General features: G+C 41.8%; 6 protein-coding genes across 6 annotated transcripts; 1 reads left to right on the top strand and 5 right to left on the bottom strand.

Annotated features, from left to right (window-relative positions):
- Nucleotides 1-4185: 4185 nt before the first annotated feature.
- LOC132781306 (sushi, nidogen and EGF-like domain-containing protein 1) lies at nucleotides 4186-20803 on the bottom strand. The gene is made up of 7 exons (XM_067473352.1): nucleotides 20709-20803; nucleotides 17868-17900; nucleotides 16459-16589; nucleotides 14856-15137; nucleotides 10919-11056; nucleotides 7559-7774; nucleotides 4186-4406 (listed from the first exon to the last, which is right to left on the bottom strand). The coding sequence occupies exons 1-6, from the start codon at nucleotides 20743-20745 to the stop codon at nucleotides 7601-7603; spliced, it is 795 nt and encodes a 264-aa protein (XP_067329453.1). The 5' UTR covers nucleotides 20746-20803; the 3' UTR covers nucleotides 4186-4406; nucleotides 7559-7600.
- Nucleotides 20804-26735: 5932 nt separating this feature from the next.
- Nucleotides 26736-36137, bottom strand: LOC137094735 (fish-egg lectin-like). Its single transcript, XM_067460673.1, has 5 exons — nucleotides 35971-36137; nucleotides 33653-33706; nucleotides 31265-31498; nucleotides 29968-30307; nucleotides 26736-26985 (listed from the first exon to the last, which is right to left on the bottom strand). The coding sequence occupies exons 2-5, from the start codon at nucleotides 33702-33704 to the stop codon at nucleotides 26841-26843; spliced, it is 771 nt and encodes a 256-aa protein (XP_067316774.1). The 5' UTR covers nucleotides 33705-33706; nucleotides 35971-36137; the 3' UTR covers nucleotides 26736-26840.
- Nucleotides 36138-46796: 10659 nt separating this feature from the next.
- Nucleotides 46797-138845, bottom strand: LOC132780216 (IgGFc-binding protein-like). The gene is made up of 44 exons (XM_067460755.1): nucleotides 138785-138845; nucleotides 137355-137429; nucleotides 136435-136488; nucleotides 133619-134848; nucleotides 130675-131015; nucleotides 127060-127633; nucleotides 125647-126251; nucleotides 123208-123775; nucleotides 121102-121694; nucleotides 119576-120161; nucleotides 119222-119421; nucleotides 116773-116914; nucleotides 114591-114931; nucleotides 112303-112876; nucleotides 110635-111239; nucleotides 109509-110076; nucleotides 107610-108202; nucleotides 105425-106010; nucleotides 105071-105270; nucleotides 102424-102565; nucleotides 100702-101042; nucleotides 99224-99797; nucleotides 95999-96603; nucleotides 94877-95444; nucleotides 93405-93997; nucleotides 91757-92342; nucleotides 91403-91602; nucleotides 90701-90842; nucleotides 83312-83652; nucleotides 79084-79660; nucleotides 77833-78437; nucleotides 74585-75152; nucleotides 70842-71428; nucleotides 68542-69121; nucleotides 67008-67207; nucleotides 65317-65452; nucleotides 62088-63311; nucleotides 57636-58255; nucleotides 55305-55869; nucleotides 53634-54232; nucleotides 51435-52005; nucleotides 51108-51307; nucleotides 49164-49541; nucleotides 46797-47588 (listed from the first exon to the last, which is right to left on the bottom strand). The coding sequence occupies exons 3-44, from the start codon at nucleotides 136484-136486 to the stop codon at nucleotides 47301-47303; spliced, it is 20148 nt and encodes a 6715-aa protein (XP_067316856.1). The 5' UTR covers nucleotides 136487-136488; nucleotides 137355-137429; nucleotides 138785-138845; the 3' UTR covers nucleotides 46797-47300.
- Nucleotides 138846-146242: 7397 nt separating this feature from the next.
- On the top strand, nucleotides 146243-170751 carry LOC132780219 (IgGFc-binding protein-like). The gene is made up of 9 exons (XM_067460672.1): nucleotides 146243-146408; nucleotides 156496-156549; nucleotides 160441-161718; nucleotides 163439-163474; nucleotides 164438-164473; nucleotides 166176-166306; nucleotides 166979-167266; nucleotides 168774-168911; nucleotides 169820-170751. Exons 2-9 carry the CDS (start codon nucleotides 156498-156500, stop codon nucleotides 169982-169984), a joined length of 2124 nt encoding a protein of 707 aa, XP_067316773.1. The 5' UTR covers nucleotides 146243-146408; nucleotides 156496-156497; the 3' UTR covers nucleotides 169985-170751.
- A 267-nt stretch (nucleotides 170752-171018) lies between these two features.
- On the bottom strand, nucleotides 171019-202065 carry LOC132780217 (IgGFc-binding protein-like). Its single transcript, XM_060783797.2, has 12 exons — nucleotides 201998-202065; nucleotides 197375-197428; nucleotides 195073-196299; nucleotides 194547-194740; nucleotides 192210-192351; nucleotides 188304-188905; nucleotides 184942-185506; nucleotides 181743-182332; nucleotides 179430-180000; nucleotides 177230-177429; nucleotides 173864-174244; nucleotides 171019-173070 (listed from the first exon to the last, which is right to left on the bottom strand). The coding sequence occupies exons 2-12, from the start codon at nucleotides 197424-197426 to the stop codon at nucleotides 172792-172794; spliced, it is 4803 nt and encodes a 1600-aa protein (XP_060639780.2). The 5' UTR covers nucleotides 197427-197428; nucleotides 201998-202065; the 3' UTR covers nucleotides 171019-172791.
- Nucleotides 202066-202876: 811 nt separating this feature from the next.
- LOC132780218 (IgGFc-binding protein-like) lies at nucleotides 202877-236706 on the bottom strand. Its single transcript, XM_067460671.1, has 11 exons — nucleotides 236526-236706; nucleotides 230578-230631; nucleotides 223411-224649; nucleotides 221978-222600; nucleotides 219578-220142; nucleotides 217183-217784; nucleotides 215040-215607; nucleotides 213988-214187; nucleotides 210560-210940; nucleotides 208372-208658; nucleotides 202877-204906 (listed from the first exon to the last, which is right to left on the bottom strand). Exons 2-10 carry the CDS (start codon nucleotides 230627-230629, stop codon nucleotides 208377-208379), a joined length of 4512 nt encoding a protein of 1503 aa, XP_067316772.1. The 5' UTR covers nucleotides 230630-230631; nucleotides 236526-236706; the 3' UTR covers nucleotides 202877-204906; nucleotides 208372-208376.
- Between the last annotated feature and the right edge of the window lie 22804 nt (nucleotides 236707-259510).

Genomic DNA, 259510 nt, shown 5'->3' with positions numbered 1-259510 from the left:
AAGTTTCGTTGGGGGATTTTTGAGTTTTGTTGTTTTGCCGTTTTGTGAGTGTGTTGTTGTGTTGTTTTTCATTTTGAGTAGATATGTTTGTACCTTGTGGTTGTGTTATGGGCACGGGGATTTTGGTTAAGTTTCTTTGGGGTTTTTTTTAGTTTTGTTGTTTTGCCGTTTTGTGAGTGTGTTGTTGTGTTGTTTTTCATTTTGAGTAGATATGTTTGTACCTTGTGGGTTGTGTTATGGGCATGGGAATTTTGGTTAAGTTTCGTTGGGGGTTTTTTGAGTTTTGTTTCCTCGTTGGATGCCCCTAACAAATTTATATATATAGATAGAATCAAAGAGTTGGAAGAGACCTCATGGGCCATCCAGTCCTACCCCCTGCCAAGAAGCAGGAATATTGCATTGAAATCACCCCTGACAGATGGCCATCCAGCCTCTGTTTAAAAGCTTCCAAGGAAGGAGCCTCCACCACACTCCGGGGCAGAGAGTTCCACTGCCGAATGGCTCTCACAGTCAGGAAGTTCTTCCTAATGTTCAGATGGAATCTCCTCTCTTGTAGTTTGAAACCATTGTTCCCCGTCCTAGTCTGCAAGGAAGCAGAAAACAAGCTTGCTCCCTCCTCCCTGTGGCTTCCTCTCACATATTTATACATGGCTATCATATCTCCTCTCAGCCTTCTCTTCTTCAGGCTAAACATGCCCAGTTCCCTAAGCCGCTCCTCGTAGGGCTTGTTCTCCAGACCCTTGATCATTTTAGTCGCCCTCCTCTGGACACATTCCAGTTTGTCAATATCTCTCTTGAATTGTGGTGCCCAGAATTGGACACAATATTCCAGGTGTGGTCTAACCAGAGCAGAATAGAGGGGTAGCATGACTTCCCTAGATCTAGACACTATGCTCCTATTGATGCAGGCCAAAATCCCATTGGCTTTTTTTGCCGCCACATCACATTGTTGGCTCATGTTTAACTTGTTGTCCATGAGGACTCCAAGATCTTTTTCACACGTACTGCTCTCGAGCCAGGCGTCCCCAATTCTTATACAGTATTATCCAGAACTTTGGCAAGGTGTATTGGGACTTTACTGTACTTAATTTCATATAGGACAGCAGGCATGAAGAAAATAGGAAATACATATAGGATTTTGATGTTTTGGGGCATACTTGAGTTATGAATCCAATGTGATATATGTCTGCCCATTTTTCAACTTGCATTTCTCCCAGCATCCAGAAAGTGGCACTGCTCACTATAAAGAGTGCGTATAATCTATTTAAAAGGTTGGAAGTTGGCTTCTTTTCCAGAGATTATTTCCAATTTAACTGTCCCCCAGCAAAAACCAAAAAACAAAAAAATAATAATAAAAAAAATAAAGAAAAAAATCAAGCAAACAAACAAACAAAACAAAACCCCACCTTGTTGGATTCCAGGCTGGTTTTATTTATTTATTGTGTCATAAGTGAATTGAGAATACAGTTATAATGTATCGAAAAACCACAAAGAAAGTTAAAAACTTGGCATTATACTAAATTTCCTTTGACTAGAAGTTGGCCACCTGGGGTGCTTCTCCAATGTGCATGTGGCAGGGCTCAGACTCCATTGCAGCAGGTGGTCTGTGGTTTGCTCTTCTCCACACTCACATGTCATGGACTCTACTTAGTAGCCCCATTTCTTAAGGTTGGCTCTGAATTTCGTGGTGCCAGAGCGCAGCCTGTTCAGTGCTTTCCAAGTTGCCCAGCCTTCTGTGTTCCCAGGAGGGAGTTTCTTATCTGGTCTCACTTGCTGAGATGTTCTTGCAAGTATCTCTGTAGCTCTTATAAAGTTGTTTCTTGATTTAAGATTTTGGCATAGTGGTTGGTATCTGAACAGAGGATGGGCTAGAGATGTCAATGCCTTGACCCTTTCAGTACTGGTGGTGCAATACTGATGACAGCCCCTGATTTAGGGTTGCCAGGCATGACCAAACCTTCCATCTCTATGTCCATGAATGACAGGGAATAGCTGCTGGAGTCCTCACCCAGATATTGGGTAGCTGGAGGAGGCTGGTGGCATATTTTTCCAAACAGCTCAATTCCAAACAGCCACTACAGCCCTGATCGCAGAGGAGGCAAGAAAGTTGACTCTGGGACAGTCCACAACAATCTACGTTCCCCACAGTGTCCTGACTGTTCTGGATGCCAAGGGGACTGGCTGGTTATCACCCAGCCGGCTCACCAAATACCACACCGTCCTCCTGGACCAGGGAGACCTCACCATCACCACCACCTGCCTCAACCCAGCCACCCTGCTGTCAACTGAAAAAGAGGAAAACACCCCCCACGACTGTATCACTACAACTGAAGAGGTCTATTCCAGCCGGCTGGACCTCAAAGATCAATCCTTATCCAGGATTGAAATGGAACTTTACACAGATGGCAGTAGTTTTATGCTGGATGGGTGGCGGTGGGCAGGGTACGTGGTCGTAACTCTATGGGAAACTGTGGAGTCAGGACCACTGCTGCCAGGAACTTCCATCCAGAAAGCTGAGCTCATTGCCCTCCCCAGGGCCCTTGAACTCGTGGCCGGAAAGATGGCCAACAATACTAGCTAAACAATATAATTTCTCCAGTGGTGTAGGGTGTAGACATCCTGTGATATACGGCATGCTCTGGTTCCATTACAGTAATATTTGCTTGAATAAACATTAGACTCATAATGTCACTTTAAGGTGCCAAACCTGGCAGAAGATCTGGTTACAGAATCAACCACAGACTCCCATTAGCAGCTCATATCATCACCTGTGAGGTGTGCCTCATATTTATGTCACACGGCTTGTCTCTAGCCTTAAGCTCTACATCCTGCTTAATCTTGACATGCTCTGCAATGTAAATGTTAGCACATCAGTGGTGTTAAAACAGGTGTAAGCTGAGATCTTGTATTGCGTAGGCAGAGTTCATGCATTTCTTCAACGCTTCCTCCCAATATGTGCTACAGTAAGGCCTAAATACCCTACTAGCATATATCCTGTAATTTAATAGATTTCTTTCATGGTTTTATTGCTTTTAGTAAAGGTAAAGGTTTTCCCCTGACATGAAGTCCAGTCGTGTCCGACTCTGGGGTGTGGTGCTCATCTCCATTTTTAAGCTGAAGAACCGGCATTGTCCATAGACACTTCCAAGGTCATGTGGCCAGCATGACTGTATGGAGCGCCGTTACCTTCCCACCGAAGTGGTACCTATTGATCTACTCACATTTGTATGTTTTCGAACTGTTAAGTTGGCAGAAACTGGGGCTGATAGCAGAAGCTCATGCCGCTCCCCGGATTTGAACCTGCGACCTTTCAGTCAATAAGCTCAGCGCTTTAACCCACTGTGCCACCGGGGGCTCCCAGGGTTATTGCTTTTAACTATGTATTTTTAATATTTATATGTTTAAATCTATTTTAATCTTTATATGTGTTAAGTTTTGATTCACACATTATTATGCTTTTTAGTGTTAGCCACATTGACTCTTCTTTGGCAGAGAAAAATTATCAATTCAGTTTGCATCAGTTATTGGGCTGTGTTACCAAATGCTAGGTGGAAGGATGCTATTTAAAAAACAGGGGGAAATGGGGCAACCCTTACTGGAATGTATACAGCAGTAAGAAAAAGAAAGAACATTCATATGGGGCCAACACTAGTAGTTCAGTGGAATTGGGGCTAGAGTCAACGTTCTTGTGTTTTTGTATTAGCGGTGGATGGTGTTACCTTTGAACTTTGCAGTTCTCTTGAAGTCTAGTGTAACCTAAACAGTAGCTGAAAGAGAAAAGATTTTTGAAGCAACAATGCCTGAAAATTTCATTGAATCAGCACTTGGGACCAGTCTGAAAAAATATACTCAGCATCTGGAACTAATTTGTAAAGCATCATCATCACCATCATCAAAAATATATTGGGAGGCATCATCTGGAGCGGGCAAGACCCATTAACCTCATAAAAGTCTCATTTCAGCTGGAGATAAACAGTGCTATGTGTTTTTTAAAAATAGATCAACAGAACCATCTGTCTTTTGGAGTCTCTGGATATATTTTCTCGAGAAGGGCCTGCATCTCAAAATATCATTGGTTATCACAGTGATCTGTAGCTAGGAGAGTAAGAGGACATGATTCCCAACTGAAAGCTCAGTAGACCTCTACTCAAAAGAAAAACACACATGCACACTTCAGCACTTGCATTGGTTTTTATCAGACAACTTGACCATCTCATACCATTCAAAAAACGGATCTGAGAAAGCAGTAATCTGAGCACAATTGTTTATTGCTATACTACAATGATAGTCATTCCAGAAACCTCCCTGACTGTAGGAGATAAAAGAGAGATTGTTGCAAGGGTTTGCGTACTGACTGTCTTGATGCCGGGATACAAACAGGAGAACCTTGAGTCAAAGGATGTCACCTAGTGAAAAGAAACAGAAACTTTTAATAAGGCCACCACTTCATGCATAAGGCTGAAATCTAATACCTTTGCCTGGGAGTAAATGCCACTAAACTCAACTGGGTCTTAGTGTTAAGCAGAGTTGATAAGAGTTAGGATTTGTCTGTTTGGATTTCTACTCTCAGAATTCTCTAGCCAGTGCAGTCATGGCCATGCTCATTAGAAGAGTCAACTAAAATCATGTTGGGACACCACATTAGTGCAACTTAATTTTTAGAGATTTAATTCGACCAAAGAAAAGTGTTGAAACAGCTATATATTCATTAGGCTTGTGCATTTTGGCTGAACTTTGATCCATTTCTGCTGGCCGAATTTCAGGAGACCCCCAGATCCATTTTTGCATGCCTCCCGAAAACTGACAGGTAACCGAATAGCCAGTTTTGGTCTGCAGCTGAACAATGTAGCCCACTGACAGCAAGCGGGGAGGGCTTCCTTTGCTCCCCTTCCCATCATTTTAGGGCTATCAGGATGAAAATGACAACACTTGGAGGACACATGTACCACTGTTAGCCCATCAAGTTTAATAACATTTGAGTCATCCCCTGATTTTTAGGAAATTCTTTTCTTTTTGGAGCACAGAGAGAAATATAAAGAGAGAAAACTAGTTTGCAAAGGAATGAGATTATAGGTAGGTAGGTATTTTTCTAAGAATATGGCTTTTCTGTTTGTTTGTTGGGATTATTGTTATTATTAATTATCTTTTGAAAGTATTTTCTGAAGGAGAGGAGGGGAGACGATGGGTTCTGGTAAAGTTTCTCCACAGTGTTGTAGTTTTTCTAACTATTGGCAGCAGTCAAAGGATTATTACTAATATTTATTATTATTATTATTATTATTATTATTATTTGAAATTCAGCACAGAGAGAAATATAAACAGAAAGAATTTGTTTGCAAAGGAATGAAATTATAGGTAGGTAACTAGGTAGCAGTTTTCTGAGAATTATGCTTTTTTTGTTTGTTTGCTGGGATTATTATTATTATTATTATTATTATTAATTGTTGATCTTTTAAAATATTTTCTGAAGGAGAGGAGGGGAGGAGAAAAAGAAGCTAAAGGGTGACTCAAGCCTCTTAGAGCCATCCAAGTATTTTTTTTTTTTTAAAAGCACACCAAGGGCAAAGAGATGCTCTTTCTTTCTCCCAAGTCCCCAAATGTGTACGCACACCACCCACCTGTCCCGCAAAGTTCCCAACTCCCAGTTTCATTAAATAAAAGAATCAAAAAAATAAATAAAGGAAAATAAAGGAGAAACAAAAAGATTCAATGCAAGAGAGAAGCCAATCCAAGCAAAAAATAAAGCTGAGAGTGAGCGGCAAGGCAATCGCACCTCTCTAGAGCCAGGATGCAATGGAGGCACTTGCCTCATTAAATAGACACAGCTTGTGTAAGACACATCACTGTGTTCTTCTATTCTGATTGGCCCAACAGGCAGGGCTCACAAGGAACCCCGTGCGAACATGCAGCAGCCTCTTCATGAGCCTCGTAAGCCCTTACCGTTACAGTCAGTCCAACAAGCCGAACAAGTCGGATTGGCTGATGGGAACCAACCAAACTGAATCCCTGCATAAGCCTAATATACATCCTGGGAACACTTGTCTCCAACTGGGACTCTCAGTCTATAAAAGAACTTCTCCAGAGACCTTTAGTTTGTTAAAGTCCTCCTGAGACCCTTGGCTTTTAAAAGTGGATTTTGTTTCCTATTTTAAAGTATATCGTGTTTATCTCCAGATCACATATCAACCCAATTTGGACAGTTTATTTGGAAGTCACAACCCTCATGCAACAGTAGCAATGTCATTTACCTCTTGATATGTGATTGTGATCTGTGGTATGTTGGTAAAACGACTAGACCCCTAAGAATCAGAATCTCAGAACATATATCCAGAATTAAATGTCTTTCTACCGAATCCTCTTTATATTCACACTTTACACAATGCAATCACTTGCCTAATTCTTTTAAATTTTGTGCTCTGGAATGTATTACTCCAAAACCTCATATGGACTTGGAAAAACTATTATTCGAAAGGGAACTGTACTGGATCTTTAAGTTTAAAACCTTTTCTCCCCAGGGACTTAATGAGTCACTTAACTTTAGCTGTTTCCTTTAAGTTCCTCTATTCTCTATATAAGCTTGTGGAAGGATCTTTAACATTAGTCGCAATTCGAATCACCTTTAGCAGAGTCACTCTATGTAAAGCTTCAGGCATTATGTAAGTAACTATCTTTTATATGGGTTATCTTCTTTAAATTTGCTGGTAATTACTTGTTATTCTATGTTTTGTTATAGACATGAGCCAATATCACTGTGTTTAATAACTCCTGAAGAAGGGGAATTGGACCCCGAAACAGGGTATATAATATTACTTGGGCATCCCTGTAGGATTTTCCCTACGAATATTTCTCTTGAGAGCTAAGCTCCATCATCATTTACTACTGCCATTTGAGCTCTCTTCTGGATTGTAGACTTTATGACTCACTGTCTTCTCACCTTATTTGAAAAGAGTTTGTATCGCATATGCTTCCCTGAAACCTGTATATATTGGGATCTTACAATTGTAATGTCTGAGAGTGGTTGCTCCTTTATCATTTACTTTATATGATTGTATTACAATTATTATGTTTGAGAGCAGTTGCTCCTTTTCATTTCATTCACTCTATGTGAATACATTGAATTACACTGAGCTATATACTGAATATCATATATTTTATGCTCCTTGAGTATTTTTTCCTGACATAGATTATTTTGTGTATTTTGACACTCTACAAGTATTCTGGGATAGTGTATAGTAGAAAGAAATAAAGACATATTACATTGTAAGTAATTATAGATCTATGAATGATTGGATAGTTATTAGCATACTGTCTCTTGTTGGTATATTGCACTGGCTTTCTTGGGTTATTTCTGCATTGATATTTAGACTATTACTGCATCATATTTTTTCCTCTACACAGAGATTGGTGCTGGAATTTGACAACCACTTTTGTGTATGTCTGAAGGTTATACATGCTTTTCAGTAGTCATTGGAAGTCTGCATAGCCCTCACCTTCTTTATTGTCTAAAGTTTAGAAAAATGCAAGCTATGTGAGTTACAAGCAAAATGTAGAGCTGTACCTTTCACAAAGCAGTGAGGAGTGAGAAGAGAAGACCTGGTGCTTACTCCAAGCAGTTTATTTTCTCTGTGGAGACTCCAATCACAAATTCATCCACCTGGAACGCCCAGCGACCTGGAGTTTTCACATTGGTGGTTGCTGCAATGTTGATGATGTCAGAGGTGCGGGAACCTGGGATGTTGTAATAATTGATTTTGTCTCCGCTGTCAAATCCAGCCTGGGCAAGGGACACAAGAAAATCACCTTGAACTATGAACCACCCAGTCCCGCAGTAGAGTAGCAAACCTATTCAGTATAACTTAATTTGCCATTTTTGATTGATTTTAATTATCTTATAGCATAAAGCAGGGGTCCTCAAACTAAGGCCCGGGGGCCGGATGCGGCCCACCAAGGTCATTTACCCGGCCCTTGCTCAGGGTCAACCTAAGTCTGAAACTACTTGAAAGCACACATCAACAACAATCCTATCTCATCAGCCAAAAGCAGGCCCATACATCCCACTGAAATACTAATAAGTTTATATTTGTTAAAAATGTTCTTCATTTAAATTAGTGTATTGTTTTTAAGTGTTTTTCGCACTACAAATAAGATATGTGCAGTGTGCATAGGAATTCATTCATGGTTTTTTTTTCAAATTATAATCTGGCCCTCCAACAATTTGGGGGACTATGTTTAAAGGAATAGAACTACAAGTACTACAGCAACAACTATCACAACCTCCCAGCATATATGTCCTAAGCAGAAGAGTATTAAATTTAGATTCAGTCCAGAGATTGTTGTTTCTAATTATAGTGAAGCATCATGCATCTAATTCTCAGGTGCTCTTTGCCATCCAACAGGTTTTAGAGCTGGACTACACATGTACAGCAAAGCTGCTTACTTCTTACTGTGAAAAACAGCTGGGCTAAAACTGTTTGTTGCCCAAGAAAATGCAGAGATGTTACTACTCTCAATTCCCATATCTAAAGCAGTTAGACTGGCATGGAAAAAAGGTTTTCCTCTGCTAGAGTGTGGGTGTCCTGCAGAATCTGCTGAGACTGGCATTAGAGCTGTGATGGTCTAGATGAGGGTGAACAAATTGAAATTGAATCCAGACAAGACAGAGGTATTCCTGGTCAGCCACAAGGCTGAACAGGGTATTGGGTTACACCCCTGAAAACACAGCTTGGGAGTGATCCTGGATTCATTGCTGAGCCTGGAACCCCAGGTTTTGGTGGTGGCAAGGGGGGCTTTTGCACAATTAAAACTTGTGCACCAGTTGGGAAGTCAGACTTGGCCATGGTGGTCCACACTCTTATTACATCCCGAATAGAGTACTGCAATGCACTCTAAATTGTGGTGCTTCCACAGGACTCTGAGGCAGAGAGTTCCACTGTTAAATAGTCTCATGGCCAGGAAGTTTTTCCTAATGTTCAGATGGACTCTCCTTTTATGTAATTTGAACCCATTGCTCTCAGTCATGGTCTTCAGGCCAGCAAAAAAAAAAAAAAAAAAAAGCCTGCTCCCCCTTCATTATGATATCCTTTCACATATTTACACATAGATATCATGTCTCCTTGCAACCTTCTCTTCTAGCTCTTAAGAGGGTATGGTCTCTAAACCTTTGATCGTATAAGTTGCCTTCCCCTGGATACTAAGCTTGGGTGATCAAGAATTTTTTTAAAAAACGTGGCCTTCAAGAATGGAAACCTCGAGGCTTTGCCAAAGTTGCTTAATTGTTCTAAAAATCAAAATAACTGTGGGAGACATCCGAAAATAATTCTGAACAATGGGTAAGTGGTTTAAATTTGGAATTACTCCTCCCACTATTCCTGCATGGCTCAACATTGCTTCAAAAGGTAATTTTTTCTGAAATAATAACGATTTTAGAAGATAACGACTGTACCTACCCATGCCTACTGGATACATTCCAGCTTGTCATTATAGGATGGGGTTACACTCCCCCTGAAGACACAGCTTGGGAGTGATCCTGGATTCATCGCTGAGCCTGGAACCCCAGGTTTTAGCAGTGGCCAGGGGAGCTTTTGCACAATTAAAACTTGTGCACCAGTTGGGAAGTCAGATTTGGCCATTGTGGTCCACACTCTTATTACATCCCAAATAGAGTACTGCAATGCACTCTACAAAGAGGTTGCCTTTGAAGACTGTTCAGAAGCTTGAATTAGTCAAACGGGTGGCAGTCAGATTGCTCACTGGAGAAGTATACAGGGAGCATACAACTCCACTGCTGTACCAGCTCCATTGCCTGCCAGTCTGCTACCAAGCACAATTCAAAGTAAATTCGAAGAAGATTCAGGTTGTTCTCTCTGTCTCTGTCTCCCTCTCCCTCCTTCCCTCCCCCCCCCCTCTCTCTCACACACACCCACTTGGCAAAATAAATTATTCTGGCCCAGCTTACCTAACCAAATGTATCTCCCTCTATGATCCACCTCAGAGGCGAAGATTGTTGGGGGAGGCCCTGCTCTCGGTCTCACCCCTCTTGCAAGCATGACTGATGAGGACAAGAGACAGGTCCTTCTCAGTGGTGGCCCCTTGTCTATGGAACTCTCTCTCTAGTGAAATTAGATCAGCCCCCTCCCTCCTGATGTTAAGGAAAGAACTTAAAGCCATGGCTGTGGGAACATGCTTTTGGTCAGTAAGCAGCTAAAAATAATGGAATGATAACTCAGATTGGCCCTGGAATATGATTTGGATTTTGTGATTTTAACTGATGTTTTAATGTTTGTGTTATTAATTGGATTAATGTAGTTGTTTATTTACTGATATGCATATGTATATAGGTAAAGGTTTTCTCCTGACATTAAGTCCAGTAGTGTCCGACTCTGGAGGTTGGTGCTAATCTCCATTTCTAAGCCGAAGAGCCAGCTTTGTCCATAGACACCTTCAAGGTCATTTGGCCGGCATGACTGCATGGAGCGCCATTACCTTCCCGCCAGATCAGTACCTATTGAGTACTCACATTTGTATGTTTTCGAACTGCTAGGTTGGCAGAAGCTGGGGCTGACAGCGGAAGCTCATGCCGTACCTCAAAATCGAACCTGTGACCTTTCAGTCAACAAGTTCAGCAGCTCAGTGGTTTAATTCACTGCGCCACCGGGGGCTCCAGTATATACAGCACTGAATTTTATCTTTGTGAGACCGCCCTGAGTCCCCTTTGGGATGAGAAAGGCGGGGTACAAGTGTGGTAAATAAATAAATAGATAAATGAATAAATGAATGAATGAATAAATAAATAAATAATTGTTACAGCCTAATTTTCAAACCATCAAAGTACTGTTTCCAGATATTTCCCAGACAGAAGCATGGCTGTTTGATCTGAAACTGCCCATGTTCTGCATAGTATGAGATCTTTCAGACCGACCTGTGCTGGCGTTCCTCCAAGACCTGTCTTGGCATTCCCCCCGCTTGCAACCCCTGTGGTCCACTGAATGTCAGCATAGTTCAGCATGATGAAGGAGAGTTCTCCATTGGTAATCAAGACGGCCTGGAAGGTATTGACCTGTGACAAGAAAGAAATATTGGCTGACTGTGCAGTTAATAAAAGTACATGAAGATAACACTATGTTCCTGGGTTATAAATGTCATTTCCTAATTGGTTCTATCATAAAAACATGGAAGAGGTTTATTAAACTGCAAAAACTTTGCTTTTGGGGTTTGCACATTGAACAGTAAAAATGGCATATTTTCATGAAGGAAAATTACAAACCAAGTGCCTAGAAACTGACACAAATAATAGTATTATCCTCAGCCACAAAAATGAAGTTTCTGGAGTATAATAACTACTTTCAAAGAAAATAACACTTTCAAAGCAGGAACAAAAACATTTTCAAATTTTGTTACATAGTGTAATCTTTCAATGTCTTGGTATGTGTTCACCTTGGCATCACTCAAAAGTTCAGGGAGCTCCACTGGCTGCCGTTTATCTACCGAGCCCAATTTAAGGTACAGGTGCTTACCTACAAAGCCCTGAACGGTTTGGGACCACCCTACCTGCATGATCGCATCTCCGTCTACGAACCCACACGCTCTCTTCATTCATCTGGAGAGGCTCTGCTCGTGATCCCACCTGCGTTGCGAGCGCATTTGGTGGGGACACGAGACAGGGCCTTTTCCGTGGTGGCCCCCCGACTCTGGAACACCCTCCCCAAAGATCTTAGACAAGCCCCTACATTGGCAGTCTTCAGAAAGAACATGAAGACCTGGCTGTTCCGATGTGCCTTTCCCAAATAGGAAACCTCCATTACCAAGTCCCACAAGCACTTTATTAAAGCCAAGATCGCCACACACTGCACTTGTCCATAAGCCTCATTTCCACCTGTCACATCAGCACTTTTAACCCTTGTACCCTTACTCTGGCCCGGCCCAGTTTTATTGTGTCTTAGTGGATTGTTCATTGCTTGTTGTTTTAGATTGCTTTAATTGTTTTAATTTGCCTAGGTTTGTATTGTTGTATTGTTTGTTGAGGCCTTGGCCTTTGTAAGCCGCATCGAGTCCTGCGGGAGATGCTAGCGGGGTACAAATAAAGTTTAATAATAATAATAATAATAATAATAATAACAGATAGTATTCTTCAGGCTAACTGAGTAGGATAGAGGTTGCCCAATACTTCTGGAGGGCACAAGGCTGTGGCAGAGGAATCACAGTGGCCTTTTTCTCATCTTGGTATACTTAATAAGAAGGGAATCCACTTGTGACAAAAGAAAAGGACAGGGAAATTCCAGACAGGAATCAATCAGGGCCAACTAACTCCTCCCAACAAGGATTCCCGCAGGGAGGAAAAAGCAAGGCTTTGAAGCTGCAAGGCCATTCAGTGGCCATTTGCAACATTCACACCTGCCTCAATCAGACAAGAGTTCTTTCTCCCACCCTGGACATTCCACAGATATATAAACCTCATTTACCTAATTTCCAATATACCTTACAACTAGGCTTGGACAGTTTCGTTCGTTAATTTCGTAATTCGTTATTAATTCGTATTTAAATTAGCTTACGATCCAATATTGAGCCATGCAGGAATAGTGTGAGGAGTAAATTAGATTTGAAACAATTTTTTCAATTTATTTCGTAATTATTTCGTAATTATTTCGTAATTATTTTGTAATTATTTCGTAATTATTTTGGCATTTCTGGTGCAAGTTTTATAGTTGTTGTTTGTTTTATCACACTAACAGTCAACAACAGAGGGAGAGGGAAGCTTCAGAAGTTCCCCCTGTCCCATTTGGAGGTTTTTTTAGCATATTGCGCAATCGCGTCCGCCATTAACGAATCGATTCGTAATTATACAAAATTTTGTATATTTCGAAATTTTTAAAAGGAAAATTTCGGAATTATTAAAAAAAACGAAACGCAAGGGCCCCCTAAAAACAAAACGAGTTTAGAACCAAATTTTTCTGTGGTTACCCAAGCCTACTTACAACCTTTGAGGATGCCTGCCATAGATGTGGGTGAAACGTCAGGAGAGAATGCTTCTAGAACATGGCTATACAGCCCAGAAAATGCACAACCATCTAGTGATTCCAGCCATGAAAGCCTTCGACAACACATCAAAGTACTGAACATTAAGAGTTGAAGAAGATTCAGGTTGTTCTCTCTCTCTCTCTCTCTCTCTCACACACACACACACACACTTGGCAGCATTAGTACAAATCAGGTAAGTGCAAGACCAGGGAGCAAGAGAGAAAGCCCAACAAGGATAGAAAAGAACAAAGATGGGAGGAACAGGGGGTCTGAAGCTGAATGTTTACATCATTTCTAAATGTGCAACTACACATGTAAAATAGAAGTCAACATTTTGTGCAAAGCCGTTTCATTCACTGCCCCAGTCTGGAAAGGACACCTTAATTGATCCCCTGTCATTCCATATTTTCAGCTACTTTAAAAATGACCCATTTTATCTCACCTCTCATTTCCCTGCTTTGGGACTCATCCTACTCCAAGTGCTGCAAATTTATTTAAAAGTAGAATAGTGGTTTGCATCCAATCAACTCAGCAGCGGGAGAGGAAAAAAATGGGTGGAATCTTGTTCATCTCAGGTTGGATCTACACTGCAATATAATCCAGTATCTGATCTAAGATTATCTGCTTTGGACTGGATTATATGATTCTGCACTGCTATATAATCCAATTCAAAGCAGATCATCAGGGATCAAATACTATGAGAGTTATCCGTAAAAGAAGGTTAGAAGGCACGTGCTCTCACGGGGATTTTTTGCTGGGGAAATTGATATCACTGTTGTGCCAGCGGAAGTGAATAAGCAGTGCCAGTTATCAGTAGCTCAACGACTGGCATTGTGGTGAAGGTTAGAGATGAGCATTCCCATTCAATTTTGTGAAGTTTGAGCTGTAATACACTTCCTAAATGCTAAGGGCATGAACGCTGCTGCGATTCATCGCGAAATTGTTTCAGTTTATGGAGAAGATGTACTGTCAAGACAGCATGTGACAAAATGGGCATGGAATATATTGTGAGACCATGAAGAAACTTTGCAGAGCCATCCAAACAAATGTTGCGGAATGCTGACAGCAGGAGTCTGTCTCCTTCATGACAATGCGTATCAGCACACCGCTCATGCAACACAAGAGTTGTTGACTTCATTTGGTTGGGATATTTTTAGCCACCCCTCTCACAGCCCCGATCTTGCACCCAGTGACTATCATCTGTTCACTGAATTGAAGGAACATGCTTTTCTGAGAAGGAGTAGGTGAAAATTGAAGTGACAAACTGGCTGAAAAAGGTGGAGGGAAACTTCTATGACACAGGCATCAAAAACTTGTTCCACAGATGGCAAAATATATTGAACGGATTGGTAATTATGTAGAAAAATAATGTAATACCTATGCTACACCCCATGTAAGTTTTATTAAAATATATTCATTCTTTGTATTTTTAAAATATCTTGTAACTTTACTTTCTGGATAGCCCTCATAGATTATATGCCAGTGTAGAAGGGGCCTCAGTAGATTCAGGCAACAGGAAACTGCTGCAACTTGTATGTTTGTCCTATTAATAATTTTGCTATCTTGACTATACTCTGATGATGCTTGGCCACACAGGTCCTGGTTTTCGACTGAAAAATTGTAGAAGGTATACAAAGTTTCTTTTGATGCATTGCTTCCTCTTTTTCTTTTGGTAACATGTAAGCGAGCACCTTATTTAAGGGTCTGGAGATCTTCCTCGCTATGCAATCCAAACATTTGGGTCACTAAAACGTTCTTCTTACCACATGGGTATGTTTTCCACATGGGTATGTAAAAGCAGTCAAACCCTATCCCAATGTGAAGGTCAGTGAGAGATCTACCTTCTTTGAAGCTGTTCCGAAGTAGGCCACGCGGTCCCAAGTAGCAACAAGGGCCCAAGTAGTTGTGAAAGGGATGTCAGGGAAATAAAGGTTGATGTCTGCAGTGCAGCGGCTAAGCAATGCTGGCTGCTGGGTTTGCCTCCACAGAATGTCCCCACCTTTAAGATTGTTAACATCTCCCCAATACGGAGCAACAAAGGGAGATCCACCATCCAGGGGGAAAGGATCAGGTGTAAACTGTGAGACATTCACACCAAAGGAGACCACACCGTTGTTGTTTACCTGAAGAAAAGGGACAGAAGATGAGAATGAATGTCTCTTATTTATTTCATGTCAAAAGCATTGCATGCATAACTATAAAACTGATAAAAATAGAAGGAGCACAAGCAGCCAAATAACTTTTGATCAAATCCAGGCAGCAGTGACTGCATTGTCTGTAGCTTTAAAGATACAGGGGTGTCGCTGTGTGGGGGTAAAACCATGATACAAGGAACAATCATGCCTTCCAATGAAATTTTCTCCCTGTGCTCAAATTTCTAGCATTTCAATAACGTAAGCATTTAAGTGCAGTTCACCTAATCATTGAGAAATATAATTTTGACATCCAAACCAAATAGGCAGGCAAAGGGACCAAGGGGTTGTGAATAAATACAAGAGTTGTAAGTGTGAATGATCTTCATCCTCTCTCTTTCTGCAATGCTAGAAATGTTGGAACTCAAGGAACTTCCATTTGGGGAGGTTCTTATTTGAAAGGGGAATGGATTCAAGGGCACTATGAGATGTTTGATATTTCATTATAACAACAACACTTTATTTATATTCCACTCTATCTCCCCAAGGGGACTCAAAGCGGATTACAACATACACTTTCAATACAGTGGAATGGCAATGACATACAAATACACAGAACAAAGGTAAAGGTTTATCTTTTCATCTCCGGCTTTCTGGAGGCAGTGCTTAATTCTGGCCATGGGGAGATGCTCTTGTTCCATTTCCAAGCCAATGAGCCTGTTGTCCATAGACACCTCCTGGTCATGTTACCAGCATGGCTGCATGGACACCTTTATTACCTTCCCGCCGAAGTGGTACCTGCTTACATTTGCATGTTTTTGAACTGCTAGGTTGGCAGGAGCTAGGGCCAACAGTGGGAGCTCGCCCCAACCCACGGCCTCGTACTGCCAACCTTTAGGTCAACAGATTCAACAGTTCAACAGTTTAAATTGCAAGCTGCCAGTGATCCCATACTGAAACGATATGTAGATGCTGATTGGGCCAATGATGTCAATGACAGGAAGTCTACAAATGGTCATTTTTTTAATGGAAATGCACTGATAGACAACGACAACACAAAAGCCAAAGGTAGTTGTCGCATCATTAATAATTGAAATTATTTGTTTTCCTTGACTGTACATATGTTTGTTCTTTTTATGTGTTAAGTACTTAGCACAATGAGATAGCTTGCTTTTTTCTGGCAGTTGCTTATAAAGCAAGGGGTCAAAGTGTATTCAAGATTTATGTAGGTCAGGCTGGCAGCCTGAGTTCTGTACCTGCTTCCCGTCTAGTAATGGAACATGGAGGCTTGTTTTGCCCAAGTGTTACTTACGTAGAGGGAGTTGTATTTCTTGCCATAGAAGGTAAAGGGTACTGGAATATTGATTTTTGAAGACGTCCCATCATCCGACTTGGGGTTCTTTGTGTCACCTTGGTCTGTCCCATAAGGATACATCAACGATGCTAGAATAAGAGACAATGGCTTGTGAAATAGAGTTTTGGCTAGCAATCAGCAGTTTAAAACAAAAATAACTGTGATGCATTGGATTAAGCCTAAACTGTGCTGGTTGATGACAATTTAGTGTTGCTAGGAAAACCAATGCAAGATCCTCAGTTGTGAAAAAACAGACTATATTGACATAGAAAGAACAAGCCTGAGATATGGCAGATGATGGCACAGTCACTGCTTATTAAAACATTAGGGGTTTCCTAAAATCTGAGGCACAGATTTATATGTATACTAGCCATCCCCTGCTATGCATTGCTGTGGCCCAGTCTGTGTATATTTGTTTTGTGTGTATATATATTTGTGTATATGTGTATATATTAGGCTTGGGCGGTTTCGTTCGTTAATTTCGTAATTCGTTATTAATTCGTATTTAAATTAGCTTACTATCCAATATTGAGCCATGCAGGACTACTGTGAGGAGTAATTAAAAATCGAAACAATTTTTCCAATTTATTTCGTATTGTTTTGTAATTGTTTCGTAATTGGTTCAAAATTGTTTTGAAATTGTTTTGAAATTGTTTTGTAATTATTTCCGTATGTCTGGTGTAAGTTTTATAGTTGTTGTTTGTTTTATCAGTGATAAAAAATAAATTATCACACCAACAGTCAACAACAGAGGGAGAGGGAAGCTTCAGAAGTTCCCCCTGTCCCATTTGGAGGGTTTTTTAGCATATTGCACAATCGCCTCGCCATTAACGAATCAATTCGTAATTTTACAAAATTTCGTATATTTAGAACTTTTTAAAAGAAAATTTCGGAATTCTTTAAAAAAACGAAACGCAAGGGCCCCCTAAAAACGAAACGAGTTTAGAACCAAATTTTTCCGTGATTACCCAAGCCTAGTATATATATATCTGCATGCGTAGTAATGTAATTTTTGTTTTTTGGCTTTTTAAGTCCTTTCTTCTGTGTTTTTCAGTGTTTTTATGAGTGATGGTCACTTGTTGGCCAGATAGGTGTATTGTGTCCATATTTGGTGTCAGTTCGTCCAATGTCTTTTGAGTTATGTTAATCCCACAAATGAACATTACATTTTATTTATATAGATTTAAAAGGAAGTATGATCACTCTGTTTTGGCTAAAGTGTTAGCAAATAGGGAGACCCAGGGTCCAACTAGCTCTTGGGCTATATTCCTCAGCTCTACTTCATGGCTGTCGAAGGAGGACATACTTTTATTATTATTTGGCATAATTTATTCTAAGTTCAAGGACTCCAGTTAACCAGACTTTACCTTTTGCGTTCTCAGCAGAAGCCAGTGTTAATCCTAAGAGAAAAAACAAAAAATAGACAGTCAGATATGTAACATATGAGCACACACATCACTTACTGTAATGATGCTAGTAGCTTCCATGGAGGTTTGTTGAGTTTAGAACAGATTAAGAGTGAGTTGCTTTGAGGAAAAGACCAAGAAGGTTTCATACTAAAGAGAGAACTGATATGGAGGGTGAATACCATCAGGGATCCTGTACCCTTGATTTTGCTCAAATTTAGTTCGCTAACTTGGATATCCATGCAGCACAGAGCTGTCCCCTCTTATACTTTGCCTTCATTCAGCCTTGCAGTAGAGACAGCCCTTCATTGAGTCTCAGAACCACAGAGTTCCCCTAAGATGCTACAGGGAATCATAGATTCATAGAATAATAGAGTTAGAAGAGACACATGGGCTATCTAGTTCAACCCCTGCCATGCAGGAAAAGCATAATCAAAGCACCCCTAACTGATGGCCATCCAGCCTCTGTTTAAAAAAAACCCAAAGGTGCTTCCACAGGACTCTGAGGCAGAGAGTTCCACTGTTAAACAGTCTCATGCTTAGGAAGTTCTTCCTAATGTTCAGGTGGAATCTCCTTTTCTATAATTTGAACCCATTGCTCTAAGTCAGGGGTCCTCAAACTTTTTAAACAGAGGGCCAGGTCACAGTCCCTCAAACTCTTGGAGGGCTGGATTATAATTTGAAAAAAAGAAGAATAAATTCCTATGCACACTGCACGTATCTTATTTGTAGTGCAAAAAACACTTTAACAATACAATAATTAAATGAAGAACAATTTTAACAAATATAAACTTATTAGTATTTCAATGTGATGTGTGGAGCTGCTTTTGGCTGATGAGATAGAAGTGTTGTTGTTGTTGTTGTTGTTGTGTGCTTTCAAGTCATTTCAGACTTAGGTTGACCCTGAGCGAGGGCCGGGAAAATGACCTTGGAGGGCTGTATCTGGCCCCCGGGTCTTAGTTTGAGGCTCCCTGCTCTAAGTCATGGTCTCCAGGGCAGCAAAGAAAACAAGCCTGCTCCTCCTTCCTTATGACATTCTTTCACATAGTTAAACATGGCTGTCAAGCCTTCTCTTCCTAAGAGAGTATGGTCTCTAAAACCTTTGAACATTTTAGCTACCCTCCTCTGGACACGTTCCAGCTTATCAATATCTCTCCTAAATTGTGGTGCCCAGAATTAGACACAGTATTCCTAGTATAATGAACTTTCTGACCACATCAGTGTTTCTCAACCTTCCTAAGGCAGTGACCCCTTAATACAGTTCCTCATGTTTTTGGTGCTACTTCATAACTGTAATTTTGCAACTGTTATGAATCATAATGTAAATATCTGATATACAGGATGTATTTTCATTCACTGGACCAAATTTGGCACAAATGCCTGATACACCCAAATTTGAATACTGGTTGGGTTGGGGGGGGGGGGGGAATTGATTTTGTCATTTGGAAGTTGTAGTTGCTGGGATTTATAGTTAACCTACATCCAGAGAGCACTGTGGACATTGATGGATCTGGACCAAACTTCGCTCGAATACTCAGTATGTCCAAATGTGAACACTGGTGGAGTTTGGGGAAAATATACCTTGACATTTGGGAGTTGTAGTTGCTGGGATTTATAGTTCACCTACAATCTAAGAGCATTCTGAACCCCACCAGTGATAGAATTGTGTCAGACTTCTCACACAGAACCCCCATGACCAACATGTGTTTTCTGATGGTCTTTGGTGACCCCTCCGGCATCCACTTGCAACCCCCCTCCCCCCCAGGGGTCCTGTCTACATGTTTATTTATGAACTATGATGACCAACTGAAAAAGAAGGATTCTGTCACTTTTCTTCATCTGGCAGTAAAAACGGAAATTGTACATACCGGCAATTGGAAAAGCTCTGCAAATCTCTCCATAGATAACAGGAGAAAGAGACTATCAACACTCACTCTAACAGACCAAAGATGGGGTTAGTCAAAATATTATTCTAAAGTGCTTGATCTCCATTCCTAGACTATTATGTTAATTCTGATATAACATGGAGTTATCTTCTGATTGCATTATGCAGTCCCTTTATTGGATATCACTATGAATGGCTGACACTCCTTTGTGTATCATTGGTTTGGCTGCTGCTTTTTTCTGTTGGGCCTCAGACCCCATTATGGAATGCCCAAAGACCGCTGCAGATTGTGTATGCCCTGCCTGATGCACATTGGTTCCTGGTCCACATGCACTTTTTATAGCTGTCCACATGATATGGTCATTAGCAACCTCCTTTTTTTTTTTTGGTGGTGCAATGGGTTAAACCCTTGTGTTGGCAGAACTGAAGACCAACAGGTTGGAGGTTCGAATCCAGGGAGAGTGCGGATGAGCTCCCTCTGTGAGCTCCAGCTTCCCATGTGGGGACATGAGAGAAGCCTCCCACAAGGATGGTAAAACATCAAAGCATCTGAGCATCCCCTGGGCAACGTCCTTGCAGAGGGCCAATTCTCTCACACCAGAAGCGGCTTGCAGTTTCTCCAGTCATTCCTGACATGACATAAAAACTATCAAATTACCATCCACTGAGAATAATGAATTATATTTGTGTTTATGGCAAAGAGATGGACAGCCAGTTTTCCTCTGGCAGTCTCATAGCATTGACCTGACCAGGATCCAATCCTATACATTTATAGTAAGCAAAGTTTCCCTCTGAAATTGTTGGTACAATGAATTAATCTCAATCCCCAGCATCTTTACAACTGAGCTACAATCAGTCTTGATCTCCCACTTACAAAAAGAAAATTCTGTAAAATAGACTGAATTTATGGAACTTACCCACTGCCAGAAGGAGGAAGACATAGAATATCTCCATGTTAACTGCTCGTTTTTAGTTACCTAATTTGTGTAAGACCAGAGTGGCCTTAACTGCGGGTTGTACTGTACCTAATTGAGTAATGGATTGAAAATGTATGTGTGTGCGTGCATATATATATATATATGCTCCTCCATCCATCCACACCAGTCTTTACAGAGTGAGAGCAAACATTTCACACAAAGGTAAGGGGACATAAGCCAAACAACATTCTCATTCCATTGGATTTCTTTGCACATCTTATGTGAGATACAGATCAAGACCACAATAGATGGGCAGGGCCAGCTCCTGGACCGAATCGAGACATATTCATAACTCTGTACCTTGGCAAATAAACGTAGCACTAGTGTTGTTAAGGTGTTGCTTAAAATGCTAACTGGATCGCAGCCCAACTCAGATGGCATAGTGTTGACTTTGGGTGAAAGAGATGAGGGCAGCGATGGAACTGTGCACACATGAAACAGGAAGGAAAGACCTATACAAGTCGAAGGTTGTGGAAAGAGTAGTATAATTAGGGAGATGTTCAAGGAAGCCTTCCTTAAAGGAGTCAACCTTTTAACTGTCCCAATTTGACCAAGACGGTCTCACATAATCCCCCTTTGTCATACATACATCCCAAAAGATTTTAAAATGTCTTTTTCTCTCTCCTACTCCCAATTTTCCCCATTGTCCTCTACACTGAACCTGGAACCCCAGGGGAGCATTTGCACAGCCAAAACTTGTGCGCCAGCTGCACCCGTACCTTGGGATGTCTGACTTGGCTGTGGTGGTCAAGCTCTGGTTAAATCCCATATAGACTACTGCAACACGCTCTACGTGGAGTTGCCTTTGAAGACTGTCTGGACACTTCGGATGGTCCAACGGATGGCACCCAGATCAATAACAGGAGTGACGCTCAGGGAACATACAACTCCTCTGTTATGCCAGCTCCACTGGCTGCCAGTCTGCTACCGGGCACAATTCAAAGTGCTGGCTTTAGCCTATAAAACCCTAAACGGTTCTGGCCCAACTTACCTATCTGAACGCATCTTCCCTTATGAACCTGCTAGGACTTTAAGATCATCAAGGGAGGCCCTGCTCTCAATCCCACCTGCATCACAAACACGGTTGGTGGGGACGAGAGACAGGGCCTTCTCAGTGGTGGCCTCTCAGCTATGGAAGGCCCTTCCTGGGGACATTAGATTGGCCCCCTCCCTCTTAACATTTCGAAAAAGAGTCAAGACTTGGTTGTTTGAGCAAGCATTTGAAAATGCAAGGTAGAAGACATAGGAATTGGAATGACTGGATGACGAGATGGGACAATATTTTTTATTAAGAGACACAAAGGATCTATGTTTTAATATTCTTGTTATGGTTTTATATTATTTGTTAATGTATTTAAATGTTTTATTGTGTTTCTGGGCATTGAATCATTGCCATTGTAAACCGCCCTGAGTCACCTGAGGGCTGAGAAGGGCAGTATACAAATACAGTAAGTAAATAAATAGGTTGTTGTAGGTTTGTTTGTGGTATATGGCCATGTTCTAGAGGCATTCTCTCCTGATATTTTGCCTGCATCTATGGCAAGCATCCTCAGAGGTAGTGAGGTCTCTTGGAACTAGGAAAGTGGGTTTATATATTTGTGGAATGACCAGGGTGGGACAAAGAACTCTTGTCTGTTGGAGCTAGGTGTGAATGTGAACTGGTGAACTGACCACCTTGATTAGCATTTGATGGCCTGGCAGTGCCTGGAGCAATCTTTTGTTGAGAGGTGATTAAATGTCCTTGTTTGTTTCCTCTCTGTTGTTTTGCTGTTGTAATTTTAGAGTTTTTTTTTTAGAAAATAATGGTAGCCAGATTTCGTTCATTTTCATGGTTTTGTCATTTCTATTGAAATTGTCCACATGCTTGTGGATTTCAGTGGCTTCTCTGTGTGGTTTGACATGGTGGTTGTGAGAGTGGTCCAGCATTTCTGTGTTCTCAAATAATATGCTGTGTCCAGGAAAAAACCTACAACAACCCAGTGATTCCGGCCATGAAAGCCTTCAACAATAAATAACTACTTCATTTGCTCCAAATTGAGTTCAAAGTGTAAAGTAATTAACTCAACAAAATGGAGAAATCCAGTCCTTCCTGGTAAGCCCAGACATTTCCAACCTGCCTGTTCTTCCTCATAAATAACATTTACCATCTTGACCAGACTCTGATGTTACTTGGCCTTGTATTGTCAAAGGCTTTCATGGCTGGAATCACTGGGTTTGTTGTAAGTTTTTTGGGCTGTATGGCCATGTTCCAGAACATGGCCATGTTCCAGAACATGGCCATACAGCCCAAAAAACTTGCAACAACCCAGTTACTTGGCCTTATTTATTCTGGTTTTCATCTGTGAAATGTTGGCGAGTACATCTCAAAGGGCATACTCACGAAGTTGCTTAATAGGTATTTGGATATAATCTGTTTTGAAGATGATTTCTTTATTGTGTCAGAAGCGAATTGAGGATACAGTTATAATGTATTTCAAAACACAAACAAACATGTGTTTCACAACATGTTATAATGTATTTCAAAACACAAACAGAATTAGAAACTTGGCATTATACTAGATTTTCTTTGACCAGAAGCTGGCCACTTGGAGTGTCTCTGGTGTCACTGAGAAGGTCCTCCATTGTGCATGTGGCAGGACTCAGGTTGCATTGTAGTAAGTGGTCTATGGTTTGCTCTTCTCCACACTCAAATGTCATGGACTCCACCTTGTAGCCCCATTTCCTAAGATTGGCTCTGCATCTCGTGATGCCAGAGCACAGTCTCTTCAACGCCTTCCAAGTGGCTCAATCTTCTGTGTGCCCAGGGGGGAGCTTCTAATCTGGAATCAGCTATGAATTGATGTTCTGGGTTTTAGTCTGCCACTTTTGGACTCTCGCTTGCTGAGGTGTCCCTGCAAGTATCTCTGTGGATCTTAGGAAGTTGAGTTGCTGTACGTTTTTTGAGCTGTATGGCCATTTTCCAGAAGCATTCTTTCCTGACATTTCACCTGCCATAGATGCAGGTGAAACATCAGGAGTGAATGCCTCTGGAGCATGGCCGTACAGCCCAAAAAACTTACAGCAATCCAGTGATTCCGGCCATGAAAGCCTTTGACAATATATTGAACATCTTAGGAAGCTGTTTCTTGATTTAAGGTGTTGGCATACTGGCTGATATCTGGACAGAGGATGGGCCAGAGATGTCAGTGACTTGGTCTTTCATTACAGGCTTTGAAGATGATGTGCCTTTATAATTCCTGATTGAGCCATGGGTTCTACTATTTACACATTTTTCATAAAAAGGTATCCAATGCCCTCTGGTGCAAGATGTTTTCTCGCTTGCCTTCAATACAGTGGGTCTTAGTTTGAAAGAGTTAAAGATAAAGAAATAAAGTTTAACTTCAATGTATTGTCGATGGTTTTCATGGCTGGAATCACTGGGTTGTTGTAGGTTTTTTGGGCTATATGGCCATGTTCTAGAAGCATTTTCTCCTGAGGTTTCACCTGCATCTATCGTAAGCATCCTCAAAGGTTGTGAGGTCTCACAACCTCTGAGGATGCTTGCCACAGATGCAGACGAAACGTCAGGAGAGAATGCTTCTGGAACATGGTCATATAGCCCGAAAAACCTACAACAACCCAAAATTTAACTACACCTTAGTGACATATGTAGTGTATATTGTGCTGTGCTTGCAGAGTGATTTCTTAGACAAATCATAACAGTTGCATCTAGTTGACAGCAACAGAAACAGAGTTGTGCATGTCCCTGCTGTGCACATAATGCTTTAAAATATGCAAGGTGAATATGCATTGGCTGTATGCACTGCCCTTTCACAATGGAATGTCAGTCATGCAACTTGCCTACTAATTTAAGTATGTTACACTGTGTTAACTATATTCAGTATAGGGCTTGCATATCGTAACTTAGACAGCTATTATTTATTAGGATCTTATGTAGGATATTGGACTTTGTGCCTAGAATTTACACAATTTCGCAACAGTGGAGAATTGAAATCATATGGAACAAAGCAAACAGATGTAAAAGGAAGAGACGCAGAAGATTATTTAATTAGTGACTGTAAAATCAATAGAAAAAGTAAACAAAACAACTTGGAAATAGCAGAGGAAAGGGCTGTTCAGGAAAATGTCTTTTACTCCTTCTTAGTTTAACTGGGAAAAGTTATTTGGGGGATTACTGGAATCCATTATGAAGCATGGCCACTTTTTGTATAGTCGCAAAAAGTAACATCTCTATGCTATCCTTTTTCTTCTAGGACTAAGTCCAAATTTCAGCTGTAATAATTACACCTGCATATATTGCAGCAGTTAATCTTTGCACCAGGAAGACAACTCTGTGATTGATAAAGGAAGGCAGATACTAGCCTTGTGCTTTCAGGGTAAAACTTGCCCCGTTTTATGTCCTGGCTTTTGTTGGGGGGGGGGGGGGGGAGGGATCAATTTTTTGAAGCCCCCCAAAATCAGGAGGAAATCAGGTCCTCAAACTTTTTAAACAGAGGGTCAGGTCACAGTCCCGCAAACTGTTGGAGGGCCAGATTATAATTTGAAAAAAAGAAGAAGAATGAATTCATATGTTATTTGTAATGCAAAAAACACTTTAAAAAACAATAATTAAAATCAAGAACAATTTTAACAAATATAAACTTATTAGTATTTCAATGGGAAGTGTGGGCCTGCTTCTGGCTGATGAGATAGGATTGTTGTTGTTGTTGTTGTTGTTGTTGTGTGCTTTCAAGTCGTTTCAGACTTATGTTGACCCTGAGCAAGGGCCAGGTAAATGACCTTGGAGGGCCGTATCCGAGCCTTAGTTTGAAGACTCCTGCTATGAAGTATATATAGTAGATTCCTATTTGTATTGAATAGCCCCCTGGTGGTGCAGAGGGTTCAACCACTGAGCTGTTGAACTTGCTGACTGAAAGGTCGTTGGTTCGAATCTGGGGAGTGTGGTGAGCTCCTGCTGTTAGCCCCAGCTTCTGCCAACCTAACAGTTTGAAAACATGCAAAAGGGAGTAGAGCAATAGGTACTGCTCCCGCAGGAAGGTAACATCACTCCATGCAGTCATGCTGGCCACATGACCTTGGAGGTGTCTATGGACAATGCTGGCTCTTGGGCTTAGAAATTGAAATGAGCACCATCCTGGACATGACGAGACTTAATGTCAGGGGAAACCTTTACCTTTACTTTAAACCTAATTTTGGCTGTTTGGAAGTAAATCTATAGGACTCCAGAATTGTGAAATCCATTGGACATCTAAATTTATTTTATTTATTAATTACGGCATTTGTATGCTGCCCTTCTCACCCCGAAGGGGACTCAGAGCGGCTTACAAGATATATTTTCATACAATATATTATATTATTAGATTAGTACAATATCAGTATGATATATTACTATATTGCACTATACCATTATATTGTAATATTATTAGTAATATTACATGCAATGTAATATATAATTATAATTATAATATTGTAGTATTATTACTAGTATTATATCATATTACATTATAATATTATAAATATTATATGTATACAATATTATATTATTAGTATATAATATTACTAAAGAGTACATTGATTAAAAGCATATGGGTTTCCAGACTATTTATGGAACAGACTGGATACATCTCCAAGCCATAGTACAACAAGATCAAGCCAACAGCAACAGTTGTGCAAATGGGCATCCCCCTTTCCTCAAATGGGGAAAGAAAAAGAAGTGGGGAAAAGTGGAATGAGCTTTCAAAGCAGATAATTTGAATTTCTGGATTCTCCTCCATGAAGGATGAATTGAAGTATACATATCTTCCTTCTCTCATGTTCATGATGACTTTATTAGTGGGGTGCTTTATTACAGAGCCGCAACATCTGTCTGTGCAAAATCAATGAACATAAAATCTCCCTTAATTAGAATAGATGGCAGAGGTTGCCTACCCATTCAGCTCTGAAAAGAGTTGGCAGAGAAAGCATGAAAATCTTTCAAACATTTTTATTACATTTTAAAAGAAATGCTTACAAAATCCCAGTCACTTTGGAGTCAAATTTGTGAAAGGCAAAACAATACAGAGCAATGTAGATCTACATTTGGCATCGTAGAATTTTGTCATCCTGGGTGATCAGCCATAGAATATTCGCATCATACGTCAAATGCTTGGCACGGGCATTGATGTTGTTGACTTTAGTCCATCTGGTACCTGAAGCTTTGCTGTCTGTGATCCCATCCCTAAAATAATAGACAGAGAAGTGAAAATAAGAATGATTTCATGGGCAGTTGACATTTATTTTTTCATAGACTACTGCAAGATGCTCTACGTGGGATTGCCTTTGAAGACTGTTTGGAAGCTTCAAGTAGCCCAATGGGCGGCAGTCAGGTTTCTAACTGGAGTGACACACAAGGAGCATTCAACCCTCTGCTGAGCCAGCTCCACTGGTTACCAGTCTGCTACCGAGCACAATTCAAAGTGCTGACTTCAGCCTATAAATCCCTAAATGGTTCCGGTCCAGCTTATCTATCCGAACATATCTCTTTCTATGATCCACCTCAGAGGCTAAGATGGTCGGGGGAGACCTTGCTCTCGGTCCTAACCTTCTCACAAGCGTGACTGGTGGGAACAAGAGACAGGGCCTTCTCAGGTCCAGCTTACCTATCTGAACGTATTTCTGTTTATGAGCCAGATAGAGCATTAAGATTGGCAGAGGAGGTCCTGATCTTGGTTCTGTCACCCTCACAGGCATGACGAGAGATGGGGCCTTCTCGATGGTGGCCCCTCAGTTGTGGAACTCCCTTCCTAGCGAGATCAGATTGGCCCCCTCCCTTTTGACATTTAGGAAACTACTTGAAACGTGGCTTTCTAAAGATGCATTCAGGGAGTAAGATGAAGTAGTCAGGATATCCTGGGATTGATGCAGTGGTGAATGTCTTATACTTTATGTTTGTTTATGTTTGATGTTTTATAGTTTATTGGTTTTAATCTACTGTTATATGTTATTTTAGTTATGTACTGCATTTTATATTGTGAGGCATTGAATTTTGCCATTTGCTTTGTTGTGAACCCAAGGGCAGTGGTTCTCAACCTTCCTATTGCTTTTTGTGTGTGTGTGTCAGGGGCAACTTGAGAAACTGCAAGTTGCTTCTGGTGTGACAGAATTGGCCGCCTGAAAGGACATCACCCAGGGGATGCCCGGATGTTTTGATGTTTTACTATCCTTGTGGGAGGCTTCTCTCATGTCTCTACATGGGGAGCTGTGTGTGTGTCAGGAGAGACTTGACATGTTTTGATTTTTGTTTCTGAGGTTTTGTGTGTGTGTCAGGAGCGACTTGAGAAATTGTAAGTCGCTTCTGGTGTGAGAGAATTGGCCGTCTGCAAGTACGTTGCCAAGGGGACGTCTGGATGTTTTGATGTTTTACCATACTTGTAGGAGGCTTCTCTCATGTCCCCACATGGGAAGTTGGAGCTGATAGAGGAAGCTCATCCATGCTCTCCCCGGATTTGAACCTGCAATCTGTCAGTCTTCAGTCCTGCCGGCACAAGGGTTTAACCCACTGTGATCCCTTAATACAGTTCCTCATGTTGTGGTGACCCCCACCCATTAAATTATTTCCACTGCTACTTCCTAACAGTAATTTTGCTACTGTTATGGATCATAATGCAAATACCTGATATGCAGGATGTATTTTCATTCACTGGACCAAATTTGGCACAAATACTCGATACGCCCAAATCTAAATACTGGTGAGGTTTGTTTTGTTTTGTTTTTGTTTTTTTGGGGGGGAGGGGAAGCGATCTTGTAATTTGGGAGTTGAAATTGAATGATGGAATTGAACCAAACTTGGCACACATAACTCCCATGACCAACAGAAAATACTGGAAGGGTTTGTTGGGCATTGCCCTTGAGTTTTGGAATTGTAGTTCACCTACATCTAGGGAGCACTATGGACTCGAACAATGATGGATCTGCACCAAACTGTTATGAATTGTAATGTAAATAGCTGATATGCAAAATGTATTATGATTCACTGGACTAAATTTGGCATAAACACCTGATACGCCCAGATTTGAATACTGGTGGGGTTGGGGGAGATTGATTTTGTCCTTTGGAAGTTGACTTTTGTCCTTTGCAGTCGATGGGATTTATAGTCGACCTACAATCAAAGAGTATTCTGAACTCCACCAAAAATGGAATTGAACCAAACTTGGCACACAGAACTACCATGACCAACAGAAAATACTGGAAGGGTTTGGTGGGCATTGACCTTGGTTTTGGAGTTGTAGTTCACCTCCATCCAGAGAGCACTGTGGACTCAAACAATGATGGATCTGGACCAAACTTGCCACAGATACTCAATATGTGAACACTGGTGGAGTTTGGGGAAAATAGACCTTAACATTTGGGAGTTGTAGTTGCTGGGATTTATAGTTCACTTACAATCAAAGAGCCCCTTGAACCCTACCAATGATATAATTGGGCTAAACTTCCCACACAGAATCTCCATGACCAACAGAAAATACTGTGTTTTTGATGGTCCTTGGTGACCCCTCTGAGAAATGCTCCACTAGGGGTTGGGAAAAGCAATAAATAAATAAACAAATAAACAAACAAACAAATAAATAAATGCCTTGCTGCACATCCTAAATCAAAAGGCTTGAAAACAAGATGGACATTTTTTCAGATGTGATTTACAAAAACGCCCCTATTCTACCTATGGTAAGTAAATGCCAGTTTTCATAACTTGCTCACCAAGAGAATTCAAAGGATTTCCCTGCCTTTTTTCATTTTGCCTATGTGGACTTGACTAGTATGTGGACAGAGTCAAAATTCATCTCCTGGTCTTTATACATCAAATGCAGGCAGAATAAAATGTAACTCGACTCACATACAATTGTATTCACAGATTCCTATAACAGAGTTCCGCCTGATGAGATCGTAAATCAAAATAACTCCCTTAGTTCTTTTAAGAGTCCAACATGTCTACTTTTTTTTCTATTTTCACTTTCTTTGCAAACATCATCTAGGCCAGTGGTTCTCAACCTGTGAGTCTCCTGATATTTTGGGCAACTTCCAGAAATCCTAACAGCTGGTAAACTGGTTGGGATTTCTGGGAGTTGTAGGCCAAAACACCTGGGGACTCACAGGTTGAGAACCACTGATCTAGGCAAATACAGTATGGTTTTTCCCACAAGTGATATATTCCAGTTGCTCTCACCTGTAGAAGACGTCCCCTCCTTTCTTCATTCCATAGACCTTTCCATCACTTCCAACATCAATCATGGAGAATGTATTAGGAACGTATTCCCAGCGGGTTCCCTGGCATCTCTGTGGCTCGATGCCAGTACGAAAATAGACACTGCCTGCAGTGTTCACACCCCAGCAGCCTTGCAAACCACAGCTCAAGGATTTCATAGTTCCACTCATAACAGTCCAGGTTACTGAGGAGGTAGGCTTCATTGCAAGGAACTCAGAACTTGAAAGACACATGGGATGATTGCCTGACTTAACACCAGCCACGAAGAGATTTCCGCCTGCATTGATCTGTTCAAAGGATTCTGAGAAAGAAGTATGGATAGAATCGGATTGGAATAAATAAATAAAATTACCGGTACTTCTGGAGAGAGATACAAAGCATTCTTACCCTTTTGCTAAATAAATACAGGGACAATGGTTCATTTTGTGCTCTCTCTCTCTTTCACACACACACACACACACAAGGTTGAACATCTACTTGTAGTTTCCCTCAGAAACATAGGAAGATGCCATATCATATTCCAAGTACAACAACACTGGCAGTTCATTGAACTTCTTTTCCACCACACCTCTAAAAAAGGCTATAGTAGAAATGACTCTGGCTACTTGAACAGTGGTTCTAGATTCATCAAAGCCCTGTTTGAGTATTACGTATCATGTGGGAATTATTATGCAAATTATCTCCAGCTCATCCCGTTTGGGTATCAGCCAGCACGTCAACGACTTAAATCTAGAAATAGTTTTCTAAGATCTACAGAGACACTCGCTGGAACACCTCAGCAAGCCAGAGCCCAAAAGTGGCAGGCTCAAACCCAGAACTTCAACCAATGGCTGATACCAGATGAGAGACTCCCTCCTGGGCATACAGAGGACTGGGCGACTTGGAAGGCGCTGAACAGACTGCGCTCTGGCACCACGAGATGCAGAGCCAACCTTCAGAAATGGGGCTACAAAGTGGAATCCTTGACATGCGAGTGTGGAGGAGAGCAAACCACTGACCACCTGCTGCAATGCAACCTGAGCCCTGACACATGTACAATGGAGGACCTTCTTGCAGCAACACCAGAGGCACTCCAAGTGGCCAGATACTGGTCAAAGGACTACCAAACTCACAAATTGTGTATTCTGTCTGTTTGTTTGCTTTGTTCTGTTAGAAATGTAATATAATTTGACTGGTTGTGCTGACACGACAAATAAAATAAATAAATAAAATTATGCAAATATGAGAATGCCTTGACCCAAGATGCATATCAAAGTACCTGATACTTTTTCCAAATTGCTTCCTAGAAGACGATAGATGTGCTTGTCATAATCAACCATCCATATGCCACTAATGCCAACGGACACATGCTGCATCCCTCCTGCCAAATAAAGCCAGTCTTCTCCATTCAGCATAAATACATTGCCAGTAGGCTCCAGGCCAACCACAAGGCCATTGCCGGCATCAATCTGTTTTAGAAGCCCAGGATTAGGGATTTCTGTGCAGAGTTGAGCTGCAAACAATAGAACACAACAATTACCAAACAGTTTTTATATAGGAAAAGAGCATGGCCAAAATTTGGCATTTCAATGGCAGAGCATAAAGTCAATTTACCTTCTAATGACCAGTTGAAACAAGGCACAGTAAATGTGATATATTTAGGTGAGGAAGATCATCTATATAAATAAAAATGTAATGTTTGTTTGTGGGATTAAGGTAACTCAAAACCTACTGGACGAATTGTCACCAAATTTGGACACAAAACACCTATCAGGTCAATGCATGTCCTTCACTCAAAAAATTGATTTTATCATTTCGGAGCTGTAGTTGCTGGGATTTATAGTTCGACTACAATCAAAGAGCATTCTGAACCCCACCAACAATGGAATTGAACCAAACTTGGCACACAGTTCTCCCATGACCAACAGAAAATACTGAAAGAGTTTGGTGGGCAGTGACCTTTGCTTTTGGAGTTATAGTTCACCTACATCCAGAGATCACTGTGGACTCAAACAATGATGGATCTGGGCCAAACTCTACATGAATACTCAATATGCCCAAATTTGAACACTGGTGGGGTTTGAGGGAAATAGAATCTTGACATTTGGGAGTTGTAGTAGCTGGGATTTATAGTTCACGTATAAACACAGAGCATTCTGAACCCCACCAATGATAGAATTGGGCCAAACCTCCCACACAGAACCCCCATGTGGGCCACAGCAACGCGTGGCAGGGGACGGCTAGTATGCTATAAAAATAAATCTCTTTCAACAATTGAAGGAACAACTCTACACTTATCTTGGTTGATCTTCAGTCTTCCACTTTATTTATTTATTTTCATGTCAGGAGTGACTTGAGAAACTGCAAGTAGTTTCTGGTGTGCGATAATTAGCCATCTGCAAGGATGTTGCCCAGGGGACCCCCGTATGTTTTACGGGTGTTTTACTAGTGTCTATGGGAGGTTTCTCTCATGTCCCCACATGGGAAGCTGGAGCTGACAGACAGGAACTCACCCCACCTTCCAGATTCAAACCACCAACCTTTTGTTCAGCAGTTTAACCCATTGCGCCACCAGGAGTTCCATTTTATGAACAGTATTACCCCGTTAAACTATTTAATTCCAGTTTATGAATGGTATTACCCCATGAAACTATTTTGTTATAGGGAGAGCCTCCATGTAAAATTTTGCCAGTCATAGTTTTATGTCCACTCAAATAAGCAGTCCTTTCAAGCTCTGTTTAAAGTTCATCATTGCCACCTTTTTCTTTCTGAACTTCTAGTGATTGAAAGGAACAGTTGAAGGCGTAGAAAGATGAAGCAACTTAGTATTAATACTTTGCTTGAAAGTCATCCTAACAATCTCTGCAAATATGATTAAAGGTAAAGGTAAAAGTTTTCCCCTTGACATTTAAGTCTAGTCGTGTTCAACTCTTGGGGGTGATGCTCATCTACATTTCTAAGCCAGCATTGTCCATAGACACCCCCAAAGTCATGTGGCTGGCATGACTGCATGGAGCGCCATTACCTTCCCGCCGAGGTGGTACCTATTGATCTATTCACATTTGCATGTTTTTGAACTGCTAGGTTGGTAGATGCTGGGGCTAACAGCGGGAGCTCACCCCATCTCTCTGAATCGAACAGCTGACCTTTTTAGCAAATTCTGCAGCTTAGCAGTTTGTTTATTTATTTACTATACTTGTATACCGCCTTTCTCAGCCTTATCGACGACTCAAGGGGGTTTACAACAAGTCAGTACACATAACAACAAAATACAAATTAAACATTGAAACAGTATAAAACCACAATAGAAGCAATAAAAACAATGAAAAAAACCAACATTATCATCACTGCACATTATCATCATTATCATCACTGCACCACTGCGGCCCCAACAAAGATGATTAGGGAGGGCAATTGAACTCATAGGTCAGAAAACCCATACACACTCACAGCAGTTTCCGATGAGTATCATGAGATTTTGAGTTTTAATATTTTGGCAGTGTTAAACTGACTTTGCCCTGCTTTAGGCAAAGTTGGGAGAGATGAGGCAATCTGGACAGTTGGACTAGATGTAAGCTGGCCCAGTCTCCCGTCTAAAGGGACAGCATTGCCATTACATAGTGCCTGCCCATGTTTCTGCCGCTGCTGTTGCATCCAGGTTACTCACCATTTAGGAGCAATAAATCAGCCAAAAGAAATAGAATCCTCCTCACCGCCATGTCTGCAAATTGAAAAATAAAGGACATATGAAGATTTTCCACACTTTTGTTTGTTTCCAGATACATTACAAGCCTGGAGAGCTGTTGACAATCATTCTATTGAGAGATGAATGTGACTTCGTGTACAATCTTTCTCAAACAATGTGTGCATGCCTTCAAGTCACCCATTAATAATTTCAGGTTAGGATGCAAAATCCAAGAATTGATATATTTTATTAGAGCCAAGAATGGATTTTGCCTGGGTCAGCCGGAGTATTAGAGTTGCAGATGACCCAGGAGTCAGCAGCAGCAGCTGTCTCCCAGCTGTTTCTTCTGAACCCTCTGCAAAGCTGCATATATCACATGATCTGTCTCTGGACCCCTAAACTTAGCTCCCCAAATCCCTTTCCACTACTTGTGCTAACTAGGACTAGGAACAAAGATGTGCAGTGCCATAGGACCATGGAAGTTGCCATAATGTGGGGACCAAGTAACAGAACAATTTGTCCTATGTGTTGTCGAAGGCTTTCATGGTCGGAATCACTCAGGTGAAACTTCAGGAGAGAGTGCTTCTAGAACATGGCCAATTGGCCATATAGCCCAAAAAAGCTACAACAACCCACAATTTGTCCTGTTATGAGACAAAACTGTTCTGCCAGTTCATGAGTTTCTCAGGAGCGAGAAAGTCACTTTTTTTCTCTCTTGAAAGGGAGAGGTTTTGCTGCCATTTTCCTACGATGTCTATGTGCCAAAGTAGAATTTGTACTGTATTACAACCAGGTTTCTTTAGAACAGCTCAGCAATATCTAGAAGGCCCAATGTTCCCTATGTTTGCATTAGATCAGTGTTTCTCAACTTGAGGGGTCGGGGCCCCTGGGCGGGGGGGGGGGGGGGGGTTGCGAGGGGGGGTTCAGTGGGGTCGCCAAAGATGTTCAGAAAACACATATTTCTGATGCTTAGTAACCCTTTTGTCAGAGAAGGCTGACAATCTCTCTGCCTGCCCTTATCTTCCTTTTTGGTGTTGGTGCACTGCAACTCCCAGAATTCAAAAACAGCCCACCACCAACCCCTCTAGTATTTAATGTTGGTAGTGTGCCAAATTTGGTGTAGATCTATTGTGAGCTGGGTTCAGAGTGCTTTTTGATAGTAGGTGAACTATGAATCCCAGCAACTACAACTCCCAAATGTCAAGGACTACTTTCCTCAAACTCAGACCATGTTTGCATTTGGGCATATTAAGCATCTGTGCCAAGTTTGGCCCAGATCCATCATTATTTGAATCCACAGTGCTCTCTGGACGGAGGTGAACTACAACTCCAAAACTCAAGGTCAATACCCACCAAACCCTCCCAGTATTTTCTGTTGGTTATGAGAATTCTGTGTTCCAAGTTTGTTCAATTCCATCGTTGGTGGAGTTCAGAATGCTCTTTGATTGTAGGTGAACTATAAAGTCCAGCAACTACAACTCCCAAATAACAAGCTCAAACCCCACCCCACTAGTATTCAAATTTGGGCATACTGGATATTTGTGCCAAACTTGGTCCAGTGAATGAAAATACATCCTGCATATCAGATATTTACATTACGATTCATAACAGTAGCAAAATTACAGTTATGAAGTAGTAACAAAAATAATGTTATGGTTGGGGGGTCACCACAACATGAGGAACTGTATTAAGGGGTCCCAGCATTAGGAAGATTGGAAACAACTTGTGTTAGATTTACAAACAAAACATTTAAATAACTACTACCAGTAGGACAGGAGGGCTTCAGAAAGCAAACAAGGTCAGAAGGGGGTCATGGTCATAGAAAGCTTGCGAAACCTAACTTGCAGACCCCTTAGGTCAGTGGTTCTCAACCTGTGGTCCCCAGATGTTTTTGGCCTTCAACTCCCAGAAATCCTAACAGCTGGTAAACTGGCTGGGATTTCTGGGAGTTGTAGGCCAAAAACATCTGGGGATCCCAGGTTGAGAACCCTAGCTATTGATTGGGAAGACTGGTAAATAGGAGGGCTCCTTGTCTACAAAGGCCCTGCAGACAGCTGGATCAGGAGAAACTGAGAAGATAACAGAGTTACAATTGGAAAGGGGGAGTAGAATCATAGAATCATAGAGTTGAAGAGACCTCATGGGCCATGCAGTCCAACCCCCTGCCAAGAAGCAGGACAATCGCATTCAAAGCACCCCCAACAGATGGCCATTCAGCCTCTGTTTAAAAGCCTCCATAGAAGGAGCCTCCACCACACTTTGGGGCAGAGTTCCACTGCTGAACAGCTCTCTACTCTTACCTTCAGCTCTTTTGTAGTCCTGTCTTGTACTGAGAAAGTGAACAAAAAACACCTTTCCTCTCCCTTGTCTCCAAGCTGTCTTGTCTATTTTATAGAAGAATATAATTGACCCCTGTTTCCAAAGAATTTACAAAGAAGTGTACATAGTCCCAAAGGTTGGGTTTACTGGCAGGACAAACAGAAGACCCATATGACCTTATTTATGAAGTAAGAGAACCACGAGGGATATGAGCTTAATTCCCTCCCCCCCCCCCCCCCCAATAAAAGTCAGTGGTTTTGGCGTGAGGACGAGATGGCCTTGGAGAGATCCCAGTTGCATTTCCGTTTAAGCCAGGAAATGACAATATTTATTTGTCTCCCAAATTCCAAAGAACCCTGGAAAGCAGCCAGCCTGATAGCAAGAGCAGCCCAATTTAGGGCTTTTCAAACAAGTGTTACTGAGGCAGTTTCCAGAGAATTAAAATATTGTGCCCTGACCCATCTGCTATCTGTCTCCTATGCTGTGATCAGTGTCATGCTATGTTTTCTGACTAATTTTAATCCTCACAGCAGCACTCTGATGTTGGTTAGGTTATCTGGAATAATAATGTCTAGGCCAGAGTTTCTCAGCTTTCCTAATGCTGCGAGCCCTTAATACAGTTCCTCATGTTGTGGTGACCCCCAACCATATAATTATTTTCATTGCTACTTCATAACTATCATTTTGCTACTGTTATGAATCATAATGTAAATATCTGAGATGTATTTTCATTCACCAAATTTGGCACAAATACCCGATACGCCCAAATTTGAATACTGATGGGGTTCGGGGATTGATTTTGTCATTTGGGAGTTGTTGCCTGGATTTATAGTTCACCTACAATCAAAGAGCATTCCGAACTCCACCAACGATGGAATTGAACCAAACTTGGTACACAGAATTCCCATGACCTGGTGGAAATTAACCTTGAGTTTGGGTCTGGTGTGCATTGACCTTGAGTTTGGGAGTTGTAGTTCACCTACATCCAGAGAGCACTGTGGACTCAAACAATGAAGGATCTGGACCAAACTTGGCATGGATACTCAATATGCCCAAATGTGAACACTGGTGGAGTTTGTGGGAAATAGACCTTGACATTTAGAGCCGTAGCAAACTACTGGAAGCGAGAGCGAGCTTGTGCTCGAGCTTGCTCCGAAGCCCCGCCTTTTTCCCCCGAGGCTGCTCTCTCTCTTGCTAGTGTGCCTGTTTTCCCTTGCTAGGGAAGCGATGCGAGTGTACTCTCGCAGTTGGCAGAATTCAACTGTGAGCGTACGCTCGCATCCCTGCCCTCTGCAATGGAAAACAGGCACGCTAGCAAGAGAGAGAGCAGCCTCGGGGGAAAAAAAGGCGGGGCTTCAGAGCAAGCCCGAGCGCAAGCTTCCTGTAGTTTGCTGCGGCACGAGCGTATGCTCGCAACGCTGCCCTAGCAAAGGGAAATAGGCGGAGAAAGAGGCGGAGCATCGCTCGTGCTGGCTTAGTTTGCTCTCCCAAAATCCTAGTTTGCTATGGCTAGGAGTTGTAGTTGGTCCTCTCACTACAGAGCCCAAGCTGTTTACAGGAATGTAAGTAGACTAACATGGGTTTTGAAAATCCCCTTAAACATTGGGGTGTTTGGGCATTTTGATATACCTTTTTTGTTTATATATTGTCTTATTTCCTATCTACTGGATCCAAAGGCTATAAATGCAGATAGGGACTTACAACAGAGCCAATAGCTACTCATTAGAATGTAAGTAGTCAAGTGTGTGCATCAATAACCTTTTCAAAACTGTCAATTTGGGGATTTTAGTATATCAGTTGTCTGTATGTTGCTTTATATTTTATTTAGTGAATTCAAGCATTATAGATAAGAATAACACCCAAAGAAGATATTATGAAACAAGGGAAACAACCTGGGAGACCTTGTTGTGTTACTGTTCCTGACGTTACATATTGATGAAGAACCTTCTACAACATAGAAATTGTTATTTTGGAAAATGAAATCTCATTATATTGCATTTAACAATATTTGCGTTAGTATTTCTGTCATTATGAAGAATTTCCTGGTATATAGTAATTGTTATTTTGGAAGCTTAAGTTTCATTGTGCTGACAAAAAAAATGATAAACAATTTTTCATTTATAAACAGTTACTAATTAATCATGTTAATGTTCCCAAGTTACGTTTAATGAAGAATTTCCTATGCCGTTGCGCCTGGGGGCTATAACTCTTAGTGAAAGAGACATAGACGTGACATCTTTCCCCTAGGGGATTGCTTCTTGCCTTCCTTTAGAGAGCTGGAACTCCCAAGGACCAAAACACTGTAGATAACTCAAAATAGGTTTTATTGTTCACAAAGAGTTATCCCTTTAAGGCAATAAGCTGGAAGTTTCAAAAAGGGTAAAGGAAATATACATTGCAGTCTCTGGTTGCCTTGGGTCCAAGGAGATTTCGCAGCTGATAAGCTTTTCCAGGTTAAATGCCTGAACATTCACAGCCCCAATCCAAATGGCCTATATTTGAAGACACGAAGCCTTCCTCTGGTGCCACAGGACCGGTTTGAAGGTGCTTGGGTCTCCTCAACGTTGTCCAGGGCGATCTGGGCATGAAGTATGAGTCCCAAGGGTAAAAACCTTAAAATTGGTGATGAGAGGTAAATTAATTAAGGACTTTAGAGTCAAGTCTCTTTCTCTCGTCTATCTGATAGAAAGTTTGATGGTAAAATGGAAAAGGAAAAGCTCGGCCCTCCTCCAGGAAGAGGTGGAGCCAAGCAATTGAGCCGTGGAAGCAATATAACTGGTGCAAACAACATTGATTGACAGCTATAAATAACGAATCGATCCAACGATACATTTACAAAATAAGCAAGTATGGGCATGTTATACAGTTTAAACCTTTGCACTTTAAAGTTCTACACACAGGTGGCACCACATGCACCATCACATTTCCTGTAATATAGAAATTGTGATTTGCAATCTGCAGTTTTTGTATTTGGGATTTATAGTTCACCTACAATCAAAGAGCATTCTGAACCCAACCAATGATAGAATTGGGCCAAACTTCCCACACAGAACTCCCATGACCACCAGAAAATACTGGTAGGTTTTGGTGGGCATAAGGAAGACGGAGCAGGCTTTGCTTTCTGCTGTCCTGGAGACTGGAACTCAATGACCTTGAGTTTGGGAGTTGTAGTTCATTTTGAATCCCACCAATGATAACATTAGGCCAAACTTCCCACACAGAACTGCCATGCCTTGAAGAAACTCGGTGGCACGAAGCTCCCTCCAGCCTCACACACACTCCCTTGCCCACGCATGTGCACCATGCTGCCATGTACCAAGCACGCCTGCTCTCCCATCCCTGCTTGGAATCTTAAAAACAGCCCTCCCCTTAGCTAAGAGGCTGGCTGAGAGGCTGGCCAATCACAGTGGAGGAGGGCTTTTGGTGGAAGGATTTGCTGTCTGTTTCCAAAAAGGAAGAGAAGGACAGGCAGAGAGATCGTCAGCCTTCTCTCCCAAAGGGGTTCCTAAGGCCACCAGAAATATATGTTTTCTGATGTTTTTTGGTGACCCCTCTGAAACCCCCTTGCGACCCTCCCACAGGTTCTGACCCGCTGGTTGATAAATGCTGAAATAGAGGAATAGGGTTGACTCCTGTTTCCAGTGAATTCATTGAGAAATTTACATTATAAATAGACTGAATAATGAGTATGAATAAATCTGGGCAAAACAGAAATATTCACAATAATTTATAAGGAAGATCCAGAAACAGGGGTGTGGCTTGACTTGGAATAGGTTACCGCCTCCCCAAAATCTTAGGTTTAAAGATATGGCATACTTCTGGACTGTGACTTCTGGACAGTGTAGACTCACATAATCTAGTTCAGTCTGCATTATAGAAGTCTACACTGACCATATAATACAGGTCAAATCGCATTATATGGTAGTGTAGATGAGGCCTCAGTTTCCAACCAAAAACCCATGCCAATTTCCAGATCTAAGTCCTATTTGAGCTGTTTTGTAAACCTTCAGCTCAACAAGGGATTGTGCTTCTGAATTAGTAGCTAGAGGGCATTAAAAGTTAGTAAGAAAGCACTTTATATCATAAAAATAATGAGTCCATTCTTGCTAAATGAAAACAGAAAGCATGGTGGTATCTCCAAGATGCTATCCTATTTTTTGAACAGAGTTGGTTAAAGTTTAGATTTTGTCCCCAGCTTCCACTGCAGCTCACACTAATGGAATTACAGATCTTCAAGACCATTTGTGTGTTGTTCATGTGGTTGTTTTTGCATGTTACTGTGCACCTTCAAGTCAACAATATAGAGAACATGGGCCCATCCAGACAGTACCTTTATCCCAGGAGCTTCCACAGCAAACAGGAGGGTGGCCAGACGCCATTCCCTGTAAACATGGAAGCAATTGCTACAAAAGGCAAAATATGCGACATTTCCAGCTGTGGGAATATTGTAGTTTTGATACGAATGACTGGGCGGTGGTGCAGCCAGTTAGTAGCCAGCTGCATTAAATCACTACTGACCAAGAGGTCAAGAGTTTGAAGCCAGCCTGGGTCGGAATGAGCTCCCAGCCATTAATAGTCTAGCTTGCTGTTGACCTATGCAGCCTGAAAGACAGTTGTATCTATCAAGTAGGAAATTTAGGTACTGCTTTATGCGGGGAGGCTAATTTAACTAATTTATGATGCCATAAAACCTTCCAACAGCATGCAGATGAATGGGGAAGTGCTCTATCAAAGGACTCGGTGTCATAAATGGATGGTGAAGCAGCAGCTCCCCCGTGGCCAGAATTGAGCATAACCTCATGAAGCCGGAAAAGCTGGAATGTTAAATTGCCTCTGTGTCTGTCTATATATGTTGTATGTCTAATGGCATTGAATGTTTGCCATGTATATGTGCATTATAATCCTCCCTGAGTCCCCTGCGAGGTGACAGGAGCGGAATATAAATACCGTAAATAAATAAATAAATCTTCGAATGTCTGCATGTCCCTGTAATCAGAAATCAAAGGATTTTTTAATCTAGGTTTGTTCACAGGTTTTAGATGTTTGTTCCTGATTGGTCCGTTTCTAAAAATAAGGTGACATTGAGCAGAGGCGGCCCTAGGTAATTTTCAACGGTAAGCAAACAGTATTTTGGTGCCCCCCCCCCTCCCACCAATCACTGATATATATTTTCTGTTCATCGTGGGAGTTCTGTGTGCCATATTTGGTTCAATTCCATCATTGGTGGAGTTCAGAATGCTCTTTGATTGTAGGTGAACTATACATCCCAGTAACTACAATCCGCATATGTCAAGGTCTATTTTCCCCCAAGAGTGCTTCAAGAGCGCCCCTGGGCAAAATCAACTATGCTGCAAATGCTTACTTTGCGTAATGAGTTGAGCCGCCCCTGCACTTGAGTGGAACAGGAAAACTTTGTGTGTTTATAAAACATGTGGAGGGCACATTTTATCTGGCCAGGACAAAGTTGTGGCCCCGAGTCAATGGTGTACATCTTTTCACAAGAAGAGCAATCAGGAACAAGCATGTATAACCCAGGAACAGCACACCATTGTTTGATGCCACAAATACACAACCAAATCTGTCTGGACAGATGGCCAGGCAGCCAGGCTCTAAAAAGTGTCAATAATGACAAAGTTCTGTTCCTGGCTTGAAAATGTGTATTCCTGTTTGATTGTGCAGTGCTGATTTGGGCAGAAGAAGCCACATATCTGCATCTTGAATTTTTAATTAACCCCCCCCCCCCAAAAAAAAACAAAAACAAAACAAAACGCTGAAGTCTCTGGCAGAAGTCCCACAGCGGGAGTCTCTAAATCTCGCAACAAAACACCAAGTCTGGACAATGGAGGCAGAAATCTTGGGACCAACAAGTCTGTATGTAGACCTCTTCTGAAGTCCTGGGATTTTTTTCCCCTGTTTAAAACCCGTGATTTAGTTCTGTCTGGAAGCGCCCCGTATCAGGTTTATTGAGAAGGGTCAGGTTCATTCAGAAGAGTTTACAGAACTGAAAAACATTCAACTATAGCTTCTATAAATAAATAAATAAATAAAAGGTTTATTTACAAGTAGATAAGCTTGTTTCAAAGGTTGTGGATTCTTTTGATTGCGACCCCTTCCAAAAAAGCTGAATAATATTTCACATTTACAGCTTTGAACCGGAATATATGGCAGCGTGGACTCAGATAAACCAGTTCAAAGCAGATATTGTGGGATTTTCTGCCTTGATATTCTGGGTTATAGGGCTGTATCGAAGGGCCCTGAGAAAAATCACATCCCTATATCTAAAGCTGATTAGAATCTAATGACTTATTTTGCAAAATATTCTCTAACTTCTCTGCAAACAGCTATATGACTTCCACCATTTTGATTCCTGTCATATGGAAGTCATGCTCATCTTTTTTACTCCTCTGTTATGCGATATTGCCAGTGATGAGAATGCTTCAAAAATGAGACACACTCAAGTGTGACAAAATTCTCTGTGTTTCTGAATCATAGAATCAAAAAGGTGGAAGAGACCTCATGGGCCATCCAGTCCAACCCTCTGCTAAGAAGCAAGAACATTGCACTCAAATCACCCCTGACAGATGGCCATCCAGCCCCTGTTTAAAAGCTTCCAAAGAAGGAGCCTCCACCACATTCCTTGGCAGAGAGTTCCACTGCTGAACGCCTCTCACAGTCAGGAAGTTCTTCCTCATGTTCAGATGGAATCACCTCTCTTGTAGTTTGAAGCCATTGTTCCGCGTCCTAGTCTCCAGGGAAGCAGAAAACAAGCTTGCTCCCTCCTCCCTGTGGCTTCCTCTCACATATTTATACATGGCTATCATATATCATTGCAGAAAGTAGGGGCAACCCTTAAGGACATATGGAGAGCTTCATCATTTGAATGAGCTATAGAAGATATAGCACCAAATGCAATTCCCTCTTGCAGCTAACCATAATCTTAATTATGGTCAGTTCCAATGGAAAGGAAAGATTGGGATTATCCACCCAGGTCACAAAGCCCGAGGAGATCACTAGGAAAGAAAGATGAAGACATGGTTCACAGATTGAAGGTACAGTTGGCTGTCCATATTTAACCATCCACAGCTTGAAAGTAATAATTTCAAAACAAAAACCTTGATTTTGTCATTTTATATGAGGAGTGTAGTGAATTCCCTACCTGTTAGGCTAGGAAATGCCTAGGAAAAAGTAGGCCCAAGAAGTTCGGCAGCCATTTTAGAAAGGGTGCCGGGGGAATCTATTTTAGTTACTCATTTCCTGAAGGGGGCATGTGACGATGTGTATTTTTATTCCTATGGTTGTGTGTTGTTTGAACAGTGGTTAATAAATGGTAAGTATGTAGGATTATATTTTTTTAGAGATGGTGGCTGGCTTGGCCTGAGTTGCCATAGCAACGGGGGTGGAGCCAACTGTCACATAGCTGCACGGCTGTTTGAAATAGGCAGTCTGTGACCATTAGAGTTGTAGGAAGGACTGATTTCTCTAGTGGGAGAATCAGGGAAGAGTCTGTAAGCCAGTGAGCTACAGAGAACACTGAAATCGCTGGGTGGGAGATTCAGGGAACTAGTCTGTGACCAAAGAGTTACAGGAGAGGTAGTTGATCCTGTGGTGTGTGGAAAACCAGCAGGAATCCCATAGTTACAGAACTATAGGAAAGACTGATTCTTTAATATTAAGAATCAGGGTTTGGCTGTGAGCCAATATAGTTAGATAAGTCAGGTGACTTATTTATGTTAAATAAACATCATAAAGCAAGGGTAGCGTGTGTCTGTACCCATCTGTAAAAGAAAGAACCATCTTTTCAAAGAAACTGTTTGAAACCTGTTTAGTGGAAGGAAGAGCCCTTCCCAGAGTTATTCAAGAACCATTATAAATGTAACGTATCAAGATTTGTGCCTCTAGAGAAGTAATATTGAATCTGTTATACCTTGCTTGTTCCAATAAACTTGTTACTGTTTTCCTCAAGCCCTGCCTGATACAGTTTCTCCTAAGTCAAACAGCCTTCATAAGTAGTAAAACCAAACCAGGGACATTAAATGCTACGCTATCAAATAAATAAATACTTCTGTAAATAATAGCCCCTTTATAAACCAGCTCCTAAGCTGATATTGATCATTGCCCGGCTTTCCTCACAAATTTGGTGGCAGTAGTTTTACGCTCCTTTACAGGGCGTGTCAAAAGGAGAGGGTGTCAGGAGATTGGAGTGGTGTAGTGGGTTAGTCAGAGAAAGGCCTGAGATTGTCCAGTTGGCTAGCAAGGATAACTAGTGGAAAGAATTCTACAGCTATTAGGGAAATAGCTGGTAGAGGAGGGAAGAGATAGATCCAGGATAGAACTATCTGTGCTGCTTGAGATTTACTGTCAGAGAAGCAAGCCTGTCAGTATTTCTGTGGAAGGAGAGAGAAGAGTTTCTGTGTAACTAAGTCTGAACTGCTTTAGGGAACCATACACTTTCTAAGACAATACTCTGAAACAGCCAAGCTTTTTACCTGAATTGTTACTGTTCTATTAAATAAACATTATTGTTTTGTGGTTCACAACAACTGCCTCATGTGTGCCTCTGCGGGTGAAGTTTTCAAAGCAGTTCCCTGAAGTATTCAAGAGCTTAATAGTGGCAGCGTAGATTTTAAAGAACAATCTTTAAAACAAAAGCCTGAGGGCTAATCCAACATACTCTTGCCTCAGATACCTCAAGTAAGTCCAGTGCTTCTAAGTTGGTGGGTGCCAGAGGACTTTTAAAAGGGGTATTTCAGCCAGAAGAAAGCTCTAGCTTTCTTACAGCTTTTTGTTTTTGGGGCTTTTAGTCGCAAAAGCCTCATTTCCAATCTAATTGGCGTTTTGTGTTTGTTTTTGGGGATTTTTATTTTCTCAAATAAGTCCCTGCTTGTTATATCTTGGTGGCAAGTGCTGGGAGTTGTCCAAAAATAAATCTAACTTTTATAAGGAGTATCATATAAGGGACTTACCATGCTATTGCATGTAATGTGATGAACATCCAGAGATTTTGGCATCCACAGGGGCCTCTGGAACCAAATCCCAGTGAGAACCAAAGGCCTATTATATAGGCTGGGTTAAACTCTTACAACTGATATTCTTTGCATTCTTACTGAGGAATACGTCCTCCTGAATTGAACTGAAATTTCCTTCTGGTGAGGTCATGGATACAATATATGGTGTTTGCTTTTGAGTAAAAGTAATGAAGTCTGTACCATAAACCTTTCCCCTTCTATTTAAAAAAATTGGTAATAGATGTCAGAATAGATACATTTTTGACAATTCCCTTGCTGGGAGGGTCTGGGTGTTGAGATCAACAAAAGTAACTTTTACAGACTTGCTCTCAGAACTATTACCACATAGGAATATTATTTGTGCAGTTTATAATATGCAAGTAATTCACCACTCTTCCTGAAAGATATATATTCCTTATGACAAGGAATGACTTTTATCTTCTCTTGAAATAAAGATAAATGAATCTTAAGCAAAACAAATGTTTCTCCTTTCTTCATATTTGAAAGACAATTCATTCTGATATTGTTTGGTTGCATACTGCAAGTCGCTTCTGGTGTGAGAGAATCAGCTGCCTACAAAGACATTGCCCAGCAGACGCCTAGATGTGTTACGATCCTGCAAGGAGACATCTCTCATGTCCCTATATGTAATATATTATATACTTGCAGGAACACTTCAGCAAGCAAGAGTCCAAAAGTGTCAGGCTAAAATCCAGAACCTCAATTAATGGCTGATACCAAATGAGAGACTCTCTCCTGGGCACACAGAAGACTGAGCGACTTGGAAAGCACTGAACAGACTGTGCTCTGGCACCATGAGATGCAGAGCCAACCTTAAGAAATGGGGCTACAAAGTGGAGTCCACAACATGTGAGTGTGGAGAAGAGCAAACCACAGACCACCTATTACAATGCAGTCTGAGCCCTGCCACATGCACAATGGAGAATTTTCTTATAGCAACACCAGAGGTACTCCAAGTGGCTAGCCACTGGTCAAAAGACATTTACTATAATGCCAAGTTTTTAACATTGTATTTTTAAATACACTACAACTGTACCCTCAATTTGCTTCTGACATGATAAATAAATATTCTGATATTTTTTAAAAAGTTTGTGCGAAAATTTGTACACAGTTTTGTGTGAATGTCATATGATCCCTGCATATATATATACTGTTCTTCTGACTATACACAGTTTTTTTTCTAACAATTTCGTAATATATAGTTTTTTATAAGTTATTTCCTCTAACATAAGGTTATGTAAATAAGACACATTATATCGAGTGAAAATGTAAAGCTTAATTTATTTATTGGATTTGGATTACTCTTCTTGTGTGAACAATTAATCAATTAATAAAACACTGGGGGGGGGGGGATAGACTGTCTCCCCATGCTTCATATGTTAAGAACCACTCATTCTGATATTTTAAAACGTTTGTATGAAAATTTGTACACGGTTTTGTGTGAATGTCATGCATTTATACATACTGTTTTTCTGGCTATACACTGTTTTGTAAAATATTTCATAATATATAGTTTTTAAATAGCAATTTATATGTCATTTCTTCTAATGTATCCATTTTTAAAATGTAAAGGCATTCCATAGGACATTTGAAACTAATTTAGAAGGAAAAATTCTTTTCTAAATCCAGTCCACTTCATCATCTGATCAAAGTTTTTGCTACAAATTCCTTTATTGTAGTTAGTCTCAAATCCTTCAGGATTCCTTTATGCATTTAGGGGAAAACCTTGAATAATATTATTTTTTGTCTCTACTTTCCCCAGATGTGCATATTTTATATACTTTTTTTTAGAACGGGGAGATTTATTCCAGAACTTGGAGAAGTGTAAAGTTTGATTCACAGGTGGGGTTTTAATTTGGACATTGGTTTGAAAGTGTAGAATGCTATAAATTCACATTAAAATGAACATACAAATTAAAATGTGAATGTCTTTCTTTCCCATTTGGTCTTTCAGCTGGTTAGGTTCAAACGCAGCAAAGTAGGTCTTTGCTCCATCTTTGAATGAAGGTTGAGTACCAGTAGGTCACATGAGGGTTAAGTAGCTTTTTCCTGAAGATGGATCATTCCAAATATCCATAGCTTTGAAAATCAAAGTGAGACTCTGCCTTAAGACCTGAAATGAGGCAGGTCTTCTTAATGTCACGTAGAGTACTGAAGTGAATGATGAATCTCCCACAGCCTTCTGCCCAGCCATCTCCTACAGTTCTTCCAGACTGAGCCCAGGTGGAACCGGGAGAGTTATAAGTCCCAAAAAAAGCTGTCCATGGAATGTTCTACCAATGTTCCTAGACTTCAACCTCCCAGGCATTGAGGACTTCATCAAATCTCTTTGCGGCACCCCCGTTGGGCAGCTTCAGATCATCGGATCTGTCTCCATTGAAGTTTCCACATGCAGCACAAAGCTTCCCGCCGAGGTCCCCGTTGACTTTCACAGTCACCTCCCCATCAGGACAGAGGTGAATCTGCACCTGAGAGTCCTGGTCGAAATGGATTCCAGTCATGTCTTTCTTCAGAGAAACAGAACTTCCCTCACAGGTTTTCTTGAAAGGTAGGGTTACCAGGCGTCCATTTACCTGGAAAACATTAAAAAGTTCGAGATGAAATGTTGATGTGCGGAAGCCCATAAGCCAGTAAAACCCTGAAATCTAGAAGTAGACACCAGTATCCCCATAAGGGAAAAATGCAGCCTAGGGTCAATGTCCTGACAGTGGTATGCTATGCATAAATGTAGCTTGCACATACACAAGTCCTGTTTTGGACAGGGCACAGAGGACTATTTACATGCTTACAAACCTCATCACACTTACCAAATTCAGCATCCTTGTTTTTGAGAGGACTATTCACATGCTCACAAATCTCACCACACTTACCAAACTCAGCATCCTAGAACACTTTCTGCCTTTTTGGGGGGTCAGAGCCCCACACTGGCCATCTGGTGTGACTTCTGGTGGAGGCCCTGTCCTCAATCAGGAAGTCCTTGGATGCTTCCCCCCCAAACACGGGAGTTCTTGTGCTAAGCTGGCTTCAATGGAGCTAGCACACTTCTGTCCTTTTTGGGTGGTACTTCCCCCATGTAATAGGGGAAGTGGCGCATGGGGCAACAGAGCCTGCAGGTTTAATACGTAGGACAAAACAAAAACAAAAAACCCCAGAACCTGAGAGCAAGTCTGCACACAGACCTGTTGGTCCCGGGATTTTTGCCTCCATTGTCCACACTTTGCCATCCACATGTTTAACGAAGTTTCTGGCACACAAACAAACTTTATGGTGTAGGACCATTACTTTTGAAGGCAGTACTACTCAATCAAACAGGAATACACACTTTCAAGCCAGGAACAAAACTTGGTCCTTCTTACCACTTCTTAGAAGCTGCCTGGCCATCTGTGCAGACAGGTTTTGTTGTGTGCTTGTGGCATGGAACAACAGGGTGATGTTCCTAAGTTATACGTGTCTGTTCCTCATTGCTTTTATCGTTAAAACATGGAGAAAGTTGATTACATGGCAAAACCTTTGTTTGTGTGTCAGAAACTTAATTTAACATGTGGAGCATGAAGTTTCTCTGGCCAGGATAAAGTTTTTGCCCTCTAGTCAACTGTTGCCATGTTTTTAGGATACAACCAGTCAGGAATCAACATGTGTAACCCAGGAACAAACCAACATAAAAATCCGGTATTTTCTGTGAGTAGGGACATACAGAGATTCAAATATCCACATTTTTGAGCCAGAACTGGGATATTCCTGCACCTGAAAATCTTGTGTTTTTTGGGACATTGTAGCGATTGCTCCTATGTTTGGGAACAGTGTTTGGCCACCCTCCATTTTGATGTGGGAACTCCTGGGATAAAGGTACTGCCTGGACGGGCACTCAGCTGCATCTCATTTTTAGAGATGTTTATATTGGGTGAGGAGTGCATCTTAGATTCAAAGCAATATAGTAATTAGCAATAGGATCTATTGGCAAGAGAACTAAAGCTGAAGAACAAGGGCATAAAGTTGTCAGGAAAGAGTCATCAATGTCCTTTATGTGATCATGGCAACGTTAAAATAGTATGAATATATTCTAGAGAACTGTTCCTAAAAAGAAGACATGCTGGATGTTATGTTGAATTCTAGAAGTTGTACATATTATTCCCCATGCCTCTACTTACCCATATGTGTTCATTGTTTTTGACCAAGATGGTTCCATGTGGGAAGTAAATGTAGACATCTTTCCCAGCTGCCACACCAGCATGATTCTGGTTGATGCTCACTAACACTCTGAACCAGGTGATGGCATCTGCATCACAAGCAACAGCCATTTCATAGATGCCACTGGCCATGTATTTCCCCGAGACACCATCAAAAGAAATGAGCTGGGCTTGTGGGGTGAGTTTGCACTCCCCATCCTTCTTCACACAGCTTGGCACACTGTCCCTGAGTTGGCAGGCTGCCCCAGCAGGACAACTGGTTTTCATACAGATGAGTTGACCTGAGGAGCTGCAGGTACATTTTTCTGTGCAATTGTTTGAGAGATAGCTCTCTCCGATCTGTTGGGAAACCCCAAAGAGAACAGTTGTCAGCAAAGTAAAATATTTCCATTTATTATTCTTTGATTGTGCAATAGCACATAATAATTTACCTTCACATTTCTCATCCTTGCATGCAAGGATGAATACTTTCATTAGTTTTATCTCTATTAAAAGAGGAAGAGATGTTAGGAGAGAATGCTTCTGGAATATGGCCGTATTGCCCAGAAAACTCAAAGAAAAGTATTTTCATTTATTGTTCTTTGATTGTGGAATGGCACATAATAAGTTACCTTCACATTTCTCATCCTTGAATAATTTTGTTAATTGTATCTCTACTAAAAGAGGAAGAAAGAGATGTCAGGAGAGAATGCTTCTGGAATATGGTCGTACAGCCCAGAAAACTCACAACAATCCAGAAAGAAAGAGACATTACAAAAACCTGTCAAGTAATTATTCTGCCAAGAACACATTTGTTTCTGCACAAAATTCCATAATTTTTTTTGCACAGAAATTGTATTTTTGCAGCAGCAAACCATGTTTTCTCTGTACAATACATAGTTTCCTACACAGGAAATAACCCTTCAATCACTATGTATCAGTGACGTATGAATTTATTTATTTATTTACAGTATTTATATTCCGCCCTTCTCAACCCGAAGGGGACTCAGGGTGGATCACAATGCACACATTCATGGCAAACATTCAATACTGTTTTCTACAGACAGACAGACAAAGGTATTTTGGCATTTCCACTTTAGTGCCTGATGCCTGGAAGTTATGCTTGATTCTGGCTGTCGCTTCATCCACTATGACACTGAGTAATTTGATCATATGCTTCCCCACTTTAATGCTTCCTAATTTCTCTACTCACAGCCCAGCTGTTTTTGAACTGCTTAGGTGGACTGTAAGCTAGGTTTAACAATCAGATGCTCAATGTATTGTCGAAGGCTTTCATGGCTGGAATCACTAGGTTCTTGTGGGTTTATTTGGGCTATAGGGCCATGTTGTAGAGGCATTTCTCCTGATGTTTCGCCTGCATCTATGGCAAGCATCCTCAGAGGTAGTGAGGATGCTTGCCATAGATGCAGGCGAAACGTCAGGAGAAATGCCTCTAGAACATGGCCCTATAGCCTGAAAAAACCCACAAGAACCTAATCAGATGCTCTATTCGACTCAGGCTTCGACCCTGTCACCTTCCGGTCAGCAGTGATCTATTGCAGCTGGTGATTAACAAGCTGTGCTACAGCCCGGCCCATTGAATTCCTTCATTCAAGCATTCATAAACAAGAAGGCAGGGATAAGTTTATACAGTCCTCACTAAAGTTGAATGGACATGTCTGCTTCAGTTCTCTAGTGTGAGATACAATTCAGCTTTTAATTAGGGATTTTTTTTTCTATTCTTAGGACTTTATCACAAAAAGCAGGCTAACTATAGGTAAAACCCATCAATAGTTCTCCAATCCTCCAATGTTTCCATCGCCGATCTTGATGCAACCGATTGAAGCATTTGGCCACATTAAGTCAGAAGTTTTGAAGATTTTCTGAAGCAAAGGGTGGAAGCAATATCTCTGGTTTACAGTTTACCTTGTGATAGATCCCATCCCGCATACAACCACATCTGTCCATTGGTACGCATGTGGCTCCATCAAACACATAGCCCTCATCACATTGGCAGCCTTCAAAGCACCTCTTTGTGCACTGGATTGGAGTGGATAGACTGGCACAACTGAAATCACAAACTGCGGTGCAGGTCTTGTAGTGGCTGTTAGCTGGGCAAGTGAGAGCTGTGGAGACATTTGGGAATAGGGAGTTACATTTGCTCAGTATTATCTTTTCCATAGAAAGGGAACTTGGATTGTAATCTTTATGATTAACTGTGAGGAAAAATGTATTTTCGTATTCTGAACTTACGGCAGAAAGAGGTTGTTCTCCAAGCTGTAATCTTGGCTCCTGATGTTTGGCATGCAGTCACATAGGCCTGAAGACTCCGACAGAGAGATTCTTGTGTCCCATCAGTTGCACACATAGCATAGAGGCAGTGTGCATAGTACTCAGTAGGTCTCACCAAAGAGTGACAATCTCTGAATGGGCCTGATTTGGATAGCATCATTCCACAGGAGGTCTCAGCCTTGTATGGTTCAGTCTTGGCTGCTGTACAGGTGGGGCATTTCTCCCCACAGCCATCAGAGCAAATGGCACCATCCACAGGGACCTTCCAGGAGGCCCCAAACTCTTCCATATTTTCAGTGACTACTCCATTGGGTAGCATGAAATCATCCCTCTTGTCTCCATTGAAGTTGCCTCCCAAGCCACACATGTGTCCCTGGTAGTTGCTAGGGATGGACACATGGACAAAAGAAGAAGTGTCATAGAGGACTGTGAGGCCAAAGGAGGATTGGACAATGATGTTATTCCCCTCCTGAGTGATCCAGAGTTTTCCATTCCCTTTGTTCACTGGCAGAGTGTAGGATTTTCCATCCAACTGTAGAAATGACAGAAAACAAAGCTAGGCCTTAGACTTGGGGAAAACAACCTGGAACTGTATACTTATATACATGTTAGTACTAGTGATACACAGATTGATCTCCTCCATCCATTAATTTTGTAAAAAGGACACTATACAAGAAGTTGAATTGAGCTTTCGACTTGCCAGTGTTGTGCATTCTACTTGACCAAGTGCTAGCATCTACAGGGTACCTACTTCAGGTATCTAACCTTCACTTTTTTCTTACATGTAAGAATGAAACACTTCAAAGAGTTTTCCCTAGTTTTGTGAGATTATAAATGTTTCTTGCAGTTTTGCATTTTGGATTTCTTTTTGTAAAAAAAATCAAATTTTCTTTGGCTTTGCACTAAATTGTAATTGTGTTTTGTGCAAATCTAAATATTTTCCATATTGCCCAACATCTTTTGATGTGTTCTCCAGCATATCAAAGCAACAGATCTCATCAACAGTAGGAGCATTTCTGACTAGCGAGGAGTCAGATGTGTACCTGTGTCCTCATTGAAGAAGCCAGGGACAACACACAAGCAAGCAGGGGACAGCAGGGAAATGGCATGGGATAGCACCCCACGACCCAAAAGGGGATGAAGCTGGCATCGCCCCACAGTTTCCCATGATATCCCCTGCTGTCTCCAGGCTTCTGGACCTCCATGTGATAAGGTCCTCATCCTCAGTAGATGCAAGCATTGTTCTGAATGTGTCGAGTAAAAAGGAAGGTCAAGAGTGCAGTGATAAGGGAAAACGTATAAATGTACATTTGTATTGATGCTGGTCTCTTTACTTTTCCCCTCTTTTTTCTCTTTTTTCCTTCCCATACACTCTTACATTCCTACTGTTCTTTTTACGATGTTCACCTACTTTCACTGTACCAAGAACCAGTATCATAGGTATGTCTAGGTTATTTTAATCATTTGTTTGTCCAAGATGTGCTTGTTTAAGGTTTTTGATGCCATTTACCAATAAAAATTATTTTGGAAAAAAAAGAGTGCAGTTCTGCTTCCTATCAGTAGTTTGATGTCTCTTTCATGAACGGCTCTGGTCCAGCTTACCTGTCTGAACATATCTCCCTCTACAAATTCCCAAGGACCTTAAGATTGTTTGGAGAGACCCTGCTCTTGGTCCCACCGCCATCACAATCACAGTTGGTGGGAATGAGAGGCAGGGCCTTCTGGGTGGTGGCCCCTCAGCTGTGGAACGCCCTCCCTAATGGGATGAGATCTGCCCCCTCCCTCATGACCTTCTGGAAAAAGCTAAAATCTTGGTTAAGGGATCAAGCATTTGCACAATAAATGGTTTTAACCGACTGTTTTTGTGGATGGCAATGGATTGAAGATGGCTTTAATGGACTATTGAACTGATGGCTATGGATTATTCGGAGGATGACAAGAAATGGTCAATTGTTTTTATGTATTTATAACTGTTTTTAATCTAGGTTAAATGTATTTTATGTTGTGTATTGTTTGGCATCGAATGGTGCCTGTTGGTAGCCGTCCTGAATCTCTCCTTGGAGGTGAGAAGGACGGGATAGAAATTCTCTTAATAAATAAATACATTTCATGACAGTGTTGCATCAAGTAGTCTACTGCCTTAGCATTAAAGCCACTTACCACTGTTTCCCATTGTATACCCCTCTGAAGGACTACCCTATATCCATGTACTGAGATTACGACAGTTTTTATCAGAATTAAAGGTCTGTCATCAAGTTTCTCATTCTCCACCAACACAGAGAAATCCATTAGTCGAGGATTCTTGTTGCAAACTTGAGCTAAGATGTATGTGCAGGAGCCATGGAAATCAAAACTTCTCCCATCAAAAGAAATAAAATGAGGATCATCAAAGACTTTCATGGTGCCATATGCAGTGGGATAGCAGCCTTGGATGCCATTTTCTGTCCTACACTCTTCCCCAGCTCCACAGGAGAAGTCTTCGCACATGATTGCTCCATTGTCATTGCAACGACACTTATTTTCACAGGAACTTCTGCTGGGGAAGAACGTTTCTCCTTGCTTGTAATACTGGCCTTCATGTAAACATCCACACTTAGCTTGAGAAACACATTGGCTCCCACTTAAGAGGAATCCTGGGTCACAAAAGCATCCTTCAGTACATGGAATATCACATGATTTTGGATTGGAGAGACTCTGGCATGTGGTAGGGCAGCCACTTCCACAGAGTTCATAGTGGGAATGAAGAGGGCAAGAAAGGCCTGGAAGAGAGAGGTAAAGAAAAAAATTTTTTTTTACTGATGCTTGGAATATAAGCACCAGAAAATACAAAGATGAATATATAATAATTCTGTTGGGGATATCATACACAGTAAGATTCCCTAGTAGGTTAAATGTTTTTGAATATTTACATAAAACTGTAATTTGAGATAAGACTCTGATTATACCATTATTCTAACCTTCTTCAATGTAAATGTGCTTATTTATCCTTCCAATAATAATAGAGTAAAATAATAGAAATGTAATAATAACACTAATAAATAAAGTAAAATAATAAATGTAATAAAAATAATAATAGAGTAAATAATGTGAATGTAATAATAATAAATAGAGTAAAATAATACATTTAATAATAATAATAATAATAATAATAGTAATAGTAATAACAGAGTACAGTAATAAATAACATTGACTCGAGTATAAGCCGAGGGAGGCTTTTTCACCCTTAAAAAGGGTTGAAAAACTCAGCTTATACTTATGGTAGTATAGACTCCCAGATCTCACAACCTCAGAGATCTATTGCAACTCAATATAATCCCATACATTCATCCTCAAAAATAATTGCATTGAATCCAATAAGGTTACTTCCAGGAAAGTGGGACAACATTTCAGGCTTAGGGTGCAATTATACCCAATAGAAACTAAATCTACTGAACCTAAGTGAACATCCAGAAAACTCTACTCTGGACTCATGACACAATCCAAAACATATTCTGAAAACTTACATTATAATACAATGACATATTAATAATATATTAAGATATAAACCCTGTAAAATTTAAGTATTCTAATATAAAGTGGTTTCGCTAAATATGTTGCACATCAGCTTCAAGAAACTGCAGAAAACAGGGATACTGGTAAGGGATTATGAAAGTTGCAATCCAAATATTTGGTCTATAGGTTATGCACTCTAATTAATCTAATATCATAATTTAATGGACAATAGGGTTTCAGCTTTAAAATATCCCATGTTTATTTTCTGCCTTTAAACAGTGCTTTCTTTAGCCCATTCAATCTACTTAGTACAGTTTAGAACTTGGAGGCAATACTTACTACAGAAAGAAGGTGATCTCCACTCCCCAATCAAGATTCCCTGATTTTGGCATGCAGTCACATAGGAAGTGATGGCTTTACAGAGCGTTTCATAGTGGCCTCTATATGCACAGGTATCAAAGACACAATCATCAAAGTAAGTTGTTGGGTCAATGGCTTTATGACACTGTCTGAAAGGGCCATCCCTTTTGATGAGTATTCCACAATAATGGTCGCCCTTGTAGGTCTCTTTCTCCGCTGTACTGCATGCAGGATGATCACTGGTATAGCCTGCTGAGCATCCTGGGATATCCTTTAGCTTCCAGCTATCTGCAAATTGGATTTCTTCCTTTGTTTGTGTTCCATTCCTCATGGCAAAGTCATCACTGGGATCCTGATTGGCATTGCCACAGAGTCCACAAACAGCATTGATGTAAGTACTGGGAAGGATGACTCTGGCATAACTATACCAATCAAAGCTGACTCTCAGATCAAAGTCGGTTCTGATGAAGCCATGGACTCCACTGGCATAAACCTTCAATTTGTTCTTATAGAAGAATGGCAGGTCCACAAAGACTCCATTGACCTGGAAAACACATGGAAGACATCAAGAGGGGTAAACACAAGGATCCAACCTATTATCATTAGTGCATGAAAGGTCTGACTAATGCATAGTTTTGTAGTTATTGGTTAAGATTCTGCTAGCCCAAGCAAGAGATGATATGAAGAAATTAAATGGCAATGCCTAAGGACAGGGACTTAGAGCAAAAACAAATTTGCACATCCATTAGTAAAAATATAAAATATAATAATTCCATTGAATTTTAATGACTTCTTATATTCCATGCCCCTCTGCTATGCTATTGACTCTCCTTTGGATTTGTGTAAAAGCCACAAATCTGCATTAATCTCAAGGGCAATTTCTGTTTCATTTATCAGATTTTTTAGATTGCAAATTTGTGTCTGCTGCCTTTTTCATGCAATATTGTCCAACAATGTCCAACAATACGCTTTGGGTCAAACCTATCTTCGAGACTGCTTCTCCTTCTATGAATCGGTTAATTCCTGTACCCATTACTCTGGCCCGGCACAGTTTTTGTGTCTTAGTGTATTGTTCATTGTTTGTTGTTTAGATTGCTTTCATTGTTTTTAATTTGCCTTAGGTTTTGTATTGTTGTATTGTGTGTTGAGGCCTTGGCCTTTGTAAGCCGCATCGAGTCCTTCAGGAGATGCTAGCGGGGTACAAATAAAGTTTAATAATAATACTAATAATCGGTGTGGGCATTAAGATCTGCTAGAGAAGCCCTTCTCTCGGTCCCACCATTGTCTCAAGTATGCTTGGTGGGGACGAGAGAGAGGGCCTTCTTGGTGGTGGCTCCCTGGCTGTGCAATACCCTCCCTAAAGAAATTATGAATGAATAAATGAATGTATTGTCGAAGGCTTCCATGGCCGGAATCACTGGGTTGCTGTAGGTTTTTTCGGGCTATATGGCCATGTTCTAGAGGCATTCTCTCCTGACGTTTCGCCTGCACCTATGGCAAGCATCCTCAGAGGTAGTGAGGTCTGGTCTAGTGAGACCTCTCTACCTCTGAGGATGCTTGCCATAGATGCAGGCAAAACGTCAGGAGACAATGCCTCTAGAACATGGCCATATAGCTCGGAAAAACCTACAACAACCCAATAAATGAATGAATTGTTTATTGTACCAGCCATAGGCCATGACATCACATAATATGCAACCTTTAAAAGTACAATAAGCACTTTCCAATATAAACATTAAAACTTATTCCATATAATGGCTCTTTAAAATTATAGTAGCAGTGACATGATAACAATCACAAATGTCTGATTTCTATCATCCCAAACCATTTCTAGTTTCCACTGTGAACTTTACCAATTTAGCTCGGATTTCCCTAAAAAAAATTAGATTAGCCCCCTCTCTTCAAGCCTTCTGGGCGATTATAAAAACATGGCTCTTCAGGCAGGCCTTTAATCCTATGTAATCCATGGTCAACAGATAGCCGGCTTACCCGCAGATTCTACTGTGTTTTAGGAATTTTATAATTTTATATTTTTATTTTTATAATTTATCCGTGGGATGTTTATGTGCTGTTGACTGTACTTATGTCATTGTGTTTATACTCATGTGTTGTTGTTTGTATGTAAGCAGCTCTGAGTCCCTTTGGGGAGATGGTGGAAGAATACAAATGAAGATTTTTATTATTATTATTATTATTATTATTATTATTATTATTATTATTATGTGAAAACACTAAATCTCCCAGGGTTTAAGATTTGCAGTGCTTCTTCTTTAAAATCTTACCACTTTATCATTTCTCTAGCAAACCTACCTGAATCTTGTTTGGATACTCTTGGCTCATACTGATGGTCATGTTGTATACCTCCAGAGTTACCACTTTAGTGAAGGACACTGCTTTGTTGCCTCGGTTGTTATTCTCCACGCTGACCAAAAACGGGGTGAGGGTAGGATCTTTTGAGCAGAGCCCCACCATCTGGTAAATACATGTTCCCATGAAATCGTATTTCTTCCCATCGAAGGTGGTGTAGTGAGGATCTCCAGTTCCTATACAGGTATAATGCTTGAGAGCATGACAGCCCCGGACTCCATTGACCACCACACACTTTTTGTTGCCTTTGCAAGAATCTTCTTGACACACAACCTTGCCTAATGTGGGGTCACACTTGCAGAGAGTATGACAGTCTTCATCATCCCAGAACTCCTCCTTTGCCTTGTAAGTTGCACCTTTATAAGTGCAATTGCAGGTCTCCACTGGGACACAGTCGCCAGCACTAAGAATGTAGTCCTTGTTACATTGGCAGGTGGGAACACAGGTATCATCGCATGTCAGGGGAGCCGTGCGGTCAGAACAGGTTGCAGGGCAAGCAGTTCCACAGGCCTCGTAGTGGCTGTTCTCAGGGCAGGATAAGGGGACTGGGACAGGAATTGCATCTGTGCAAAACAACAATCAAAAGTCATTGGGACAGTTCTAATATGAAAGCTTTCTATTTATTTATTTGTAACATTTATATTCCATCTTTCCCAACCTCCAAAGAGGGACTTAGGACAGCTACCAACTGGCACCATTCAATGCCAACAAAAATAAAACATAGCATAAAATACAGTTAGCACAAATTAAGACAATTATAAATATACATAAAAACAGTTGCCAGTTCAAATCGTCATCCTAGATATTCCCCTTGTAGTCCATTAAAAACATTGTCTTTCCCAGCAAGTCAATCTATTCTACAAATGCTTGATCTCACATGCAGAATTTGAGTGTCTTCCAGAGGGTCAGGAGGGAGGGGGCAGATCTGATCCCATTAGGGAGAGAGTTCCACAGCTGAAGGGCCACCAGTGAGAAGGCCCTGTCTCTCATCCCCATCAAACACGACTGTGATGGCGGTGGGACCCAGAGCAAGGCCTCCCTGGACAATCTTAGGTTTTTGGTGGTTTATAGAGGGAGATAAGTTCGGACAGGTAAACTGGACTGGAACCATTTAGGGCTTTAGAGGCTAAAACAGGATTATATGCTCTCTAATAGAGTAAATTGTCTGAAACCTTATAGCATTTAACAGGAATGTTATCAGCACATTATAAGTAACATATAGATTATCTTGTCAACATAGAGAAATAAACAGTAGAATAAGGGTAATAAAGTCCATCTTTTCTTGGAGTTGGATTTCAGTGAAGGAATTCAAAAGTCTCTGTCTTTATCCTCAAAAGAATTCTTCTTTTGGCAACACAGTCTTAAGGAGTACTTTTTAGGCAACAGAGTCTTCCTTAGGTAACACAATTTCAGGTAACACAATTTCAACAAGGTCTCCCGGTATGTTCTCCTTGTTTCGAATAATTAAAAAGTACTCCTTAAGACTGTGTTGCCAAAAGAAGAATTCTTTTGAGGATAAAGACAGAGACTTTTGAATTCCTTCACTGAAATCCGACTCCAGGAAAGGATGGACTTTATTATCCTTATTCTACTGTTTATTTCTCTATGTTGACAAGATAATCTATATGTTACTTATAATGTGCTGATAACATTCCTGTTAAATGCTATAAAGTTTCAGACAATTTACTCTATTAGAGAGCATATAATCCTGATTTATTTACTTTCTTGAGAGTCTTATAAAATATACATACATACATTCTTGTTTCTATGATACTATAGATATTTGTGCATTGTTTGCTTTAGAGGCTAAAGCCAGCACTTTGGATTGTGCTCGGAAGCTAATAGGCAGCCAGTGGAGCTGGCGTAACAGGGGAGTTGTATGCTCCCTGTACCCTGCTCCAGTGAGCTACCTAGCTGCCATGCATTGGACTAGCTGGAGCTTCTGAGCAGTCTTCAGAGGCAACCCCATGTAGAGTGTGTTGCAGTAATCTATTCAGGATCTAACTAGAGCGTGGATCACCGTGGCCAAGTCCGACCTCCCAAGATATGGGCGCAGCTGCCGTTTTTAATAAGGCTTTCTATTTTTGATCTGAAATAAACTAATAAGAACTCGATTTCATGTCTTTAAATACCAGATGCCTTTGAGACAACATAGAGGTGAAGGAACCAGAATAGGACAGAAATGTAATAGAATACAAGGGAACATGGAGAAAGAAAGATTTGGATGCAAATCTAGATCTAGAACCTTCTCCACTTAGCAAGGTTCTAACACAATTCCTTCCCTGTTGTGTTATTATGCTCATTAAAATTGTGATAGAATACAAGTGAACCTGAGAGAAAGAGTGAAATAGCCTTTGCTTTCCACCTGAAGCAACATACAGTGTGTTGATGTGAGTTTTCTAGGCTGCAAGCCATGTTCCAGAAGCATTCTCTCCTGATGAGAAGCCATTGAAATCCACAAGCATGTGGACAATTTAAACAGAAAGGAGGAAACCATGAAAATGAACAATATCTGGCTACCATTATTAAAAAAAACTCTGAAATCAGGATAGTAAATAAAGAGGAACACTCAGAAAATAGGGGAAACCCAGACAAGAAACAATCAGGGCCAGTTAATACCTCCCAACAAAGGATTCCCCCAGGCAGGAAGCAGCCAGGCTTTGAAACTGCAAGGCTATTCAATGCTAATCAAGCCGGCCAATTGCAACATTCACGCTTGTTTCAGGCAGACAAGAGTCCTTCCTCCCACTCTGAACATTCCACAGATACATAAACCTCACTTGCCTAGTTTCCAACAGACCTCTCAACCTCTGGGGATGCCTGTCATAGATGTGGATGAAACGTCAGAAGAGAATGCTTCTGGAAGATGGTCATACGGCCTGGAAAACTCACAGCAACCCTGTGATTTCGGCCATGAAAGCCTTTGACTACACATTGAACATACAGTGTGTTTCTTGGTGCCCATCCACTGAAGACATTTTTAAAACACTTTAGGTCAGGATATGGAGGAACTTAAGTGATTGATTCAATTAAGGGCCTCATCACACTACAGAAAAAATCCACCGTTTCTGCCTCCTGCAGAATTCTGGGGTTTGTAGTTTAGGGAGGAGCCTTTAACAGCCTCACTAAACTACAAACCCCAGAATTCTGCAGGAGGCAGAAACCGGGTTTTAAGTGGATTTTTTCTCTAGTGTGATGAATACGTAAGGCCAGTACTCAGTCATTTAATTTTCTTCTTGTGTGCCATCCTATCTGTCAAATTCAGACAACTTATATAGTTAAATGATTTATTTGAAACTTTTTTATAGCAAAGTAATTTGATGGGTTTTATTTAGTAAAGTATATTGTCATAAGCTACTTTAAAGAGTTTGCCCCAAGGAAATATAGATAGCCATGAAAATACAATAAATACATGACTCATATTAAAACAATTTTTTAAGGATAGCAGGAAGGCAGAGTAGTAGAGAAGATTTTAAATAATTTGAATTTATCAGACAGGGAAAGATATGAAAATAATCCCAATGTTGCTTCCCCAATTTATAAAGGATATCGCACCTATCGCAACCGTTGTACCACCTTTTATAAGGAATATCTGGGGAAACTATACCAGCCGATTGCCACTAATTATAAGGAATTTAGCAGGGAATTTTAATATAGTTAATACCACAAGCTGCCAACCAAATTATATCGATGCAGGGAGATTTCTAAAACAGGGAAGAGGCAATTTGATATATATATGAATTACGCCTGAACTGGGAGGTTTTGAAACTGTTTCTTCAATTGTTTTTGCTGCCACCTTTTGTTTGGTATTCAGGCTGAGTTGTATGTGGAGAGGATACTTAGTAACACCCTTTTGTGTTACAATAGTGTTTATTTTCTTCAGAGGGTTTAAATCCCAATGATGTTCACACTAAGGTTGTTATAAGGAACTAACAATAATAAAATGTTTATTTAACAGGCTTAAACTTCTTCTGGTACAAATGCGTACTGGTTTCCGTACGTTACTGGTACATAAGCTTCTGGTTACGTTTGATGTACAATTCTTAGATGGGTTCTGGATTCAAATCTTGATGTTAACAAAACAGGAGATTATCTCAGGAAATTAATCGCTGATAATAATTCCAAACAAAATCCCCCCTTTCTGGAATCTAGCCAATAATCTTTTCCCTAGCCTTCCTCAGGGACAAAAAAACAGACAACAAGCAAGGTCCTATTCCCACTATCTGTATTCTTGTTATCTATTTCTATAGCTCTTGAATACCACAAAAGATTAACCCAGCTCTCCTATCTAACACCAACAAACTAAACGTTATCACCAACTGCTTAGGCTGACAGGGCTTCGCCAGGCCCACATTCTAGCTGCTTAAGGTAAGGAGTTCTTTTCAAAATACTTACCACAAGAGCAGAGAGCCACAGAGCCGTAACCTTCAACTTGTGAGCCTCCAAAGATGAAGAGCCCAAAAGGAGAGCTAGGATGCTCCATCGTGACAGCCTGATCCTCTTTTTTCAGACTGTATTCAGCCCAAGAATATTCTGTTCCTGGGACTGGTCTCCACTGGATGTTTCCTAAGGGCTCCTTCCCTAATTTGATTCCACTGATTTCTGAGGCTTTGGCTATGATGACAGCATAACTATCAAACTGACTCATTCCATCAATGTAGTATGAGTTACAGTAGCTTGTTAAGGCTGGGAAATTTATAAGGAATGGATCAATTGCCAGACCTTCATTTGTGTCTCCTGTGAAAAAAAAGACAACCTGGATTCCAGCATCAGCAGAAAGATATAATGGCTCAGGGCTCTGCACTTGAAATTGGACAACCTCCCCTGCTTCCACGTTCCGGGTATCAGTTTTGGTCCCAGATTGGTATTTGATCAAAGTGGCTTTGGAGGCAATCACATACACAATGTCAAATGTTTTCTGCAAGGACAATGGAGGGACAATGAAGGTGGTTCTCCAACTAGAAACAGGCAAGAGCTGTTCAACAACATGATCATACACTGTGTGTTGCACCGCAGAGCTGTGTCCACTCAAGATAGCCACAGGCTCTGTGGATTCTACTCTGGTGCCAGATAAATCATCTGCACTTTGGATCTGAAGTGTTTGCAAAGCTTCCAGGTTAGCAGAAAGTCTGGTTCCTGCACCATAGACCTTTCCGTTGAATGTCACAGGTCCTGTCAGATCAATCTCAACTCTAGTCGGGTTCTGATGGGCTACAACAGCAAATTCCTTGAATGTTTCTGATACAGTTCCTGGTGGGGTTATGATATAATGCAATGTGCCAAGCTGTTGGACTGGATACACTACAGTGGCGCCAGGAGAATAGGGCTTGTAACTGAGGGAGAAAACGGAGATGTCTTTGTTAGAACGTATCAGCACAGTTGCATCGAAGATGTCTGTTCCGATCATCTCTACAGAGGTAGGGAGTTCCACTGACACCATCTGTCCCTCGTTAACTTCAATAGTTGTGTGATAAGCAGGAATTTTCACGGTTACTGTGACTGAGGTTGCAGGATGATGTCCAGTTATAAGCAACACAAACCTAGTGTTTGGTACAGGTTGCCAGTTGTGAAGGAATGCTGTGACAAATTCCTTTCCCTTAGAACTCGATGCACAAGAGCCTAAAGGAAAAGAAGGAAAGTGTTATTGTGAAAATGCAAGATTCAAAACAGTTGTGCGCTTTCAAGTCAACCTCAATGTCTGATGATTTTTTGAAAGACAGGTCACAAGACTGTGCTATTATTTATTTGTAGCTCTAATCTGTTTTAGGAAATTCATGAATATGGCTTCCTTTTAAACACTTTTCCCCTCTTTTTCTCTTATATTGAATGTAGGTAGTTCAGAATGAAGCAATTTGAATGAATTTCAGGACACTAAATAAAAGGCCTGAAATTCATCATGAGACATATAGCTTTGTAAGTAGGCTTGCATATGTGGCAAATCATGTCAGAACAATGTTACTGCTTCAACAATATAGTCTGCCTAGCAGAGTACGGAAGCTTATGAGCACATATCCTTTTAGAGCAGTGGTTCCCAACCTGTGGTCCGTGGACCACTAGTGGTCCGCAAGAACTAAAATATGATCTGTGGCCTCAGTTACTACACCACTGCAACGAGAGTGACTGGTCTCGCAAAACCCTCTTATAGTGCCGAGGGTTATTAAATACGTTTTTCTGTGGGTGAACAGATGGCAACTACTGGATGGCATATGTTTTGTATCAGAAACTAGAGGTGATGTTGTCTATCCAATTCAATTTTCTGAATCAGCACCCCAAATAATCAAACCGAATCTAAAGTTGACCAAAAACCGATTTGTAATCCTTTTGGTACTAATGTTGGAGAGTGGTCCCTGGTCAAAAAAAGGTTGGGAACCACTGCTTTAAATATATACTAGCTCCTTCATATGCAGTGTGGCCCTGAATTCAAGTCTTGACTAACAAAAAGGCACTTGAGTCAGTTGTGCTTTTGAAGTAGAAATGAAAACAGTTCATTCACTAAGAACAACAAAGTTACAATACAGTTCACAGTAGTTGCTCTCACCACAGGAACAAAACAAACACTTCTCTAAGTATATTTCTTCTTGATATGACAACAGGAAACTAAAGCAATAAACAGTTTTATTTCGTTCTTCTTCACGAAATCAGGATGCCCTTGACTGGTAGTGCAGTGAGATAAACTTTCAATCTTGGCGTTGATATCAGCTTTCAGCTACCAGTTGCCAACTACCAGCAACACCTGCTAGCTTAGAGTTTGATTTTATACAGTATGCCTAATAACAAACCCAACTAACAACAACAACAACAATATCAACTTTTTTTTATACACCGCCACCATCTCCCATATAGGGACTCAGGGCAGCTTACAAAGCACACAATAGTGCCACAGAACAAATAAGATGCAATATATCGACATTAAAGCTAAGAAAACATTCAAAAGCAGCCATATAAAATTAACATGAGCTATTAAATAAATAAGATATGGCAAAAGTCGTTAATTGAAAGATCCATACAATCAATTTAGCCTTCACTGGCTAAAGATAGTAGTCTGGCTATCTTAAACATTATCAAAGGCCTGCAGAAAGAACCAAGTTGTTAGCTCTTTCCAAAAGTGCTGTAGTGTGAGGGCTTGCCTAAGTTCCCTGAGGAGGCCACCACTGAGAAGGCCCTCTCCCTCGTCGCTACCAATCACATTTGAGATGGAGGCGGGACCAAGAAGAGAGCCTCCCCAGCAGATCTTAGAGTCCATACCAGTTCATAAGATTTCACTGCATTTCTGCACCATGGCTATGGTTTTGAAAGTTACAAAACATAAACCATGGTGTAGAATCTAAGCCAACCTTTTAATATGATACACAATTAACTGAATTATCTGAATGAACATGCTATCAGGTTATGGCTATCTTCCTTAGACTAACAAAAAGACCTCAAGTATAGAAATCACTGCGTCACAAGTTATGAAGGAAAAGGAATAATTCATGCAAGTGCTAGTACTCTTGCAAAATAGCCCAGGGTCATGTTTCAGACGAGAAAAATGTTTGCTGTTCTTGTCAGATGATAAAACAAGACAAAGAAGAATTTACATACTTCTAGGCAGCCTAGATGTGAATGTCTCTTTGGATATCCTTACCAAAGCAAGCCATTGTGCCATCTCGGATCTCACAGATTTCATCATTGGCACAACTGTGTGTCTCACAGGTCACCCCCCGACCAGGGGTACAATGGCAATGCTCCCGGCACCCATTTAGTAGAACTTGTTCATTAGGCTGATGGGAAATAATGATAAAGAAATTGGAATTATGAGGCTGTGCATAGTAAGCATGGAACGGTGAGTAGTTATTTGCATGAGGAAAACTGAAAAACAAAGGGCACAGAGAAATGAATGGTGGAAGAACACAGTTGAAGGGATGACCAAACAGGGAAACTTCACATAAATATTTCATTGCAGATTCTAAATGCAAAAATAAAATGTATTGGTTAGTCCGGAAAAACATATTAATTACATGAAAATTCTTGTTCAAATGTTAGAACAGTTAGTACCAATCCCCTAAAAGCTTTGCTGGAAATTATTTCATTTATTTATTTACAGTATTTATATTCCGCCCATCTGACCCTTAAGGGGACTCAAGACAGATCACAGAACATACATATACGGCAAACATTCAATGCCATTTTATACAGACAAGACAATTGTACATAGAAGGAGGTATATATAGGCTTTCCCCATACTTGGTATCTCGGTGGTGTGTGCTCGATTCTGGCCATGATGGGGTGCTGTCGCTCCATCTCCATGCCATAGATTTGTAAACTTCCTCCTTTTTTGGTTGGATCATCCGGCATATTCTGGCATTTTTCATTTTAGGGGTGCCTTAAAATACCGTCCCCACTTTTAAGTGGTTCCTATTGATCTACTCATTTTCTTTTTTTCTTTTTCTTTTGCTTTGGAACCACTAGGTTGGCAGAAGCTGGGCTAAAGGCCAGAAGATCACCCTGATCTGGGCTTTGAACTGTCAACCTTGCATTGACAAGATTGACTGCAGCTGGTGGTTTTTAACCTCGTGTGCTAAAGCCCCCCCCCCCCAAGACAAAGCTAGATTCAAAATGCTATGGCTAAATGGTCACTAATTCACAGCTGGAATCCTGTTGGTGACACATATGTGCATGCAGGTATATCCATGGTCTTTTACTGATTTGGGGAGGAAAGAAAGAGGAGTTGTCTAGGCAAAATCTGGCAAGTTACAGTTCTATCATTTAGTGAAGAAAGCTGATGTCATCCTCTGTTGTCTCCGGTGAGTCAATGAATATGCTTGAGACTGACATCAGCTCTTTTCACTTGGCTGTCACATTGCCTCTTTGCTTTCTACCCAACATTTAGTCGATAGTGATAATAGCACTCTCTATGCACATGAATGTTCTCCTCCATGGCGTGAGAAGGATGAAAAGTTGTATAAACAGAGCATTAACCCTCCACCAAATCATCAATATCCTGACTTTTTCCTATTCAAGATTCAAAGTGCCAACAGATTTTAAAAATTTGCATAATACCCAAATTAAAAACTGATTAAACCATCAAACAAAATTAAACCAGTAAACAAACATAAACCACAAAAACAATCAACCGAATTGCAGCCTGAGACAAGGGAAAACCCATGGCAACAATTCAACTGAAGTTTTTAAAAAGTCTGAAACTGATCACAAGGGTAGTCTATAAAAATGAATGGTATTAAGGAAAGCACAAACACTTTAAAAATACTTGACCTGATCCAAAATGACAGCAAGCCAAAAGAAGCTGGGAAAATAAAAATTGAAAGGTTGGTTTACCTTATAGTATCGTCCATTCTTGAAACACCCACAGCTTTTCTCAGGAACACAGGCAACACCATCAAAGAAATAGCCATCATTGCACTGGCAGCCTTCTGCGCAGCTCTCTGGACATCCTCTTGGGTTGGCAATCTTAGCACAACTGGTAGAGCAGAGGTCAGCACAAACCTCATAGTGACTGTTGGCAGGACAGCTAAGAGCTAAATTCAAAAAAGACATATACTAAATGAAAAAATTCTCAGGATGGCTGGGCAATGGGGAGAACAGCTAGATTTCCCCCATCATCCAATGAAACCAAATTGTGGACAGTTCAGGCAAGACACAAGGAAGTTTTTCATATGTGTCATAAAGCAGAACTACCCAATGAATTCCCCAAAGATGATGTAAACAAAGCAGACATGCATACATCGGTTCATCATGGAGAGAGCTTTGTTCAATAGCTCTTCAATTTGATGGCTTTGTCTTAACATACTATGTTTCTCAATTCAAGCTGCCTGGAAACACAAACAGGAACCGAATACAATATGTAACATGATTTTTGTTCCTGGGTTATAAATGTTATTTCCTAATTGGTTCTACCATAAAAACACGGAAAAGATTTATTAAACTGCAATAATTTTGTTTCTGCGGGACATTCTGCAGCACATTTTGCCATAGTTTTCATTGTATGTCTGATAGAGTTTCAACTAATTTCATGGACAAGAGGGATCCTCTCACTTCTGCAGGAGTCTACTGTATACCATGTAGCTGTGGACAAGTCTGCATAGAGACCACCAAACACAGTGTTGCCCAAACATGAATTAAGGAACATGAAAGTCACTGCAGACTTTGAAACTGCAAAATGCTAATCAACATGGCCAATTGCAACATTCACACCTGCCTTAAGCGGACAGTAGTCCTTTCTCTCACCCTGGACATTCCACAGATATATAAATATATAAACCTTCCTTGCTTAGTTTCCAATATATCTCACAACTTCTGAGAATGCCTGCCATAGATGGGGGGGGGGGGGGGGGGAGTCAGGAGAAAATGCTTCTGGAACATGCTCATACAGCCCGGAAAACTCACGGCATCCCAATTCAACATAGTTTGTGGCAGCCAAAAAAAGGAAAATTTCTGGAGTATAACAACTACTTTCAAAGTAAGCACCACACAATGAAACAGGAAATAACACTTTCAAACCAGGAACAGAATTTTCTTCAAATTGTGTTCCATAGTTTTGTTGTTCTAATTTCCTGCTTGTGGCCTTTATCTTCCTTGTCTGAAAACCAATGGGCACGACTACCTCGTTTAATCCAGCATGCTCTTAAAAATCGAAGTTTGGAAGATCTGGACAAAACTTATAAACTTTATAATCAGTTAGAATATTCTAGTCTAACACTGCCAGAGAGCTATTCAACACCTTTTAACAGGTATTTCTCTATGACAATATTTGTGTGATATAAATAAAATTATACCTCACAGAAAAGGTGATGCGATTGCCACTTCACTTCCTAATGCCCACCTACCCCATTGCTCAGTCTTGGTAGCTTACCACAAAAGGATGGACTTCTCCAAGGCACAACAGAGACTCTGGCTTCTTGGCAGGCAGACATATAACTTTGGATGTTTCGGCACAAAACTTGGCTGTCTCCATTGCTCAGGCACAAATCATAGATGCAATTATTGAAATACACGCTGGGGTCCACCTTGCTGTGGCAGGCTTTGAAGGGGCCATCAAGTGCAATGATGATCCCACAGTAGTTGCGCTGCTTGAAAACATCCTTCTTCCTTTCCTCACAGACTGGGCAGCTACTCCCAGAACATCCATGTGAGCAGGAGCTTTCTGCCTTGGGAATAAGAACCTTCCAGGAAGCCCCAAATGCAGTTGCATTAGAGATTACCATTCCATTGGGGAGGAGGAATTCGTCATCCTTCAGCCCATTGTAGTTCCCGCAAAGGCCTTGCACCTGTCCTCGGTAGGTGCCTGGGATGGTGACTGTCATGTGGTAGACTAAGTCATAGCCCACAGTGAGGCCAAAGTCAGCTTCTATCAATACTTTCATGCCATGCTGATAGGCTTTTAGCCTTCCTTCAGAAAGGGTCACAGGAAGTGGTTGGAGGACTTCACCCACCTTTGAGAAAGAAAATTAACGTGTTATAGTAATGACATTTTGTGAAGAAGTCATGTTTGGTGGCCAGAAAAGAAATAAGATATATTATTTTAATTGAGCTCTGGCCCTTCATGCTTCTAGTATAATGTTAAAATAAAATTCAAGACATAGTTATCATTTTTATTTCGTTCAGTTGTGATGCACCATACCTATCTAAAACATGCACTGAAAGAGATGGAGGGAAATGTTCAGTTTTAAGGAGAACAATGCCATTTAGTGACCTTTGAAAGAGCCTAAAAGAGACAGCTATTCTTCCATTCAGCTGTAGAATACTTACTGTATATACTTGAGTATAAACTGAGTTTTCAGCCCTATTTTTAGGCTGAAAAAGCCTCCCTCAGCTTGTACTTGAATCAAGGTTATTTATTATTTTACTCTGTTATTATTATTACATTATTTATTTATTTGTTTACAGTATTTATATTCCACCCTTCTCACTCCGCAGGGGACTCAGGGCGGATTACAGTGTACATATACATGGCAGACATTCAATGCCATAGACACACAACATATATAGACAAACACAGAAGCAATTTTAAGCTTAATGAGAGTCTGCTTGAATTCTGGCCACTGGGGGAGCTGTTGCTTAACGGTCCACTGAGTCCTTGATGGAGTACTTCCTCATTCTTTCGCCCGCTGCTGGAGATTTTTTTATGACGTCATAAATTAGTTAAATTATCCTCCCCGCATAAGCGGTATCCAAATTTCCTACTTGACAGATGCAACTGTCTCTCAATATGCAATGGTTGACAGCAAGCTAGACAAATGGTCGGGAGCTTACTCTGACTCGGGCTGGCTCATGACCTTTTGGTCAGTGGTGATTTAATGCAGCTGACTCCTAGCTAACTGCACCACAACTCGGTCCCTATTATTATTATTACATTTATTATTTTGCTCTATTTATTATTATTATTATTACGTTTATTATTCACTCTATTATTATTACATTTATTATTTAACTCTCTTTTAATCTACATTTATTATTTAACTCTCTTTTAATCTACATTTATTATTTTACTTTATTATTATTGCATTTATTATTTAATTCTCTGTATTATTGTTATTATTACATTATTGTTATTACATTTATTATTGTTGCATTTATTGTTTTACTCTATTATTGTTATTATTACATTTATTATTTTACTCTATTATTACTGTTATTGTTACATTTCTATTATTTCATTCTATTATTATTTTTATTGCATTTATTATTTTACTCTCTTTATTATTATTGGCAGGATATGTAAGAACATTTACATTGAAGGAGGTTAGAATAATGGTTTAATCAGACTTGGACAGTCTTACCTTAAATTACAGTTTTATGTAAGCATTCAAAAACATTTAACCTACAGATGCTTCAATTAATGTAACTGTATTGATATCTATTTTTATTTTGAACTGTTTCAGTTGCTGCTGCATTTCTCACCCTCGGCTTATACTCGAGTCAATACATTATCCCAGTTTTTTTTGTGGTAAAACTAGGTGCCTCGGCTTATACTCAAGTATATACGGTACCAATTGCTTGCACAAAAAGAACAGCTAAAGAGGAGATTTTCCAAATATAATGAGAGTTCAATGATAACGAACTCTGTGAATATCATTCCAAAATACGAAGAGAGTTTAATGGCCTGCAGGCGAATGACCTAAAATTGCCTGTTCCCTTGTAGCACAGACTTACCTTCACTAGTCCTGGTTTGTTCTGCACTAATGTCACTGTAAGACCATACACCATGAGAGAGATTGCCTTGGTATCGGAGCTCTTCCCATCACCATAAACCTCATTGTCCACACTGAGTGTGAATGGAATCAGTCCCTCATTTTCAGTGCTACTTGCAGCCAAGGTGTATGTACATGAGCCTTGGAAATTAAAGTATAGCCCATCAAAGGAAACATAGTGAGTGGTGCCAAAAACTGAGCAGGTAGAGCTGCCAATTGAGTGACATTTCTGAACACCATCAAGCAGCCTGCATTCTTCATCAGGACCACAGGAGTTAGCTTCACACTTCACAGTCCCTCCAGGCTGACATATACAACGCTTCTCACATGTTGGGTAGAACGTTTCTTCTTCCAAGTAATAGCGATCCTCATAAAGGCAGCCACATTCGGATATGGGAACACACTGATCGCCACTATGCACAAAACCTTCATCGCACACACAGCCTTCTTGGCATTTGGATGAACAAGGGACAGAGATGCTGCCACAGGAAGTCTGGGTACAGCCCTGAGCACAGAGTTCATAGTGGCTATTTGCAGCACAAGGCAGATCTGGCAAATGGAAAGAACAAGAAAAATTAAAAGAGGGGAAGAAATAAGGTGGGATTCCATAATAATGGTTGTATAATCAGAGGCAGCCCTAGGTAATTTTCAACAGTAAGCAAACAGTATTTTGCCCCCCCCCCCCCCCAACCAACCAATCACTGATATATATTTTCTGTTCGTCATGGGAGTTCTGTGTGCCATATTTGGTTCAATTCCATCATTGGTGGAGTTCAGAATGCTCTTTGATTGTAGGTGAACTCATCCCAGTAACTACAACTCGCATATGTCAAGGTCTATTTTCCCTCAAGAGCGCCTCAAGAGCGCCCCCGGGCAAAATCAACTATACTGTAAATGCTTACTTAGCGTAATGGGTTGAGCCACCCCTGTGTATAATAATGGTATGGAGTAATCTGGAGGCAACTTTCAGGCTTTTTTTGTGCCAAGAGCAACTTGAGAAACTGCAAGTCACTTCTGGACTGAGAAAATTGTCTGTCTGCAAGGATGTTGCCCAGGGGACACCTGGATGTTGATGTTTTGCCATCCTTGTGGGAGGCTTCTCTCATGTACCTGCATGGGGAGCTGGAGCTGACAGAGGGAGCTCAACCCACTCTCCCTGGATTCAAACTGCTGATCAGGTCAGCAGTCCTGCTAGCACAAGGGTTTAACCCATTGCACCACTGGGGGCTCCATCTACTTCTTGAAATTTTTGGCTGAAAACAAGTATTTAATCTACTGCTCAAAATTGAGTCCATGCTCAATGAAATGCAGACTTTCAAGAATATATATATATTCTTTCCTTTCCCCTACCCCCCCCCACCCCTCTCCCTCCCTCTCGTACACCCCTATGATCACTCTCCCCATTTTTATTGCTGTATAAAGAAAATTTACTAATAAAAATTATATATATAAAAAAGAGAGAATGCTTCTGGAACATGGCCATACAGCCCAGAAAACCACAGCAACTCAGTGATTCTGGCCATGAAAGCCTTCAGCAACATATCCCAATAGAGATTTTCCCTTTGGAGAGGTTGAATTTTAATGCACAAATAATGAAACGGCACTGCAGTATCTCTTTTAAAAATGAAAACACAAGGATTCCTGAGCTTAGAAAAACACATTATGCTGTATAAAACACACCATGCCTGTTGTAACGTACTGGCCTACTGTGCAGGGCTGGTGTTTGGTTCCTTGAAGGCCAAGAATGTTAAGATCTTCCAGAGAGGCCCTGCTCTCTGTCCCACCACTTTTGCAAGCACGTTTGGTGGGAACAAGAGACAGGGCCTTCTCGGTGGTGGTCCCTCGGCTACGGAACTCTCTCCCGAGCGAGATTAGATCTGCCCCCTCCCTCTTGTCTTTCAGGAGGCTAGTGAAATCCTCGTTATGGAACGAAGCATTCCCAGAATAATGGCTGAGACTGGTTGCAGACCAAAGTGAGTGACCACATATGCGGACTGAGTTGAACATGATTTTACCTTGGCGATTTGGCATATATGTATTTTATCTATTTGTATTTTAATCTTGTATTGTTGTATGATGTTTTAACTTGTATTAGTAGCATTGAATCCTTGGTGTAAGCCGGTCTGAGTCCCTCTACGGAGGTGAGAAGATTGGGATATAAAAGTTTTAAATAAATAAATAAATAAGAAGCCAGGCAGCCATTTTCTTAGCTCAGAACCAAGAGGGGGCGGAGCCAGCAGGCATCCGTTTTGGTTAACACAGAGCCAAGAGGGGGTAGAGCCAACAGGCAGCCTTGAGGATATGTGTAGCCACCTGATTGGTTAATAGCCCTGGCATGAGAAAATGGGCGGAACTAAGATGAGACAAGGAAAAAAAGGAGCCATTTTAAAAGTCAGTTAGGGGTTTGGAATTTGGAGAAGTCAGTTGGGAGTTTGAAACTGACAGTTGGAGATTGGAGATGGCAGTTAGGAATTGAAAGGGAGGAAGAAGAAAGTTTAGCTTGTGTTATATAATAGTTACTTCAAAGGAAGAACTATAAGTTTCAACAGACCCTGGAGGATTGGGCTGTTTGTATTTGAGGGAACTGTTTAGTAGAGTACTAAAAGTTTCTCAGTTTAAAGGTTTTGATTGAAACCTGTAATTCAAGCACAGAACTACTTCTGAAACTTTTAACGCTCTGTACAAATTTACTGCAACCATAAAGCTTATGTGCCTGTTCTAAGTAAATAAATAAACATCTTTCTTTGTTCATACCAAACAAAAGCCTCTGCGTGCCTCATACAACCTACACACATAAGATAGCCTGTTGAAGAGTTCTATATTTTGTGGCAGCGTATGACAAACTTTAAGGAAAAAAAACCTACAGTTGGAGCGACACAAAGTGAGGATATTCTTAACAGCTATTTAGGGTATCCCCATTGCAATTGGTGGCAGCTCGGTCTGAAGATTTGTGTTTTGCCCTGTGCTAATCCCTTTACACCAGTGTTTCTCAACTTTCCAAATGCCGTGACCCCTTAATACAGCTCCTCATGTTGTGATGACTCTCAAGCATAACATTATTTTCGTTGCTATTTCAGAACTGTAATTTTGCTCCTGTTAGGAATTGTAATGTAAATGTTTTTTCATTTACTGGACCAAATTTGGCACAAAGACCCAATATGCCCAAATTTGAATACTGGTGGGGCTGGGCAGGGGGATTGGTTTTGTCATTTGGGAATTGTAATTGTTGGGATTTATAATTCACCTACAATTAAAGAGCATTCTGAACTCCACCAATAATGGAATTGAACCAAACTTGGCAAACACAACTTCATGACCGACATTAAATACTGGAAGGGTTTGGTGGGCATTGACCTTGAGTTTGGGAGCTGTAATTCACCTAAATCCAGAGAGCACTGTGGACTCAAACAATGGTGGATGTGGACCAAACTTGGCACAAATACTTAATATGCCCAAATGTGAACACTGGAGTTTGGGGAAAATAGATCTTGATATTTGGGAGTTGTAGTTGTTGGAATTTATAGTTAACCTACAATCAAAAAGCATTCTGAACTCCCACCAATGATGGAATTGAACGAAACTTGGCAAACACAACTCCAGGACCGACATAAAATAGTAGGGGTCCCGACCCCCAGGTTGAGAAAGGCTGATCTACACCTATTCTCTCTTGCAACTAGAAAATCTATTCATGACAGTAGCACTCACTGCAGAAGGTATCAGATCTCCAAGGTCCAAGGGTTGCCCCAGCTGCCTGACAGGCTGCTGCATAGTTCCTGATGTTCTGGCAGATGAAAGCTTGCTGGCTTTTGAAGATGCAGGAATCATACACACAATCTTCAAAGTATTCTTCTGGATTAATTCTGGTATGACACATTTGGAAAGGGCCTCTCTTGGATAGGATGAGTCCACAGTCCCTTCCAAGACGCCGCTGACGGCTCCTAAGGGCTGACAGCCCAGGGCATTCTTCTTTCACCACCTCGGTACAGCCTGGTGTCCCCTGCACTATCCAGCTCTGACCAAAGGTAGATGGACTCAGAGACACTTTCCCATCTGTCATGGTCATCTCATCAAGTTTGTTGCCATTGAAGTTCCCACAGAGACCACAAAGGGCACCAGCATAAGTACTAGGCATAGTTACAGTGATCCAGTTTTGTCCGTCGAAGGTGACAGTTAGGTGGAAGTCAGTCTGGACCACTGTCTCTTGCCCTCTCCTATACAGGAGGATCTTCTTGTTCTTAGTTCTGTAAGGCAGGTTGATTAAAAAGCCATTCACCTAGGACCATTAAAAAAAGGAGATAAGAATTTCAGGTGCGCCTTTCTAATATAAGATGGGATCAGAATAAAAATAAGCAAAATCCTATCAGCAGAAGGATTTCTGTTTTTGCACTGCTTTGTTGTTATTCATTCGTTCAGCCGTTTCCGACTCTTCATGACCTCATGGACCAGCCCACTCCAGGGCTCCCTGGTGGCCGTCACCACCCCCACTTCAAGGATGCCATCAACCCATCTTGCCCTTGGTCAGCCCTTCTTCCTTTTTCCTTCCATACCAAGACATATGAAGATTGTTAATTAAAAACCCCATACCTACCAGAGGAGATTAAAAACAGTCTTCATATCTCTTGATAAGAGGTTTTTGCTTGGTTTACAGTCAGCTGCAGTGCAAAAACAGGTAGCTCTAGTCTTTCTAATTTAATTAATAATAACTTTATTATTATGAATTAGCATGGACTTTGGTTGAAAGCAGAGACATAGAAAAAGATTGCCATACAAAATATTCACTTGATGGTTCCAGAAAGTAGGAAAATAAATGTATTGTTGAAGGCTTTCATGGCCAGAATCACTGGGTTGTTGTAGGTTTTTCAGACTGTATGGCCATGCTCTAGAAGCATTCTCTCCTGACATTTCGCAGGTGTAACATACTGGCCTAGTGTGGAGGGCTGGTGTTTGGTTCCTTAAAGTCCAAAAAGCCAAGCAGTCATTTTCTTAGCTTAGAGCCAAAAGGGGGCGGAGCCAGCAGGCATCCTTTTTGTAAGCACAAGAGCCAGAAGGGGCGGAGCCAACAGGTAGCCTTGAGAGTGTGTGTCGCCTCCCAATTGGTCAATAGCTCTGGAGGGAGAAAGTGGGCGGAGCTAAGGCGAGGCAAGGGTAAAAAAGGACTGTTTAAAAAGTCAGTTAGGAGTTGGAGTTTGGAATTGACAGTTGGAGTTTGGAGATGGCAGTTAGTAATTGAAAAGGGAGAAAGAAGGAAGTTTAGCTTGTGAAATATTCTTAATAGTTGCTTCAACGAAGAACTATTGGTGTAAACAGACGCTGGAGAATTGGGTTGTTTGTATTGGAGAATCCGTTTAGTGGAATACTAAAAGTTTCTCAGTTGAACCTGTAATTCAAGCACTGAACTACTGAAACCATAACGCTTTGTACAAGTATTGCTGCAACCATTAAACTTCTGTGCCTGTTCTAAACAAATAAACAAACATCTTTCTTTGTTAATACCAAACCAAAGTTTCTGCACGTCTCATACAAACTACACACATAAGCAGGCCCATAGCCAGGATTTCATTTCGGGGGGGGGGGGGATTTTTTTCAGGGGGGGGGGTTTCGGGGGGGCTGAGTTTCGGGGGGGGGTTGAGTTTTGTAATACAGTATTACAAAAAAAAAACCCTTTTAAAGAAGTGTGGGAAATTCCCTGCCCAGTGGCCTTTTGAGAGAACTATGGGAGAAGTTGTTCTATGGTGCTTCGCTGAAGGTGAAGAAGATTTGTTTTCATGTCAGGAGCAACTTAAGAAACTGCAAGTCGCTTCTGGTGTGAGAGAACTGGCCATCTACTAGGACATTGCCCAGGGGATGCCTGGATGTTTCTTGATGCTTTACTATCCTTGTGGGAGGCTTCTCTCATGTCACTGTGTAATTAAAAATGTAGATTTTAGGTATGTTTATTATTGTCAGTTGATGGGTGGCCTCAGTTCCCTATTCTCATTTGCATTTTGGGCCGCCCGGTCGCCAAGGGCCCAGAGGGGCCTCCTTGGCAAGTGAGAGACTTGTGCTCCTGCCACCATCTCACAAGTGCACTGGGGGGCAGGGAGGGAGGGAGGGAGGAGACCTGGCTGTGATTGTGATGCGGCAGGAGTGGTAGTGACATGGTGGAGGGGCTTTGGGTCCCTTCATCTGAGTCTGAGAGGCTCAGTCACTGGTCCTTAGAGAGCTTTGCAATGGCCTTCCTCTGAGTGTACCTTGCCCAAGTCCATCCAGGGCCGAGCGAGGGGGGCTGCAGACCCTCCTCTAAGCCACGTTCCCTCACTATAAAGAGAGCTTTGCCTGGCCTTCCTCCGAGATTGAGAGAGTATGGCTCATCCTCTAACACTTCTTCCCATTGAGAAATTTCTCCTTAAGCAGACACTCGAGCCTCTTTCCTGGCATGGAGAAGCACTGAGCTCATCATCCAATGTTCCAGGGTTGAAAAGAGACTGAAATGTCCTGAAAGGAGGGAGCTCTGAACAGGGGCCAGAGATCTATCTATATAAATAAAAATGTAATGTTCATTTGTGGGATTAACAGAACTCAAAAACCACTGGACGAATTGCTGCCAAATTTGGCCACAAGACACCTACTAACCCAAGGAGTGACCATCACTCAAAAAATGATTTTGTCATTAGGGAGTTGCAGTTTCTGGGATTTATAGTTCTGTTTTGGAATACATGTGCACATGGTAGGGTGGAAAGGATTCCTGAATCAACACGTATGGAGTCCTGGAATCAATTCTTCATGAATATGGCAAGCCAACTGCTTTAAGCAATCTTGGGAAGTGATACCACACAGATACAGAATGAAGAGAAAAAAGGTGCTACAAAATAATCTGCCATAAATAGATGCAGAAGACAAGTAGAGAAACAGAATGTGTGAATTAGAGAGAAATTAAATCTACCATAAAAAGGAAGTACTGTATATAAACTCACCATGACTTTTCCAGGGTGTTCTCTACTTATCACAATCACTGTTCCTTCCACCCTGACCTCCACCATCTTTGGGAAGATGACAGAATGGCTGACTGAATGGTCGTTTTGGACACGAACCTGGAAGTCCACCAGATCTTTTCGCTTCTCACAAAGCCCTGTTAACTGATATATACAAGTGCCCTGGAAGTCAAACTTTTGACCATCAAAGCTACTGTAATGAGTGCCCCTATAAGCAGAACAGGTGGCGTAACTGGTGGGATAGCAATTCTGGATGCCACCTTCCACCCTACATTGCTCTCCGCTCCTACAGCCTCTCGTCTTGCAGATCACACGCTTGGTCCCTGGGTCACAGGTGCAGCGACTTGTGCAGCTGGAATCTCCCCAGAATTGCTCTCCTGGAGAGAAAAGCTTTCCTTCAAAGAGACAGCCACAGTCACTCTTGGGAATGCATTTCCCAGCGTCCCACACAAAGCCTTCATTGCACTGGCAGGTCTCAATGCAAGGCAATGAGGCACAGCTGCTGGGAAGAGCTTCGTTGTTGCAGGTAATGGGACACGCAGGTCCACAGGCCTTGTATTGGCTGTTTGCGGGGCAAACTAAGGACGCTGTGGAAGGAAGAAGACACAAGTTAAAAACATGAAAGATCTAATGGTGACAAAGTTACAAAGATGAACAGCTTTTGCTTTAACCCAGTCCATAAAGCAGTGGTCCTCAACCTGTGGGTCCTTGGATGTTTTGGATTACAACTCCCAGAAATCCCAGCTGCGCTGTGGCACAACTAGTTGCATTGATCAATACTGACCAAGAGGTCATGAGTTCGAAGCCAGTCCAGCTTGGCGTGAGCTCCCAACCATTAATAGTCTAGATTTCTGTTGACCTATGCAGCCCAAACGACAGTTGTATCTGTCAAGTAGGAAATTTAGGTACTGCTTTATGTGGAGAGGCTAATTTAACTAATTTACGACACCACAAAACCTTCCAGCAGCCTACATAAGAATTAGGAAGTACTGCATCAAGGACACACAGGTCCACAGGCTTTGTATTGGCTGCTTGCCAGGCAAACTAATAAGACTGAGGAAGGAAGAAGACAAGTTAAAAACAAAAAAATATTGAATGCAAATAAAGCTATAAAGATGAACAGTTGTTGCTTTAATCCAGTCCATATGGGTATACCTCTCATGGGCAATCTCTATTCCTAGCATTTCTATTTGTTCTGAATCCTGCTACCCAGCATCTTCCTGGGATACTCACAGCATCCAGTGGGTGTTCTCCAGTCAGAAACAGCAATTCCTTCTTTCTGGCAAGTTTCTGCATAATTCTTCAGGGATTCACAAAGCACTTCCTTCAGCCCGTCACTCAAACATACATCATAGACACAGTTTTCCAGAAAGATTTCAGGGCTGACCTCAGAATGGCATTGGCTGAATGGGCCATTCCCTCCTTTGCTGATCCAGCCACAGAAGGGTTCCGCTTTATATTTTTTGGCCAGTGCGAAGGAGCAGCTTTTGCAACCCTCTGGTGGACAGTCATCCCAGCAGAATCTGTCCTCGTCCTCCACCTTCCAGCTGCTCCCAAATTCCACGGGACTGGAGGCCAAAGCTCCATTGGGGGTGGTGAAATCATCTCTGGGGTCATTGTTGTAGTTCCCACAAAGGCCGCACACATGATCTGAATATCTCTTGTGGATTTTGATCAGCAAAAAGTCACCCCAGTCATAGGAGACCTTCAGGGAGAATTCAGTCTCAATACGAACTGAACCCCCATTCTGGTAAAGACGGAGCTTCCCTTCGTTCAAGGAAATGGGCAGGTGGAACAGTTGGTTCTCCACCTGCAGGAGAGAACACACACAACCAAGGACCGTGGATGTTTTATTTTGTTATAAAGCCTTCATATATCAGTCTATTGACAGGGATAGAGTAGGGTTTTAAAAAAATACTTGCAGCGTATTGTCGAGGCTTTCATGGCCGGCATCACTGGGTTGTTGTAGGTTTTTCAGGCTATATGGGCATGTTCTAGAAGCATTCTCTCCTGACCTCACAACCATAGATGCAGGCAAAACATCACAAGAGAATGCTTCTAGAATATGGCCATACAGCCCAAAAAAGCCTTCAACAACCCAATTACTTGCAGGTTTTTTTATTTATCAGTTATGGCATAGATTCTTTTTGAAAACAATTAATTCAAATTATCGGTACTCGACAACAAGAAATAACGCTAGAGGAAATATACAGCAAACAAAAGCACTGAATCTTGAAATGTCTGTTTGCCTTCATACATTTGATTGAAAATTGGCTTCTGAAATCAAATTCAGATTATTATTATCATCGGCCAAGCCAACACTATGTTCTGCACAGAATCGAGAATACAAATTTTGCTCTTAATTTAGTTGGGAGACAGAACAACGTTTTTTAAAAAATTACATAAAAAGGGGGAGAGGTAAGGGGGGAGTTTTATGGGAAGGGAAAAATCAGTGGGAGGTTAAAGGGAGGAGGGGCAAAAGGGAGGGAGGATTTGGGATTGGGTGGGGGTAAAATATGAGGATAGATTTTTAGGATAGGAGGGGAAGGGAAAGGAATACGTTGTTGGCTTCCTGTCTTCTCATTTCTGGCATATTGCATCTCCTTTATTCTCCTGTACTTGATCCTCTTCTTCTTCAAAGTTCAAAAGGCTATCAGCCCTTTTCTTGTTCATAATTAAGTCCACATTTCCATTTTTTTTCTTTTACCATAAACCCTATTAGTCAACTCCAATTTGCTTTTATTTTGGTTTGTTTATTTCTTATTTGGTGAAATTAGAAATATAGATAGCTTGACTCACCAAATGAGACAGAACAAAGTTGTTGACATTGTTATAGTATTATCTTGAAAGGTTGTTCTACTATTGTTGTTCCAGGTAACTTCCTTTATGTACTTGCCCCTGAGACTGAAAGATTAGGCCTATCTACACATCATTCACAGCAATGGTTCTCAACTTTATTAATGCCACAATCCCTTAATACAGTTCCTCATGTTGTGGTGGCCCTAAGCATAAAATTATTTTCATTACTACGTCATAACTAGTTATGAGATGCATTGTGTTGTTATCGTTGTGTCAATATTGTATATTGTGCTCTAATGGTTTTAAATTATATATCGTTGATTGATCTTATCCTTGTTGTAAACCGCGTTGAGTCGCCTGTTAGGCTGAGAAACTGCGGTATACAAGTAAAGTAAATAAATAAATAAATAAATAACTGTAATTTTGCTACTGTTATGAATCATAATGTAAATATCTGATATGCAGGATGCATTATCATTCACCAAATTTGGCACAAATACCCCATACGGCCAAATTTGAATACTGGTGGGGTTGGAGGGGCACTGATTTTGTCGTTTGGGAGTTGTAGTTGATGGGATTTATAGTTAACCTATAATCAATGCGCATTCTGAACTCCACCAATAATGGAATTGAACCAAGAACTCCCAAGACCCAACAGAAAATACTGGAAGGGTTTGGTAGACATTGACCTTGACTTTTGGAGTTGTAGTTCACCTACATCCAGAGAGCACTGTTGACTCAAACAATGATGGATGTAGACCAAACTTGGCACAAATACTCAGTATGTCCAAATGTGAACACTGGTGGTGTTTGGGGAAAATAGACTTTGGGAGTTGTAGTTGCTGGGATGAATAGTTCACCTACAATCAAAGAGCATTCTGAACCCCACCAATGTTAGAATTGGATCAAACTTCCCACACAGAACCCCCATGACCAACATAAAATACTGTGTCTTCTGATGGTCTTTGGTGACCCCTCTGAAAACCCCCTCTTGACCCCCCCCCCCCCGGCATCCCAACCCCTAGATTGAGAAATATTGATTCAGAGCATTTTGCCATTTCATTATTAAATCAGAATGCTTGTTCTTGTTACTATGAACATAACAGCTTGATATGTTACTGTGAGGAAGTTAATAATAATTTGCATGATTTAAACGGTATTTATGGGTTTGTGTTGGCTGCAGTAACACTGGAGCGGCCTATTTCAAAGGAATCCTCCATCTGCGTTGCCATGGAGACCAAGGCAAGCCGGCAGAGAGAGAAGTGGGAGGAGCCTAGAGGGGAGAGTTTTGAAAACAGACAGTTAGTGAGGCAGTTAAGATTGGAGGGTGAGGTAGAGGAAAGTATTAGGAGGTTGTAGCTGAAAGAGAGTGAATTGTCAAGCAAAGTTTTGAGGCTTTGGAAAGCCAGATTAAGCTACTGGAAGTTTCTTAGGCTAGAGAGGCTGGTAAGGGAAACATAACCAGTATTCTTTTAGTCTAAGGAAGGGCTAAAGAATAAGCTTATTAAGTATCTGATCAAGGGAGGATCAGATAAGGGAGATATCCCTGTACTGAAACTTTGTTTAGTAATAAGTGCTTCACCTCAGAAAGATACTGTGTAACCTGAAAGAGTGAAACGTTCATCTAACCAAGTATTGTTCTAAGTTCTATAACAAAAGTTACAACTTGCAACCACACGCTTTGTACTCAATAAATTTGTTAACTTTTGTTTGAAGACTGCCTCATCTCCATCAATTCTGCGTCCAGAGTGCCGTTTCTCACAATTATACATCTTACCTCACGTTGGTGGCCGAAATATAGAGAAATAAATAACAAAACTCCCTCTACTCTCCTGTTTCACATCAACACTTGTAATGTAGCTACTCCTCTGCTGATTACTTCTCAATTTGGTGGCAGTGATAATTAGTGCAACTTCGCAGTTATCAAAACAAAACAATGACAGGTAATTGTAAGCAGCAAGTTAAGGAGAAGGAAATATTGCAAATGTGGGGTTGGAGAACTCACCACACTATGCAAACGACAGAGAGACAAATGAGATATAACAAAGAAGGAATTATGTTTGAGCTTGTTTTTAAACATGATTACATGAAATTATTTATAAATGACTCATATTCAGAATAGAAAGATACTGACATTTGGAATGATGTTTATCCAAGTCCCCTGGGCTTAGAATCCTGAAATTTGAAAACTAACTATGAATCTCTGTATTCAGAACCAATTCTGTTATGAATTAGGGTTGCCATCACCGCACTTTTCCTCCTGTTTACAACAATCTTCTCTAAGCTTAGACTAGATATACTTAAGGATTTCAAATACTGGAGAAAGATGCTTCATTCAATTAAACTTTCATCAGCCTTTTAACTTATATGATTCAAAATTTTAAAAAAAATATGAGCACATAGAACAGATAAATTATTTTTCTTTTTTGAGAAGATTAATTGGACAGGAAGATACACATTTGGAACAGAAAAATATGCTTTTCCTTGTGCAATAAAAGAAAAAACAATTTTACACATAAAGATTGAGAAAAATGAACCATCAACATTCAATCCATTATAACATGCAAACAAAAGATGAAGCAAATAACCTAATTGGTCTTTGAAAAAAGGACATTTGAGAAAGCAAACATAAAATGGAAAATTGATTGTCTTCCTGCCTTACCCTCACAAATCCAATCTCATTTCTGGAGACAGAGATGGTGATGTTGTAGACTGTGATGGTCACATAACCAGCATAAGAAACATGAGGATTGCCCCTGTTTTCATTCTTGGCCTCAATCTTGAAAGAAGGGAGAGCTGCATCCAAGCTGCATGTCTTGGCGATAGTGTAGGTACAAGTGCCCATGAAGTCAAAGGTCCTCCCATCAAATGTGTGATAATGGTGATATCCTTGTGCCCAGCAGGTAGATTCAGATTTTGGCACACATACTGGGCGTCTCTCTATGATCTCGCACGTTTCCTCCTTCCCACATTTGATCAAGCTGCATGAAGCAACTGGGTCATCTAGAGAGGAACAAGTCCAAGCAATTTGTTTAAAATGGCTAATACTTGATAGCATCTCTAAACATGTTGTCAGTCAAAAGCTACAATTGGACAACTTTAAGGTGCTAACTTACTAATTATGCAAACAAGATAGAAATTGCGAAAATGAAATTGGTTTCCATTGATTTATCTGAAAGTGAGTGAATATGTGTGTGTATATATGTTTTGTTTACCACCTGGATATGGCGCCCCCGGTGGTGCAGTGGGTTAAACCCTTGTGCTGGCTTTTTTTTTTGCCGCCACGTCACATTGTTGGCTCATGTTTAACTTGTTGCCCTCTCTATCATCTATCTATCGCTATCTTTTCTAAACTGGAAAACAAGTAACACCATTTGAGGAATTGATAATAAAAGGATTAAAAAGAGAAAATGAACAACAAATAAAATATATAAAGGACACAGGAAAAAAGAAAAGATACACATTAAGAGAATTATGGAAGGAGGAAGGAGGAACAAAGATAACTGAAAAAGCAAGACAATTAAAAAAAACATGTCAATTAGAATAAATGAAAATTATGTGCATGTGTACTTACCAGAAGAGGCTGGAAGGGGTCGTGGGCGGGGTCCAGGGCGGAGTGGGGGAGGTGGCGAGCCAGCGGATAGCTGGCAGCAGGGAGCGTGCCTTTGGGCCCCAGATGGTGGCTGGGCCCCGAGCGCTCCCTGTTTTTGCCACCTCCCTTGAGTCCTGGCCCTGGCCCCACCTCCATTCTGGATGGTCCTCGGGGCAGCTGGGAGTCCTAGAAGATTCCCCTCCATCGCTTCCTCCCTTCCCCTCTGGAGGAGGGGCTGGAGGGGGCCCTGCTTTCTTGGCACCTGGAGCTGCCTCCTCGTCTGGGGTTTTGGCCTGGCCCTGTCTGGGAATGGCACGCCGAGGGCAGGGAATATATGGGGCGGAACCAGGCAGGGCTCCTTTGCTGCGTTCTCTGTAGCCCGGTTCACTTTTGCCTTCTGGGCCCCCCTTTCCCCAAGGGCCCAGAGGGGGCACCTTGGCATAGGAGAGCCTTGACTTCCAGTCATCATCACAGGATATCACAGACTCACTGGGGAGGAGGGGCTGGAGGGGGCTCTGCTTTTTTGGGGGGCCGTGGCTGCCTCCCCACCTGGGGCACTGGGTTGGCCCCACCTGGTAGGAATGCCCCAAGGGTGGGGGATACACGGGGCTGAACTACGGTGGCTTTCCTGCCTCTATGTGATGTTATGTTTTGTTATAGATAAGAGTCTAGAGTTGCTGACTTTATCAACTCCTGAGGAAGGGGATTGCTTTCCCCGAAACAGGGTACTAAAATACCCTGGCACCCCTGTTGAATGCCATTTGGACTTTTCCTTTGAAGACTTATTTTGAGAAGCAGTGCTCCATTTTCACTGGACTTGAGTTGGATCTTTTCCATGAAGATTGTTTTGAGAGTGGCACTTCATCCTCATTATTGTCTTCAGTTTACATATAGCCTCATGACTCAATGCTTACTTTGTTTATATGACTTTTCTTATTGAATATATCCCTGAAGCCTATATACAGTGGAATCCTTATCCAGACCAAGAACTGTTATGTTTGAGAGCGGCTGCTCCTTTTGATTTCTGTGTACCACTGAATTGAGCTATGTACTGGGGATTTTGGTAAATGGAATACTATATGCTCTTTTGATAATACACTTTGACATTACGCATAGATTGTTTTGTGTTTGTGCTGATACCTTACAAGTACTCTGGGATATTGTGTAGTGTGATTGTGATGTGGCAGGAGTGATAGTGATGTGGCGGGGGGCTTTGGGTACCTTCATCTGAGTCTGAGAGGCTCAGTCACTTGTCCTTAAAGGGCAGTGCCCAGAGTCCTCCGTATTTTTGCCGCCTCCCTTGGGTCCTGGCCCTGGCCCCGCCTTTATCTTTGGGGGCAGCTAGGAATCTATGGCCAACAACAGCCCCCTCCGCTGCTCCCTCCCTTCTCCTGTTCAGGAGGAGGGGCTGGTGGGGGCCTTGCTTCTTTGGAGGGGGCCGTGGCAGCCTCACCACCTTGGGCCCTGGGTTGGCCCCACCTGGTTGGGATTCCCCGAGGGTGGAGGAATATTCTGGGCTGTACCAGGCAGGGCAGCTTTGCTCCCTCTTCAGATACTTTTCGGGCCCAAATTAGAGCCTTTTTTTCACTTGCATTTTGGGCCGCCCGGTCGCCAAGGGCCCAAAGGGGCCTCCTTGGCAAGTGAGAGACTTGTCCTCCTGGCATCATCTCACAGGCTCACTGGGGGCAGGGAGCAAAGGAGGGAGAGAGGAGACCTGGCTGTGATTGTGATGCGGCAGGAGTGATAGTGACGTGGCAGGGGGCTTTGGGTCCCTTCATCTGAGTCTGAGGGGCTCAGTCACTGGTCCTTAAAGGGCAGTGCCCAGAGTCCTCCCTGTTTTTGCCGCCTCCCTTGGGTCGTGGCCCTGGCCCCGCCTTTATCTTTGGGGGCAGCTAGGAATCTATGGCCAACAACAGCCCCCTCCGCTGCTCCCTCCCTTCTCCTGTTCAGGAGGAGGGGCTGGTGGGGGCCTTGCTTCTTTGGAGGGGGCCGTGGCAGCCTCACCACCTTGGGCCCTGGGTTGGCCCCACCTGGTTGGGATTCCCCGAGGGGGGAGGAATATGCTGGGCTGTACCAGGCGGGGCAGATTTGCTCCCTCTTCAGATACTTTTCGGGCCCAAATTAGAGCCTTTTTTTCACTTGCATTTTGGGCCGCCCGGTCGCCAAGGGCCCAAAGGGGCCTCCTTGGCAAGTGAGACACTTGTCCTCCTGGCATCATCTCACAGGCTCACTGGGGGCAGGGAGCAAAGGAGGGAGAGAGGAGACCTGGCTGTGATTGTGATGCGGCAGGAGTGATAGTGACGTGGCAGGGGGCTTTGGGTCCCTTCATCTGAGTCTGAGGGGCTCAGTCACTGGTCCTTAAAGGGCAGTGCCCAGAGTCCTCCCTGTTTTTGCCGCCTCCCTTGGGTCGTGGCCCTGGCCCCGCCTTTATCTTTGGGGGCAGCTAGGAATCTATGGCCAACAACAGCCCCCTCCGCTGCTCCCTCCCTTCTCCTGTTCAGGAGGAGGGGCTGGTGGGGGGCTTGCTTCTTTGGAGGGGGCCGTGGCAGCCTCACCACCTTGGGCCCTGTGTTGGCCCCACCTGGTTGGGATTCCCCGAGGGGGGAGGAATATGCTGGGCTGTACCAGGCGGGGCAGATTTGCTCCCTCTTCAGATACTTTTCGGGCCCAAATTAGAGCCTTTTTTTCACTTGCATTTTGGGCCGCCCGGTCGCCAAGGGCCCAAAGGGGCCTCCTTGGCAAGTGAGAGACTTGTCCTCCTGGTATCATCTCACAGGCTCACTGGGGGCAGGGAGCAAAGGAGGGAGAGAGGAGACCTGGCTGTGATTGTGATGCGGCAGGAGTGATAGTGACGTGGCGGGGGGCTTTGGGTCCCTTCATCTGAGTCTGAGGGGCTCAGTCACTTGTCCTTAAAGGGCAGTGCCCAGAGTCCTCCCTGTTTTTGCTGCCTCCCTTGGGTCGTGGCCCTGGCCCCGCCTTTATCTTCGGGGGCAGCTAGGAATCTATGGCCAACAACAGCCCCCTCCGCTGCTCCCTCTCTCCTCCTGTTCAGGAGGAGGGGCTGGAGGGGGCCTTGCTTTTTTGGCGGGGGCCGTGTCTGCCTCACCGCCTGGGGCCCTTGGTTGGCCCTGCCTGGTAGGGGTTCCCCGAGGGGGGGGGGATATGCATGGAGGCACCAGGCGGGGCTGCTTGCAGGTCTGCTCCATTTTCCGGGCCCAAATAAGAGCCTAGTTTTCGGAAACTTCCCCCCCCCCCTTTCCCGAAGCTCCCAGGGGGGCCACCTTGGCCAGGTAGAGCTTTCACCAGCCCTATCTGCTCCCTTTCCCCGAGTGCCCAGAGGGGGCCTCTTGGGAATGCATAGCCTTCACTTGCAGCCATCATATAGCACGTCACAGGCTCACTGGGGGGCAGGGAGCAAGGGAGGGAGAGAGGAGACCTGGCTGTGATTGTGATCTGGCATGAGTGATATGCACGTGGCGGGGGGCTTGGGGTCTCTTCATCTTCATCTGGGAGGCTCAGTCACTTGTCCTTAAAGGGCTTTGCCACGGCCTTCCTCTGAGTGTGCCTTGCCCACATCCATCCAGGGCCGAGCGAGGGGGGCTTCAGACCTTCCTCTTTGCACTTCTAAGCCACGCTCCCTCACTATAAAGAGAGCTTTGCTTGGCCTTCCTCTGAGGCTGAGAGAGTATGGCTCATCCTCCAACAACCTCCTCACATTGAGAAATTTCCCCTTCATAGGGCACTCCAGCCTCTTTCCTAGCATGGAGAAGCACTGAGCTCATCATCCAATGTTCCAGGGTTGAAAAGAGGCTGAAATGTCCTGAAAGGAGGGAGCTCTGAACAGGGGCCAGCAATCACCCAAGTAGAGATAACAGGAATGCCGGAAATAGCACTGCTATCACTTATTGATAATGTTAAAATATGAAAGGAGCTAAAGGAATTAATTGCCAATCTGGTAACAGCAGCAAGATTGTTAATAGCGAAAAAAGAAGGAGGGGAGTGCCAATTGGAAGACTGGTAGAGGGATCTGGGATACTGCAATAAACGATAAAGTGACAGGTAGTATAAAGATTAAGAGGAGTACTGGGAAAAAATGAGTTTTTGAAGATATGGGGAAAACTGATAGAATATGTATATATAGAAGGGAAGGGGACCAAACCTGTAATAGAAACAATGGAATTTTGACAAAATGTAATAAAGTGAGAGGATGAATATATATTATAGGTATTAAGACATATAAGTTCTGTATATAATTTGTTAAGGGCAAGTGATAAGTATAAGAATGTTTAAGCACTGAATATGTAAAACTGCAATAATAAAAAGTTAAAATCAATTGGCCACCTTGAAAAAAAAATAAATCACATTACGCAGCTCTATCCTAACAAAAAAAAATGAACAGGGGCTAGCAATATAATAATATGAATAATGTGTCATTTATACACTGACCTATCTCCCCAAAGGGACTTAGGGCGGTTTACGGACAAAAGAACCAAGTGGTAAACATTCATTGCCAAAAGGAACAAACATCAAAAAGCAATAAATCACCGGGAGCCGCCACGGCCTTGAGGAGGGCGATGGGGAGGCTCTCCTGGGCCTGTTGGTGCAGTGGCGGCCTTGAGGAGGGAGATGCAGTCGGGCCAGCAATCCTGTTCAGAGCTTCTCCCTCTTACCACACTTTACTCCCATCTTTACACTTGAAAAATAGGTGGGGTGGGATCAGAGTTTCCCCATCCTGTTTCATTGTCCAACTGTCAGCAGTCTCTTGTGTCCTATGGGGTTCCATGCAAATGAATAGGATCCCATGGAAAGCAATGGCTTTAACCTTGATCACTTCCTCTTGTATTCCCTGGGGTTCCATGCAGATCAGTAGGATCCCATGGAAAGCAATGGCTTTAACATTGATCACTTCCTCTTGTATCCTCTGGGCTTTGGGACAGAACCATAGGATCCCACTAAATAGGTGGTTTTACGACCTCATAAAGTCAAAAGATCAGAAAATTCCAGTGACCAAAAGGAAGAAGTGACAAGTGACTGGATTCGAGCACAACTTCTTGTAAGCCGCTCCAAGTCTTAGGGGAGTGGCGGCATATAAGTTCGAATAATAAATAAATAAATAAACTTCCAAAGGCACCAAAAAGCCTTCGGTGGATTTTGTGGGGGATAGAGGTAAAGCGGATGCTCATGTCTAATCTGTGGCAGAAAACAGTGATGGGTTTACATTTTGGTGTACACCTAAGGCACTCCCTTTGTGGTGAAGGCCAGGAATGGAAACCCTTACCTGTGGTTGAAATAACCAGTGAGGGCAAACGAAAATGGCCTTGGAATGGACAGTTTCTGGCCTCAATAAATCTTTTTGAGCTAGTGCAGAATTGTCAGTTACATTTCCCTGAGTGCCCTGGAAAAGTTACAGCTTTTTACAGCTGGAGGGACCCAGGTGTTTCACCCAAGTTAGCCGTGGAGTAGGTCCTAGATGGCCACTGCCTCAGCTTATTTCACTCCAAGTTCATGCGCCCTTTAGAAAGGTTTTGCAAGTCACAGAAAGTTAATTAGATAACATTAATAAAAATTGCCCATAGTTAATCCCATATTGTTGTGTGGTCTCGTTATTTTGGGGACTGGATGCCAATAAATTACAAATGAAGAAATTTTGCTTAGTGCTTGTCGTTTGACAGCAGTTGGCAATTCAAAATGGATGAAGAACAAATCCATAAAAGATGTACACACTGGAAAATGTGTGCTTTAATTTAATACAGAAATGTAATAGATAATATAGACTAAAACTTTGTATATGATAACAGACACTTTCAATGAATGACTTGCTACTTAAGCTGACAAATGCTGGACATTTTAGATCTGAGAATGCAACAGGTGAAAAGACTCTCACAAAGTGCTTATATAGAAGCTGGGATGTCTCACATGGAAGAAGCAAAGATAAAAAGAAAGTCTTCAATCAATATGATTTTTAAGAATATATATTTATTAAGGGTTTATCATATATGGGACATTTTTGGTAAAAGTTGAATGAAAGTATTTTGTTGAATTTTTGCACTATGATATCTTTGAGTGCACTGGTCAGATTATTCTTGCATATACACAACAGTTCAAGAGAAGGCTGACTCAGTAAATATGCAAGCTGGGATATAATTGCAATTATTTTGTTTCCATGTGTGAACAAAAGAAAAATAGACAAACTTACTCCCTGTGAGCAAGAGTGCAAGAGATTAAAATTACTTTCATTAAGAGTTTAGGAAAGGGTTTAAGAGGGGTTAGCTATCACCATTACTGGCAAGAAAAACAGGCCAATTTCATATGGGGAGGACACAATCTTGGTATGGCTTATAGATTTTAAAATATTATATCCCTTTTTGTCAAGATCCCTTTTTCTTGTCAAGGGTGAGGGAAAAGATTGCAGTCATTTAATATTCATCATAGCCAGAGGAATTTTAAAATGTTATTTACCTTTCTCAACACAAGCCATGACTCCATTCTGGATCTCACAGGTTTCATCAGTAGCACAGCTGTGAGCCTCACAGGTTAATTCCTGGCCTGGGAGACAGCGGCAGCGCTCCTGGCATCTGTTCAGAAGAACCTGCTCATTGGGCTAGAAGAGTAACAAAGAGATTAAGACTAAACGGGTGGATTTTTTCGAGAGACTTGAGAAACTGCAAGTTGGTGTGAGAGAATTAGCTGTCTTTAAGGATGTTGCCCAGGGGATGCCTTGATGTTTTGATGTTTTATGATCCTTGTAAGAGGCTTCTCTCATGTCCCCACATGGGGAGCCAGAGCTGACAGAGGGAGCTCATCCACACTCTCCCCTGATTCAAACATGCGACCTGTCGGTCTTCAGCTTTGCCACACAAGGGTTTAAACTATTGTGCCACCAGGGGCTCCAATGGGTGGTGGGAAGAGTAAATAAATTCTGCGTTATTGCAGTCTGTTTGAAGGAATTACTGGATGGACTGGATGGCCCATGAGGTCTCTTCCAACTCTTTGATTCTATGAATATACCCTCCAATATGTGCGAAGGCAACCAAGCCACCAGTCAATATTGAAGAAGAGAAAGTAGCCTTCACTCCAGAGACTACCTGGAGTGCACGGGTGGAGATTTCCACTCCCAATTTCTCAATAGGATCATGACTGTAGATGCCAAGATAAGCCTACCTTGTAATAGCGTCCATTCTTGAAGCATCCACAACTTTCTACAGGAACACAGCCATGACCATCAAAAAAGTAGCCGTTGTTACACTGGCAGCCCTCTGCACAGCCCTCTGGACATGCTCTGCTGTCAGTAATCTTGGTACAGCTGGTGGAGCAGAGATTTGCACAAACCTCATAGTGACTGTTGGCTGGACAGCTGAGAGCTAAATTAGACAAATAACTGAATTAGATGGAAAGATTGTCTACACAAAAAAGGACAGGGAAGGTGGGGAATGGGTAAATATTGCCATCATGCAAAGAAGATAAAAGGTTGATCTATTCCAGTTGGATAGAGTGTGCTGCATAAACATAACTCACGGCAAAAGGATGGAGTTCTCCAAGGCTGGACAGAAGCTCCGGACCCTTGGCAGGCAGACACATAGCTCTGGATGCTCTGACACAATGTGGAGTCATCCCCATTGGCCAGACACACATCATAAACACAGGTGTTGAAGTACACACTGGGGTCCACTTGGCTGTGGCAAGCTTTGAAGGGGCCATCGGATGCATTGAGGATCCCACAGTAGTTGCGCTGCATAAACCTATCCTTCTTCCTCTCCTCGCAGACCAGGCAGCTACTCCCAGAGCATCCATCCGAACAGGATGTTTCTCTCCCAGGAATCAGAACCTTCCAGGCAGCCCCAAATGTAGCTACGTCAGAGGTTGTCCTGCTGTCAGGGAGTAGAAACTCATCATTCTTCACTCCATTGTAGTTCCCACATAGGCCTTGCATTTCACCTCTGTATATGCCCGGGACAGTGACTATCATGTGGTAAATCAAGTCATAACCCACAATGAGGCCAAAATCTGTTTGTATCAATACTTTCAGGCCATGCTGGTAGGCTCTAAGCTGTCCTCCGGAAACAGAAAGGGTCATGGGAAGGGGTTGAAACACACCATTCACCTAAGAGGAAAACAATTTGTATTAAGTCATGTCTGTTTGTTTTCAAAAGTCATGCCCGATAGCCAAAAATCAACTGGAGGGAAAGCATATCCTTGCAGTTGAGGATATCACATTTTTAGAAACAACCAGGACTTTGAAGTAATTAGGCACAAGCAATGGGGGCATCTGCAGTGATTTACCTTTTGGGCAGAACACAGTCAAATTTCAGGAGTAAAGTATTGAGTGGGGAAACAATCCTTTTGATTTAAAATGATAACATTCCTAGTTAATTTTGCTAAGGGGATTCCAACAATTAAATAAATAAAATTAGAACTTTCCATTTTTATGGAAAAAGAGAGAAAAAAAAACGTGACAGAACAACAACATACAACCAGGCTGTGGTACAGTTAGCTGAGAGCTAACTGCATTAAATCACTACTGACTGAGAGGCCATGAGTTCAAAGCCTGCCCAGGTCAGAGTGAGCTTCCAGCTATTCATCTAGCTTGCTGTTGACCTATGCAGCCTGAACAACAGTTGCATCTGTCAAGTAGGAAATTTAGGTACCACTTATGTGGGGAGGCTAATTTAACTAATATACAACACCATAAAACCTTCCAGCAGCGTGCAGAAGAATGAGGAAGTACTCAATCAAAGGATTCGGTGTCACAATGGATGGTGAAGCGGCAGCTCCCCCTGTCACCAACATCGAGTCGGAATCCAGCATACCCTCATGAAGCCAGAAAAGCTTGGGCACAGCTGGAATATTAAATTGCTTCTGTGTCTGTCTATATATGTTGTATGTCTACCTTGTATAGAATGTTTGCCATGTATATGTGCATTGTAATCCGCCCTGAGTCTCCTGAAGGGTGAGAAGGGCAGAATATAAATACTGTAAATAAATAAATAAATGGTTACGGATTCACAGCAGGCCATTTTACCAACAATGATTGAAATGGAGGACTGCCTTCTAATCAATTACATCATTAATAACTTTTAAAAGTAACATTTTTGATTTGTTAATGTTTTTATTTGTAACTGCAACATGATCTAAATTTAACCATTTCCTTTCAAAACATACTCACCTTCACTTGTCCTGGTTTGTTCTGCACTAATGTCACTGTAAGTCCATACACCATGAGAGAGATTGCCTTGGTATCCGAGCTCTTCCCATCACCATAAACCTCATTCTCCACATTCACAGTGAACTGAGGCAGTTTCCCATTTTCTGTATTAGTTTTAGCCAAGGTATATGTACACGTGCCTTGGAAATGATAGTATAGTCCATCAAAGGAAACATAGTGAGGGATGCCAAAAACTGAGCAGGTAGCATTGCCAATTGAGTGGCATTTCCGGATGCCATCAAGCAGCCTGCATTCTTCATTGGGACCACAGGAGACAGCTTCACACTTCACAGTCCCTCCAGGCTGGCATACGCAACGCTTCTGGCATGTTGGGTAGAATGTTTCTTCTGCCAAGTAATAGCGATCCTCATAGAAGCAACCACATTGGGACACAGGGACACACTGATCTCCACTCAGCACAAAGCCTTCATCGCACACACAACCTTCTTGGCATTTGGATGAACAAGGGACAGGGACAGAGATGCTGCCACAGGTAGCCTGGGTACAGTCCTGGGCACAGAGTTCATAGTGGCTATTTGCAGCACAAGGCAGACCTGGTAGTTGGAAAGAAAAAGGTGAAAGAAAACATGAAACAGGCTGATCAATAAACAAATTAAAATGACATGCTAAATTCAGTCTATCCAGGGTGGCACACAAACTGCTTCTATTTGGTGGATACCATGGCCATAGAATCTTTCAGGCAGACAATAAGACAACTGGAACCTCATCTGGTTCCATCTTTCCTCAAATCCACTCTCCCACCCCAATTTTCTATTTTCCCAGATGTTTTTGAAGACGGATAAAGATGCTATAGCTTCAACTGATACAATTAGAAGGTTCGACAGATGGACAATAAGTAATATCTGCCCTAACCAGCAGGTGGAATGCTTGGAATTGTAGCTCAACAACAGCTAGGAGGACAATATGATTCTCTTGTCCTCTTTTGTTACTTGTCATCCAATCATCCTTCCTTGTAAACAACAAGTTAAACATGAGCCAACAATGTCATACAGCAGCTAAAAAAGCCAATGGGATATTGACCTGCATAAGTAGAAGTGTAGTATCAAGATCCAGGGAAGTCGTGTTACCCCACAAGGTCACTTCCAACTCTATGATTCTATGATTCTTCTCATCTCCTCTTCAGTGGTAGAATACATTTCTTATCTTTTGTATTCTTGCCTCATATAAAATATAAGGAATCCTGCTCCCTCCTGTATCTGCCAATCTGGCACCAAAGTATCTAAGTACAAATTCAGGTGGAGCCAGGTTTTGTCACTCTGGACTGTTAAAATACATATTTTCTTCTGTGGAAGGTTTACTTTAACCACAGCCTGAACAGAAAACACATAGTATCCCTTTCTTTTATTTTTCTCAGACATTATAGAAATGCTTTCATTCGCCCAGACAATCTACTCAGGATAGTTGGCACTTACTGCAAAAGGTTTTGGTTCTCCATGCCTCAAGGCTTGCGCCAGCCGCCTGACAGGCTTCTGCATAGTTGGCGATGGCTTGGCAAATCACAGCTTCTTGGTCTTCAAAAAAGCAAGAATCATAGACACAATCCTGGAAGTATTCCTCAGGTTCAATTGTGCTGTGACACCGTTGAAAAGGGCCCCTCTTGGCTAGGATGAGCCCGCATTCCCTCCCAAGGTGGCGTTGGTGGCTCTCAATGGCTGACAGCCCGGAACATGCTTCTTTGTCCATCTCAGTGCAGCCTGGTACCTCCCGCATTTTCCAGCTCTCACCAAAGGAGGATGGACTCAGAGCCACTTTTCCATCTTTCATGGTCATCTCATCAAGTTTGTTGCCATTGAAGTTCCCACAGAGACCACAAAGGGCATTGGCATAAGTGCTGGGCACAGTCACAGTGACCCGATTTTGCCAGTCGAAGGTGACAGTCAGGTGGAAGTCAGTCTGGACCACTGCCTCTTTCCCTTTCCGGTAGAGGAGGATCTCATTGCTTCTGATGTTGTAAGGCAGACGCGTCAACAAGCCATTCACCTGAGAACATTGAAAAGGAGAGCAATGGGGAAATAATTCTGGATGCACAAAAACAAATAATATTTTCACTTCCCTCCCTAGACAATGAATGTTTTTTTTCACACAGAGGATTGTTTTTTAAAATGAGGTATGGTTTTCTATGGTTTAGTTGACCCCAAATCTGTCCATGGAAAATATACGTGAGCAATTTTACTCTTGTTTTTGTTTTTACTTTTATTTATTTTGGGGAGTTGTTTATGTATGATACCAAGCCAGTGGATCAATGATAGATCATCTGACCTTTCAGGTGTGTTTCCTTCATATGTCATAGTACACATCCAGTCTGATCAAGACTCACAGGAACTAAGGTCCAACATTTGGGGAAGTGAAATGTTTCCTTAATCCTGCACTAGAGGATCCTGCTCTCCATTTAGAAAGCATCTCACTGAAGCTTAGAATAGGGATCAGCTGCCTTTATTAGATATTGTAATAGTAATGTGTGTGGCATTTGTAAAAGAAAATATGGGGGAAAGATCGTAAGAAAGGAAGTCATTCTTGAAAAGGAAGTAACTCACCATGACTTTTCCTGGATGTTCTCTACTAATCACAATCACTGTTCTTGCCATTCTGATCTCCACCATTTTGGGGAAGACTGCAGAGGAGCCAATTGGATGGTCATTTTGGACACGAACCTGGAAATCCACCAAATCTCTTCTCTTGTCACAGAGCCCTGTCAACAGATACACACAAGTGCCCTGGAAGTCAAACTTCGGCCCATCAAAACTACTGTAATGAGTGCCCTTTGAAGCAGAACAGGTGCCGTAACTGGTGGGATAGCAATTCTGGATGCCATCTTCCACCCTGCACTGCTCTCCGCTCTTGCAGCCTCTCGTCTGGCAGATCACACGCTTGGTCCCTGGGTCACAGGTGCAGCGTCTGGTGCAGGTGGAATCTCCCCAGAATTGCTCTCCTGGAGAGAAGAGCTTTCCTTCAAAGACGCAGCCACAGTCACCCTTGGGAATGCATTTCCCAGCATCCCACACAAAACCTTCGTTGCACTGGCAGGTCTCAATACAAGGCAATGAGGCACAGCTGCTGGGAAGAGCTTCGTTGTTGCAGGTAATGGGACACGCAGGTCCACAGGCCTTGTATTGGCTGTTTGCGGGGCAAACTAAGGAGGCTGTGGAAGGAAGAAGACATGAATTAAAAACATAAAAGACCTAATGGGGACTGTAATGAAATAGCTAATTATAATGCATGTTTGAAATGTGTTTATTGATGTTGAGATGTGATAAGTGCAGCCCAGCTTATGTGTCAGCTGTGCTGAGGCGTTGCCATAGAAACGGAACCATCAAGATTATTAAGATCGTCTGGACAAGCCCTTCTCTCGGTCCCACCGGCCTCGCAAGCTCGTCTGGTGGGGACGAGGGACAGGGCCCTCTCGGTGGTGGCCCCTCGACTCTGGAACTCTCTCCCACTGGAGACCAGAACCGCCCCTTCTATCCTGACATTTAGGAAACAGGTGAAGACTTGGTTATGGAGACAGGCATTCAACGAGTGAGCCAACACCCTGAGATATGGATGGAGGATGATGAGCAATGATTTTAGTATGACGACTGACCATTATAGTAATTGATTGTAATTGTTGTTTTAATGTTTTACTGTAATATGTATTATGATGTTTTATTGATTGTATGTGATATGATGGTTGGAAACCGGTCTGAGTCCCTCAAGAGAGGTGAGAAAGTCGGTATACAAAACTTTTAAATTAATAAATAAATTAAATAAATAAACCGTCTGTTAGAATGTATCCAAGTTAGAGAAGCCAAAGGGGTGGAGCTAATTGCCACCTGGGAGGGGCAGGCATTTTAAAAGAGTTGGGTTTTCCTTTAGTCAGTGGACAAAAGTGGAAGTTGGGTTCTGGTGTGTGGAGAAACTGAACCCAGGGGTTTAGGTCTTCAGCTTATGTGTTTACCGAGTCAATTGGACCTATTTAAATTAGTAATTAGCTCATGAGTAGTAGTAGTAGTAGTAGTAGTAGTAGTAGTAGTAGAAATCCATAACTTCAGTGGGGGTAGCTGAAGGGAGAAAAAGGCAAGTCAGTGCCTTGAATTGTCAATTAAGAAAAGAAAGATACTTTGCAGTGAAATAAGTTAAAAACCAGTCTGGTGGAAGTAAAAGCCATACTGAGAGTTAGTGTTGTAGTTCAGCGTGTTGGTCGCGTTGCTACTCCTGGTAGCAAGGAGAACGGGTTTACTCTGGAGTCAGAGGGAGAACAGCGGCGTCAGCGCATTAGGGAAATCATTATGGCTCCAAGTGATACTGACATGTTTCCAGGCTTCTCCGATTGTGAGATGGGGGATGGGGAAGTGAGCAGAGGTGTAAAAAGGGCTGCTCGAGAGCCAGAGTCTGAGGGGGAATTACAAAGGAAACGTATTCAGGAAATACTTTGTGCACCAACAGAGGATGAAGATTTCCTTGGGTTTGAAGGGAGTTCTGGGTCTGGGAGTGATATGGAACAGCAGGAGGAATTAGATTGGACCCGTGTGCAACAAATAAGGGACATCTGTAACCAACCCACCTCCAGTGAGGAATTTGAGGGGTTCACTGGGGATTGGCAGCCAGGGGACTCTTGGCAGGATCTGAACCCTGACAATCGTTGGCAAAGGTGGAGGGATGGGCACTCAGCTGCAGGTTTGGGGGCAGCTGAGAGTGATGACGAGAGGGTGGGGAGCTCATCAAGCTCTGAGGAAGAACTTTGAGATAAAAGTGGGTTCTGTTTGGATTGTACTTCGCAGAAGGCAAAGTGTCTTTATAGGACATAATTCTTTGTGCTGCCAATTTTCAACCTTGGGTCCTGGGCTACAGCTTCGTGTCTTCCTAACCTCCTGCTTCCTCGTGAGTGCAGCGTTCCAGTCTTTGTTTACCAACGGATTGACCACAGACCGGTTTGACTACGTTTCTGGCTTTCTGGACTTTGAACTCTTATAACTTTGTGACTGAAACATTTCTTAGTTTTGGAACTTTGTTTTTCTATCTCCAGTGACTGTGTTTTTGTGCTATACCTTTTTGCAAGCAGTTTGCTTAACTTTATGTTTAATACGGATTATAAGGCAGCGCTATAATCCGGATTATATCTTTGTTCCTGATATCACCCTGCTTTTGATGCTAAGTTCTTACAGAGACTCTTTTGCACTGAAATTAAGTGCTTGAAGAACCTCTTTGATGTAATAAAGCTGTGTTTTTGAACTCTCATTCTGTGTTTGGCTTAATTAAGGCTTCTGGGTCTTGACAGATATATTGGAAACTGTTTAACTAAAGTCAACTGTAACAACATTTAAAGGAATACAAGACAACCATCAAACGTTGTACACCAGTGAATCCTTAAATAAATATTTCCTTGATCAGTTCTTTATAATTAAGACTCATGTCCATTTATTGAGAAGAAGATTTACCTCAGAAGAAGGCAGCTGAAGATACTGGAAGAAAGGATTCTGGTTGGGATAATAAGTTACTCCATTAAAAGTGCTTCAAGTAAAAACATTTCAAAAGTCACGCCTCAGCTACACGCACCACCACTACTTTAGTCTCCTCATGGCCCTGGTGATATATATATATATATATATATATATATATATATATAATTAGTTCGTTGTGTTTTTACAGAGACAAAGCTATAGAGATGAACAGCTGTTACTTTAATCCAGTCCATAAAGGTATGCATCTCATGGGCAATCTCTATTCCTAGCATTTCCATTTGTTCTGAATCCCGCATCCAGACATCTCCCTGGGATACTCACAGCAACCAGTGGGTGTTCTCCAGTCAGAAACAGCAATTCCTTCTTTCTGGCAAATTTCTGCATAGTTCTTCAGGGATTCACACAGCACTTCTTTCAGCCCGTCATTCAAACATACATCATAGACGCAGCTTTCCAGAAAGATTTCAGGGCTGATCACAGAATGGCATTGGCTGAATGGGCCATTCCCTCCTTTGCTGATCCAGCCACAGAAGGGTTCTGCTTTATATTTTCTGGCCAGTGCAAAGGAGCAGCCTTTGCAACCCCCTGGACAGTCATCCCAGCAGAATTTGTCATCATTCTCCACCTTCCAGCTGCTCCCAAATGCCACGGGACTGGAGACCAAAGCTCCTCTGGGGGTGACGAAATCATCTGTGGGGTCATTGTTGTAGTTCCCACAGAGGCCGCACACACTCTCCGAAAACTTCTTGGGAATCTTGATCAGCAAAACATCATCCCAGTCATAGGAGACCTTCAGGGAGAATTCAGTCTCAATAAGGACGGAGCCTCCATTCTGGTAGAGACGGAGCTTCCCTTTGTTCAAGGAAATGGGCAGGTGGGACAGTTGGTTCTCCACCTGCAGGGGAGAACACACACAACCAAGGACAGGTTGAGTTTTATTTTGTTGTAAAGCATAATATACTAATGTATTGATGAGTTTAAGAGTGGGACATTTTCAGCTCCCCCTGAAACAAAATCCTGGCTACGGGCCTGCCCTGAGGTATTGTCTTGCCTTAACCCTTTGAGTTCCTGTTAGTATTCTAGGTGTCTAGCGCCACATTGGACGGATAACAGCAGGAGACTCCGTATTATCCAACTTTTTGTTTATCCGACGTTCTGCCCTGTATGTCGGATAAGTTAGACTCTAATGTTGATTAAAATAGTTGACATTATGTTGTTTTGCATAGAACAAGGACAAAATGTTTGTGTTTTTTACTATGTACATAAAAGGTTGATGTATTACCAAAGGACAAAAATGACAGGCAATTGTAGGGAGCAAGTTAGGAAGAGAGGAAATCACTACACAATCAAAACTAAATAGAAAAAAATCGGATATAAAGAGTGGAAATTTTATTTGGGCTACTTTATTACCAAATGATTACATGAAATTCTTGATGAACTATTCACGTTCCAGAAAGATTTTGAAATAGGAAATGTTGAAAGCACATTTTCCTCTATCCAAGTCTTAGAGTTAGAATGCTCAGATTGTAAAACTAACTTTGAAGACCTGCATTCAGCATCAACTCTGTCATGAATTGCAGTGGTCATGACTACATTTTTTCTTAACTCGCTCCTTCTCTTTACCACATATACTTAAGGAATAACAACCATCATCTTAAAGGCTGAGAAAAGAAATAATCAACATTCAATCTATTATAACATGCAAACAAAAGATGAAGCAATAACCTAATTGTTCTTTGAAAAAAGGACATTTGAGAAAGTGAGAATAAAGTGGAAAATTGATTGTCTTCTTTCCTTACCCTCACAAATCCAATCTCATTTCTGGAGACAGATATGGTGATGTTGTAGACTGTGATGGTCACATAACCAACGTAAGAAACACGAGGATTGCCCCTGTTTTCATTCTTGGCCTCAATCTTGAAAGAAGGAAGAGCTGCATCCAAGCTGCATGTCTTGGCAACAGTGTAGGTACAAGTGCCTATGAAGTCAAAGGTCCTCCCATCAAACGTGTGATAATGGTGATATCCTTGTGCCCAGCAGGTAGATTCAGATCTTGGCACACATACTGGGCGTCCCTCTATGATCTCGCACGTCTCCTCCTTCCCACATTTGATCAAGCTGCATGAAGCAACTGGGTCACCTAGAGAAGAACAATTCCAGAGCAATTTTTTGAATAACAAATACTCAATAGCATTTGTAAACATGTTCTGTGAATCAAAAACCACATTTGAACAACTTCCTAAGATGCTACCCTACTTGTTTTCAAACCAAGCTAATTTGGCGTTCATTTAAATGTAAGTTGTTTCCATTTAGGTATTTAAAATATTCTTAAAATGATTTTTTTTAAATCAATGTTTTTATAGTGAAATGCAAAGACAAGGTTTCTTACTTCTCATAACTTTATCCAAAAACATTTTTTAGTTAAGTAATCAGTAATGATATATTAATAGTGATAATAGTGGAAGAAGAAAGCCTTTCTTCTTGATTGACAAACTGCAATGTCAGGGAACATCAAGTATATGGGAGAATGTAGCCTCTGGTGGCACAATGGGTTAAAGCCTTGTGTTGGAAGGACTGAAGACAGACAGGGCACAGTTTCAAATCTGGGGAGAGCATGGATGAGCTCCCTATGTCAGCACCAGCTCCCCATGTGGAAGAAGACATGTGATAAAACTAAAAGCTATGGAGACAGATTCAGGAAGCATCTCAAAAAAATATTAAAATCTAGATCCAATTGAAACCAGAATATGTTTTACTTGGAATTACTGTCAGAGATTTACAGATTTGGACCAACACACAGAAATTTTCTTTAACTATCTGACAAAACTTGTGTATGTGGGAAATTGGAAAACAAAACTACCCAATAAACAGCATTGGTGAATCAAAGTCATGGAAATTGTGGATATGGACAAACTAACACAATTAATATCAAGAATACCAAAGAAACCCAAGAGGACAGCTGACTGGCAACTATTCAAAGACCATATGAACTAAGAGAGATAGATGATAATAATATGAAAATACTAGGTAAATTCATGAAAAATATTCCCAATAAAAATAGAGAAAAGGAGAAACATGCTAAAGATGAAAATGAAAGGGACTGAACATGAAGAGAAAAATTGGAATACACCAACTCCCACCTCCACTTCTTTTCCTCCCTCCCTCTTTCCAACCCCAGCATTCCCATAAACCCTAGCAACACCCCCCCCCCCAGTAGTAACCCTTGCGATTTGCCTTCAATATTTTACCTACCCTATCCTTCTGACACTTCTTCTGATTTTTACCTACATGCATATATCGAATTTTTTTTAAAAAAAACATGTTGCAATCACAGTTGCTTGCAGGGAAAGCACGGGTCTTTTCAGTCTCACATGGGGAGGACATAATTTTGTAAGAGTTCATATCTTTTTCAACAAGATGTCCCTTTATATCAAGACACCATTCCTTGTCAAGGCGGAGGGAAAATATTGCAATTGTTTCACATTTGTCATAGCCAGAGAAATTAAATGAATGTCAGTTACCCTTGTCAGTGCAGGCCATGATTCCATTCTGGATCTCACAGGTTTCATCAGTGGCACAGCTGTGAGTCTCACAAGTCACTTCCTGACCTGGGAGACATTGGCAGCGCTCCTGGCATCCATTCAGAAGAACCTGTTCATTGGGCTAGAAGAGTAATAAAGCGATTAGAACTAAGTGGGTGGTGGGAAGAGGAAAGAAATTCTGCATTATGGCTGGAATGCAGCCTCTTTGATGGAATATATCCTCCAATATGCATGAAGGCAACCAGGTAACTAATTAATAGTGAAAAAAGGAGTAGCCTTCACACCAGAGACTACCTGGAGTGCACTGATGGAGATTTGTGCCTTGCCAGTTTCTCAATAGTATCATTAGGGTCATAATTACCAGGCATATAGACAGAAAAAAGGGGAGGGGGGAATTGAAACAATTTTTATTTTTTAGCAAATCATGAAAAGTAGATCAATAACATAAAATAACTGAAACACGTTCTATATTTTATATAGACTAAATTAAATCAAATTTCTATTTTAGCTACAAAGTTTCAAGTAAAAAAAAACCTAGAACTGACACTTAATTGGTAATTTTGTGGTTACAAAAGAATACCACAACACCTGATGAGTCAACACACTTTGACAGAAATCAGGCTCTAGCAATAAACTTTGGTGGACACTCAAGAGTCTAAGTCCAGTCAGTCTTTCATGCTCCATTGCCTGACTAATGTATGTTTTCACATGTTTCATGTTTCAGAGCTTAAAACAACTTTTGATTTGTAGCGGTTGACACTGACAGTGTTGCAGAAATCTGAAGAAGTTTCCTCAAGTTCAGAAAAAAACTAACACACACAAGATATACTTCGAGTGCATTTGATTTTTTTTTTTTTGCAGGTGTAATCTTTTTTTTATATCTCGGATCAAACTCTTCCATCAGTGTGTCAGTATCTTGAAGGCATTCGTTGTAAAGTCCTGTGCACTGGTTCAAGTTGGATTTTAAATGGCAACAATCAACAGAGAGGAACACTTGCAGTTCCTGAACTACTTTCCTGTGCTTTGTAAACCCTTCTTAAATCTGACTGCAGAAAAAGTCCAGAAATGGGATGTACACATATAGCTTATAATATTAATTGGTGTTGGGGAAGTGGCCTGGATGTTGCTTTTACAAGTCTGCCTTGAACAATTATGGCAGTCTTTAAGAGGAGCCTGAAAACGTGGTTGTTCCACTGTGCCTTCCCAGAATAAGGAACCCTAAGCAACATGTCCCTAATCACACTTTACTAATGATCTTGGATTGTCTGCTCGCTCCATTTCTCTCCAAATACCCATCCTAGTTATATGTCACGTTGTCATGCCCAGTATTTTAAAATTTTAATTATTACATTTGGCCCTGCCATAGGTTTTTAATGCGTCGTGGTGTTACTGTTATTGTTTATTGCTTTGTTTATGAGTTATTTATTGTCTGTATTGCTGTGTTGTTTTATTGATGTATTTGGGCTCGGCCTCTTGTAAGCCGCACCGAGTCCTCTGGGAGATGGTAGCGGGGTATAAATAAAGGATGATGATGATGATTATTATTATTATTATTATTATTATTATGAGGAATCCTAACTTCTCTACCCATAGAATTATAGAATCATGGGCTATCCAGTCCAACCCCTGCTAAGAAGCAGGAAAATCTCATTCAAAGCACCCCTGACAGATGGCAATCTAGCCTCTGTTTAAAAGCCTTCAAAGAAGGAGCCTCCACCACACTGCTGAACAGCTCTCATCATTAGGAATACCCATCCTATCTATCCATCTCTTAGAGCTGTGAACTGATCCGTTTTTCAAAACAGGCTCTGGCTGTTCCAGTTCTTTTGGCCAGCCGTAATGGAATGAGCCGTACCGCCATTTTTTTCGGCACCAACAGAACACGTGGTTGCCGAAAACGGCTGCCATTAGTTTCTTCTGGCTACATTTGGAGTGTAGAGAGGGAGGCAGTCATGTGTGCATGGGTTTCCCTGTGAGGCTGTGAGCACTGCTGCCTTCCTGAGCCAATTGGAATAAGAAAGCCGCTCACATGCTGCGTGTTCTATCTCAGTGCCTTTGCTGCTCTTAGGATCTTGCTTTTGGACTCAATTCCAATCATTTCCTTTGGTAATTTCATTTATGGGCTGTGAAAGGGCATTTTGGTGGTGGTGGTGGTTTAAATATTGGGGTGGTTTACTAAAGGGAGTGGATAGTTTGATTCCTTTGAGTCCCCACAGGTAAAATTCAGTTCCTCACCAGGTCTAGTTGAAGGATATTAGATGAAAGGATGCCAGAAATAGGGGTTTCTTAAGCCTGGTGTTTTAACCCAGGGCTAGCTGGAGGAGATTAAAGGAAAGCATGCCAGAAATAGATGTTTATTAAGCTTGATGCTTTAACCCAGATCTAGCTGAAGGAGATTAAAGGAAAGGATGCCATAAACAGGGGTTTCTTAAGACTGAAGCATTAAAATGGCAGAAAGGGGAGCCTTGTAAGACATAGACTTAGCATTGGGATTTAGTTAACCAGTTAAGATTCATGACTATAGGGTTTTTTTTAACCTGAAACATTTTGGTGATGGGGGAGAGGGAGAAGAATGTAAAGCCCTTGGCTACAGGCTTGATGACTGCAGATGCCAAGATAAACCTACCTTGTAGTAGCGTCCATTCTTGTAGCAACCACAACTTTCTACAGGAACACAGCCATGGCCATCAAAAAAGTAGCCACTGTTACACTGGCAGCCCTCTGCACAGCCCTCTGGACATGCTCTGGCGTCAGTAATCTTGGTACAGCTGGTGGAGCAGAGATTTGCACAAACCTCATAGTGACTGTTGGCTGGACAGCTGAGAGCTAAATTAGACAAATAACTGAATTAGATGGAAAGATTACCTACACGAAAAAGGACAGGGAAGGTGGGGAATGGGTAAATATTGTGATCAGGAAAAGAAGATAAAAGGTTGATCTATTCCAGTTGGATAGAGTGTGCTGCATAAACATAACTCACGGCAAAAGGATGGAGTTCTCCAAGGCTGGACAGAAGCTCCGGACCCTTGGCAGGCAGACACATAGCTCTGGATGCTCTGACACAATGCGGAGCTGTCCCCATTGGCCAGACACACATCATAAACACAGGTGTTGAAGTACACACTGGGGTCCACTTGGCTGTGGCAAGCTTTGAAGGGGCCATCGGATGCATTGAGGATCCCACAGTAGTTGCGCTGCTTGAACATGTCCTTCTTCCTCTCGTCGCAGACCAGGCAGCTACTCCCAGAGCATCCATCCGAACAGGATGTTTCTCTCCCAGGAATCAGAACCTTCCAGGCAGCCCCAAATGTAGCTACGTCAGAGGTTGTCCTACTGTCAGGGAGTAGAAACTCATCATTCTTCACTCCATTGTAGTTCCCACATAGGCCTTGCATTTCACCTCGGTATATGCCCGGGACAGTGACTATCATGTGGTAAATCAAGTCATAACCCACAATGAGGCCAAAATCTGTTTGTATCAATACTTTCAAGCCATGCTGGTAGGCTCTAAGCTGTCCTCCGGAAACAGAAAGGGTCATGGGAAGGGGTTGGAACACACCATTCACCTAAGAGGAAAACATTTTACATTAAGTCAAGTTCATTTGGTTTCACGAGTCATTCCTGATAACCAAAAATCAACTGGAGAGAAAGCATATCCCTGCAGTTGAGGATATCACATTTTTAGAAACAACCAGGACTTTGAAGTAATTAGGCACAAACATTGAGGACATATGCAATGATTTAGCTTTTGGGCAGAACACAGGCAAATTTCAGGAGTAAAGTATTGAGTGGGGAAACAATCCTTTTGATTTAAAATGACAGATAACTCTTCCTAGTTATTTATGGTAAGCGGATTCCAACAATTAAATAAATTAAATTCGAACATTTCATTTTCATGCCATTCTCTTCTTATTTTGAAAAGAAAAAAAGAAAAATGCGACAGAACAACAACATACAACTGGGCTGTGGTGCAGTTAGTTGAGAGCTAGCTGCATTAAATCAAAGACTGGCCAAGAGGTCATGAGTTCGAAGCCAGCCCAGGTCAGAGTGAGACTACAGCCATTCGTCTACCTTACTGTTGACCTGAAAGACAGTTGCATCTGTCAAGTAGGAAATTTAGGTACCACTTATGCGGGGAGGCTAATTTAACTAATTTATGACACCATAAAAACTTCCAGCAGCATGCAGAAGAATGAGGAAGTACTCCATCAAAGGACTTGATGTCACAATGGATGGTGAAGCAGCAGTTCCCCCTGTCACCAGAATTGAGTCAGGATCCAGCGTACCCTCATGAAGCAAGAAAAGCTTGGGCACAGCTGGAATATTAAATTGCTTCTGTGTCTGTTAGGGCTGGGCGGTTTTGTTTCGTTAATTTGTAATTCGTTAAAAATTCGTTATTTTTTTTTATAACGAAGCGATAACGAACCATTCTGGAGCAACTTAAAAACGAAATGAATTTTTAAATTCGTTTCGTAAATGCTACGGATTCGTTATGTATTCGTTTTGTTATCGGTTTGAGGTCGTTTCGTTATTATTTCCGCATGTCTGGGGCAAGTTTTATAGTTGTTTTTTGTTTAATTAGTGAAAAAAAATTACACCAACAGTCAACAACAGAGGGAGAGGAAAGCTTCAGAAGTTCCCCCTGTCCCATTTGGAGGTTTTTTAGCGTATTGCGTGGTCGCGTCCGCCATTAACGAATCGATTCGTTATTGTTTCGTATTTGTTTCATTAATGTTTTGTAATTTCGTAAATATCGAACTTTTTAAAAGAAACATTTCAGAATTCTTTTAAATATCGAAACGCAAAACCCCCCAAAAAACGAATCGATTTTAGAAACAAATTTTTCCGTTGCTACCCAGGCCTAGTGTCTGTCTATATATGTTGTATGTCTACTTGGTATTGAATGTTTGCCATGTATATGTGCATTATAATCTGCCCTGAGTTCTCTGAGGGGTGTGAAGGGCAGAATATAAATACTGTAAATAAATAAATAAATAAATAGTTACAGATTTACAGCAGGTAATTTACTAAAATTGATTGAAATGGGGGACTGCCTTCTAATCAATTACATCATTCATAAGTTTGAAAAGTAACTTATTTTTTATTTGTTACTGGTAATTGCAACATGATCTAAATTTAACCATTTCCTTTCAAAACATACTCACCTTTACTTGTCCTGGTTTGTTCTGCACTAATGTCACTGTAAGTCCATACACCATGAGAGAGATTGCCTTGGTATCCGAGCTCTTCCCATCACCATAAACCTCATTCTCCACATTCACAGTGAAATGAGGCAGTTTCCCATTTTCCGTATTAGTTTTAGCCAAGGTATATGTGCACGTGCCTTGGAAATGATAGTATAGTCCATCAAAGGAAACATAGTGAGGGATGCCAAAAACCGAGCAGGTAGCATTGCCAATTGAGTGACATTTCCGGATGCCATCAAGCAGCCTGCATTCTTCATTGGGACCACAGGAGACAGCTTCACACTTCAAAGTCCCTCCAGGCTGGCATACGCAACGCTTCTGGCATGTTGGGTAGAATGTTTCTTCTGCCAAGTAATAGCGATCCTCATAGAAGCAACCACATTGGGACACAGGGACACACTGATCTCCACTCAGCACAAAGCCTTCATCGCACACACAACCTTCTTGGCATTTGGATGAACAAGGGACAGGGACAGAGATGCTGCCACAGGTAGCCTGGGTACAGTCCTGGGCACAGAGTTCATAGTGGCTATTTGCAGCACAATGCAGACCTGGTAGTTGGAAAGAAAAAGGTGAAAGAAAACATGAAACAGGCTGATCAATAAACAAATCTAAAATGACATGCTAAATTCAGGCTATCCAGGGTGGCACACAAACTGCTTCTATTTGGTGGATACCATGGCCATAGAATCTTTCAGGCAGACAATAAGGCATCCGTTTACCTCATCTGGTTCCATCTTGCCTCAAATCCACTCTCCGTTCCACCCCAATTTTCTATTTTCCCAGATGTTTTTGAAGACGGATAAAGATGCTATAGCTTCAACTGATACAATTAGAAGGTTCGACAGATGGACAATAAGTTATATCTGCCCTAACCAGCAGGTGGAATGCTTGGAATTGTAGCTCAACAACAGCTAGGAGGACAATATGATTCTCTTGTCCTCTTTTGTTACTTGTCATCCAATCATCCTTCCTTGTGGACAACAAGTTAAACATGAGCCAACAATGTCATACAGCAGCTAAAAAAGCCAATGAGATTTTGGCCTGCATAAGTAGAAGTGTAGTATCAAGATCCAGGGAAGTCGTGTTACCCCTCTATTCTGCCTTGGTTAGACCACACCTGGAATACTGTGTCCAATTCTGGGCATTGCAGTTTAAGGGAGATATTGTCAAGCTGGAATGTCTCCAGAGGAGGGCAACTAAAACGATCAAGGGTCTGGAGAACAAGGCCTATGAGGAATGGCTTAAAGAGCTGGGCATGTTTAGCCTGCAGAAGAGAAGGCTGAGAGGAGTCGTGATGTTTAAATATGTGCGGAAAAGTCATAGGGAGAAAGCTTGTTTTCTGCTGCCCTGGAGACTAGGACACGGGAAAATATCTTCAAACTACTGGAAAGAATATTCCACCTGAACATTAGGAAGATCTTCCTAACTGTGTGAGTTTTCAGCAGTGGAACTCTCTGCCTGGGGTGTGGTGGAGGCTCCTTCTTTGGAGGCTTTTAAGCAGCGTTTGAATGGCCATCTATCGGGGGTCCTTTGAATGAGATTTTCCTATTTCTTGGCAGGGCATTAGACTGGATGGCCCATAAGGTCACTTCCAACTCTATGATTCTATGATTCTTCTCATCTCTTCTTCAGTGATAGAATACATTTCTTATCTTTTGTATTCTTGCCTCATATAAAATATAAGGAATCCTGCTCCCCCGGTATCTGCCATCTGGCACCAAATTCAGGTGGAGCCAAGTTTTGTCACTCTAGACTGTTAAAATACATATTTTCTTCTGTGGAAGGTTTACTTTAACCATGGCCTGAACAGAAAACACATAGTATCCCAATCTACTCAGGATAGTTGGCACTTACTGCAAAAGGTTTTGGTTCTCCATGCCTCAAGGCTTGCACCAGCCGCCTGACAGGCTTCTGCATAGTTGGCGATGGCTTGGCAAATCACAGCTTCTTGGCCATCGAAAAAGCAAGAATCATAGACACAATCCTGGAAGTATTCCTCAGGATCAATTGTGCTGTGACACCGTTGAAAAGGGCCCCTCTTGGCTAGGATGAGCCCGCATTCCCTCCCAAGGTGGCGTTGGTGGCTCTCAATGGCTGACAGCCCAGAACATTCTTCTTTGTCCATCTCAGTGCAGCCTGGTACCTCCCGCATTTTCCAGCTCTCACCAAAGGAGGATGGACTCAGAGCCATTTTCCCATCTTTCATGGTCATCTCATCAAATTTGTTGCCATTGAAGTTCCCACAGAGACCACAAAGGGCATTGGCATAAGTGCTGGGCACTGTCACAGTGACTCGGTTTTGCCAGTCGAAGGTGACAGTCAGGTGAAAATCAGTCTGGACCACTGCCTCTTTCCCTTTCCGGTAGAGGAGGATCTCATTGCTTCTGATGTTGTAAGGCAGACGCGTCAACAAGCCATTCACCTGGGAACATTGAAAAGGAAGGAGAGCAATGGGGAAATAATTCTGGATGCACAAAAACAAATAATATTTTCACTTCCCTCCCTGGACAATGATTTTTTTTTTCACACAGAGGACTGTTTTTTAAAATGAGGTATGGTTTTCTATGGTTTAGTTGACCCCAAATCTGTCCATGGAAGATATACTTGAGCAACTTTACTCTTGTTTTCCTTTTAACTTCTATTTATTTTGGGGAGTTGTTTATGAATGATACCAAGCCAGTGGATCAATGATAGATCATCTGACCTTTCAGGTGTGTTTAACTTCATATGTCATAGTACACATCCAGTCTGATCAAGACTCACAGGAACTAAGGTCCAACATTTGGGGAAGTGAAATGTTTCCTTAATCCTGCACTAGAGGATCCTGCTCTCCATTTAGAAAGCATCTCACTGAAGCTTAGAATAGGGATCAGCTGCCTTTATTAGATATTGTAATAGTAATGTGTGTGGCTTTTGTAAAAGAAAATATGGGGGAAAGATCGTAAGAAAGGAAGTCATTCTTGAAAAGGAAGTAACTCACCATGACTTTTCCTGGATGTTCTCTACTAATCACAATCACTGTTCTTGCCATTCTGATCTCCACCAATTTGGGCAAGACTGCAGAGGAGCCAATTGGATGGTCATTTTGGACACGAACCTGGAAATCCACCAAATCTCTTCTCTTGTCACAGAGCCCTGTCAACTGATATATACAAGTGCCCTGGAAGTCAAACTTCGGACCATCAAAACTACTGTAATGAGTGCCCTTTGAAGCAGAACAGGTGGCATAACTGGTGGGAGAGCAATTCTGGATGCCATCCTCCACCCTGCACTGCTCTCCGCTCTTGCAGCCTCTCGTCTGGCAGATCACACGTTTGGTCCCTGGGTCACAGGTGCAGCGTCTGGTGCAGGTGGAATCTCCCCAGAATTGCTCTCCTGGAGAGAAGAGCTTTCCTTCAAAGACGCAGCCACAGTCACCCTTGGGAATGCATTTCCCAGCATCCCACACAAAACCTTCGTTGCACTGGCAGGTCTCAATACAAGGCAATGAGGCACAGCTGCTGGGAAGAGCTTCGTTGTTGCAGGTAATGGGACACGCAGGTCCACAGGCCTTGTATTGGCTGTTTGCGGGGCAAATTAAGGAGGCTGTGGAAGGAAGAAGACACAAGTTAAAAACATAAAAGACCTAATGGGGACTGTAATGAAATAGCTAATTATAATGCATGTTTGAAATGTGTTTATTGATGTTGGGATATGATAAGTGCAGCCCAGCTTATGTGTCACCTGTGCTGAGGCTTTGCCATAGAAACGGAACCGTCTGTTAGAATGTATCCAAGTTAGAGAAGCCAAAGGGGTGGAGTTAATTGCCACCTGGGAGGGGCAGGCTTTTTAAAAGAGTGAGTGTTCCTTTAGTCAGTGGACAAAAGTGGAAGTTGGGTTCTGGTGTGTGGAGAAACTGAACCCAGGGGTTTAGGTCTTCAGCTTATGTGTTTACAGAGCCAATTGGACCTATTTAAATTAGTAATTAGCTCATGAGCTAAGCGCAAAATAAATCCCTGTAAAAATCCATAACTTCAGTGGGGGTAGCTGAAGGGAGAAAAAGGCAAGTCAGTGCCTTGAATTGTCAGTTAAGAAAAGAAAGATACTTTGCAGTGAAATAAGTTAAAAACCAATCTGGTGGAAGTACAAGCCATACTGAGAGTTACATTGGAAACTGTTTAACTAAAGTCAACTGTAACAACATTTAAAGGAATACAAGATAACCATCAAACGTTGTACACCAGTGAATCCTTAAATAAATATTTTCTTGATCAGTTCTTTATAGTTAAAACTCATGGCCATTTACTGAGAAGATTTACCTCAGAAAAAGGCAGCTGAAGATATTGGAAGAAAGGATTCTGGTTGGGGTAATGAGTTACTCCATAAAAAAGTGCCTCAAGTAAAAATATTTTAAAGGTCAAGCCTTAGCTACATGCACCACCACTACTTTAGTCTCCTCATTGCCCTGTATATATATATATATATATATATATATATATATATATATATATATAATATTTGTCGTGTTTTTACAGAGACAAAGCTATAGAGATGAACAGCTGTTGCTTTAACCCAGTCCATAAAGGTATGCATCTCATGGGCAATCTCTATTTCTAGCATTTCCATTTGTTCTGAATCCCGCATCCAGACATCTCCCTGGGATACTCACAGCAACCAGTGGGTGTTCTCCAGTCAGAAACAGAAATTCCTTCTTTCTGGCATGTTTCTGCATAGTTCTTCAGGGATTCACACAGCACTTCTTTCAGCCCATTATTCAAACATACATCGTAGGCACAGCTTTCCAGAAAGATTTCAGGGCTGATCACAGAATGGCATTGGCTGAATGGGCCATTCCCTCCTTTGCTGATCCAGCCACAGAAGGGTTCTGCTTTATATTTTCTGGCCAGTGCGAAGGAACAGCTTTTGCAACCCCCTGGACAATCATCCCAGCAGAATTTGTCATCATTCTCCACCTTCCAGCTGCTCCCAAATTCCACGGGACTGGAGACCAAAGCTCCTCTGGGGGTGACGAAATCATCTGTGGGGTCATTGTTGTAGTTCCCACAGAGGCCGCACACACTCTCCGAAAACTTCTTGGGGATCTTGATCAGCAAAACATCATCCCAGTCATAGGAGACCTTCAGGGAGAATTCAGTCTCAAGAAGGACGGAGCCGCCATTCTGGTAGAGATGGAGTTTCCCTTCGTTCAAGGAAATGGGCAGGTGGGACAGTTGGTTCTCCACCTGCAGGGGAGAACACACACAACCAAGGACAGGTTGAGTTTCATTTTGTTGTAAAGCATCATATGTATTGATGAGTTTAAGAGTGGGACATTTTCAATGACTTGCAGAAATGTTAGTTGATCCATTGCAGACCTTTTTCAAAATAATTTGTTAATATAATAGGAATGCCAGAACAAAACAAAAAAAATAGCACTCCGGTGGCGCAGTGGGTTAAAGCGCTGAGCTGCTGAGCTTGTTGATCAAAAGCTCGCAGGTTCGAATCCGGGGAGCGGCGTGACCTTCCACTGTCAGCCCCAGATTCTGCCAACCTAGCAGTTCAAAAACATGCAAATGTGAGTAGATCAATAGGAACCACTCTGATGGGAAGGTAACAATACTCCATGCAGTCATGCCAGCCACATGACCTTGGAGGTGTCTACGGACAACGCCAGCTCTTTGGCTTAGAAATAGAGATGAGCACAACACCCGAAAGTTGGACACGACTGGACTTAATGTCAGGGGAAAACCTTTACCTTTACCTAAAGAAAATGTACAGTAAACAAAAGCATGGAATCTTGAAATGTCCCTTTGCCTTCAGTGCTTTTTAATTGAAGATCAGTTTCTGATATCAAAATCAGCTTGACTATCAATCAATACCATTTTGTTCAAACAATCACCAACACTATTCTTCCTCTGCTATTTGAATTCAATAAAGTTTGAGATACAGTAGAGTCTCACTTATCCGATATCCGTCTTATCCGACACTCTTATCAGATGCACCCTTTTTCCTCCAGCATTTCCTCTTCAATTAAAGGAGTGCTTCCCAACTCTCTTTCCATTCCCAATAAGTGAAAAGGGCAAGACAAGAAGAAGGGAGGAAAAGGGGAAAAGAGGCAGGACTGGAAGCGGAAGTGTCCTCCCTCCTTGCCTCTGTGATTTCCACGCTTCTCTTCCCTGTCTGGGCACTTCCTGCTTGGCTGTTCTAGCTCTGAAGTATTGCCTTGCCTTAACCCTTTGAGTCTCTGTTAGTATTCTAGGTGTCTAGTGCCACATTGGATGAATAACAGTAGGATATTCCATATTATCCAACTTTTTGTTTATCCGACGATCTGCCGACTCGTGTATGTTGATTAAAATAGTTGACATTATGTTGTTTTGCATAGAACAAGGACAAAATGTTTGTGTTTTTTACTATGTACATAAAAGGTTGATGTATTACCAAAGGACAACAATGGCAGGCAATTGCAGGGAGCAAGTTAGGAAGGGAGGAAATCACCACACAATCAAAACTAAATAGAAAAAATGGGATCTAAAAAGGGGAAATTGTATTTGGGCTACTTTATTACGAAATGATTACATTAAATTCTTGATGAACTATTCACATTCCAGAAAGATTTTGAAATAGGAAATGTTGAAAGCACATTTTCCTCTATCCAAGTCTTAGAGTTAGAATGCTCAGATTGTAAAACTAACTTTGAAGACCTGCATTCAGCATCAACTCTGTCATGAACTGCAGTGGTCATCACTACATTTTTTCTTACCACGCTCCTTCTCTTTACCACATACACTTAAGGAATAACAACCATCATCTTAAAGGTTGAGAAAAGAAATAATCAACATTCAATCTATTATAACATGCAAACAAAAGATGAAGCAATAACCTAATTGGTCTTTGAAAAAAGGACATTTGAGAAAGTGAGAATAAAGTGGAAAATTGATTGTCTTCTTGCCTTACCCTCACAAATCCAATCTCATTTCTGGAGACAGAGATGGTGATGTTGTAGACTGTGATGGTAACATAACCAACATAAGAAACACGAGGATTGCCCCTGTTTTCATTCTTGGCCTCAATCTTGAAAGAAGGGAGAGCTGCATCCAAGCTGCATGTCTTGGCAACAGTGTAGGTACAAGTGCCCATGAAGTCAAAGGTCCTCCCATCAAACGTGTGATAATGGTGATATCCTTGTGCCCAGCAGGTAGATTCAGATTTTGGCACACATACTGGGCGACTCTCTATGATCTCGCACGTCTCCTCCTTCCCACATTTGATCAAGCTGCATGAAGCAACTGGGTCATCTAGAGAGGAACAAGTCCAGAGCAATTTGTTTAAAACGGCTAATACTTGATAGCATTTGTAAACATGTTATGTGAATCAAAAACCACATTTGAACTTCCTAAGATGCTACCCTACTTGTTTTCAAACCAAGCTAATTTGGCGTTCATTTAAATGTAAGTTGTTTCCATTTAGGTATTTAAAATATTCTTAAAATGATTTTTTAATCAATGTTTTATAGCGAAATGCAAAGATAAGGTTTCTTACTTCTCATGACTTTATCCAAAAACATTTTTAGTTAAGTAGTGATCAGTAATGATATATTCATAGTGATAATAGTGGAAGAAAAAAGCCTTTCTTCTTGATTAAAAAACTGGAATGTCAGGGAACATCAACTATATGGGAGAATGGAGCCCCCGGTGGCACAATGGGTTAAACCCTTGTGCTGGCAGGACTGAAGACTGACAGGGCGCAGTTTCGAATCTGGGGAGAGTCTGGATGAGCTCCCTATGTTAACTCCAGCTCCCCATGTGGGGACATGAGAGAAGCCTCCTACAAGGATGATAAAAACATCAAAGCATCCGGGCGTCCCCTGGGCAACATCCTTGTAGATGGCCAATTCTCTCACACCAGAAGTGACTTTTATTATTTCTTTCTTTATTTGTTTAAAACATTTATATCCTGCCATTCTCACCCTGAAGGGGAATCAAGTCTCAAGTCCCTCCTGACACCATATATATATATATATATATATATATATATATATATATAGTAGAATTGGGAACAAATACCTTTTTATTAAAACAAAGGAGAGTCCATGAGAATACAATACACACACACATATAAAGATGATAGATCTCTTGCGCAATAGATCTCAAAGAGAATTGGTGTAAAATGTTTTATAGATGGTATATTACCCCACAAAAACTGGGATCCTTCTACAAAAATATACAGATATTGGGAATACGGATTACAAGAAGGCACATTCTACCACATGTAGTGGACATGTGATAAAGCTAAAAGCTATTGGAGACTGATTCAGGAAGCATCTCAAAAAATTCTTAAAATCAAGATCCAATTGAAACCACAATATGTTTTACTTGGAATTACTGTCAGAGATTTACAGACTTGGAACAACACACAGAAATTCTCTTTAACTATCTGACAAGAATTGTGTATGCGGGAAAACTACCCAATAAACAGCATTGACTAATCAAAGTCATAGAAATTATGGACATGGACAAACTGGCGCAATTAATTTCAAGAGTACCAAAGAAAACCAAGAGGGCAGCAGATTGGCAACTATTCAAAGACCATATGAACTCAGAAAGAGATATGATAATAATATGAAAATACTAGGTAAATTCATGAAAAATATTCCCAATAAAAACAGAGAAAAGAAGAAGCATGTTAAAGATGAAAATGAAAGAGACTGAACACGAAGAGGAAAATTGGAAGACACCAACTTTCCCTTCTTTTCCTCTCTTTCCCCCTCCATCTTTCCATCCCCAGCATTTCTGGAAACCCTAGCAACACCCCCCCCTCCTCCCCCAGTAGCAACTCCTGAGTTTTGCCTTCACTGCTTTACCCTACCCCATCCTTCTGCCACTTCCAATTTTTACCTATATGCATATATCAAAAGCCCGTAATAAAAATTTTAAAAACGTATTGCAATCACTGTTGCTGGCAGGGAAAGCATGGGTCTTTTCAGTCTCACATGGGGAGGACATAATCTTGTAAGAGTTCATATCTTTTTCAAGACACCATTCCTTGTCAAGACACCATTCCTTGTCAAAGTGGAGGGAAAATATAGCAATTGTTTCACATTTGTCATAGCCGGAGGAATTAAATGAATGTCAGTTACCTTTGTCAATGCAGGCCATGATTCCATTCTGGATCTCACAGGTTTCATCAGTGGCACAGCTGTGAGTCTCACAGGTCACTTCCTGACCTGGGAGACAGTGGCAGCGCTCCCGGCATCCGTTCAGAAGAACCTGTTCATTGGGCTAGAAGAGTAATAAAGCGATTAGAACTAAGTGGGTGGTGGGAAGAGGAAAGAAATTTTGCATTATGGCTGGAATGCAGCCTCTTTGATGGAATATATCCTCCAATATGCATGAAGGCAACCAGACATCTAAATTTGTGATTTGTGCCTTGCCAGTTTCTCAATAGTATCATTAGGGTCATAACTACCAGGCACATAGCCAGAAAAAAAAAAGGGGGGGGGGATTGAAACAATTTTAATTTTTTAGCAAATCATGAAAAGTAGATCAATAACATAAAATAATTGAAACACATTCTATATTTTATATAGACTTAAGTAAATCAAATTTATTTTAGCTACAAAGTTTCAAGTCCAACCCCCCCCCCCCCCCCCCCAGAAATGACACTTAATTGTTTCAGAGCTTAAAACGACTTTTGATTTGTAGCGGTTGACACTGACAGTGTTGCAGAAATCTGAAGAAGTTTCCTCAAGTTCAGAAAAAACTGTCTAACACACACAAGATATACTTCGAGTGCATTTGATCGGTTTTTTTTTTTTGGTTTTTTTTTGCAGGTGTTATCTTTTTTTATATCTTGGATCAAACTTTTCCATCAGTGTGTCAGTATCTTGAAGGCATCCGTTGTCAAGTCCTGTGCACTGGTTCAAGTTGGGTTTTAAATGGCCACAATCAATAGAGAGGAACACTTGCAGTTCCTGAACTACTTTCTGTGCTTTATAAACCTTTCTTAAATCTGACTGCAGAATAAGTCCAGAAATGGGATGTACACATATAGCTTATAATATTCATTGGTGTTGGTGAAGTTGCCTGGATGTTGCTTTTACAAGTCTGCCTTGAACAGTTGTGAGGAACCCTCTACCCATAGAATAGAAACTTCTCTACCCATAGAATTATAGAATCGTGGGCTATCCAGTCCAACCCCTGCCAAGAAGCAGGAAAATCACATTCAAAGCACCCCTGACAGATGACCATCCAGCCTCTGTTTAAAAGCCTTCAAAGAAGGAGCCTCCACCACACTGCTTTTTTTTTTTTGTCGTGTCAGGAGTGACCTGAGAAACTGCAAGTTGCTTTTGGTGTGAGAGAATTGGCCGTCTGCAAGGACGTTGCCCAGGGGACACCCGGATGATTTTTTTGATGTTTTATCATCCTTGTGGGAGGCTTCTCTCATGTCCCCACATGAGGAGCTGGAGCTGATAGAGGGAGCTCATCTGCCTCTCCCCGGATTCAAACCTGCTACCCGTCAGTCTTCAGTCCTGCCGGCACAGGGGTTTAACCCACTGCGCCACCGGGGGCTCCCTACTCCCTACCACACTGCTGAACAGCTCTCACCATTAGGAATACCCATCCTATCTATCCCTCTCTTAGAGCTGTGAACGGATCTTAGAGCTGTGAACGGATTTTCAAAACAGGTTCTGGCTGTTCCAGCTCTTTCGGCAAGCCGTAACGGCATGAGCGGTACTGCCATTTTTTTTCCGGCACCAACAGACCATGTGGTTGCCGAAAACAGCTGCCTTCAGTTTCTTCTGGCTACATTTGGAGTGCAGAGAGGGAGGCAGTCATGTGTGCATGGGTTTCCCTGTGAGGCTGCGAGCACTGCTGCCTTCCTGAGCCAATTGGAACAAGAAAGCCGCTCACGTGCTCCGTGTTCTACCTCAGTGCCTTCGCTGCTCTTAGGATCTTGCTTTTGGACTTAATTCCAATCATATCCTTTGCTAATTTCATTTATGGGCTGTGAAAGGGCATTTTGGTGGTGGTGGTGGTGGTTTAAATATTGGGGTGGATAGTATTACTAAAGGGAGTGGATAGTTTGATTCCTTTGAGTCCCCACAGGTAAAATTCAATTCCTCCCCAGGTCTAGTTGAAGGATATTAGATGAAAGGATGCCAGAAATAGGGGTGTCTTAAGCCTGGTGCTTTAACCCAGGGCTAGCTGAAGGAGATTGAAGAAAAGCATGCCAGAAATAGGTGTTTATTGAGCCTGATGCTTTAACCCAGATCTAGCTCAAGGAGACTGAAGGAAAAGATGTGAAAATAGGGGTTTCTTAAGCCTGATGCTTTAACCCAGATCCAGCTGAATGGAGATTAAAGGAAAGGATGCCATAAACAGGGGTTTCTTAAGACTGAAGCATTAAAATGGCAGAAAGGGGAGCCTTGTAAGACATAGACTTAGCATGGGGATTTAGTTAACCAGTTAAGTTTCATGACTATAGGGTTTTTTTAACCTGAAACATTTTGGTGATGGGGGAGAGGGAGAAGAATTTAAAGCCCTTGGCTACAGGGTTGATGACTGCAGATGCCAAGATAAACCTACCTTGTAGTAGCGTCCATTCTTGTAGCAACCACAACTTTCTACAGGAACACAGCCATGGCCATCAAAAAAGTAGCCACTGTTACACTGGCAGCCCTCTGCACAGCCCTCTGGACATGCTCTGGCGTCAGTAATCTTGGTACAGCTGGTGGAGCAGAGATTTGCACAAACCTCATAGTGACTGTTGGCTGGACAGCTGAGAGCTAAATTAGACAAATAACTGAATTAGATGGGAAGATTACCTATACAAAAAAGGACAGGGAAGGTGGGGAATTGGTAAATATTGTGATCATGCAAAGAAGATAAAAGGTTGATCTATTCCAGTTGGATACAGTGTGCTGCATAAACATAACTCACGGCAAAAGGATGGAGTTCTCCAAGGCTGGACAGAAGCTCCGGACCCTTGGCAGGCAGACACATAGCTCTGGATGCTCTGACACAATGCGGAGCTGTCCCCATTGGCCAGACACACATCATAAACACAGGTGTTGAAGTACACACTGGGGTCCACTTGGCTGTGGCAAGCTTTGAAGGGGCCAGCGGATGCATTGAGGATCCCACAGTAGTTGCGCTGCTTGAACATGTCCTTCTTCCTCTCGTCGCAGACCAGGCAGCTACTCCCAGAGCATCCATCCGAACAGGATGTTTCTCTTCCAGGAATCAGAACCTTCCAAGCAGCCCCAAATGTAGCTACGTCAGAGGTTGTCCTACTGTCAGGGAGTAGAAACTCATCATTCTTCACTCCATTGTAGTTCCCACATAGGCCTTGCATTTCACCTCGGTATATGCCCGGGACAGTGACTATCATGTGGTAAATCAAGTCATAACCCACAATGAGGCCAAAATCCGTTTGTATCAATACTTTCAAGCCATGCTGGTAGGCTCTAAGCTGTCCTCCGGAAACAGAAAGGGTCATGGGAAGGGGTTGGAACACACCATTCACCTAAGAGAAAACAATTTGCATAAAGTCAGGTTCATTTGGTTTCAAAAGTCATGCCTGATAACCAAAAATCAACTGACAACCAAAAATCAAAATGACAGATAACTCTTCATAGCTATTTTTGCTAAGGGGATTCCAACAATTAAATAAATTAAATTCGAACTTTTCATTTTCATGCCATTCTCTTCATATTTTGAAACAAAAAAAGAAAAAGAAAAATGCAACAGATCAACAACATACAACCGGGCTGTAGTGCAGTTAGTTGAGAGCTAGCTGCATTAAATCAAAGACTGGCCAAGAGGTCATGAATTCGAAGCCAGCCCAGGTCAGAGTGAGCTTCCAGCCATTCATCTAGCTTACTGTTGACCTATGCAGCCCGAAAGACAGTTGCATCTGTCAAGTAGGAAATTTAGGTACCACTTATGTGGGGAGGCTAATTTAACTAATTTATGACACCATAAAAACTTCCATCAGTGTGCAGAAGAATGAGGAAATACTCCATCAAAAGACTCAGTGTCACAATGGATGGTGAAGCAGCAGTTCCCCCTGGCACCAGAACTGAGTCGGGATCCAGCATACCCTCATGAAGCCAGAAAAGCTTGGACACAGCTGGAATATTAAATTGCTTCTGTGTCTGTCTGTATATGTTGTTTGTCTACCTTGTATTGAATGTTTGCCATGTATATATGCATTATAATCCGCCCTGAGTCCCCTGAGGGGTGTGAAGGGCAAAATATGCATACTGTAAATAAATAAATAAATAAATAAATAAATAAATGGTTACAGATTTACAGCAGGTCATTTTACCAATAATGATTGAAATGGGGGACTGCCTTCTTATTAATTACATCATTAATAAGTTTGAAAAGTAACTTATTTTTATTTGTTAATGGTAATTGCAACATGATCTAAATTTAACCATTTCCTTTCAAAACATACTCACCTTCACTTGTCCTGGTTTGTTCTGCACTAATGTCACTGTAAGCCCATACACCATGAGAGAGATTGCCTTGGTATCTGAGCTCTTCCCATCACCATAAACCTCATTCTCCACATTCACAGTGAACTGAGGCAGTTTCCCATTTTCCGTATTAGTTTTAGCCAAGGTATATGTACAAGTGCCTTGGAAATGATAGTATAGTCCATCAAAGGAAACATAGTGAGGGATGCCAAAAACTGAGCAGGTAGCATTGCCAACTGAGTGACATTTCTGAATGCCATCAAGCAACCTGCATTCTTCATCAGGACCACAGGAGACAGCTTCACACTTCAAAGTCCCTCCAGGCTGGCATACGCAACGCTTCTGGCATGTTGGGTAGAATGTTTCTTCTGCCAAGTAATAGCGATCCTCATAGAAGCAACCACATTGGGACACAGGGACACACTGATCTCCACTCAGCACAAAGCCTTCATCGCACACACAGCCTTCTTGGCATTTGGATGAACAAGGGACAGGGACAGAGATGCTGCCACAGGTAGCCTGGGTACAGTCCTGGGCACAGAGTTCATAGTGGCTATTTGCCGCACAAGGCAGACCTGGTAGTTGAAAAGAAAAAGTGATAGGAAGCTCCAGTTGGTTATTATGAGGGTTGACAGATGCTGTTGAACAATAAGCTATATCTGGCCTAACCAACAGGTACAATGCTGGGATCTGCAGTCCAACAAGTTTAGAAGGTCAATATGATTCTCACCCCAACTAAATGGAGAACAATAGTTTTATCTTCTTTTGTTGCTTGTCAGCAAATTTATTTCAAGTTATTATTTATTTCAAATCATCCTTCCTCTTCCCTTTTTCAACAGTAGAATGTGTTTTTATGTGTTGCATTCTGTCTTATGCACAATGCAAAGAATCCTACTCTCCTCTGTATCTGGCAGCCTGGCACCAAAGTACCTACATGTGGTGGAGGCTCCTTCTTTGGAGGCTTTTAAACAGACGCTGGATAGCTATCTGTCGGGGGTGCTTTGAATGCAGTGTTCCTGCTTCTTAGCAGGGGGTTGGACTGGATGGCCCATAAGGTCTCTTCCAACTCTATGATTCTATGATTCTATATGTTCAAAGACAGGTGACCAACTTTTGTCACTCTAGGGCTTGCTGGCAAAACTTGGGAGTAATGGAGGCCTAAAATTCAAATAAGCTAACCTCTTTGAGCAGCAAATAGTTTTATCACCTGAAAGAAAGGGTGCCTTTCTTTCAGAACAAGCAGAAAAGTATAATAGTCTCAATTTTTATGCTTCCTCTCAGCAAGGTGGCAAGTTGCCACTTTGAGGCACTTCTTCTGAGGGTAGAAATGCCTCAGCTCATGCCTTCATCACTCTTCCTTTCTCTTTTCAGTGGTTGCCTCTGTTTTCTCCTTCTCCTACAAAAGGGGAAAGCCACCAACACCACACCATTCATATCCCATCCTTGGGGGGGGGGGGGGGGGGGGAATAGTGTCGCCATGAAGACCCCACAAACATTCACAGTGAAACTTGGTTTCTCCCTCATAAATAAGGGAAATGAATAAGTAGGGCACTTCTCTATGGAGCCTGTCAAATCTCATCCATGACATACATCTATTTCTGGTGAGGCTCTGTGCCAGCTGCGTCAAGGAAGTGTGGCAGGAGGGGGAAACCTAAAAATGGGAGACTCCTTGTGTTCATTTTAAGAATCAGGGCTAACGTGGGTGCATGCCGGAAAGCTATACTTTTCAGCATGTGATGGGCAAGTGGATGGTGAGGGTGACGCAGGGCACCAGGCAAAATATTTCCTCTGCTGCCCCACTATTTGCCCTGCTGCCCTAGTACGCCAACCTCCCTCCCCCTGTCCCTCACATCAGGACTTCAATGTGATGAGGTCCCTAAGCTCAAAGCCTCGGTGGACCACACCAAATCTTTCTGCCCATGGGGCAAATGTTGCGCAGGTCTGCTCAAGACTGTTTTAAAAAACAAGTTTTCTTCCACGGGAAGAAATGGAACACAAAACACATAGTATTCCCTTTCTTTTACACACACACATTATACAAATGTTTTCTTTCACCCAAACAATCTACTAAGGAGGGTTTGCACTTACTGCAGAAGGTGTTGGTTCTCCATGCCTCAAGGCTTCCGCCAGCCGCCTGACAGGCTTCTGCATAATTGGTGATGGCTTGGCAAATCACAGCTTCTTGGCCTTCAAAAAAGCAAGAATCATAGACACAATCCTGGAAGTATTCCTCAGGTTCAATTGTGCTGTGACACCGTTGAAAAGGGCCCCTCTTGGCTAGGATGAGCCCGCATTCCCTCCCAAGGTAGCGTTGGTGGCTCTCAATGGCTGACAGCCCAGAACATTCTTCTTTGTCCATCTCAGTGCATCCTGGTACCTCCTGCATTTTCCAGCTCTCACCAAAGGAGGATGGACTCAGAGCCATTTTCCCATCTTTCCTGGTCATCTCATCAAATTTGTTGCCATTGAAGTTCCCACAGAGACCACAAAGGGCATTGGCATAAGTGCTAGGCACTGTCACAGTGACCCGATTTTGCCAGTCAAAGGTGACAGTCAGGTGGAAATCAGTCTGGACCACTGCCTCTTTCCCTTTCCGGTAGAGGAGGATCTCATTGCTTCTGATGTTGTAAGGCAGACGTGTCAACAAGCCATTCACCTGAGAACATTGAAAAGGAGAGCAATGGGGAAATAATTCTGGATGCACAAAAACAAATAATATTTTCATTTCACCCCCCGGGTATATAATGTTTTTGCTTAGTATGAAATCAAATGTTCACACACAGAGGACTGTTGTTGTTTTTTTAAAGTGGGGTACACCTTGTCTGTCTCCTGAGGAATCTGTATAATGACCAAGTAGCAAGAGTAAGAATAGACCATGGAACAACCAACTGGTTCAAGGTTGGGAAAGGAGTACAGCAAGGCTGTATGCTCTATTCAACTTGTATGCAGAACACATCATGCGATGGGCGGAGCTTGACAAATCTAAGACTGGAGTTAAATTTGCTGGAAGAAAAATTAACAACCTTTGATATGAAGATGATAACACTTTGATAGCTGAAAGCGAGAAGGACTGAGCAGCCTTATAACCAAAGTGAAAGAAATAAGTGCAAAAGCTGGGTTGCAGTTAAACATAAAAAACCAAGATGATGGCAACCAGACTGATTGATAACTGGCAATTAAAGGGAGAAAACGTGGAGGCAGTGACAGAGTGTATATTTCTAGGTGCAAAGATGACTACAGATGCAAACTGTAGCCAGGAAATCAGAAGATGTTTATTTCTTGGGAGTAGAACAATGTCCAAACTCAACAAAACAGTGAAGAGTAGAGACATCACACTGGCAACGAAGATCTGCATAGTAAAAGCAAAAGTATTCCCCATAGTAACCTACGGATGTGAGAGCTGAACCATAAGGAAGGCTGAGCGAAGGTAGATAGATGCTTTTGAACTGCGGTGTTGGAGGAAAGTTCTGAGAGTGCCTTGGACATAGCAGATCGAACCAGTACATACTTCAGGAAATAAAGCCCGACTGCTCATTGAAGGGAAGGATATTAGAGGCAAAGATGAAGCACTTTGGTTACATAATGAGAAGACAGGAAAGGTTGGAGAAGAGAATAATGCTTGGGAAAATGGAAGGAAAAAGGAAGAGGGGCCGACCAAGGGCAAGATGGATGGATGGTATTCTTTAAGTGACTGGCTTGACTTTGAAGGAACTGGGGGTGGCCATGGCCGACAGGGAGCTCTGGTGTGGGCTGGTCTATGAGGTCACGAAGAGTTGGAAGTGGCTGAACAAATAAACAACAACAAACAGTTTTCTATGGAAAGGATGCTAGAGTTTTAAATTGAATAATGCCATAAAGCTGTAATAAATTATTTCTTGACTTTTAATTATGGGTAATGGTAAACAAGTAATGTCTGATAACTTTCTGCTCTGTTTTGTTCTATGGTTCAAAGAGCAATTTTACTGTTGTCTTTTTAAAGTGGGGTACAGATTTCTATGGTTTGGTTGACCCCAAATCTGTCCATGGAAAGGACGTTAGAGCAATTTTACTCTTGTTTTTACTTTTCTTTAGTTTTGGAGCTTATTTATGTATGATACCAAGCCAGTGGATCAATGACGGGTCATCTGACATTTCTGGCATGTTTAACTTCACATGGCCACATTCAGTCTGGTCAAGACTCACAGAAACTAAGGTCCAACATCTGGGGAACTAAAATGTTTCCTTAACCATGAACTAGAGCAGTGGTTCTCAACCTTAGGGTCCCCAGATGTTTTGGCCTTCAACTCCGAGAAATCCTAACAGCTGGAAAACTGGCTGGGATTTCTGGGAGTTGTAAGCCAAAACACCTGGGGACCCACAGATTGAGAACCACTGCACTGGAGGATTCTGCTCCCCCATTTAGAAGGCATCTCACTCAAGCTTAGAATAGTGATCAGCTTTATTATATAGATTGCAATGTGTGGTTTTCGAAAATATGGAAAAAGGTTTGTACAACATTAAATCACTGTTGAAAAGGGAGTAACTCACCATGACTTTTCCTGGATGTTCTCTACTAATCACAATCACTGTTCCTTCCACCCTGATCTCCACCACTTTGGGGAGGATGGCAGAGGAGCCAATTGCATGGTCATTTTGGACATGAACCTGGAAATTCACCAAATCTCTTCTCTTCTCACAGAGCCCTGTCAACTGATACACACAAGTGCCCTGGAAGTCAAACTTCGGACCATCAAAGCTACTGTAATGAGTGCCCCTTGAAGCAGAACAGGTGGCATAACTGGTGGGATAGCAATTCTGGATGCCATCCTCCACCCTGCACTGCTCTCCACTCCTGCAGCCTCTTGTCTGGCAGATCACATGCTTGGTTTCTGGGTCACAGGTGCAGCGTCTTGTGCAGCTGGAATCTCCCCAGAATTGCTCTCCTGGAGAGAAGAGCTTTCCTTCAAAGAGACAGCCACAGTCACCCTTGGGAATGCATTTACCAGCATCCCACACAAAACCTTCATTGCACTGGCAGGTCTCAATGCAAGGCAATGAGGCACAGCTGCTGGGAAGAGCTTCGTTGTTGCAGGTAATGGGACACGCAGGTCCACAGGCCTTGTATTGGCTGTTTGCAGGGCAAACTAAGGAGGCTGTGGAAGGAAGAAGACACGAGTTAAAAACATAAAAGATTGAATGGAGACAATGTTACAAAGATGAACAGATTTTGCTTTAATCCAGTCCATAAGGCAATGGTCCTCAACCTGTGGGTCCCCAGGTAAATCTTCCAGAAATCCCAGCCAGTTTACCAGCTGTTAAGATTTCTGGGAGCTGAAGGCCAAAACATCTGGAGAGCCACAGGTTGAGAACCACTGCCATAAGACTGGGCTGTGTGGCACAGCTAGTTAGTAGCCAGCTGCATTAAATCAATACTGACCGAGAAGTCATGAGTTTGAAGCCAGCCTAGGTTGGAGTGAGCTCCCAACCATTAATGGTCTAGATTTATGTTGACCTATACAGCCCGAACTACAGTTGCATCTGTCAAGTAGGAGAGTTAGGTACTGCTTTATGCGGGGAGGCTAATTTACGACACCATAAAACCTTACAGTAGCCTGCATAAGAATGAGGAAGTACTCCATCAACAATTTGGTGTCACAAATAGACTGGTGAAGCGGCAGCTCTCCCTGTGACCGGAATCAAGCATACTCTCATGAAGCCAGAAAGCTGGATTGTTAAATCTGTGTCTGTCTATATATGTTGTATGTTTAATGGCATTGAATGTTTCCCATGTATGTGTGCATTGTAATCCGCCCCGAGTCCCCTGCAGGCTGAGAAGGGCAGAATATAAATACTGTAAATAAAAATAAATAAATAAGGGAATGCCTTTCATGAGCAGTCTCTATTCCTAGCATTTCCATTTGTTCTGAATCCCGCTTCCCGGCATCTCCCTGGGATACTCACAGCATCCAGTGGGTGTTCTCCAGTCAGAAACAGCAATTCCTTCTTTCTGGCAAGTTTCTGCATAATTCTTCAGGGATTCACACAGCACTTCTTTCAGCCCATCATTCAAACATACATCGTGGGCACAGTTTTCCAGAAAGATTTCAGGGTTGATCACTGAATGGCATTGGCTGAATGGGCCAGTCTCTCCTTTGCTGATCCAGCCACAGAAGGGTTCTGCTTTATAATTTTTGGTCTGTGCTGAAGAGCAGCTTTTGCAACCCCCTGGACAGTCATCCCAGCAGAATTTGTCATCATTCTCCACCTTCCAGCTGCTCCCAAATTCCACGGGACTGGAGACCAAAGCTCCTCTGGGGGTGACGAAATCATCCGTGGGGTCATTGTTGTAGTTCCCACAGAGGCCGCACACACTCTCCGAAAACTTCTTGGGGATCTTGATCAGCAAAACATCATCCCAGTCATAGGAGACCTTCAGGGAGAATTCAGTCTCAATAAGGATGGAGCCTCCATTCTGGTAGAGATGGAGCTTCCCTTCATTCAAGGAAATGGGCAGGTGGGACAGTTGGTTGTCTATCTGCAGGAGAGATCACATACAATAAAAAACAGTGGATGAGGTTTTTTGATATGTCCTAATGATAGATTTGAAGTAGTGGTGTTTTTAAGGGCAACCTTCTCTTTCCTTCAAATTTATATATGTTTACTCGAAGAAGAGACATTTAGAGATAAAAAAGCGGAATAAACAAAATTTTGATTATTTTTACTATGAACAATTCTAAGTCTGCAGTTTAAAACTAATAGATGAAATCATGCTCATTCCCCTATCCTGCTTCCTACTTTTGCTATGTATGTTTCCAGTCAACAATAGAAAGGCATATATCGGAGGGCAAGGCCACACGAATATTGAAAATAACATTGAAAATATAACATTAGACAACGTATCTGCCACCCTACAAATCAGTAGTTGCCAACCTTTGATCCTCCAAGTGTTTTGGAATTCAACTCCCACCACTCCCAGCTATCTTAACAGCTGGGTTGTTGGGTTGTTGTACGTGTTCTAGAAGCCATGTTCTAGAACCATTTTTTCCTGATGTTTCGCATGAATCTATGGCAGGCATCCTCAGAGGTTGTGAGCTCTGTTGGAAACTAGAAAAATTGAGTTTATATATCTGTGGAATGTCCAGGGTGGGAGAAAGAACCCTTGCTTATTGGAACTAGATGCGCGCGCCCTGAATTGCCCTTCAAAAACAGCCTTTAGACAATTGTTGAAAGTAAAAGAAAAATGCATTACTTCAGGAAATACAAAGGATAAGGAAATGCAATTGAAAAGTGCAAAAGGAAGCAAGGAAGTCTTAATCCAGACACAAATTAAAGTCTCTTATAAAGTCCCAAATGAAACACCAGTCTTCCATCAGACAACGGGCAATGAACTAAGTCCTTAGCAGCAAGCACAAAGCAGATTCCATTAGAGTGAACACTTCAGTATCAGAGTTGTTGTTACCAGCAAAAGCTGACTACTTCTGCTCTGATTTAGAGCCCCGAATTCCCCATGCAGGAGGAGCTAGAGCAGTGGTTCTCAACCTGGGGTCCCCAGATGTTTTTGGCCTACAACTCCCAGAAATCCCAGCCAGTTTACCAGCTGTTAGGATTTCTGGGAGTTGAAGGCCAAAAACATCTGGGGACCCCAGGTTGAGAACCACTGAGCTAGAGCGTCTCTCAATTAACTCAGCATTTTTAGCAGCTATTCTGGCTGAATGCTGTTTGTGTTCTGTCTCTTTTTGTCTCTCTAGAAATGTGGGCACTTTCAAACCCTCATCGTCGGATTCTTCTTCTCCCTCCAATTCCTGAGCAGTTCCCTGCTCCCCTTCTTCTTCCGAAGATGAGGAATCCCCAACAGTGTGAATGTTTCAATTGGCCATCTTGATTAGCATTTGATGACCTGACATTTTTTAAGGTGTGGCTTGTTACTGCCTTTGTTGAGAGGTGATTAGCTGTCCCTGATCTGGAGTTCCCCTGTGTTTGCGTGTTGTTCTTTATTTGCTGTTATAATTTTAGATTTTTTTAAATACTGGTAGCCAGATTGTGTTCATTTTCATGGTTTCTTTCTTTCTGTTGAAACTGTTACCAGCTGTTAGGAATTGTGGGAGCTGAAGTCCAAAACACCTGGAGGACTAAAGGTTGAGAACCACTGCTCTAAATATATGAAACAAATATGCATGTAATGGTTTATTTAGGAACACAAAGTTCAGGAGAACATTAATTTAACATCAAAAAGGTTGACCAGACTTGGGACACTTTCACATTATATTATTCTACTATGCCATAGAGACATCTTATGGAATACTGCAATTTGCAGTTTAGGCAAATGTATTTAGAATTTTCATATAAAGGAATCCAGTGTCTCCCAAAACTGCAAACTCAGAAAACTACAAACGACGGAGTTCCAGAAATTCAAGGACCTTTGTAATCATGACTGAATTCCCAGTTCAAAAATTTTGCCAGCAACTGTCCAGAACTACTATTTTTTATTCTACTCTTCTAATTCAACCACAAGCAGAGTAGGGGAAACAATAAACAACACAACTTCCCTTCTAGAACTTTCTAAAGGGGGTCATTCATCATCATAGTTCACAAGGATTATATTTTTGCTGGTAAGTACTAGAAAAACTGACAGCCAAAGCAATTTCCAATGTCACTGTTAAAATCAGAATGCCAATTGTTATTCCTCTGAGCATAAATAGTTGGGTTATGATAACATCATTGGAATGATGGGCAATTCCAGGAGAGAGGAACAATGGCAAAACATAGAGTTGTAGAAGGATTTTCAGTCTGCAAAATCAAAAAAGCGAACCAAGGCAAAACAAAGCAAAACAACAAAAAACAAAAACCAAACAGTCAAATGCATGTGGATTTAACTAATTTATGACACCATAAAACCTTCCAGCAGCGTGCGCAAGAATGAGGAAGCACTCCATCAAAGGACTCAGTGTCACAAATAGAAGGTGAAGTGGCAGCTCCCTCTGTGGCCTGAATCGAGCATACCCTCATGAAGCTGGAAAAAGCTGAAATGTTAAATTGCCTCTGTGACTGTCTATATATGTTATATATCTAATTGGCATTGAATGTTTGCCATGTATATGCGCATAATAATCCACTCTTAGTCCCCTGTGTGGTAAGAAGGGGAGAATATAAATACTGTAAATAAATCAGCATGTGAGTTTAAAACTTTTCTGACATTATATCAGAATTTTAATTTAACGAAAGGGAGAATGATTGCAGAGACAGAGTTTCAGTTGCTATTGCCATAAAAAACCAAAACAGAAGTAAATGCATTTGATTCAGAGGTAATCAATTTTAGATGAAGATATAAATAGGAAATTTAGGATGATAAAATAGAAATATGCCTAGTTTCACACTCTGAAAGGAATATGGGATGACAGTTTTATCCTAAAGCAGAAGAAAGAGATATGTTTGCAATTTAATAGAACATGCATGCCATTTGAGCTACCAGTGATTCCATTACTTTTAAAGAATGGGAAAGAAGTCATTTTGACGCAGTTACTCTTTAAACATTGGGAAGTCATAACAAACAGAAATATCTTTGTCTTCCTCTCTTACCCTGACAAAGCCATTCTCATTTCTGTTGACAGAGATGGTGATATTATAGACAGTTATAGTCACTAAACCGACATTAGAAGCACGGACATCCCTCTTGTTTTCATTCTTGGCCTCAATGCTGAAGAAAGGCACGGTCGCATCCAGGCTGCAAGTCTTGGCAATGGTGTAGGTACAGCTGCCTCTGAAGTCATAGTTCCTCCCATCAAAGGTATGATAATGGCGATTTCCTTGTGCCCAGCAAGTGGATTCAGACCCTGCCAAACACACTGGGCGCTCTTCTTGAATCTCACACATCTCCTCCTTCTTGCATTGGATCAAGCTGCACGACGCAACTGGCGCACCTAGAATGGAACAACTGCCTTGTCATTGTAGTAAATTATAGTGTCATTCACTTTAAAAAATACTCAGTGAAGTTAAAGACACCTATGGAATTTTTTTTTATGGTAGTTAGCATTCAGTTACTGTGAGTTTTCTGGGCTGTAAGGCCATGTTCTAGAAGCATTTTCTCCTGACATTTCACCCACATCTATGGCCGACATCCTCAGAGGTTGTGAAGTCTGTTGAAAACTATGCAAGTGAGGTTTATATATCTGTGGAATGTCCAGGGTGGGAGAAACCACTCTTGTCTGATTGAGGCAAGTGTGAATATTGCAATTGGCCACCTTGATTAGCTTTTAATGGCCTTACAGCTTCAAAGACTGGCTGATTCCTGCCTGGGGGATTCTTTGTTGGCAGGTGATGGCTGGCCCTGATTGTTTTATCACTAAGGCACAGGTATCTATATCAAAATGCTATGAAAATGGTATCAATAGAAATAGGTAAAAGTTGTCCCCTGACATTAAGTCCAGTCATGTCTGACTCTGGGGGTTGGTGCTCATCTCCATTTCTAAGCCGAAGAGCCAGCATTGTCTATAGACACCTCCAAGGTCATGTGGCCAGCACAACTGCATGTAGCACCGTTACCTTCCCGCTGGAGTGGTACCTATTGATCTACTCAAATTTGCATGTTTTCGAACTGCTAGGTTGGCAGAAGCTAGGGCTGACAGCAGAAGCTCACGCCGCTCCCCAAAATCGATCTGCGACCTTTCGGTCAACAAGCTCAACAGCTCAGCGCTTTAACCCACTGTGCCACCGGGGGCTCTACTTATTTCAATAGAAATAAACAATTCAAAAACAATTTTTAGTTCTCACTACTGTGTTAAACTGATTCTAGAGTGTCAATGGTCTCATACAAACTTTAATATATTTTCTCATGCAAACTTAAAAATATGTATTCATAATACAGTATGTCTGTATTGGTAAGTATATTTCTAGGATGTGTTATTCTATCATTCGTTACAGCCCCCACTGGGTACTAACTTATTCATATACTGTACCACATGAAACATAACATACATAAATTTCAAAAGGAAAACAGTCCAAATATCTGGTATATACAGTGTTCCCTCACTTATCGCGGGGGTTACATTCCAGGACCACCCGTGATAAGTGAAAATCCACGATGTAGGGATGCTATACTGTATAGTTCTGCCCACTCCTTTCTCCCTCTCCCCGCTCTCTATCTTCCTCTCCTCTTTCCCTTTGCCTTCCTCCTTTCCTCCCCACTCCCCTTGCTGGAGCCACCCTTCTCCCTCCCTCCCTGCTTCCCCATTGACATAGGGCTCTAACCCGGTTGCCGGAGGAAGAGCAACCAGGAAGAAGCACCGGCGGAAGCTGCCTTGGCAGCCCTCTCCAAGCTCTTTGCCAGCCACACACACACCTCCTTCCCAGCCCGCCACCTCTGCCAGCCAAGGCGACGCTCCCAGCTTCCAAGGAAGAAGCACTGGCGGAAGCTGTCTTGGCGGCACTCTCCGCGCCCCTAGCTGGCGCTACTTTGGGGCTCTTCACTAGCTACACACATGCCTGTCTGTTAGTAACTCTGCAACTCAAGTCTGTGGCAGCATATACAGTGTTCCCTTGCTACTTAAATTTAATTTTTTTTGTTGAAAAACCATGAAACAGCGAGTCTGCGGGAAGCGAACCGCAAGGTAGCGAGGGAACACTGTATACATAACACAACAACAAGTAATCCTGGGTACAAGGACATTGTTCCATATTATACAGTATATTAATACGTTAGTACCCAGTGGGGGCTGTAAGAAAAAGTTTGCATGAGCCCCCGGTCAAACCCCTGTGCCGGCAGGACTGAAGACTGACAGGTCATAGGTTCGAATCCGGGTAGAATGCGGATGAGCTCCCTCTTTCAGCTCCAGGTCGTCATGCGAGGACATGAGAGAAGCCTCCCACAAGGATGGTAAAACTTCAAAACATCCAGGCATCCTCTGGGCATTGTCCTTGCAAACAGCCAATTCTCTTACAGCAGAAGCAACTTGCAGTTTCTCAAGTCGCTCCTGACACTTAAAAACAATACAATAATTAAAACGAAGGACAATTTTAACAAATATAAACGTATTCGTATTTCAGTGGGAAGTGTGGGCTTGCTTTTGGCTGATGAGATAGGGTTGTTGTTGTTATTGTGTGCTTTCAAGTCATTTCAGACTTAGGTTGACCCTGAGCGAGGGCCTGGTAAATGACCTTGGAGGGCCATATCCGGCCCCGGGCCTTAGTTTAAGGACCCTGCTCTAGAATCACTTTAACACTGTAGTGAGAATTAAAATTGTTTTTGAATTGTTTATTCCCAATTGTTTTATGTCAGGAATTCCCCTGTTGTTTGAATGTTGCTCTTTATTTACTGTCCTGATTTTAGAGTTTTTAATACTGGTAGCCAGATTATGTTCATTTTCATGGTTTCCTCCTTTCTGCTGAAATTGTCCACATGCTTGTGGATTTCAATGCTGTGGGACATGGCCATACAGCCCGAAAAACTCACAATAACCCAATGATCCTGGCCATGAAAGCCTTCGACAAAACAAAAGTCAAAATGTTTTCTATGTAGAAGACTTACCAGTGGTGCAAGCAGCCATTGAACCAGAGCCATCATTTTGTGAGACTCCAAGGATGAAGATGGCAAAAGGAGTGCTGGGATGTTCTAAGGAGAGCACACCTGCTGTTTTGTTGAAACTGTGTTCAGCCCAAGAATATTCTGTTCCTGGGATTGGTCTCCACTGGAGGGCTTCAATGCCTTTCCTCTCTACTGTGATCCCACCGGATTCTGAAGTTTTGGCTATGATGACAGCAATTCTGTCATACTGACTCATTTCACCTGTGCTATAGGAAATGCAGTAGCCTGGAACTGCTGGAATGTTTATGAGAGAAGGCCCATAGTCTCGATCTTCAGCACCAGTAGGGGAGAAAAGGACCTGAATCCCATTGTTGGCAGAAATGTGCATTGGTTCTGAAGACTGCTGGTCAAACTTGAGAACTTGCCCAGCCTCCATGTCCAGAGACTTCTCTATATCACCATGCTGGTATTTGATGGAAGTCTTTTGGGCAGCGACTACATACAGAGTGCCATGTCTATTTGGAAAGGACATCAGAGGGACAATGAAGAAGGAACCCCAACTGGAAACTGGCAAGATCTGTTCAACAACATGGTCACATGCTATGTTGTTCTGAGCACAGCTGTGTCCTGTCAAAACAGCCACTGGTTCACTTGATTCAACTTTGGTGCCAGTCAAATCATCTGAGCTTTGGAACTGGATTGCTTGGAAGGCTTCAATATCAGCAACAAGCTTGCTTCCAGAAGGATAAACCTTGCCTTTGTAAGCCACAGTCCCCGTCAGGGAAATATTGATTTTAGTGGGAGTTTCATAGGCTATAATCACAAATTCCTTGAAGGTGTTTTCCTTGTTTCCCATTGGAGTTACCACATAATGCAGTGTGCCCAATTGTTGGACTGGATACAGGACTGTAGTACCAACAGAAGTCCCGTCACGGCTGCGAGACAAGATGGAGATATCCTTGTCAGCTTCTATGAGCACAGTCCCATCAAAGCTATCGGTCCCCACTAACTCAATGGTATTTGGAAGCTTAATTGTCACTGTTTGTCCTTCATTGAGAGGGAAAGTTCTTCTGTACATGGATTTTCCTATTGTTACTCTCACCATGGTTTTAGGAGAATAACCAGTAATAACAAGCTCATGCTTAGCACTGGGATCCATTGGGTGGTTTTTCTGATTGTTTTGCATGAAAGCCGTGACAAATTTCTTCCCACGAGAACCTGCTACCTGGGACCCTGCAAGAAAAAACAGAAAGATCTTTCAGAAAGCAAATGACAGTGAGACTACACTTTCAGGAATGATATAGCTATGGTCTCCTCTGAAAAGGAACTATAATCTGTGGCTGGATATACACAGTCATACAATCCAGTTTCAGAATCCAGATTATCTACAGTGAACTGGATTATATGAGTCTCCACTGCCATATAATCCAGTTCAAAACAGATAATCTGGATCCAGTGTAGATGGGGGGGGGGGGGGGGGTACAGTAAGACATTTTACCCTAGCCAAGCTGTCATGGGATCAGAAGTTTCTTCGGGGGAGATCAAGACAGCCTTTTATCCCAGAAGCAACTGCCTTTTATCCCAGAAGCATCTGCCATGAAGTCACTAAGAGTCGGAAGTGACTGAACGAATGAACAACATAAGCTGAGGGTGGGAAATGCAGCAGCTACTTGTAAATTGCTGGTGTTAACCTATAAGTGCTGGTGTTAACCTATAAAGCCCTAAACGACTCCGGCCCTGTTTACCTCTCCGAACGTATTCTCCCCTATGAACCATCAAGACCATTAAGATCGTCTGGAGGGGCCCTGCTCTCGGTCCCACCGCCTGCACAAGCACGACTGGTGGGGACGAGGGACAGGGCCTTCTCGATGGTGGCCCCTCGGCTTTGGAACTCCCTCCCATTAGAGATCAGAACTGCCCCCTCCCTCATGACGTTCAGGAAATTAACAAAGACCTGGTTGTGGAACGTGGCATTTGACAACTGATTTAATTCTTTGCCCATATGAAAGGAGGATGATGAATGGGATTGTGATTGTGTGGACGATTTGGCTTTTTTAACTGTGATGATAATGTTTTAATGTTTATGGTGCTTATATTTTAATCGTGTAATGATGTAGCATTGTGTTGTTATTGTATGTGTTTGTATGTTAACACATGTTGTGAACCTGTCCGAATCCCTCTTTGAAGGTGAGAGGGTCGGTATATAAAACCTCGAAATAAATAAATAAATAAATAAATAAATAAATGTCAAAATAAAAATAGATACCAATAAAATTACCTTAATAATAAATTTAATAATAATAGAGTAAAATAATACATGTAATAATAATAACAATAAATAAATATAAAATAATAACAATAACAACAACAGCTTAAAAAAGGGGCTGAAAAACTCAGCTTATACTCTCATGTATACGGTACTAGATTTCAAGATGAGAAATCCCTATCACTCAGAAGTTCCCATAGTTCTGCATCACTGATCATGCTCAGTAGGACTTCTTGAAACAGATAGCCAAAAGGCCAACATTTTCCTTACCCCAATTTAACAGAATGTGGACAGAGAAAATGGATATATACTGGGAATGTGAGAATTAATGAGGGTGTATACTTGTGTGCATACACATACCTACAGCTTTTTGAAGGAGATAACATCCATGGACACTTTATCTAGTGAGTTTACTTCAGGGGTGAGCAACATGTGGCACATGGACTACATATTGTTGGTGGGGTATAAGTTTATTTATTTATTTATTTAGAGATATATTTGCTGGATAGTCATTTTGAAAACAAAATAGAACCTCCTAGCCCAATTTACTTACCACTTAACTGCATCAAACCAACCAAGAGGAACACAATAATCTTCGTAGCCATGGCTGCACATCAAAATAAAAAAGAAAACAACATATTAAGGGATATCCACTTATTTTTCCTCAACTCTTTAGACCTATAGTGTCTCCTAGAACAAAAGAAGAAGGTCGTTCAACTAAGAGAACTGGAAATGATGCTGTTGAAATAGAAAGATTCTGTGCTGTGACACACATCTTGATTTTCGTATGTATGTATGTATCCCACTGTGGCTTCTACCTCAAAATTTTCCTGCTTGTGTTCTAGTCTACTATGCTTATTTACTCGTTTGATTTACAAAGCACAAGGAGAAGCCTCAAATAGTAAGCTGGATGCAAAAGAAGCAACTTTTCAACTACAACTTGAGCCTTAGCTTCCAACTTTTAACTGTCAGGGAAACTGTTGCCTGACTCCACAGAAACTACAAATCAGTATGTATACATAGACATACACGCTGATTTAATCTTCCTTTTCCAGCTTCTGCCTCCTACTGCTAAATGGTACAGAGAAAGGACAAATATTCATCCTATTTATCTGTAGAAACCTGATTTTTATCAGACTTGTGGCAAGATTGTTTTTATTTATTTATTTATTTATTTATTTATTACTGCGCCGTTTCTCAGCCTAAATTGGCGACTCAACGCGGTTTACAACACTACAACAATCAACAATATTCAGTTTAAAAAGCATAAAAAACAACATACACAATACACAATATTGGGCCACCAATAATAATCCAATGCATCTCTTAACTAGAACCGCAATCCAATTTCGTCGTCCATGGTTACCAATCCTTAATCATCAAATACATTGCACCGGCTTAACCGAATGCTTGTTCGAACATCCATGTCTTCAATCTTTTTCGAAACATCATCAGCGAGGGGGCTGATCTTACCTCTATGGGGAGGGCGTTCCAAAGCCGAGGGGCCACCACAGAAAAGGCCCTGTCTCTCGTTCCCGCCAACCGCACCTGTGAAGATGATGTAAGGAACGGCATCAAGTAGAGGGCCTTCTAGCCGTCTGAGGGACATGAGAAACCGCTCTGCTATGTTCCTACTGACTATAAATTGAAGGTGGTGGGACTGTGGACCTCATCACGCTTACCAATGTAAGTATCCTAGGATGCCTGTCAGCCAGTTGAGGGACAGATGGGCATGTAGCCCATCACATGATGTCCTTAAACTTCCAGTGGAGTCCCCAAACCCAATTGGCATGGAAGCATCCTCACCAACACAGGAAGGCTCCCATGCTGTCCTGTGCTGACTCCAATGGAGTCAACACACTTCTGCCCCAATTAGGTGACTCTCCATGTGATGCGGGAAGTGTACCCACACCAGGGTGGCACAGACATGCTTGGCGAAATGGCACCAGTGTGTGTGTGTGATGAGATCCTGAGATCTCCTGGATCTCTTGGGTCTGGTTAGCCTTGACTTGAAAAACCAATAACAATCACATTAGATGAATCTACACTGTAGAATAAATCATAGAAGCATAGAGTTGGAAGAGATCTCATGGGCCATTCATTCCAGCCCCCTGCCAAGAAGCAGGAAAATCACATTCAAAGCACCCCCGACAGATGGCCTTCCAGTCTCTGTTTAAAAGCTTCCAAAGAAGGAGCCTCCATCACACTCCAGGGCAGAGAGATCTACTGCCGAACAGCTCTCAAGTCAGAAAGTTCTTCCTAATGTTCAGGTGGAATCTCCTTTCCTGTAGTTTGAAACCATTGCTCCGCGTCCTAGTCTCTAGTGCAGCTCGCTCTTCCCAATGGCTTCCTCTCACATATTTATACATGGCTATCATGTTTCCTCTCAGCCTTCTCTTCTTCAAGCTAAACATGCCCAGCTCTTTAAGCCACTCCTCATAGGGTGTGTTCTCTAGACCCTTTATCATTTTAGGGTGTGACATCATTTTTATTGCTATGGCCCATTGCTAAAGAATCCTAGGAACTGTAGTTTGGTGAGGCAACAGCACTCTTTGGCAGAGAAAACTAAAGATATTTTAAACCCACAACCCCTGGGATTCCATAGCATTGAGCCCTGTCAGTTAGAGCAGGCATGGCCAAACTTCGGCCCTTCAGATGTTTTGGATTTCAACTCCCATAATTCGTAACAGTTGGTAAGCTGGCTGGGATTTTTGGGAGTTGAAGCCTAAAACACCTGGAGGGGTGAGGTTTGCCCATGTCTGACTTAGAGTGATATCACACTGTATCTGTTTCAACAGATCTGTCCCATGTGAGCACTCTGACAACTACTCTGTTACTTTGCAAGAGCTTGCAGTGCAGCAGCTGATTGGCTTCACAAGACACAACCCAGAAAAGTCCCTTACCTTTAGTCTAGTAGAAGTGCCATGTACGGACAAAACAGAATGACTGAGAAGATTCAGTCTGTGCTCCTTCTCTCCTTTCAGTTGCTCTCTCCCTTTTTATTAGCAAAAAGGTCAAAGCCTTATTTCCAATGAAATTCTACAGAATTTTCTACGATTCCAAAGGTTAGGTTTATTTGCAGGGCAGCTGCAAGAAAAAACAAGTCATACAAATTGTTCTCTGGCTTTTACACTGGAATTTGAGGAGTGTAGTATGTCCTCCAACATTTGACAAATAAAAAAAATCTGAACCCACGTGGGCAAGCACCATCAGAGTGGGGACAAAATGGCAAAAGGTATCAAGGAGGAAGAACAGACACGCTAACTGAAGCCGTGTCAATTTGCATTTGTTAGGGCCCCCGTCTTACAATACAGGAAATTCTTCATTAAACGTAACGTCTACTTACATTCCTGCTTACATGGGTTTTGAAAATCCCCTTAAACATTGGGGTGTTTGGGCATTTTAATATACCTTTTTTTGTTTATATATTGTCTTATTTCCTATCTAGTAGATCCAAAGGCTATAAATGCAGATAGGGACTTACAACAGAGCCAATAGCTACTCATTAGAATGTAAGTAGTCAAGTGTGTGCATCAATAACCTTTTCAAAACCATGTCAATTTGGAGATTTTAGTATACCTATTGTCTGTATGTTGCTTTATTTCTTATTTAGTGAATTCAAGCATCATAGATAAGAATAACACCCGAAGAAGATATTATGAAACAAGGGAAACAACCTGGGAGACCTTGTTGTATTACTGTTCCTGATGTTATCTATTGATGAAGAACCTTCTACAACATAGAAATTGTTATTTTGGAAGCTGAAATCTCTTTATATTGCATGTAACAATATTTGAGTTACTATTTCTGACGTCATGTACTTATGAAGAATCTCCTGGTATATAGTAATTGTTATTCTGGAAGCTTAAGTTTCATTGTGTTGACAAAATATTGATAAACAATCTTTCATTTATAAACAGTTACTAATTAATCGTGTTAATGTTCCCACATTATGTTTAATGAAGAATTTCCTGTAATATAGAAATTGTGATTTGCAATCTGCAGTTTTTGTATTTGTTGTTATAGATACCTGTGCATGTTACACTTACACCCCGGTCTACATTGCCATATAAAATCCAGATTATCTGCTTTGATCTTTCTTATAAGGCAGTGTAAACTTATATAATCCAGTTCAAATCATTTATTCTGACCTTGAAGGGGACTCAGGGTGGAGTACAACATATATACGGCAGACATTCAATGCTGGAACATACATAAACTCTGAACAAATATAAGCAGTAAAATCAATTATCCCACATTAAAATCATCTCAAATCATCCATATCGACTCCAGTCAACAGAGTAAAGTTTCCTATTGCTGCCTTATTGCACCGTCCCAAAGGCTTGGTCCCACAGCCAAGTCTTTAGAATCTTTGTGAAGGACAGGAGGGAGGAGGCTGATCTAATCTCCTGAGGGAAGGAGTTCTATAGCTGAGGGGTAATCACTGAGAAGGTCCTCTCTCTCGTCCCCGCCAATTGCACCTGTGACAGTGGTGGGACTGAGAGCAGGGCCTCCCTGGAAGAGGTCCATGGAGGTTCATAGAGAGAGCACCCATGAAGACATGCCGACAATTTAATCAGGAAGGCGTCCACGGACAACAGGCTCCTCGGCATGGAAAATGGAACAACAGCACCTCCCTATAACCGGAGTTGAGCACAGCTGTTGCACCCCAGAGTAGGAACAGGACCCTCTAATCATTAATTACACCACACCTTGGATAAAAAAGAGTCATCTTTATTTGAAGAATAATTGGAGCCAATAAAAGAGATTAGTATAAAGCTGATAAAAGTCCAAAAGCAAAAAAACCAAATAAGCAGTAACATAAACAGTGTCCAAACATAGGAATAATATCAAAGATCCAAAAGCTTGCTGTTTAAATCCAGATGCAAAGAAATATCAAATGCCTTCTATAAAAACCATGAACATAGCCACTGCTAATCTACTTGAATAGCCAGGAAACCTAGGAGACGAGGGCACAATAATATCCAAAAGACTTAAATTAAACCAAACGATGCTTAGTCTGAAGGAAATTCCCTAAGAGCTCAATTTAAGTCCCAGAAACTGATTTCTACTGAATTCTTTCTGACCTGCGTAAACATTGGGCCTCTCTACAGTTCTGGCTAATTTCCAGCCGGCGGCTGGTCTTATCTATCTCTTCATTAACTGCAGGTGTGAAACTATCTTGCAGACTCGAGCCTGGAGAAGGGAGTGAACTTTCCTGCAAACTCGAGCCTGGCGTTTTCTCATGAGAACTTAGCCCTTCCCTTGACCCTTCTCGATCAGAGTCTGTAGTAACCTTATTGTCCAAAGTGTCTCCATTTTGCACCTCATCCTCATTGACATCCAAGTCAGGCTCAGAAGCATTAGAAGGGAGAAACACTATAACAGATTCAGGGTGAAACACAGGCTGAATCCCAAAAACAGCCTCCGTATGCTGGAGATGAAAAAGGGGGAAGCCTTTGCCTCTGTCTATGTATTGTCTGTTTTTGTAGTTAATTGTATAACGGCATTGAATGTTTGCCATATATGTGTTCTGTAATCCGCTCTGAGTCCCCTCGGGGAGATAGAGCAGAATATAAATAAAGTATATTATTATTTTATTAGCATTCCCTTACAATTAGCCACTGTCTTTGCTTATTTATGAGCAAATGTGTATGTGTAAGACTCTTTCAGCACTTTTTTTTGATAAAGTAATGTGACTTATCTTTTCTGCATCAACATGTTGCCTTTTCACAGCAGGGATGGTTGATCAAGATCATAACGCACAATATTAAGGAGTCTCTTACCTTCCACTCAGATCTGTCTTTGGCTGGCAAAGCAGAATGAGAGGGAAACAACACTCTGTTTTCCCTCTACCTTTTCATTTGCTCCTTCTCCTTTTATAGAAAAGATTTTGGAGGTTTCATTTCCAAAGAACTTCCAGAGAATCCCCGAGAATCACCAAAATCTGGGTTTACTGGCAGGGCAAATGCAAGAGATTTGAAGCCAGCTCATCATAGCCCTTAGAGGAAAGGAGTCAGCTCGAGTTTTGGATTTTGGAATTTAAGATTACCGGCTGTAACAAACCACTGTCAAATCTCTAGAAAGTCAGCATGCAGGTTTTTTAAATTTTAAAAAACGGTTTTTAAAACAGTTAAGTGTTGTGATACACAGAAGAAAGCATGTTTGCAATTAGCATTATATCAATTAAATAAAAAGTCCTCGTGGACAAGTTAAACATGAGCCAACAATATCATGTGGCAGCAAAAAAAGCCAATGGGATTTTGGCCTGCATAAATAGGAGTATAGTGTCTAGATCCAGGGAAGTCATGCTACTCCTCAATTCTGCCTTGGTCAGACCACATCTGAAATATTGTGTCCAATTCTGGGCACTGCATTTGAAGGGAGATATTGACAAGCTGGAATGTGTCCAGAGGAGGGCAACTAAAATGATCAAGGGTCTGGAGGACAATCTCTATGAGGAGCGGCTTAAGAGCTGGGCATGTTTAGCCTGCAGAAGAGAAGACTGAGAGAAGACATGATGAGGACCATGTAGTATAACTATGTGAGGGGAAGTCATAGGGAGGAGGGAGGAGGGTTGTTTTCTGCTGCCCTGGAGACTAGGACACAATGGCTTTCAACTCTACGATTAAAATACCATTATTGCATAGCCCAAAGTCATTATGACTTTATTCATCAGTTCCCAAAGAGTTCTTCAAAGTGACAGCAACTTAATAAATATTTGGAAACAAGCAGGTGGAGAGGCTACCTTTAAAAACAGGAGGAAATCTTTTCAATGACAGCCAAGTAAGTTACTTTATTTTAAAACATCTTTAAAGGGAGTGGGTGGAGGCTGTCTCCCTGTCCTCCCAGAAGGTTTCGGGAGGGCATCTGGAACCCCCCCCCCCCCCCAGGGTGTGGACTTCACCCTGGGAGCAATCGTGTTTAACAAACTACACAGTGTTTACCTGTGTAGTGATAGAGGATGTGTAGATGTCACCATCTGCTTTCAACCTGCCAAGTGAGGATGTTTTAGCAATGATGAGAGTGAGAAAATGTAGCAAGAGTTACTGTTAATGACAATGACAAAGTGGTGAAGAAATGAGTTTATTGAAAATATCTTCTCCATTTCAATAATTTTTTGTAGTTTTGTTATTGTTTTGGTCTCTGAGTTCATTATCTTGGCCCAAAAAGTACAGAAAGAGAAATAATAAAAGAGTGCATGATATCATGGACGAAAAATAATGGAAGACCTACTAGAATGGATGAATCGGAACACAATGTTCCATCTGAACATTAGGAAGAACTTCCTGACTGTGAGAACCGTTCAGCAGTGGAACTCTCTGCCCTGGAGTGTGGTGGAGGCTCCTTCTTTGGAGGCTTTTAAACAGAGGCTGGATGGCCATCTGTCAGGGGTGATTTGAATGCAATATTCCTGCTTCTTGGCAGGGGGTTGGACTGGATGGCCCATGAGGTCTCTTCCAACTCTTATGATTCTATGATTCTATGACCTGTGGAATATCAGAATGAAGCAAATATATGCCTATGATCTAAAAGAAAATCTATTTAAAATGATGTACAGATGGTACCTCACTCCATATAAATTAGGCAAAATATATAAGAACACAAAAACCGCATGTTGGAAATGTAAGAAGGTAGAGGGAACCTTCTACCACATGTGGTGGTCGTGTGAGAAGGCCACAAAATACTGGAAAATAATCCATGAAGAAATTTAAAAAATATTAGATATTAAAATACAGAAGAAACCCAAATACTTTTTATTAAGCATTGCGGATCTTAAATTGGAATTGAATAAAGAAATACTTTTAAATTATTTAACTATGAAATGAATGATTTAACAAGCAAGGAAGAAGACCGGAAGTACAGAAAACTCAATATTTTCTTTTTATATCATTTTTCCCCCTTTTTCTTTCTTTTTCTCTTTCATCCCATTTCCCCTCCCCCTTTCCCCCCTTTCCTCTTTATTTTACTGCATCTATCAAAAAAAGACCTTTAATAAAAATTATTTTAAAAAAGAAAGAAAATATCTTCTCCAGTAGTCCTCATTTCACTGAAGACCCAGCAAATGAGTATAAAATGTATTCTCTCTCTCGATAAGAATAGAATGGAATAAGACTGTAATCAATATAACTTTCAACGAGAGAGGATTTTCACAGTTAGGTTGCAATAACAGAAGCATCTTGTCTTGGGTACCTACTAGTCTAATTGTTCTTATAGTCTGACACAGACAATAGGGTCTGCGATTAAAATTGTCTTGCATAAGTACATAGGCAACTGGCTTATAATCAACCATTTCCTTTAGTATTCCTAGCATTGATAGACAGTAGTTTTCTGGCTTTCAGGTTGAGAATGTCTTCCATGCTTGAAGAAGCTGGGGTTTGAAGGTTGGAAAGCATATGCTCTGTAATGGAGCTACAGACTCTGCAAGTAAGAATACTAGGGGTGCATCTACAATGCATAATGAATGCAGTTTGACATCACTTTAACTGCCATGCCTAAAATGCTATGGAATCCTGGGAGTTGTAGTTCAGTGAGGTACCAGACTGTGACAAAGAAAGCTAAAGTCATTGTAAAATCACAATTCCCATGAAAGGGGTATCAAGCCACATTAATTCTACAGTATAGCTGCACCACAAGTCCAAAAGGTCCAAATCAATTTTACTTCCAAAGAAACACATGATTTCTGTGGAAGTTTAGGGATTTTTTTTAGAGGTCACTGTCCTTCCTAGGAAAAGGTCTGATAGGGAAGCCCATTTGTTTACAGGAGGAAGAGTGCCAAGGACAGGAGGTTTCTGCCAAATTGCTTGCCAAACAGAAAGGGGGAGTTTGCATGTGGGATTGCTGGAATCCTTGCATTTCGAGAATTGTGACAGGATAACAACTGGCAAAGAGTGAATCAAATAGTTTTAGCTTGCTTTTCCATGGTAAATACTGTAATTTCCCTCACTTTGCATTTATTAGTGTCCTTTATTTTGTGATTGGTGATTAGAAGATAAACATAGGCTTAACACAATAGTTATTACTTAAATATGTGTCTCCAAGGAGCTGCTGTTTGTGGAGAGATAATTACACATTCTGGATAAGAAGAATATTGAGGTTTTGGGGATATTTTTTCCTTCAAAAGTCTCCAGGGCAACTAACTTTACATTTCTCTTCTGGACTTGGCAAAACGATGATCACCAGGCTGGCTTTTTATTGTATTTTTATTGTATTAATGTAATGTTTTAATTGTTATAACTATTGTTACTATGTATTTTATTGTGTGAATTGTAGGCACCAATGTATGCTGGTTGGAAGCTGCCCTGAGTCCCCCTTAGGGGGTTGAGAAGGGCGGGGTAGAAGTACCCGAAATAAATAAATAAATAAAACCTTGATTAAATGTACACACTATCTAACATGGGAAGGGTCCTTGTTGTTGCTAATGTCTTGGCAAATTGACCAAGGGTTAACCCTTATTATCCAGTCTGGTGTCCTTGTCCTTACCAAAACTATAAGTTACTATCTTTTATGGGGGGGGGGGGTCATGTTTGACTTCATATTCACATTTGCATGTTTTCGAACTGCTAGGTTGGCAGAGGCTGGGGCTAACAGCGCGAGCTTGCGCCGCTCCCCAGATTCGAACCTAAGTCAGCAAGTTTAGCAGCTCAGTGGTTTAACCCATTGCGCCGCCGGGGGCAAATCCAGTACTGGAGTCTGTGTGTCTGCTTCTTTCTCTGAAAGTGCCTAATACACCCTGTCCCACTGAAAATGGATTAAAGGACATTTTTAAGGTTCAAAAAATAGTAATGACACTCACCCATAGAAAACCATGATAACCTAAGAAACTAGAGCCGATGTGGTCGATCCAATGCAATTTTCTGAACCAGCATTCAAAATAGCTCCAGAAAGACCCCAAAAGCAAGACACCAAGAAAAAATGTGTTGGCCTGTGTTTGCTTTTTGTTCTTGTTTAATATCAGCTTGTGATTCGTTGGTGTTTCCTTCCTGTAGTGAAATTCATGTGCTTTTTTAATGCATTTCTGCAATGTGCAAGTTTATTTATACATTTTAGCTCATGTATCCATTTCTCCAAACTAACTAAACCATGAAAGCCTTCGACAATATCAAAACCATATTGATGTGGGTTTTTAAAATATGTATATTTTAAATTCGTGTGTGTTAATTCTATCTCACCCAGAAGCATACCACAAATCTTGCAAATTGGTGAGTTTTTGTCATGAGTGGAGTGCCATGATGACTTTTGGCACTTCACCCAGGCTACAATTGCATTTCTCTAGAGGCAGAGAGTATCCCCACCCCTCCCTTAGGCTTTTCAAAGAGCCAAGTCAGTTGATTGATTGTGTTATTTGGCTCTTACTTTTGTCCAAACAATAACCTCAAACTTTGGTGCCCTGGGAACTTCCATGGAAACTCATGGGGGGGATTTGATTCATGTCCTTTTCCTTATAAAAAGAGAAAAAGAGAGTGACTGATAAAGAGAAGGCTGACCAAAGGACTTTCTTCTTTTTCAAGCCAAGAAGATCTGAAGGTAAGAGTCTCCTCTGGACAAAATTTGTCAAAACGTTGTTGTTGTTGTTGTTGTTGTTGTTATAATACCTCCAAATCCCTTTGCCATGTTAGTTGTGGGGTCTTGGAAGTTAAAAATAATATACATCAACTATTTCATAGTCTGATGAAAAACACTGTTAAGCTGCAATTACTGTACTTCTTTCTCTTGCTCTTCAGAAGGGACCAAAGCTGCTGCATCATTAAACCATGGCATTTAATTTCAGAATACTGGCTGAAACGAATTACCGTGCCGTGTTGTTTCACCGGCAGTTGCAGGCGAAAGAGAAGGTCTTTGGGGTGGCTTGTGGCACCCCGTGTGCCCTCCCGCCATCATACAGTGGGGACAGGGCATGGTGCGCTGGCACCCGTCCCTGAGCCCCCGGTGGTACAGTGGGTTAAACCCCTGTGCCGGCAGGACTAAAGACCGACAGGTCACAGGTTCGAATCCGGGGAGAGGCGGATGAGCTCCCTCTATCAGCTCCAGCTCCTCATGCGGGGACATGAGAGAATCCTCTCACAAGGATGATAAAACATAAAAAAAAAACCCAAAAAACATCCTGGCATCCCCTGGGCAACGTCCTTGCAGACGGCCAATTCTCTCACACCAGGAGTTACTCCTGACACAACAAAAACAAAAACAAAACCCTGTCCCTGTTCCCATCAAATGGGAGAAAGGGTGACAACATGAGGCAACACGTGTTGCCCTGCTGCCTTTTATCCCATTATACGGAAAAAATGGGAGGAAAGTATGGGTAGCTCTGATGGAACTACCCAAAATACACTTTCCTCCCCATAGAGGTGGAGGAAATGCCTCCACTTTTAGAGGAAGGTGGGTGGGGCCTGCCATGTGTCATGTGATGGCGCACGGCAGGCCCCCTCCTTGCAGTGAATAAAAGCGGCAAAACGGGGCTGAAATGCGCTGTGTGAAGAAGTTCTTAATCTGGCACAATAGTAGAGCACAACCTTTGTGTCAGCCAGAATAGCAAAGTGTTATAATGATTTTGATCTAAACTGCTATTCAAAACATATAGGAAGCTGCTGCTCTATCCTTTAAGAGCAGACCTGCACAACTTGGCAGTAGTAAAGGACCAAAATTAAGAAGAGTAAACCTCTTTGGTCTGCAGATATGCTTTTAGCACCTCACTCAGGGTTTGCAAGAGGGTGCCTTTCTGTCATGAATGACTTTTCAATAACTTTGAAGCATAGGTTATTTTTATTGCGATTTCCAGTGTGAGAAAGTATATCAGATTATAGAAAAACATTCAGACAAAGAATGACATTGAACATATATACATACAAATTATATGCAACTACATTGGATTTACAATTACATTGGCTAACAAGCAAACAAAGAGGAATTACATTTTCACCCAGCATTCACACCACATGTACACGCATTCATCCTCAGGCATTCAATATTACCATATCATTTTCTCCCTCCTCAGAAAAGCACCTGCTAGGCCAGACCCTGCTTTCCTGCAACCTGTCAATATAGAATTCCAAAACTTCATTAACGCTATAACTTCAAAATGCCAAAACCTTCCCTAAGAACAATGCCAAGGACCTGATCTGTTTTCCAGACAGCAGAACCTGACTCCCTGCACAAAATCTAAGACTCCAAAAGCACACTTCTTCCTCTTCCCTTTAGAAAGAAGCCCCAAAGTGACCAGAATCATGCTTTCCCATGGCATATCTGACACTCTCCATAGGTGCACTATCTCTCTCCTTCCCATGGAGCAGAGCATAGCGGGTGAACAGCATCTCTGTCTGCAACACTTTGACCATTATTAGACTGAGTCTTTTATAGAAATATTCCGCTGATGTAGTCCCAAAGTTGTAAATTAATGATGGATGTCTTCCATGTTGGATCCATCTCAGTTTCCTGGCCAGATGTTGATCTTCTTGATTGGTGTTGACAAACACAAGGCTTGTGTTGACTTCCTTCTTAACATAAGGAATGTTGCAAACATTTCTGTTATCACTGTCACAGTTCTTATCACAGCTTACTTTTAAAGTGAAGTCCAGCAAGCAGGTAGTTAGTCATTGCGGGCCTGGGTCTTTTACTGATGTTTCCAAAATTATTAGCTCCATCCATACATTCATCTTCCATTCTTCCGTTCATTCCCACACATCATGTTAAATTCACATTTATCAAATCTGCATATTGAATTTCTTATTACATTTCCTTCAGAGCAAGCTGCCATGCGAAATATGACCTTGACATGTGGCTGCCAGAGGTGCTTCACTTTGTCAAGGGGTGTGGGGAACCTGGTGCCCCACATCCTGCATTGCCTGGCTGCAGCTGAAGATGATGGAACGCACTTGAAGCATGCGGCTTCCCTCCATGGATTCCAATGGCAACATGGGAGCTCTCCCGTGTTGCCCTGGGGGTGGCATGCACCAACTCTGCCCTCCTTCACCCACTGAGCCATGCCAGCATTGTCTGATGAGAGTCGGTGGGCTCCATGGGTGACCTGGGCTAAGCCAGCACATACTGCTGAATGTAACCCCATGCAAAGAGGTCTATAGTCTCAATTTCCCTGCCTCCCCTCAGCATTGTGGCAAGTTGCAGTCCATTTGTGGATTGCTTCTGTCATCTCCTTCTCCTATGGAGGAAAAACTGTGACTCATTTCCTTTATCGGTGAGGGGCAATCTTACATTGAAATGGAAGGGAGACTGAAGTTATCAGTGTTTATATAACCTTGGCAGCCAGGCATGCTGCCAAACTTCTCTCCACTATCTTGTGCACCTGGAGTTTACATCAACTAGACCAAACCTCCCTTTCCCCACTCAGAAGCAAGCAAAAGGAAAAAAAAACCCAAAAACAAACACTCCAGACTTTTAACTGTGAGTCCTTTTGTTAATGTCTGTCTCTTAATCCTCGGAGTCTTCATTTTGATGATTTTCTTCATTATCTTCTTTGGCTGCTAATTGTTCCAGTCCTAATTTTCGCAGTAACATTTTTCCTTGATCTATTGACTTGGCAGTTAGAAGTTTCCCATCTTTGTAAATCCTTATAACGGCTGGAAATCCCCAGGAAAACCTGATGTCTGCAGCTATCAAACTTCGGGTAATAGGGCGCAAATCTGTCCTTTGTTTGATCGTCTCCTTTGCCAAATCTGGAAATACCAAAATTTTTCTCCCTTCATATTGCAAATCTTTGATGTGCCTGAATTGTTTTAAGACCAAGTCTCTTTGGGATTCCTTCACAAAAGCAACCAAAACATCCTGGGAGTTGTATTTTTGTGAACTGTAAACTCTGTGGGCTCTTTCAATTTGGGATGGCTGCAGTTTGATGCCATAAGTTCTTCCCCAGGCAATCAGTTTGTTTAGTAAATCAGTATTAGACAGGTCATTGGGCAGACCCTTAATTCTGATATTCTTTCTTCTTGATCTGTTTTGAAGATTTAATAATTCAGCTTTCAAGTCTGCCATGTCCTGATGAACAGCATGTAAGTCTTTCTCAGTTTCCTTGCTTCTGGTTTCTGTCACTGTCATGCGCTGGTCCATTTCTAACATTTTTGTTTGTATTTGAGCCACCTCCGCCACTAAAACATTTACTGATGTTTCGACCCGAGTTTGCGATGCCTGCATGGACTCAAACGCCAACAACAGCTGGTCGATTTTTGTTTCTATTGATTTACTGGGCGAATTGCTGGGCGATGTAGGTGCAGTCTTATCTTTAGGCTTTGTTGCCATCGTGATTATATTCTCTTATATACACTGAAATACCAGTGTTATTGTTTTCAATTCTTCTTAACTGCAACTTGAACTTCTTTAGAGCTATCAACGGCTCCTGAGCTCTCTGTTGCAGAAGTTAGATAGCAAACTGCCTGCCACAGCTGCCCTCCTTTAAAGCCAGTTAGCTGTTTAATTATAAAGTTCCTTCATAAAATGTTGTGAGATAGAAAATTCTTCTTACAGAGCTGCATATAGTCCGTTATTAGCAAGGAGTCTTCGTAATTCTGATAAAGATATCTATATTACTCACATTCCTTGTGCGGAGCTACCGCCAGATGCGACTTATCTGACGGCCGGCATGCTGCAAGAAAAATATTAAGTTGATTTAAAACAAAATATAGCATAAAATAAAAATGAAGGAAGTTAAAATGAGAATGCTTGTAATTATGATAAGCGTATAAGGGGTCAAAGGAATGTATTTTGTAATAAATATTACTCGGTATTATATATATAAGGGTAGAAGGGTTAGGATATAATTAAGTGCGGGCCATCTATTGTGGTTTCTCCTCCCGATTGTCAGACACATGTCAGTGTCCAAGCTAGCTGTAGATACAGTCAAAGCCGAATCGGGAAATGCATATGTATGTGGGGGTATAGGGGAAGTAGGGCAAGTGGGGCATTCTGTTATGTTTTTTTGTGTGCCAAATGGGGTGTATGTAAGGCCTGTAATGAGGAATTCATTTATTATGTTTATTACTTTTGTTGATAATGCATAGTTATAAATGTATTACCCTTAACGTTAGGGGTATCTCATCAAAACTTAAATCTCAGAGATTGAGAGCGTATTTAAAAAGGTCAAGACCAGACTTTATTTTTCTGCAGGAGATCCACCGGGGAGGGAGCCATAGTGATATTCATTTGAATTGGGTAGAGCATTATATAAAGGGATCTGGAAGTGCTAGGGCCAGGGGGGTTGCAGTGTTGATTTCACAAAATGTGGGATTTAAGATTGATTCAATTGATAAAGATGATGAAGGGCGAATCTTGATTATTAAGGGTACAGTAAATAATGAGGATTATGTACTGGTGAATATCTATGCCCCAAATAGTGGTCAAAGGGATTTTTTTAGAGGGGTTGACGAAAGGATGAGAAAAGTACAAACAGACAATATGATAGTGGCAGGGGATTTTAATGCAACATTTAATCAGGAACTGGATTCATCATCACAAAAGAGAGGGGATTTACAAGCGAGGCGTGCTTTTGTTCAGTTGATTAATAATTATAACTTAAAGGATGTACTGAGATTAATGAGAGGGAATGAAAAGATATACACATATTATTCAGCAGTGCACAAGGTGTTTACTAGAATTGATTATATTTTCATAACACCACCCCTAGCAAAATATGTTAAAGATGTCTATGTAAATTTAAATTCTATAAGTGACCATCGAGATGTGAATATGATATTAGATTACCAAATTGACTATGAGCCTCTAAAAAGAATGTGGATGGATATAAATATTATTAACAACAAATCTATAAGGGAAAATATTTTAAGAGAATGGGCAGAAATTTGGGAGTTGAATGCAAGGGAACCCCCTTCATATGAGGTGCTTTGGGATGCAATGAAAGCAGTCTTGAGGGGACTGTTTAGTAAATATGCGGCTATACGGAAGAAACAGGAAAGGGAAAGAGAGAACCAACTGATAGGAGAAATAAAAAAACTGGAATCAATGTACCTGTTAACAAAGGATCTAAAGATTATAAATAACATTACAAGATTAAAGAAAGAGTTGGAGGCTAAAGATATAGAAAAAGTTAAAAAAGATATGATGTACACAAATAGATACTTTTTTGAATATAATAATAAAAGCTCAAAACTGCTGGCAAAATTAGCACAGACTAAAAAAGTAAGAAGGGAGATTGGATGTATCAAGGATAGTAATGGCATTATATGTGCCAGAATGGTAGATAAAATTAAAGTGATACAGGATTTCTACTCTAATATGTACAGAAATACAGAAGTGGATACAGCTCAGCTGGATAAATATCTGGAACAAAATTTAGGTAAGAAATTAAGTGAGACACACAGTAAGGAAATGGAGAAATCTATATCTCAAGAGGAAATTAAAGACATCATACATAAATTAAGGAAGGGTAAATCACCGGGTGAAGATGGTATTCCAGCTGAAATTTATAAAACTTATATAGAATTCCTAGTTCCCAAATTACAGATATTATTCAATGAAATATTAAGGGGAAAACCCATACCAAATTCATGGAAACATACTAGGATAATACTAATACCTAAACCGGGTAAAGATAAATTATTATTAGACTCTTATCGTCCTATTTCTCTAATTAACCAAGACGCAAAAATTTTTACGGCAATTTTGGCAAATAGATTAAAAAACTTCGTAGAGGAGTATATTAGCCCAGACCAATGTGGATTTGTTAAGGGCAGGCAAATGTCTGACTTGGTCCGCAGACTGATAAACATTATAGAGAACGCAAAAAACGAGAAAGCTCAAGTAGGCATTATTGCATTAGATATATATAAAGCCTTTGACTCGGTGGGTTGGACAGTGCTGAAATCATTAATTAAAAAATATGGTTTTGGAGAGGGGTTCCAACATATAATAGAACAAATATATTCGGAAAATAGGGCAAAAGTTATAATTAATGACTCGAGTACTGAATCCTTTAGTATCATGCAAGGAGTAAAGCAGGGTTGCCCTCTTTCTCCGGTACTATTTATATTAGTTATGGAATTATTGGCCTCGGCAATCAGGAAGGATAAAGAAATAAAGGGAATGGGAGTGGACAACAAAATCAAAATTAGTTTATTTGCAGATGATACGCTCTTGACAGTTAGAAATCCAGATAGGGCACTAGACCGGATAAACCTACATTTAAAACAGTTTGGCAAAATAACAGGCCTAATAATTAATTGGAAGAAAACGGAGGTAATGGCAATAAACCTGGAGAGAAAAGACAAAGAGAAAATAATTGATCAATTTAAGGTTAAGATTAGAAACAAAATTAAGTATTTGGGAGTTACAATACCAGTCAATTATTCAGAGTTAAAAATATTAAATTTTGACAGATTATTTAGGGAAATTCAAGAAAGACTACTAGAATACAAAAAACTTAATCTCTCATGGTTTGGTAGAATCGCAATCTTTAAAATGAAAATATTATCCAAATTTAACTTCCTATGTAATATGTTACCTATTAAACTGCCAGAGGTTGATCTTAAAAAATGGCAGAAAATAGTAAATGAATTTTGTAATGGATCTAGAAGATCTAGGCTACCGAAAGGCCTATGGTATATTTCTCAGAAATTAGGGGGATTAGGAATACCAGACCTAAAAACCTACCATCAGACACATATAATAAAAGGAGTGTTTAGGCTGCTTTCGGAACCTAAATTAATTTGGCGGGAAGTGGAAGGAAAATGCTGGCACAGAGATTATGAGGAAATGTTTTTTAGGTCAAAAATAGGCAAGGAAATTAAGGGGTGTAAAAATAACCTGGCTAAAAATGTCATGGAGACATGGGTTAAATTAAAAAATAAGATATTCCCAGGAGTTTCCCCCCTAACTCCAATAGTTTTACTGGAAAATTTTCCAGAAGACCTGAGAATTAAACTTAAACATAAAAAATTAGTGGAGGGGGAAACGGCTCTCTCCTGGAAGGAGTGGACACAAAACTCGAAGGGCAAGTTCAGTAAGTTAGAAGAACAAGGTGCCCTGAATTGGTTTGAGAGACAACAGCTGTATAATTGGAGAAAGGATTGGTTAAGCAAAAATCCCAGATGTAGAGCACTGAATAAATATGAGGAATGGTTAAGTAAGCTTAAAAATCAAGAAATAATGGGGAAAGGATTAATTGGGAAAATATATAATGGATTAATTGGCGAAGAAATAGGGCTGAAGATGTTAGAAAACGTATGGGAGAGAGACCTAGGGCCTCTGATAGATTTTGATTGGAAAAGGGTCCTGAAGTGGAGAGTGGCTAAGAACCTATCAATAAGATTAAAAGAAAATGTATACAAAGTTATATGGAGATGGTATACTACGCCAGTCAAACAACATCAGATGGATAGCAAGCAAAGTAACCTCTGCTGGAGATGTGGCAAACACAAAGGGACATATTTTCATCTATGGTGGGAATGCCCCCAAGTGAAAAATTTTTGGAAGGATATATTTACCGAAATAAACAACATTATAGGATCAAACATTATGCCGGATGCTAGGTTAGCATTATTAATGGACACCGCGAAGCTGAATGTAGAAATAACTAAGAAAGAATTGGTGACTATTTTGCTCACAGTGGGAAGAATTATAATAGCAAAGAACTGGAAAATAATAACCAATCTAACACTGGATGCATGGTACAGGGAAGTTTGGAATGTAGCTTTAAACGATAAACTAACAATGGAAATGAGGGTATTCAGGGGGGAAATTAACAGGTCAGATTATGAGACATACTGGTCGGTCTTTATTAAATATGTCTTAGAGAGCGAAAATGGAAAACAACAGAATTTGGTTGGTCAGGAATTTTGGAGATGACATTTGATTAATGGCTGATTTATAAATACATGGTGAAGGAAATTATACTTGTTCAGGCCTTGGTGGTGGGGTTATGTGTTTGTAAAATGTTCACTGTTTTGGGTTTTGTCTATTTTGTAAGTTGTTATTGTATTTAAATAAAATCTTAAAAAAAAAAAAGAAATGGAAGGGAGAAGGTTTGAGGAAAAGAGACAAAGAGAGTTCCTGCGGTCTGTAAAAGCATGGTTTATTCTCGGTTGGCACAAACCGGATATGGACCCTGCTGGTAGTCCAGAAAACAGGGTACCGAACAAAAGAAACACCTTGGTTTATATACCCTTTAAAATAAAATGTATGCATCATACAGGCATCACAATGTGCATCACAAAATTCTACTTTTACATTGACTTCAATTGCATATTTTAACTTCAACACCTGTCAATCTTCATTTAAGCACCTTTATCTAAGGAGCTGCTATTAATGAGGACCATCGCACCAGAGTGTCTACTAAGCTACTGATAGCAAGAGCATCCATCCATCTTGAGATAAGTTCTTCCTGAAGCCTCTTGATGGCCATCTCATTAATCTTACGATAAGCTTCGTTTGGTACCAAAATGGAAAGACTCTCTTGAAATTTGCCAGAGGCCTCTTGACATTCCTTTCCTAGACCCCGGCCTCTCTTGAGGCATCTAATTTTTCTGCTTTTTAAGAAGAGAATATCTTCCAAGTGAAGTTTATGCATACATACATTTCCCTTTGTTATTTCATATATTTTCTAACTCCTGTTTCTAATATGGTTATATTCACTATATATTTTCCAATATGTGTATCGTGTATTTTCATCATGCCTTCATCAACGTAGCTATGCTATGAAGATCCCACAACATAGTGAAGATGTTTCTTCTTCACAAGTGAGGGAAATGAACAATGGGTAATTGATGGTTTTTCCCACTGGAAGAGGAGGAGATGACCAAGGCATCCCTGAGGCAAACAAAAAAGAAGAGTGGCATAGCCAGGTTTCTCCTGCACAAGCAAACAGTAGTTTTGCCACAGATAAGAAGGAGATGACAGAGGCAGAGAAAGGAAGAGCTACAGTGGCAAGAACTGAGGCCCTTCTTCTTCTGAGGCCACCTTCTCCCTCTAAAATAGCCAATCTAATGCTAAATTTTGGATTAATCTGCCGCCCAAGATTCCAACCTCCATATCATCCCTGCTCCCCCTTCTCCAACCTGAGTCCAACAATCAGTCAAGACCAGCACTTTCAGCATCTTGACCAGATCTATCAGTTGTGCTGCCTTTATCACAGGTTGGTTTGGTAACTTTGGTGCATACAGAAAAGAAACGTGTAGAGGTAAAACACTCAGAGGTAGGATTGGTGGATTCCAATTGCTCGAACTCATCTGTAGCACTGTATGTGACCTACCTTTCTAAGGCTTGGGCTCAGAGCCTCTGTGGGCCACACGAAGGTCTTTAGAAGGCCACATCCAGTCCCTGGGCTGCATGTTGTGCAGACCTGCTTTAGAGTGTTGCAGGTTACAATTTGTGTCTCATTTAAAAAAATCTACATGGAACCACTGAGTGTATTCACAGGGGGAAAATGAATGAAGGATTTGTATGCTATGCTACCAGCTTCTATTTCTTCTTGCACGCAAAGGCTTGGATCCAACATTAGTCCCAATTGGAATAAATCCAGTGAATCAATAGAAGTTACGCAAGTATTGACTCATCGTGTTCCTACTAATTCTCAATTTGGAAGTAATTATTGGCTTTAGCTCAAAATGAAAGAACAAATAAGGGATTGCTTTTTCATTATTTCTTTCTTTTTTTACAGCCATGATAATGAGATGGATCTTCTTCCTCTTGGCTGGTTTGATGGTACTGAGTGGTAAGTTTCCTGGCCTTACTTACCTTCACTCGCACCTTCATTTTCAGACTGACTAACAAGTGGTACAGCACTGGCTGCACTTGGAGAGAACCTTATTGTTGCAGTTATTCTTTTCGTGAGTCTTCAATTTTTTTCTGACCTGTAGCAACCCTAAAAAAACCCCTCCACACACATACATTTAACCAAGGTTGAATTTGATCTTTTCCATGCCAGGGACAGCTGTGCCAAATTGATATGAAAGATGCAGATGGAGATGAAATTTACTTCAGGTCATTTTTGAAGACTATTCCAAAATATGCAGAGTTCATCATGTTTAGGATAGAAAGAACTTGAAATTTAACAAATCTACAAAAAAAAAACCCGACAGATTTTCCTACTCTTATTCTGATTAGGCTGGCTGCAATTTCTTGCTTTGGATAGCTGCCATTCTCTATCTACCCTATGGTCCCTGCTTAACTTTGGCCTACACTGTCATATAATCCAGATAATCAAAGCTGATAATCCACATTCTCTGCTTTGAACTGGATTATATGAGTATACACTGCCATATAATCTAGTTAAAAGTGGATAATCTGGATTGTATATGGCAGTGTGTTATTTTCATAACACGGTTTCAGTTGTAATTGTGCTTAACTCCAAAGTATAGGTAAAGGTGAAGGATTCCCCTGACATTAAGTCTAGTAATGTCCGACTCTGAAGGGTGGTGCTCATCTCCATTTCTAAGCTGAAGAGCAGGCGTTGTCTGTAGACACCTCCAAGGTCATGTGGCCGGCATGACTGCATGGAGCGCTGTTAACTTCCCACAGGAGTGGTACCTATTGGTCTACTCACATTTGCATGGTTTCAAACTGCTATGTTGGCAGAAGCTGGGCCTAACAGCGGGAGCTCACCCTACCTCTGGATTCGAACCACCAACATTTTGGTCAGCAAGTTTGGCAGCTCAGCAGTTTAACCCGCTGTGCCACCAGGGGGCCCTATGTCCAAACATGCAATAATTATATTCAAACTAAGTATAATAACACCTTCTAGACCAGTTGCTGTTGTGTTTATTTCTCATTTTTATGAAATCTGTGAGATGGAACAATTCGAATTTATGCTCAGTAGAGGCTGGTAACTCCTTGAAGCAGGGCAGTGAATTCAGTTTGAGTTTTAGTCTAAGTTTTTATTTATTTATTTATTTATTTATTTACAGTATTTATATTCCGCAATTCTCACCGTGCAGGGGATTCAGGGTGAATTACAGTGCACATATACATGGCAAACATTCGATACCATTTAGACATACAACATATATAGACAGACACAAAGGCAATGTAACATTCCAGCTTTTTCTGACTTCATAAGGATATGCTCGACTCTGGCCACAGGGGAAGCTGCTGCTTCACCGTCCACTTGTGATGGAGTCCTTTGATGGAGTACTTCCTCATTCTTCAGCACATTGCTGGGAGGTTTTATGGCATCATAAATTAGTTAAATTAGCCTCCCCGCATAAAGCAGTACCTAAATTTCTTACTTGACAGATGCAACTGTCTTTCAGGCTGCATAGGTCAACAGCAAGCAAAACTATTAATGGCTGGAAGCTCACTCCGACCCAGGCTGGCTTTGAACTCATGACCTCTTGGTCAGTAGTGATTTAATGCAGCCAGCTACTAACTTTCCCATCTTTTAAAGTTCAGGGCTATTGTCTAAGATGAAAAATATGTTGACCTAGAACAGCTACTTTAAAGTTTAGACTAAAACCCAGAGTAGATTTGCTGCCTTGAATATGTAGGGGACCCCAAATTTGGGCGCCTATTGAAGGTGCGGTCGCGGTAGGCAACCAGGCAAAATGTCCAGTCTCAGGAGGTGATCAAAATCAAGTTTTATTCCATTATGGCCATAAGGAGACGGATCAGCCATACCGCACACACAAGTCACAGTACTTGAAAAAGGCTGCCGTCTCCCACAACCTTGACCACACATTATATAGGTTTTTCTTATCCATGAAGTTTCTACTGCACATGTTTTCTTGGGTAATAGTAATTTTATTATTGATTAGCCCTTAGGCCATATCACAATAAGAAACAGAACAACAAGGCCTGACAAGACCTGATCACACTCCACGTGGAAAGTTAAAATAAGACACTTATAATAATACAGTAAATATACATATGATAAGACATGATAAAACTGATATACTGATCAAGCTGAGTATATACATCATATTTCATTATCACCCCTACAATTTACCCCAATCAGCCCTACATATGTGGTTCTCAGACGTATTGTTTTGCTTAAGTACAGAGCTGTTTTATATGTTATTTTTGGATCTTGGCCACACATAAAATATGTTGTTCTGATGTGAGAATCCCAATACATTGTCCGTTTGATATATGGACCAAGGTGGAAGTCTCTCACCTTTTGATACAATTTGCAATCAAACAATATGTGTGCTATATCCTCAATTTCAGGTGCCCCGCAGATACAACTCCGTTCATTATAAGGGATGCTGTTAAATCTCCCGTATCTAACCATTGTCTCGAGCTGATCAAATCTGGCTCGAGTGAATACCTCCCTGAGATGTTTTGGTATTTGCATTTTTAGGTAGTTAGCAATTTGAAAGGTACGTTTATATTGACTCAGCCATTTTATGTTAGCAGTCTTACTGAGGGTGGCTATATCTTTTTGTGCTTCTATATCCAAAATTCTTTGTATAGCACCCTTTCTTACTTGGTCATTTGAGGCGCAGGAGACAGGAAGCCCACAACTTCTTATATAATTTGTCAGTTGTGTAATCCAGGAGGTCGGTAGTTGGGATTTTATCTGTTCTAGTAGACACAATTTTGGGAGTCTATCAGGCTCCATTACATTGATTTTACACCAGTAATTGTACGCTCTAAGTTTAGACTGTGCATTGATTGTGTAGATTTCCAGTTCTGCTCTCACTGCAGCAGCAGAGGTCCTTTTATCTACTCCCAGTATACTTCTCAAGTGCTGGGATTGTGCTTGTTCTATTACTGAGATGGAATTTAAACCCCATACTTCTGCTGCATATAAAAGCATAGGTGTAACCTTAGCTTTATACACTTTAATTATTGGGATTAGGGTACCTGGGTAGCTATGTGTTTTTAGCTTAAGTATTAGATTCAGGCTAGCCTTTGCCCTGAGGACACTCCTTTGGTGATAAGAAGTCCAAGAACCAGTCTCAGAGAAAGTTACTACAAGGTAAGGGAAGGTGTTTACTTGTTCTATTACCTCACCATCCAATTGCCATCTGTGTCTCTGATGCCTTTTTCCAAATACCATTATTTTTGATTTTGTCTTGTTGATGATTAGAGAGTTATTCTGGCAATAGGAACTGAGTCTTCTTAACAACCTGCGAAGTCCAACTTGCGAGTGTGATAGTAATATCATATCATCAGCATACAGCAGAGTATTACAATATTTGTTTAGGACTTTAGGCATATGAGTTACAGGGTCTTTCATTACTCCAGGTAGGTCATTGATATAAAGATTAAATAATATTGGTGCTAAAATACACCCTTGTCTTACCCCTTTGTATGTGTTGATCCTGCTTGTCATAGCACCATTTATCCCAAACCGTACTCTCAAGCAGGTGTTTGTGTATAAGGCTTTTATCAGTAGCAGCAGCCTAGGTTCAATTTTGAGAATGTTTTCTTGGGCAAATTTCAGCCAAATATCTGTTACCACTCAAGTCCCAGCCCATGTTCAGCAAGCCCTACCTTCACAACTAGCTCATCTATTGCAGAACACACAATTTCTCCACCCTGATGTTGATGTGTTGCTTCTTTTCTGCAAGGAGGAGTACCAAAGAAAATCTACGACAGGCTTGAGCCTCCTTTAATATCAGTTCCAACAACTCTTTCTTTATTCTCTCTGTCTTTCTTCTAGGCCGTTGTGTAGCAAGGTCTCGTGGAAAGAAATTCGTCACAGCTTTCCTACTTAACCTCTGGGAAAGCCAACCCAATGCTCAGTTTGAGCTGCTTATCACTGGATATCGTCCTGCAACCACAGTCACAGTGACAACAAAAAGGCCCAATTTTGAGAAAACCATTTCTGTCAGTGCAGGACAAACAGTCTCTGTTAAACTCCCAAGCACTTTGGAGATGCTGCAAACTGGCATCTATAATAAAACTGCGTTGATTGAAGCTAACAAAGACATCTCAGTATTGGCTCGCAACTACAAGGACTACTCCATTGGTGCCACTATTGTGTATCCAGTTGAGCAGCTCGGCACAGTGTATTATGTCGTGACACCAAGTGGTAATCTGCCTAACACTTTCAAGGAATTTGCAGTTGTATCCTATCAAACTCCCACCAGGGTTGACATTCATCTAACGGGAGCTGTTGAATACAAAGGACACATTTATCCGAGGGGAAGCACACTTGTTGCTAATCTCCAGGCCTTCCAAGCAATCCAGATCCAAAGCTCAGAAGATTTATCTGGCACCAGGGTTGACTCCAAGGAAGCTGTGGCCGTCTTCACTGGGCACAGTTGTGCTCAGAAAAACACAGCCTGCGACCATGTTGTGGAACAGCTTCTTCCTGTTTCCAGCTGGGGAACCACCTTCATCGTCCCTCCTCTGTCGTTCCAAACCAAAACTGACATTGTATATGTTGTTGCTTCTCAAAACACTTTGATGAAGTACCAGTCTACGCTCACAGAAGGTTCTCATGACATGGTGGCTGGGCAAGTTATTCAATTGGAAATGCAAAGTTTGCAACCGTTCTATATCTCTGCCAATGCTGGGCTCCAGGTTGTGCTTTTCTTCACTGGAGCGACAACTGGAAATACATCTTATGAGCAACTAATGCCCTTGCTAGCTGATGCACCCAAGGAAAGTAGACTCTACGATCCATTCCTTGTCAATATACCAGATTTAACAAATTATTGTAGACTGTTTCACATTGATGGGATGAGGCAGAATGATAACTATGCTGTCCTCATAGCCAATACTTCAGAATCCAGCCAGATTAAACTAGCGAAAAGGGCCATTGAAAATATCCACTGGAGGCCAATTCCTGGCACAGAATATTCTTGGGCTGAATATCTCATAGGTTCAGAAGCAAATGCTCTCTCTGCAGAGCACCCAACTTCTCCTTTTGGGCTCATCATCCTTGGAGGCTTGTACCGCAATGGCTATGGCTCTGGGGCCCTTTGCTCCTGCAGTAAGTATTCTCATATTTATTTATAGATAAAGTGTAGCTTTATTTATAAATAGCAGTGTTTTTCAACCTTCCTATTGCTGTGACCCCTCCTCATGTTGTGGTGACCCCCAACCATAACATTCTTGTTGCAGTTTTTTCGGGCTATATGGCCGTGTTCTAGAAGCATTCTCTCCTGACATTTCACCGGCATCTATGGCAAGCATCCTCAGAGGTTGTGAGGTCAGACCTCACAACCTCTGAGGATGCTTGCCAATAATGCATAGATGCAATGTGATTCCAGCCATGAAAGCCTTTGACAATACATAACATTATTTTCGTTCCTTATTCAAAACTGTAATTTTGCTACTGTTATGAATTGCAATGTAAATATCTGATATACAGGATATATTTTCATTCACTGGAACAAATTTGGCAGAAATACCCGATATGCCCAAATTTGAATACTAGTTGGGTTTGGGGGGGGGGGGGGGGAGGGGGAATTGATTTTCTCATTTGGGAGTTGTAGTTGCTGGGATTTATAGTTAAACTACAATCAGCGAGCATTCTGAACTCCATCAATGATGGAATTGAACCAGACTTGACACACAGAACTCCCACAGAAAATACTGGGAGGGTTTGGTGGGCATTGACCTTGAGTTTTGGAGTTGTAGTTCACTTACATCCAAAGACCACTGTAAATTCAAACAATGATGGATCTGGACCAAACTTGTTATGAATATACAATATGCCAAAATGTGAACACTGGTGGAATTTGGGGAAAAGAGATCTTGACATTTGGGAGTTGTAGTTGCTGGGATTTATAGTTCACCTACAGTCAAAGAGCATTCTGAACCCTACCAATGATAGAATTGGGCCAAACTTCCCACACAGAACCCGATGACCAACAGAAAATACTGTGTTTTCTGAGGGTCTTTGATGACCCCTCTGACACCCCTTGCCACCCTCCCAGGGGTCCCGACCCCTAGGTTGAGGAACACTGCCCTAAAGGCACCAGATCCCATCTGATCCTGAAAGCTAAGCAGGGTTGGCCCTAGTTACTACTTAGTTAGGCGACCAAAAATGAATACAGGTGCTGTTGACTATATCTCCAAGAAAGGACTTAGCAAAACTACCACTGAGTATTCCTAAGAAAACCCTGTATCATAAATTGATAGACAATATGAAGGTTTGTCGCATACAGAGACAAGTACTGTTTGCAAGGAAGAAAAGTTGGACAACTGAGTAATTCACAGTTCTGTAGGGATTGTTTTCTAATGCGGAAATTTTAATGACTATAGTCACACATCATGATGAACCGTAGTGGGATCTGTTGATGCGAGACTTGAGATTTTCAAACCCACCTTGGCCAGCTTGCTCTGTTGACCAGCCGAAAACACCTGGGTTGCTGTTGACTTGTAGATTCTACCCTGATTGAAATATAACTAATCATGATATATGAACTTCCTAACAAAGCTAGTCTTTGACTTGATTCTCTAGATGTCTACCCTGACACAGAAAACAAACATTATAGAATTTAGAAAGAGTTAAAAATGGTTTTTTAAAATTAATGATATGCATTTCCCACCTTTGGCTTATACTCAATATGTTTTCCCAGTTTTTTGTGGTAAAACTAGGTGCCTTGGCTTATATTTGGGTCGCTTATACTTGAGTATATACATGTAAATCTATTAAAATGAACAAATCAGGTACAGATTTCACAATCTTTTTTTCCCCCTTTTAGAATCAGTGCCAGAGTCTTCTGCCAAAAAGCCAAAAGGTAAACTGCAACTAAGCTATGACCAGGAATGAAAACAAGTTCCTAAATCTTCTTCTCCTAACGAATTTTTTTTCATGTCAGAAGTGACTTGAGAAACTGCAAGTCCCTTCTGGTGTGAGAGAGTTGGCCGTCTGCAAGGACGTTGCCTGGGGGACTCACAGATGTTTTACCATCCTGTAGAAGGCTTCTGTCATGTTTCTGCATGGGAAGCTGGATCTGACAGACAGGAGCTCACCCTGTCTCGTGGATTCGAACCGCCGACCTTCAGGTCAGCAGTTCAGTGGGCACAAAGCCAAAAGGTAAACTGCAACTAAGCTGTGACCAGGAATGAAAACAAGTTCCTAAGTCTTCTTCTCCTAACCAAATTTTTTTCATGTCAGAAATGACTTGAGAAACTGGAAGTCGCTTCTGGTGTGAGAGAGTTCGCCGTCTGCAAGGACGTTGCCCGGGGGACTCTCAGATGTTTTTCCATCCTGTAGGAGGCTTCTCTCATGTTCCTGCATGGGAAGCTGGAGCTGACAGACAGGAGTTCATCCTGTCTCGTGGATTAGAACAGCCGACCTTCAGGTCAGCAGTTCAGTGGGCACAAGGGTTTAACCCATTGCACCACCATGGCTCCCAACCAATAAAGAATGTCTTGAAAAAATATACAATTACTATTGTATTTCAAAGACAATTTATTAAAAACATACTAATTGTAACATAACATAATCCTTCCCCCTTCATAGATCTTAAAATCCTAGGATATGTTTGTCAGTGGAATACACTGCCCTGAAGTATGGAGGGGTTTCCTTGGGAGATTTTGAGACAGAGGCTGGTCATCTGCCAAGGAGTGCTTTGGCTGTGCATTCCTGTGTGGCAGGGGGTTGGACTGGATGGCCCTTATGGTCTCTTCCAGTTTTATGATTCTGTGAAATCTGTCAAAGCTCTGATGGGGCACTTTGTTGTTGTTTTTTTTTTTAGGATCGGCATTAACCTCTTCTGTCCCAAAGATCAAAGGTAAGATGGTAGGGTTGGGATTGATGCCATTGGGGTGAATAATTCCATCAAACTACGAGGGTTGAATGAAAAGTAATGCCTCCACCTTTGTAACTCCTCAACAGATGGCAGTACTGGTATGCGGCAGGTACTGGCTTGTTCAGTAGACTCTCCTCTATAGTTCCATTTTGGCGGGAAGCCTTAGCATTGAACGGTTGTGTTGTTAAAGTGTGAAGTATGGGACCCTGCACAAATGGTCAGTCAATGCGACTTAAGCAACATGCAGTCATTGAATTCTTGACAGCAGAAGGTGTCACCCCAAAGGAGGGGGCCAATATCAATTTCAGAGAGATTTTGGGAATTCAGGTAGGAGATAAAAGGCTAGCATACCCATAAGTGTCTCAATTTGGCAAATACAGTCCCAGTTGGCATCCCTCTTTTTACAACGACTTTTAAATTGTTTGAGTTTTTCCACACCTGTCATTTACCCCTGGTAAAAAATGTGAAAGTTGTGCAGAGATCCTATATCATTTTTGTAACACTTTCCTCCTTGTTTCCCTCAGTATATTATATTTTTCCTTTACTATATTACTTGGTTGTAAACAAAGAGGTGTGTTTAATTATATGATATGGGAATGTAATAGAGTACAGTCACACTGGAGAATGATCAAAGGAGAAATTAATAGAATGTTAAATCTTCAAATAATAATAGTCAATAGAAATGTATTACATGCAAGGATACCAGGAGTGTATAATGTGCAAAAGGAAAGCATGGTTAACAAATTAATAGTGTGTGCGCAAATAGTTTTAGTGAAGGGTTGGAAAGATAAAGCACAGTGGACTCTGGAAAATTGCTATAATTATATAGTAGTAAATATGTTAAATGTGGAAATAACTAATTGTAAATTGAACGATATAGACAAAATAAGGTAAAGGTAAAGGTTTTCCCCTGTGCAGTTGTGTCCGACTCTGGGGGTTGGTGCTCATCTCCATTTCTAAGCCGAAGAGCCAACATTGTCCATAGACACCTCCAAGGTCATGTGGCTGGCATGACTACATGGAACATCGTTACCTTCCCGCACATTTGCATGTTTTCGAACTGCTAGGTTGGCAGAAGCTGGGCCTAACAGCGAGAGCTCACCTTGCTCCCCGGATTCGAACTGCCAACCTTTCAGTCAGCAAGTTCAGCAGCTCAGCAGTTTAACCCACTGCACCCCTGGGGGCTCCATATTAGTATAAGTCGTATCAAACCTATTGATCTACCCGCATTTGCATGTTTTCGAACTGCTAGGTTGGCAGAAGCTGGGCCTAACAGTGAGAGCTTACCCGCTCCCCGGATTCAAACTGCCAACCTTTCTGTCAGCAAGTTCATCAGCTCAGCAGTTTAACCCATTGCACCCCTGGGGCTCCATGTTAGTATAAGTGGTATCAAACCTATTGATCTATCCACATTTGCATGTTTTCGAACTGCTAGGTTGGCAGAAGCTGGGCCTAACAGTGAGAGCTCACCCTGCTCCCTGGATTCGAACCACCAACTTTTCAGTCAGCAAGTTCAGCAGCTCAGCAGTTTAACCCACTGCACCCCTGGGGGCTCCATATCAGTATAAGTGGTATCAAACTGTTTTAATTTTATGGTGTGGATGCGTTCTCAATTAGTATGTTGATAGTAAGGGCCAAGAAACAGCACTTTTTTAGAAAATGAAGAAAATCTATCCTGTTCTAGAACCGCTTCTGTATCCTTATGGGAGGGACCATGGTGACACAAGGAACCCCAAGTCAGATGATGGGGTGTCTCCAGAGATTTCCACAGCAGTGCCTTTCCCCTTCTATGGCAAGACATACAACTCTATCTATGTAAGTAACCCCTAATCTGAACAAACCACACCCTCATGCTTCTTTATCAGATAGATGGTTGCTTCCGCTTAAATCCAATTGTTATTCCAGTAGAGGTAGAGATCCATTGAATTAAGTGAAATTTGGTAAATCAACACGTATTTCTGTGGTTCAGTAGATGTAATAGGAATTAATTTCAAGCTCTTGTATGTCTTTTTATCCTTTGTGATTTATGTGAACCTATCAGAGGACCCCAAATTTTATGTGGTGTCATAATATACATTTCCCATTTATCTGCTCTCAAGCACTTCTCCCAATCTTGGATGGTAAAAACACAATTAAAATAACTACCGTATATACTTGAGTATAACCCGAATATAAGCCGAGGCACCTAATTTTACCACAAAAAACTGGGAAAAATATATTGATTCGAGTATAAGCTGAGGGTGGGAAATGCAGCAGCTACTGCTACACTTCAAAACTAAAAATTGTTGTAAACCGCTCTGAGTCGCCTAAGGGCTGAGAAGAGCGGTATACAAATAAAGTGAATAAATAAAGTAAATAAATATAGCTCGGAAAAACCTACAACAACCCAGGAAATCACATTCGTTAAAAACATGTATATCTCATGAAGCTATCATTTCATAATTGTTTCCCACTTTCTCTTCTTTCTTTTTTGTCTCCTTTCTTCAGGTGGATAACAATGGGCTGATTTCCTTTAGTGCAACAGTTCCAGAGTTTGCCGGGACACCTGACGCTTTACCTCTGAATGGGGGGCCACCTGTTGTCGCTCCATTTTGGGGTGATGTCTACAATCCTATCAGTGGGGATGTCTTCTGGAGGCAAACCCAGGATCCGAAGCTCCTTCAACGCTGCACTGAAGAAATCAATCAGTACTACCCTGAGATGTCTTTCAAAGCCACGTGGGCTTTTGTTGCTACTTGGGACCGAGTGGCCTATTTTGGATCCAAATCAAAGAAAGTAAGGCTCTGATTGCCTGGACCCTGTTCTACCTTCTCAGATTTCCCCTTAATGCATGGGATCCATCAAGCTAAGCAAAATGTAGATAAGTTACTTTTGGAGGCTACAACTTCCAATGGCCAAGGTAAAGGAGTTGTTCCCATATATATCAACAACAACAAAACTTTATTTATATACCACTCTATCTCCCCGATGGGTCTCAGAATGGTTACCAAGAAACATCATCAATACATTCAAAGAAAATAGCATAAACATAAAATTAACAAGACAATATAAGCATAAAAAACCACAATAGCACATACATATTTGAAATAATCCTTCCTGTTCAAGGCAATTTAAAAGGCCGGACCGAGGCTACTGCAATTTGTAGAGGGCCCGGGAAATTTGGTAGAGTCTATGGCTGTTCATTTCTGGGGCCTAATAGGAGGAAGTAACCTGGGTAATTGGTAGAAAAAGATATGACCATAATCAACAGTATCTGGGGCTGAGCTAGAACTAGTCGTTCTCAAAGGCTTGTTTAAACTACCAGGTCATCAGGCTCTTACAAAAGGAGGGGAGGGATGGGGCCGGTCTTATTTCTCTAGGAAGGGCATTCCAGTGACTGGGGGCCACCACCAAGAAGGCCTTCTCTCTCATCCCCACCAACCGTGCTTGTGACGGTGGTGAGAGCGAAAGGAGGGCTTCCCCGGAAGATCTCAATGTTTGTGCCGGATCATAGATGGAGATGCGATTGCAAAGATAGGCGGGGCCCGAACCATCTAGGGCTTTATAGGTCATAACCTGCACCTTGAATTTGGCTCAGCAGCTTATCAGCAGCCAGTGAAGCTGTTTTAGAAGGGGTGTTGTATGCTCCCTATAGTTTGCTCCAGTAAGGAGCCTGGCTGCCGCCCATTGTACCAGTTGGAGCTTCCAGGTCGTCTTCAAGGGCAGCCCCACGTAGAGTGCATTTCAATAGTCCAATCTGGATGTAACCAAGGTGTGGACCACTCTGGCTAAGTCAGACTTCACGAGGTATGGTTGCAGCTGGCTCTTCGGGTTAGAAATGGAGATGAGCATCAACTCCCAGAGTCGGACACAACTGGCCTTAATGTAAGGGGGAAACCTTTACGTTTACCTAGAAGCCAAAACAACAAAACTGAAACTGTTTGTAGTTTGCACATAACATGAGACACTGGAAAAGAAAAGAAAAATTCCTGGTAAAGTGGAACGCAGTGAGAAAAGAAGTATACGTTTCAAATGGAGCGATGCTTACAAAAAAGTTGTAGACCTCAGTCCAAAAACCCTGAAGTAGGCAGTTGTGTTCTTGGAGTCCTTCAGTCATAAGGCTACCGTATGTTGAAGTCAACTTGATATAAGAAGAAAAATCAATTCATTTGCTGACGAATGCACTGCTGTTGTTCTCACATTCTCACTCTTGTCACTGTAGAACTGATGTGCCATACCATGTGCAAGAAAGGTCCAGTTGTATTCAATCCCTGCTTTCCCATTTCTTTCTTTCCTATTTCAGGTCAACACCTTTCAGGCTGTCTTGACTACCAATGAGGAATTGTCCTTCATCACATTGAATTATGCAGATATTCAGTGGACCACAGGGACATCGAGCAGTGGAGATGCTAAGACAGGCCTTGGAGGAATCGCAGCACAGGTAGCTTTGAGCAAAATTTGTACTAGATTCACTCCTTTCCAGCTCTGGACTAACAGATACATAGATGGATGGATGGATGGATGGATGGATGGATGGATGGATGGATGGAGAGACGGATGGATGGATGGATGGATGGATGGATAGATAGATAGATAGATAGATAGATAGATAGATAAGATAGATAGATAGATAGATAGATAGATAGATAGATAGATAGATAGATAGATGATAGATAGATGGCTCGCTCAATTGAATCACTCAATCAATTGATGGAGAGAAAACACAAGGTGAGAAGCTTGCCTATGCAAATCTGCATCTTATTGCCATGGCCATCAGCCTCCTCCCAGTAGACTCGTGAGCTTCATGAGAACCACCACTCCTCTTAATGTTCCCCCAGCAACAGCAAGAGCATCCCTCTGGGAAGCTGAACAAGGAAATCTCAAATGGATGACCCCCATGATGGTCTTCCTCCAGGGGCAAACCAATAATAGGGAAACTTGGAAGTCCCTGAATAGACTCAGAAGTAGAGTTGGCAGATCAAAAGACAACCTGGCAAAATGGCTCTACCTAGAAGAATCCTCCACCTTGTGTGATTATGGAGCAGAACAAACAACTTCACATCTGTATGCTTGTCCACAATGCCCTGCCTCATGCACGGAGGAAGAACTGTTTAAAGCTACAGACAGTGCTGTTGCTGTTGCCCATTTTTGGTCAAAAATTATTTAACCGCTTGTGTTCCCTCTATTTTTATACTTTGGTATGCAATGCATTTGACACAAAAAAAAAATTGCAATTGAGACCAAAGGTCACACATTCTGCACATCCACACAGACAAAAGGAACATGTGCTATCTTGAATATATTCTACTACGTTGTAAATATATATTTCTTCTTTGTGCTCTGCCCTAGGCTGGATTCGACAATGGAGACAAGACAAATTATTATATCATGCCTGGTTCCCGGACTTCTGATATTCTCAATATAACAAAAATAAGCAATGTGAATTACCCAGGTCGCTGGGTATTCCAAGTGGATGAATATGTGACTGACCACACCATGGACTGTTTTGTCTGAGCAGGACAACTGGATCAACTCAGTCCTACAGGCTTCTGCCTTATTGCATTTTGGGTCCTTGCGGGTTATTTTGGACTATTTGCTATCACCTACATAGTCTTTGCTGAGAGATGATGGAAACAGTAGTCCAACACCATCTAAAGCAGCACATTTCTGCATGTCTTTCTTGAAAAAAGGTTCATGATTTGACAACTCTGTGCTGACATTTTAGGTTGTGCAAAGTCCCCTCTCTTTATTTACAACAAATTAATCTATTTTAAATAATCTGAAGCATCTGGGGTTTTTAACCCAAAATAGTCTTTCGTTGGGCAGAAAATCACTAGCAAATTCTCCATTGGAATGAATGGCATGCATTGTAGTGTTTTTTCATGTGTCAATTTCATTTTGAATTTGTCCCATTCCCTTTTTGGCCAAGTTCGTTCATTCCTCCTTTGAGTATTTGCAAAGCTGGAACAAGGAGTTTACAAGTCAACAGATAATTGCCAATTAGCCTTAGTGGCTCACTTTTCATTTTTTCCACTGTTCTTGTAAAAATTGGGGTGGGCAGGGGTAACATAGGCCCGTCAGCTTCAAGTAAATCGTGACTGTGTGTGCCTTTTTGTGTGTGTCAGAAGCGACTTGAGAAACTGCAAGTTGGTTCTGGTGTGAGAGAATTGGCCGTCTGCAAGGATGTTGCCCAAGGGATACCCGGATGTTTTGATGCTTTACCATCCTTGTGGGAGGCTTCTCTCATGTCCCCGCTTGGGGAGCTGGAGCTGATAGAGGGAGCTCATCCGCGCTTTCCCTGGATTCGAACCTGCGACCAGTCCTGCCAGCACAGGGGTTTAATCCACTGCGCCACCGGGGACTCCGTATGTGTGCCTTGATGTCAGAGAACTCGAATATTTCATGAGGAAGTACATGTCCATCCTTTATCATTTCACTTATAGTAAATCAAAATGACTTTCAGGAGACCAAACAAGCATTTGAAAACTGAAAAATCACTACTTTTATTCTTTTAAAATAATAGCTGCGGTGGCACAATGGATTAAACCTTTGTTTTGCTGAACTGCTGATCTGAAAGTTGGCTGATCTGCCGACCTGAAGGTTGGCAGTTCAGTCTACAAGATGGGGTGAACTCCCGTTTGTCAGCTCCAGTTCCTGCCAACCTAGTAGTTCAAAATCATGTAATGTGTGAGTAGATAAATAGGTACCACTTCAGTAGGAAAAGGCAAAGAAATGCTCCCAGCAATCTTATCGATCACACAATCACACAATCAAACGCAGACTTCTCAGCTTGAAAATGGAGGAAAGCACCTCCCAGAGCCAGAGATGAGCACCACCTCCAGAAACCGGAATGAAAGGAGAAACCTCTGCCTCTGCGTCCCATTGTTTATAATTGTAAAGGCATTGAATGTTTGCCTATGCATGTAAAATGTTGAAATCCATTCTGAGTCCCCTAGGGAAGAAGGGTGGAATATAAATAAAGTGTATCATTGTTATTGTTATTTGAAACACAAAAATATTAGTACACAGCAAACAAGGTCACTCTGCTGGCTGTTGTATTGGATCACGCATCGGACACTTCCCAAGTTTCTAGGACTATGTGATGTATCAGCGAATAATGTGTGCAGATCCCAGTAGGGTGGCTTTTTGCAGCTGACAGATGGTAAATTGTCAACGCTGATTGTGTTTAAGTGCAGGCCAAGGTCTTTAGGCACTGCACCCAGTGTGCCAATCACTACTGGGACCACCTTGACTAGCTTGTGCCAGAGTTTTTGCAATTTGATCTTTAAATCCTCGTATCATATTATTATTATTTTTCTTTTACTGTCAGTGTAAAACAAATAGTTCTTCAGTAAGAACTTTCCAAAATTTCCGAATTGCTTTGTTAATGGCGGACGTGATTGCGCAATACATGAAAAACAGCAAATGGCACTGGGCAAACTTCAGGGGATTCTCTCTCCCTCATTTTTAGACCAATCCTGACAAAACTTGTCACTGTGCCGCAAACAGCAAGGAGAGGCCTTTTTGGCTCTTTGAAGCTGATTTCACACCTTTAGGAAGGAAAATATTTCGACTATATAGGACTGCTAGTGTCTCCTCAGTAGCAACACAAAGCAACTAAGGACACAAAGAGCAGGGAGAGGCCTTTTTGGCTTTTTGAAGTTGATTTCACAACTTTAGGAAGGATAATATTTTGACAATTTGGCAACGCAAGGCAAACTGAGGAAATAAACTGCACACTCACACCCCAATATTATTCAACCACGCGTCACCCCAACAGCAAAAACACACAAGCAACTGCAAGCCAGGCAGGCAGGCAACAACCCTTCTCCCTGCCCTGGTTTTCTGCCCTGCCCTCCTCCCTCCCACCCCCCAACAGCAACAACACACAAGCGGCTGCAAGGCAGGCAGGCAACAGCCCTGCTCACGGCCCTTCTCCGCTTGCCCTGATCTTCTTCCAACCTTCCTTCACAACCTACCTTCTCTTTCTCTTTCCCCTTCCCTTCCTGGGCTCACAATGAGCCTCTGAGCATGTGCTGCCCTTTATATAGCGCAATGGCTGCCGTGCCAAAACCTTGCCCCTCCCCTTCCTAAAACTATTTTTTTCTGTCCCTGGTTACAGAATGATGGAGGTGGGAAGCAATGATGAAATGATGTTTTCATGGGGCATGCATGTTCTTAATGTCTATTTATTTGGTGTGAATCCAAAGCTCAGTGTCACACGCCATTTCCAGAACAATGCCAAAGAAAGAGAAGCCAGTGTGCAGGCAGGTCTTGAACTGAAATTGCAGAGCAAGTGTCCATATACAACCTTGTAAACATTATAAGTCCTTGGCTTTCCAAGCATGAAGGAATTCAGCAGTATCCTTCTCTGACTCCCCAGTGGGCAGCTTCAAATCATCAGACTTGTCCCCATTGAAGTTTCCACACAGGGCACAAAGCTTCCCAGCAAGGATTTCCTTGACCTTCAGCTTCACTTCTCCATCGTGATGAAGGTGAACTTGCACCAGTGAATCCAGGTCAACCATAGTCCCATCCTGAATCTGTCTCACAGATACAGCATTCTTGTTGTATGGCAGCCATACTGGGCGTCCATTTACCTGAAAACAAATAGATTTGGTTGGAGATTATACAAGCTTATGTACAAGACACAAAAAGATGCCTTAAAAAGAAAAGTCATTATAAATGCCCTAACCTAAATGAAATAAGGCAAAAATCTAGAATCAAAACTTAGGTCAATATAAATGCTGATTTAGGACTTCCCCAGATGGGGAATTTAGCATCCCAGGATTCTTTCAGGGCCAGGGCTGGTAAATCGTCAGCAATGATAAGATCCCCCAACCAAAAGGTTGCACGTTCGAAGCCCTGGGTCAGCATGAGCACCCAACTGTCAACCCTGCTCATTGTTTACCTAAGCAGTTCAAAAACAGCTTACAGCTGTGATTAGAGAAATTAGGTATTGTTAATGCGGGGGAGGTATTTTATGACACCATAAAGAAAAAGATCAAAGAATGCCGATGACCAAAAACAAAGGAAGAAGTCCTGATGGCTCTTCATTACAGAGGATGGAGTGACAGCACCCCCCTGTGACTGGCAACTTCCAAAGGTACCAACAAGCTGGATGTTCAATTGGATGTCAACACAACACAATATACCTCCATTCTGTTCTGTCTTTGTCCCGTCCAAAAAACGGCATTGAACGTTTGCCATGTATGTGTACAATGATCCACCCTGAGTCCCCTTTGGGGTGAGAAGGGCGGAATATAAATAAAGTGTTGTTATTATTGTTGTTGTTGTTATTGTTATTATTTCACCCTGTCTTCTGGATGGAGCCCCATGCTGTCTTGTGACTTCCATCTTAAATATTGCTGTACATTTGCCATTCTCACTTACCCATATCTTGCTATTTCTCACAGTGATAAATGTAGCTTGGAAGAAAACATAGATGGCCTCCCCAACAACTGGTCCATCATCACTGTCCTCTCCAATGCGGACTGAGACCCTGAACCAAGGGATGGCACTGTCATTGCAAAGAAGAGCCAAATCGTAGACCCCACTGCAGAGGAAATGTCCTGAGCCACCATCGAAAGAATTGAGCTGGGCTTCTGAGGAGATCTTGCAGTGGCCTTCTCCCTGTCCAGATCCATCAACCATATCTGTACAGGTACAGGTCTCTCCAGATGTGCAATTCACTTTTTCACAGGTGAGCTGGCTAGAGATATGGCTACAGGTGCATTTCTCAGTGCAGTTGTTTGAGAAGATGCTCTCTCCAGCCTATTGTATAAAAAGAATGTCCGTGTGAGAGATGGACATTGTTATGTATACAGGCATTTAATTAAAATGTTTACAGCCTATCGTACCATGATATGTATAGGTATGTGTACGCACACATTTTACACTCATATACACACAACTTTTCAAAGAACAGTTCCAAAAAATGACAAAGAAGGGAGAGTACATAATATTTGAGTCTGAAGCCAGCCTGGGTTGGAATAATCTCCTGACCATTAATAGTCTAGCTTGCTGTTGAGCTATGCAGCCCGAAAGACAGTTGCACCTGTCAAGTAGGAAATTTAGATACCGCTTTATGCAGGGAGGCCAATTTAACTAATTTCAGACACCATAAAACCTTCCAGCAGCGTGCAGAAGAATGAGGAAGTATTCCATCAAAGAACTCGGTGTCACGGTGAACGGTGAAGTGGCAGCTCCTCCTGTGGCTAGAACCGAGCATACCCTCATGAAGCCAGAAAAGCTGGAATGTTAAATAGCCTCTTTGTCTGTCTATATATGTTGTATGTCTATGTTTGCCATGTATATGTGCATTGTAATCCAGCCTGCGTCCCCTCCAGGGTGAGAAGGGCAGGATATAAATACTGTAAATAAATAAATTTGAACATAGGGCATTTACATACATTCATATACGCTACCTAGATTTCCAAAAATATTTTTTGGAGGCTGGGATCTACAAAATACATGTCAAAAGTATGATATATTTACTAAACTTTATACAGCCCAACCTGAAAATAGCCTTGGGATGGTTGATAAACAACAAAACATAGGACAATCAGTAAAGTAATACCTTTCATAAATAAGCCATTCAATTCATTATCAGAAAATATTTTTAATCTGTTCTTTTTTTTTGCCCCTGCTTTGAACAAACTTTTAACTAGTGAGGGAAGAAAGTCCTTTTAAACAGGATGATCTATAGTTTTATCTTTATTTTATTTTTGCTATGCTGAGTTTGATTATCTGTGAATGGAGAGCACTGCATTCCAGGAACCACAGAGCAACTTAGTTAAAGCTGGAAAAGGTCTTCCTAGTGACCTCTAATCAGAGTGCTGATGGCAGAAAACTCGACTTTTATGTGTCTAGACACGGTACAGAGGACATCCTTGCTCTTGTAAGGTGGCAATACTTGCAGCAAAGAAAACTTTCCGTGGTGATCACAACCAGACACAGCGAAGACATCTGCCCTTGCGTTTGCTACTCTGCTGCTGAGTATGTATGCCAAGTGTGGAATACATCTCACCACATTAAAACAGTGGATGCGACTCTTAATGAGACATGCTGTATTATCACAGGATGTAGGCGCCCTATGCCATTGGAAAAATTATACTGTTTAGCCAGTATTGCACCACCTGACATCCGTCGGGAAGTAGCAGCTAATAATGAAAGGATCAAGGCAGTGACATCTCCAGCCTATCCTCTGTTTGGATATCTGCCAGTACACAAATGTCTTTAATCAAGAAACAGCTTGCTAAGATCTACAGAGATACTTGTGGGAACACCTCAACAAGCAAGAGTCCAAAAGTGGCAGGTTAAAACCCAGAACCTCAATCCATGGCTGATTTTGGATGAGAAACTTCCCCCTGGGCACACAGAAGAATGGGTGACTTTAAAGGTGCTGAACAGGCTGTGCTCTGGGACCACAAGATGCAAAGCCAACCTTAAGAAATGGGGCTACAAAGTGGAGTCCACGACATGCGAGTGTGGAGAAGAGCAAACCACAGACCACCTACTACAATGCAGCCACATACACAATGGAGGCCCTTCTTACGACCACACCAGAGGCACTCCAAGTGGCCCGCTTCTGGTCGAAGGAAATTTGGTATAGTGCCAAGTTTTTAACTTTGTGTTTTTAAAAAATACATTATAATGGTGCCTTCGATTTGCTTCTGACATGATAAATAAATAAACAATGAGAGTCATGAGTCACAAGAAATAATTCTTATAATAATAAGTACGAGGGTTGAATGAAAAATAATGCCTCCACCTTCGTTACTTGGGTTTGGATGGGAATATTTGAATAAATCAAATGCAGAAATAATCCTTAGAATGTTCTCTTTAACTACCACTATTCACTTTTCCACATAATTACCAGACAATTGAATACATTTCTGCCAACGATGAACAAGTTTTCTGAAGCCGTCACGGAAGAAGTCAACACTCGGTTTCCGCAACCCATTATGCACAGATCTTTCGATAACCAAGCAAAGCAATAATGTGACCCACACATTTTTGTGAAATGCCAATTATGCTTGAAATTTATCTCTGAGTGATATGATGATCATCCTGAATCAATCTGTCAACCTTTTGCTTGTGAAACTCGGTGGTTGCTGTCATAGGACGTCCAACTCTTTGTTTGTCACGCAAGTCAGATGTTCCTACTTCAACATCTTTAAACTTACTTGCCCAATGACGCACAATACTTGCATCAACACAATCACCATAAACAGCTTGCATTCTCTAATGAAGTTCCTTTGGGGTGACACTTTCTGCTGTTAAGAATTCAATGACTGCACGTTGCTTAAGTCGCATTGACCGACCGTCTGTGCAGGGTTCCACACTTCACTCTTTAACAACTCAACCATTCAATGCTAAGGCTTCCTGCCAAAATGGAACTGCAGAGGAGAGTCTATTGAACAAGCCAGTACCTGCTCATACCAGTACTGCCATCTGTTGAGGAGTTATGAAGGTGGAGGCATTACTTTTCATTCAACCCTCGTAATAAAATAACAAACATTGTTTAACCACTGAAATTCAGTCTAGGGCTGGTTTTACCAATGCTTACTTCAGATCAGTATTGATTAGAGCCCCTTGTAAGACTGTATTTTTTATGCACTTGGTGGATTTGTGCCAATGATTCAATATTTCCAAGACAGTCCATATAAAAATGAATGTGTATCCACTGTATGCCGTGAGCCATGTTGTCCCATCCAAACTAAGAATGGAGATATCAGATTGGACAGAAAGACTTACCTTGAGATAGAGTCCCTCATGTACACAGCCACACCTCTCAATAGGCACACAGGCCTCCCCATCAGACATATGGCCTTCATCACACTCACAGCCTTCAAAGCAATTCCTTGTGCACTGGATTCGAGTGGACAAACCGGCACAGCTAGTGTCACAGGGTGAAGAGCAAATCTCGTAATGGCTGTTGGGTGGGCAGGCGAGAGCTGCGGAAAGAATCAGGAAAGGCAATGAGGCAAAACCAGCTTTCATCCTAACTACAGGAGCCCCAGGTGGTGCAGTGTTTCGGCAGGGCTGAAGACTGACAGGTCACAGGTTTGAATCCGGGGAGAGCATGGATGAGCTCCCTCTGTCAGCTCCAGCTCCCCATGCGGGGACATGAGAGAAGCCTCCCACAAGGGTGGTAAAACATCAAAACATCTGGGAATCCCCTGGGCAACATCCTTGCAGACAGCCAATTCTCTCACACCAAAAACAACTTGCAGTTTCTCGAGTCGTTACTGATATGAAAAAAAAATCCCAACTACAGTGGATGAACTGAGATATGTGAAACGTGTTATTCACCACATATATATGAGGGTTGAATGAAAAATAATGCCTCCACCTTCGTAACTCCTCAACAGATGGCAGTACTGGTATGCAGCAGGTACTGGTTTGTTCAGTAGGTTCTCCTCTACAGTTTCATTTTGCCGAGAAGCCTTAGTATCGAACACTTGTGTTGTTAAAGTGCGAAGTATGGAGCCCTGTGCAGACGGTCAATCAATGCGACTTAAGCAACATGCAGTCACTGAATTCTTGACAGCAGAAGGGGTCACCCCAAAGAAGATTTATCAGAGAATGCAAGCTGTTTATGGTGATCGTGTTGATGTGAGTACTGTGTGTTGTTGGGAGCGTAAGTTTAAAGATGTTGAGGTGACACCTTCTGCTGTCAATGACTGCACGTTGCTCAAGTCAACTTGACCGACCGTCTGCACCGGGTTCCATACTTCGCAGTTTAACAACACAACCGTTCAATGCTAAGGCTTCCCATCAAAATGGTACTGTAGAGGAGAGTCTACTGAACAAGCCAGTACCTGCTGCATACCAGTACTGCCATCTGTTGAGGAGTTACAAAGGTGGAGGCATTACTTTTTATTCAATCCCCGTATATCCCATTTGATGTCAATGAACCAACTCTCATTGGGAACAGAACTGAATTCAGCCCAATATGAAAGTTTAATGGAATTACTTTCAGACATTTTGCTTTACCTCTCATGTACTATGTGGATTGTATAGTACGTATCTGTGTGGTAAGGGGTCTTTTCAAACACAGTGGCTGGGCTGAAGTGCGCACATTCAAACTCTTTAGGGAATAGTAATGTCAGAATCTTCATAGTCCAGCCTTTGTGATGAATAGAAATACGATCAATTTGCTTTGGTGTTTAAAATAGTATGTTTAAAATACTATGTCGGTACTGTAGTTCTGCCAACCTAGCAGTTCGAAAACATGCAAATGTGGGTAGATCAATAGGTACTGCTCCTGTGGGAAGATAAAGGTGCCCAAGGCAGTCATGCTGGCCACATGACCTTGGAGGTGTCTACGGACAACGCCGGGTCTTCAGCTTAGAAATCGAGATGAGCACCAACCCCCCAGAGTTGGACACAACTTGACTTAATGTCAGGGGAAAACCTTTACCTTTACCTTTACTATAGAATGAGAGAAATATAGCTTCGGAAAAATACAAGAGGCAAGAGATAGGAAACTCAGATAGGGAATTAGGAACATGGTAGAAAAGAACTTGGGAAGAATGAGTTGAAGAAAAGAAATGCGAATTAACAATGGACATGAAGCTTTAAACTTCAACTAACAATGGGGAGCCCTTGATGGCGCAATGGGTTAAACCCTTGTGGTGGCAGGACTGCTGACCGACAGGTTAGCAGTTCGAATTCACGGAGCAGGGTTAGGTCCCATCTCAGCTCTAGCTTCCCGTGTGGGGACATGAGAGAAGCCTCCCACAGGATGGTAAAACATCAAAACATCTGGGTGTCCCCTGGGCAATGTCCTTGCAGACGGCCAATTCTCTCACACCAGAAGTGACTTGTAATTTCTCAAGTCGCTCCTGACACACACAAAAAAATCCCTAACAATTCAGGCCGTGCATATATAACTCAGGTAGGTGCCTTAAAGCAAAAAGTGTGAAAATAATTTGGTTCTCTGAAAACCTACGGCAGAAAGAGGCTGTTCTCCAGGCTCCAATCTTGGCTCCAGATGCTTGACATGCAGTCACGTAGGCCTGAAGACTCCGACAGAGAGATTCTTCTCTCCCATCAGTCCTACACATGTCAAAGATACACTGCTTAAAGTACTCAGCAGGGCTCACAAAGGCATGACAATCTCTGAATGGCCCTGATTTGGACATGATCATTCCACAGGAGCTCTCAGCCTTGTATAGTTCAGTCTTGGTTGCCATACACGTGGGGCATCTCTCCCCACAGCCATCAGAGCAAATGGTACCATTTCCAGGGACCTTCCAAGAGGCCCCAAACTCTTCCATGTCTGGAGTGTGTTCTCCATTGGGCAGCATGAAATCATCACTCTTGTCTCCATTGAAGTTGCCTCCCAAGCCACACATGTGTCCCTGGTAATTGCTAGGCACAGACACATGAACGAAGGAAGAGGTGTCATAGAGGACCGTGACGCCAAAGGAGGATTGGACAACGATGTTATTCCCCTCCTGAGTGATCCAGAGTTTTCCATTCCCTTTGTTCACTGGCAGAGTATAAGACTCTCCATCAACCTACAACAACAACAACAAAACTTTATTTATATATCGCTCAATCTCCCCGATGGGACTCAGAGCAGTTTCCAAGTAACATCATCAATACATACAAAGAAACAGCATAAACATAAAATTAACAAGACAATATAAATATTAAAATCACAATGGCACATATATATTTAAAATAATACTGCCTGTTCAAGACAATTTAAAAGGCCGGGCTGAGGCTAGTGCAATTTGTAGAGGATCCAGGAAATTAGGTAGAGTCTATGGCTGTTCATTTCCGGGTCCTAATAGGAGGAGGTAACCTGGGTAATTGGTAGAAAAAGATATCGCCATAATCAGCAATATCTGGGGATGAGCTAGAATTAGTCGTTCTCAAAGGCTTGTTTAAACCACCAGGTCTTCAGGTTCTTATGAAAGGAGGGGAGGGATGGGGCCTGTCTTATTTCTCTAGGAAGGGTGTTCCAGAGGTGGGGGGCCACCACTGAGAAGGCCCTCTATCTCATCCCCACCAACTGTGCTTGTGACGGTGGTGGGAGCGAAAGGAGGGCCTCCCCAGAAGATCTCAAAGTTTGCGTCGATTCATAGAGGGAGATGCGATTGCAAAGATATGCGGGGCCCAAATTGTTTAGGGCTTTATAGGTCATAACCTGCACCTTGAATTTGGCTCAGCAGCTTATCAGCAGCCAGTGAAGCTGTTTTAAAAGGGGTGTTGTATTCTCCTTATAGTTTGCTCTAGTAAGGAGCCTGGCTGCCGCCCGTTGTACCAGTTGAAGCTTCCAGGCCATCTTCAAAGACAGCCCCACGTTGAGCGCATTGCAATAGTCCAATCTGGATGTAACCAAGTTTTGGACCACACTGGCCAAGTCAGACTTCATGGGGTATGGTCGCAGCTGGCACACGAGTTTGAGTTGTGCAAAGGCCCTCCCAGCCACTGCCAACACCTGAACATCAAGTGATAGCGTTGAGTCCAGTAGGACTCCCAAGCTACGGACCTGCACCCTCAGGGGGAGTGTAACCCTGTTGAGCACAGGTTGCCACCCAATAGCCCCACGACTGACCAGGATGACCTCTGTCTTGTCTGGATTAAGCTTCAATCTGTTAGCCCTCATCCAGTCCATCACAGCAACCAGACACTGGTTCAGGGTCTGGGAGGCTTCCTTAGAGTTTGGTGGAAATGCATACAGATGGCACCCAACTCCAAAACTCACCCAGGAGTTTCATGTAGATATTAAAAAGCATGGGTGATAGAATGGAACCTTGCAGGACCCCACAGGTCAAAGGCCATGGGTCCCAACAGGTATCCCCCAGCTTCACCAACTGGGAGTGACCCTCCAGGAAGGAGCGGAGCCACTGCAGAGCAATAACCCCAAGACCCATTCCAGAGAGCCGCCCCAGAAGGATACCATGGTCGATGGTATCGAAAGCCGCTGAGATATCCAGGAGAACCAACAGGGACACACTCCCCCTGTCAAGTTCTCTTCGGAGGTCATCCACCAAAGCGACCAAAGCTGTCTCAGTGCCATGGCCAGATCTAAAACCAGACTGCGATGGATCTAGATAATTGGTGTCATCCAAGAATCCCTGGAGTTGGGAGGCAACCACCTGCTTTACCAACCTTTACAAATGGTAAACAATATTATTTGGGAGATCATTTCTAGTCACACACAAATCTATGCTTCCACTATACACTTGACATTTCTATCAGTGGAATGGGTATAAAAGATCCTACTTGTTAGTTAATGTTAGATACATACCATAATCTTCCATTTCACTGTCCTCTCCAGTACAATGGTATATCCATGAATAGAGACCACAACCTCCTTTATGAGAATCAAGGGGTCACCATCAAGCTTCTCGTTCGCCACTGACACAGAGAAATCCACTACCTGTGGATCCTTGCTGCAGACTTTGGCTAAGATATAGGTGCAAGTGCCATGAAATGTAACAATTACCCCATCAAAGGATATATAATGAACACCTCCCAATGCTACCATAGTCCCATATCCAATGGGACGGCAACCCAGAATGCCATTCTCCAAAATGCAGATCTTATGAGATCCACAGGAGAATTGCTGGCAGTTGACAGTTCCATGATCCATGCATTGGCACTTCTCCTCACAGGAGGTGGAAGAGTAGAATTCTTCTCCCTTCTTGTAGTATCTGCCCTGATGCACACAGCCACATTCTGCCTGAGGGATGCATTGATCCCCACTGAGGAGGAATCCAGAATCACAAAAGCATCCTTCTACGCATGCCTCACATGTTTCTGAAGAGGCATTGTGACACATAGCAGGGCAGCTATTTCCACAGAGCTCATAGTGAGAATGCTGGGGACAGATAAGGCCTGGAAAGACAGAAAGAGGATCATTTGTTGCTATTTGAAATATAAATAAGATTGATCTGAAATGTCACAGAAGCTGCCTTATATCGAGTCAGACCACCAGTCCATCTAGTTCAATATTGTTGGAAATGCAACAACACTTAGCAGTGAAAAATGAAGCATGCCTCACAGTAGACAGTAGTAAGGGTTGCATAGTTTAAGTGACCTGAAGTGTCCTCCCTCCATGTCTATCTATCCTGACCCGTCTGTGATATAAAATGATGCCCTTAGAGATTTTTTTTTTGCCTCTTCTTTTCCCCATAATTCTTTTCTTGACTTTCTATAGTTATCTTAAGTCAAATTTATTATTAAACTAGCCGTCCCCTTCCACACGTTGCTGTGGCCCAGTCTGTGTATATGTGTTTTGTGTCTATATATGTATATATGTTTGTGTATATGTGTATAATATATGTGTGTTTGCGTGTGTGTGTGTGTGTGTGTGTATGTGTGTGTGTGTGTGTGTATATATATATATATATATGTGTGTGTGTGGTTTTGCAAAAAACACTGTAATGTATTTTTGTTTTTGGGTTTTTTTTGTTTTTAAGTCTTTTCTGCTGTGTTTTTCTGTGTTTTTATGATTGATGGTCACTCATTGGCCTGATAGGTGTATTGTGTCCAAATTTGGTGTCAATTCATCCAGTGGTTTTTGAGTTATGTTAATCCCACAAATGGACATTACATTTATATATAGAGAGTAGCTGTACCCGCCACGCATTGCTGTGGCCAACCTTTCCTCCCTCTTTCCTCCTTTCTTTCTCTCCTTCCTTTCCTACCTCTTTCCTTCCTTCCCTTTTTTCTTTCATTCTCTCCTTCCTTCCTTTCTCCTCTTCCTCTTCCTCTTCCCTTCCTTCCCTCTCCTTTTCTTTCCCTTCCTCTTTCTCCCCTTTTTTCCTTCTCTACCTATACTTGGACTGCAACTCCCAGCAGTCTTCCTGATCAATCTATCTACCTAACTATCTTATCTATCTATCTTATCTATCTATCTATCTATCTATCTATCTATCTATCTATCTATCTCCCTTATCTATCTGGTGGATTGTTGGGAGTTGCAGTCCAGGAAAAGGAAATTGGAAATTTGGATTGGAATACTCTCAAAGAAATCCAAGGAGAAGTAGGCTTGCAGCTTGGAAGCAGTGCATTTGGATCATCCTTTGCTCCCAAAGGGCCTGGTCTTGGGGATGCTGGGAGCTGTAGTCTGGAAGAGAGTGTGGACATGCTATTGTGTTTTGTTTTCTAGGGGGAGTTGTTTTTGCACATGTGCTATAGCGTGTTTTTGCTTTTTTTTTTTTGGCTTTTAAGTCCCTATCACAGGAGTTTGTGTGTGCGTGTGTCTGTCAGGAGTGATTTGAGAAACTGCAAATCGCTTCTGGTGTGAGAGAATTGGCCATCTGCAAGGACGTTGCCCAGGGGATGCCTAGATGTTTTGATGTGTTACCATCCTTTTGGGAGTATTCTCTCATGTACCCACATGAGGAGCTGGAGCTGATAGGGGGAGCTCATCCAAGCTCTCCCTGGATTCACACCTGCAACCTGTCTGTCTTCAGTACTGTTGGCACAGGGGTTTAACCCACTGCGCCACCAGGGATTCCTATCACAGGAGTTAAAACAAAGGGATTGGTTAGGGACCTTGCACAGTCTCCCTATAGTTTTACCTGTCCTGTCCCCATCCAAATATAAACAAGGCTTATTATTAGGCTTGTGTACAGATTCAGTTTGGTTGGTTCCCTTTGGCTAATCCATCTTGTTCAGCCGGCCGTAACGGTAAGGGCTCAGCAGCCGTGATTTTATTTTTTGCCGAAACGGGCTGCGCTGCAGCCAATCATGGCTCCTACTCTCCTATTCAGCATCATGCGGTGTGAAAAGAGGCTGCCGCATGCTTGCGTAGGGTTTCCCTATGAGCCCTGCCTGTTGGGCCAATCAGAATAGAAGAACATTGTGATGTATCTTACACACACTATGTCTATTTAATAGGGTGAGCACCTCCATTGCTCTTAGTTGCGCCCTGGCTCTAGAGATGTGCTTCAGTCCAATTGCCTTGCCGCTCGCTCTCAACTTAATTTTTGGCCTGGCCTCTCTCTAGCACTGAATCTTTTCAATTTTCTTTTATTTTCCTTTAATTTTTTGATCTTTTTATTTAGTGGAACAGCGAGTTGGAAAAGTGTGGGGCGGGTGTGTTGGGTTCGCGCACATGTGCATTTGGGGACTTGGGAGAAAGAAAGAACATTTCTTTGCTTTTGGTGTGCTTTTCTTTAAAAAATATTTGGGTGGCTCTGAGAGCCTTGGGTCACCCTTTAGCTTCCTTTTCTCCTCCCCTCCTCTCCTTCAGAAAATACTGTAACATATAATGAAACAGGCTCAATTTAGAAAGAAGGATGTCTTTTTCTGCAGTTAACCCATCCTTTCCTGTAACAATATTTCCTTAGAGGTGCATGCAAAACATGTCATAAAGGATCGTCACATGCTGTGAGAAAAAAAGATATATTTTATCAATTAAGGGAGCACTTCCTCTAAAATCATTCAAAGCAAATCATCTAGTTGAACTCCATGATGCAGTAAGCAACAATACTTACTGCAGAAAGAAGCTGACCTCCACTGCCCAATCTGAATACCAAGATTATGGCATGCTGTCACATAGGCAGTGATGGCAGTGCAGAGTATGGCACGGTGACCCTTGTATGCACAGGTGTCAAAGACACAATCTTCAAAGTAGGACGTTGGGTCAATGGCTGCATGACATGGTCCGAATGGCCCATCCATTCTAACAAGGATCCCACAAAACTTGTCCTCCTTATAGATCTGTTTTTCTGTTTCCTGGCATACCGGACAATCAGATATACATCCTCCTGAGCACCCTGGGGTCTCCTTCAGCTTCCAGCTGTTTGCAAATTGGATTTCATCATTGGCTTCAGTACCATCCTTCATGGCAAAATCATCACTGGGATCCTGATTGGCATTGCCACAGAGCCCACAGACAGCATTGGCATAGGTTCTGGGAAGAATGACCCTGGCATAGCTGTACCAGTCAAAGCTGACTTTCAGATCAAAGTCTGTTTTGATGAAACCATGGACTCCACTGATGTAGACTGTGATTTTATTTTCATAGAAGAAAGGTAGGTCGACAAAGATTCCATTGACCTGAAAAACATAAAGAAAAACATAAACAACAGAGAGGAAACAATCAGGGACATCTAATCACCTCTCAACAAAAGATTGCCCCGGGGCACTAACAAGCCACACCAAACAACTGCCAGGCCATCAAATGCTAATCAAGGTGGTCAGTTGAAACATTCACACCTAGTTCCAACAGACAAGAGTTCTCTGGTCATTCCACAGATATATAAACCCATGTTCCTAGTTCCAACAGACGTCACAACCTTTGAAGATGTTTGCCATAGATGCAGGCGAAATGTCAGGAGAGAATGCCTCTAGAATATGGCCATATAGCCCGAAAAAAACCTATAACAACCCAGTGATTCTGGCCACGAAAACCTTCAGCAATACATAAAGAAGACTCTTAGTGCATTTATGAAGGGGATGGATTTGTTTTTACTAGCATTAGTTCTTGAACTAAGAGCAAATCTACAAGAGCAGGAAGCTCTAGTAGATGCCAAAGATTCTATCATTAGGCCCTCTTCCTGAACTGTGTCAGTGATGGGAGCAGAATCCATATTATCCAGTCAGACTGAACCCAGTTCAGCCTTGCTGGAGAGTTCCCCTTTACCTTTGTTACTGTTTATTGTTCTACTGGTGGCCAGAAAGCTCCAAATAGTTCCTAGCCCTTGCTTTTTACAAATGCAAACTACATCAAAGGTGCCAGGCATCTTGGAGAGGGAAGGAGCAAAGAAGGGGGTGATCCCTCTCTTTCCCCAACCTTCTTCTCTGAGTCATACAGTGACTTTATTAGCATCAGCAAAGGTGATGAGCAATTGCTAGGAGCTCTCCGATCACCACTAGGCCAACAGATAGCCAGATGGGCATCAGGACAGAGGGACTGTTTCGTGATCAAAAGTGGACCAATTGTTCACACATATCCTGAACTGTGGGGCTACTCTGGATCTTTGGAGACATTTCAGAGCATTCCCTGACTTTCCCAGACATGGGGCACAATTGCGTTAAGCAGTTGTGTCCCACTTAGTTTGTCTTTTGGATGCCATGGGAATGATTTTCATTCACCCCAGCATATTTGACCAGACTCGGTATGCCCTAGATCGCTACTTCTTAAACTGTGGATCCTAACTCCAAATAGGGTCCCTTGTTTCAGTAAATGGTTTACTTTTATACCTGCTTATATAACTATATACCTGGGATCATGGAAAAAATTCTTGGGCCAAAAAAGTTGCAAGTAGAAAAGTTTAAGAAGCCCTGTCCTAGAGGAACAATGAATGCTGTATATAGTGGGCTTACCTCTCTTGGGATCTCATCATACAGATGACCTCCCCCCACCCCATCTTGTTCTATTTCACTAGCAATTGCTGCCAAAACCGCAGGTGTGCGGGGTGCCTTGTGGCACATTGTGTACCCCCCCTTTCCCCATCAAAAGGAGGGAACAGGGCAAGGCACGTTGGTGTCCTATGCCTGTCCCCATCAGATGGGGAAAATGGAGAACAACACAGGTAGCTCCACTGGAACTACCCTAAACACTACTTACTAGGGCTGGGCGGTTTCGTTCGTTAATTTCGTAATTCGTTAATAATTCGTATTTAAAGTAGCTTACGATCCAATATTGAACCATTCAGGAGCAACTAAAAATCGAAACGAATTTTTCAATTCATTTCGTAATTGTTTCGTAATTGTTTCGAAATCGTTTCGAGATTGTTTCGAAATCGTTTCGAAATTGTTTCGTTATTATTTCCGTATGTCTGGTGCAAGTTTTATAGTTGTTGTTTGTTTTATCAGTGATAAAAAAATAAATTATCACACCAACAGTCAACAACAGAGGGAGAGGGAAGCTTCAGAAGTTCCCCCTGTCCCATTTGGAGGTTTTTTTAGCGTATTGCGCAATCGCGTCCACCATTAACGAATCGATTCGTTATTGTTTCGAAATTGTTTCGTAATTTCCGAAATTTTGTATATATCAAACTTTTTTAAAGGAAAATTTTGGAATTTTTTAAAAAAACGAAACGCAAAAACCCCTTAAAAACGAATCGAGTTTAGAAACAAATTTTTCCGTGGTTGCCCAGCCCTACTACTTACCTAGCATCGTTGATGAGGAAGCGTCTTGCAATGCTTCCTCACCACTTTGGGGATGAATGGGGCATGGCCAAGTCAGTGTCATGTGATGGCACTCGGTAGACCCTGTTCCCAAGTGTAACAAGGGATCAAGAGCCCCAAGTGTTTGGTCTAAGCTAGAGAAGATGATTGCTTACATGTTGCACCATCAGAAGCACAGGGAGAAAAAAAAGGATCACATGAGCAGAAGCATTTATTCTGAGGTTAAGAAATGAGCATCCTCATAGTAGGGAAACTTCCTGATAGAGAATTTTGAATAGAATTTTTTGTAGGTGAACATCTCAAAGTATTGCAGAAGAAATACTCTATAGATAACAACACATTTTTTGAATGCAAAAATGCACGAACATGTGGTTTTGCACAGAAAAAGGTGGGTTTTTGTTTGTTTATTTGGCAGAAACACCCCCATTCTCTTTCTCACATATTTAGAATTGTCCATTTTGAACATCTGAAAAGGGATTGTGTCTTTATGTGTGTCTATTATGTTTCCTATTTCAAAGAAGCCGTGCTCCCTTATCCCTGTAAGTGTGTGATAAAATGTATTAACAAGTTCCCCATCTTAAAACTACTCAATTTTCCCCACATAAAGAAATGACTCACATGCATTGACAGTGACAGGATGTCAGGTGGCGGACTCACAAACTGAACTCATAGTTTGAAGTCCTACATTTCCTATCTTCTCTTTTTTTTCCAGCAAACCTACCTGAATCTTGTTTGGGTACTCTTGGCTCAGACTGATGGTCATGTTGTACACCTCCAGAGTCACCAATTTAGTGAAGGACACTGCTTTGTTGCCTCGGTTGTTATTCTCCACGCTGACCAAAAATGGGGTGAGGGTAGGATCTTTTGAGCAGAGCCCCACCATCTGGTAAATACATGTTCCCATGAAATCATATTTCTTCCCATCGAAGGTGGTGTAGTGAGGATCTCCAGATCCTATACAGGTATAATGCTTGAGGGCATGACAGCCCCGTATTCCATTGACCACCATACACTTCTTGTTGCCTTTGCAGGAATCTTCTTGACACACAACCTTGCCTAATGTGGGGTCACACTTACAGAGAGTATGACAGTCTTCGTCATCCCAGAACTCCTCCTTTGCCTTGTAAGTTGTACCTTGATAAGTGCAGTTGCAGGTCTCCACTGGGACACATTCACCAGCACTAAGCACGTAGTCCTTGTTACATTGGCAGGTGGGAACACAGGTATCATTGCACGTCAAGGGAGCAGTGCGGTCAGAACAGGTTGCAGGGCAAGCAGTTCCACAGGCCTCGTAGTGGCTGTTCTCAGGGCAGGTTAAAGGGACTGGAATAGGATTGGAGTGAAAAAAATATAAAATCCGCTCACATGAATTCTCATTATAGCATTCATTACAAAGATAAACCTCCACATGCATAAATTGAAAATTAATATCTAAATGCTAAGATCTTTGTAATGATGATTGTCACCCCAATACTTCTTTAATTCATATTATTCTATTATCACAGCAAACACCAGTCACAGCCAAGAACAGCCAAAGATTCAAACATCTGTCTCCAAATATGACTTTTGCCTTATTTATGGAGCAACACAGGATAATGATATGGGAATATTTAAGGCAAACCTCAACTCATTCTTTCAACATCTCTGGGTTTGCTTTTGAGTTATATGCTCAGAATGGGAAGACAATGCAGTTTCCCACCACTAAATGGGAAGATTTTAGAAGAAACACTATAGTATAAATCCTAATTTTTAGCTCTCAGTAGATTTACAGAGAAAATATAGTGAACTGGCACAAGTTATAGGATACTGGGAGATTAGGGTTCAAATCCTATTTAGAGAGGATTGTGGGATTGCCTGCGGGATTTCCTGGGGCTCGAAGTGATGTTTCTCTCTCTGAGAAATCTGACTTGGAAAGTACAGGCCTTTAAGGTCAGTCAGAGGAGCCAGAAACTGCAACATTCGCTAAGGAGTTGGCCGAAGAGATACAGAGGCTTTCAGGAGAAAACACCTGGAATTATGGAGATCAAAAAGGTCTTTGTTTACAGATCAGAGCAGAAAACAGGCATCATCTGAGCGCTTATGTGGGAAGGTTGGGGAGAGATTTCATGGGCAAAAAAACATGACTTCAGGGGTGCCTATTAATTAGCACTAATTAGAGTTAGTTCAGGCAACATAGCACTCAAGTCAGAAGCTAGGTTTGAGTTCTCTGGTTCTTGCTTCAAGTCAAGCCTTTGGTTTTGGATTTCAGTTTCCTGGAAGTATTCTATATTCTTGCTTTTATATTCTTGCTCAAGTTTTAGTAAGTATACCTTTTGCTTGTGGACTTATGCTGTACTTGTGACCTTTAGGCTATTCCTGGACTGTGTTACTTTGGGTGGATCTGCATGAGACATTTGGATTACTGTTTAGATTATCATCTATTTATTGCTAAACCTTTTTAGTTTATAAATTTACCTTCTCTGTTCCTGCTTTTTTGCCTATACTTTTAATGTGTACTCATTCTGTACTCTTGCGGGGTGCTGTGGTCATAGGGGTTCCCAGGCCTGGAGTGCAACAGTAATGGAAACTCACTGGAAACTTTATCACACAGAAGTGGGGGAAAGGGCATAGTAGCAGCAAGGTTACTTTTCATTTTGGTCCCAATCACATGACCTTGTGTGCTACTCATTGCTGGTCTGCCATCACCTCTCAATAAATTCACCCCTGCTATTGATGGGACAAACCCATCAATAGCACCTGATCATATCAGGATTGTGGGATGTTCTGATGCAATGATCTCACAGTGCTTCTGTGCTGGCATGCCGGCACAGAAGTGATGTCCGGGAATAGGATTATCCTGCTCGTACGCTCTCCCCCACTCCTTTCCACAGATAAAAAAGAGACTGTGAAGTGTGTGTATAATTTTTGCAGCTATGAAACTGCAGAAAGGTAGAGTTTTCTCCCCAACAAAGAACCTGGCAACAGGACTCTGGGAGAAGCAAAGTTGAAGAATTACAGGAGTGCAGGAAGTGTTGGGATTCAACCCCACACGGCCCAAGTCCTCAGTGAGGAACAGTTTAGTTAGCTTACAATAGTTTATGGGTTTTCCTTCCCCCATGTCTCCTGTGTGACATTTGGGAATCTATCAGTTTCTCCTGTCCTCTCTGTTTCTGCTCTCATTCTGATTGATTGTTTAAAATGGATACTTTTCTACGGCAAGCCTTTCAAAATCTGACTTCAGTTTTCTTACAGCTTAGTATGTGCTGTGTGCTTTGAGATCTCTCTCTGCTTGTATGTCAGAGAGATGTAGTGTTTGGTGTTTTCCCCTCTCTTTGAAATCTTAGAAGAAATGGATGTTAGAGTAGCTCAGACTCAGTTCTTTACCATTAAGAAATGCAGTTATTATTTATTATTGTAATTAAACCATTTGAGATTTTTAAGATTGGACTCTATCTCTTTGCCTGCCTCAGCTCTTAATTCGTTACAGCCATATGACATGGCACTTCATGCTCTGCTCCCTAATGAGCTAATTCTCAACTTTTGTATGCTGTTTGTGCCGTCACACCCAGACCCTATAAAAATAAAACTAAGATGTGCTTCTTTCTTTGTCTGGGCGGACCGTGAGGGTCTTTCTTTAGAAGCTTGAGATTCCCAGCAACTGAGGCTACTACAGGTTTTGAATACCAAAACAGAATATTTATTTCTCAAAATCCTTGCAGACTTGGCACAGGTTGGCAAAGTTACAAACAAAACAGTCAATTGGTGAAACCATAGACATGTTCTTTCTTTCCTTCTTTGCTCTAGTCGCTGAGTTGCCCTCCTCCAAATGGCAGAAGAAATCCTGAGATCTTTTTAGCCCAGCCCTGAGCGACTATCTTTTAGAAAGCATAGGCCTTCCCTATTCCAGCCTAAGGTTAGTTTGGAGAGGAAGCAAAAAGAGCTCAATAACTATCTCAATAGTCCTCTATACTAAATAGCTCAATTAAAACTCAATTGGACCCAATATTACTCAATCACTATTCTATCTATCTATCTATCTATCTATCTATCTATCTATCTATCTCAATTAGCTTCTTTATCTATATAACTCAATCAGCTTCTCTATCTAAATAACTCAATCGTACTTACAATGATTTTTTCAGAGCTATCTGGCTGGCCTAGCAGCACATCTGAGGCTTTTCTTTAAAACGAAAAGGAGGCAGAGGAGATTCCAAAATGGAGATCTCAACCCTAGGAAAAAAGGCGGTCCCTAGACCCAAAGAGATACTTTCTAAACCAATAAGCTGCAAAAAAGGCCTGCAGGCTGGCTTTCCAGCTTCTGATAATGTTAACTTTCAGAGTGCAGCTAAGATTGTAGTAACCCTGGGGAGATGCAAAAGAATGCTATCCCATACAACTAAAAGGCAAATGAAAACCATGCTCCTGGAAGACGGAACACTGTTTGTTTTTGGAGGCTCTGCTTTATTTTAGGGTAGTTGTCCCTAACAGGAAGGTGATTACTATACATGAAAGGTAAACAATATTGTAAAAAGGAAGATGATTTTTTTGCAGAAGGTCCACAGAAGTGGTATTTGAATTTGAGCTGGTGTACTCTCAGACAATATATACACACAAACATATATTCTAGGCAATGTAAATTTCTTCTTACCATTGGAAACACAACTTAGGGCTCCTTTTTTCAAATCACAAGTCTCATTGGCACCACAGCTGTGAGTCTCACATATCAGACCCTGTTCTGGGATGCAGATGCAAATCTCCTGGCACTCATTCAGCAGAAATGTTTCATTGGGCTGGTATAAGGTTTAGAAAACAAGTCGTTAAAGCAATAGAATTATAGCAGACTCCAAATCTAAACCACTAAGATCTCATGAAAACATGTAGGTCTGGATGACAAAAGAACCCACACTACTGTTCAGATTATCTCTTGCTACTGGATGTAAAACTACTTCTAAATAAGAACAGAAAGAACAAACGTTTCACTTTCTTTAGCAGTTGAATTCTTAAAATATCAAGTTTTTTACATCTAAACCCTAAAGAAATTTGTGAGATTGGAGCTGTTGTAGTAGAGTGTGCTGGTCAAGCTACAACTGGTAGTAGAAGGGGTAAGAGGGCTGCTCAGGTGTTGGAACAAGAGCAGCAGAGGAAACGAATTAGGGAGATATTCATGACACCTACAGATACTGATTCATTCGAAGGTTTCTCAGATTCTGAAATGGAGGAGGAGGGAGACGGGAGTAGAGGTTTGAAGCGGGTTACTCGGGAGCAAGAGTCAGATGAAGAACGGGAAAGGAAGTAGATCCATGAAATACTTAATGCTCCAACTGAGGAGGAAGATTTTATGGGATTAACGGGTAGTGATGGGACTGGGAGTGATAACGGAGAGGAGGATGGGCTGGATTGGACCCGTGTGCAAGAGATCAGGGACATATGTACACAACCAACATCTAGTGATGAGTTTGAAGGGTTTTCGGGAGACTGGCAACCTGGTAATACATGGGGTGATCTAAGTCATGATAGACGCTGGAAAAGTTGGAGGGATGGGTGGTGGCGAGCAGCTGTGGAAGCTAAGGCAGCTGAGAGTGATGAAGACAGGATGGAGAGCAGTTCATCATCCGATAATGAGTTATAGGATAAAAGAAGGTATCAAACATTGGGGACTTTGTAGTAGGCAAAGTGTTGTATTCGTGCTTGGGACTTTGTTGCTGCCATTACTCTTGACTTGGGTCCTGGGACTGCAGATTGCTGTTACCATGCTTCTACAGACTGGAATCTCATAAGTGCTGACTTCAACTCCTGTTTTGATTCCGGATTGTTTTTGGACGACAACATCTTCTGCTTTTGGACGTGTTTTGACTTGGGACTGTTTCTTGACAATGATTTTGCTTGCTTCCACCTTGTTTCCTCATACTTATTGAACTCTGTGATTTTGAAGCAGTTTGCTAGAACTTTTTGTTATCCCGGATTATATTCCAGTAAAATCCGGATTATCCGCTACATTTTGTTTTTTGCACAGCAGTTGCTGTAGTCTTTTTAGTTATGAGTTAAGTGTTTCTAAGCTATTTTTGTTGTGTTAATAAACATTGTTTGGACCTTTATTTTGTGTCTGGCTCCTTTAAGGCATCTGGTTCATGACAGGAGCTCCTGGTACAATGAGTTAAACCCTTATGCCGGCAGAACTGTTGACCAATAGGTCAATGGTTCAATTTTATTTTATTGTATTTTATATTGGGTTTACTTTTATGTATGTTTTTTGGCACTTTGTGCTGTCTCTAAGCCACTCTGGGCCCTTCAGGGAGATGGTGGTGGGATATAAAAATAAATTTGTTGTTGTTATTTGAAACACAAGAAACACAAGATCACTCTGCTAGCTATTGTATTGGATTACATGTTGGACACTTCCCAAGCATCTAGGGCTGTATGATGTATCGGCAAATGCTGACACAGATCCAAGGATTATCATTTTGAGTATCAAACATGTGATACAGCACTTAATCTTCTAATCTTAAAAATACTGGCAGTAGAGTTAGGCTCCTACTTAAGCTTGGGAGCCCCCGGTGGCAGGACTGCTGATTGGCAGGGTGAGCTCCCATCTGTCAGCTCCAGCTTCCCATGTGGGGACATGACAGAATCCTCCCACAGGATGGTAAAACATCCCTGGGCAACATCCTTGCAGGTGGCCAATTCTCTCACACCAAAAACAACTTGCAGTTTCTCAAGTCGCTCCTGACACACACAAAAAAGCACAAAAACAAAAAACTTAGGCCTGGATTCTGCACAAGGGCAAAGGTGGGATATAAATAAAACAAAACTGAATATTTATTGAAAGACAGAAATGTAGATCACAGTTGCTTGCAATAGCCATTGGAATGAATGTAGCAAAGTCACACAGGGGTGCTCAGAAGAAGAAATAGATTATTTGACCCCTTGGAAATATCCTGAAAATATGGGGGGAAAACAGAAGTTGGGGTCCTGAATACCAGCCTACCTTGAGTTGGCCTGCATTCACAAAGCACCCACAGTTCTCAGGAGGAACACAGCTAACGCCATCAAAGAGGAAGCCATCATCGCACTGGCAGCCTGCAGAGCAGGATTGTGGGCATGGATCTGTGTATCCGGCACATCTGCTGGAGCAGAGATTGGCACAGTCTTCATGGTGACTATTAGCTGGACAGCTGGGGGCTAAATTAGTAGATGGCATACATGTTAGAAAGTAAACAATGAACTTCCAGTCATTTCTGATCTATCACAGCCTGAAGGTCAGCATATCACAGGATTTTTGGCAAATTCTGAAAAAGTTAAGGGAGTCTCTGACTTGCCCAGCCTAACCTAGTAGATTTCATAGCCAGGGATGGATTCAAACTCTAGTTGTAATCCAATGCTCAAATCGCTACACTATGCAGTTCTGATCAAAACGGGGAAAAAGTTGATTTGAGTAAATTCTTTTGCGTTATTTTTGATTGGTATTCCTTAACCCTTAAACTGAATTTTGAAATACAAACGAGAATACTTACAGGGGGAGGAACAAAGTGCCACAGTTCCATAACCATCTCGTTCTGATAGTCCAATGAGGAAGAGTCCAAAAGGAGTGCTTGGGTGCTCTAGGGAGGCGGAGGCTGCTCTTCTGCCCAAGTTGTGCTCAGCCCAAGAATATTCTGTGCCAGGAATTGGTTTCCAATGGATGTTCTTGGTGACCTTTTGGTTTAGCGTGATTTCACCGGACTCTTGGGTTTTGGCTAGGATGACAGCATAATTATCAAACGAACTCATTCCATCGATATGATATGAGTTGCAATAGCTTGTAACAGGGGGGATGTTGAGGAGGAATGGGTCATATAATCGACTTCCTCTTACAGACCCAGTGAAATAAAAAAGGACCTGGACACCATGGTCAGCCAATATATAAAGTGGCCGAGAGGGCCAAACATTTAGCTCGATAACCTCCCCAGTTTCCATTTGGTAAGAGGCTTTGTTTGGCCCAGATTGGGAAGACATGGAAGTACGCTGAGAAGCAGTTACATACACAATGTCGAAACGCCTCTGGAAGGATAGAGGAGGGACGAGGAACATTGTTCCCCAGCTGGAAACAGGCAAGAGCTGTTCAATGACATGGTCACAATGTGTGTGCTTCATAGCACAGCTATGCCCACTCAAGACAGCCACTGTTGCATTGGATTCAACCTGGGTGCCTGATAAATCATCTGAGCTTTGAATCTGGATGGTTTGAAAGGCTTGAAGGTCAACTGTCAGTCTGTCCCCTGCAAAGTAAACCTTTTCTTTAAATCTCACTGTCCCTTGCAGTCGAATATCAACTCTAGTAGGAACTCCATGGGCAACAACTGCAAATTCCTTGAATGTATTCTGCATGTTGCCCTCTGGAGTTACCACGTAATACAGTGTTCCTAATTGATGCAATGGGTACACGACTGTGGCACCAGTTGTGTAATCCTTATTATTGTGGGAGAAAACAGAGATCTCTTTGTCTGCTTCGATCCAAATGGTCTTGTCAGAGATGTCGCTTTGCAAGATCTCCAGGGATTTTGGAAGTTCAATGGGAAATGTTTGTCCTTTGGTGATAAAAATGGTTTTCTGTACCATTTTGTTTGCTGTCACTGTGACGTTGGTTTCAGGGTGATATCCAGTGATGAACAGCACAAACTTGGGATTGCGTTGGTTTTGATTTAAATTGGTTAGGAAGGCGGTGACAAATTTCTTTCCAAGGGAACTTGATAAACATGGTCCTAAAAGGAAAGACAAAAGGAAGGAAGGGAGAAATAACATCAACAAAACAATCTTAAAATACAGAGGAGGCTGATGTCAATGAAGCAATGAATCCACTTTGGGTTTCAGTGTGAACTTTAGAGAAATGCAATATGTTGGCTATGAGGGGCATTCATTAAAGATTTCCCCTGATCCACTTCCTGTGGACTGAGAGCAATGAAACTTGACACAGTTATGAGTCCTTCTCTCCATAGGTGCCACCGAGGGACACAAACTTCTCCCATTTTTTAAGCAACTGTAAACATCTAACTTGTCGAAGATGACAGATTGCTCCAAAAGCCACTTCGGAAACCAAAGTCTCATCGTCTGAAAAGTGCTTGCACTTCAAAAATAACTTCATTGTTGGAAAGAGGTGGAAGTCCAATGGTGCGAGGTCAGGTGAATAAGGGGATTATAGAATTTCAATGGCCTAGCATTTCCAAGGTCTGGCTTCTTCCTGCCACAGGAGGAAATAATATGGACACAGCATATTATTTGAGAACACAGAAGTGGTGGACCACAACTCCCATGTCAGACTACACCATTGAAATCCACAAGAAGCATGTGGACAATTTCAACAGAAAGGAAGAAACCATGAAAATGAACAAAATCTAGCTACCAGTATTTTAAAAAATCTAAAATCAGGACAGTAAATGAAGAACAACACTCAAAAACAGGGGAATTCCAGACAAGAAACAATCAAAGTCAGCTAATCTCCTCTCAACAAAGGATTCCCCCAGGCAGGAAGCAGCCAGACCTTGAAACTGCTAGGCCATTAAATGCTTATCAAGGTGGCCAATTGCAACATTCACACCAGCCTCAAATAGACAAGAGTTCTTTCTCCTACCCTGGACATTATTCCAAAGATATATAAAACACATTTTCCTTATTTCTGACAGACCTCACTACCTCACTATGGCAGATGCCTGCCATAGATGCAGGCAAAATGTCAGGAGAGAATGCTTCTGGAATATGGCCGTACAATCTGGAAAACTCACAACAACCCAGTGATTCCAGCCATGAAAGCCTTTGGCAATACATGTCCTTTTTACTTACCAGCCAAAAGTGCCAAACCAGTCAAGAGGAATACAATTCTCTTCATAGCCATGGCTGAAAAAGAACGAACTAATGAAAGAAAACAATGAAATGTTGAGTTTTTTTAGTTTCTTATTTATTTATTTATTATTTATAATTATATAATTATATTTAATTATTTATAAATTAATTATTTATAATAATAAATGGTTTATTTAAAAATCCACCTGAACATAGCACAACCAAACTTCTACTTTTCTTCATACAGTATTATAACTTTGCAAAACCTAAATAACAGTCTTTCATCAGAGGCATAGATCTTGAACTAGCCTGTGACTAGGCAATGGTTGATGACTGTTCCTACTTTCTTATGTTTGATACATACAAAACACATCATAATAAAACATGGCCTATTTCTAACATCACCAGCACTTGGTTCTTTATGCAATAAAGGTGAGAACTTAAATTGAGCAAAACAGTGGTCATTTTCTTGTTTACTTGTATTCTCCCCACACTTGACATGTCACAAAGATAGCAACGAAGGGCCCTTCCATACATCCCTATAACCCAGAATATCAAGACAGAGAATCCTACAATATTTGTTTTGAACTGCGTTATCTGAGTCCACACAGCCATATATTCCAGTTCAAACTAGATAATATGGGATTTTATTCAGCTGTGTGGAAGAGACCTAATTTGCAAATTTCTTCCCTTTAGCTCTGGCCTAACAAGAGGCATTTTGAGATCATTTATGTTGATTTTGTAGAAAGGGAATATGTACTGAATTATCCTGTAGACCAGTGTTTCTCAACCTAGGGGTCTGATCCTCTGGGGGAGGGCTGTGTGGGAGGGGGGGGGGTCACAGCGGTCACCAAAGACCATCAGAAAACACAGTATTTTCTGCTGGTCACGGGTTCTGGGTGGGAAGTTTGGCCCAATTCTATCATTGGTGGGATTCAGAATGCTCCTTTATTGTAGGTGAACTATAAATCCCAGCAACTACAACTCCCAAATGTCAAGGTCTATTTCCCCCAAACTCTACCAATGCTCACATTTGGGCATATTGAGGATTTGTGCCAAGTTTGGCCAGATCCATCATTGTTTGAGCCCACAATGCTCTCTGGATGTAGGTGAACCACAACTCCAAAACTCAAGATCTATGCCCACCAAACCCTTCCAGTATTTTCTGTTGGTCATGGGAATTCTGTGTGCCAGGTTTGGTTTAATTCCATTGTTGGTGGAGTTCAGAATGCTCTTTGTAGGTTAACTATAAATCCCAGCAACTACATATCCCAAATGACAAAATCAATCCCTCCCAACCCCACCAGTATTCAAATTTGGGCCTATTGGGTATTTATGCCAAATTTGGTCCAACATGAAAATACATCCTGCATCAAGATATTTTCATGATGATTCATAACAGTAGCAAAATTAGAGTTATGAAGTAGCAATGAAATTAATTTTATGTTTGGGCGTCACCACAGCATGCGGAACTATATTAAGGGGCCATTGCATTAGGACGGTTGAGGACCACTGCTCTATTGCATTAACTCATGAACTACTGTAACTTCTCTTCACTTGCAGTTTAAACTAAATGCTGTTTTCACTCAAACATCAAATATAGTGACAGTAACTTCATTTCTTTCATGGTAGGCCCTTTTCAATACCAAGGTAAAGTTAGCCCCTGATACATTCCATATGTCAATGTTTAGTCTGCCCTCCCTGCTATAGCTCAGTCAGATAGTTACATTACGATTTGTAACAATAGCAAAATTACAGTTATGAAGTAGCAACGAAAATAATTTTATGGATGGGGGTCACCACAGCATGAGGAACTGTGTTAAGGGGTCATGGCATTGGGAAGGTTGAGAAACACTGTTGTATGAGATTGAAAAACTAGAGCAAAATGTACTGCTAGATGTCCTGCAGCTTAATTTTTGCAGCATAATAAACTTTTCTCATGTTTTTATAATAGAAACAATTAGGAAATTACATTTATTACACAGGAACAAAAAATGTGTTACATAGTATTATTAAACTATCACTCTCTGCAATCTTGTTTACATGGAATGTCTTTTGCATCAACACCAATGGCACTGAAAAGGTTAAATTCACTGATCCCACCCCACTTTAACATGGAAAGCACAAGATGACAATACTTGTTTGGGTGCGATCTTGGATTCATCGCTGAGCTTGGAACCCCAGGTTTCGGCGGTGACCAGGGGAGCATTTGCACAGATAAAATTGTGCGGCAGCTGCACCCGTACCTTGGGAAGTCTGACTCGGCCACGGTGGTCCACACTCTGGTTACATCCCATATAGACTACTGCAACGCGCTCTACGTGGGGTTGCCTTTGAAGACTGTTCAGAAGCTTCAAATGGTCCAACGGGTGGCAGTCAGGTTACTAACAGGATTGGTGCTCAGGGAGCACACTACTACTCTGTTGTGTCAGCTCCACTGGCTGCCGATTTGGTACTGAGCACAATTCAAAGTGCTGGCTTTTGACTATAAAACCCTAAACGGTTCCAGCCCAACTTACCTGCCTGAATGTATCTCCTCCTATGAACCATCTAGGAGTTTAAGATCATCTGGGGAGGCCTTGCTCTCGATCCCACCTGCCTTGCAAGCGCAATTGATGGGGACGAGGGACAGGGCCGTCTCAGTGGTGGTCCCCTGGCTATGGAACTCCCTCCCCAGGAATATTAGATCATCCCCCTCCCTTCTGATTTTACAAAGAAGGGTAAAAACTTGGCTCTTTGAGCAAGCTTTTGAGAATGCAGTGGAATAGATATCATGGAACTATGAACTGATGAACATGGAATGGCTAGATGACGTTACTGGATACGCTTGCTTTTTCTTCTTTTTAAAATGGTTTTATATATGTTTTTATACTGTTATGTTGATGGTTTTTAATTACACTTTTATGGATATGTGGCATCGGATTGTGCCAACCTGTAACCTGCCTTGAGTCGCCATAAGGCTGAGAAAGGCGGGCTATAAATATCATAAATAAATAATTAAATAAATAATACTACAACTAACATTATCCTTGACCATTTGCTATATTTTGCAGGGGCTTCTGGGATCCTGAAGGCACCATCCCCAACATGGATGGATAGATTCTTGTTCCAATCCCAATTCCAATTGGAATAATTATTTGTTTGGCCTGGTCCAAACAGAAATTATTGCAAATGTAACCTGAGAGGATATGAAGGAAGATTAAATGGGGAAAATTAAAGAGAAATGGTTCATATATTTGGAACGGACAAAACGAGGTGAAGCCAATGTAAATATTGTACAGAAGTGGGAAAAGCTTAGCTCATGGATGGAGTTAAATTTCTAATAGAAACTGTGGTATGGGTCGGAGGGTGGGGGAGGTCAGAAAGGGAGGAAAACAAGAGTGAATGAAATCTAAGACATAATAGATAAGTGAGTGGATAATATTGAATGGATGAGGTAGAAGATAATGGAAGAGAGTAGGGAAATGTGGTTATAGATGACATGCATGTATTCATTGTGCTGGTCTTGACTTATAAAGCCCTATACGGTTCTGGCCCAGCTTACCTGTCCAAATGTATCTCCCCCTATGTCCCACCTCAAAACTTATGATCTTCCAGGGAGGCCCAGCTCTCGATCCCACCTTCGTCGCAAACGTGCTTGGTGGGGACGAGAGACAGGGCCTTCTTGGCGGTCCCCCCCCCCCCCCACCACCTGTGGAACTTGCTCCCCAGTGAAATTAGGTCAACGGCTTCCCTCCTTTCCTTCAGGAAAAAGTTGAAGATGTGGCTATGGGACCAGACATTTGGATAGGCATTCGGATAGCAGGCTGACAAGAAAATGACAACGCTATGGAAAATGGACTATGGACAGGCTTCGGATTAAGTTGTTGATTGTAGAACTCAGACTTAGACATGGCCAACTAATTCAATTTGCACTATTTTAAATGATTTTAATCTAATTTTAATGTTTTACTTATTATGTAACTGTTGTTTTACCTGTTTGTATATGGAGGGCATCGAATTATTGCCAGCTGTAAGTCACCCTGAGTCCCCCTTCAGGGGTAGAGAAGGGCGGGGTACAAATATTTAAAATAAATATTTTTTTTTAAAAAAATCCACTCACAAAGCAAAAATATAATATCAATAAAATATATATTTAAAAAAGATAGATTCTTGTTAAGTCATAGTTGACTTGCAATTGATGAACTAAGTTTAGCAGCTGTAACCGATCAATACAAGGCATCCTTCTCTCTCTATACTCCCATTACTAGGAACATACAATGTCATCTTTCGGCACTTCATCACACTAGAGAAAAAATCCACTTGAAATACGGTTTCTGCCTCCTTCAAAATTATGGGATTTGTAGTTTAGTGAGGCTTTTAAGGGCTCCTCCCTTAACTATAAACCCCAGAATTCTGCAGGAGACAACAACCAGATTTAAAGTGGATTTTTTCTATAGTGTGAGGAGGCCGAGTCTAAACTCTGGTACCTCTAGCACAGTATCCAGTCAAGTGATTAGCAGATAGTCACAGGTTTGATCCTTTCCAGTACTATCTAAGGTGCAAAGCATTAAACCTGACTCATTTGTGTCCAAAGGAGCATGTGCTCTGCCTCTGAGCTATGTCCCTTCCCCATTCCTTTACCTTCTGCAAAGCTGTCTTGGCTTGATGAAGAAGAGCGCTTTCCATTCCTCTTATAATTCTGCTGCTTCTTGCACTTTTATAAGGGTAATGAGTCAAAAACCTATTGCCCAATCAACATTACAGGAAGCTCCAGTAGTTCAAATGGGAAGGACCAATGTAAGAGCCACATAGCAGAGACATGTCCGGCCCCAGGGAATACAGCTAGCTGTAGTGGATTGGCTTGAATCTGTTTGTCAAACTGGCACGTATTTCTAATGTTCCCAAATATAATTCAGCATTTGAAATAGCTGGAAATAACAAAATTCATCGAAATGTGGCATGAACTGAACATAGTATTGTGTTCTCAAAGGCTTTCATGGCTGGAATCACTGGGTATCTGTGAGTTTTCCAGGCTGTATGACCATGTTCCAGAAGCATTCTCTCCTGATGTTTCCCCACATCTATTGCAGGCATCCTCGGAGGTTGAGGAGTTTGTTGGAAACTAGGCAAGTGAGGTTTATATATCTGTGGAATGTCCAGGGTGGGAGAAAGTAGTCTTGTCTATTTGAGACAGGTTTGAATGTTGCAATTGGCCAGCTTGATTCGAATTGAATAGCTTTGCAGATTCAAAGCTTCCTGCCTGGGGTAATCCTTTGTTGGGAGGTGTTTCCAGACCCTGATTGTTTCATGTATGGATTTCCCCCATTTTTGGAGTGTTCCTCTTTTTTTACTGTCCTGATTTTAGAGGGGTTTTTTTTAAAATAAAGATACTAGTAGCCAGATTTTGTTCATTTTCATTGTTTCCTCCTTTCTGTTGAAAGGAGGAAACCATAGATGTGGGCAAAATTATCATACACCAGAGCAGGAACACCCCTGACCTCAAAAACCACACCAGATTGGTAAAATAAGCAAGCAGTTTATTGTAGAAAATATGTAGGTAAACCAGTAAAAAATAGTAAAACAGTAAAAGTCCAAAATCCAAGATAGTCCATAAGCTTCAAAGGAAAGAAATGTCCACGAGTACATAGAAATCCATGAGACATGGCACTTGAAACCATGAAACAAAACAGCAGGAAAATCCCATAAGCAGAACTTAAGCTTGGCAAAAACTTGATACATGAAACGGAGCATTTGAACGCAAGACTGTGATGAAATGACAACATTGACTCGACTGAGGCAACTGTCTTCCATGAATCATTGTAAACCTTTTCCAGATTCCAAAACTGAAAGGAAAGCATTTTTTCTTGACCTTCCCACCAGATAACGATTTGTTGTCTCTCTTCTTCTTCTGAAAGCTCTGCCTCTGTTTACTAAAACTTGACATTCTGTCCAAGGTTTCACTATCCTCACCCTCATTAACTCCCCACCTGGCAAATCAATCTCAGTATAATTTTCAGACAGCTGCTCTGAGAAAAGAGGTGAGAGGCCTCTCTCAGGAATGTGGCCTTGTGAAATTTGCTGAAACAGCTCAGGCCTCTCTTCCGATCTTAGCTCAGGCCCAATATAAAATATCAAATCCATATGGCCTTGATTGAGGATGAAATTTCAGTGAAGGATGAAATTCATTGGAGTTTTTTAAACAGGGAATACTGTATTTCATTGCATAATGGTCACCACTGCATATAAGACCCTTTTGGGCAGTGGTGAAATGGTTGTCTTTACTGTTTCTTGCACAATGGCAGCTATGGAGTATTTTTTACCATTTTTTTCAATGTGTAATAGTTGGCCATTTTCTATAGTTCTGTTTCCTGACATAATGAACGGTGCAGAGACTCCTTGAGAAATTTAATGTTCTCGGTCAATAAAGGACCAGATACTTGGGTTGCTGTGCATTTTCAGGGCTGTATAGCAATGTTCCAGAAGCCTTCTCTCCTGATGTTTTGCCCACATCTATGGCAGGCATTCTCAGTTGTGAGGTCTGTTGGAAACTAGGCAAGTGGGGTTTATATATCTTGATTAGTGTTGAATAGCCTTACAGCTTCAAAGCTTGGCTGCTTCCTGCCTGGGGAAATCCTTTTTTGGGAGGTGTTAGCTAGCCCTGATGTAGCCAGGGCCAGATAGATTCTCATAAAACAGAAATTGCTGAATCTTAAGTAAAGTTACTTTTCTGTTGTCAATGGAGCCCAAATTTTCTAATCTGACTCTAGTTGTCCTCTATCCCTAGTCCTGATATGGCAAAGAATGAGTTTCACCTGCATGAAACTCCTTCAACACCATCCTATCTGACAAAAGAGTAGACCTGTGACTCTAATATCTTTTCTTCTTCTGTGAGTGTATTCACATTGAAAAATCAGTGCAGTCTGATACAACTTTAACTGCATAGTTCAATGCTCTGGGGTCATGGGAGTTGTAGTTTACTGAGGCATCTGCAACCTTTGGAATAAATGAATGAAACAGCAAAAAGTCATGATCGAAAACATTTTATTTAATTGAGTGACAGTCCTACTTCAATGTGCCCTTCTACACAGCCAGATAACCCAGAATATCAAGGCAGAAAATCCCACAATATCTGCTTTGAACTGGAATATCTGAATCCACACTGCCATATTTTCCAGTTCAAAGAAGAACATGTGCGATTTTATTCATCTGTGTGGCAGGGGCCTAAGAAGCAAATATTGCTTATGTAAAACAGCAGTAATTTTGCTATAGGTCAAGCATAATAAGCAACTCCCAGCAATAACAAATCTGAATAATGCTGGGCATTGTGATTTTGAAGTTAAACTTGTCTTCTTATTACATTGGATTGTAGAAATGTTGCTGCACTTGCGGACGCAGAATGCTGCAGAGAGAGTGCACACTGTGACAGAATAGCTACTGGGTGGTTTAACAGTTAACATTTTGAGCATTGTATGGTTTCTTCTTTGAATCTGCAAGTTGCTTGCCGCCTTCCACTGGATGTGGTTGTGGTGGTGGGATTTCCCAAAGAGTTACTGCAAAGAAGAACAAATTGAAAAAGAGGTTGATTTCCCCATTTTTGAAAGTGCATTGATTCAGGGAAGGCTATGGTCAGGGTCCTTCCACAAAATTGCCCCTTTGGTGATCTTTCTTCAGCCAAGACTGACAATAGCTGGGCCATCTATGTTCTCCCAACAGCCATGAAGGAGCTCCTGGTGGCACAATGGGTTAAACCCTTGTGCCAGCAGGACTGAAGAACAACAGGTCAGAGGTTCGAATCTCGGGAGAGCACGGATGAGCTCCCTCTGTCAGCTCTAGCTCTGCATGTGGGGATATGAGAGAAGCCTCCCACAAGGATGGCAAAACATCAGAAACATCTGGGCGTCCCCTGGGCAACATCCTTGCAGATGCCAGAAGCAACTTGCAGTTTCTCAAGTCGCTCCTGACATGGGGGGAAAAAACAGCCATGAAGCGCAAGAGAGGAAGAAAGTAGCATATTGCAACAAAGATCAGTGCTGGAATTTCTCAGATAGGAATAGGGACACATTTATGCATATGCCTCTGTCTCAATATGGTGGATCATTGATGCACAACTGTGGATGCAAATGAATATATCTGAACGATTTGAAGGAAACAATAGGCATTGCTTGTATCCATTGCACTCCTGTAGGCACTGTCTTACAGGGATCCTATGTTTTTTCTCTGAGAATGGTTCCAGGCTTGGGGAGGGAGGAAAGGAAGGAGGACATTGACACCTAATAAGAATTCCTTTCTGAACTAAGATTTCTAATCTGGGAAAGAGTGAGATATTGAAAACCCTTTACTTTAGGTGAAAGGAGATTCCATCTGAACATGAGGAAGAACTTCCTGACTGTGAGAGCCGTTCAGCAGTGGAACTCTGCCCCAGAGTGTGGTGGAGGCTCCTTCTTTGGAAGCTTTTAAACAGAGGCTGGATGGCCATCTGTCGGGGGTGATTTTAATGCAATGTTCCTGCTTCTTGGCAGGGGGTTGGACTGGATAGCCCATGAGGTCTCTTCCAACTCTTTGATTCTATGATTCTATGATCCCTTGTTGTCTGAGTATGATGGGCTTCCAAGTGTAGGGTCTGGGCTGTGGATTCGTGGATGACAGTAGAGCCCTATTCTTGACCCACATATTCTTTCACAGTGAGGGCATCGGTTTCCAGGTGAAAGGTGGTCCAGTCAAGGTTAGCTTGATGTACCTTTCTCTTGGGATGTTTCTCCCTTTTGCCCTCCATTCATGCCTCTTCAAATTCCACAGCACTGCTGGTCACAGCTGACCTCCAACTAAAGCGCTCAAGGGACAGGGCTTCCCAGTTCTTGGTGTCTATACCGGAAGTTTTTAAGATTAGCTTTAAGCCTATCTTTCAACCTCTTTTTCTGTCCACCAACATTCCATTTTTTGTTCTTGAGTTGGGAGTATAGTAACTGCTTTGAGAGACAGTGATTGGGCATTTGGACAACATGGCCAGTCCACCGGACTTGATGGCATAGGAGCATCACTTCAGTGCTGGTCTTTGCATGCTGACATTTGTATGCCTGTCTTCCTAAGAGATTTGCAGGATTTTCCAGAGGCAACGCTGATGAAATTGTTCCAAGAGTTGAGTGTGACGTCCGTAGACAGTCCATGGTTCACAGGCATATAACGGGGTCGGGAGGATGACAGCTTTATAAACAAGCACCTTGGTCTTCTTATGAATATCCTGATCCTCAAACACTCTCTGCTTCATTCAGAAAAATGCTCCACTCGCAGAGCTCAGACAGTGTTGTATTTCAGTGTCAATGTTGACTTTTGTTGAGGGGTGGCTGCCAAGGTAGTGGAAATGGTCAACATTTTCTAACATTACACCATTAAGCTGAATTTTGAAAACCATTCACATCTATAATACTTGCTATGTGTGCATTCCCTTGCTTTCTGTTTTTCTGCGGAGGTCAAAACAGTTTTTTAAAATATTCTATTAAAGGTTAACGTTATGCTAGAAATTTGGGGAGTGGAAGAAAATTTCATTTGGGGCACATTTTTATTTGATATTTAGCATCTTCATTTTGCCTCCTGGTTCCAGAGAGTGTCATTGGACAACCTTTCCATCTGCTGTGGGGTACCATAGTGTTGCATCTTTCAGAGATGGAGAAAATATTTTTAAAAATCCAGAACATTCCAAAAAATAGTTTTAAATCATATTTTATTTAGTGCTGAGAAACTTAGAGGAGAAAATGCTGATATGACAAGAATTTCTGCAGTTTGAAACATTCCACACAACATGTATGTGGCTAGTTTGCACAGAAAACAGAATTTTCTACACTGAAAGCAGTCTTTCCTACATGGAAAATCTGTCAAGTCATCCTTCAAATAGCTGGGACATCAATCAAGAGACATGAGATGACGAAAGAAAAGGTTTTTCCTAGTAATAAGAAATCATCCTCATTATACTGCTCTGTGTATGAAATGGGTGAGAGGGGGATAATGAAGCTACATAATAAATGATCAATGGCATTTCCACAAAGGCTACATGTTCCTTATCAATTTCCTTTCTTCTAGTATGAATCTAAAACCAACTCATGATCTTCCATGTGGTGGAGGCTCCTTCTTTGGAGGCTTTTAAACAGAGGCTGGGTGGCCATCTGTCGGGGGTGCTTTGAATGCGATTTTCCTGCTTCTTGGCAGGGGGATGGACTTGATGGCCCATGAGGTCTCCTCCAACTCTATGATTCTAAGGTGGTGGTTCTCAACCTGGGGTCCCCAGATGGTTTTGGCCTTCAACTCTCAGAAATCCTGACAGCTGGTAAACTGGCTGGGATTTCTGGGAGTTGTATGCCAGAAACATCTGGGGACCCCAGGTTGAGAATCACTGCTTTATTGAGTAACCCAAGTTTCTAAAGCTATTTGAGGAAAAGGGTTGAGCACACTGGATAAACTTTAAAGTTCAGACCACTGCCTGGGGTGGATGCCCACCACTGACTTGGGGAGCACCAACTGCTGCTTCCCACATTCTTTACAGAGTGTTCTTTGAATTAGACCTTTCCTTGTTTTGCAGGAAAATCAGCAACAATGCCTTGATTCCCCTCTGGACCTTACCTCTTGACTACAGTTGTCCTCCAATGATGCAATTTACTGCAATTAGCACATATTGTGGCAATGAGACAATGTGGTCGGGTAAATTTTGGTAAGAAACTAGGGCAAGGCATAGACCTGGATTGGGAACACATCACTTCTTGAAGCCCCCTTGTGACTGACAGGTCAGCCATTTAAATCCGGGGAGAGCGGGTTGAGCTCCTTCTGTCAGCTTCAGCTCCCCTTGTGGGGGGCATGAGAGAAGCCTTCCACAAGGATGGTAAAACATCAAACATCTAGGCATCTCCTGGGCAATGTCCTTGCAGACAACCAATTTTCTCATACCAGAAGTAACTTGCAGTTTCCCAAGTCTTTCCTGACACAACCCCCTCCCTTTTTTCAAAGTAATGACATAGTTTGCAACTTACAAGTGTCAGTAGTCCTTAGACCTCCAGGCATGGAGGACTTCAGCAATATCCATCTCAGATTCCCCATTGGGCAGCTTCAGGTCATCAGATCTGTTCCCATTGAAGTTTCCACATGGGCCACAGAGCTTCTCAGATAAGGTCTCCCTGACTTTCACTGTCACCTCCCCATCAAAATGAAGAAGAACCTGAACTTGAGAGGCTTGATTAATCAGTATCCCATCTTGAACTTGGCTCACAGTTACTGCTTTGGAGACTTTGTATGGTAACTTCACAGAGCGCCCGTTTACCTGGAAGAAACAAAGTTGCAGTTATGAGATGCTCTTTGGCGTGAAGACTAAGAAACTAGAATAACCTTGAGGTTCAAATGTAAACTAGCAGATCCAGATTGAGCTATAGCAGGGAGGGCAGGCTGAACACTGACATATGTAATGTACAAGAGTGTTTGAGGATTTGGACATCTGTAGGGATATCAAAATCCTTTTTTATAAAGCAATTGTCCTCCCAATCCTATTAGTATACGCCTGCAAAACATGGACTGTCTACAGATGTCATACTCAACTCTTGGAAAGATTCCATCAGTGTTGAATCTGAAAAATCCTGTAAATCTTTTGGAAAAACAGGCGAACAAATGTCAGCATAGTAGAAGAAGCAAAGACCACTAGCACTAGCTCCTATGCCATCAACTCCGCTGGACTGGCCACGTTGTCCAAATGCCCAATCACCGTCTCCCAAAGCAGTTACTCTACTCCCAACTCAAGAATGGGAAACGGAACGTTGGTGGACAGGAAAAGAGATTTAAAGTTGGTTTCAAAGCCAACCTTAAACTGTGGCATAGATACTGAGAACTTGGAAGCCCTGGCCCTTTAGCACTCTAACTGGAGGTCCGCTGTTAGCAGGAGTGCTGCAGAATGGCAGAAAGGCAAAAGGGAGAAATGTGCCAAGAGGAAGGTGCATCAAGCCAACCCTGACCGGAACCTCCTTTCACATGGAAACCCAATGCCCTCACCGTGGAAGAACATTTGGGCATGTTTATGTCTGCCCTGTGTATATTTTCTAAATAAAGTTAAAGGCCATCCTGCAATGAATTGAAAATAAGAGAGTGGACTGCATTTGTGCTTCATGTTCAAAAGTGGTTATTTTTTAACTCGGAAGAATAAGGGGAAACTGAGCAAAAGTAAGAGATTTATGGTGTTACAATCTTCCTTATCATGGTGTGTTTATCAACTATTATGTACTCTATACATCACCTGTAATTGAAAGAGGGACTCTTTCAAATGGTAAAAGGTGTCTGCTCTCATAGCACATGCTTATTTTGCATTTCTGATTGATGAGTTATATGTTGGGAGGAAAATAATTAATTGCATGAAATAATCATTCGTCTTAATGTCTAGTTTAGCTACTGAAATGCACTATAACAAGGAGATATATTTATTTGTGCCTAAAATAACAGCAATATTTTCCCAATTTGCATCTACACATATAAGTTAGCACAGGGACATTCTATGCTTATTTCTGTCATCTTATTTTTAACATACAGAAACCCTTCCTCTTTGTTTTCAGTTTGCAGAGGTGTCTGATTAACCTCTAACTTGCTTGCATGCAACCAACCCATAAATCATTGAATCATAGAACTGGAAGAAACCTCGTGGGCCATCCATTCCAATCCCTTGCCAAGAAGCAGTAAAATCACATTCAGAGCACCCCTGACAGATGGTCACCCAGTTTCTGTTTAAAACGTTTCCACCACACTCTGGGGCAGAGAGTTCCAATGCTGAATAGCTCTCACAGTTAAGAAGTTCTTCCTAATGTTCAGATGGAATCTCCTTTCCTGTAGTTTGAAGCCATTGTTCCGCATTGTAGTCTCCAGGGCTACAGAAAACAAGCTTGCTCCCTCCTCCCTATAATTCCCTTCATATATTTATACATGGCTCTCATTATTTCTCCTCTCAGCCTTTTCTTCCGTGGGTTAAACATGCTGAGCTCTTTAAGCCACTCCTCATAGGGCTTGTTCTCCGGACCCTTGATCATTTTAGTTGACCTCCTCTGGACACATTCCAGCTTAGAGTCAGCGGTACCCGGAATTGAACACAGTATTCCAGGTGTGGTCTGATCAAGGCAGATTAGAGGGGTAGCATTACTTCCCTGGATCTAGACCCTTTATTCCTATTTATACATCTGGTGTTCTTACCCATATCTTACTCTTTGTCTTCAGAGTGATGGATGCATTCTGGAAGTAGAAGTAGACAGTTTTCCCAACTGCCAAGTCGCCTTCTACATCCTTTCCAATGTTCACTAACACCCTGAACCAGGAGGCATCGTTTTGATCACAAACAGAGGCCAGGTCATAAACACCACTGCTAAAGTACTTCCCCGAGGCTCCATCAAAGGAGGTAAACTTGGCTTCCGGTGTAACTTTGCACTGGCCTTCTCTGGCCTCACAGCCCCACACGCCATCTCTAAGTGTGCAAATCTCATCGGGAGGGCAGGTTGTTTTTTCATGGGTGAGTTGGCCTGGGGCATGGCAGGTGTATTTTTCTGTGCAGTTACTTGAGAGGACAGTCTCTTCAGCCTGTGGGGAAATTCCCAGGTAAGCAGAAACATTATGACAATTGCAAAAAGTCATAAACATTCCAAAAATGCTTTCTTTATTTTTCATTTCAATATATTACATGTTGGTATTCTATCTAACTATCTCTTTAAATTAAAGTATGTGTGCATGACCAAAAGGTTGGCGGTTCGAATCCAGGGAGCAGGGTGAGCCCCTGGTGTTAGCCCCAGCTTCTGCCAATCTAGCAGTTCAAAAACATGCAAAATGTTTATCTCCAAAAATAAGGGATACACAATGAAAGAGATGGATTGGAATCAGGTGATAGAATATTTAAAAGAAGATAATAGGAAGATAATGGTTTTAAAAAATCAAATTTACACTCGAGCAGAGCCGGAGAGAAGAATAAGAAATTTAAAAATGGAAAATAAATAAAAGGCAAAAACAATAAAGAAGATGTTCAGAAGCCACAACTAGAGAAAAATGATTCTCTCTCTCTCTCTCTCTCTCTCTCTATATATATATTACTATCATTAGTATATATTTTTCTCTTTTTTCTTCTTGTTTTTTTTTATTATCTGTCTTCTTCTTAAGCTTTGCTTTTTTCTCTCTGTTTTTATTTCATATTGAAAATACTTAATAAAGAAGATTTTACAAAAAAGAGAGAGAGAAAACATGCAAAATGTGAAATCAATAGGTACCGCTCCAGCCGGAAGGTAATAGCGCTCCATGCAGTCATGCTGGCCACATGACCTTGGAGGTGTCTATGGACAATGCTGGATGTTCGGCTTAGAAATGGAGATCTGCATCATCCCCCAGAGTCGGACAAAACTGGACTTAATGTCAAGTGAAAACCTTTCCCTTTACCTTTTATGGATTTTTTTTTTGGTTAGATGGTTAGTTGGTTGTACCACAAAGACTCCTACATGGCTTGGTGGATCTAGACCAAACTTGGCCCACCTACCCTTCATTATCCCACTTAAAATAAACAAGGGGTTTGGGCCCAAGGCTGAGGGAAAGAAAAGGAAACAGGTGAATAGGCTCTTACTAGGTAAAGTGGCCCTGTGTTCTGTGACTAGAAATGAAAGAGAGTGAAGTAGATTGGCTGCTGCTAGGTGACATTTGCAAGATGGTATTGGGAAGGAAGGAAGGAAGGAAGGAAGGAAGGAAGGAAGGAAGGGAGGAAGGGAGGAAGGGAGGGAAGGAAGGAAGGAGAAAAAGAAGGGAAAGAAAGGAAGGGGAAGGTAGGGAGGGGGAAGAAAGAAAAGGAATAGAAAGGAAAGGAAAAGGTTTGAGAGGAGGAGAGAAAAGAAAGAAAGAAGGAAAGAGAAAGAAAGAAAAGGGAAAATGGACAAAGGATGGGAGGGAAATAAAAAAGAAGGGGAAAAGTATGAGGGAAAGGAAGGGAAGAGAGAGAGAGAGAGAGAGAGAGAGAGAGAGAGAAGGTATATGAAGGAAACAAAGAAAGGAAAGAAAAAGACTTCAAAGAAAATGCATACCAGGGCATACACTATTATAAAATATCGACAAGAGCAACTTACATAAAATCAAACTATGCAACAGTAATTTTTTAAAAAATCAGATCTAAGAATGAATTAGTAGTAATAGTAGTAGTAGGAGTAGTAGGAAGAAGTGGAAGAAGAAGAAGAAGAAGACAATGACAACAACTTTATTTATATCCCACCCAATCTCTCCGAAGGGACTCAGGGCACAATACAACAAAACAAAAAAGGCAAACATTCAATGCTTAAATACAACAACAAATACAAACATAATAGCCCAACATAACCCAACATATAAAAACAACTTACAAACTTGACATCTATAGAATAATTTTAAAAAAATACATAAAGAAAAAACTTAGTAAGCAATTCGTTCTTCTCTGTGTGTGCTTACAAGCCTTAAACTCTCAGAATTAAAAAAAATCACTTATATTCACTTTAGAAATTATTATTCCATCCACATCCAGTGCTACAGCCAAATGATCTAGCCTTCATAGATACTGTGGGAATACCTGGAAGAGATATTCTATACTTACTCCACAAGATCCTAACAAACTTGCCTGGCTCAAGAAACATATCTGACAGAAATATTACACTGAGATACAAAATACCATGCTGTAACCTGTATCCATGATCTTAACAACAATCTATTGATTATTGTTTAGATTTTAAGGAATGAATTTTGGAGAGCTATACTTTTAGTGGTGCAGTGGGTTAAACTGCTGAGCTGCTGAATTTGCTGACCAAAAAGTCAGTGGTTCGACTGGGGAGCAGGGTGAGCTCCTGCTGTTAGCCCAGCTCCTGCCAACCTAGCAGTTCAAAAACATCCAAATGTGAGTAGACCAATAGATACCACTTCTGGAAGGCAATAGCGTGCCATACAGTCATGCTGGCCACATGACCTTGGAGGTGTCTACAGACAATGCCGGCTCTTCAGCTTAGAAATGGAGATGAGCACCACTCCACAGAGTTGGACTCAACTAGACTTAAAGTCAGAGAAACCTTTACCTTTACTTATACTTTTAGTGTAAAGGGTGGATAAAAAATTTAAATAAATAAGTAAAAAAAACCTGGAAAGATAATTGCAATGTTTGGAAGCCACCACAAATAACACATTGTCTTGCATGGCAGTCCACTCACTTTATCTCTGAGAAAAAACACAGTCTCCGAAAAGGACTGATTTTATCCACAGAGTGTCTTGCAAAACAAGATACTGTGGATTACCAAGGATTCCTCTTAGGACTATAAAGAAAATCTGTAAATTTTGTCATCCTCAATGGAAAACGGATGTCACAATATTTGAGACACCATGCTGAGAAATGAATAACAGATTTAATACATGGTTTGCAGACTTCTTTCTGGGGGAAATGTACTAACTATAGAGATCCAGAATTATGTAGCACCTTGAGCATAGGATGAGGACTTGGAAGACCAAGCTTCAAATTCTGACCTAACTATGAAACCTGCTGGGTTACCTTGGGCAAGCCATGCTCTCTCAGGGTGCACCTATGCTGTAGATCCAATGGGTCTACTTTAATCAGGACTAATAATGGGATTTAAGCCACTTACCTTGAGGTAGAATCCATCACGCACACAGCCACACTTGTCTACAGGCACACAGATATCTCCATCAAATATATAACCTTCATTGCACTGACAGCCTTCAAAGCAATGCCTTGTGCACCGGAGTGGCATGTACAAGTTGGCACAGGTGATATCACAATGGGAGGTGCAGGTCACGTAATGGCTGTTGTTTGGACAGGTCATGGCTGCAGACCAAGGAAGCAGAAAGGGTATTTTCTTAGTCTCACCAATGCCAAATAAAACAGTATTACAATACAGCAAGAGCCTTCCCTCATTCCAGCTTCCAACTATCAGAAACTAGAGTTGATATGGTCTATCCAATGCGGTTTTCTGAATCAGCACCCCAAATAACCAAACGAAATCTAAAGTAGGCCAAAAACCGATTTGTAACCTGTTTGGTATTCATTTTGGAGAGTGGTCCCTAGTCAAAGTGGTCCCTGGTCAGAGTGGTCCCTGCTCAAAGTTGGAGTGGTCTCGGGTCAGAGTGGTCCCCGGTCAGAGTGGTCTCCAGTCAAAGTGTTCCCCGGTCAAAGTGTTCCCCGGTCAGAGTGGTCCCCGGTCAGAGTGGTCCCCGGTCAAGGTGGTCTCCGGTCAGAGTGGTCCCAGGCCAGAGTGGTCCCTGGTCAGAGTGGTCCCTGGTCAGAGTGGTCCCCGGTAAAGTGGTCCCAAGTCAAAATGGTCCCTGGTCAAAGTGGTCCCCAGCAAGAGCGGTCCCCGGTCAGAGTGATCCCCAGCAGAGTGGTCCCTGGTCAGAGTGGTCCCTGGTCAAAGTGGTCCCCGATCAAAAAATATTGGTAACCACTTCCTTAGAGTCACCTTCAGTTGGAACTATTATAAGACAGATGTACACATGCACACATACAATGCTGCTATCCCATTAGAAAGGACATAGAAATTAAATGTCGACAGTCAGGATTTGTACTGTAGCCACACTTTTTGTACGCTGATTGGTAGAAATTCAAGTAATAGCAAAATTTTGCTACTAAGCCTTAAGTACATTCATTATGAGAAGAGAGAGCATTGTTTGGCCAACTTACAACAGAAGGAGTCTGTTCTCCATGCTTCAATCTGAGCTCCCGCTGTCTGACATGCAGTTGTGTAGGCTTGAAGGCTTTGACAGAGGTGTTCTTGAGCCCCAGCTGTCCACATGTCATACAAGCAGTTAGCAAAGTAGTCTTCGGGACTCACAAGTGAGTGGCAGTCTGCAAAGGGGCCTGACTCAGACTTGATCATTCCACAAGAACTTGCGTCCTCATAGCTCTTTACTTCATCTGGATGCATGTCAGGCCGTTCTTTAATACAGTCATTAGAGCAACTGATGCCAGCCACAGGGATGTTCCAGGATGACCCAAAGGTAGCCACATTTTGTGCCTGAGTTCTGTTGGGCATCATGAAATCATCACTCTCATCACCATTGAAGTTGCCAGCCAGCCCACGCACCTTTCTCTGGTAGGTGATGGGAACAGAGACATGGACATAGGAGGCAGTGTCATAAATGACAGTGAATCCATCGGAGGACTGGACAATTATATTGTTTCCTTCCTGCGTGATCCAGACTTTCTCACTTTTTATATTCGCTGGCAAACTATGAAACTCTCCATTCACCTAGACCATAAACAAAACAAAACAAAATCATCATTATTAACAACAACAGAAATAATATCAATGGGGAAATAATTTTAATCACTTTGGATGCAAATATTTGTTTACTTGGGTCTCACATCTGATCTGAGAATGAAAAAGAAATCCAAAGTTTTCTCTCTAGTGGATGAGGTTATGAGAGTATTTGCACATTTCCAATAAATTCTTATGTTTTGGGAGTTTTGTTGAAAACTTTTTTTTATGGCAAAAATGTGTATATTTCACAAAATACAATATTTTGTGGAAACCTTATATTATGTTCCAAATACAATGTTTTCGTTCCAAATATATTTTATACAACATAACATTCCTGTGCGTAAATTTACAAAATTGGATGTTTTTAGAGACGTAAGTGCTGAATTCCAATTGCCACGGGCATATCATATATACTAGAGTATAAACCCTAGAGACAAAGTTGAAGTACTTTGGCCACAAAATGAGGAGACAGCAAAGCCTAGAGAAGACAATTATGCTGGGGAAAGTGGAAGGCAAAAGGAAGAGGGGCCGACCAAGGGCAAGATGGATGGATGGCATCCTTGAAGTGACTGGACTGACCTTGAAGGAGCTGGGGGTGGTGACGGCCGACAGGGAGCTCTGGCGTGGGCTGGTCCATGAGGTCACGAAGAGTCGGAGACGACTGAACGAATGAACACACACACACAGAGTATAAACCAACCCGAATATAAACCGAGGCACCTAATTTTACCACAAAAAAACCCTGGGAAAACATATTGACTCAAATATAAGCCAAGGGTGAGAAATGCAGCAGCTACTGGTAAATTTCAAAATAAAAATAGATACCAATAAAATTACATTAATTAAGGCATCAGTAGGTTACATGTTTTTGAATATTTACTTAAAAGTGAAATTTAAGATAAAACTGTCCAACTGTGAATAAACAATTATTCTAACCTTCTTCAATGTAAATGTGCTTACGTATCCTTCCAATAATAATAAAGAGAGTAAAATAGTAAATGTAATAAAATAATAATAGAGTAAAATAATGTAAATGTAATAATAACAATAATAATAGAGTAAGATAATAAATGCATAAATGTAATAAAATAATAATTAAGTAAAATAATGTAAATGTAATAATAACAATAATAAATTAAGTAAAATAATAATAGAGTTAAATAATAAATTTAATGATAATATTAGAATAAAATAATAAATGTAATAATAAATAGAGTTAAATAATAAATGTAATAATAGAGTTAAATAATAAATTTAATGATAATATTAGAGTAAAATAATAAATGTAATAACAATAATAGAGAATAATAAATGTAATAATAATAAATAGAGTAAAATAACAACAACAACAGAGTAAAATAATAAATGACTTTGACTCAAGTATAAGCTGGGGGAGGGTAGGTCTTTTTCAGCCTAAAAAAGGGCTGAAAAACTTGGCTTACACTTGAGTATATACGGTAATTCACTTTTAATGATGCAAGCTGTGGTTGGTTCCAACTTAATGCTGGAAATATGAGGAAATTAATGAAAATGAATTTGGCAGATTCATCCAACATAACTTACCATAGCTTTCCATTTCATTCCCCTCTCCAAGACAATAGTAGTACCATTTATGTAGATCACAACAGATTTTATTAGTGTTAAAGAATTAGCATCAATTTTTTCATCATACTCCACCAAGACAGAGAATGTCACTAGTCGGGGATCCTCCTCACTAAAGATTTGGGACAAGACAAAGGTTCCAGTGCCATGGAACCCAAAACTTCTTCCATCAAAAGAAATATAATGAAGGCCTCCATATGTTGTTGTTGTTCCATGCCCGACAGGATAGCAATCCTGGATGCCATTCTCAACCTTGCACTCCTCATCATCTCCACAGGAGAACTGGTGACAGTCAATGACACCATGGTCCTTGCACTGGCATTTCTCCTGGCAAGAAGTGTGTGGATAGAACTCCTCTCCACTCTTGTAATACCTGCCCTGGTAGACACAGCCACATTCTGTAAGCGGGACACAATTATCACCACTGAGGACGAATCCAGAATCACAGAAGCATCCTTCTGTACAGGGAGCATCACATCTTTTACCAGTGAAGTGGCTATGACATGTGGCAGGGCAGGCAGGTCCACAGATTTCATAATGGGAGTGAGGAGGACAGGAAAGTCCTGGGAAGAAAGAATGAAAATAAATTTTCCTGATCATTGCAGAGAACACAAAATACATGTCCTCACCAGGGCAGATGAGATTAGATTAGGGTCTCAAATGGAGAAAAAGTCTACCTAGAGGTACAAAGTTTTTTTAAAACAATAGTATGGTATAACCATCTCTATTAACATATACCAGAACTGTCTGATATATAGAATCATAGAGTTGGAAGAGACTTCGTGGGCCATCTAGTCCAACCCTCTGCCAAGAAGCAGGAAAATCACATTCAAAGCACCCCCGACAGATGGCCATCCAGCCTTAGTTTAAAAGCTTCCAAATAAGGAGCCTCCACCACACTCCATGGCAGAGAGTTCCACTGCTGAACAGCTCTCACAGTCAGGAAGTTCTTCCTAATGTATTTTGAAGCCATTGCTCTGTGTCCTAGTCTCCAGGGCAGCAGAAAATAAGCTTGCTCCCTCCATCCTATGACTTCCCCTCACATATTTATATATGGCTATCATATCAAAACATCTGGGCGTCCACAGGGCAACATACTTGCAGACGGTCAGTTCTTTCACACCAGAAGCGACTTGCAGTTTCTCAAGTCGATCTTGACATGAAAACAAATAAATAAATGCATTCATTTTTCAGGAAAAAGTGTCCATCATTAAATATTCTTGTACTGAACTCCAGGAAATTCATGTTATTTTCTTAAAGCATGTGCATATGAATGCCCCAGATACCATCAAGTTATACATTCAGATCTTGAAAGCTAAGCAGGGTCAGATCTGGTTAGCTTTTGGAGCAGGGATGGCCAGGGAGGGCCAACAAACCCCAGGTGCTATAGGCCATATTTCAGAAAAACTTGAAAAATCATCTCTTGGTTGTCATATGGTTGCCATAAATCAAAAGGTGACTTGAAGACACATACATGTATACTGGTGACATTTTACAGACCAAAGATGCCATCCTTCTATTGTTATATCAATAAGATAAACAGCAATCCCTATATTACAGTTTCGTATTTCATGCATAACACTGGAAGTCTCAAATATTAAAAAGCTGATTAAACATCATATTTCATTAGAACAATGTTTCTCAACCTTCCATAATGCTGCGACCCCTTAATACAGTTCCTCATGTTGTGGTGACCCCACAATCATAACATTCTTTGCATTGCGACTTTACAACTGTAATTTTACTACTGTTATGAATAATAATATAAATATCTGATATGCAGGGTGTATTTTCATTCACTGGACCAAATTGGGCACAAATACCCAATACACCTAAATTTGAATACTGGTGGGGTTGGGAAGGGGGATTAATTTTGTCATTTGGAGTTGGAGTTGCTGGGATTCATAGTTCACCTACAATCAAAGAGCATTCTGAACTCCACCAATGATGGAATTGAACCAAACTTGGCACACAGAACTCCCATGACCAACAGAAAATACTGGAAGGGTCTGGTAGGCATTGATCTTGATTTTTGGAGTTGTAGTTTACCTACAACCAGGGAGCACTGTGGACTCGAACAATGATGGATCTGGACCAAACTTAGCATGAGTACTCAATATGCCCAAATGTGAATACTAGTGGAGTTCGGGGAAAATAGATCTTGACATTTGGGAGTTGTAGCTGCTGGGATTTATAGTTCATCTACAACCAAAGAGCATTCTGAACCCCACCAATGATAGAATTGGGCCAAACTTCCCACACAGAACCCCCATGACCGACAGAAAATAATGTGTTTTCTGATGGTCTTTGGTGACCCCTCTGAACCCCGTGCTGACCCCTTGAAAGCAACACTTACTGCAAGTAGAAGCTGATCTCCACTCTCCAATCTGAATGCCCTGAGTTTGGCAATCTATTGCGTAGGTACTGATGGCACTACAGAAAACATTGCGAAAGCCTTTGTGAAGGCAAGTATCATAGACACAGTCCTCAAAGTAGTAGGTTGGGGAAATGAAGGCATTACACTGCTTGAATGGTCCGTCCTTTCTGATGAGGAGACCACAGTAATGTTCACTCCTGTAAATTTGTTTCTGAGCTTCACTGCACACTGGGCAGTTATTGGAGCAGCCTTCTGAGCACTGAGGAGACCCTTTCAGCTTCCAGCTATTTGCAAATTGGATTGCATCGCTTGCTTGAGTACCATCCTTCATAGTGAAATCATCACTGGGATCTCGATCAGCATTACCACAGAGTCCGCAGATAGATTCAGCATAACTGTTGGGAATAATGACTCTGGCATAGCTATACCAGTCAAAGCTAACTCTGAGATCAAAGTCTGTTTTGATGAAACCATGGACGCCACTGATGTAGATCTTCAGTTTATTTTCATAGGAGAATGGTAGGTTCACAGAAATGCCGTTGACCTAGGAAACATAAGAAATACCAACAAGTGTTTTTAGGGAATCCAGAAAACAAGCACATGGTTCAATTATAATTGATTGCATGACAAATGAGAAATGTATGTGTTCCTCCATAAAAACAATTTACCTCTGCTGGCCTAAACTAGAAATGAGAATGCGATCTTAGTCTTAACGAGCCACAATTAGCACAGTGGGTTAAACTGCCAGCTACAGAAAATCTTGCCAGCTGGAAGGTTGGCAGTTCAAGCTGCAGGTTGGGGTGAGCTCCCACCGTCAGCCCCAGCTTCTGCTTTCCTAGCAGTTCAAAAGTAGCAATGTGAGTAGATAAATAGGTATTGCTTTGGCAGGGAGGTAAAAGGCGCACTTGAAGACATGCCGGCAATTTGATCAGGAAGGCATCCATGGTCAACAGACTCCTCGGCATGGAAAAAATGGAACAACAGCATCTCCCTATGGCCGTGTCGAGCACAGCCTCCAGATGCCGGAAATGACAAAGAGGGAAGCCTTGCCTTTGTCTATGCATTGTCTGTCTTTGTTAATTGTATAACGGCATTGAATGTTTGCCAAATATGTATTCTGTAATCCGCTCTGAGTCAAAAGATAGAGAAGAATATAAATAAAGTATATTATTATTATTATTATTATTATTATTATTATTATTATTATTAGAAACACAACAAGATGAGTCCACTCTGCTGGCTGTTGTATTGGATCACATGTTGAACACTTCCCAAGTGTCTAGGACTGTGTGATGTATCAGCGAATAATGCGTGCAGATCCCAGTAAGGTGGCCTTCTGCAGCTGGCAGATGGTAATTTTGTCAGTGCCAATTGTGTTTAAGTGCAGGCCAAGGTCTTTAGGCACTGCACCCAGTGTGCCGATCACCACTGGGACCACCTTGACTGGCTTGGGCCAGAGTCATTGCATTATGATCATTATCATCATTATCATTATCATCATCATCATCATCATCCTCATCCTCATTACAGAAAGTTTATGAAGAATTTGCCTGCTTCTCTTCCAATATTTTCTACTGCATTCTCGCTAGCCCTAACATTCTTTTTTATGCTTTACAAACAGGGCTAGCTGTATCATTAGAGTTATGAGGTGGGTAAAGCATAACCTCCCCGATGCTTTGGATTGAAAATCTCATTAACCCAATTCCACATTTAATGGTGTGGAATACTAGAAATTGCACTTTCCCCATTCCTGTTGCAAGCTAAGGAAGTCATGTTGAGTGGCAAATATTCATTGTTTGTTTGTTTTTTTCGATGTCAGGAGCGATTTAAGAAACTGCAAGTCGCTTTGGGTGTGAGAGAATTGGCCATCTGCAAGGACGTTGCCCATGGGACGCCCGTATGTTTGATGTTTCACCATCCTTGTGGGAGGCTTCTTTCATGTCCCCACATGGGGAGCTCGAGCTGACAGAGGAAGCTCATCCGCACTCTCCCCAGATTTGAAAATCCGACCTGTCAAGTCTTCAGTCTTGCCAGCACAAGGGTTTAACCCATTGTGCTACCAGGGGCCCCATATTCAGTGGCGAGGAAAGATCACTGACCATTGTATTTCTTTGGAGGGTAGAGAACTGTGTTCTCAGATACCAGCATTGCAACCTGTGTAAGTTAATCTGCTACTCTTAGGCAAGGTGGAAGATGGGCAAAGTTGGGATATTAATCTGCAACCATTGTGATCAGCTTTGTAGGTAGCATGACAGATGCGGGGAGGGAACTCATTATGCTTCTGGTAGAAAAATATACTGGGACAAACTGTTTCCATTACTCCTCACCCCCATAAGACAAAACAGTCCCATGCAGTGAATCTGACTCAAGCATCTCTACCTGAACCTTTTGTGGATCCTCTTGGCTCAGGCTGATTGTCATGTTGTAGACTTCCAACGTCACCACTTTGGTGAAGGACACGGCCTTGCTTCCTCGGTTGTTATTCTCCACTGTGACCAAAAATGGGGTGTGCCTGGGATTGTTAGTACAAAGTCCTGCCATCTGATAAACACAGGTCCCCATGAAATCAAATTTCTTTCCATCAAAGGTTGTGTAATGAGGGTCCCCAGATGCGGTACAAGAGGTGTAGGTAACTTCATGACAGCCCAGAACCCCATTGACCATGACACACTTTTCATTCCTCTTGCATGAAGACCTTATGCATGCAGCCCGACCTAATCGGGGCTCACATCTGCAGCGGGTACGACAGTCATCTCCCCAAAACTCTTCCAGTGGACCATATTTCACGCCTTGGTAAGTGCAGCTACAGCTCATCACTGGGACACATGCTTCATCACTGCGGACATAGCCCTCATCACACTGGCAGCTTTCTTCACAGGGCAGATTGCACTTGGAAGGATCAGTTCGGTTAGAACAAGTAGCCGGGCAGGCATTTCCACAGGCCTCATAGTGGCTGTTCTCAGGGCAGGATAATGGGACTGGAACTGGTGAGGCGGATGGAGCTGAAAGATACATTAATCATAATTAAAAAGTCAGAAGTACTCTCATTAGTCAGCTTTCCCAATTGAGATGCATCAAATCTTAATTTAGAATACACTGCTCAAGAATTTGTCAATGCAGATTAAGGCCCAGCCTTAGGCAGCAAAGTATGTGGGACAGGGGAGCAGACAGAGCTTTATGTCATAGGTCAGTGGTTCTCAACCTCAGATGTTTTGGCCTTCAGCTCCCAGAAATCCTAACAGCTGGTAAACTGGCTGGGATTTCTGGGAGTTGTAGGTCAAAACACCTGGGGAACCACAGGTTGAGAACCACTGCCCTAGGTGATCTCTTCTATGCCACCAGTGTGCTGTCCTTGAGTGCATTGGGGGACAGGCAATGTCCTATCACCAAAATAGATGCAAGATCCAACACTCACTCTACTTAACTCAATGTGAATCAAAATCATGTTGGTGTTATTCACATGCGAAGGCCATTTACATATTTTGACTGTTGTGCAATAGACCTATTAAGTTCATGGTTGCATCATGTAATCCCCAGGTTTAACCACTTCAGATCTCACTTTGTGTTAGTAACTGCTATTGCAATGAATGAAATGTAAATAAAGATAAGAGCCGCTACTGAAGTAGAAACAACTATGTCTGAAGTCAGTTAATTGGTTGATAAGAAGCAAGTTGACCAGCAAATTGCACTGATACTGCAATTCCTTAAAATAAATAATATTTTGATCTGCAAATTCTACCAGGCCAAAAAGTCAAGATAATTAAATGTGTAAGGTTACTGTCTAGATGTATGCACAGTGTGAGAATATTTACCAACTGAGCCAAAAGGTGGTGGCGCAAATCCAAATCCTTCATAGTTTCTGGTACCAAAGAGGAAGACAGCAAAGGGAGCTTCAGGATGCTTTAGCAAGGCAGATCTGCTGGTGGTGGGCCATCTGCTTTCTCCCCATGAATACTGTATGCCAGGAATCTCTCTCCATTGAATGTCCGAAATAGCTGGGTTATCCCTAGTAATGCGACTGGTTTCAGAGCTTTTAGCTATGATGGCGATATAGTTCTCAAACTTGGACATTCCATCAACATAGTAGGACAGGCCATAGCTTTTTATGGGTGGGATGTTGATGAGGAATGGATCGTAGCCTCTATTTCCTGACTTGATGCCAGTGAAGAAGAAAAAGACCTGGATTCCAGCATTAGCAGACACATAAAAGGCTTGTGGGTATTGGATTTCAAACTGGCTTACCTCCCCAGCCACCATGTCTTGAAAGCTTTTCAGATTTCCTGATTGATAATGTATACGGGTGGCTTGGGACGCAACCACGTATACAAGATCAACACTGCCTTGGAAAAACACAGGAGGAACAATGAAAGTGGTGCCCCAGCTAGGGACTGGCAGGAGCTGTTCAGAGACATGGTCACAATAATAGTTTTGCTGCACACAAACATGCCCACTCAGGACTGCCACAGGTGCCGATGACTCAATCCTGACACCAGACAGATCATCGGAGCTTTGCAGCTGGATAGCCTGGAAAGCGCCAAGGTTAACTGTGAGCTTGCTGCCTGCACTGTAGGTCTTTCCATCAAAGACCACGTTCCCTTTCAGATGAATATCAACTCTTGTTGGAATCTGCCAAGCTATGACAGCAAATTCTTTTAAGTAGCCTGTTGATCGGGTTCCAGTTGGAGTAATGATATAATAATCTGTGCCAAGTTGGTGGACTGGGTATACAGTTGTAGTGGCAACCGAAAACAACTTTCTGTCCATTGAGACAACAGAAATGTCCTTCTCAGCCTGGATCAGAACAGAATTATCAAATGTGCCACTGCCTATCATCTCTTCCGTCACTGGGATTTCTATGGGCACAGTCTGGCCTTCTTCAATCAAGTAACTTTTCCGTGTAGCACTTTTGGTCAATGTAATAGTTACTATGGTGGAACTGCTGTAACCCGTGAGGAACAGCTGCAATTTTGTTTCAGAGGGCCATCTTGTCTCAAAATTTTCCATGAAAGCTGTGATGAATTGTTTTCCCTGGAATACTGCTCTGCCAGAATCTGAAGGAAAGAAAAGGGATGTGAAAAAACCAACATATGGGAATCTTTTTTTTTTTGTCAGATATCTATATGGATTTAAAAGTAGAAGAACTGTTTCCCCCTTATATTCCCCTGGGAGTGCTGCAAGTTAATCTGCTTAGCTGAACTTGCTGACCAAAATGTTGGTGGTTCGAATGCGGGGAACAGGGTGAGCTCCCGCTGTTAGACCCAGCTTCTGCCAACCTAGCACTTTGAAAACATGCAAATGTAAATAGATCAAAAGGTACCATTCTGGTGGGAACAGTGCTTCATGCAGTCATGCCAGCTACATGACCTTGGAGGCGTCTACGGACAACGCCAGCTCTTCAGCTTAGAAATGGAGATGAGCACCACCCGCCAGAGTTGGACATTACTAGACTTAATGTCAGGGGAAACCTTTACCATTATCATACTTTATATATAGCATCATCAATACCCCCCTCCCCCCCCCCCCCCGTTTTGCTTCTTGTCTTTCTCCCCTCTCCCAATTTACAATTTCTCTCTATTCCAGTTTTCTTTTTTCAATATTGTATACAAAAGGGAAACCAATAAGCATGAAAGTGTTGACTGTGAAGTTTCAGGGTTGGCCTTGGAGTTTGGGAGACCAGTGTCTGAATCCTTGCTTGATCATGGAAACCCACTAGTGACCTTGGTGAAGTCACACTTTCAGCCTCAGAGGAAGTCAGTGGAAAATCTCTTCCAACAAAATCTTTTAAAAAAATATCCTGTATGCAGTCATCATATGTCACAGTCAATGTGAAGGCACATAACAGGCGATTCTACATGTCCAATGTTCACCATTAGCCACATACTGGATGTTGTGCCAATCAATTTTAGCAAAAACCAACAAAAAAATCTGGGTTTATGGCTGCTTTGGAGGGACTGAGTAAGGGTTAAAGTTACTCCACAGCTCATATGGTTTTGATATTAATTTCTGAAAATGTAAACATCACAATCATCTTCATTTTAAAAAGGAGAGGGGATATTGGCTTTGGGGGTCAGAGAAAGGGTGGGGGCGGTGTGCAACCTGTGAGCTACCTTTTCCCTACATGTGCCTTAAAGGTCCAGACTAGGACACTCTTCTACATCCTCCAATATGTATCCTCCAACACAGTGGTTCTCAACTTCTGGGTCCCCAGATGTTTTGGCCTTCAGCTCCCAGAAATCCTAACAACTGGTAAACTGGGGTTTCTGGGAGTTGTAGGTCAAAACACCTGGGGACCCACAGGTCAAGAACCACTGCTGCAACATGTGGCCAGCCTTATGTAGCTTCACTGGAGACTTCATCAGGAAAATATGTTAAAACCACAGAAATGAAGAAAAGTATTTTGGATACTATTTCTGTTGTTAGTTGAGATCATCTAGAGCAGGGGTGTCAAATTCATTTTCATCAAGACCACATAAGCTTTATGGTTTCCTTCAACAGGCCATTGAATTCATAGACAGAGAATCCATGGATACAGAGGACCAATTTTTTTTAACTTAATGGTCAGTGCTTTTTAGTTTTCACCCAGTTTGAGTCCACAGATGGTACTGAGTGACCACTCCCATCACTTTTGATTCTCCACCATGTGGTCTGGAAATAATGGAAATTGCAACCCAACACCCAACTTGTAGCTCTGAGGTAGAGGAATGATTAAGGCACATTTTAATGTCAGACATCATATGCATAAGCCTTGTATCTAATTTCAAAGCCCACTATCTTGACTAAACAGAACAAACTGAAGCCTTGCAAATTTTACTGTATCACAATTCCTATCAGCTCTAATCACGATGTCTAATGATAAGGAATATAGGAATTGTGGTCCAGCATTTGGAGGACCACCTAAAATGACATGGCAGACCCGATTTGGCCCATGAGCCTTTAGTTTGACATATGTGGTCTAAAACAGGCATGGGCAAACTTGGGCCCTCCAGATGTTTTGGACTTCAACTCCCACAATTTCTAACTGTGGAGCCTCCGGTGGCGCAGTGGATTAAACCCCTGTGCCGGCAGGACTGAAGACCGACAGGTCGCAGGTTCAAATCCGGGAAGAGGCAGATGAGCTCCCTCTATCAGCTCTAGCTCCTCATGCGGGGACATGAGAGAAGCCTCCACCTCCCACAAGGATGATAAAACATCAAATCACCCGGGCTTCCTCTGGGCAACGTCCTTGCAGACGGCCAATTCTCTCACACCAGAAGTGACTTGCAGTTTCTCAAGTCACTCCTGACACGAAAAAAAAAATTCCTAACCACCTCAGGCCCTTTCCTTTTCTCCCTCAGCTGCTTAAGTGTGATCATTTACTAAATGAAATAATCTTCAATGCAATCATTTCCTAAACCAGATTACCTTTATCAAATAATATATATATATGTTAAGCCACGGAGGCTTACATACTCTAAAAGCACGCCCAGTGTTTATTTTTAAAAATTTAATTTATTACATCTGGTCCAGCCATAAGGTTTTAAACTCTCTGTGTTATTGTTTATATGTAAGTTATATTAATTGTACTGTTTTATTTGCTTGCTATTTTGTTTTTACTGATGTGTTGTTGGGCTTGGTCTCATGTAAGCCGCCCCGAGTCCCCTTGGGGAGACGGTGGTATAAAGTTTATTATTATTATTATTATTATTATTATTATTAAAGCACCAGATACTATAGTTTCCTGGAAACTAAGTAGAATTGGTACTTGAACTGGAAACTACCCAAGAATATGAGGCCTCCTTAAACATTTTGCACCAACAACCACTTTCCATCTGAAAGGTTTTTACATGACCCCAGGTATACAGGTATAAAATCATATATAAAATAGGTATAAAACCATATATTTACTGATAATAAATCAACATTTGGAAGACCTGCTAAACAGGATGACTTTCCTTTTTGGTGGAGTACAGCTGAAGCATCTTCTGCAGAGTCCCCAGTCAACACTGCATGTTGTTGCTAACAGATTTGTGTAAATGAATGACATTAAGGAACTTCTAAGCTAAGAGGATCTCATTTGGGGTCAGGACTCACAGTTTAAGAAGCAGGACATTTAAGAAGTAGTAAACATAGGATTATATATTAAGAGGAAGGGTCGCCATAAGTCATATCATGACTTCAAAGCACATACACAAAAAGATACAGAAGAAATGAAACTCACTAAACTATCTTCTGATAGGTTCTTGTGGGTTTTTTCGGGCTATAGAGCCATGTTCTAGAGGCATTTCTCCTGACGTTTCGCCTGCATCTATGGCAAGCATCCTCAGAGGTAGATGCAGGCGAAATAGATGCAGGCGAAACGTCAGGAGAAATGCCTCTAGAACATGGCTCTATAGCCCGAAAAAACCCACAAGAACCTAGTGATTCCAGCCATGAAAGCCTTCAACAATATATCTTCTGATATTTTGAAGGACTGAATAACATTGTTATCATGTATTCCTATTCTGACACGCGCTGGGCCTATAATAATTGACCTTTGAAATAGGACGTGCACCTTGTGCCGAGCGGGAAGCCAGGGTGCCTCGAAAGAGGCCCTTAAGGATTTTCCTGTAGAGATGGTCTTTAGAGTCTTTAATGATGTAACAAAGTCCTTTATTATTGAACAAATTAAACAGATATTTCTCAAATCTTCAATGAGTCAAACAAATGCTTCAAGGCTTTGAATCAACTGGTGGCTTCCTTAATCTTGTCCACAAGGGACAGGCAACTGTCTTCATTATCTGTTCCTTAACTTTAGAGGAAAACCCTTTTTTAACCTCTCCCAGGCTGACTGTAATCTAATCCCTACTGATGTGGGTTCTACTACTGGATTCAAACCGCGTCTTGAGCACTGAGTAGACCTACCAGTAAAGGCTTGCAGATTCTCCAGCTGGAGTTCTCTGGGTCTGTAAAGCCGTTTTCCCTCTGGAATTTCTTAGAGACTTTAGGACTGTTTCCCTCAGATGCTGTAAGGCTGAGAGGCTGTGAGCTCTCTGCCAGAGCTTTGGGACTGTTTTCCCCTGGAATGTCCCTGGAATTCCCTGGACTTCAGTTTCCCTGGATGGTCTTAAGAAATGAAGCTTTTGTGCAGGTGAAGCTTGTCCACGTCCTCTAACTTAGCTTTCCTCACTAAGACTATCTAAAAATGACCCCCTCTTCCCTTCCCAACTCCCTGGGAGAAGGGGCAGATCCAAACTTAAGAATGATAGACAGGAGGCTTGCCCTAGGAAGCCTGCAAACCAAAGGAAGCCACCTTTTTGCAGAATCCCTGAAACTTTGGAATGCATGCAAACACTTAATAGAAAGAAAATAAAGTTGAAGCTCCTGGTAGAGACGTACCAGCACAATTCCTATTTACAAACGAAGGGATCAATAAATGTGTCAATCCAAGGAGGAGCTGCATAGTCAGCTGTCTAAGCTGACAAAACCCATCGAGTTGCTGAGGTTTTGTGTGCTAGTCTTCCCTCACAATTCTTGCAGCAATAGAGAAACCAAATCAAATAAGAAAGAACAACAGGCTTCCTCTTTTGGGAAAAAGAAGGAAGTGAGAGCCTGGATTTGTCATTGTGGTTCTCCTGTTCCCCAAAAAATGTGAGCGGTCAGCATAATACAAAATATGCACCCAACTGTTGCAAGATGTGGTAGCCACCAGTGGGTGTTGCAGTGTGCATGTGTGTCGCAGATGCTCCTACACTCAGGATCTACACTGCCATATGATCCAGTTCAAAGCAGATAATCTGGATTTTATATAGCAGCATATATTTTATATGGAATTTATATGTAGAGGGGGCCTCAGGCTCGATCTACACTGCCTCATAATCCAGATTAAGATTATCATATCAATTAATCTATATTATCTGCTTTGAAATGGATTATATGAAACTGGATCTACACTGCTACATAAAATCCAGATTATCTGCTTTGAACTGGATAATATATAATCCAGATCAAAGCAGATAATGTGGATTATCCAATTTGATAATCTGGATTATATGGCAGTGTAGATTGAGCCTGATGCTCCTTCTACACTGCCATATAATCCAGATTATCAAATTGGATAATCCACATTGTTTGCTTTGAACTGGATTATATGAGTCTACACTGCCATATAATCCAATTCAAAACAGATAATCTGGATTTTATGTGGAAGCGTAGAAGGCAGGCATGTAGCCGGGGGGGGGGGGGATTTGAGGGGCTTCAGCCCCCCCCCCCCCCCTGAAATTCTTATGGTGGTTCGCGAAAAGGCCTTACTGGTGCATTATTTAAACTGTTATGTTTATTCATATCATGATCTGATCACCATACTCAATATACCACATATGCATGGGGGTATTGGGGTAACGATACGTAACGATACAAAAGGTTAGACCCTAGGGTAGACCCTCTTTCACTCAGGCTCAGCCCCCCCCCTCCCCGAATTGAAATCCTGGCTACGGGCCTGGTAGAAGGGGTCACAGTGTACACTACTATGCAATCCAGTTCAAAGCAGATAATCTGGATTTTATAAGGCTGTATAGAAGAGGTCACAGTGTACACTACTATGCAATCCAGTTCAAAGCAGATAATCTGGATTTTATAAGGCTATATAGAAGGGGTCACAGTGTATACTACTATGCAATCCAGTTCAAAGCAGATAATCCGGATTTTATAAGGCTGTATAGAAGGGGTCACAGTGGACACTACTATGCAATCCAGTTCAAAGCAGATAATCTGGATTTTATATGGCTGTATAGAAGGGACCACAGTGTACACTACTGTGCAATCCAGTTCAAAGCAGATAATCTGGATTTTATATGGCAGTGTAGATGGGGCCAGAGACACTTGGTCCTTTGGCCCAATATGAGGGGGGACCTCAGAATTAAGTGGCAGAATCATATTTCAGTTCCTTTTCTAATGTGTATACTAGACAGTCATCCTAAAGAGTAAAGGGGGAGTTGAGACATCTTCCATCTCAGTTTACTCACTCATTAGTAGCATTAAGCCAGCCAAAATGTGTAGCATCCTCATTCTTGCCATGGCTGCAAAACAAATTATTATATTTAGCCAGCAAAATTACAATGCACCAGTATTAACTGTTGTAACAATTTCTACCAAGCTTTCTTTCTCTTATTATACCTGGTGTTTGACTAATATGGATATTTTTGGAAGGAGACTCTGCCCCCTTCCACACTGCCCTATATCCCAGGATCTTATCCCAGATTATCTGCTTATCTCAGATTATTTGGCAGTGGAGACTCATATAATCCAGTTCAAAGCAGACAACCTGAGATTAGATTCTGGGATATAGGGCAGTATAGAAGGGGCCTCTGTCGCTATGTCAGTTGCATAATATCAACAAGAAAAGGCTTCCCCAGCATGAAGACCCATCATTGGCAAGTCTGATCTTCTTAAAAGTCAGTTTCCTTCATCTGAAATAAAGAAAGGAGGCAAAGATCAAATATTGTTGGAGCTCAAGCAAGATTTCATTACCTTACCCACCACATGAACAACACTGAGGATCGGGCTTTTAGCCTGCCACTTTTGGACTCTCACTTGCTGAGGTGTTCCTGTGAGTATCTCTGTAGATCTTAGAAAACTACTTCTTGATTTAGGGCATTGCCGTGCTGGCTGACATTTGAACAGGGGATGGGTCGGAGATGTTTGTGCCTTGGTCCTTTCATTATTGGCTGCTACTTCCCAGTGGATGTCAGGTGGTGCAATAATTTCCTCAGTGGTGTAGAGTGTAGACATCCTGCAATAATGTGGCATGTCTCATTATGAGACACAACCACTGTGTCCACCACTGTGTACTTAGCAGCAGAGTAGCAAAGCACAACGGCAGATGTCTTCACTGTATCTGGTTGTGATCCCAAGGTTGTGCCAGCCAGCTTTCATACTATATTGTTTCTAGCACCCACTTTTTGCTTGATATTCAAGCAGTGCTTCTTATAGGTCAGAGAACGATCTAGGGTAACTCCCAGGTATTTTGGTGTGCTGCAATGCTCCAGTGGGATTCCTTCCTAGTTAATCCTCAGAACTTGAGATGCTTGTCTGGTCTTAAGATGAAAAGCACACATCTGTGTTTTAGATGGATTAGGAATCAGCTGGTTTTCCCTGTAATAGGCAGTAAGAGCATCTAGAGCAGGGGTCCTCAAACTTTTTAAACAGAGGGCAAGGTCACAGTCCCTCAAACTGTTGGAGGGCCGGATTATAATTGGAAAAAACAACCATGAATTCCAATCCACACTGCACATATCTTATTTGTAGTGCAAAATACACTTAAAAGCAATACAATAATTAAAATGAAAAACAATTTTAACAAATATAAACTTATTAGTATTTCAATAGGAAGTGTGGGCCTGCTTTTGGCTGATGAGATACGATTGTTGTTGTTGTTGTTGTTGTGTGCTTTCAAGTCATTTCAGACTTAGGTTGACCCTGAGCGAGGGCCGGGTTAATGACCTTGGAGGGCCGTATCTGGCCCCAGGGCCTTAGTTTAAGGACCTCTGACCTAGAGATTTGGAGAACTTCCGTTCAACCATTTCCAAGCTTCCTGCTTGGGTGGTGATGGCACAATCATCAGCATAGATGAAACTCTGTCCAGAACCTCAAGCCATAGCTGATACCGAATGAAAGACTCCCTCCTGTGCACACAGAAGACCGGGTGACTTGGAAGGCACTGAACAGACTGAGCTCTGGCACCACTAGATGCAGAGCCAACCTTAAGAAATGGGGCCACAAAGTGGAGTCCATGACATGCGAGTGTGGAGAGAGCAAACCACAGACCACCTATTACAATGCAGCCTGAGCCCTGCCACATGCACAATGGAGGACCTTCTCACAGCAACATTAGAGGCACTCCAACTGGTCAAAGGACATTTAGCATAATGCCAAGTTTTTGAACTCTTTGTGTTTTTTTAATAAAATTACAGCTGTACCCTTGGTTCACTTCTGATACGATAAATAAATAACAACACTGAATCATAGAATCATAGAATCAAAGAGTTGGAAGAGACCTCATGGGCCATCCAGTCCAACCCCCTGCCAAGAAGCAGGAATATTGCATTCAAATCACCCCTGACAGATGGCCATCCAGCCTCTGCTTAAAAGCTTCCAAAGAAGGAGCCTCCACCACACTCCGGGGCAGAGAGTTCCACTGCTGAACGGCTCTCACAGTCAGGAAGTTCTTCCTCATGTTCAGATGGAATCTCCTCTCTTGTAGTTTGAAGCCATTGTTCCGCGTCCTAGTCTCCAAGGAAGCAGAAAACAAGCTTGCTCCCTCCTCCCTGTGGCTTCCTCTCACATATTTGTACATGGCTATCATATCTCCTCTCAGCCTTCTCTTCTTCAGGCTAAACATGCCCAGTTCCCTAAGCCGCTCCTCATAGGGCTTGTTCTCCAGACCCTTGATCATTTTAGTCGCCCTCCTCTGGACACATTCCAGCTTGTCAAGATCTCTCTTGAATTGTGGTGCCCAGAATTGGACACAATATTCCAGATGTGGTCTAACCAAAGCAGAATAGAGGGGTAGCATTACTTCCCTAGATCTAGACACTGTGCTCCTATTGATGCAGGCCAAAATCCCATTGGCTTTTTTTGCCGCCACATCACATTGTTGGCTCATGTTTAACTTATTGTCCACGAGGACTCCTAGATCTTTTTCACACGTACTGCTCTCGAGCCAGGCGTCCCCCATTCTGTATCTTTGCATTTCATTTTTTCTGCCAAAGTGGAGTATCTTGCATTTGTCACTGTTGAACTTCATTTTGTTAGTTTTGGCCCATCTCTCTAATCTGTCAAGATCGTTTTGAATTCTGCTCCTGTCCTCTGGACTATTGGCTATCCCTCCCAGTTTGGTGTCGTCTGCAAACTTGATGATCATGCCTTCTAGCTCTTCATCTAAGTCATTAATAAAGATGTTGAACAGGACCGGGCCCAGGACAGAACCCTGAGGCACTCCACTTGTCACAAATTTCAGACTAGCCCAAAGCATCATGGTCCAAGTATCACATTGAAATGCCTATGGTAAAAAAAGAAGAAGTGGTGATCTACCTTGATCACGTAGAGGGGATTTTGTTACATTTTTGTATGGCAAGAGAGCTGGTACTTTAAATAAAAACCTGTTGGACAGGAAGAGAAATAGAAATACCTATTTACACTTGGGGGAATGCTCTCTCCCAAACTGCATTCAATTCCCAGACTATGTACTGTAATTTCATTTTCCCATCCTATACAGAAACTAACCATCACATAAAGTAACCGTTGTGTAAAAGACAGAATAGAGCCAAGGAAAAGAGGGAAGCAAACTCCAACTTTGCTGCAGGGAAGGGGAATGAAGGGACACAGCTAAGAAATAAATCATTAATAGAAAAAGGCAGAGTTGTGATTTTCGAACATCAGAACAATTGCAACATGGAATGCAGCATGCAGAGGTATGCTATATTTAGTAAAGCCTGGTTTGGCAGAAAGAAATATCTGTAACAAATAATAATATAAAGGCACAAATTTGATATTTATTTCTGGATGGTTTCCAATCAGTAGGCTTTATCCTTTAATTGCAATCTCTCTATCTGTGTGTACAGATAGAGACAGAGAGCTTGCATTTGTTAAATGCCTTCTATGTCTAAAGATCGAAAATGCTTGAAGATGAAATACGTGAAATTGTACCTTTCTCTATACCAGCCTGTCTTTGACTTAAGACAGTGTTTCTCAACCTTCCTAATGCCGCGACCCCTTAATACAGTTCCTCACGTTGTGGTGACCACCAACAATAACATTATTTTTTTTCATAACTGTAATTTGGCTACTGTTATGAATCATAATGTAAATATCAGATGTGCAGGATGTATTTTCATTCATTGAGCCAAATTTGGTACAAATTCCCGATATGCCTAAATTTGAATACTGGTGGGTTGGGATTGATTTTGTCACCTGGGAGTTGTAGTTGCTGAGATGTATAGGTAACCTACTATCAAAGAGCATTCTGAACTCCACCAATGTTGGAATTGAACCAAACTTGGCACTCAGAACTCCCATGACCAACAGAAAATACTGAAAGGGTTTGGTGGGCATGGACTTTGAGTTTTGGAGTTGTAGTTCACCTACATCCAGAGAGCACTGTGGGCTCAAACAAAGATGGATCTGAACCAAACTTGGCACACATACTCAATATGCCAAAATGTGAACACTGGTGGAGTTTGGGGAAAATAGACCTCGACATTTGGGAGTTGTAGTTGCTGGGAATGATAGTTCACCTACAACCAAATAGCATTCTGAACCCCACCAACAATAGAATTGGGCCAAACTTTCTGAGATAATTGGTTGTCGCCCAGATGTTGCCCTGGGGACACCTGAATGTGTTGCCATCCTGTGGGAAGTTTCTTTCATATTCCTGCATGAGAAGCTGGTGCTGATAGAAGGGGGCTTACCCTGCTCTCCGGATTTGAACTGCCAATCTTTTGGTCAGCAGTCCTGCCGGCACAAGGGTTTAACACACTGTACCACCGCGGGCTCACACACCCTAGGGAACAAACTGCAAGTGACTGACATTGCCCAGGGGACACCTGAATGTGTTACCATCCTGTGGGAGACTTCTCTCATGTTCCCGGATGGGAAACTGGAGCTGACAGGCAGGAGTTCACCCCCTCTCATGGATTTGAACTGCTGACCTTCAGGTTAGCAGTTCAGCCGGCACAAGGGTTTAATCTATTGCGTACCATGACTCCTTTGCATATGCATAGTGAATGAGGAATGGGGGGAAAGGAGGTTATTATATGCCCAGTGCCTGCCAAGTTCCCACTCAATAGGTCCCAGTTTGGGGGGGTGGGGAGAGGATGAGGAATGGAGAGAAGACTCTATTAGTACTGGAATGGAAGAATGTCAATAAATTCCACATGCTGTATGTTAGATTTTTAGAGGGATGAATGGGTAAAAACACTTCTGAGTACTTCTTGCCTAGGAAAACCCTATGAAAGTCATAGAGTCATAATACGTTGATTGGTGACACATACAGGCATACATTTGCCTAGCACTTCTTGCATATGACACAGCTTCTTTGCCAGACAGATTATGCAGAAATTGTACTATGATAGACCATCACAAGTAAACTGTTTCAGAATCAAGCCATTTGAAGTGTGATGCTGTAGGAGATTTCTATAGATGCCATGGATTTCAAAACAAAAAAAAACCCCCAAAGAAACAGGTCCAAAATCAAATCAATAGAAGCAAAGGTTCATAAACTAAGGCCCCTTCTACACTGCCATATAAAATCCAAATTATCTGCTTTGAACTGGAGTATCTGGTTGCGGAAATCTGAATTATATCTCAGTGTAGAAATAGTCTGCATTGGAGGGTTTTTTTTTATTACATTAATTAGCCATTGACAAGGAAAGGTTGTTACGACTAAATGCATCCTTCCACCATCCAGATCTCCTCTTTGCTAGTTAGACTCCGTAAAAGCTGGTGATGAATATAATGACCATATGAAGCAATGCGGTCAAACTCACCTTCACACACCTCTGCTCAAATACCAGCCAACCATTCATATATGAAGCTTGTTGTGCGATCATGATCCAGCCACGGTCTTCTAATTTACAGCATTGTTATGTGAATTAAAAAGTGCAGAAGAAGGGCAAGATACAAGCATAATAAACAATCCAAATATTTAAAATCAAAAGGGTTGTTGTAAGTTTTTCAGGCTTTATGGTAATGTTCCAGAAGCATTATCTCCTGACGTTTTGTCTGCATCTATGGCAGGCATCCTCAGAGGTTGCACGGTCACAACCTCTGAGGATGCCAGCCATAAATGTAGTCAAAAAATCAGGAGATAATGCTTTTGGAACATAGCTATACAGCCCGAAAAACTTACAACAACCCAGTGATTCCGGCCATGAAGGCCTTCAACAATACATTAAAATTCAATGGCTTGTCTTACCTTCTACCAGAGAACGGATTTTGGCCTGGCAAAGAAGAACTGGGCTAGCTCACTCCATCTGCCTTCCTCCCTTGGCTGCTCATTCCTCTTTTATAGGGATGAAGAATTAAGGGCTTGTTCGACAGACCTGACCAGGAAGCTCTGAGGTTATTGCCAGATAAATAGAAGAGGCCCCAACTGGAATGGACTACCCAGAGGGGTGGGGAGCAGACTCAGCAAACTGTATTTCCTGCTGCTCTGATTGTTGGATCGATCTGCCCTCAGAGCTTTGGCCCTACCTGGCAGCTTCAGAAAGGAGAAGCTGCCTTTCTGTTGGTCACAAATTCTTGTTCAATATTTCTCTGATGTCAGACAAACTCCGCTGCAATGGTTTTCCTCAGTATGTATCAGGGACATTTGGACAAATGGGGTATTGTCCAGTAACTCAACAACTTTGCAAATCAATAGGAAAGGACATGGTATACAGTTGGCCCTCCATATTTGCAGGTTTAACTTTTGCAAATTTGATTATCCATGTACTTAATTTATATGTTCTCTCTAAGAAGCCCAGTGTCCCCCAGTGCAACTCTGTGGTCAACCTCCACCAGATGTTGACCAAGGAACTGTGCTAGGACCTAGGGTGCATCCAGACAACCCCTTTTTTGTGGTAACTCCCACAATAAAAAGGGGCTATCAGATGACATCCTGGACAATCTTGAATTAATTCGCCACAAACCCAGAAAACCCTGGTTTGTAGTAAATTAAGTAGATAGCGGGTTTATTCCGTGCCTTCTTGGAAGGCGCGGGATAAACTCACTATTTTCAGTTCTAGACTGCAGAATACTGCAGGCCAGACACCATTCCCACAGTTTTCCGGACTAAATTGGTATGAAAAATTGTAAGAAACCACCCCCCTCTCCCCCACAGCCCCCAAACCCCTTTGAAAAGTAAGTAAAACTTACCTGGCCTCCAGTAGACTTTAGCCAGAACTCTCCTGGCATGTAGAAATGATATGCCAGGAGGGGGGGGGGGGAGGAGGAAAATTGCCCCTCCTGCTCTCCTGGCTTGTCATTTCTACACACCGGGAGAGCTCCGGCTACAGTCTACTGGAGGCTGGGTAGGTTTTCCTTACTTTGGGGGCTGTGGGGGAGGAGGGCAGGGCCTACAGATGTTCTTGTGGGCCAGTCCCACGAGAGCACCTGGACACCCACCTCAGAAAGCTCGTGCATTCTGGGGTGGGTGGAGACAGCACCCCAGGAACATTCATGTTTTTCAAATGCAGATGCTCTTAATAAAGGCTGTCTGGAACCGCCCCTAGATATCACAAGAAAGGTGTTCTCAAAAGGAATAGTTAGCCTTTTTTCACTTTCATGGAGACCCCATACTCCTAACTACTGTGTATAACTCCCTGTAGATCAGACATAGGCAAACTTTTTTGTCTTGGGGCTGCATTGTGGGCCTGGCCAGGCGGGCTGGGCCAGGGGTGAGAGGGGCAGGCACAAGCTGGGTGAGGTGGGCTTGAGAGGGGAAGGGTATGGATCATCCTCAGGTTGTCCTCCCGGCATAAGTATGGGGCTGCTCACCCTATCCTTATGCCGGGAGGAAGGTGGGACATGTGGCAACTTCCCCCCACCCCTCCCCATCTCCCCCCTCCCCAACTCCCCCCCCCTTTGGGCTGTCCTCTTGACATTTTGCCAGGAGGATGGCAAGAAAGGTGACGGTTGAGAGTGCTCCAGGGGGCTCTCAGCTGCCACGTGTCGTCTTCAATCCATTCTCCCAACATAAAGATGTGACCCCTCACACTGTCCTTATGTGAGGAGGAGGTTGAGACACATGGTGGCCGAGAGAACTCCAAAGGGCTTTCAGCTGCTACAGGCTTCCTTCCCTTATCATTTTGGCATAAGAACAGAGGTCCTACTAGTCAGTCGAAATGCCGAACAGGGCATAGGTTTACAGCCTGTTTTGGATGGGGTTACACTCCCCTTGAAGACTCAGGTTCGCAGCTTGGGGGTGGATCCTAGATTCATCGCTGAGCCTGGAATCTCAGGTCTCAGCGGTGGCAAGGGAAACCTTTGTACAACTTGTGTGCCAGCTGCGTCCATTCCTTGGGAAGTCTGAGCTGACCCCAGAAGATGGAGATAGACCGGAGGAAAGGAGGTAAAAGAGTTCCCTCCACTTTCCCCTGCTTTCCTCCTGTTCGTCTGATGAGGTCCTTAGTTGAAAACATAGTCTAATCCCAAAGCATGCCCATCCCAAGATAGATCAGCTGATTAAAGTACCACCACACCACTACACAATCCTTCTTGTTCTGTATGCTTCTGCTAAAGCTAGAAAATTTACTTGTTTGTACAACAGTTCTCAGAAGGCTTCTAAAACTGGTCCCAGTTGGACTCTTGATGGGGCCTTGCATGGCAGCAAATGTCATTATGCAAGTATTTGCACTTTCTTGGAGTTTGTGTAAGGGTGATATTCTGTTAGTTCAGAGTTCAAAAAGTTGCAAAAGAGATTCCAAAAGTTTCGTTCTTAGTGGTGGGTGGGGAGTTAGATCAGTTGTTTTGCCATCAGAATGTGCAGAGTTGTTAATTCTAGTATGTTAAGCAATAAATGAAACAGATCTCAACCCCCAAACATAACTTTATAGCAACCATGTTTAACGCATAGCTAATTCCTATGCTCTTTTGGGCAGTTCAGGTCTGTTTTACCAAACTTTTGTAATCATGCATCTTCATCAAGGAAATATCCTAAACGGATGAATGTTGAGAGTCAGGCATGTAGCCGGGGGGGGGGGGGGGGGGGGCTCAGGGGGCTTACCCCCCCGCCCCAAATTCTCATGGTGGTTCGCGGGAAGGCCTTACTGGTGCATTATTTAAACTGTTATGTTTATTCATATGATCTGATAACCATACTCAATATATCCCATATGCATGAGGGTATTGGGGTAATGATACAAAAGGTTTGCTAGGCTAGACCCTCTTTCACTCAGACTCACCCCCCCCCCAAACTCAGCCCCCCCCAAACTCAGCCCCCCCGAACCCCCCCTGAAAAAAATTCAGCCCCCCCCCCCCCCCCCGAAACGAAATCCTGGCTACGGGCCTGTTGAGAGTGCTATAGCACAATACCTTTCCTGTTACAGTATGTACATTTTAGACTTTGGACAACATACCAGGTTCCCACCCCCCGCTTTTGTTTGCGCAAACTAAAATGCAGAGCATTTCTATTCTACTGCTCCAGTGATTTGTGTAGCAACCGGGTCAACTCCAGAGCATGATGTGGTTTGTAGGATGTTTCTCATTTCACTTGATTACAACATCAGGGTTTGTGAAATAGCTTTAAACAAAAGTTGGTGTAGCTTCAGGGAATTGCAGAATGGGGTGAAGATTTTGAGAAACTTGAAGGCCCCATCTGCACAGGACAAACTGTCACACTAAGGACCTCATCCCACGATGCCCACCCCCAAAGGTTTAGGGGCTAGAGGAAGCCTGCAATGTGACTTGAGTGGCCCTGCGAGCTGCGCACCCACACTCCTCCTTCCAGTGCGATGGGAAGGGTGGAGAAATCGCTACAGGGGCCATATGGCACTACATCGCTTCTCCCCCACCAGATGGGGGAAACACAAAAAGAGCACTATAAAGAGAGAAAATTGCAGAAAATTTACCTTTATCATGGACACTGCCAGTGATGTAGAAAATTAGAGTGGCTGACGCAGGATGCTGCAAACATGGCGAAGGGGGGGAGGGGGTCAAAAGGGACATTGCCAGCCATGTGTTGTTTAAAGGACACATTGGTGTCCATAACATTGGACAAAAGAAGCAGAGACCAGCATAAAATTGCTTTTAAAAAACCCCATCTGATGAGGTCCCTAGACAGCAAACACCCATGAAAGCATGCAAAAGAAAGCCCTTAATGCACACCAGTGCTCTGTGATTTGTTGAAACCACTATATGGGACTCAAACTCGTTCCTGGACTTTCTATGTAATCATCTGCACATCAAAAATACATTCTTCAGTACTGGTTGGAAACTGACTCAAGTGGTCAGTGTAGATATATCCTAAGCTATCTGTGGTCCAATTTAATGAATGAGATCAAACTCCAACTTGCTTGAGCAGTATCTTAGAAGCAAACACATTTTCCTGCTGATGTTTCATTTGTTTTTGTGTAATAGGGGTGTATGTCTCTGGCAGCAGTAATAACCATTTAACGGGGCCAGCGTGTTTATTACTCAACCATAGTGTGCTGTCAATTTAAAAAATTATTTTCAAATGTATTTTATATTATAGTATATTATTGGATATTATACTATTTTATAGTATAGGAGCCCCCAATGGTGCAGCAAGTTAAACTGCTTAGCTGCTGAACTTGCTGACTGAAAGATTGGTGGTTCGAATCTGGGGAGTGGGGTGAGCTCCCACTGTTAGCCCCAGCTTCTGCCAACCTAGCAGTTCAAAAACATGCAAATGTAAGTAGATCAACAGGCACCACTTCGGCAGAAAGGTAACGGCACTCCATACAGTCATGCCAGCCACATGACCTTGGAGGCGTCTATGGACAACGCCAGCTCTTCGGCTTAGAAATGGAGATGTGCACCACCCCCCAGAGTCGGACTTGACTAGACTTAATGTTAAGGGGAAACCTTTACCTTTACCTATATTATTTATATTACAAGGGACATACATCCAAACAGAATGCTTTTGCAAATGTATCTTCTTTTAGAAGGGCGACTTACAGCTTTCTTGGACTTAAAAACACCATAACTTGAAGTTGACAACAATAAAAACAGAACTCCTGCCTTCATCCAAACAGACAGGCATAGGACTGTGCTGACAAACTTAAAATTTACATTCCCCAGTATCCATCAAGGAATTTTCTTATGATAAACACAAATTTTTACAATAATATTCTTGTTAAGGTACCATATTATAGATGCTTAACAACGTATGTATTAGAGTTTTTCCCTTTCATCGGCATGAATTCCAAGAATTCAATTTTGTTGCACGGACTGAAGTAGCAACAGGGAAGTAATGAAAAGTTCATTTCCAGTAAATATTGTGGTTTATAAGCTGTTTCATAATGGACAAAGTTGGCACAATCTCTATTCTGTGGCTTTGCTCCTATTTCGTAAAACAAATTGAAATTTTATATTATAGTATTGCATATTGCATGTGGCACAATATATAGGCAATATACAGTTTAACCCACTGGTGGCACAGCGGGTTAAACCCCTGAGCTGCTGAAATTGGTGACTGAAAGATTGGCAATTTGAATCCAGGGAATGGGGTGAACTCCTGCTGTTAGGCCCAGCTTCTGCCAACCGAGCAGTTTGAAAACATGCACCTGTGAGTAGATCAATAGGTACCACCTCGATGGGAGCCAAGCACCTCTTCTTTAGAGTAAAAACAGGTAGAAGCCTCCTTAAAGTGTGTGCCCGCCTTCAGTTGAGCACCTCTCCTCTAGAGTAAGAAACAGCTGTAAGAACTTGAATCCTAGCCTTGGAAAAAGTGTGTGTCGTGTGCAGAGAAATTGTACATGCCTGCTTGCAGCTGAGTGCCTCTTCTCTAAAGTTGAAACAGCCTAAATAAATGCCTAAAATGTTGAGAAGGGGAGCCTGGAAGCCCCCCCCCCCCCCCTAATGGGTTGATAGAAAATGGATCTTTCAGCATGTCAGAGTGAAAACAGATATCTGCACTCCTGAATTTGGGAAGCTCCCAAAAAACAGATCAGCGCCCCCACCAAAAGCCGAGACACAAAAATGGGTCAAGGTTTACCTGGATTGCACAAGCTTAATGGCTAGCAAGATGGGAAATTCCCATCACCGTCCCTTGTCAAACAAAGGACTACTGTGTTCTTTGAAAGTTGTTCAAATGAAGAGTTATTTTCTGTAAAAGGGAACATACGGTACTGGTCACTCCACATCCTGGAGGCTCAGAAACTGTAGTAGAGGAAATGCTTTTCTCTACAGTTTGTTTGCTCATCCTTTTAATCTTTCTTTGGAATGCTTCTTTTGTGCTACTTGAATGAGGTGCAAATAATGACACTGAAAACCATTTTAGAAGGACAAATTGCAAACAATGCCAACAGGTTAAAAGGTTTCTATGAACAAATACCTTGGAGGTGTCTACGGACAACGCTGGCTCTTCGGCTTAGAAATGGAGATGAGCACCACACCCCAGAGTCAGACATGACTGGACTTAATGTCAGGGGACTACCTTTACCTTTTTATGAACAAATATGGGAAATGTGCTGCCTTCCCAATTCTGTTGGACTTCAACTCCCATCATCCTTGGTCATTGGCCTCTGCTGGCTTAGGTTAATGAGTGATGGAGTCCAAAAACATGCAGCATAGATTTTCCATCCCTGCTATATGAAGTGTCCAAAAGACAGCACAACTGCATTACAATTGTCTTCTTTTTTTCTACCATAGGGTTGAGGAAAAGTCTGTTATTTGAAATCATTTCTTGAAATAAGGATAAATTAGTGAGTCATATTGCCATATTAGAAGATCCCACATTTGAAATGGAGAATACTGTATATACTCAAGTATAAACCTAATTTTTCAGCCCCCTTTTTAAGGCTGAAAAAGTCCCCCTCGGCTTATACTCAAGTCATGGTTATTTATTATTTTAATCTGTTATTATTATTTGTATTGCATTTATTATTTTACATTATTATTATTATTTTATCAGTTTACTCTATTATTGTTGTTATTATTACATTTATTATTTTACTCTATTATTATTATTATTGGAAGGATAGGTAAGCACATTTACATTGAAGAAGGTGAGAATAATGGTTTGATCAGTGTTGAGCAGTCTTATCTTAAATTGCAGTTTTATGTAAATATTCAAGAACATTGAACCTACTGATGCCTCAATTAATGTAATTTTACTTCATTTTGAAATTTACCCATAGCTTCTGCATTTCCCACTGTCAGCTTATACTCGAGTCAATAAGTTTTCCCCGTTTTTTTGTAGTAAAATTAGGTGCCTCGGCTTATATTCGGGTTGGCTTATACTTGAGTATATAAGGTACATGATATCTCAATGTCAATGAAATTTTTGGCTAAGATTCTATATTAATTGAGGATTCCCTCAAATACATGAACATGATACCTCCACATCTTGCTTCTCTCCTGGCCTAGGTAAGAAGAACTTGGTCAACCTAGAACACATCTATCACACCTTGATTTTTGGTTTTATACTTGCTGAATGTCCAGATACAAGAAAATGTAAATAAATGTAAACATTTTGGAAGGATACACCAATGCTAAGGTCCACTGGTTTTCTGGTATTATGTTGAACTGGCATAAAGTCAAATCAAAGAGCAATCTAGCAATGCAAGTCTGGTGTCAGTCAGGTAAGACATGAGAGCAAATACTTCCCTGTTGACTTGTGATATATTGACATGCCTAACATTGACAAGATGCTTTTCTTCTGCAAAGAAACCATGTCAGTTTCATTTTCTGACAAACAAAATGCAACAAAATAACATTTAAAAATATATGCACAATTAGGCAGAATCTTCAAAAAATTATAGACTTACACTGATGGGGAAGATATCATTCCTCACTCCATAACAGGAGCATTGCATTAACAAAATGTAAACATCATAACTACTCATCGTAACTACCCAGCCACCTGCTTTGAATGTTGGACTACCATCCAACGTTATGTTTCCTATTAGGATGGTAGCCACTGAACCAGGAGAGGCATTTCTCATGCATTCCTGCCCTATCCTCAGTTTCTGTCCTAATAGACAAGTGGTGACGCTTGCCATGTCTGTCCAATGGGCCCATTATAGCTATAAAGTGATGTCTTTTGGCAACTCCTACTTTGAGGCATTGGGATCTCCTTAGGATAGAAACCCTCTGCTACCTTATACCTTCTCTGTTTTCATAATGGAAATTATAGTTGTCCTATTAATATATGAAGCGAGGAGGAACTGAGGAGCCTTCTCACCAAGGTGAAAAAAGAAAGTGCAAAAGCTGGGTTGCAGTTAAACATCAAAAAACACAAGATTATGGCAATCAGCTTGACTGATAACTGGCAAATAGAGGGAGAAAACATGGAGGCAGTGACAGACTTTGTATTTCTAGGTGCAAAGATTAGTGCAGACAAAGACTGCAGCCAGGAAATCAGAAGACGTTTACTTCTTGGGAGGAGAGCAATGACCAATCTCGATAAAACAGTGAAGAGTAGAGACATCATGCTGGCAATGAAAATCTGCATAGTTAAAGCAATGGTATTCCCTGTAGTAATCTATGGATGTGAAAACTGGACCATAAGGAAGGCTGAGCGAAGCAAGATAGATGCTTTTGAACTGTGGTGTTGGAGGAAACTTCAGAGAGTGCCTTGGACCACGGGAAGATCCAACCACTCCATACAGGAAATAAAGCCCGACTGCTCATTGGAGGGAAGGATATTAGAGGCAAAGATGGCCACATAATGAGGAGACAGGAAAGCTTAGAGAAGACAATTATGCTGGGGAAAATGGAAGGAAAAGGAAGAGGGGCCAACCAAGGGCAAGATGGATGGATGGTATCCTTGAAGTGACTGTCTTGACTCTGAAGGAGCTGTGGGTGGTAACGGCCGGCAGGAAGCTCTGCCGTGGGCTGGTCCATGAGGTCACAAAGAGTCGGAAGCGACTGAACAAATAAAAAACAAAATTAATATATGAGAAATGCTAGCAATTGGCTATTGATTGTGCTTCCTGCAGTGGGGCAACAAATACTCCATCCCTCTCTGGAAGCCATGGTCTACAATATTTATCTAATTATTTCAGGACTTGAGGCCCTCTGAATGATATGACACTTATTTGCCTGCTTACTCCACCTCATGTGCTAAATTCTCTGGCAAAAGTAATTAATTAAATAAAGAAATAGCACTGCTTCACAGAACTTGGAATAGTTTGGTAGTGACTTCAAATGATAGAATCTCCCAGTCAACATGGTCCTTGTCTGGTGATTTAGAAGTGGCAGTGCCAAAAAAAGCCTCTTTAGCTCCAGTTCTCCCCAATACTTGGTGGTTTTAACAGCTTCTGGCCTTCAAGTTGCTTCTTTCCTCAAAATTTCATATTATTTGTCCAATGTATACCAATTGTATAAAATTAGAAATGTCCTTTATAGTGATCGAACTCTCATCTGGAAACAGGCTTAATTTATATAGCTGTTCTTCCAATCATGCAATGAGGACTGCATGCCAAATGTCCTTAAGCCAAGAAATACATGTCAGGCCAGTTCCCAATACAACAGCATCACTAAATCAACAAAGAAAGCTACTTTACTTACCTGCAGAAAGCATCTGGCTGGTTCCTTCCTTTAAGTAGCTGGATTTATAAAGTACCTTGCTTTCAAATGACCCAACCAGTGCTTTAAGGGGGCAGGGGAAAGCACAGAATTTGCATACTACTATGATTAGGAATAACTTATTTTTTTTTCATGTCAAGAAAGACTTGAGAAACTGCAAATCTCTTCTGTTGTGAGGGAATTGGCTGTCTTCAAGGACGTTTGCCCAGGGGATGCCCGGATGTTTTGATGTTTTACCATCCTTGTGGGAGGCTTCTCTCATGTCCCCACATGGGGAGCCAGAGCTGATAGAGGGAACTCATCCATGCTCTCTCCGGAGTTGAACCTGCGACCTGTTGGTCTGCAGTCCTGCTGGCACAAGGGTTTAACCCACTGCGCCACCAGGGGCTCCGGAATAACTGATTTTTTTTGTCGTGTCAGGAGTGACTTGAGAAACTGCAAGTTGCTTCTGGTGTGAGAGAAACTGATGATATTATTTAATTAATTTGCCACCCAGCTTTTACAATGTAGATCTTTTCAAAACAGGGAGAAGGCACACATCGCAATACTAATAGATGTAACAGTGGTCTCAGAGCCCCAGATAGTGTGTGGCAAAGACAGCTCCATGACTCAGAGAGAGGAGGTGAGGAAGGAGGTGACACCCCCCCCCCCCCCGCTTCTTCTCCAAGTTGAGCAGGCATCTTTACTTGCATCAGAAACATAACCAAGAGACAGGCATAAGCTCTCTAGACCTCCAATACCACTGCTACAGCAATACACAACATCATATGTAAATGACACCACATTTTCCCCTTGCCATGGGGCATGGAAGAAGTGAATGGTGGAAGTTAACCATTACATATCTGTGCCCTGCATTCTCTGCCAGATGGTTCTCTGCATCATATAAATGCCATTGAGTCCATTTCCATCTGCTTTGTATATATAATGTCCTTGTAGATATGCCCTAGGACTGAGGTTACCACAATGAAAAATGCAGAATGCTTGTGTTAATGAAGAATTTCAGTATATGTTGTTTGTTACCTGGTTGTATGACAAGCAAAACCTTCTGCAATTCCTCTGCTGCCTGGCTTTTGAAGATATAGGGCCCATCCAGACAGTACCTTTATCCTAGGAGCTCCTGCAGCAATTTCCAGGTGTGGGAATATTGCAGTTTTTAGCTGAATATCGAGATCTTTGCATATCTGTATGTTCCTGCAATTGGAAATCACAGGATTTTTTTATCTGGGCTCTTGCCCAGGTTTTAGATGCTTGTTTCCGATTGGTTCCTAAAAAGAAGGTGACACTTGAGTAGAAGGCAAAAAAGTTTGTTTGTGTGCCAGAAACTTTATGAAATGTGTGGAGGGCACATTTTCTCTGGCAAGGACAAAGTTGTGGCTCCTTAGTCAATGTTATATGCATACATCTTTTCACAATAAGAGCAATCAGGGACAGCTTTGTATAACCCAGGAACATCACCCTGTTGTTTTATGCCACTAGTACACTATTAAACCCATCTGGACAGATGGTCAGGCAGCCAGACTGTAAAAATAATAGATAATGACAAAGTTCTGTTCCTGGCTTAAAAGTGTGTGTTTCTGTTTGTGTTCTGCTGACTTAGTCAGTAGTGGTCATACCCCATTAGGTTTGTTTGTGTGGGAGATAGTTCATATAATGTCTGGAGGGCAAAAGAACTGAACTTTTGTGGTTATCTGCATATCCGCATCCCGCAAGTTTTTTTTTTAAGCTGCTGGTTTTCGGTGGAAGTTCTGCAGCAGCTATCTTGGGAGTCTCTAAATCTCAGAACAAAGCATCAAGTCTGGACAACAGAGGCAGCAATTCCTGGACCAACAGGTTTGTATGTGGACCTCTCCTGAAGTCCTGGGATTTTTAGCCTCTCATTAAACCCCGGGATTACGTGCTGTCTGGAAGCGCCCACAGAAGCCCTCTGACACTGGTCACAAAGGCCATTATGTGACCTTGATCTGGACATAATCACTTAGCATAACGTAACCCATATCAAAGTATTACTGTAAGGATTGCAACTAGGGGCCCCTCCAGACAGGATCTGATTCCAGGTTTTCTGCTTTAAACTGGATTATGTGAGTCCGCACTTATAGATAATCTGAGATAAGCAGAAAACCTGGGATTAGATTCTGGGATATAGAACTGGTCTGGAAGTGCCCTCAGAGAAAATCGTTTAGGAAGGGATAAACTCTTGGAATGAAAGCAGAGATATGATTATTGCAAATAGCCAGAAAAATAGCGTGACACTTTTTTTTGTGTCAGGAGTGACTTGAGAAACTGCAAGTTGCTTCTGGTGTGAGAGAATTGGCCGTCTGCAAGGATGTTGACCAGGGGATGCCGAGATATTTTACCATCCTGTGAGAGGCTTCTCTCATGACCCTGCATGGGAAGCGGGAGCTAACAGTTGGGAGCTCAGCAGTCTTGCCAGGTTTAATCCATTGCGCCACGGCATGACACTGATCACAGCACAATGAAGATGTGCTATCAGGGGAAGACAGTTTCACTCTCTTGAAATCATCTTACTAACATTTTAATTTTTTTGAAAGAAAAATATTTCTAAATTGCCCAACAATAAACAATGTTCTCTTCTTGGTGTAAACACACATAAAACCGGTATTTCCAAGAGGCTGGCTGTTTTCCAGAGAGTTCTTTGGAATCAAGAAAAAATATCAATACTGTGACCTTCTGGTTTAAGCAGAAATAGGGTTGGAATCTCTCCAAGGCCCTTTTGTCCTCTTGCTGAAATTACTTGCCTCTCACACAGAATTTAAAAGCAGAGCCCTTGTGATTCTCTAACTTCAAAATAAAGTTGTTTGGCTCTTCCAGTAAACCCAGCCTTTGGGACTATGCAAATTTTTCTGTAAATTAATCGGAAACAGGTATCATTCCTTTTCTTTTGTCAAACAGACAACACAGCTGGGGAACAAGTGAAAGGGTAGATTTTCTTCTTTCCCTTTCCCAGTTCAAGGTAGAATTACCAAATTGCTGGAGATAAGAAATCTAGTGTACCTTTTGATAACTTATCAGTTTCTTCCTACCCAAAGATCTGCAGGCAAGTAGGTAAGGCGTGCTTCTATAGTCCTTTTATCCTTTTACATCAATGGCTAAGAGACCTGCCAGTTGCTCAAGAGTGAAATAGGGGACAAGGGGGTGACACCATCTTTCTACAGTCACATCCTTCACTAGTCCTCCCTAAGCATTGAATAGCCATTGGATTTAGGTGTCTAGGTTCCTAGATAAGTATTTCAAGCATATGAAAAGGCAGGTGGACAGCTTTAAAAGCCCTGAACAATGTTTTGGTCTCTAGCTGTTACTGGACACTGTAGCCAGTGATAAGGAATAAAGAAAGTTGTCATCCAGGTCCATCTGCAGGCTGCATAGTCTCAGTCTGATCTAAAGCAAGTATATCAGTGGTTCTAAGCCCTCTTAATGACGCAACCCCTAAACACAGTTCTTCATGTTGTGGTGACCCCCAACCATAAAATTATTTTTGTTACTACTTCATAACTGGAATTTTGCTCCTGTTATGAATTGTAATGTAAATATCTGATATGCAGGATGTATTTTCATTCACTGCACCAAATTTGGAACAAATACCCGGTACCAACCTGGACACAGCATATTATTTGAGAACACAGAAATGCTGGACCACTCTCACAACCACCATGTCAGACTACACAGAGAAGCCATTGAAATCCACAAGCATGTGGACAATTTCAGCAGAAAGGAAGAAACCATGAAAATGAACAAAATCTGGCTACCAGTATTAAAAAACTCAAAAATTACAACAGCAAAACAACAGAGAGTAAACAATCAGGTACATCAAATCACTCTCAACAGAAAATTCCCCCCAGGCACTTCCACATCATGAGGAGACAGCAAAGCCTAGAGAAGACAATTATGCTGGGGAAGTGGAAGGTAAAAGGAAGAGGGGCCGACCAAGGGCAAGATGAATGGATGGCATCCTTCAAGTGACTGGACTGACCTTGAAGGAGCTGGGGGTGGTGACGACTGACAGGGAGCTCTGGCGTGGGCTGGTCCATGAGGTCACGAAGAGTCGGAGACGACTGAACGAATGAACAACAAGGCACTTCCAAGCCATTAAATGCTAATCAAGGTGGTCAGTTGAAACATTCACACCTAGCTCAAGCAGACAAAAGTCCTTTGTCCTACCCTGGTCATTCCACAGATATATAAACCCATTTTCCTACTTCCAACAGACCTCACTACCTCTGAGGATGCTTGCCATAGATGCAGGCGAAACGTCAGGAGAAAATGCCTCTAGACCATGGCCATATAGCCCGGAAAAACCTACATGAAAGCCTTCGACAATACAATACCCGGTACGCCCAAATTTGAATACTGGTGGGGTTTGGGGATTGATTTTATCATTTGGGAGTTGTTGCTGGGATTCCTAGTTCACCTACAATCAATGAGCATTTTGAACTCCACCAATGATGGAATTGAACCACACAGAACTCCCATGACCAACAAAAAATACTGGAAGGGCACTGTGGACTGAAACAATGATGGATCTGGACCAAACTTGGCATGGATGCTCAATATGTCCAAATGTGAACACTGGTGGAGGTTGGGGAAAATAGACCTTGACATTTGGGAGTTGTAGTTGCTGGAATTTATAATTCGCCTACAATCAAAAACCATTCTGAACCCCGCCAACAATAGAATTGGCCCAAACTTCCCGCATAGAACCCCCATGACCAACAGAAAATAATTTTCTGATTGTCTTTGACAACTCCACTGACACCCCCTTGCAACCCCCACAGCGTCCTGTTCCCCAGGTTGAGAAACACTGATGTATATAACATTGATTCTTAAAGTTATACAGGACTACAGTCTTATTGCATACAGCCTGAAAACCTCACAGCAATCCAATGTTTACAACCTTGGAATGAACAATAACAAATATTCCTTCCATCCAGCCTTTGGTGCATCATTCTATTTTAGATTAGGAAGAGGCACTGGACACCTGCAAAAGAGTTTGTGGCAGCGATTTAATTTCTAAAATGAAGAAAATCAGAGACATTGGAATGATGGGCGGACTTTGCATCCCATACATCTGTCTCTTTCACTCATGCTTGACACTGAGATTGCTAGTCCCAAAAATTAAAAGTCATCTTTAGATCTTATTTCTCGGTTTGGACACATGTGCAGCTTCGGGAGAGAAAAAAAATCCCATGAATTTGGATGTTTATAATTCAACAGTGCCCTCTAGAGCATTTGCAATTTTTAAAATCCGCTTCATACCCGAAATAAGTTCGTATCTTGTGGTTTGTAACTAAATGCACACCCCAAAGCAGGGGTCCTCAAACTTTTTAAACAGAGGGCCAGGTCGGAGTGCCTCAAACTGTTGAAGGGCTGGATTATAATTTGAAAAAAAATGAATGAATTCCTATGCACACTGCATATATCTTATTTGAAGTGCAAAAAACTCCCACTTAAAACAATACAATAATTAAAATGAAGAACAATTTTAACAAATATAAACTTATTAGTATTTCAATGGGGAGTGTGGGCCTGCTTTTGGCTGATGAGATAGGATTCTTGTTGTTGTTGTGTGCTTAAGACTTAGGTTGACCCTGAGTGAGGGCCGGGACCTTGGAGGGTCATATCCGGCCCTCGGGCCTTAGTTTGAGGACCCCTGCTCTAGAGGGAGTGCTCGGCTGCAGGCAGGTGCACATGATTTCCAGGTCTGCATGCCACACACATTTTCCAAGGCAAGGAGACAAGTTCTTACTCCAGAGGAAGCGCTTGGCTGCAGGCAGGCAAACATGCTTTCCAGGCCTGCATGCCACACGCACTTTCCAAGGCAAGGAGGCAAATTTTCTTACTCCAGAGAAGGTACTTGGCTGCAGGCAGGCGTGTGCACTTTCTGGGCCTGCATGCCATACACGCACTCCAAGGCAAGGAGGCTACTCACAAAAAGCAGGTAAGGAGCCGGGATTGGCTTCTCCTTGCTTTCGTGTCAAACTGATTTTTGTACCATTAAAAAGGTAAAGGTAGTCCCCTGACATTAAGTCCAGTCATGTCTGACTCTGGGGTGTGGTGCTCATCTCCATTTCTATGCCGAAGAGCCAGCGTTGTCCGTAGACACCTCCAAGGTCATGTGGCCAGCATGACTGCATGGAGCGCCGTTACCTTCCCGCCGGAGTGGTACCTATTGATCTACTCACATTTGCCTGTTTTCGAACTGCTAGGTTGGCAGAAGCTAGGGCTGACAGCGGAAGCTCATGCCGCTCCCCGGAATCGAACCTGCGACCTTTCGATCAACAAGCTCAGCAGCTCAGTGCTTTAACCCACTGCGCCACCGGGGGCTCCTTTGTACCATTAGGTGCTCCCAAAGGTAACAAAAGAACGGACGTATTGAAGGAAAACGTATCTGGTGTTGGAGCTCAGCCTGTGGTTGTGTTTCAGGATCAGGGTGCTTTGGATGTGCGAAGTGATGTCAATGAATAGCAAGATGAGTTTCAAGATGGCAATGGTTTGGTCAGTGATATGGATGCAGAGAATGGCCAGGAGATCCCTGTTCAAAGTGTAGATTCCCATGAGAATGTCCCTAAGGGTTGTGGGGATGATGGTGTGCTTTCAGAATTGTTACCAGAGAGTTCCCATGATAGGGAACATGAAAACAGCTCAGCACCTGGCCCAGCTGCAGAAGTTAATGAGCAAATAGATAGACGCGAAGAGGTCAGAACAGGACAGCCGAACAGTGGCTTTGAATTTCTGCCAGACTCTGAAAGAAAAAGATAAGACATTCTCAGCTAAAGCGAAACCAATTTCTGAATGCTAGAGACATAGCTAACGAGAAGATAAAAGTCCCAAGTACAGGATATGTAGTCAGATGAAGTATTGTTTGGAATCAAGTCAAGATCTCGTCCTTGTTTCATGGAAGCTTTGCTTGGAAAATTCATGTTTTAAGTGCCTTTGTATCATGGTTTTGATTCTTGGATTCTATGCTTTTATATTCATGCCTTGGATTCATGTTTCCTGATTTCTTGCATTTTATTTGGGAAGTTTTGGCTTTGTTTTTATGGACTTTGCTGGACTTTTACCCTGGACTACTTTGCTCCTGCTTATCTTCCTACCTAATTGGATTTACCTATTACTTTAAAGTGCGTTTTTACTTTATTGCTTTTTAATTATCTTCAATAAATAGATTGTTTTCCTTCCCGTGGTGTGGTGTTTAAAGTCAGAGGCCTTTTCCTGTCCACGCACAACTCTAGTAGAGGCTGCAAAATCTTCTCCTAGGCTTCAAATATGACAGAGGAATGAAAACATGGCGAAATTCTTCTCATGTCCTGTAGAGGGTGTTGGAACTCCAAGCACTCGTTGTTTGCTGTTTCCAAGTCTCCTCCAGTTGCCTGACATTCTTATAAAAAGTCACATTTAATACTCAGGATTCAAGGGTTCACATTTTATAAAAGATATCTCCAAGGAAACATTCACCCTGTAACACATTGCAGTTAGTAGAAGGATCATGTCTGTACCAGTCCAGGTCTAAAATATTAGACCTGCCACATATCTGGTTAATACATGGATTATGGGTGGACATACACTGAATTAAATTGGAGAGATAACTAACCTTTGCCAACCAACAATAAAATAATATTTATTTATTGTGTCATCCGCAACCAGAACATTGTATTACATTTCTAACAGAACAAAACAAGCAAACAGATAAAAAAAAGAACACAAATTTTGCAAACTTGGTAGCTGATTAAATGTCCTTTGACCAGTATCTGGCCACTTGGAGTGCCTCTGGTGTTGCCGCAAGAAGGTCCTCCATCGTGCATGTGGCAGGGCTCAGGTTGCATTGCAGCAGGTGGTCAGTGGTTTGCTCTTCTCCACACTCGCATGTCGTGGATTCAATTTGTAGCCCCATTTCTTAAGATTGGCTCTGCATCTCGTGGTGCCAGAGCGCAGTCTGTTCAGCGCCTTCCAAGTCGCCCAGTCTTCTGTGTGCCCAGGGGGGAGTCTCTCATCTGGTATCACCCACGGATTGAGGTGCTGGGTTTGAGCCTGCCACTTTTAGACTCTTGCTTGCTGAGGTTTTCCAGCGAGTGTCTCTGTAGATCTAAGAAAACTATTTCTTGATTTAAGTCATTGACGTGCTGGCTGATACCCAAACAAGGGATGAGCTGGAGATGTCTCTTCCTTGGTCCTTTCACTATTGGCTGCAACTTCCCGGCGGATGTCAGGTGGTGCAATACCGGCTAAGCAGTGTAATTTCTCCAGTGGTGTGGGGCGCAGACACCCTGTGATAATGTGGCATGTCTCATTAAGAGCCACATCCATTGTTTTAGTGTGGTGAGATGTGTTCCACACTGGGCATGCATACTCAGCAGCAGAGTAGCATAGCGCAAGGGCAGATGTCTTCACTGTATCTGGTTGTGATCCCCAGGTTGTGCCAGTCAGCTTTCGTATGATATTGTTTCTAGCACCCACTTTTTGTTTGATGTTCAGGCAGTGCTTCTTGTAGGTCAGAGAACAGTCCAGAGTGACTCCCAGGTATTTGGGTGCGCTGCAATGCTCCAGTGGGATCCCTTCCCAGTTAATCCTCAGAGCTCGGGATGCTTGTCTGTTCTTAAGGTGAAAGGCACATGTCTGTGTTTTAGATGGATTAGGGATCAGTTGGTTTTCCCTGTAATAGGCAGTTAGAGCACCTAGAGCTTCGGAGAGCTTCTGTATGTATGAAATAATGAGACAAAACAACTGTGTTGGGATAACTATGGGCAACTTTTATTAATTGTTACCTATTTAAACTGTCTTCATGAACTGCAACAACTGAAAGTGGGAGGTCGAATTTGGTGTAGGATGACAGCAATGGGTGAAAATTGTTGTTTCATGTCCATCATACTAAAGACGTCTCATCTGCTGGCATGGGAGGTAGGTTGCTGGATCGTCACCAAGATGCTGAAAGATCTCTGTTTGTATCCTTCCTCCCCTTTGCAGATTGTTCTAGTCTTCAAATGATTTTTTGGGTCCAGCTTACTCAAGAACATTTCAATTTAGAATGCATGCACCCTATGGTACAATTGGGAAAGTATTGCAACTTCCAATTACATGGAAACCTAAAGAAAGATCATTGGCACTGTTTGGGGATGCACATCTGGCAAAACTCTGAAGCAAATATCAGAGACAGGAGGAAGGGAGCAGTTGATCTCTAATCCATACTTCGTGCTGAATCACCTGGGAACTAGAGTTTCCTTTAGCCAGCTTGATTAGCAAATGTTGATATAAACCTATCCTCCATGAAGTTATCTAATCCACTCTATTGGGAAGGTGTATTTATGCACTGAAGCGGGGTCCCCAGAAAACAACTCTAATCCTGTTTGGAAAAATAACCTATCAGCACTTGGCAAGTGACAGCATGGAATGCAGTCCCTAGAATTCCCTATGAAACGTGGCTGTGTTTTCACTAATCTCCATATATTTATTAAAAGCATTTCCATACCAAATCAGATTTCAGAGTATTAGGCAACATAGAGAAATAATACATTAAACCAAGCCAAAAAGTATTTTTTATCAGATATAATTTTAGGTCATATAGAGGTTTTTGTGCAGAATTCATATGTGTTTTTATTTTTTCTCTATCACGTGTAGTTTTTGCAATGAGGCTAATTGAATAATTAATGCATTTATGCACTGATATTAATAGAATCTAATTGATATCAGTGCATAAATGCATTAACTATTCGATTAGACTCAATGCAAAAACTACACATGATGTTAGACCAGGGGTCCTCAAACTTTTTAAACAGAGGGCCGGGTCACAGTCTCTCAAACTGTTCATTTGTGGGATTAACATAACTCAAAAACCACTGGACGAATTGACACAAAATTTGGACAAAATACATCTATCAGGCCAACGAGTGACCATCACTCATAAAAACACTGAAAAACACAGTGGAAGAGACTTAAAAAGCAACCTCCCCCCAAAAATACATTACAATGCATGCGCAAAACCACATATATATATATATATACACACACACAAACACACACATCTATGTATATACACACACAAAACACATACACAGAAAGGGGGAAAGAAGGAAGGAAAGAGAGAAGGAGGGAGAGAAGGAGGCAAAGAAGGAGAAAAAGAAGGAAAGAAAGAAGGGTAGAGAAGGAAGGAGAGAAGGAGGGAGAGAAAGAGAAAGAAAGAGGAAAAGAAGGGGAAGGAGAGAAAGAAGGAAAAAAAGAAGGGTAGAGAAGGAAGGAAGGAGAGAAATAAAGAGGGAAAGAAGAAGGGAAAGAAGGAGGGAAGGAAAAAAGAAGGGTAGAGAATGAAGGAAGGAGAGAAGGAGGGAGAGAAAGAGAGAAAGAAGAAGGAAAAGAAGGAGGGAAGGAAAGAAAGAAGGGTAGAGAATGAAGGAAGGAGAGAAGGAGGGAGAGAAAGAGAGAAAGAAAGAGGGAAAGAAGAAGGGAAAGAAGGAGGGAAGGAGAGAAAGAAAGAAAGAAAGAAAGAAAGGTAGAGAAGGAAGGAAGGAGAGAAGGAGGGAGAGAAAGAAAGGGAAAGAAGAAGGGGAAAAGGGAGGGAAGGAGAGAAAGAAGGAAAGAAAGAAGTGTAGAGATGGAAGGAAGGAGAGAAGGAGGGAGAGAAAGAGGGAAAGAAGGAGGGAAGGAGAAAAGGAAAGAAAGAAAGGTAGAGAAGGAAGGAGAGAAGGAAATAAAAAAGTGAAAGAGGGAAGGAAGGAGAGAAGGAACGAAAACGTGAAAGAGGGAAGGAAGGAAGGAAAGAGACATGGAAAGATGGAACCAAAGAGAGAACATCAGGAGAGAATGCTTCTGGAACACAGCCATACAGCCCAAAATCTACAACCCAGATGATGTCTGTGTGTGTGTGTGTGTGTGTGTGTGAAGGGAGGGGCTTCTTGCCCAGCAGAGGAGGAGGAGGAGGAGGAAGGTCTTGGCGGGTGCTTCCCTGGTGGAAGGAGACCCCTCCCTCCCTCGCTCGCTCCCTCCGCACCTACCCCCCCTCTGCTCCTTGCCTTGCAGGGAAGCCCATGGAGTCCCCAGCCTGACAGGCAGAGGCTTGGGAGGTGCACCTTGCCTGGGACGCGGCTGCTGCACCGCCTGGCTCTGCTCTGCGGATGCACGCAGCTCGTGGCCCCTTCCCGAAGGCAGAAGAGCCAGCTAGGCCCAGGGAGGCAGAGGACGAAGCAGCCCCGAAGCTGCTTCACCCGCCGCCTCCCCCCCTTCTCCTGCCGTCGGGATGAGGCCAGGCCCCTTCCTGAAGGCAGGAGAAGAGCTGGCTGGGCCCAGGGAGGCAGAGGACGAAGCAGCCCCGAAGCTGCTTCGCCCGCCCCCCCTTCTCCACACCCCATGGGCCGGATAAATGCCCTCGGGGGGCCATATCCAGCCCGTGGGCCTTAGTTTGGGGACCCCTGTGTTAGACGCTCTCTCACAGCCCTAGGATAAGATAATGGTTCTCCAAGCATAGTATCTTGGCGGTAGGTCCGTAGGTGGCTGTGGAGCCCTATTCTTGATCCGCATGTTCTCCCGCAGTGACGTTGCAGTGAGGAAGGCAGCCCCAGTCAGGGTTGACTTGCTGTGCCATCCTCTTGGTATGTTTTTTCCTTTTCACTCTCCATTTCTGCCTCTTTGAATTCTGCAGCACTGCTGGTCACAGCTGACCTCTAGCCAGAGCGCTCAAGGGCCAGAGCTTCTCAGTGTCCAAGCCACAGTTTTTAAGGTTGATTTTAAGCCCATCTTTAAATCATCATCATTATCATCATCATCATCACTTTTACACAATATAAAACATTCAATATAAAAACATTCAACATAAAAACGTTCATAAATCTCTTTTTCTATCCACCAACATTACTTTTCCCATTCTTGAGTTGGGAGTATAGTAACAGCAACAATGACATGTGATAGAGAAATAAGAAACACAGATCTGAATTCAGCACAAAACGCTCCATAAGAGCTGAAATCATATCTGATTAAAAATACTTGTTGGCTTGTGGCTAATTAGATTCTATTGATATCAGTAAATACATTAATTATTTGATTAGCCTCATCACAAAAACTACACACGACAGAGAAAAAATAAACACAGATCTAAATTCAGTGCAAAAAAAACTCTATACGAATGATCTAAAATCATATCTGATAAAAAATACTTGTTGGCTTGTGGTTAATTAGATTCTATAGATATTAGTGCATAAATGCATTAATTATTTGAGTAGCCTCATCATAAAAACTATATGTGATAGAGAGAGAAATAAACACAAGTCTGAATTCAGCGCAAAAAAACTATAATAATGACCTAAAATTATATCTGATGAAAAATACTTGTTGGCTTGTGTTACATGAATATCATGTTACATGTGCAGATTTTACATGTAATGTACTGTTCATCATATTTTAAAAAGCTGATGTGACGGGGAAAAAATACATATTTAAAATCAGAATAAAAATTGATTTAAACTGTGCTACTCTCATTTCCGATGATTACAAAAAGTTTGATTTTGTTGGCTTGTGTTATTTACAGCATTATTTTTTATTGTTTTATTGTAACCAGTGTAATTCAAAAAAGATGACGGATTAATACCAAAATAGGCTAAGGAATAGTATTGCATGCCTAGGTAAATGAAAACATCTCTATCTGGTGATGACACGATTGTAAAAGTGCCAACTGTATATTTTTAGGGGAGAAACTCCAAAGCTTGGGGGATGAGAAAACCCTCTCTCACTACCTCTGAGGATGCTTGCCATAGATGCAGGCAAAACGTCAGGAGAGAATGCCTCTAGAACATGGCCATATAGCCCGAAAAAACCCACAACAAACCAGTGATTCCGGCCATGAAAGCCTTCGACAATACCTCTCCATTTTAATCATATATCTCATTTATTATACGTAAGCAACTGGCATAGGGCAGGGATCGGAAAATTTTACTCTTTAGTTGTTTTTAACTTCAGCTCCCAGAAACCCCATCCAGTGTGACCAGTATTCTGGACTGTGGAGGGCCGAAGATCCCCAATCCCTGAGATCGGGCATTTTTTCTCTTTCAGAGGAATCCTTGTTGCTTTTGGTCATTCTCTTTTACAGGCCTGAATACACTGATTAAAAATCATATTCACATTTCAAATGGGCTCAGTTTTTCCTGCCAACTTTCTTTTTGAAAAATCTTCATTAAAGAACATTATTTGTTTATAATACTAATATAAAACATATATAAGAAAAAAATAATAAAATCCCAGCAAAATATAAAGTAACTAAACTACAATTGACCAAATGACATTACAAAACTACCAACTGATTGCAATAAAACAGGAGGGTGTGGTAGGTGCGGCACTGGGTCTGGCGTCACTGGAAATTTATAGATTTGTTCCTGCCTCTGCAGCATCTGGGGTGGCGGAGATGGAGGTCTGAACCATCCCAGGGACGATCTATGATTCACCTTGCCAGATTGGCCCCAGGATAAGTGGCCAGTGCAGATCTACCCAAGGGCTCAAATTAAGAATGTGAATCAATGACTGTACAATTCTGGAGGAAGAGCAGATAGGTTTCAAAGTGGGACACTTCACAGTTGACTACTGTCTGGTCTTGGACCATTGTGCACTTAAATACACTGCACCAAAAGAAGCCAACTCTTTACTTCATTTATTGATTTTGAAGCAGCATTTTTCTGGAGTAAGCTTGGACAGATCTCAATTGATAGGTGATTGCTATTT

Source organism: Anolis sagrei, chromosome X (genome assembly GCF_037176765.1).
Source record: "Anolis sagrei isolate rAnoSag1 chromosome X, rAnoSag1.mat, whole genome shotgun sequence".
Classification (NCBI taxonomy): Eukaryota; Metazoa; Chordata; class Lepidosauria; order Squamata; family Dactyloidae; genus Anolis; species Anolis sagrei.
The sequence above is the reverse complement of the archived record's forward strand: the minus strand, read 5'-3'. Positions and strand labels throughout refer to the sequence as shown.

Coding starts and splice junctions, on each gene's coding strand:
- LOC132781306 (XM_067473352.1), bottom strand. CDS start 20,745: ATGGAGATATTCTATGTCTTCCTCCTTCTGGCAGTGG. Junction 16,590..17,867: donor TTCTGCTGAGAACGCAAAAG/GTAAAGTCTGGT, acceptor CTCTTATTCTAG/CATCGTTGATGTATCCTTAT. Junction 7,775..10,918: donor TTGGAGGAACGCCAGCACAG/GTCGGTCTGAAA, acceptor TCCCTTGCCCAG/GCTGGATTTGACAGCGGAGA.
- LOC137094735 (XM_067460673.1), bottom strand. CDS start 33,704: ATGGCGGTGAGGAGGATTCTATTTCTTTTGGCTGATTTATTGCTCCTA. Junction 30,308..31,264: donor CAATTTGGAAAAAGTATCAG/GTACTTTGATAT, acceptor CTTCTTTCTCAG/AATCCTTTGAACAGATCAAT. Junction 26,986..29,967: donor GGAGGGGACGTCTTCTACAG/GTGAGAGCAACT, acceptor CTATTATTTTAG/GGATGGGATCACAGACAGCA.
- LOC132780216 (XM_067460755.1), bottom strand. CDS start 136,486: ATGGCTACGAAGATTATTGTGTTCCTCTTGGTTGGTTTGATGCAGTTA. Junction 91,603..91,756: donor GAGAACTCCATCCTTTTGCC/GTGAGTTATGTT, acceptor TGTCTAATTTAG/CTCTCAGCTGTCCAGCCAAC. Junction 71,429..74,584: donor GAGATCTGATACCTTCTGCA/GTGAGTGCTACT, acceptor TCCATTTGCCAG/ATCTGCCTTGTGCTGCAAAT.
- LOC132780219 (XM_067460672.1), top strand. CDS start 156,498: ATGATAATGAGATGGATCTTCTTCCTCTTGGCTGGTTTGATGGTACTG. Junction 167,267..168,773: donor TTGGATCCAAATCAAAGAAA/GTAAGGCTCTGA, acceptor TTCCTATTTCAG/GTCAACACCTTTCAGGCTGT. Junction 168,912..169,819: donor TTGGAGGAATCGCAGCACAG/GTAGCTTTGAGC, acceptor GCTCTGCCCTAG/GCTGGATTCGACAATGGAGA.
- LOC132780217 (XM_060783797.2), bottom strand. CDS start 197,426: ATGGCTATGAAGAGAATTGTATTCCTCTTGACTGGTTTGGCACTTTTG. Junction 185,507..188,303: donor AGTACCCAAACAAGATTCAG/GTAGGTTTGCTG, acceptor TATGTTTTTCAG/GTCAATGGAATCTTTGTCGA. Junction 173,071..173,863: donor TGAGAAATAGCAAGATATGG/GTAAGTGAGAAT, acceptor ATTTGTTTTCAG/GTAAATGGACGCCCAGTATG.
- LOC132780218 (XM_067460671.1), bottom strand. CDS start 230,629: ATGGCAAGAATGAGGATGCTACACATTTTGGCTGGCTTAATGCTACTA. Junction 217,785..219,577: donor GAGATCAGCTTCTACTTGCA/GTAAGTGTTGCT, acceptor CTTTCTTCCCAG/GACTTTCCTGTCCTCCTCAC. Junction 208,659..210,559: donor AGACAAAGAGTAAGATATGG/GTAAGAACACCA, acceptor TGTTTCTTCCAG/GTAAACGGGCGCTCTGTGAA.